The sequence below is a fragment of the Puma concolor genome, chromosome C2, assembly GCF_028749965.1.
Source record: "Puma concolor isolate L17-30 chromosome C2, mPumCon1.1.hap2, whole genome shotgun sequence".
Classification (NCBI taxonomy): domain Eukaryota; kingdom Metazoa; phylum Chordata; class Mammalia; order Carnivora; family Felidae; genus Puma; species Puma concolor.
This window is the reverse complement of record NC_141675.1, coordinates 42,534,748-42,823,105: the sequence shown is the minus strand read 5'-3', so window position 1 is coordinate 42,823,105 and position 288,358 is coordinate 42,534,748. Positions and strand designations below refer to the sequence as shown.

The 288,358-nt window shown below is 38.8% G+C and overlaps 2 protein-coding genes and 2 long non-coding RNA genes across 9 annotated transcripts; 1 reads left to right on the top strand and 3 right to left on the bottom strand.

Moving 5' to 3' along the window:
• Nucleotides 1-140,386: 140,386 nt before the first annotated feature.
• On the bottom strand, nt 140,387-239,310 carry LOC147577217 (uncharacterized). Of its 2 annotated transcripts, none has more exons than XR_015240035.1 (5): nt 239,032-239,310; nt 149,381-149,449; nt 146,281-146,396; nt 144,624-144,809; nt 140,387-142,072 (listed from the first exon to the last, which is right to left on the bottom strand). It is a non-coding gene; the product is annotated as an uncharacterized LOC147577217 (long non-coding RNA). The 2 variants fall into 2 exon arrangements; XR_015240036.1 differs by having other exon boundaries at nt 146,281-146,392.
• A 7,652-nt stretch (nt 239,311-246,962) lies between these two features.
• On the bottom strand, nt 246,963-250,463 carry ZIC1 (Zic family zinc finger 1). Its single transcript, XM_086674488.1, has 3 exons — nt 249,459-250,463; nt 247,874-248,037; nt 246,963-247,187 (listed from the first exon to the last, which is right to left on the bottom strand). The coding sequence occupies exons 1-3, from the start codon at nt 250,438-250,440 to the stop codon at nt 246,990-246,992; spliced, it is 1,344 nt and encodes a 447-aa protein (XP_086530614.1). The 5' UTR covers nt 250,441-250,463; the 3' UTR covers nt 246,963-246,989.
• ZIC4 (Zic family zinc finger 4) lies at nt 247,390-275,018 on the top strand. 5 transcript variants are annotated; one of them, XM_086674491.1, is made up of 6 exons: nt 247,390-247,489; nt 253,987-254,240; nt 257,932-258,016; nt 264,430-265,047; nt 269,766-270,084; nt 272,169-275,018. In XM_086674491.1, coding segments are annotated over exons 3-6 (1,008 nt in total). In that variant the 5' UTR covers nt 247,390-247,489; nt 253,987-254,240; nt 257,932-257,946; the 3' UTR covers nt 272,170-275,018. The 5 variants fall into 5 exon arrangements, with proteins under 5 accessions (XP_086530617.1, XP_086530616.1, XP_086530615.1 ...); XM_086674490.1 differs by lacking the exon at nt 247,390-247,489 and adding an exon at nt 250,574-251,383; XM_086674489.1 differs by lacking the exons at nt 247,390-247,489; nt 253,987-254,240 and adding an exon at nt 254,522-254,948.
• Nucleotides 266,417-269,305, bottom strand: LOC147577215 (uncharacterized). Its single transcript, XR_015240034.1, has 2 exons — nt 267,728-269,305; nt 266,417-266,660 (listed from the first exon to the last, which is right to left on the bottom strand). It is a non-coding gene; the product is annotated as an uncharacterized LOC147577215 (long non-coding RNA).
• Nucleotides 275,019-288,358: the final 13,340 nt, after the last annotated feature.

Sequence of the window (288,358 nt, the reverse complement as noted above, 5' to 3'; positions counted from 1 at the left end):
CCTAGATATGAAAAGACGGACTGAGAGTTATACTGTACTGGTTAATTGCAAACAGAGAGGGAGGGAGACAAACCATAAGAGACTCTTAAGGACAGAGAACAAACTAAGGATTGATGGGGAGTGGGGGAGAAGGGAAAGAGGGTGATGGGCACTGAGGAGGGCACTTGTTGGGATGAGCACTGGGTGTTATATGTAGGTCAATTTGACAATAAATTATATTTAAAAACATGGAAAAGGAGATGGTTGATAAGGGAATAACCTAGAACTGCAACAATAAAGTAATTTTTTCCTTGAAGAATTTCAATTAAAAAAAATAAGTTAAACGCTTATGAGATCATAGTAAAGATAGTCCAACAAGCTATTTACACAAACTCGGAGTCATGGTCCATGGAATAACCATGAGCTCATATTCTCTTAGCCAAACTTTCACAGGGAAAAAAACTATCAAAAAGAAAATTAATCAATTAACCAGTGCCATGTAAAATTGACCAATGCTGTTGGCTTCTGAATATGGCTAAATATAACTGCCCAAAAGGGACATGATTTTCCTTATAATGATATTGTTGCATTATACTTTTTCAAAATGCATTAAATATCCTTGTCCCTGAATAAAAACTCTGCCTTTGGTCTTTTATCTAAAGAAATATCTATAACCTGCTGGATTTAAAATTAGGTTTTCAACCCAGTCCCCAGTTTTACTTTTACGGTTTGATAAGTTCTATCCTGTGAACAGGTTAGCATCTGTCTGCTTTACTTATAGGAGCAGATCAAACACAGTTCCTTACTTACCAAAGAAATAACAATGTAGACCACTCCTATCACCGGACTCAAAAAACATCCTAACAGCTCAGCAAAAAATGAACACATTAAGATCTGGCAAGCAGTACCACTTCTATGGGTCAGAATTGGCCTTCTACCGGGACAAACAAGAAGGAAGTACATTAAGCCCATTTTAGTCAAAAGTGGTTCCTGAATATCATACTACTAAAACTGCCACCTGCTTTGAAACTTGAGTTTTATGACCTTGCTTGTCGATCTATTCCTTTACAATTGGGGATCTGAAGTCTTAGAGACCTGGTACTTAGCACTGCTGGTGATAGTAATTAAAGAAACGAGAATACATTGCTCATATCAGATTATAAGAAACATATATGTAAATTATATGTTTTTTTCCCTATTCTCTCCAAAATTGCTCCTACAATTTGCTTTATATACATTTTTTACTTTAAAATAGAGAGATATAGGGGCACCTGGGTAGCTCAGTTGGTTAAGTGTCCGGCTTCGGCTCAGGTCATGTGTCATTCGTGGTTCATGAGTTTGAGCCCCGTGTTGGGCTCTGTGCTGACAGCTCAGAGCCTGGAGCCTGCTTCAGATTCTGTATCTCCCTCTCTCTCTGCCCCTCCCCCACTTATGCTCTCTCTGTCTGTCAAAAGTAAATAAACATTAAAAAAATAATAATAAAATAAAATAAATAAAATAAAAAATAAAATAGAAGGAAAGGAAAGCCTCTAGACTGAAAATGAACCTGAGGCAATGTTTACACATGATCTATACAGTTTATTAGTATTTAATGAATACCAGCAATCTATTCTGCTGTTTAAAATCAATTGCAGCAAAATCCTAGCCAGTTGCAATTTAAGAACGACGGAATATTTTTATTTGTGCCTTTATTCCACTTAAGGAGAGTGAAAATTATCATGCCACCCAATCAATAAAGATACTCAGTTTGAAATACAAATAAAATTGTGGTTTGCAAACTCCTTGAAGTCTCCTTTTGTACATTTGTGTTTGACCGTACAGTGGATTCTCAGAGCACTTCAGAAATTTACTTGAAACTAAATAAACAGCCCATTTATTTAATGAATTAAATAAATTCATTTCTTCTTTCGTTCACTCATCAGGTGCTGCACCAGGTTCTATGCTAAGTTCTGCATAACTACACTAAACAGTCTAATACATAATCTAAAAAAACTATATCAAGGGAATGACTATAGACATTTTATTGCTTGATTGTTGAAATTCAAACTATAAACTTAAAACTAAATAATTTTAAGGGTCCCTGGATGGCTCGGCTGGTTAAGCATCCGACTCTTGATTTCAGCTCGGGTCATGATCTAACGGTTTGTGAGTTTGAGCCCTGCATCGGGCTCTGTGCCGATGGTGCAGAGCCTGCTTGGGATTCTCTCTCTCTCTCCCTCTCTCTTTACTCACTCTCTCAAAATAAGTAAATAAACTATTAAAAAGCTAAATAATTTTACAAGATATTGATACGGTTGCCTGCAAAAGTGTGGTCTGTCTTCCCTCTGCTCATTTGCTGCCCTATAATCTGCTTATACTTGCCCACTGTGTGCACATCTGCAGTGACTTCCCTTTGGCACAGGTAGACTTAAGCAATTCTTCCATGCTCCCTTGTCTAGTTTCTATTTCAACCAAAGGCGTATAATCCAAGGTGTCTGTCAGGAATTAAGGTGGCCTTTGGTTCCAGAAGTAGACAGGGTCACTAGCCTATGCCCTTTCCGAAAACTCAAGTGCTGTATTGTGGCACTAATTGGAAATTACACAGATCGATAGATGATAGATAGGTAGATAGATAGTTAGACAGACAGACAGACATAAACTTCGGTGGTTAGAGGCTTAGCTTCCAAAAAAGACGGTCTGCTTTTTGAGGAACCAGACCCACAGTGTTCTTCAGTGCCGTAACACCGGGAGCCCAGAAAGAGAAAAAGAACAGTGGGAGTAAAGCACATTGGACATGCCAATAAATGAATGATAAATTATTAAAGCATGATTGGAAATATTGCCATTTTTCATAGCTGTCACTTTAAGTATAAAAGCATCAGCACATTAAACTAGTTACTGCTTTTTCATAATTGAGACTTTAGCTTCTAGCTGTGCCCTGCAGCTTTTCATTAATCACTGGGACTGAAGTTCAAGCTCAGTGACAGCTTAGAAGGCATTAAACGGGCAAACTCTTTTCCAGGTACAGTTAGGAAAGGGCTTTTGGTCCTATAATCCATAGCTAATTGTTTTTCAAAGTCTCTAAACACAATCTACTCCTGGCGTTTCCTAGTGACAGAATTAGCTGCAAACGGGTTTTCTTTTTATCTTCCCAGGCTTTCTCTCACTAAAATCTATGGAGAGGCCTATTGTTAGCTGCATAAAACAGGTGCAGAATGGCTGTGATATGTAAAACTGTAACTGATACTTAACCAAGGAAACATTTATTAGATTGCCTCTGAAACAATACTTCCTGAATACTTATTCTAATCATACCATTTAATTTGTCATAAAAGAAACAAGATGGCATGAAACTTTGCACACAGGCAGTGTTCACTTTTCTAATGGAAAAAAAAAACAAAAACCAAAAAACGACCCCACTGGATCTTTTAACAAATGCAACCGAATCTTCACCCAACATGAAGTGAGAATGTGGCTTCCCACATTTACACTTGAACTCCAAGATTCCCAGCATAAGCCCCTCTGTTGCTTTGGTTTGCCAATTTTTTTTTCCTTTTCTGCAAAGTGTTGTGCATCAGGTTTTAATGGATGTGCCAAAACATTCTTTCTTTTGTATAACAAATTATCAAGAGCATTGAGGTTCATTAATTATGTCATCTAATTGGATTGAGGCAGGTGCAAAATACCTCAGATGAAGTGGTCACTGGCAGGAAGGCCTAAGTGCAAGTTTTTCTATTAGAAACCAGCATGTCTCCAGACTCTTGGAATTACTTTGTACTTATTGATTAATGGCCATAATTTATTACAGTGCAGAAGATCTTGCATTGAGTTAAATGTGTGATTAATCAATTTTCCATCAAATTATGAACAGCAGACCAGTTGCCAGAAAGAAAATACCAAGTGCATTTTCCCATGGTGTAAATATATCAGGACTTCAGCTAATAACTGTCTATCACTTGCTTAATATTCCCTGTCATGCTGATAAATGTCATCTCCACAAATGGGCCACAGGTAGTAATGATGGAAAGACCACCAAACATGTTTTATAGCTGCCCTTCTTATATAATGAAATACTCTTTGAATCCATCTCAAAACAATTTATTAATGCAAAATTCATTTCTGCCTTCAGCTTGAAATACATCATTGTTAGGTCAACAATATTATATTAAACTGATAACTGATATTGAAGCAAGAAAACCTTAGGCGAAAGAGAGATGAATTTTGGACTTCCTGTGCACAGGAACTCATTTTTATTTCCGTCAAAGATTCAGACATGTGACTAATTGTTGTCAATTCTAATCTGCTTTTAAAGCATAGCGCACGTGTGCAGTGGGGCCGCCAAAGAGACCTGCTGATTGAAGAGAACGCATTTTGTTCCAAAGGTTAATTTCTGGCAAATGACAGGTAATGTGAGGGTTCACTACAGTGATTGTCTCTTTTGAGCAGGGGTGCTTTATCTTACAACTAAATTAGGTGGAGGCTACCTCCGAAAAAGTACACCGTGCATATCAAAGTAATGAGATAAAATAGCAGTACCCGAGTCAATCAAATTTGGGGAAAATGAACTTGGAATAAAACCTATAGAAATAAAAACTGATAAGATATGTAGAAATTTAACTGAGATAAATAAATGACAGTGATAAGCCACTGAGCCTTCCCAAGCCAGAAATAGTAGAGCAATACATAGAACAACTGTAAAGGAAGCTGCACCGATATTTGTCCACCAAAGAAGGGTCTTGAAAATGCTAGAGCAGGAGAATCCATATCATCATTCTTCCTCTTCCTGGAGCAGGGAGATAAATGAGTGGGGGCCACAAGGTTTGCTGTGTGGATCCTGGTTGGTGAGACACCAGCTCTCTCTTGGTGACTTTAATTGTGGGGCTTTTATATCAGAGCATGCACTCTTTCTGTACTAGGACATGAAAACTTGGCCAGACTCCCCGGTAGAAGTTCACTCAGTGGCATACTTAGAAGTTTCATCCTGACATTTTAGGCACTCTCTCTCAAAGTTGGATTCTACTATACGTTATCCGAGATTAGAATGTCTTTGTCTTAAGCCCTTCCCTAAATACAGTGCAACTTGCCCTATTTCCAGAAGACTGGTTCTATTCTAGTAGTCGCCAGACACCTGATGTCAAGCTTTGCAAACCACTTTCCCCATTGTCACAGACTCTCGAGCTGAGTAGACCATGATGTCCCCAAACCCATTCTTCTCCAAAAGTAGTCACATCCTTTTATTAAATTTAGTTTCCCTAGCTTCTAGACTACATGTGCAAATAGAATAAGAACTAGAGGGTATATCAAAAAGCTCTTTCCAGCCCCGTTCCCATTTACTGTATGATTTGGCACACATCGTCTTGGAAATAGTTCTCCAGCCATTCTTTTAATGCCATGCAAGGGATTTATTTTTGCTGGCTCTTTATTCCCCATTACCCCCTCCTGTGTTGTATAGAATCTTTAAGTATGTCTGTGTTAGATGTTTCATGCTATGTGTTAAAATTCTGTAATTCCTCAAGCTCAAATCTCAATCATTTTAACACCTATTAAATCTCTCTAGCTAGAAGGGATCAAGCTTCTCCTTGGAATAAAGGGGGATTAGGGCTTTCCACGTGCCTAGCAAAAGTGTGTATTACACAGATCTTTTCTTAGTCCCATGGAATGTTCAAGTTGAATCTTATTCTGACACCTATCTTAATATTTTTCTTTGGTCACACTATACTTAAGGTAGACCTCAAATGTGCCACAGAAGAGGAAGTTTTTGATTTAAGGGAGGTGAAATGGCATAAAGGAACACATGGCCTTAGTAAAAGAATTGGAGCCTCTGTGCATTGCTGATGGGAATGTCAAATGGTGCAGCTACTATGGAAAAATTGTATGGGGCTCCCCCCAAAATTGAACACAGAATTAACATATGATCCAGAAATTCCACTTCTGGGTATAGGCCCAAAAGAATTGGAAGTAGAGATTCGGATATTTGAACACCCATGTTTATGGTAGCATGCTTCACAATCGCCAAAAAGTGAAAACAATCCACGTGTTCATTGACAGATGAACAGGTAAACAAAATGTGCTTCACATATATAGTGGACTATTATTCAACCTTAAAAGGGAAGGAAATTCTGATGCATGATTGGACCTTAAAACCATGTGACATAAGTGAAATAAACTAGTCACAAAAGGATAAAAATGGTACGATTCTACTTATATGAGGTTCCTAGAGAAATCAAAGTCAAGAGACAGAAAGTGAAATGGTGATTGCCAGGGGTTAAGGGAGGAGAAAATGGGGAGTTATTGTTTAATGGGTACAGAATTTCAGTTTCCCTAGATGAAGAGTTCTGGTGATGACAGCGGCACAGCAACATGAATGTACTAAATGTCCCTGGAAGGTACACTTGAAATGGCTAAAATAGTAAATTTCATGTTGTGTAAATTTTAGCATAATTTTATTTTTATTTATTTATTTTTAATTTTTTTTTAATTTTTTTTTTCAATGTTTATTTATTTTTGGGACAGAGAGAGACAGAGCATGAACGGGGGAGGGGCAGAGAGAGGGAGACACAGAATCGGAAACAGGCTCCAGGCTCTGAGCCATCAGCCCAGAGACCGACGTGGGGCTCGAACTCACGGACCCCGAGATCGTGACCTGGCTGAAGTCGGACGCTTAACCGACTGCGCCACCCAGGCGCCCCTATTTTTAATTTTTTTTAACGTTTATTCATTTTTGAGACAGAGAGAGACAGGGCATGAATGGGGGAAGGTCAGAGAGAGAAAGACACAGAATCGGAAGCAGGCTCCAGGCTCCGAGCCATCAGCCCAGAGCCCGACACGGGGCTCAAATTCACGGACCGCGAGATCGTGACCTGAGTCGAAGTCGGACGCTTAACCGGCTGAGCCACCCAGGCGCCCCTAGCATAATTTAAAAAAAAAGAAAAAGAACACATGACTATAAAAAGACAGGAGCAAGTAAGAAAAGGGAGAACAGGTCAGAGGTGGCCTTGCTACTTTGGGCTTGAACCCTCCCACAAATATGGTACAGACACTAGAAAGGTATGGTCGGTCCCTTTCGTAACAGTGCAAAAATACAACTGATCTATATGAAGAGAGAGTTGGCAAGTTCAATTCTGTTATGTATCATTTTTTAGTACAATTTTGCTGCTCAACATAGCCAAGAGGTAAAAGAGTAACTGCGATTGGCAGGCCCCAAGGGGCAAGCAGTGTGTAAACCTGGAACCTTTCATTCCTGTGTCCCGTGATTCTTTAGTGGCTTCAGGTTTGGAATGCAGTTCACAGGTTTGAATATATGGCTACTGCTGTCATAGCAATGGAAAGACTGCATACCCCAGAGGGGCAATCGTTACTTATGTTATGGACTGAATGTCTATGTCCCTCCCCCCAACTAATATTTTGAAAACCTACCCCACAATGTGATTGTATTAGGAGATGGGCATTTGGGAGATAATTAGAATTACGTGAGGTCATAAAGGTAGAGCCATCATGAATAGGATTAGTGAAGCCCTCATGACTGAGACTCCTTAAGGGAGTCACAAGAAAGCTTGCTCTCCACCCTGCCCCCCCCCCCCCCCCCCGCCTTTCTGCCATAGGAGGACACAATAAGAAGGTGGCAGCCTAGGGGCACCTGGGTGGCTCAGTCAGTTAAGCGTCCTACTCTTGATGTCGGGTCAGGTCATGATCTCAAAGTCCATGAGTTTGAGCCCTGCATTGTGCTCTGCACTGACAGTGTGGAGCCTGCTTGAGATTCTCTCTCCCTCCCTCTCTCTAACCTATCCCTACTCTCCTGCTCGCTCTCAAAATAAAGAAATAAACTTTAAAAAAGAAGGTGGCAGCCTATGAAGCAAGAAGCGGCTCCCACCACACACTAAATGTGTTGGCGCTTTGATCTAGAACTTTCCATTCTCCAGGACTGAGAAATAATTTTTGTTCATAAGCAACCCAGTCTATAATATTTTGTTATACCAGCCTGAATAGACAACTTGCCTACAGATGATTATGGTAGTGTTGGAACAAAAGTTAAGGGTTGTCACCAGATCTTCCAATTTTTCAATGAAAACAAAAAATACAGACATTTAGAAGAAAACTTCCAATGTTTAAATATTGAGAAATAATATCAAAAGAATCCTCAGAAATATGCATGTTTTAGACCTTTGAATCATCAGTTTATCCCTTCTGCTTTAATGGATCAGGACAAATCCTACCAATGTATTGTTGTTGTTGTTGTTTTCTTCAATGTTTATTTATTTTTGAGAGAGAGAGAGAGACAGAGCACATCCACAAGTGGGGGAGGGGGAGAGAGAGGGGGACAGAGGATCTGAAGTTGGCCTCTCATGTTGACAGTATAGAGCATGGTGTGCGGCTCAATCTCATGAACCGCAAGATCATGACCTGAGCTGAAGTCAGTCACTTAACCGAATGAGCCACCCCAGTGCCCCTGTATTGTTTTTCTAAACTACACTGGTTAGAAGCTATCTCTCCCATCCCTCAACTCACAGATAGATTGTTTGTTATCTATCCATACACTTAAGAGATATCCTCTTTAATGTTCCTCTGTGTGTGTGGATGTGTGTGTGTACTTTTGACTAATCCAAGCTCCTTGAGTTACTCCTTGATTATTCATCCTCAAATATATCCATGAGGCTTAGTATAGTATCTTATACCCATTATCTGCTAAATAAACACTTGCTACAAGTATGAATGTATGAATCAATGAATACAACCTGAGGGGAGTGATGACCTCAAATAACAGCCTGCATTATACTAGAATACATTTCCAAAGTCTAAATTAATTTGCAATATTTTCTTTTTCAATTTGTAAATGTATTTATACACAAAGTTCACATCATGTTTTATCGTAGCTCCCTCTTCCATGTACTAAGTGCTAAGGTACACTAATTACTTATTTCAATCCTAGTTAACTGTTCATTCATTAAGTGCCCCAAATTCTACAGACTAACTTAATCCTCGTACAAATCCTATGATGCACGTAGTATAATGGCCCCTGATTTCCAAATGAAGATACTAAGAGGAAAGCAACTTGCCTGAGCTCACACAGTGGGTGACAGGGCCAGGGTGACAGGGCCAGCCCTGGATCCTGGGCAGCAGCGTCCTCACCACACCATGCTGTCTCCATTAAGAAATGCCTGGAAGGAAACCGGACTGGCACCGCCGCTGGGCCTGGAATGAAAGCAGGGGAAGGAGGATAAAGACTTCAGTGGCTATTATTCTTTACCGCTGCTTCCACACTTGAAAATGTTGTTTTTGCTTTCAGCTTTTGTTTTCATGTTTTATTCCTTCCATTCTTTTGTAATAAAAGATATGCAATTGCCTTTGTCAAATCATGCTTGAATTGAAGCCATACGTTGGTCGCCAATACAAGACTTCGGCAAAAAATCAAGGCAAAGAATCAATTGGCTATACAAGGCATTTGCGATAGAGTGTTATGTATTTTATTATTATTTATAAATTGTATATAAATCCTTTATATCAGTAAAACCTACAGGAAACCTACAGTAAAACCTACAGGAAACCTACAGGAAACCTACCTATATATATAGATATATATATAGGTATATATATTATATCTCATACCTTTGGTCCCAGAGAACTAGTTGTTAAACACTTACTGAACACCACTGTATTGGGGAAACTGCAGGCATATTTGAGATCTAGCTAAGGAGAAGCTGAGCTGGAGATTCATTTACTTTGGCTTAGTGGGATATATTTATGAGGTCTGCAGTCACTCCATGTATAGCGAAGTTATTGTTAGCCATACACATTTAGGAAAGGCTTCTATAAATATTTCAACTTCTCACTGTGCCGACTTGCTCAGTACAATGACATAAAAGTGCAGGGGCCGGAGATTGTATTGTGATCCGAACATACCCTGTGGTGCCCAGTACAGGAAGTACGTGGGTTGTGGTCAAGAAACAAGAGCCAGAAGTTAGTTTGTGGAAAATTCCCCCAATTATCAGCCATGAAAATTATTAGCAGAGAATTAGGATAGCCTTGACACCTAGTAAAATCTAAAATTCTCGCCTGTCAGGAACATACATAAAATGTAAAGGTTTATAATGATAAAAATACCATACTTAAAAAAAAAAAAAAGTTACTTTATTTAGACAGGCAACGGTTTAAAGCGGGGGGGGGGGGGGGGACTGCAAAGGAAGATCTCTGCAGCATACTTTTTTTTCTTTCTAGATGGAAATGGCATATTTTATAAAGCTAGAATTTAACATTTTAACTGCAATTTGGAAATGATTGAGAACGTTTCAATAAAACAACTGAAAATTTATAATTGTCTGATCTGGGTGAATATGAAGGTTATGTTCTTTTGCCTTCTTTAAGTTTATTTAATAAAATACTGTGGAAAGTGAGATAAAAATAAATGAAAATCATGCAAGGTAATAAAGTCAAGCAATGAAATCAATATTAATTGGTGGCTAATTTTAAGCTTTCATCAGATCATAGCAAAAGCAGTAGTTCATTCAGAAGAGATACAAGTGAGATATGTTTCTACTGTAATGAAAATGATTATCACTGAAAGAAACTGTTAGACTGATAGTGATTAGGAGAGTAATAATGTGGGTGGAAAAGACACTGGACACTTGGAAAAGACACTGACCTCGGGCTCAGTAGACGTGAGTTCTAGCCCCAGCTCACCCTTAACCAGTGGTGACCCTGGGCTATTTGTGGTTCCTGACTGCTAAAAAAAAGCCTTGCAGTTGGGCCAAGAGTCAATTCTCTGACTGAATCTCAAGGTCTCTCTCATTCTATCAATTCTGATATTCACTATGAGGAATAAATTACCATCTTACATCTAGATGGCAATTTCTCAATGTTGAGTAGCTCTTCAAATATAAAGAGCATGCATTATTCTGAATTCATCTTATATGGAACAGAGATCCTGCCCTTCAGAAATTTTTCCTCCCCAGTCCTATACCCACACCACCTCACCTCTGAAAACACTTTCTAATGTCTCATTACAGCATTGCCAAGGGCATCCATGTGTGCTCTGTCTACTGAACTCTGCCTCGGTAATGTAAAGTGTTCAAGCTGGGCTAACAAGTTGGAAATTCAGTATTCATTTCCCAGACTGTGGTGACCGTGGTTAAGCATTAGAGAAATATTATTTCTTATTTATGCATTCTGAGACACCAATTAAGAAGGACCTCTGGGATGTGTTCCACCCTAGAAGGTACTGAGGCCAAAGCCTTTTACACATTTTATCCATGACTTAGATGATGAAATAAGAATCCTGTTTATTCATATTAAGGGTGAAATCTTGGAAGGAGGTGCTGCTTATCCTTTGGAATAATTGCATAAAAGTCAAGAAAACCTAAGTAATTTGGAAAAGTATCAGGAAAAGTTTGAGTAATCTCAAGAGACATATATTGGATGGTACAATTTTAAAGTAAATTAAATTTTTTGGATGTCGTATAAAAGGTTATTGTGCATGATGTGAAACGTTGGGATCCAGGAGCGAATGGTCGAGAAAGAATTCTTGAGACATCTTCAGTGCAAAGAAGGGTGGTTTATTAAAGCTTGGGGGCAGGACCCACGGGCAGAAAAGGCTGCACTTGAGTTGTGAGGAGTGAGTGATTATATACTTTCAAGTTGGGAGTTAGGGATAGTGTAAGTCTCTAAGGAATTTGGAAGCAAGGTTTCCAGGAGGGACTAGCTGCTGTTAGGCAAAGATCATTTACTATTGTCTGGTAAAACCTTAGTCATAAGACCCTTCAGATGTAGATCAGTGGGCCATATGCTTGGAGGATGATTGCTAACATATATCCTGGGGGTAGGTAGAGATAAAGGAAGTTTCCAAAGGGATTTTTATAGGTTCAAGGAGGCTTACAGCATCCTGGAGGTCAAAGCTATTGTCAAGCTAAGGTGGCCTTTTGCCTCTAGCAGAGTATTAACATCAGGCAGTTGAGTTCCTGGAACAAGGTTATTCTGCTGGTCCCAAGTACTTGTCAATGGGCTGTAAGTTATGAAGGAGTTTATAATTTTTTAAATATTTCTTTTGCCTTTGTTCTCCACATCAGTGTAGAGTTGTGAATAAATTTTAAGGGTCTAGTTGTCAGACTGGGGCTGCAAATTGAAAAAAAGACAACAATATTTCACCCTAGCTTTTTTGTTCCCCCAAAGTCATTGTGATTCTGGCTGAATGTGTACATATACAAAGGAAAAGTTTTAAATTCAACCACAATTTTATCCTTGAAATTAATAAAATGAATATAAAACAGTAAAAAGCAATAGTATTGCCTGTAGGAATTATTCTTTCAAACTTCTCTACATGTTGGATATCACTGTCTCCATGGTATGTATTTGGTTATTGGATGCACAATGAAGAGAAAAAATATAACTTGGAGATGGTGCGGAGGAAAGCAGTGACACTGGTCAAATAATTAGAATTAGGTGACAATAGAAAGAAATCCTAATAGGAATTAAAAGTGATCCAAGCGCAAAACACAATATTTGAAGAATAACATAGTAAGGATTTTGATGTGTGTACAATATATCTGAGATTCTTTTTGTTGAAAATGGATAGGAAAAAAAAAAATCATCTTAAAAATGGAGTTTGGACCTAAGGAAGATATTTGTAACCACTCACTTATACTCGACTAGTGCAGGGGTCAGTCATACAAAGGAGAGAGTCTACCTGCCCTGGTCTAAAAATAGCAGCCCTGCTTCTCCTCGGGACCAAAGCTGCCTTAGGCTCTTCTACCTCCCAGTGTCTCCTTTTAAATGCAAATGATTTGGGAGGGGTTGCCCTTAATTCACTAATTTTATCTAGCCATTAACACCTTAGCAACTGGAAACCCAACTAAAAGAGAAAGAGGAATTGGCTGAGGGTTTTGGTGGATGTGCAACCTTCCTGAAGAGGGAGAAGTGAAGGAAAGGAAAGGCTGTTCCTCATAAAGGAGGGATGTAACCAAACGGTGCCTCGTATCAGTCCATTTTCGGTGTGCATGTCAATGGTCACACCCTCTGACCTGGCATAACTCTTGAATTTGGTATGAAATGATGACAGATTTAAAGAACTCTCTTTAAATTTGTCACAGACACAGATTCCAAACTCCACGAGGCAAGGTGCTTTTATCTGTGGTGCTCCAGGGTTGGTAGGAAGGGAGAAAAGTAAATGGCTTGAAAATAGTGAGACCTCTTTAACTAAAATTAGTTTCTGGCAAGGGCTCTCAGCCACATTGGCCTACATTTTCCAGAACTATTGTTCTTATGCTTTTGCCCAAGTGTGTTTGAGTAGTTTCCAAAGTCAGGAGCTGGCCATAAAGGGGAATCAGAAACACTTTGAGTAAACGAAGAAGAAAATGAAATCCACATGACTAAAATTCTACTGCAGAAACGTCATTAATTGCTACTTCTGAAATGTGGGACTCCTCTGTAAGTCTGTGTGGAAAACTTAATTTTGTGTCCTTGACATACACTATTAAAAACTGCCTTCTAGCCAAGAAGAAAGAGCTGGCTTACACCCATGTAAATGGTGCTATCATTACTCAAGGGAGATGTGGAACACTTTGCTCTAGACGTATGATGCTTTTCTTGTTTGACAACCATTACTATTCTATTTCCATTCTCCAAAGTGGTTATGCACTATAAACTCTTTAGTGTTAAGCAACTAAACTATGTCCAATTGAAAAAATAGAAAATGGACAGGCACGGCTCTTATGGCCATATGATACACATATTCATCAAAATCTTTTGAAAGATTCATCAAAAAATGTAGAATACAAGTTACTGCTGTCCTGGGACGGCTGGCTGCATATTACATTCTGTCCAGTCGAGTGAAAAATTACTGAAGCACACACTCGAGCCGTATAAGTATCAGATCGTCATCACTCTGAAGAGCTACATTTACACAAACCACACATACTCACTCTGACTGAGAAGACAAGGATATGATAATATAGCAAAACATATTTTTAAAAACTTGCTTTGACCAAAACAAAGGTTAGTAGCTATATCTTTATTGCTTGGCATTCCAGTTGGCCTTTACAAAATGGCAGTCTTTTCTCACTCTTTCTACAAAGTATTTATGAAAATTCCATTGCAATATTTGTCATGACTTCTAAGCTAGCCCTTCCAAGAACATTTTAGTTTTTGTATTTGCCTTTACTTTTAAACCTGTAAAACCTTGTCTTTTTTTTAAATGTTTATTTTTTTTGAGGGAGCGCAAGCCGAGGAGAGGCGGAAAGAGGGGGCCAGAAGATCCAAAGCGGGCTTTGTGCTGATGTGCTGACAGGCTGAGAGCAGCAAGCCCGACGTGGGGCTCGAACCCAAGAACCGCAAGATCATGACATGAGCCAAAGTCGGATGCTCAACCTACTGAGCCACCCAGGTGCCTCAAGCCTGTAAAAACTTCTGAGGTGAGAAAGTAAGGAGGGGGAAAGACTGTTTTAGGGGAAGAAGCATGATTTAAGATCTGTGGAAAAACAAGGTGTTTTCTCTCTGTTAATAAAATATACTTTCTTTCTTTTTCTTTCTTTCTTTCTTTCTTTCTTTCTTTCTTTCTTTCTTTCTTTCTTCTTTCTTTCTTTCTTTCTTTCTTTCTTTCTTTCTTTCTATTTACTTTTTATTTTTATGAAGGTAGAGATTTGGATCTGCCTTGCTCACTGCTGTATTCCCAATGCTCAGAACAGTGTCCATCATCAGGCCGTAGGTGTTTAGAGAATATGTATTGAATGAATAAGTGGTGTTTTTCTCTGTAAATAACATTCAATGAATATTTTTCTAAGTATTGCTTCTTGATTATAGAAAATCCATTGACAATATTGACTGAAAAGGAGTGTTCTTTCCACCACCACCACCCCCACACACACACCTAGGAAGGAATCCTTCTAAAAGAGCATATAAATTCCAGAAGAACACATGTGAAGAGGTGAGAGACAAAAGTAATATCCTCTCTGCACCACATCCCCCCACTGCCCAGATAAACTCAAACCAACCCAGAAATCGATTGTGTAATAATGTTGTGGTCTTCATTGAATTGCTCTCCATAAACATGATTAAGCATCTATCATGTGTATGAAACTGTGCTGTGAGCTATATACAAAGATGAATAAGGCATGGACTTTATATTCAAGTTAGAGTCTATAAAGGAGAAGGATACATAAACAAATAATTTCAATACAGTGTACAAAGTGCAATAGTAGACGTAGTTTACCCTGTTTGGAGGAGCTGACAGGCCGGCAGATTTCTTACAGAATATTGTGACAGATATTACAGAAGATATTTTGACTGAATGTTACATAGAAGCTTGCTAAACAGACAAGAGCAGAAAGGTCATTCCAGAGAGGGCAGCCTGAGCAGTTATGTGAAGTCAGGAAGCTGCTTAACCCATTTGGGAAACCACAAGTCAACTCTTTGAGGGGAGGCACAATGGGAGTTGAGTTTGGAGAGATGAACAGATACAAATTGTAAAGGTGATGGAAAGCAATTAGAAGGGTTTAAAAAATAAAGGTGTGATATGATCGGATTTGCATTTAACTCCTATGAAGAATGGGTTTAAATGGAGTGTGACTAAGCAAAGGAACATAGAACTAGGAGCAAATTTAGGGGCTCAGGAGCAGGGAGACCATAACTCAGCTATCTGTGAATACCTTGGTGTACATTACTCTACATTTCAGGAGAAATTTCTGAGCTAAAAATGCAAATTGAGGAATATTTGCATAAGCGATCATTAAAGTCCATGGTAATCAACAAAGTTATGATGAAAAAAAATAAATAAATAAAAAGCCAGAGAGCCAAGAGAAAAAGAAAGAATAAAAAGAGAGGAAAAGAACTCTGGGGAGGAAATAGAGAAGCAATGGGCATAGAAATGAATATGAGAAAAATCAGACATAAATTACATGATATTGTAAATATACCCACCTCTCTTGTTTCTTTCTACAGTTGGAAATCTTCAGAAAGCAACTATGTTTCCAATTGGTATTTTATTGTTCAGAATAGAAGTGTAAAAGGAAAATAAATTTTAGAGGTGCCCGGGTGGCTCAATCAGAAAATAAAATTTCTTAGAGGGCATGAAATATTCTTACCACCAAATCTGGCTGCACATTGACTCTTGATTTTACATATAAACAAAGCATCTTTAAAAATACCACTTGATATTTGTATAGTGTTTTATTGTATACAAAATTTTTTCATATGTACCCAGCTTATTATCAATTCTTACAATAAACCTATTTTCAAAAGGAGGAAAATGAAGACTCAAAAGGAAAGTTCCCAGGTCTACTGCATCCCATGTTGCTTCCACTAATATTATATTCAGAGTCCTTGGGGGTAAAGCTCTTTCATTCATACAAAACAACTTGACCCTCTCTGAAGAAATAAGCTGATGTGCATTGTTGGCAATTCCACACGTTGCCTAAATTGCCTCTCTAGGGTTTAGTCCTATGGCACAGACAAGGGCTTTTCAGTTGCAAAGACACTTTAACAATAACACAATATGTCACAAGGCTTAAGGGAATGTGTTGAAGACTCACCATGGTATTACAATGACCCTTTAAAACTTCACCTCACAACTGTCAGAATGGCTAAAATTAAGACAGGAAACAACAGGTGCTGGTGAGGATGAAAAGAAAGGGGAACACTTTTGCACTGTTGGTGGGAATGCAAACTGGTGCAGCCACTCTGGAAAACTGTATGCAGTTTCCTCAAAAACCTAAAAACAGAACTACCCTATGATGCAGCAATTGAACTACCAGGTATTTACTCAAAGGATACAAAAGTGCTGATTTGAAGGGATACGTGCACTCCAATGTTTATAGCAGCATTATCAACAATAGCCAAACTATAGAAAGAGCCTAAATGTCCACCAACTGATTAATGGATAAAGAAGTTGTGGTACATATATACAATGGAATATTACTCAGCCGTCAAAAAGAATGAAATCTTGCCACTTGCACTGACATGGATGGAGCTAGAGAGTATTATGCTAGTGAAATAAATCAATCAGAGAAAGACAAAAGCATAAGATTTCACTCATGTGGAATTTAAGAAACCTAACAGATGAAATTGGGGGAAAAAAGAGAGAAGAGACAAGCCAAGAAATAAACTCTGAACTACAAAGAACAAACTGATGGTTACTAGAGGGGAGGCGGGCAGGAAGATGCGCTAAATGGGTGATGGGTAATATGGAGGGCACTTGTGTTGAGCACTGGGTGTTATATGTGATGAATCACTGAATTCTACACCTGAAACTAATATTACACTGTATGTTAACTAACAGGAATTTAAATAAAAACTTGAAACTACAAAAAAATCAATAAATAAAATAAAATTTCAAAGAACTCAACAGAAGCATCAGCTTAACCCAGATGGCTTAATAAACTAAAGCAAAATGGCCATACTCAACTGGGTATGGCCGTGAAAACTCATGAGAATTTGTAGCCAATCAGCTTGCAGGGTATGGAGAAGTAAGTAAAGAGAAAATTTTTGTTTCTCCTGAAGAGCAAAATCTCATTATTTCTGGTGCTATTTTTCATGTCCAAACTTCAAAGTACTATTTTTCAGACTGGCCAAAGCCATAATCTTCTTAGTCCTCAGGCTAGTCTTGGGTCTTTAAATAACTGATCCCATGACAGACTCCACAGATTCTGAGCTCATTCATCCCTTTGGACAGTCTGCCTGCTGGACTCCAGTATGCCCTGCTGTGAGACTCAATCCCTTTCTGACCGTGGATAGCTTCTGGTTTCACCTTCACTACTATCATCTTGGAACTGACAGCTCTTCACTAAGGAACCCAAGATCAGCTCTGCCAGCTGAAGACCCTGGACTGAGCCCTGCATTCTGGGGAGGATGGTGAGTAAAGGCAGCCAAACCAGGCCACTGCTGAGAGAGAACTTTTTAAACACTTTTTGCAGGGCGCTTGGGTGCCTCACTTGGTTAAGTGTCCAACTTTGGCTCAGGTCATGATCTCATGGTTCCTGGATTCCAGCCCCACATCAGGCTCTGTGTTGACAGCTTAGAGTCTGAAGCCTGCTTTGGATGCTGTGTCTCTCTCTCTCTCTCTGCTCCTCCCCCACTCACACTCTGTCTCTCTCTCTCTCTCAAAAATAAATAAACGTTAAAAAAATCTTAAAAGAACGCTTTTTGCCACTATATAGTGGTTTTAAAACAACTTTAATTTCTATTTTTAATGTAACCTAGACTTTGATCTTATAGACTACCTTATCAAATATAAAAATCTCATTGACATAATAGCAAAATGAGTTTGTGTATATAGTTATCTAGAGATGAAATCTGAGATTTGAAAGAAAACACTTTTTACACTAATTGCCAGCATTTTCTTTTAAAATTAACATTTAAGTCAGCAAATTCCAGGATGCATGTAAACTTTTTGTGGGTTTTTTTTTCTTTTTGGTATAAAATAACAGCAGATTCATTTAATAAAATCAATTCAGAGACTGTGTGTGTCTTACCAATATTTTCAAAGACATCTTTTTACAAAAGGGTTAGAAGAAACCCCATTGTTTCAAGGAGAAATAGTTTCTTAAACCCTGGTAAGTATAAATTATTATTCACAGTACTGTCTAAACAGAAAGAAATTCCTTGAGTCAGTGGTATGGTTTCTTGAAAAGTTTCAGTTAGAAAGTATTATGCACTATTACACAGGGAACATATGAGCCAAATCTTCAAATACACAGTCATTTAATAGATTTTATTGGAAGAATCTTTCACTATTATTTTAAGACCTTTCTATAATTATACACCGAGAATTTGTATTCAGCTGGAAAATTTTTACATTCTCCCTAATCCACCACTTTAATCGAAATATTTCTTCTAGTGATTATTTCTTCCCATTGTTTCTATCTGTATTACATTTTTCCAAAGCTTAAAATTACAGTATAGGACTGCACACCTGAAACAAATGTAACACTGTATGTTAACTATACTGGAGTTCAAATTTTAAAAAATTATACTAGAGGATGAAATAAAAGTCACTGTCATATCTAACAATCAAAAAAATGACCTTATACTTATAGACTAATTTTTCTAGGCTCTGTATTATCGAATACATTTACGTTAATAGTTATAGACAAAATGAGTCCACAGCAGGACAAGACAATTAGCAAATCCATGAATCTTTCTCCTGTTTATACTTTAATTTTAAAGATTTAATGTTAGTTTGTTTAAGATGCTTTACGTGTTGGTCTGAGATGTTTCTGTACAATAGCACTGAATGAGTTTCTTCTTGGTATGAAATATAAGTGTACAAAAGTCAAACAAGCATAAGGAAACCAAACTTGGTTTCACTAATTGTATGGCCATGAACATTACAAAGCCTGTGGAATAAATAAATAATTCAATCTATTCCATTTAAAATACATTTATGGACTGTCCACATTGAGCAAGGTATTGTGATATCTTTGTAAAGTTTGAATCAAGTAAGTAAACTACACACACACACACACACACACGCGTGCGTGCACGCACATGCACACACATACTTACACAAATGGTTATTGTAAGGATGCATGTCAAAAGCACAGACTCAGACTATTGGAGTGTGTGTTAAAGGGTCTGCTGTGCCTCAAATACAAACAGGGCTGATCCTCAATGGGCAGGCACCAAAACAGTAGTCTTATCTGTTTAAAAGTTGAAGCCCTTCTGTACTGGGGTGCTTTCCCTCATCTTGGCTGCTGAAGTCCCTCCTCTAATCTCCCCAGAATTTCGAGGTAAAAAGGTGGAAGTTGGTCCAGCAGGAGACAGTGTGGATTGCACTATTGGTTGGCGCTTGTGGCTGGAAGTCAGTATAAACCACTAGTCTGACTTTTTGAGCATCCATCCTGAGGATAAGGTGGAGGTGGTAGGAGAGAAAGCAGGTGAGTTAGACACAGATCAAAAATTAACTTGCCAAAAAAATAATTAATTTGCTTAAAATGTCATCTGAAAACTATTCCTTAAACCCAGGATCACAACCTCAAATGCCTGCAAGAGTAAAGTAAATAAAATAAGTCAGCCAGAGGTGTGGTAAACTGGAGAGCCTGTGCCTCACAGAAGCTGGAACTTTCTACTTCCACACCCAGTATTACATGAAGGTCAAGTCTTTCAAGTGATACGAGAAATCTCTATTTGTGTGTGAAAACTATTGACTTGTGAGCATTGGCAATTAATTCAAGTAAAAATCAAAATCAAACCAAAACACTCGGAGAGCTAAACTGTATATATCTGTCAGTGGGATCCAGCTTGTGGTCCATTAGCCTGCAACTTCTGACCTAGAATCTCCATTCTTTTCTGGTGAGGCATGAACCTGGTGCTTTCTCTTTTGACTTAAGTAGTACAAATAAAAAAATCAGTGTTTTATGACCCTTGTAATTTCATCAGTTCACGATTACACAAAATATTGTAGAGTTTTATGCCTTGAATATAATTAGATTGAACTCATTTCATAAATTAAAATCGTGGGCATTCATGTGGTCAAGCAGAAAGGCATAATGTTTTAAAGTTACGGGTCATAATTCGCCACTCATTTTTAAATGTTCAACCCGTTGGGCATCTAGGTGGCTCAGTCAGTTGAGCATCCAGCTCAGCTCAGGTCATGATCTCACAGTTCTCAAGTTCGAGCCCACATTGCGACCTCTGCTGTCAGCGTGAAGCCTGCTTCAGGTCCTCTCTCCCCTCTCTCTCTGCCCCTCCCCACTTGTGCTCTCTCTCTTCCAAAAATAAATCAACATTTTTTAAAAAGTTTAAATGTTAAACAAGTATATACTATTCTACGTGAACATAAATGGTGTTCATTTTGCTTCTAGTTTAATAAAACTCCAATATAAACTTGGCCTAGGATTTATACCTTAAAAAAAATCAGGCAGATTCTAGAAAAATTGTACTAAAAGCACAGTTAGGACTTAGGAGTTAAGATGGAGAAGTGGGGGAACCCTGAGCTTTCCTCATCCCTCAAACACAGCTATATTGAGGTCAGACCACGAGGAACACCCAGAAAATCAATCTGTCGAGTGGCTGAAGGCTCTCCACAGTGCAAGGGACACATGGCAGGTGTCAGGTGTGTAGAAGTGAATTGAGTGAATTAAGGGAGAGAAAAATGGCAGTGCTATGGAAGGGAGGGAACTCTTTCTGTGGAGAGACAAAAGGTAAAGAAAGAGAGGGGTTGAGAACGTGCAGCGTTGAGTTCACACAAAAGGAAGTCCTCTCTGGACCAAAGACTGGGGAGCAAGAAGTACTGAGTGTCTCAGTTTTTTGTTTTTTGTTTTTGTTTTGTTTGTTTTGTTTTGTTTTGTTTTGTTTTGTTTTGTTTTGTTTTGTTTTCAAACAGAGTTAGGAGCTCAAACTCTCAGGTTTTGGAAGTGCGTGACTTTTCCTGGATCAGAGTTGTGGTGCATGCTCCCGGGGAAGAAGGAGCTGGCCCTGGAGTGCTTAATGTGGTCTGAAGATCTCTGGGGTGCACTGAGAGAGGACGTTCCCCTGGCTGGAGTAATTTGGGAAAATGGCATATCGCCTGCCCAAAAACAAAAGACCCTGCAGGCAGGAGCCAAAGGCCTTTCATCAGCAGGGGACAGAGACGCATCCAGAGGGAATATAACCTTTGCTGCTGTTAGCAGCATTACACCATAGATTCTGTGTGCTATACAGGCATGGGACTGTTTTTCAGGGACAAAGGATTTCACACAGATTGGACAGACTCCATTCTGGAAGAAGGGAGTGGATCCGTGCAATGCAGGGTCCTTTAAGAGTTCAGGTTTTGAATCCCAGCTGTGTGCCAAATTAAAAATGCAGGGGAGCTGTGGTGCAGGGCAAGCTGACTGCCCTTGTTATTCTGTGAGGGCTGACTAGCGTGTGACTAGTGTGAGATCCCCTGTCTGGGGAGGAGAGATTGAGGTGGTGCCATTTTACCCCCAAAAGCAACACGGTGAGACTTCAGAGAGCAACAGAGTGGCCTCCAGGGGTTGCGGGACCTGCTACACCACATTCCCCCCCCCAACCCCCACCCCTGCCCTGTGTCTGACAACTGCTTATTTACTGAAGCAAGACTGACTCTAAAACATCTCAATGGGCCTCTCCTCCAGAACACCAGCACAGGTAGCACCCTTGTATGCACCAAGTGTACTAAAAATCGAGTACTTTAAAGTAATACCTGCAGTTCTGGTGGAAAGAGGACCAGGCTTAATTTTTTTCCTATTTATTTTTTTCTTCTTTTTTTTTTTTTTTCTTCTGGAATCAGATTCATAGTTTCTTTCTTTCTTTCTTTCTTTCTTTCTTTCTTTCTTTCTTTCTTTCTTCTTCTTCCTCCTCTTCTTCTTCCTTCATCTACTTTTCTCTTTTTTTGGATCAGCCTTTTTGACTCTTTTTTTTTTTCTTTTTTCTTTTCTTCTTTTATTTTCTTTTTCTTTTTCTTTGGAATCCCCCTTATAGTTTTTTTGATTCTCTGGTTGATTTTTTTTTGTTCCCTTTCCTTTTCTCTTTTTTTTTTTTTGGACAAGGCTCCCCCACCTTTTTTTTCCAGGCTTACTTCAACAAACAAATCAAAGCACATCTACTTAAAGGTCCAAGCAGTCCCCATTGCAAGCAAGGAGGAGATTTGGGGAAGACTGACCAGTAGGAAAGAGAAGCTAAATTGTAATAACAAAGTGCACATGGCGAACACCAGAAATACTTTCCTGAAATGCCAGACCCTTTTTTAATATAGCAGTACCCTCAGGTGCAGGAAACATAACAAGCTTTTAAAACACTCAAAAGACAGAAATTTAACCAAAATCACAAGATGGAGGAATTCTCCCCCAAAGAAATGTCAAGAAGAAATCACAGCCAGAAACTTGTTCAAAACAGATATAAGTAATATATATGAACAAGAATTTAGAACAACAGTCATAAAACTACTAGCTGAGCTTGAAAAAAGCATAGAAGTCACCAGAGAAACCGTTGCTGCAGAGATCAAAGACCTAAAAATTAGTCAGGCTAAACTAAATGCTGTAAGCAAGATGCAACACCGACGGGTACAGTCACAATGAGGACTGAAGAAGCAGAAGAGAGCATAGGCAACTTAGAAGATAAAATTATGGGAAATAATGAAGCTGAAAAGAGGAGGGAGAGGGAATTATTAGATCACTCGGGGAGACTTAGTGAACTTAGTGATTTCATAAAATAAAACAATATCCATATCATGGGAATCCCAGAAGAAGAGTGGGAAAAGGGACAGAAGGTTTATTTGAACAAATTATAGCTGAGAACTTCCCTAATCTGGGAAAGGAAACAGGCATTCGAGTTCAAGAAACACAGAGAGCTCCCCTCAAAAAAAACCCAACCAACCAAACAAAGAAACAAAAACAGATCAACACCATGACACATCATAGTGAAATTTGTAAAATACAAAGATAAATAGATACTTCTCAAAGAAGCTAGAGAAAAAGGTCCTTAATGTACAAAGGTAGACACATAAGGTTAGCAGCAGACCTGTCCACTGAAACTTGGCAGACCAGAAGGGAGTGGCAGGAAATATTCAGTGTGCTGAATAGGAAAAATATGCAGCCAAGAATCGTTTATCCAGCAAGGCTGTCATTCAGAATAGGAGAGATAAAGAGTTTCCCAGACAAACAAAAACTAAAAGAGCTAGTGACCACTAAACCAGCCTTGCAAGAAATTTTAAGGGGGACTCTCTGAGTGGAGGAAAAAAAAACAAAGAGAACAAAGGACCAGAGAACATCACCAGAAAAACCAACTCTACAAGTACCATGATGGCACTAAATTCATATCTTTCAATAATCACTCTGAATGTAAATGGGCTAAATGCTCCAATCAAAAGATAAAGGTTTCAGAATGGATAAAAAACATAAGATTCATCTATATGCTGCCTACAAGAGACTTAATTTTAGACCTCAAGACACCTGCAGATTGAAAATGAGTGGATGGAGAACCATCTATCATGCTAATGGATGTCAAAAGAAAGCCAGAGTAGTCATTATATCAGACAAACTAGATGTTAAAGCAAAGACTGTAACAAGAGATGAAGAAGGGCATTACATCATAATTACGGGGTCTATCCATCAAGAAGACCTAACAATTATAAATATTTATGCCCCCAACTTGGAACGCCCAAACACATAAATCAGCTAATAACAAAAATAAAGAAACCTATTGATAATATCAAAATAGTAAGTGACTTTAATACCCCACCTACAACAATGGACAGATCATCTAAGCAGAAAATCTACAAGGATACAATGGCTTTGAATAATACACTGGACTAGATAGACTTAACAGATATATTCAGATCATTTCATCCTAAAGCAGTAGAACACACAGTCTTCTCAAGTGCACATGGAACATTCTCCAGAATAGATCACATACCAGGTCACAAGTCAGTCCTTAACAGCTACAAAAATATCAAGATCATACCATGCATATTTTCAGATAACAATGTTATGAAACTTGAAATCAACCACAAGGGAAAATTTGGAAAGCCCTCCTATACATGGAGGTTAAAAAACATTCAACTAAAGAATGAATGGGTTAACCAGGAAGTTAAAGAAAAAATAAAGAAAATACATGGAAGCAAATGAAAATGAAAACACTACAGTTCAAATCCTTTGGGGTGCAGGAAAGGCAGTCTTAAGAGGTAAGGACATTGCAATTTAGGCCTATCTCAATAGGCAAGAAATGTCCCAAATACTCCACTTAACCTTACACATAACGGAGCTAGAAAAAGAGCAGCAAATGAAGTCTAAAGCCAGCAGAAGAAGGAAATAATAATTAGAGCAGAAATAAATGATATAGAAACAAACAAACAAACAAACAAACAAACAAAAAACAGTAGAACAGATCAAGGAAACTTAATGCTAGTTTTTGAAAGAATAAACAAAATTGCTAGAGCCAGACATACCAAGAAAAAAAGAGACAGGACCCAAAAAGATAAAATTACAAACAAAAGAGGAGAGATCACAACCAAAACCAAAGAAATACAAACAATTATAAGAGAAGACTATAAAAAGTTATATGCCAGCAAACTGGACAATCTGGGAGAAATGGACAACTCCTAGATACTCACGCAGTACCAAAATTCAAACAGGAAGAAATAGAAAACTTGAACAGACCCATAAACATCAAAGAAATTGAATCAGTTATCAAAAACCTCCCAACAAACAAGAGCTCTGGCCCAAATGGCTTCCCAGGGGAAGTCTACCAGACTCACAAAGAACAGTTAATACCTATTCTTCTCAAACTGTTCCAAAATCTTCAATGGAAGGAAAGCTTTCAAGCCAGCATTACCTTGATTCCAAAACCAGACAAAGACCCCATTAAAAAGGACAATTAAAGGCAACATTTCTGATTAATCTAGATGCAAAAACTCTTAACAAGACACTAGCAAATAGAAGTCAACAGTACATTAAAGGAATTATTCATGACTGATGAATGGATAAAGAAGATGTGATACACACACACACACACGCACACACACACACACACACACACACACAATGGAATACGACTTGATAAAAAAGAATGAAATACTGCCATTTGCAACAGCATGGAGAGAACTAGAGTGTATTATGCTAAACGAGATAAGTCAAAGACAAATATCAAATGATTTCACTGATAGGAGGAATTTAGAAACACAACAGATGAACACAGGAGAAAGGAAAGAAAAAGAAGATAAAAACACAGATGGAGGCAAGCCATAAGAGACTCTTAAAGACAGAGACCAAATTGAGAGTTGCTGGAGGGGAAGTGGATGGGGGGATGGCCTAAATGGATGACGAGCATTAAGGAGGGTACTTGTTGGGATGAGCACTGGGTGTTATATGTAAGTGATGAGTCGCTGGGTTCTACTCCAGAAAGTAATATTATATTGTATGTTAATTAACTTGAATTTAAATAAATAAAATTTAAAAAATTACTCACCATAATCAAGTGGTATTTATTCCTAGGTTGCAGGGATGTTTCAATATTCACAAATCAATCAACGTAATGCACCACATTAATAAAAGAAAGGATAAGAACCATATGATCCCCTCAGTAGATACAGAAAAAGCATTTGATAATATGCAGCATCCTTTCTTCATAAAAACCCTCAAGAAAGTAGGGATAGAAGAAATATACCTCAACATCATAAAGGCTATATATGAAAGACCCACACAGTTAATATCATCCTCAATGAGGAAAACATAAGAGCTTTCCCCCTAAGGTCAGGAACATGACAAGGATGTCCACTCTCACCACTGTTGTTCAACAGAGTACTGAAAGTCCTAGCCTCAGCAATTAGATAACAAAAATAAATAAAAGGCATACAAATTGGCAAGAAAGAAATCAAAATTTCACTCTTCGCAGATGACAAGATACATGGAAAACCCAAAAGACTCCACCAACAAACTGCTAGAACTGATAAATGAATTCAGCAAAGTCTCAATATAAAATCCATGTACAGAAATCAGTTGCATTTCTATACACCAATAATGAAGCAGCAGAAAGAGAAGTCAAGAAATCAATTCCATTCACAACTGCACCAAGAACCATAAAATACCTAGGAGTTAAACCTAACCAAGAGGTGAAAGATCTGTATGATGAAAACTATAGAAAACTTATGAAAGAAACTGAAGAAGACACAAAGTAATGGAGAAATAGTCCATGCTCATGGATTAGAAGAACAAATAATGTTAAAATGTCGATACAACCCAAAGCAATCTACTCATTCAATGAAATCCCTGTCAAAATAACACCATCATTCTTCACAGAGCTAGAAAAACAATTCTAAAATTTGTATGAACCAGACCCCAAATAGTCAAAGTAATATTGAGAAAAGAAAACCAAAGCTGGAGGCATCACAATTCTGGAATTCAAGCTGTATTACAAAACTGTAATCATCAAGACAGTATGGTGCTGGCACAGAAACAGACACATAGGCCAATGCAACAGAGTAGAGAACCCAGAAATGCATCCACAAATTATGTGGTTACACATACAAATTAGTATGGCCAACAAACCTTCAACAAAGTAGGAAAGAATATCCAATGAGAAAAACAATCTCTTCAGTAAATGGTGCTGGGAAAACTGGATAGCGACATGCAGAAGAATGAAACTGGACCACTTTCTTACACCATTCACAAAAACAAATTCGAATGGATGAAAGACCTAAATGTAAGATGGGAAACTATTGAAATCCTATGGGAGAAAACAGAAGGCAACCACTTTGACCTCCACCGCAGCAACTTCTTACTAGACATGTCTCTGGAGGCAAGGGAAATAAAGGCAAAAATGAACTATTGGTACCTCATGAAGATAAAAAGCTTCTGCACAGTAAAGGAAACAATCAACAAAACTAAAAGGCAACTGACAGAACCGGGGAAAATATTTGCAAATGACATGTCAGATAAAGGGTTAGGATCCAAAATTTATAAAGAACTTAACAAAATCAACACCACAAAACAACTAGGTGAAGAAATGGACAGAAGACAAATTGACACTTTTCCGAAGAAGACATCCAGATGGCTAACAGACACATGAAAAGATGCTCAACATCACTGATCATCAAAGAAACACAAATCAAAACCACAATGAGGTACCACCTCACAACTGTCAGAATGGCTAAAATGAACAACTCGGGAAACAACAGATGTTGGCGAGGATGCAGAGAAAGAGGATCTCTTTTGCACTGCTGGTAGGAAAGCAAAGTGGTTTGGCGACTCTGGAAAACAGTATGGAGTTTCCTCAAAAAATTGAAAATAGGGGCACCTGGGTGGCTCAGTCAGTTAAGCGTCCAACTTCAGCTCAGGTCATGATCTGACGTTTCGGGGGTTTGGGCCCCAGGTCAGGTTCCGTGCTGACAGCTCAGAGCCTGGAGCCTGCTTCGGCTTCTGTGTCTCCTTCTTTCTCTTTCCCTCCCCCACTTGCACTCTGTCTCTCTCTGTCTCATAAATAAATAAACATTTAAGAAAAAAACCTAAAAAACAATTGAAAATAGAACTACCCTATAACCCAGCAATTGCACTACTAGGTATTTATCTAAAGGATACAAAAATGCTGATTTGAAGGGCCACATGCACTCCAATGTTGATAGCAGTGCTATTAACAATAGTCAAATTATGGAAAGAGCCCAAATGTCCATCAACTGATGAATAGATAAAGGAGATATGGGGGGGCCTGGGTGGCTCAGTTGGTTAAGCATCCAACTTTGGCTCAGGTCATGATCTCACATTTTGTGAGTTCAAGCCCCTCATCTGGCTCTGTGCTGGCAGCTCAGAGCCTGGGGCTTGCTTAGATTCTGTGCCTCCCGCTCTCTCTGCCACTCCCTCTGCTCATGCTCTGTCTCTCTCTCTGTCTCTCTCTCTGTCTCTCTCTCTCAAAAATAAACATTTTAAAAAAAGAAGATATGGTATATATATACAATGGAATATTACTTGATGATCAAAAGAATGAAATCTTGCCATTTGCAACAGCATGGATGGAACAAGTGTGTATTATGATAATTAATGTATTATGTATCATGATTAAGTCAGAGAAAGGCAAATATATGATTTCACTCATATGTGGAATTTAAGAAAAAAACAGATGAACGTAGGGGGAGAAAAGGAACAATGAGTTAAAAAGAGAGAGGGAGGCAAACATAACAGACTCTTACACAGAGAGAACAAACTGAGGGTTGCTGGAGGGGAGTGGATCGGGGATGGGCTAGACAGGTGACTGGCATTAAGGAGGGCACTTGTTGGGATCAGCACTGGGTGTTACATGTAAGTGATGAATCACTGGGCTCTACTCCTGAAACCAACACTACACTTTATGTTAACTAACTTGAATTTAAATAAAAAAAATAAGTAAAATAAAATAAGAACATGGTTAAATGCAAAGAAAATAAAACATATACGCCAATGTCCTCATTTAAACAAAATGGGGGCCAGAACAGAGCGGCACTGCCCAGAGGGTGAAAAAGAATCAGGATTTAGTGCAGGGGGTAGCTAGCTCCTCCTGAGCTTTTCCTCCTTTCTAGTGAGGAGATAGTGTGGTTCCTAGGCACTATTTAGGAGGTACTTCAAGAAATCTCCATCTCTGAGCATAGATGTGATTGTGGGAGAAAGAGCTCTCATGCTTCAGAACGTCTCAACTGACAGGAAGGATGAGTGGTGTAGCAAGGGAAGCCAGAGTTCAGGCATCGAAAAGACCTCTGCCATCAACTGGCTGAGTGACTTAAAGCAAGCTGTTTACCCTCTCTAAAAGCCAGTTTACTCCTCTGTAAAATGGGAATAAAAAATGCCTACTGGAAATGTGAGAATCAAATGAGATTACAAAGGATTTACAAAGAATTAAGTATAGTTAGAACGGTGTCAGGATCGTATCAATTTTTCCGATACCCTACCCACCCAACACACCTGCAATGAAAATCCACAGGTGTTTGCAACCAAGAAGCAAGCAAGATTCTAGAGACAGGTTTGCCAGTGAACAGGTAGAGAAGGTGCTGGCCCAAGTTACATCTCCTGCCCACACAGTCAATCCATTACCGGGAATTCTACTCTTGAGAAATAAAACACCTTCTTGAGGTGAAAGGGGCTCCTTATGCCCTCCCTTATCTCTTGCTCATTTCTCCTTCCTCTTCCCTCACCTCTTGATCCTTAAAGTGTCTGGAAGGAATAATGCCTTAAAGTTTATCAACTAATAATTTGGCAGGGATTAATTTCATGGCCGTGACAGAGTAACAGAAAGTACCTGGGGATGGAAAATAACATATCTTCTAAGTAGGCTCCTGAATGAAGAATGAATTAATAAATGAGGTACCCTAAGTGGACAGGCTCACCAGAATGGGCAGAGGGAAGACTCAGAGAATTTAGCAAAGCCAGACTTGAGATCAGTCCTATTTGATCAACAGACGTGGTATATAAATAACAGGAGTTGGTCTTTATTGCCTGCTGATTCTGTTCCAGTCACCATGCAGAGTGCATGTTTAACAATGATTTCTTTACTCCCTATACTTAACATGAGGAAGATACTATTACCCCCATTTAATGGATATGGACATTGGAGCTAAGGGTGATTTATTCTTGTGTGCTGCATTCCGCAGCATGTCAGGGCTGACATTTAAGTCAAGTTCTAGTCCAATTACAAAGTGTGTGTTCTTAACCAATTCTGTTTACTGCCTCCCTTGCAAAGGAAGAGAATACACCTCTAGTCTGATGATTTAAGATACTCAGGCAGTTCCTTCCATCAAAGGTATGAAAAGTAGTGAAGAGTAGTTCTTGGTGGAGGGAAAGAAAGAACCCACACATTTGGTTTTGGGAGAAGCAGCCATAAGAGGAGGGGGAGAGGGAAAGAGGTGGCATCAGATAAAGGAGAAAAGCGAGAGATATGAGAAAGAATTGGTCAGAAGGAGGTGGGAAGGAGAGGGAGGGAGGTGGGTAAGAGAGGGGGAGAGAGGGGGAAGGGAGGAGAGCGGGAAAGAGAGAAAGAATGAAAGAAAATTCTTTCCTCTCCGGAGAGCAGAAGTGCTAACAGAGCAAGCTGGGGAGGCGGGCGAGTGATAATGGAGGGACATGATAAGAGGGAATGTGGCGGCAACAGTAAAGGGACCCAGTTAACATGGCCCTGACTAGTTGTGCTAACGAGCTCTGTTGAGACTACTACCAAACAGCTGTTCAGAGAGCTTCTGCAGCCTCAGAATTGCCCTGCCGCCCCAAGGGGCTCCCCGCTCCGATTCTTGAAGAAGAAGGTTGGAGGATCCATTCAGTTATCTCTTTTTCATTTTATTATCTAAATCAGCCTGCTGAGGAAAGATTGGTTCATGAGGGAATATACCTGTGCTTTGAGAAATGGAATTAGGATATGTCTCTTTCCAACTGTATTGAACTATACTGAATACAAAAAGAGAAAAGCTATCTTTTTCTGCAGTTGCTTTTCCTAAAAATTTAGAGAGTTATTTAACAATATGTTATTATTGCTGGATTACTAATCTGCTATTTCCATCTTGATACTTTGCATAATCTTTAGTCGTAATTTCTAAAACCCCATGACTGTGGCTATTATGTTTTCAGATGCTACTATAGGTAGGAAGCAATATTTGTGCTTTGGATTTGACATGGGGAGAATGATATAAACAAGATGAATTCATACCCCCATCAAGATTTTGGCTTTGGTTTTACTGAAATTCATCACTAACACCTTCTGCCAATATATACCAGATGTTCTGTTACAAGTAACAACAACAATTCCATCTGAGTTTCTTCCTAGAGTATGACTGGATATCCAAAGCCAAACTTCCGTAAGAAAATTCAGAGATAGTGCAGAATTTTGAATTCAGAAATTCCCCCCTCATACACATGGCATCATTCTAAGTGAGTCAACAGAAATAGTATTCTCGGGGCACCTGGGTGGCTCAGTCGGTTGAGCGTCCGACTTCGGCTCAGGTCATGATTTCACGGTTCGTGAGTTCGAGCCCCGCGTCAGGCTCAGGGCTGATGGCTCAGAGCCTGGAGCCTGCTTCTGATTCTGTGTCTCCCTCTCTCTCTCTGCCCCTCCCCCATTCATGCTCTGTCTCTCTCTGTCTCAAAAATAAATAAAATAAATATTAAAAAAAAAAAAGAAATAGTATTCTCTTACCCATCAATCAGATGCTGCAGCTGTTCATATAGGGTGTTCTTTAGTTCACTGAAATAGAAGTTAGGTTCAGATTTGGGGATGGTTTCAAGAACACATACCTCACATGGGAATGGCACTATTTAAGCTACTTTCAATCAGTCCTGAAAATTATTTCACAAAATGGACTCTAGAAGTCACTTGGCTCACCTGTTCTTTCCTTAAATATTACAATCTGCGCGTGGGTGAATTTACATTATGGGACCACTTGAGGGTCATCATTAGGTGAATATTTTCGAGAGTTCTAGAAACGTTCCTGTAGCTAACATGCTTTCCACATTTCCTGAACACTGTGTCAGCAGTCATTCTACAAGATACTACTGGCCTATAAGCATCCAACGGAACAGCGCAGTGCCCAGGAGCAAGGGCTTTGTCATCAGAAACACAAGGTCCACTGCTTCCTAACTGCATGAATGTGGGCAATCTCTCAAGCTTTGATTTCAAAATTTAATGGCAATGGTAAATCACTTCATGGGTTGGCATGAGGTTTAAATGAAATGATGAGAACAACAGACATATGACATGCTTTTACCGGGTGCCTTTTTAATGCATTTTAAATTTATCAGAAATAATAGTGAAAATGAAAATCTTGCTGGAAGAGTCAGCAAAGGCAAGTCAAATTTAAACCAATGTTCAAGGACTATTAAATATCTACGAAATGCAAGAGAACAAGAGGAGTAAGACTATTGGTCCTGAAATAAAAATTACAAACAAAAAAAAAATGCTGGAGGAATTGAAGAACCATCTCTCAGTACCGTTATTACTTGTCATCTGCTAGATGTGTCTTTTAGTGATCAAATAGCAGGTTTTTTTCCTCCAAAGCCCCATGTCTACAATTCCAAGACACATCACTGAACCCTCTTAAATCACCTATTTTCACTGGGAACCTGATAGAATAGAAGAAGCATGATCTTTAAAGACATACAGATCTATGTTTAACTCTCAATCAAACTGTATAAACTATATCCATGAAAACTTGGACAAAGTACCTCCCTGTAGCTCAGTTTCTTCATCTATAAAATGGGGACAAGCTTAACCATCTCACAGACTCTTTGGAAATTGAGTAATCAAGTGCTAGCCTCATTCCTGGCATACAGTAAGTACTCAAAAAATGTTAATTGCCTTCCCTGCCCCTCCCTTTGCAGGCATGAATAGGTGAGGCAATAAGACAAAGTCTTCACCCAAGCAAATACTTCCCTTTCTAATGTTTTAACTCAACAGCATCATAATAAAATGATATATAAATCTATCATTTTTTGCCGGTTATAAAGAACATATTTCTTAAAATAGCTAATCGTCTTCATTTCGTAAATCACACAACTGGTAAGGAGTATTAATTCAAATTTCTACATAGGTCATTCAATTGTGATCCCACATGGTCTCTGCTACACCATGCATATTATGAATGTATGTGAGGCAAGCCACAGAGTCAAGCTAAATAAAACACAAATACTTATATAGAGAGTTTCACCTCACTAAACTGTTAGTGAATCACTTTCTAACTAAACGTTGGACTCCTTTCATTCCTGGTATGCCTTTGCTTTTAACACCCAGTTCTCAGGAGTTGAAATACTTTGTTGCTTTTTCCAGTCCAGACTTTAGCAAGCCACCTGCAGCTTGAGATACCAAAGTCCTTAGAGTACTTTCTCCAACATTATGCTTTAATTTAGAATCACTGACAGTTGAACTTTTTCAATGCTGGCACTTAGCTTTAATTAAGCAGTGAGGCCCAGAAAAAGACACTGCCTTGCTAATATTAAAGCAAGCCTCCAACTGCCTCTTTTGCCACCCTCTCTGTTTCTAGATCTTTTCTTTTTTTCTCCATCAGAATCAGAAAACACAGAGAAACAGTCAAACTGGCTGTAACTAATCAACAGAAATTTTTACTCCAACTCTTCGATGTGCCTTTAATCAGGGAGGTGAGCAACTAAATAGCCTCTTCATTTAATTGACTCTCCCTTTTCTCTTTTATGTGTTCCCAATTACTTGAATCACTCTTTGACAAAGTCACACATTTTTATTATCTGCATTCTTCCCATTCCATTTCCTATTTCTCAAAGTGGCCATTCCCTTTTAGAGATACTTTCTTAAAAAAGTTTCTTTGTAAGTGAAATTAAAATTTTTCTAATTTCTACCTAAGGGCAGCCCCATCCCTTAACCATTATGGCATCCTTTTTTTTTTTTTTTTTTAATAGGGAAACATACAGAAAACCTCTCATTTTAAAGACTACTACTGTTCAACAAGATAATCCAATTTATAGAAGTAATAAAAAATGTAAGCAAGGGGTGCCTGGGTGGCTCAGTCAGTTAACATCTGACTTCAGCTCAGGTCGTGATCTCACGGTTTGTGAGTTCAAGCCCCATGTCGAGCTCTGTGCTGACAGCTCAGAGCCTAGAGCCTGCTTCCAATTCTGTGTCTCCCTGTGTCTCTGCTCCTCCCCCTGCTCATGCTGTCTCCCTCTCTCTTTCTCAAAAATTTTAAATAAGCATTAAAAAATGTAAGCAAAAACATGAGGACTGATTAGAAGAAAGATGGCACAGTAAGTAACCTGGTAGCAACATTTACTCCATGGTATATTAGAGATAACATTGGAAATATGAGGGCTACATTTTTTTTTAATTTCTTAATTATAAATACACCAACAGTGTTGGAATTACTTAGATGACATTTATGTCCTGGAAGAGAGGATAAGAACTTAGTTGGTAGATAACCGTTTCCACTGATCTAAATTTCTTTTAGCTCTTGGTTGCCATTAAACACACTCGTACATGATGCCTCACTTGGCCCTCCCTAGCAAAGCGTTCCCTCCCTCAAGTTTAGCTCTCTGTAAGATAGACAGTTACACGTCAAAGCAGTGTTAGCCCCATAAACCCCCCTGGCGGAATGACAGAACCCAGTGCCATTAGGGGACCATGGAGTTGGGTCGGCTTTCCTTTCCACCTTTAGTCTGCCAGAATATGAAGGTGCACGTTGCACAATAGCAAATTTTAAAAGTCTAGTAAGTCACCAGGGACAAAGACAAACAAAAAAATGTCTTAAAGAATTGCAATAACTTCTGATGGAGATGAATTTTTTTTTTCTCTCAGGATACTAAAAATACATCTTTAAAAATCCGCAAGAAAATGCTGCTGAGAAATGCACACCTAGCAGATTGACTTATAATGACCTGTTCCACTATTAAAAAAAACCAGGCTAAATTATTACTTTTTTCATAATATCTGTATATATGAACTAAATATAGCCTTTGTGGAGAAGGTGTTTTTCTTCTACTTTCCCTTTTTTTGTGTGTCCAGCAGGCCTTCAGCCTCTATACTCTGATGAGAGGCACCAAATGTGTTGTAATGTAACTTTGAGTTAAAAGAACATTGGCCTATTTCTGAACACAAAATTGGGACATATAGTCTGACAAAAGATTCTGTGCCTCTCCTATTGAAAAAGATAGTCTCGAATAAATAATTCAGACACCCAAAATATAAGAAATCCTACGATGCTGCAATAATTTGGGTGGTGGAGATAGAACATTTAGAATCAGGTTTGTCCCAGAAAATTCACCATAGTAGAGTGTGATCTGCATCCTGCCTTTGAATAATTTTTCTCTAGTGTTTTGGTATCCAACTTACTTTTAGATTACCTATGTAGCCCCACAGCACCTCATGGAACATTGAAAGAACCCTGTGTTGTGCAAACTAGGGCTCGGGGTTGAGTGGTACAAACTCCGGTCTACTAGGGGAATATTCACCAGAAAAAAACACAGGCAGGAGCGATAGGACAGGTGCAGTTCCCCCAGCGCCTCCTGCATTCTAACGCAGTCCTAGACAGTGAAGGTATTTGTCATAGCAGGATTCCTAACTAGGAAAGCAAAAGCTACACTCCTGGCATGACATTAGAGCTCAGTGATCGAGGACTGGAATTCAAGCTTACAGGTGACCGGGTGTCTTAGCTATTTACTACTGCATAACAGACAACCCCAAAATTTAATATCTTAAGAACAGTTTTATTATACCTCATGATGCTGTGGGTTAGAAATTCAGGCAAGTTTCAGCTATGTGACTCTTCTGTTTAATGTGGCATTGACAGAGCTTGAGTTGTACTCAGCTGGCAGATGGACTGATCCAGAGACTTTGACATGGTTTTACTTACATATCTGGTCTCTTGGCAAGGACAGCTGGAAGGCAGGGCTAAGGGGATTATGTTGACCAGTGGACCCAGATATAGCCTCTTCATGAGGAGACGATGGAAGCCTCAGGCTAGACAGGCATTTTACATGGTAGCTTGGGACTTCAAGAGTCAGCCTTCCATGGGATGAGGACAAAACTGCATGGCTTTTAATGACCTAAACTTGGAAGTCACATGATGTCACATCTGTTGTATTCTACTGGTAAAAACAGTCATTGGGTCCCTATCCTCTGTTGGGAAAAATGTAAAAGAGTTTGGACCACATTTGTAAATGACAGGACCAAGACTGAGTGACTTAACCATAGAGACATAGCCAAATTTTATGTAGGCTTTGCAGGAAGCCAACCTATAGACAATCACCCTTGAACAAGTTGTGCTTTCCAAATAGAATTGATTACTGTTGATATTCATGCATTCCCTTAATTTTTTAAAAGGAATAATGTAAAATCATAAATAATCAGGTAAACTAAAACCCACCATAGTCCAGTCATTGGAGTCCAACATATCCTATATTACAAACCATGTGTCGGTGTTCATTCTATTCCTTTTCTCTATGTCAGATGATCTTTCTGGTCCTCTGTCCTCATCCACACACAGGGTAAATTCCATGATGCTTTCCCTAGCACACATGGTTTACCAGGATGTTTTTATTTCTGTTTTTGTTTTCTCTCACTGCAAAATCTTTTACTGTTTATACCAATCATTTGGCTTTCTTTCATTGTTAACTGTTTACATCTCTAAATTCTGACTCCTTAGCTAGGTGTAAGCTCCTTAACTGCAGGATCATTGTATTTTTCAGTGTCTGGTACATTGATGGCTGGTTGATTGTTGGCTAATCCAGTAATCAACTGATAGACTATTCTCCGTAGACAATAGAAATTCTCCTTCTGCTTCTTCTTCTTCTTTTAAATAAATAACTGTTAAAATAAGCTTAAAAGAGTAATCTAGGATCCTGGCTTGAAGACATGTCACATTTTCATTTGGAGAAACGTCTAGATAGGAAACAATGATTCTCTATAGAAAGAATGACTAAGCTAAATGAATACACGATAGTTGTTCTAGGTAATACAGCATCTTTCATTGACTGGAGTATGAATTTGGACCTCAGCTTCTTCAGCTACAAAACAGAGATAGTTGCACCTTCCCTGGAAGGAGGATTGAGCATTAAATGAAATAATGCTCAAAAGCATTTAGCACAGAACCTAGGACTTCGTTAAGTCCCAACAAATTAGTTTAGCAGTAACAGTTTCAGGAGAAAGAATATTGTAGATTTCAGTATCATCATTAGTATTATGTCCTCCATAATTTTAACATAAGAAACCTCAAGATACTGTTCTGTCATTTGATTCTTCTTTAAATAAGATGATTCTCTACAGATTGAGGTCGCAATGGTGATTTAACTCTTATTTTTCATATACAGACAATAGAATGTATGCATTAAAAACTCAGGCATAGAAATCAGATCTATTATGGGTTAAGATCATAGTTCCGAAACTCACTAGCTTTGTAGCTGCGGTAGTTTCTGAGCTTCACTTTATCTCTGTTTATTCATCTATAAAGTGGTATCAAGAACACTATATATTTCTCATTATTATTATTGTTACCATTATTAAAGTACACTCAGCAGGAGATAAATGCTCTACATGCCCAGGATGAATTTGATAGAAAATTTCTTCCACTCTTTAAATATAGAAAAGTAAAGTTTACAGTATGAGATAAACCTCAGATGTAATCGAATTCAACTTTTCAACTTTATGAAGATGCTTTATAAATACCTCTCACAAATTATTTGGGCTTCCATGAAGAGAAGGCACAACCTCATTCCAACTTTATAGAGCTTAAATTACTTCTTATTGCTTCTAATTTTACACCCCAGGTAATCTTATATTTTGTCCTAAACTTGTTCTTCTGGAGTACACAGAAAAACGTAAAACATCTTTTTTTTAATTCAATGAATTATTAAAGATTATTATCATATGATCCCAGAGTCTTTCATTTTCCTTTTCCTCCAATGGTTCTTCATGTGCCCTGATCCCTAGAATCTTTTCCATTCTGTAGTCTCACCACCAGATTGATTCTACAACACTTTTGGTGGGAACCAGAAACAAATGCACTAATATGAGCATGCAGGGTAGAGCAGGGTTATTACCTCCTTGGTTCTAGGAACTAAAATTCTATTTAGTGCAGCCCAAGTGTTGACCTAATTGTCAATTCAGTTGTGTCATTGTCTATCATGGTCTTATTTTCTTCCAAGCCACACCCAGGATTGTGAAAGTTTTGAAAAAAGTTATACTGCACGATTATTATATTTATAATATAATATAATATAATATAATATAATATAATATAATATAATATATAAATATAATATAAATAAATATAAATATAATATAAACATAAATATAAAATTATAATTTAAAAGTTTTACTTATATTACATCAAATGAAAAATACAATTCTATTTCCAGTCTACAATGTATATAAAATCACAGAAACCTACTCCAAAAACAAAGGGACTAACAGAAAAAAAAACAATTTTACAGACTATCCATTTCATAGTAAAAAAAAATAATAATGATAATATTAAGAAACAGCATAAGAACAAACATCGTGTGGGATATTCTAATTAAATTATATTTTTGAACAAGGAAAGTATTCTTTTAAAGTTTTTTAATGTTTATTTTTGAGAGAGAGAGAAATGGAGTGCAAGTGGGAAAAGGGCAGAGAGAGAGGGAGACACAGAATCCAAATCAGACTCCAGGTTCTGAGCTGTCAGCACAGAGACTGATGCAGGGCTCAAACCCATGAACCCTGAAATCATGACCTGAGCTGAAGTGGGATGCTTAACTGACTGAGCCACCCAGGGGCCCTGAACCAGGAAATTATTTTTAATGAAGACTTTATATTTTTAGTTTAACAAGCTGCAGATAGAAAAGTTGACTTTTTTTTTAAATGATAAAGTTAAATTATATGACATTTTCAACTGAAATTGAGACGATAACCAAAAGTTTTCATATTGACCTGGTAGGAACCTGTTGGTCCAGCCAGCTAAATTTGAAATGTGCAAACTTATTGGGGTGCCTGGGTGGCTCAGTCTGTTAAGCATCCCACTTCAGCTCAGGTCATGATCTCACAGTTCGTGGGTTCGAGCCCCACATCGGGCTCTGTGCTGACAGCTGGGAGCCTGGAGCCTGCTTTGGATTCTGTGTCTCCCTCTCTCTCTATTCCTCCCCTACTCTCACTCTGTCTCTCTCTGTCCCTCAAAAAAAAAATAAAGATTAAAAAAAATTTAAAAAGAAAGAAATGTCCAAACTTATTTGAACAAGTTTATTCAGCCACAATAAGAGGGCCAAACAATAATTCATTGTGAAAATATTAGTATGGTTTATTTCATCCCGCTCTCCCTCAACCTAACTTGGATTAACAGTAACTTTCACATTATGTCAGCTGTGTAATCCGTGTAATAGAATAAAGTTAAAGACTAAAGGCAAGTCAGAAAAAAAAAAAAAAAATTAAACTTGTAATCAAAGTGTTTTTAATTGTGTTTTTAAAAACACAGTAATAAAGAATGGGAATGACAAACAAGAATAAAGAATATTACATAGAGGGGCACCGGGGTGGCTCAGTCATTTAAGTCTCTGACTCTACTTGGCTCAGGTCATGATCTCATAGTTAGGTGGAACCTGCTTTAGATTCTCTCTCTCCCTCTGCCCGTCCCCTGCTCACACACACTCTTGTTCACTCTCTCTCTCTCAAAATAACTAAGTAAAAACTTAAAAAAAAAAAAGAATATTAAATATAATACCAAATTCCTAGACAAGAAAAAGGGATTGTAATTCTGGTTTTTATTCTTAGTCCTTAGGTCAGAATTCTGGAATTATCTAAAGACACTCTTCTCATTTGTGGCCAGTTTGACCTGTCCTAGTCTAGAATAATCAAATATCACCCAAAGTGTTAAAAACTCCTGAGACTAGTAACGTGTAGGGGTGTTTATGGGTATGTAGTGAAGACCAACCCTTTTGAAACAAAAATAATTATGTTGAGGGTTAACATTGCTTTGGAGACTGTGTCGTATTCTTGACACATTATCACTAACACTTTGCAGAAGGTTAAAATATAGCAGCCAAAAAAGCCAGATAGTAAGTAATACAATACAATACAAGATAGTAAGTAATACAATATAATTCAATATAGTATACAATACAATAAACAATACAAACAGATACACACACACACACACACACACACAACCCCACCTCCAAAAAACTAATAGTTAACTTCATAGTTTTATCTCTTCTGCTTGATCTGTTCAATTTTGTTATTCCCATCTGAAAGGAGGATCCTACACTTTGATATACGCTGACCATTAGGCTGCTGTTTAATTTCATGGTGATATAGGCTGATTGTATTCACTAGTTATCATACTTTAAAAAAGAACATCTCTAAGACAAGAAGACATGATATAATGGGGTGTTGTAAGCATTCTTAGTGCTTAAATATTCTATCGGTGTTTCACTAAAAAGAAATCCAAATGACAGAGTACCACATTATCTTACCAAGCTTCGGAACAAAATAATGTAGCCCAATTTAAACAACCAAATACCATGTTGAATATCATAATTTTTTCATATTGCATCTCATTTTATTTATTATTAACAAGATTTCCCCTATTAAGATTACTTACCAAAATAAATTTAGAATGCCCACATTTTGTGATGCAGTGTTGTGAAATTCAGGACTTTTAGGTTATCTCCCCATTCATTTTGGCAATCTGAGTGTTAAAATATGCAATATCTGTCTCCTACAGAATTAGGCACAGTAGTGTGGTTTCCTTCACTTTTAGAGGAAGCTTTAGTAAGTAGATATTTTCTTACCCCTGTCCTCCTTTCCTTGAGGACTGAGATGTAATACTCTTTAATAACTTTTCATTGGAAAAGCAAGGGACAAAAAAAGCAAGGCAGAAAGCAGGTCTATTAAGGCTTATTAGCCAGATCCACAAGGATTTTGATATCAGAATTAGAAGATTTTATTAAGATTTTCCTTTGAAATGCAATAGATTAACCAGATGGCCTGACAATCTAGTCAATAACATCTAGAAACCAAAATGATGTGCCTTACGCTAATTTTTAAGGTAAGCTTTGATTTTTAAAATCTACTCTTATACATTAGGATTTTTTAAATCCTTATTAGATTTAGTTGTGATAGATTACTTTTGGATATATGTTTTGAAGAAAACATCCACTATTATATTTGTTGACTTCATCTTATAATTTTATATCTTTGGCTTTACATATAGTAAGTTTATGTCGTTAGGTGAAACACATTTGTATTACATATCTTTTCCCATTCCTTTGTTGTAAGTCATACTGTATGTTTTGATTTAGGTGTCGCACTTATACATATCTACTGTTTAAAATATAAAAACAGGGTACCCAACTTGGAAGTCTTTGGCATTTAACAGAAGAGTTTCACCTATTTATACTTATTATGCTTATCAATTTGTTTGCATTAACATTTTCAGAGACAAAAAGTCCTTATCTATAGCAGATGCTCATTCAATATTTGCTGAATATTTAGTCTTGTTTTTTTTTTCTCTGATTTTTTCCCCTTTCCTTATAGCCTTTTCTTGACTTGATAGACTTTTCCTTATTCTCCTTTTTCTTTCTCTCTAACAGTTTGGAAGTTATGCATTCTATTTCTATTCTTTCAGTAATTGTTCACCATCCCTTATATGACTATTCTGATAAGCAAATTTTACAGATGTTTATTCTAGCTGTTGTTAAGACGTCATTTTTACACATTGATATATTTTTTAACTATTCCTCAGCCTAATTTACCAAAACAGTCTCCAATTAAGACAAAGGATCTAAATCAGACACCGAAATGTATTTCTGAATATAGATATTTAATTGCATTCAATCGTTTTTAGGATTAAATCAAATGACTATGGAATAATAAAACTTAAAAACAGGAAAATCAATGTAAAAATACTTAAAACCCCGATAGGAATACATTGTATTTTATAAAGGAGTATTCAAGAAAAACAGAAATGTTTCCTTCTAAACTTATTTTTTTTTACAGACTATTAAAATTACCAAGCAGGATGAGGTATCCAATAAATATTCATATCATTACGACCTGGTTTTGATTGTCATTCTCATGAGGCTACACATAACCATTGAGCCATTACATGACTCAGTTTTTTCATTGATGAAACTGTATGTTCCTTCTGCTGTCAGTGATGTGTAATCAATTGCTGCAGCTTTATTTGTACTGTCTACAGCACGAAAGCAAATTGAGATTAGCATACATTATTGTACCATCTAACCTTTTGGTTAGCATGAAGCCATCCATAGGTAATAAAAGTAAGATGCTGCAGTGAGAAAGAATCATCAGATCCACAGTGTAGTTATTGATGGACAAAACCTATGAAAGTCAAATGAGATAAGAACAAGTGTCCCTGTTAATTAGTGTTCAAGCATACTAATAGAGCCCTTACACACTGGCATTTTTAGAGAGATAATTCATTATACAAATAAACTCAGAAAGCAAACAGTTACTTTCCTCATCCATGTGGGGAATTGTATTAAAGTGATATTCTTCCCTGGTGGTAGGGGAGCAGGGTGCGGTCAAGAGGTGGGAATCTATGAAGTACCCCTTTTGGCCTTGTGATGGGCAGAATAATGCATGTCCCTCCCCAAAGACGATCACATCCAAATCTCTGTATTTGTTGTTATGTCACCCTACATTGCAAAATGGATTTCAGATGTGATTACATTGAGGAAGTCGGAAGATTATCCTAGATTATCTGGGTGGGACCAAATATAATCACAAATATCCTTAGAAGTGAACAAGAAAAGTGGGAGGGTCATAGTCAGAGAATGAGTAGTGGCCACTGAAGCAGAGGTCAGAGTGATACAAGTGAAAACATTCAAGATGGATGGGGGCCACAAGCAGGAATAGGGTGGCCTCCAGAAGCTGGAAAGGGCAAGCAAACAGATACCCCCTGCCTAGAACCTCGGGATGGAATGCAGCCGTACTGACACCATGCTATTAGCCCAATGAGACCCAATTTCCAACTTCTAACCTCCGGAACTATAAAATAATACTTTTGCGTTGTTCGTGGTAATTTGTTACAATAGCAATAGAAAGTCATACAGGCCTCCAGTAGTAAGAATTTCTGAATGAAAAGGAAAAGTCATTTTGGGCTGGGAAGAATAACAACTTCAGACTCAGAAAGGTTAAATAATTTTTCCAGAATCACCCAGCTAGGTCGTGCTAGAATGAGAACTCAAATGTGGGTCTTTCTTAACCATTAATGCCTACTATATTACTAAGAATTTGGGACTATCTCAGGGAAGAGTGAGCAGAGTCTGTCCAAAGATAAGTGGAAAGTTGTCCTTTTCATGACCAAAGCAATAGGAAAAATTAAGCTAAAATATTTTCATTTCTACGTAAGAATGAAATGTTTTGAAGTCCATAAAGGAATCTTAATTCTGTGTGTAATCCTCAAGATAGTCCAAATACCAGAAATTTTAAACTATTGTTCTACACTGGAGTGCTTCTTGGATGAGACAAAATCTGACTGAAAAAAGTCAAACACAATGACATTTTTAGAATGAAGAGGCTTTAATGTAACATGTAATTTTAAGTGGATGAGCCATGGGGCGCCTGGGTGGCGCAGTCGGTTAAGCGTCCGACTTCAGCCGGGTCACGATCTCGCGGTCCGTGAGTTCGAGCCCCACGTCGGGCTCTGGGCTGATGGCTCGGAGCCTGGAGCCTGTTTCCGATTCTGTGTCTCCCTCTCTCTCTGCCCCTCCCCCGTTCATGCTCTGTCTCTCTCTGTCCCAAAAATAAATAAACGTTGAAAAACAAAATTTAAAAAAAAAAAAAAATGGATGAGCCATAATTACATCCTTGGTAGGAAAAGTGGTATAAATAAACATTAATGGAGAAAAAAGCATTCTAGAATCCAAGCATATGTATTTTAATCATAACAGTAATAGGAACTTGAAGGATTCTCTTCAAGAGAATAGTATATCTGTTTCATATAGTTTATCTTTTCAATAGTATATATCTTTCAATATCTCTCCAAGAGAGATAGTGAAATTATTTAAAGATAGTAAATAATTTTTCTACTTTATTTTAGCCAAATTGGAGCTTGCTGAAAAATGGAAGTAAACTTGCCAATGGTGATTCAAGGCATAATTTCTGATGTCCAATTAAAGGCAATCAAACAAAAAGGAGCAGGTTAATTATTTGAGTATCTTCTCTGAAATCCAGTGGGGAATCCAGTTTCCTTCGACACGACTGCATTCTTTTTAGCCTCAACTGTGTCCTTACTTGCTCAAAAATTCTACCAAGGCCAACTCCTCTATTTTTACTATTGATTGCTTTTACTTCACTTTGTCTAAGATACCCTGCCATCTTAACGCTCTCCTTCTTTGTTATGACCAAGCTGCTGAGAGGGTTCAGACTTACAAGTCACACAACTAACATCTACTAAAAAATGTAAATTGGTTCTGGACTCCCAAATTCTTTTTATTATTATTATTTTTTTAATGTTTATTTATTTTTTTGAGAGAGAGAGACAGAGACAGAGCACAAGTGGGGGAGGGGCAGAGACAGAGGGAGACACAGAATCTGAGGCAGGCTCCAGGCTCCGAGCTGTCAGCAGAGAACCCGATGCCGGGCTCAAACCCATGAGCTGTGAGACCATACTGCCACATGCCATCAATCATGTAACAGCCCTCATTGCCTGGCTGAATCTCAAATATTTGTTTTCTGTGACTATTTCCCTGCATCCCTAATCAAGGCTTATGTGGTCTGTTTCTAGACCATGGCATAGTGATAGATGAATACTATATCCCTCACCCAACTACCCATATACCCATACACACACACACACACACACACACACACACACACACACACACTTAGATCTTTCGTCTAAAATATGTATTATCTCCCATGATATAAAAATATCATGAAAACCAACCCAGCTTCAAGTCTATAAAAAATGTTTTCCTTCTTTCACTAATTCCCATATTCAAGGTAACTTCAATAAAAACACAAATAATCTGCTTCGTAAACTCTCCAGTCATTTTGGCAAAACTTCATCTTGTGATTCTGTTTCTGATCTTTGCACCAGGAGTTAGTGCACAAGAATGACTTAAATATGTTTTCACAAGTAACAAATATACCATGAGTAGGATCAAGTCATTTTTCACGGCTCAGCACAACTGTTCTTGTTCTATTCAACACAACCATTCAAATAGGTATTAATTTTGAGGTGATAGGGGCCAAGGGATGGAAAGAACACTGGCCTGGTAAGTAGGGATTCTAGTCCCAGGACTACTAAATGCCTGTGGGACTCTAGGAACATTCCTGAACTTCTCTTGCCTTCAACTTCCTCATCTTTAAAATGAAGGCCTTAGATTAACTCATTTAAGAAGTCATTCTGATTCTAAAATTCAAGGACTATAAAGGAAAATTATAAGGACATTTACCTTAACTCTGTGTCTAATCTTGCCTATTTTGCAAAGTGACCTTTAACATGGCCTTCAATACTGACCTTGATTTTTACATTTGAATACCTGTGACAGATGAGAAAACACAAATGTGACTTCCCCCGAACATCACCATGAAGCCAGCTTTCTCAAACACTATAATAAATTCACTCTACACAAAATGTTTACAGTCCTAAAAAGGCATCATATTTTAGTCCCTTGACAATTCTTAACAGTATAACACTGAAGTCAAGTTTTTGTCCTCTGTACAGATTAGATTTTTGAGCTATATCATTAGATTTCTTACTGTACTGATGATTTAAGACCTAAGATATCTGAGCAATAATTGTATTATTATTTGCAATGACTTAAACAAAGCTGATAACAAGTATTTAAATGCTCATTGTTCTTTTACTGTGAGATTCCAGCCTTTAAAGTCATAAGTTCATTACCTTCTTATACAAAGTAGAACGTGAACTATGAGCATGCACTTAGGCAATTATTAAAAACAAATAATATGTTAAGCACTGAACCAAATGCAAAGTTAGGCTCTCATAATCCAAAAAAAAAAATTATGTGACCTTACTTTCATGGGGTCAGCCTGTTTTATAATGGCTAAAATAAATTGAAATGATTAAAACAAATTCAGTATAATTCAAAGTCACAACTAATGTGAAAATACCTAAGCAAAATATTTTTTAAAGAACTACATAAAGAAGAAACTAAATAATAGTTTTCTTACTGTATTCCATGGCAATTTTATCCATGCTAGAAATATAAATAAATTTTGAGTGATTTCCGGGACCAGGTATAGAAACCAATTACCTAAACTGACTACACATGTTGATATCATTTAGTCAAAGCATTATAAAACAATTTTATCTTTTTTTTTTTTTAATTTTTTTTTCAACGTTTATTTATTTTTGGGACAGAGAGAGACAGAGCATGAACGGGGGAGGGGCAGAGAGAGAGGGAGACACAGAATCGGAAACAGGCTCCAGGCTCTGAGCCATCAGCCCAGAGCCCGATGCGGGGCTCGAACTCACGGACCGCGAGATCGTGACCTGGCTGAAGTCGGATGCTTAACCGACTCACGGACCGCGAGATCGTGACCTGGCTGAAGTCGGATGCTTAACCGACTGCGCCACCCAGGCGCCCCAAATTTTATCTTTTTTGAATTGGCAGTACTTAGTTTTGTAAAGAAAATCACAGAACCAATAGAAAACCCAAAAAAGTAATTTTAGAAGCTTCAAATCTCCATTAGTTAATATTTTTCTTTTCAGTTTATGGCTTTATCATATCTGAATTACATACATATACATGACTGTGAAAGTCAGTGGTATTTTCTTTTTTTTTTTTTTATTTTTTTTTTTTTCAACGTTTATTTATTTTTGGGACAGAGAGAGACAGAGCATGAACGGGGGAGGGGCAGAGAGAGAGGGAGACACAGAATCGGAAACAGGCTCCAGGCTCCGAGCCATCAGCCCAGAGCCTGACGCGGGGCTCGAACTCACGGACCGCGAGATCGTGACCTGGCTGAAGTCGGACGCTTAACCGACTGCGCCACCCAGGCGCCCCAATCAGTGGTATTTTCTAAGCAGGAATCTATTGAATTACCTCCTAGATTAAAAAAAAAATTCCAACTTCCATCTATTTGCCACTAATATTAACAAAACTCCTCTTAATCCATCCATGGGCAAATTGAAGTCTCTTTCCATGACAAACAACTGGAAAGATCACTCAAATTAGGTGTTGAAGATTTGGATATTTAAAAAAAACACAGCAGTAATTTATTTTTTACTTACAACCAAAGCTAGGTCTAGCACAATAAACCATATTTTTAATCTGCTTGTGCATATAGCCAAATATAAAGAAGTCAGAGCCTTTATTTTAAAGCAAATGTGTCCAGCTTGGATGTGTGATAGAATTTCTAAATCATAACACCCATCATCAAAGAGCAAGATTTCAGAGATTCCCTGATTGATTAATCAATTGCATAGCTTTCAATGTAAACACATGGGGGAAAAATGTGAATTCTTTGTCTTCTAGATTTTCAAAGATATAATGAAAAGTATGATGGTTTGTGAACATCAAAAATTGTATTTTCATGTTGATTGATTAAAGCCTGTTAACATGAAACTGTAGCCATTGGTTTTTTTCTTCGTGTTATAGAATTTAAAAATGTATGAGGAACTTGGTCAAATAACCAGTAAAATTACTTCCATGCATTAGTATTTTTAAGAGGCAAAAAATGATATTCTATTACCATGATGAGACTAGAATTAATTTAAATAACTTTGGGCTTGATTCATGAAAAACAAAAATACTTACACAGTAGGGGGGCATTATTTCTGCATTTTTTTATATGCACAAGTCATGGTCTGTATTCAACTTCCAATTCAAAAAGAAAAGTTGCAGATTTATGTAGGCAGGTTTTTGTGTGAGTGCACAGTTCCAAAGTGAAAAATAAATAAGCCTGTAGAGAACTTAGTCCTTTAAGCAGAGTGTTAAAAGGACTGCAGGCTGAACTCCAGGCAAAAAAATCTCATCCCAATAAATTATTACCAAAATGTTAGCAAGCACCAAGTTGTCACAGTCAGGCAGCAGGGACATAATGGTGACACAGAAGAAAACTGCCACATAAATCACTTTAAAATAGCCCTTTGCTCGGTATAGGGGAGAAACTTCCATCCTCAGCTGAATCTCATCCCCCACCTTTTCATCTCTATGATAAAATGGCAACTGTCCAAATCACTAAAAATAATTTAAAATAAATCCCTGGAGATATTGCTGCCAAACTTAGTAAGGCCTTTCATGATTAAGAAACAAATAGGGACTGTATAAGAAAAATGTTTTTTAGAAATATTCTCCCTTTTAAATCTGAGTTGATAAAGTAAATCACAGGTTTCAAACTAAACCAAAGGTTTTAAACACACACACACACACACACATACACACATACCTATATTGATTTCTTTTTCTTAATTCCTCTTGGGAAATATATCTTTTATAAAGTATAGAAATATAAAGAAATAGGTTGTATAACTAAAATAACTTGGTATTGTCAGAACAATTGCCATGGAGGCAAATGCATTTAACTCATGAAAAATGTTCTCGGGATTTTTATGTATACTTGTAAAAGACAATTTTGAGCATTCAGATCACATCTGAAATATTTTTTTTAAAGAATTGTTCAGTAGAAAAATGTATCTATTAAAATTGTCTATCTTTGAATAAAAATAGGCTTTGTAATTAATGATCCTGAAAAGTCATTCTAATAGTAAATACAGTAAATCAACATGATCGATCATTTTTTAAAAATAAAATGGGTCATATGTGTTCTTAAAGACCTAGTTGTCTATTTATAGAAACAGAAGTTTCAAAAATAATCAATTTCACTTTGACATAAAGTGTTTAGAAACACTGTCATAACTCTATTTTCTCTCACATTTTTGAAGAAATCATTTTTGTTGATCTATCTTTATCTTTTAAACTTTCAGGAATCTTAGCTATTTCATAGACCTATCCTGTGAAAATTTTTCTTCTTTATTTGGTCCTACTTTAACCATATCTTGAACACAACCAGAGAATAAGCCTAGACATTCAAGATAATTTTATCAATTCTGTGAAAACCATTGCATGATAACACCAACAGCACTCAACTTTCCTTGTCAGTTCCGAAACAGAAGTTTCATTACTGTTACTGTCTTAAATGTAGCCTCCTTCCTTAAGCTGAAGGGGAAAAAAATCAACTTGCAATTTAGACAGTTACCAAATTACCAAAACTAGTACAGCAACTCTTAATGAGCAGAACCATTAACAATTTTCCGACTGGAGCCCCTGTTCAAATACCTTGGACACCTTGTTAGCACAGAATGAGGTGTTCAATCAAGAGACTGGGAATTGGAAGTACCAGGGCAGTTTTGAGTGGTGATTACAAGGGCGAGAGGGCGAGTGCCAAAGTAACAGTCTTCTACCCTGCAGGAAGCTGAGAAACCTTCAAGTCTACATTTGTAAATCAGGCCCGATGATTACAGCAGTCACAAGCAAAGAACATATGAAACAATTATTTGCACCATTCTTTCACTGTTTTAATTTGCTCTTAAAATGAACAAGATGATCCCCTGAGTCACTGGCATTTTGTCTTTATAAATTTAGCGCATGTGCTAGGATTTTTCATGGCACCGTAAGCAAAGGAAAAGACGAAAGGAATCATTTCAAAGAGCATTCTCTTTTTTTCTTTCAAGTAATATTATTATTCAGGTTTGCTGTAACTTAAAATGTACAACGCAGGCTACAGGAGTTTATTTTAGATATCTGAGCTGTGTTTCTCATTCTAAAACATAAAATACTTGTTCCTTAAGTATTGATTTCTAATTTCTGTGTCATTTTCCATTTAAATAAAGTGACTTAGACATTGAAACTCTGGCATTAAATTGATGATGAATAACAAAACATGTTTCCAGGTCTTAGCTATCTTTAAGCACTCTTTGCCAACCCACAGCTCACAAATAATTTATTAAAAGAATTTTACTTTAGGCTAAAGTATTTAAGGTGTCCTCAAAACTTAATAGTGAAGCAGTGTCAAATCTGTGTATAAAAGAATATATTTAAGCAAAATATTATTTTTAGTGTAAACATTTTCTTATGTGAAAAAAGTTGCCCTGAGAAAACAAAACTAAACAGAAAACTAAATCTTTCAAATGCCAATACATTGGATTGATTTGCTAGCAAGCACATTTTTATTGACTACTGAGAGAAAAAATAAAATTTAGATGTCATAGAATAAAGTATTTGTTGTTAAAAAAGAACTGCAAATATATATCAAAAATTTTATTCTATGCTGTAAAAATCTGTTGTCATTTTTTAAATGATTATCATATTTATATATTTTTTCTCCTCTTAATTATTTAGAGATGATATTCTAATTGTTTTGGGGATAGTTCTGTTAATTACAGGCATGAGGGTCTACATTATGACTGATTATTTTTTATACGCCTTTATAATTTCAAAAACTTCATTATTATTTCATCTGAAAAATAATTTGCAAAAGAACTTACTTAAACACAAATTAATTGTACTTCACTTCATGAAAATATATTAAATGTTACATTCAAAGTCTCTATTTTCTTCATTAGTTGGCTACTGAAAACTATAAAGCATTTTTAAAAGGCTTTCAATGCATTTTGGAATTTGAAAACATCCCCAAATCCTGTTTATATAAGCAAGAAAGAAAAGTGACATATGTTAACTACTCGCAATTTATTTCAGAAAATCTATTAAATAATATGATTAAGTTTATTTTTGAAACAGGTTTATATATTTTCCTAGAGAGCCTTCTCTTTCCTCTTGACTATTATTTCTGTCAGTTTGTTTGCTGAATGGTGCAATACTGAGTTTCCGGATTTTGATTTCCCATCCTAAATCAATGGTTTAAAAACACTGTAAACTCATATGAGAGATTACTATGTAATTTTGTAATGTGCTACAATCACATCATTTGTCCCCCAAACCACAAGTGATTATTGTTAAAGTGCTCTTGTTTTCAACGAGGAAAATCTTTTTCATCATAGGCTATCCAAATGTAGAGGGCGCTGTTGTTCATGTATTTTGAAAGTGTTCATAAAACAAAACACATTCAGCTGATAGTTTAGTATTTGCTTTCCAAAACCTGCTTATACATTCCAATGGAAGTATTTACATGTAATGCGCGAATTTAAATTTAAAGTAACGGAAAAAGTGCTTATGTAATAGATTATTAAAGTTGTTGTATTTGCCTTTAAGGGTATATGTATTTTTAATTGTCCCTAAGTTCTAATTAATCTTTAATTCGTTTTAAACACTCCGATTACTAAATTTTATAGAATACTTTGATTTTCTGGTATGATAATTATGGGAAAAGGATAGCCTTGTGCTTAGGAGATGCATGCTGGAAAACAGGGGTGTCATTTTCAAATGGTTCAGGAGAGAAAAAAAAAGAAGTAAATGTGGCAAACATGTTAATTGCTGATTCTGGGTAGGGGGCATGCATATGTTTATGGTATTGTGTTTTCAACTTTTTTAGGTTTAAAATTTTTCATATGAAAGACTTGAAGAAAATATTCTGACTACTTAACTTGTTTTTCATTTGTATGGCTATTTTTGTTAATTATTTTTAAGGTAAATAGACATTTTAAAAATATTTCACTGAGCATGCCTACCTTCTTTCTGGTCAGCTTTTAATACAGTTTTAAAGTATAAAAGTTTATGAGGATTATATGGCAAATATATTATTTCTTTCATTAATTGAGCAGGGAAAACTGATTTTAAAATAAAAATCTTTACAAAACCTTTAAAAATGTGTAGATAATAGTGATTTCTCTAATTTTTTAAACATTTTCTACAATATTATGAAATCATGAGTTTGCCTCTCCTCTTTTGTTCTGTGACATTATGGTTGCTGTGAACAATTTTAAAATGGAGTAAAAACAAGTTATAGTCGGTATTATTCTATACACAAAATTTAGATGAGACATTGCTATAACTTATAAAATAAATTCTAAAAATCTAAAAATCTGGATAAACGCTGCATAAAATTACCAGCACCTTCCCAGAAATAGCAAATGCTATATAAACATTACAATTCCAGATTTAAAATGCATTTACTTAGAAAACTCAAGCCAGGCACTAAAACGAGATTAAATACTAATGTTTTTATTCTTAATTCTTCACATTTAATTTCATACTTAGAAGAAACCACTTGAAAATTTTTCTTGCCATATTTGCATATTTAATACATCTAAATGTATGTTTTATATTGTGATATATTCTAGATAAAAGTAATAAGAGGATATTCTCTCTAGTTAAATAAAAATCACATTGGAAATCATATGGATTTTGATGGAGTATTTCTTCTTCACTTATATTGTCGGGCATCACTGAAGCAGCAATAATACCTCTCCCCCTCTTTTTCTTTTAAATCTAACTTGCGGAAAGAAAGAGAATGTTAGTGACTAGTATATGTAAATATGTAAATATATATTCTATGCATAGCCAAGAAACTAAATCACTAGAAAGACATAAATATAGCTTAAAGAAAAGTTTTCAGTGTAGCTCAGACATAACTTTTCACCACTTCCAGTTATTTTAAAATCAAAATAAGCATGGCAGAAAGCACAAGAAGAAAAAGCAGTTCATTAAAATGGCTCATAAGTTGCTCTTTTGAATAGAGTATCTGAAACTTTGTCTGGGTAAACTGTATCTAATCTAGCACAAGTAAGCATTGTCTGATTTTTATGGTAGCCATGAACATTCAAGAAGTTTTCCACCTTAAAAACAAGGAGGTAGGGGCAGGGGACCATGGCGGGGGAGGGCTGATCCATAACTGAGTAACAGTTGCCTTTTATGATTGGCAAGTTCTTTGGGACCAAGATCCCCCCCAGCCTGACTGAGGAGGACGCTGAGATGCAGTTCGGCCCTGTCTTTATGTCAAATCACTGCCATCAAAACAATGGCTCATATTACATGAAAATCTTGTGCAAATGAGCCATAATGGGAGTGAATGACAATCTCGTAAGACCATGCAGCAGGGTCCTCCTTTGATCTGAAATACTGTTAATCTTTCTCAAACATAGCACACTAAGTATACTTGGCAAATCCTATATGAGAAAGTCCCTATAGCACAGATCCAGAGATAAACAAGCTGTAAGTGAAAGAGACACCAGTGAAAAGTTCCATATTGGCTACAGATTTCCATTTTACTTGAGCCTTTTTTATTTTTGTTTGTTGCTGTTGTTGATGTTGTTGTTGTTTTGATAGCTGTTTTTGTGTTAGTATTTTATGGAACATTTATACTCTATATGTCCTCATTTTAAAATCTTGTTAGAATGGTTTTGCATATATTGGGCTGACTTTTAAATGGCTGATGTTACAAATTATTTTGAAAAGACTTCCATGGGTTATAATACTTTGAGAATGTACAAAGTGCCTTATTTACATAGGCTTTGTCATTGATCATAGTGGACTCAGACTGATGACTTTATATGATGTTGCACCAAAACACGAAAGTGAGAGAGGTGAGAACTTTCGAGCATTATGTTTTCTCGTGTAAGAAAAGAATAATTCAGGTCTTTCTATTTCCAAGATGGTTTAAACAACCATTGAAATATCTCACAAGGAGTTATAGATGACTCTTTAGATAACAAACGGTATTTTCTTTTGCTCTCTGATATCAAAATCAAATTGTTTGGTCGGGTAGCCAAATATGTAAGGCACATGTAGACTAATGCAAGCTGAGTCAATCATGGTAATTCAGTGCTGGTAGGAAATATGCCTCTTCAGTTGTGCTCTGCTTTTGAAGTGGTGCCTAAAAATCAGCCTTGGGCTTCAAAGAGAGAAGGATTATAGCCTTTATCCAGCAATTAATATGGCTGGAACTCAGAATGTCAGCATCTAACCACGATCCTGGCCGGGCGGTAGCATAGCAGAAATTCAGTCTCCTTCAAGGCTTGGAGTAAATCATAAAAATGAATAAATAAGCAGTGAAATATTATTACTGTGTGGCAGAAAAGAAGGGAGGAAAGTAAACCGTGTCCATTTTTTGACATGCAGGCAAACCATTCCCAAAAAGTGATGTCGCCGGACCTTGTCCCAGTCCTCTTCACCTAGATAGATCATTTTAATCTCCCACCAACTGTTCAGCAGAAAGAAGTGCTATCAGGGGGAAACTTATTCTCTTTGCCTTCCAACACCGATCGGATGGTAACCTTTCCAAGTCCCTCCTCTCAGTCAGAGTTCGAGGGTTCAAAAATGGTCAGAATATCAAACAACAGAAAAGCAGCAGGGTTTTGCAGGAAGAGTTTAAGTACATTAGATTACACAGAGACACTGGTGTTCGACGAGACACTGGTGTTAGGTTTCATTTTCATTCTAAATCTCATTTTAAGTGCCCTCTGCCAACAGCCTGGAGAGGAGAGGAATCCCCTTCTGCCACTGGGTTACTGTAGAATGCACGTCCTGAAAATACCAGTCATTTCTACTTCATACCCTGGTATGTTTGAGGTTGAATATTAAATGACAAAATGCCCTCACCTTCACAACAGTAGGTTATTTGGAATTACTGTTTCAACATGATATGTTTATTGTGGTCTAAGGGCAGAGGGGTGTCGTGTCATTTCTTCCAGAAGTTGTGCACAAAAATGAAGAGAATCTCTCACTGACTCTAGGGAAGATTCCCCCAGGAATGGGTAGACCTCCCAGAACAACCAAGCACTCTGTTTATTAAAATCTGACATAGTTGCGGCTGCATGTTTCCTTATGCATTTTTCTACTGACGCTGAGGAAAATCCATGCGTAAAGTATTTACAGAAGAGTATCACTGCATCGTGACAGGCTAAGCAATGGGTTTCATTAATAAGCAATGTTTATTGCTCAGTACAGAGGTTTTGTGGGGAAGGAGTTTGAAGAATGATCACTATAAAATCTAATATTAACAAAAATTTTTAATATGTAATAGGCTCTTTGATATCATATACATATTTACCCCTAGATCACACACATAAATATAGAATCGAGATCACAAAGGCATTTGATGTTCTACATTCTTCTTGCATTTAAGATATTTCCTTTTTTATACAGCCTCACATTTGGCACTCATCATCAGTGAATGGCCTGATAGTGTATTTTGGTTCCACAGAAAGGTGGAAGGAAGAAGACAGGGTGGTTGATGAATTAAGTATCTGAGAGAAGGCAAAGTGATGACCTCAGGCCTCATTCTGTTGAAAACAGGGGCAAAAAAGTGTCCAAACTTAAGAGAATTCATTTTCCCCTTTCCAGTTTTGCTGTCTTGCTATAGAAGCAATGTGATTCCCAGGTCCTACTTCAAGCATTAGGGAGCCCACTTGGGCTATTTTGCATAGAGTGAGTCCTTAGTGGCGGAAGACATGCCTGAAGCAAAGATAGTTCAAGAAACAGAAAAAGAAAATTCTTCAGCAAGTAAAAGGTAACAGGAAATGAAAGAAAGACTGCTTTTGAGATTTCATCTGAATGATTTTTTTTAATGACATAAAATTTTCTAGTAGTACAGCATCATTATCCAAAACCTTGGGGTTTGGGCAATGTCTGCTTATATAAAGCATATGATGAAATACCCCTATGATGTATTTAGCTTTCAGTAGGGCTCAGTTGTTAGGTTCAAACTATTTAAAACTAGTTTCTATAGAACCATAACCTATTTACAGCTTAATGTTACAGGACCCACCTATAATCATTATTCTGTCCCATCCCTCTCAATGCCCCTCAAGGATCATACAGCTATAAATCTATAGATTTATTTTAAACTATGCAACAGATTTAAAATAAATCTATAGATCTATTGAATAAAATCAATCATTTTGTCGAAATATCTCGTCAGGTAAAACTTTTGTGGTTGTTCTTGTGAAATCTGTATTTTCCATAAAAATATGCACTGGAAAATGTTTTCTAAAGAAGACAAAAACAGGGGTGCCTAGGTGGCTCAGTCGGTTAAGTCACCGACTCTTGATTTCAGCTCCGGTCATGATCTCACGGTTTGTGAGTTTGAGCCCCGAATCAGGCTCTGTGCTGACAACACAAATCCTGCTTGGGATTTTCTGTTTCCCTCTCTCTTTGCCCCTCCCCCACTTGTTCTCTCTCTCTCTCTCTCTCTCTCAAAATAAATAAATAAATAAACTTAAAAAAATAAGACAAAAACAAAACACTTGGTTATTGTTTTTATAAAGTTGAAATTTCTGCAGAGTCCTCAACACTTCCTAGCTGTCCTTCCTATTTGTTATTATCTGGTAAATTCATTTCTGAGTCTTGTCCAGTATTTAAAGTTTTATTTATTTAATCTTTTGAATGAATAACACATTTATATGGGCTCAAAATGCAAAATAGAGAATAACAATATGAACAAATGAAAATTCTTCCTATCTCTCTCTCTCCATCCATCCAGTCTCTCACTCTCTCCAGTGAGATAGTTTTATGTATTCTTTATCTGTGTAATTTTTGTGCATTCTTTCATAATGTGCTTATGTATGTATAAGAAAAACAAGCAACCACTATCTCCCCTCCCGAAATGTCCTTCTGCTGGCCATTCCTCACTCTTCCCTTTGCCTCATGCTTTATAATTCTGACAATGTCCTCATTCTTTCAAGCATCCACCAACCTTCTCCACGTGCCTCTATCTTTTCTTTTTTCCTCCTCTAACAATTCTTTCTCCTCATTGGGTCCAATTCTTTCCTGCAGGTTTAAGCACTACCTTCTGCATTGACTCAAAACTTTGCACCATTTGTTCTCCTCTTTTGCCTCCTGCATCTCCACTGTCTACGTCTCCAGGTTCTGGAGCTAGTTATTTAAACCTAAGTCTTGAACTCTTGACTTCAGCTCAGGTAACGATCTCACGGTTTGTGGGATTGAGGCGTGCGTCAGGCTCCATACTGACAGTGCAGACCCTGCTTGGGACTCTCTGTCCCTCTCTCTCTGGTCCTTCACCCATGCTCTCTCTGAATAAATAAATAAACTTAAAAAAGATTCACTTCCTTAGCCGCACTAGCCACATTGCAAGTGCTCAGTGGTCACATATGACAAATATTTTCAAGAACTGCGTAAAGTTCTATTGGACAATACTATTATAGAGCATGTTTGAAAAGTGACAGACTGTCCCAACTCCATTACTCAGTAAGTGTGATCTTGTTATTTTCTCTACCAACCTTCAGTTTATCTGGTAAAGTGAAAACAAAAGTAGCACCAACTTCATGGATTATTGTATATAAAGAACATGTATTAATCACTATATTGTGTGCCCCGAATTAATGTAACATTGTGTGTCAAGTGTGCTCAACTAAACAAAAAAATTTTAAGAATAAAAAGAACATATACCATGTAAAGTGGCATAAAAATTGAACATAAATATGGATAAGGAAATAGATGAATAGATATAGGTTTGGATATAGAGAAATAAATATAGAGAGACAAAATCATTTCAAAAAAATACTTAGTTTTCTCTATTCCCTAATAAATAATTTTAGTCCTTGGGAAGCTACGTTTTTTAACTTTAGGCAATTTTAATAAATTATATTTATGCTCTCAAGACTTCTTAAGTGTGAACCCACATTTATTTTCCCATTTCACTTTATGCATACTTTTAAAATAAGATATTATTATATCACATCTGCAAACGCAAAGACCATAACTTTGTGTTCTGTTCGCATAATAAATACTCCATCAAGTCTGTTGAAATGGATTCAGTCTCGTTATTGACACTTGGTTAGGTTTTCTTGTATATGTGAGAAGTCCTCTCACTTCATTCAAACTATACTTCAATTTATAGACTCAAGTATCATGTTCTGTTTGTATCTTCTGTTCTAGAGTTTATAATCATCTAAGTTTTAAGACCTTCTAAATCTTCATATCTGCATCAGCCCATCTGAATTGCTTTAGACTTTCTCTAATTTAAAGATTACTATAGAATCTGCTTACGGTCAGAATGTTACATGTGCCAGTCACTAATAACCAAGATAATTATGTTCCCTAAAACTCTTTGATTGCACTTGCAGATTCAATTAGCCAGAATAAAATAATTGTAAAGGGAAGACACAAAAAGTAATGAAGAGTCATATTAAGTCTTTCTTCTTGCTGTCTGCATAAGAAGTCAATTTTTTTCCTACTAGATGTCTACACTGAGATATTTTAAATACAAATTTTTTAAAGTTGTTAATCTTTTCTTTGCATTTATATATACCCAGTAAAAATGTTGAAAATACTAATACTAAAATTTTCAAATAAGAAGTTCCTCTTCACCAATTTAACTATGCTAGGAGGTAAATGCATATACAGGAATAATGATTCCTTCCTGTCACCCTCAGAGTTCTGCACATTTATTAAACACTCTACAGATACTTACTGAACATTTGATCAAATGACATTTTCTTATCAAACCCATCTTGTAGAAACAAAGTTTACAGAAAGGATAAAAGAAGATGTATCACTTAAAACTTATTTTTAATCAATACTTGTAATTAAAATTAATATGCTAAGTATTTTTATATTTATCATCTCATTTAATATTCAAAAGAGTTTATACCTTTGGGTACTGAAATTTCATGTCATAAAAAATTAATTTATGCACTATATATATATATATATATATATATATATATATACTGACCACATAAGGACATGTACATTTTAAAAGGAGGGCTTCCAATGTCAAATAAATTGGGCTACATTCATAAAATAGAATACTGGGCAGCCACTAAAAAGTAATAAAATATATAGCTATAAATAGAGAACAAACTTTAAATATATATATATATATATACATATATATATGTGTATATACATATGTTTAGTTCACAGAAGAGAACTAAATGAGAACCACTCACATTAAAAAAAAGAGAGAGAGACGGAGATGTATACATATTTATATGCTTGAGAATATTTGGATTATGGTGGAAGAAAAATTTTGTTCTGTTTCAATTTTTACCAATTTTTAAAATGTTTTAATTTTCATCAAATCAATGCATTCAGTATTGAAAGTCTTAAAATGACAACAAAAAGTCTTCTACCTCAAATCCCCTAACCTACTAGACTCTTTTCAGCAAGAGTAACACTTTCTTTACAAATCTATGTGCCTCTGTATTCCTAAATAAATGCATTACACTTATATTTCATAATCTAACAATTTTATACATTATGTATTGACTTCCTATTATGGTAAGTGCCATCTTACTCTTCACTTCCCATATCCCTTCTTTTGTGATCACAGACTTTTTAAGGTTTATATGTTTTGGTTATATAAATATTGTTCCCTGCTGAGTCAAATGATAGTCAAATGTGCTATCATTATTTTTCTTTTCTTGCATTACTCATTGTGTTTCATAGAGTCAATATTTGCCTTTTTTAAAGTTAGCATATTATTTTGCTTATTGTATTATTTGTGTGTAGTTAATTCCTCCTAAAATTTTCAACAGAATTATAGTACTTGTCTCAATACTATTCTTTCACATTGTCAAAATAAATCTAATCAAACCAAAATGGTTTTCCACCATAAATCCTTTTTGGGTCTTCTGGTTTCTTATAAACCTAATTGGGGTTGATGTTAGGCCTCTTACTGTTACCTTGAGATGACGAGATGTTTTTGTTTGCCTCTCTCTCTCTCTTTCTTGGTTAACTTAATCTGCTATAGTGGAATAACAGTATGTCATCGAGAATAAGCATATGGAAGATAATTCACTGAAAACTTATATGTTTGAAAATGGCTTTATGTTTACATGAACAGAGGGTTTGCTGAATATAGATTTATAAGTTGAAAATATTTTTATCAAATTTCATGTGCTAAGTACTTGGTAAACCTTTCCAATCAGCTGACCCATGTCATGTCCTTCTGTGGATTTTCTTGTATTATATCTCTATTTTGCCTGTTCTTTCTTTTTAGAACTCCTGTTCATCTTGATATTGGACTTCCTGGAAAATCTTACAAATTTTCTTTGACTTCCCAATGTTCATTTTTTGTCTTTTTATACTACTTTCTCAAGCATTAACTCTATTTTATCTTTCAGCCTTTTAAATTACATTTCTAGTTTTGTTTTTAATTCCCCCAATCTCTTTTTCATTCCCTGATCCTTAAAAAAAATAATAACTTCCTGTTCTTGTTTCATGGAAGCAATAGCTTCTTTGTCTTGCTGATGTTATCAATTAGCTTTTGCTTTCTCCTGTTTTCTGAATTGTCTCTATTTCTTCATAGTTCACTACTTATTTATTTGTTTGACCTCTGCATAAGAAGTCATTTTTTTCAGGATGTCTGGGTGGCTCAGTTGATTAAGTGTTTGACTTTGGCTCAGGTCATGATCTCACAGTTTTTAAGTTCAAGCCCTGCATCAGGCTCTGTGCTAACAGCTCAGAGCCCAGAGCCTGCTTTGGATTCTGTGATTCCCTCTCTCTCTGTTCGTCCCCCGCTTGCTCTCTCTCTTTCTCTCTTTCTCTCTCTCTCTCGCAAAAATAAGTAAAAGTTAAAAACAATTTTAGAAGTCATTTTTTTCCAGAGAAGCTTTTCCCTACTAGATGCCTATAATGAGATATTTTAAATACATTCTTTTTAAAGTTGTTATTTTTTCTTTGCATTCATATATATTCAGTAAAAATATGTTGAAAATAAATACTAATACATTAAGTACGTCTCTCCTCAAATGCCTGGACACACTTATCTTTTCACCCATATTTAACATTGAGCTACCAAGAAGGTGATTGGGAGCCCTACCTGAGGAGGAAGAGCTTAATGATTAGAGAAACTGCCTTTTTTTTTTTTTAATTGTTGTGGGAAACAACATCAGTTCATCCCAAGTATCAGTCCCTTCTTTGTGTATCTGGAACCTCTGAAGTCTGAGCCTACCAAAGTTCTACACGGCAAAGCAGATTTCTCTACTTCTCATTATCTCGCTCCATAGCATTGGGGTTTCTACTCTGCATTCTTCTGGGTCCATGAATACCTGTCCACCTGCTTTCCATCTTTAAAAATCTGCTGACATCTTCACTGTTATTTCTTCTCCCTCACTCTTTGCCTTATGTGCCTGTCCTTGCAGTTGAGGAGAGGATGGTATTTAATATATGTTTTTAGTGTGCTGTGTTTAACTGAATGTGCATATATCATTTTTTAGCAATTATTCAAGGGAGTCCATAATTCACAGGAGTAGCCATATAACTTTTATCTCCAGAAAAATATTGAACTAAAGAAATCTTTACTATCTGTGAAGACCTTGAAGTGTTTCCACCGGGAAAGTTCAATGTGCAGTGCTGTAACCAGTAGTGATAACAACTCCATGTCTGCTTCCCCAGAAGCAGGTTTCAGGATAGGAAAATAGTTGCTGTCCTATACTCTCTTGGAAGTGCATAAATCAGTTCAACATTTCCAAAAGACAGTTTAGAAATGTATAAGAAGAGAATTAGAAAAACGTACCTTCTGATAATAATTACCTTTAGAGAAATTAATCTAGGAAAACCTTAGTATATCTCCCTAGTCAAAAAACATTCAGTTGCAGGTCAAATGAAAGTTGACCACAGGAAATCTCCTAGAACACAGCTGCTGAAAAGCTGTTTCACTGAGCCACCTTGTGACTTATTTCTTTCTCTGTAACTCTACTTCTGTTTTCTCATAGCCACATTAATACTTTCTCCAAAATGGCACTATCAGCCTTGGATCTATGGGATCATTTGGTTTGATTCCTCATAGCCAAAAGGTTCAGACTTCATGACTGAATTCCATTTCCTGGGAGGATAAATTTGATTGGCCTGGTCAACAGAGTTTTTGTGGTCAGTGCCCAAGAAGGAATTAATTGGTACATTAGAACTGCCTCTTCTGGGGCGCCTGGGTGGCGCAGTCGGTTAAGCGTCCGACTTCAGCCAGGTCACGATCTCGCGGTCCGTGAGTTCGAGCCCCGCGTCAGGCTCTGGGCTGATGGCTCAGAGCCTGGAGCCTGTTTCCGATTCTGTGTCTCCCTCTCTCTCTGCCCCTCCCCCGTTCATGCTCTGTCTCTCTCTGTCCCAAAAATAAATAAACGTTGAAAAAAAAAAAAAAAAAAAAAAAAAAGAACTGCCTCTTCTCAGACTACTAGGGCTGGAAAGGTTCCTTTAGAAAGAAGCATGGACATCTGGAGAAAGCTATCAGCTTCTATAATGCAGGAACAGAAGTAGTCTGGATAGTATCTAGCACACTAGCCAAGTAGGTAAATTGGATTAGTCTACAATGGCTAGTCTAGGTTCAAAGATTGGCATGAACCATGACTCAAACTCCATTGAAGTTGTTTTAATTTCAGTTCACTCCTGATCCAACAAACAAAGAGTGCAAAAGATAATCATCAGATCAAGGATATAATTCAGTACACTTCCTGGACCCTCAAAGTTTTGTCCAAATTTAAACAGGCTTAGCAGCACTCACGGAGTGAGGAACCAGACAGAAAGCCCTAGAACTCTCAAGTGTAGGAGAGAAACAAGTCATTCAGGCACTTATTTTATTACCACAGGGAAAAAACTTCAATGCATTTAACTTACATTTTTGCATAACATATTTTCTATTATCAGCAAGTCAACTACTGGAGGTTTCATTTCACATGGCCTGGACATAGCCACCACAATATATAATATACATGAGCGAAAGGAATATATAGAACAAAGCATGTAACAGGGCAACTCTGATAAATGGTAACTGACACCCAGCCTCCAAATGGACAAGAAAACTGGGGCTGGGGACACTGTAATATATGGGAGAAAGAAACTTCTATTTAGTTGTAGGGGACTTTATTTTTGCAGAAAAATGCATTTCTTTATTTTCTGTTTTTTTTTAGGAGTCAGAAATCAGATTCTTATGTGACATTTCTGGATTTTGAAATGTTGGCAAATTATCAAGATTTTTTTTTAATTGTAACAATATAGACTTTGGGATTCTGAAATTGTGGCTCATCATTTCCTCAGACTTCAGTTTTGAAGGTGTTTTCCAATCCACAGCCTAAACAAACCTGCATCAACATGAGGTTGGTCCTGATTCTTTCTAGGTGTTAGGCTTCATAGTCAATACTACTGGAAGATTAGCAAGATACAGGTGGTGGTGTAGGTAATAGTGGGGAATGCATGCTATCTCAACAAGCCTACATCTTTCCTTCTATGTTTTGGTTTCAGTGCTTTGACCCCTTTTGTTGGTCTCCCTTTTGCTCCACTGAAGTGTAAGCTTCACGAATGCAGGAGATTTGTATGTACAAAACAAAAGAAAGAAGATTTTTTAAAAACACTGTAAATATTATGTGGATCAAACGAAACACATCTACTGATAGAATCAGCCTTTCACACAGCTAACTTGTGAACCTATCTACACATACCCTAACACATATACACACATTTAGACCCCTCACAAATATGGTTATGGATTTTAGCAATTTCCCCAGGTCAAAACACAATGCATTAAGAATGAGGAATTTAGTCTCATATACCAAAATGTCATTTCCACAAAATGACAAAGTTAGAATAGGAAAGAATATTAAAGAACTTAGCTTTAACAACTTATTCGGAGTCTTAAAGACAGTAAATTATATGTATGCAATTATTTTTGGATTTTCTTAGTGGTAAGATTCCTTAAATTCTAAGATGTAATTCATGTCTAGGTATCATATCGCCCCAGTTTTGAGGTAATTCTTACTTTAGTCCAAACTATAATTTATCAAAAAGCTTTATTTAAATTCCTTTCATAAAACCAATCAAACTTTTTTCCATGTACCATCTAGAAGGTTTTATGTAACTAAAACATGTAACAATAGTGTTATTATTCTGGATTAAGTAATATCAACATGACTTTTTATGAACTACTGGCAAGGCACCCATGTTTAACCACCCACTTCACTTTATCCATGGAACTGGTAACATGCTATATTTATTTCAGGGTGCCTTTGCCCAGGTAATTTTCAAACTCCAACTCTGGTTCTTGTGCCCAGATTTTTTTTTTAGCTCTTTTGACTTCACACATTGAAATTTATGGTGCATTTCACAGTGCTCCCTGCTGTGGGCCTCATCAGGTCCTGGCTGCCAGGCCACTAGGAAACAAGAAATGAATGCTTGGAAAACCCTGTGGCTGTTCTTAACTAAAGAACTGCAAACATGACCAAAGTTCCCTGCAAATCCTCCTAGATTGTCAGAAGAAAAATGGCAACAAGCTGGAGCCATTCAATGAAGCAATATTTTCCTTATTACTTGCAAAGTCTTTTATTTAGCCTCAACAGCATCATATTTGAAATGATTTTGTGACTGGGGGCAATAGTTAGGTAGCCATCTGTTCTCTCAGATTAGCTGTCAGATGAGTAGAGTGTTTTTAGTCAACGTTTTCAAATGAATTTAAAATACCAACAAATTCAATATTTGTTCATGACATTAATGAGGAATATTTTCATGTTTTCATCCCAAACAAAAAGTCGGATTTTCCAATCCTGTTATGTTATCTCCATAGTACTGGTGCAAATGGGTAGTTTCCGACATTTTTTTTTAAAGAAAGAAAAGGAAAAGAGAGAATTGAAAGATGGCCAAAATGTCAAGATGGATTTGGTATAGCAGAGCTACCTTCACACTTGCAATTTTAAAAGTAAATCTTTAATTTGGGGATTTCTGACTACCTACCATTACAAGCCCCTCCGGGGCAATGATCTATCATGTTCTGACTGTCTCAAACTGTTTGTGCCGAATTCCACATCGATCAAGCTCACACTTGCTGCACTTTCAACTAGAGAGCCAAGAAACAATAATTTTCAATTAAGAAACCAGAAGAAGACTTGGGGATTTGATTTATGGTGCATGACTAATTATCAAATAGCTGGCCTAATGAAAATTAAGCTGCCGGTTACTACAAAGATTTAACTTCATTTTCTTGAAGAGATACTGATATGATCCAGAATGTAATTTATTGAAGTAGTATGATGCATTTTAAAAGTCGTAGACATGTAAATGAGATAATTATCATTTTTAAATGACAGGACTAATTATTTATATTATGATGAATTTTATATTCAGAGTGCATATACACCTGAAATAAAAGCTTATCTTTGCTTACAATAATGATTTCACTTCCTTCTTATGGTACTAGAAGATCTAAAAATATTGCGTATAGTATAAGGATTAGAGAAGCTTTTTCAAAAAAAGACAGTTAAAATTAGCTTTTATTTTTTTTTGAAAATTCCTTGATGAAAATTCTTCAGAATGAGTAAATGAATGAAAACTTTAAAACCATGTAAAATGTTTTCAAGTGGAATGTGTAATATTATATGTATATTTTGTGTTAATTTTATGTTTTCTTGTATTGTTTAATACAGACTATAAATACAAATACCTAAAATCATAAATATGCTACAATGCAGTTAAATGTAATTATCACGTGTGATGTTCTTCGCCATATTAACTTGGTCTCTATTTACAAATAGTCAACTTTCCACATTATTTTTCCTTTACTTCACCTCACATATTCTCCTGTGCAACCAAATTGAACCACTACTTATCCCAAACATCACATTTATTCCTTGCCAATCTTCCTTCATTCACATTATCTATTTATAAACTTTCCCAAAGTCCACATCTCCAAATTCTGCCATCTTTGAAGTTCAATCTTAGATGTCACAATCTCCATGGAATGAACAAAACTTGTCCCTTTGTCTTTCCACCCCATCCTGAAAGGATGCCTTCTTTCTTTGGAATCCCGCAGATTCTTGTGGTCATCAGTAAGATCACTGGTTCTCAGTCCTGGCTTAAGGACTTGTAACATTCTATCTGTGATCTGAGTGTCAAATCATAGGTGTTTTCCGTTCATGAAATTGTCCCAAGCTGCGTACGTATGTGCACTCCTCTAGATGCATACATTATGCTTCACTAAGAAACATTTTAAAATATCAGTGCTGTGACTCCATCCCAAACCAATTAACTCAGAATCTCTGAGGGTGGAGGTTTGAGCATTGGTATTTTTTTTAAAGTTCCCCACATCCCTCTCTCCTCACATGGCTCACACTCTGCCTCTGTCTCTCAAAAATAAATACATGTAACAAAAATTAAAAAAAAAAAAAAAAAAAAAAAAAAAAGAACACCTGAGTGGCCCAGTTGGTTGAGCATCCGACTTTGGCTCAGGTCATGATCTCATGGTTCATGGGTTCGCACCCTGTGTCAGGCTCTGTGCTGACAGCTTGCTCATAGCCTGGAGCCTGCTTTGGATTCTGTGTCTCCCTTTCTCTCTGCCCCTCCCCTGCTCACACTCTGTCTCTCTGTCTCTCAAAAATAAATAAATGTAAAAAAAAAATTTAAGTTCTCCACATGACTCTAACATTCAGCCAGCTGTTCAGAACCCCTAACATAGATGGTGTCTTGAGAAGTTTCTCTTCCTTTCCCTAGGGGTGACTCCCACTGAGATAACTACATATGAACGGACAACCAAAACTGTATAACTCCTAGCAATATATATTTTACAAAGGAGTTTTAAGTTTGACCGTTTCCTAAGTAATTCGCTTATACTTGTAATCACTGTATGTTTCAGAGTCGATCAGCTGTTCTTGGGGATGCTTGTTTCTAAAATGTGATCATTTCAATGGGGTTGACATTATTGTAGTATTTCTAATATCATAGGTCTTATTATTATGGCCTTATAGAAATAAACTCTCCCCTTCAGACTGTGCTTTTGACCAGGAACTGGTTCACTTTTTAATATAAATATTCATCATAGTACTATTCTGAAGTTGCTTGGCCAACAATTAAAAAGAAAAGTGAAGGACACCTGGGTGGCTCAGTTGGTTAAGCATTTGACTCTTGATTTTGGCTCAGATCATGATTTCACAGTTTGTGAGTTTGAGCCCCGCGTCGGGGTCTATGCTCACAGCACAGAGCCTGTTTGGGATTCTCTCCCTCTCTGCGCCTCCCTTCTCTTTCTCTCTCTCTGTGCCTCAAACTAAATAAACAAACAAACAAAAAGCAAAGGTGAGAGGAAAGAAGAAAGAGTCGGGTAAGAAAAAGACTAACTTTGTCTCTCTACGTTAACTATGCCATTTAACATGGCAAAATATTAGAAATCATCCTTTAATTGGGTAAATCATGATATATCAGTGATCAGAAAACTCTTCTGAAATAGCTTGTCTTTGGTGAAACTTATTTTTAGCTGTTCTCTGTATTGTTCCTAAATTTGTTCATACAGATACTAATTAATAAGATTCCACTGAAATAAGACATCTTCCAGGATGGAAACAACCTTCCAGTCTATTTCCATTCCATCCTATGTCCAGAGCTGTCTTTCTAAAGTACTAATCTAATAGAGCCTCTACCCTATTTCAGAATCTTTACCATGGACCCATCTCCTTGATGCACAAATTAAGATATGGGGGCTGCAGGATGGATGGGAGCCTATCAGAAAAACTAAATTTCAGGCCTGACCCCAGAACCACTGAATCAGAATCTGCATTTTAGTAAGATCTCCAAAGAGAAACGTGTGCACACTGAAGTTTAGAAGTTCTGATCTTCAAGACTAGTAAAGACCAAGCCTTTCATTGTCTGTCTCCCATCTTCCTCTTCCAGCTAATCCCTCACATTCAACCTATGTCCCTACCCATGCTGGCTGACTTAGAGTTCCTGGAACAAACTAGCATTTCCTTGTATTTGCATGTGTTGTTTCTTCTGTCTTGGCTGTGTTCCCACCCATTCATGTAGCAAATTCCTCAATTCAGCTTATTCTTCTCGTTTTTGAAGCAAGACCTTCCTTGACCCCTCAGGTGGAGTTAGAGTCTTTTGCTTCTTGTTTATGGGGCTCTATTTTAAGAGTTATCAAACTGTATTATAAATAGTATTTGCCTTCTTCATTTCTGTAGACACTGGACTCCTTGAGAGCAGGAATTGCATCTTGTTAAATCCTACAGTCCTATCTAACATATCTAACAAATTTTAGACATGAAAAAATAAGTCAGCAAATGCTTAATGAGTGTTGGACAAAAGGCCTCACTAATAGCATTCTTGAGGACAAAGTGTTCCAAAGTGTTCCTTTTATAAGGGTGTACTTGAAAACCACACATTTGAAAGCACTGTATTGTAATTATTTATTGATTCCTCTATTTTCAGTGGAATAAGACATGGATTTATAGAATTAGAAGTAACCTGGAACATAACCTAAACATTCTCTCTCAAAGAAGATGGAGTAACCTGGAACATAACCTAATCATTCTCTAATAAGATGTGAGGTAATTAATTAATTACTTCTATAACCCAAAAAAAAAAAAAAAGCATGTGTATTTACAAATCTATTTACCTCTACTTTATCTTCTGGTATATGTTTTGTACACAAACTTGATGCTCAATGAATTATTTCTAAATAAGAGAATGAACTAATTAGCATTTTTAGTATTATTTTAATGGCAACCCTCCCTGATATATAAAGTAAGATATAAAAGGCATTTAGCACAATGTTGGTATAAAGCAAGTGATCCATAATAGATATATCCTCTTTCTCTCAGCCTCTTTTGTGTTCCACTTACATCTCTCATGATGCAATTAAATCCTCATGGCCTTTGTTCAATGTTTAAAGAAATAAGGTTAAAAATCTAAAATTAATAGCTACACTTCATTTTTGTTAAAAGGTAACAGTGTTCAAAAATTGAAAAATTTACTCACTTGTTTTATTTCCTTTGTCAAACTACTGATGAAAGTACCAATGCAAAGTTTGTTGTTGCTATTGGTGTTGTGCTTTTATGAACATAGAAAGAGAACTTTTATAGTATAATATTAAGTAATATATATCTGAAGAAGGAAACCATAAGCCAAGTTTTAGACTGTTGCATGTACATCATGTACCCACAAAATTTCACCTTGCTGTATCTTATGTTCTTTTTTTTTTGCAGGACTCCTTGACTCCCACTAGAAAATTCAGGGGTGGAGTGGGGACAGAGGTGGACACAGAATCCAAAGCAGGCTCCAGGCTCTGAGCTGTCAGTACAGAGCCCAACACGGGGCCCAAACTCATGAACCACGAGATCATGACCTAAGCCAAAATCGAGTCGGATGCTTAACTGACTGAGCCACCCAGGCTCCCCTGAAAGATGTTCTTATAAAAGGAAAAGATAAGTAATAGATTAGAATATATAGATATATCTGTATGTGTATGTGTTTTAAAAATCATTGAGATACCTAAAAAGAGAGAATTTTGCTGTATATAAATTATATGTTAATAAACCTGACTTGAAAGGCTAATGATTAGTTGTTATATATTTGAAACATATACAGATGATGCTCTCATAGCAACAAATCACTTCTACAGATTAAGTTGAATATGAACTAGGACAATTATTTCTGCATTTCAGTAACCAATTTGGTTATTTTAATAAAAAGAATCACACAAACTTCTCTATGCACATTCTCTAACCCCGGAAGGAATCTATGTTAACATGCTATTAGATGGAAATATTTCTTGTTTTCAAGGAATTGCCACTAACATTCCCATGCTAAAAGAACAATGGAAGCTAAGTGGTCTCACAAAGTAAAGAGTATCACTAAGTAAATCCCCACAGAACTTACCAAGAAAAGGCAGAACTTCTTGGCTACTCCTACCATTACCACATCATAGCAAAAATTAAAATAATGATGATAATAGAGGTGCCTGGATGGCTCAGTTGGTTAAGTATCCAACTCTTGACATCAGCTCAGGTCTTAATCTCATGGCTCATGAGTTCAAGTCTGGCATTGGGCTCTGCACTGACAATGTGGATTGGGATTCTCTCTCTCTCCTCTCTCTGCCCACTCCCCGCCAAATAAATTAATTAATTAAAAAAAATAATGATAGTAATAAAGTGAGAGGAATCAAAGAGGATCATTACAGTGATGGCACCTTTTCTCCTCTCACCTAGAATCAGGTGAGATGAATTCTAAAAGGACATCTTAAGACTCTCTGAGGAATCAGACATCTCATTTCCCGTTTGAATTTTTGTTTATAAGGTAAACTAGCATGGCCATCCTCAGTACCTACTGAAGTAAAGAGAAAAAAGAATTGGAGAGACATGGCAGAATAGTTAGTACTCCCACTGTCTGACATAGCAAGGCTGTGTGAGTTGCCAGTAGGTCAAGTGGACCATAGGAGACAGCTAGGTTTGGACCACTTTGCCATTCTTTCTGGAGATGTCTCCTTCCAGAAGAGGACAGCTCAGCAGCTAAAGGCTATCAGTACATTGCCTTGGTAATAAGCTGAAGGGGGCTTCCTTCCGTGAAGGAAGTGGTCACACCAGAGGAATCATTCAAGTTCAGATACTGGGCAGTAGGAGGACCGCCTGCATGATATCCAAGTGAACTCATCCACAACCATCCAGAGGGCATCCAAATCAAGAGAGAATAGTTAAGTAAAGAGCTTTTTGCTTCTCTTTCTTTATCCCACCTTCCAAACACTGCACACAAGGTGGGGAGAAAAGGATCCCAGGAAAGGAAGCAGAATAGAAGGACGGGTTAGGTGGGGCGCCTGAGTGGCGCAGTTGGTTAAGCGTCCGACTTCAGCCAGGTCACGATCTCGCGGTCCGGGAGTTCGAGCCCCGCGTCAAGCTCTGGGCTGATGGCTCAGAGCCTGGAGCTTGCTTCCGATTCTGTGTCTCCCTCTCTCTCTGCCCCTCCCCCGTTCATGCTCTGTCTCTCTCTGTCCCAAAAATAAATAAACGTTGGGAAAAAAAAAAAAAAAAAAGAAAGAAGGACAGGTTAGGTGTCCCTCACCAGCACCCTTCCCCCAAGCCAAGAGCTATTAAGGAAGTGGGAGAGAATAAAGCCTGAAATAAATTTTAAATCTAAATTTTACTCTAGACTGGACTGGTTTTAAATTTTGGAAAACTGGGAAGTAACTGGAAAGCTAGAAGTTCAACTTCAGCTACTGGTAAATACCAGAAAAATCAAACTCTTAAAAGTATGTTTAATGGCCTCGATAGAAAAAAAAAATCTTATTCAATTGAAGTATTCCATTGAGGAAAAATTAATTTATGGGTTTCATCAAATAAGAATATGTCCACATTGAAGAATGGATGTCAGTGGTTTGAAGTATAATCCCAAAGACAATAATGGGGCACTCTTTACAAATGTCATATCATAAATGATGGTGAGGGCACAAAGAACAATATGTGCAAACTAAATTGAACATCAACAGTTCTCACCAAAAGTGATTTGGTAGTATTAAGGATACTTTAATCAATGTATTGCACTTTTAGTTTTCTGCTTATAAGTGCATGAAAACGATCTATGATATTTTTTAAACAATGAGTAAACAGATCTAAAAGTTCTGTATGTGGTTCAAAAGTAAAAATATAAGCAATGATAAATCATTGAATCTTTCTTTAATTAACCCAAGCATATACAATGGGTCATCTTATAATTAGTGGCATATTAGGTTTAGTAAAGGAGGGTAAATTCTGGGATGTGAACATAAGTATTGTATCCAATTTCTGAGTCCCCTTGTTAAAAAATAAACTGATAATCTTCACTCTTATTCCACTTTCCTATTCCTTTTTCGTGGTACTTGTGTGTAGTGCTGGCCAGCTCTGACTATGGAGATGAGAGTAACACCTCATGGGACAGCAGACTAGTAATACAGAAGAAATCTGGGGCCCCAGAATATTCCATAAAGCAATGCCACCAATCTAGGCATTTTTCTATATAAAAAGGAAACAAACTTCTATCACATTAAGTCAGGTATTTCTATCATACTAAGACAGTCTATTTGTTACAGAAACTTAACCTACACACTAGCTATTGCAGTAAGTAGCAATTTGATGCTAACATTTGCAATATTTATTATTTTTAGACACGGTATGTAATGTGATTTTTCAAATCACAGAAACCCTAAAAGAAGGTATTATTATTATCCCCAGTTTTTAGAGTTAACAAAATGTACACTTGTGGAGATTAAGTAACTGCCCAAATCATACATAGAATGGAGGAATTGAAATTTTCCACCCACACAAACTGACTCCAGAACTCTTGCTTTTCTTCACTGGGATATTACTGTTCCCAACCAACACATAGCTTGCTGAAGCATGTTATGCTAGTGCAAAGTTTTGACAGGATACTTTCATACACCTGTAACTCCATAAATCAATACAAGAAATTTGCACCCAAATAACAAACAAATCATCATAACTTCAATGTAACGTAACCATAATATTGAATGTTTAATCCTAAAAAATAGTTCAAAATATATGAACTAATGCAACATTATCTAAAATTGAAAAGAACAGAAAAAGTAGTATCCAACAGCAGGAAAATGGTTAAAGAAAATTAAGCAACACAAACTCAATGAAGTGTTTTGGAAACAAACAAAAACATAACTATAAACATGATGCTGCTGTTTAAACATGTATAACAGAATGCTAAGTGGAAAAGGCAGGTTACAAAGGAAAAGGAAAAAACTGTCTAGCATTTAGTAAGCACTTACTATGTGCCAGGCACTAAATATTTGATATAAAATGCTAGTTTATTTCATCATTACCCTGATAATAAATGGAGAGGATGATTACTCTTTCCCCCACCTCATTTTCCAAATAAGGGAGCTTAAGTTCAGAGACGGCTTTTGCAGTTGCAATCATGCAACTAGAAAGGAATGGTTAGGAATTTTCATCAAGGTCCACATCTTGCCTAAGTATATTCTTTTCTATTATTCCATACTGTTTCTTAAATTGGAGTGTACACTTTGACTGAACTATAGAAAAATATGATTTTCAATAAGGACATGAACTTACAAACATGAAAAAATTAAAAAATGAAAATATGCTGAGATAATAGGGTTAATTTTCTTTTTTTGGAATTTTTTTTTAATGGTCAAGAATATCCTTGGTGCATGGGGTGGCTGGGTGGCTCAGTTGGTAAAGCATCCAACTCTTGATTTTGGCTCAGGTCATGAGCTCACAGTTTGTGAGTTCAAGCCCTTCATTAAACTCTATGATGACAGTGTGGCGTCTGCTTGGGATTCTCTCTTTCTCACTTGTGCTCTCTCTCTCTCAAAATAAATAAATAAACTTAAAAAATTTCTTAACGAATATACTTGGTGTCCATAATTGGATACAGGGTATATTCATACCTATGCTTCTCCACTTTTTAAGTATGTGTTATTCTTGCATGAGGTGTAGAGGTTACTAAAAGATAGCACACAATAGATTAGGGACTGACTTTTTGAGTGCATTAGAAAATTGATTCTTAAATCATCTCTAGAAAAAAAAATCTATGTGTGATAGAAAATGAATTTTGGCAGCCATCACATTTAGCTTTTTCAGTAAAACCAACTGCATCAGATTCACTCATGATCTTTTCCAAACTTGATTCTTGTCCAGTGTTGCCTTCCCCAGTGTAGAATATCACCATCTATTCAGTTGCACAAGTCATCTATGACACTTCCCTCTCTCCAAACCATATCCTATCCATCATCAGTTCCTCTCAGTGTTATATCTTGAGATATAACTTAGGGGTAAGTGCATCCATTTGTTTCTCCACCAAGGTGTCTTCATTTCTTACCTGAACTGCAACAAATAACCTAGCTGACCTTAGTCCATGCATTCTTGACCTCTTCCAATCTGTCCTTTGTTGCAGCCAGAGTAAATTTTTAAATAGTAAGCTTATCATGTCAGCACATGCTTAAAATACCTTAATGGTTTCCCATTGATCTCAGAATAAAATCCAGGTCTACAAGGCCCCGAGGAATCCTCGATGCCTGCCCCATCTCACTTCCTCTTAGCAGGCCAGGTTACTTCCCATTTCTCAGTTGTGGTGTGCTCCCTCTGAAAGTCCCGGCAGATAATGTTTCCTCAACCAAATGCGTGCTTCTCTACCTTACTCCAGCCTTTCCCATTAACATCTACTCATTCTTTACATCTCATTCCAATTATCCTTTCTACAGGAAAGCCATTTCTGATCTTACATAATGACAGGTCTTCTTATTTTCCACTTATATAGTCTAATATGCAATTCTTTCTAGCACTAAACGAATACATTGTTATGATTATTTAATTAATATCTAACTCTCCTAGGAAATTGTAGGCCTCAATAAGGTAAGTATCTTATCTATTTTTGCTCATGGTATATATCCAGAACCTAGCACTGGGCCTGACATATGACAGACATTCAATAAATACTTCTCGTCAGTGGTTAAATAAACTGAATAACAGTGGCACTGATGGTGACCCTAACAACCATGGCAGAACATGAAACACCTTTGTCCTCAGCCTCTTTGGGTCCAGACGCGTAAGATCAAGATACTTTTCTACTTCAAAACTGTAAGTCATTGAAATTTGCCTTTCCAACCACTTGTTTCCTTTGCTGGCCCTTTCTTCTCCCCAGCTGTATCCCTCCATATGTCCAGTGTCTTTTTTTATTCCCAACTCCTTACAAGATTTTCACTTAGGAGAGCCTGGCTGGCTCAGTCGGTAGAGCATGCAACTCTCGATCTCAGGGTCATAAGTTTGAGCCCCACATTGGGGGTACAGTTTATTTTTAAAAAGAATTTTTTTTTGCTTAGTTAATTAACAAATATGGTAAGACCCCGCTACACTCAAAACACTGTGGTAGATATAAGGAAGAAAGAAATGTATAATGTTAGCACTCATGATGGTATTAAGAATGACGTAATTATTGATGACAACTATTGCACACTTAACACATGTCAATCATCGTTATTTACGATATATACACACAGCTGAGACAAGATGTGAAGTGCAGCACTTACCCATGAGTCAGCAAGCAGTTAAGGGCCAAACCAGCAGCAGCGGGAACTTAATCTTCTCACTTCCCCATTGCCTACTAATAGCTTCATTTGGGGGTTACCTGATACAGAAAAAGAGGGAATAAAACAGGAATGTGTTAAAAGCCATTTGTGGTTCAGGTCAGACTTCCTGCCCTGCCAGAATATCTGCTTGGAGGGAGATCACAGGAGAACCAATCAGAAAGCCTCTTTAAAGGCATTTGTTTAATGCAGTTCTTTGAATTGTGTTTTTTGAGGACTACAGATTGTTATACAGTCTGTTAGTCTCCTACCTTGAACTGACACTGTGGCGTAGAAATAAAGCAAGCATTGGACTAATTAATTGTTAAAGGGCCCCTGCATCTCATTTCGTGAAACCAATGGCTGAGCTGTGCCTTTGCAGTAAGTACCCTGATCATGAACTTAACTTGTGACAGAGAAGCAGCAGCAACACTAGAGTCACTGGGGAGAAGAGCCTTTTTCTAGGCCCACAGATTGTCTCCAATGATTACTATAACTCTGAAAGGGGGTGATATCATGTCCATTATAGGTAAGGAAACTGACTCACAGGTTACCCAACAAACATTAGATTTAATTCTAACTTTGTTCTCTTTGTCTTGAAAACCCATGTCCTTTCCACTTTACTGTGTGGTCTCATAGTGGGAAGCAGTAATGAACATCTAAAATCTACAGATCCAGGCTGCAGATTTTAGGGGACAGGGAAGTGTTCCTATGATAGGGTCTTTGGGGAAGGCAGCATGGGGCTCTGTAGGAAGAATGCTCTTGAGGAAAGATGCCAGTTGCAAAAACAGCAAATTGCACAGCTTAACTGAACTAATAACTATGTGCAGGGAGAGGTGCTGAAAATTTATACTGAAGCTGAAATGTATTATAATAGACTCCAGAAAATTGAACCAGAGTTATCACTGGTGCTCTATGCTTTCTCTTCTTAAATTCAGATAGGACTTAGCTAATTAATCTATGTAGCAACACTCTACTAAAGACTTGCCACTAAAATTTGCCATTACAATACCACATTTCTGGGCTACTTGTCTTCTGAATCTTGGATATTTTCACTTACTCTTGGTTCTCATTAACTCCCTTACATTATAACAATGGGTTGTGAGCAAAGGTCACAATCCTCAATGCTCAGCGGCCAGGCAGTTAACATACGTGTGTAAGATACAGAGACAACTAAAAGACACTGGTAGGGACTTTGGCTACCTGGATAATACACTTCCCATCTAAGGCATTCAAACTCAGACTTTTGACAAACATGGCATTTACCAGTTTGGCTTACAAGCTGCCTGCACGCAATATCGGTGTTTATATAAATGTAATATTCTCTAACATTACCAAGGATATATTATGCATTATTCTAACGGCTTTATATCTATTAATTCATTTAAACCTCACAGCAACCCTATGGATTGGGGAAATGAGAAGCATTTTTATTTTACAGATGAGAAAACTGAGGTGCAGAGTTAAATTGTTTACTCAGATCATTCAGAGGTAGAGCCAACATTTGAACCTAGACCAACATTTGAACCAGTGTGTATGGTCTGAAGCACCATAGTATATTCCTGGACCTTGGAAGACACTGCTCATGATGAATGATTTACTGCTCATGACCATAAAAATTTAGAACCACATATTGGTGAAACCTAGATCTCAGCCAATTCTACTATAAAAAGCTGTAATCTGTTCAACCTATTTGTTGCACACCTACTATGCACAATGTACTGGGTACCATCCAGGCAGCCTCCCTGACCAAAGTCAGAAAAATACATCCATGTGCTTGCAATTTAACCATCATGACTCCGGACTAAATCTACTGGCTATTCCTCACATTATTCAGCCAAAAGCAAAAACTAATCAAGCCTCTGTCTGGATACGATTACCTGTCAACAAAACAGAAATTCCATTTAAAAGCTGTTACTGTAAATTAGATGTTTGAATGTTGGTGGGAAATGAGAGAGAGGTCTCAGAATCGTAATTTTGGCCAATATACTTATTTATAAAAATTATCACCATCTTGACCATGGTTACCTCATCCAATCAGTCTAGACCCTAGAGCAGTACTCCTGAAAGCCACTTGTTTCATACTCATCAGGAGCAATTATTTAAAATGGAGACTAATGTGCAGTCCTGCTGTATCAGAAACTTTTGCAATGGGACTCAGAGATCTAAATGGTCAAGAAGTTCTCAGTATTTTGCATACTCCCCAAAGTTTCAGAACCACCAGTGAGACAAAGGATGAGAAAAGGATACCTAAATGACTTTCAGAAATGTTGAGGTCTATAAAAAGTTATTTGTACTAAAGGATAAATTTATGGTTTCTAAAATTAGATATCGTAGGTTCATATGTGTTCAGATGATAAATGACCATATTTTAAAACACAAAAATGTCATTGTACTTTGAAAGTTACATTTGAATAATTTAACCCTCTAGGATTATGCATTTTACATTTAAATCTCTAGAGAAATATATCAGAATTCCCTTCTGCAATGAACAACAATAAAACCAAAGTGTTCAACACCCAAAAAACAAATAGTTTAGTTTAAAGATGGGCAGAAGACATGAACAGACACTTCTCTAAAGAAGACATCCAGATGGCCAACAAACAAATACATGAAAGGATGCTCATCATCACTCATCATTAGGGATATGCAAATCAACACTACAATGAGATATCACCTCACACTTGTCACACATTAGCTGAAATGAAAACAAAAAACAAAAAAAACAAGTAACAAGTGTTGGTGAGGGTGTGGAGAAAAAGGAACACTTTTGCACTGCTGGTGGGAACACAGACAGGTGCAGCCAGCATAGAAAATAGTATGTAGTTTTCTAAAAAAGTTCAAAATAGAACTACCTTATGATTCAGTAATTGCACTACTGGATATTTACCCAAAAAATACAAAAACACTAATTCAAAAGATTACATGCACCCTATGTTCCTAGCAACATTATTTATTATAGTCAAACTATGGAAGTAGCCCAAGTGTCCATCAATAGATTAATGGATAAAAAAGAGGAGGCATATATATACAATGGAATATTATCCAGCCACAAAAAAAGAATGAAATCTTGCCATTTTCACTGACATCGATGGAGCTAGAGAGTATTTTGTTAAGTGAAATAAGTCAGTCAGAGAAAGACAGATACCATGTGATTTCACTCGTATGTGGCATTTAAGAAACAACAACGAGCAAAGAAAGAGAGAGAGAAACTAAGAAACAGACGGTTAACTATAGAGAACAAACGGATGGTTACTGGAGGGAAGGTAGGTAGGGGGAATTGGTAAACAGATGATGGGGATTAGGAAGGCACTTGTTGTCATGAGCACTGGCTATTTTGTGGCAGTGTTGAATCACTATATTGTACACCTGAAACTAGTATTACACTGTATGTTAACTATCCTGGAATTAAAGTAAAATAATAAAAATAAATAAAAATGAAAATAAATTTTCAAACATTTAAAAATAAAACAAAAAACCCGAAGTGTTTTAGACAAATAATAGTTTCTTTTTCTCAGATAACAGTAAATCCAGAGACAGGAAGCTGCAGGCAATTGTCCAACTGCTCTACTTTGCCCTGAGGAAATTCTAGATCTCTGTCCTTCTGTTTCTCCATTCTTAGCATATAAAATCGTTGCCTCATTTTCACAAAATGGCAGCTTTTGCTCCAGCAAAGCATTAAAGGCAGGAAAAGAAGAAAAGGAGAAAGGCATTGCCAGTTGTATAGGTTCCAATATCCTCCCAGCAGATATCTACTTAGGTTTCATTTATTTGAACTTTGTCACAAAATCATACCACCAGAAGCTGAAAAACTGAAAACAAGATGGTCATGATTGGTTTAGACCAGGAGTCAGCAAACCACATCCCATTCCCATGGGCCAAATGCTGCCTTCCGTCTGTTTTTGCAAATAAAACGCAGCAACACACATCCTTTTTTATCTATAGGTGTTTTCACACTACAACAACAAAGTTGAGGACTTGCAAAATAAATCTCCTGGCCCACAAAGTCTAAAATATTTACTGTCTGGTCCTTTATAGAAAGTTTCCTCTCCCTGGGTTTAGACCAATAATGATCCATTATATGCATCTGGGAACATCACTGCACTAGCAGTCCTGGTGGCAGAAATATGTTTTGGGCAAACGATACCAATGTTTGTCACACTGTGTTTTCTCAAGTAACATTCTTGCTTAACTGCCCCATCTAAAAAAAAAAAAAAAAAAAAGGTACTCTGATAAAGTTGTATCTATCTAGAAGTCCTTGTTAGTATTGACTGTGAAAACATATAAGAAATATTTACAACAGTCCTACCACATAATAAAGGCTCAACAATGTTAGCTACGGGTGCTACTATTCATATAAAACCTACTGCATTTGCCTTTCACTTTCTTGAACTGCCACCGGAACTACCTTAGCCTATAGCAACTATTGAAAGTCACTTCCATTTAAAAATTATAACTACAGGAATTGTATTTTTTTGTAACAGCCTTTCCATTAGTAGATTATGGTAACGTGAACTTGAAAGCACATTCTAAATGTGTATAAACACGGCCACTGATTAGTTAAGTGTTCCAGACCCCACAAATTGACTTAGACATATTTACCAGATATTATCTATCATCAAACGCAAGAACTTCTTCACTTAGTTCATACATACAGTGCAGTAATCAATGCATCACCAGAAATCTGTAAAGAAAATGTTTTGGGAGGCTTTCTTGCTGATGTGCTGCTGTTTTCCAATAGGGTTTTTATCAGGCCTTGGATAAATATTTCAGTAAGTCACATGCCTTTGGAATTGTCTTGAAATAATTCTTTGCAAAAAGGTATTTAGGTACATGAGGCCAAAAGGCTACCGTATAATTTCTCTGTATTTGCATATATTTCTTATTCTTCTTAGTCAAGGGATAAATAATATCTTAAATGTTGCCTTCCTTATAAAATAAATGTAAAATGTGTCACAAATAGAACCTTAGAAAAATTTATATTTTAAATATGAAAGCATAATCATATAAGCCTGATCTCTTCTATTGTATGATTTTTTTCAATGTACAGAACTAAGTTTTGTATTAAAAAGACATGGAGATCTACTTTCACAACATAATTTGAAACACAGAGAAAAAAATGTCACATGCTGAGCAATGAAATTGAATTTTTTTTTGACTCTTGAAGGAGACCTATCCATTTCATTCAGGTCTTCCATATTTTTAAGTTAAAAAAATAGAAATCTACAAAATATTTTGGTGAAATCTGTAGAACTCGGCAGGGGTCTAGGAAGTAAAGTGACATTTCTTCCCTGCATTGCATGAATAACTCATGTACTGGCCCCATCCTCATTTATTCCAACAAAATAATAACAGAAAGACTTGTATAAAAGTAATTCTTTGCTACAATCTCTCGTGTTTATTTTAGAATTGTTAATCAAAACCCAGATATGGTAAGTTTAGAAAACTAGAAAGAGTTATCCAGTGGTTTGGCTTGTAGCTAAGCATTTAGAGATGACTTTCTTTGTGCTGTGGGAAAATACTCTATTACAAGACAGGTGGCCATGAGAGGGCAACTTCACCAGGGAAAAATTGGCCTGAACAGAAATTTTGGCCTTGAAAAAAAACCCACAATCTGCATCCTTGACAGATGTCATCAGAAACACTATTGTTTGGGATATAATTCAACAAACAGTCAATAGAATTACACTACTGAAATATTTGTCCTATTTCTAATCAACAGAATCCCTTAAGAATTCAAACATGCAGCATAAAACTTAAAAATGTACGAAGGTATCCTTTTCCATTGAGACTTTCTGTACCCTTTTGTTTAAGATTATACAAGAACTAACTTTTTTCCACAATATTCTCTAATCAGTTTGTGTCTTTTAGGCTCTGTGAGTCTGACCATCACCAGCAGACCAGCAGAGCTCACTGTTTTGCTGTGAGACTCCATTATTCTTTTGTAAATACTCAATAAGTAAGCACTGTGATTGTAATACCCAAGAAAAACTTTTAAGTTAAATTATATAGCAGGGCGAAGTTCTGGAAGAAGAGCAACCTCTCACCACCATTTTTTCTGTTTTCTTCACAAGCTTAGTGTGTCTTCCTCAGAGTTTCTAGGATCTTTCTGCTTCCCCAAGACCTCCTCTGGAGTACCCAATCTACATCTTCTCTTCCAGAGACACTCCTTCTCTGGACCTTTATTACATCTCTTTCATGTTCTGTTCTGATTGACACCCTCCAAAGTTAGCCCTTGAACCATAACCATTTGGATATTTTTTTTTTTAATTTTTTTTTTTTCAACGTTTTTTATTTTATTTTTGGGACAGAGAGAGACAGAGCATGAACGGGGGAGGGGCAGAGAGAGAGGGAGACACAGAATCGGAAACAGGCTCCAGGCTCCGAGCCATCAGCCCAGAGCCTGATGCGGGGCTCGAACTCACGGACCGCGAGATCGTGACCTGGCTGAAGTCGGACGCTTAACCGACTGCGCCACCCAGGCGCCCTGGATATTTTTAATTAATTCACAAATCATTGATTTCATGTTTCCCACAACAAACTGATTAACTTTCATGAGTTATCTCCAACAATAGCATTTAAGGATAATCAAGTTCATAACCCAAAAAGTAAGTTTCTAATGGTGAAATGTCAGATCTTGAGAGCAAGATATAACTGGGGTGGAGAGCCTGGGTGGCTCAGTTGGTTGAGTGTCCAACTCTCGCTTTTGGTTCAAGTCATGATCCCAAGGTTGTGGGATCAAGCCCCATGTCAGGTTACCTGCTGAGCATGGAGACTTTTTCAGATTCTGTCTCTCTCTTCCTCTGCCTCTCTGCCCTGCTCATTCTCTCTCTGTTTCTCTCCCTTTGTAAAAAAAAAAAAAAAAAAAAAAGATATACTGGTGCAAGAAAGCCTTCTTGCCATCTTACAAATAATCAACTAGAGCTATATAATCTAGCTATATTTAAAACTAGCCTTAAACAAACTCAGCTTTATTGAGGTATTACTTATTATTAAATTCACCCATTTTAAGTCTAAAATCCAGTGACTTTTAATGTACAGAGTTATACAACCATTACCCACAATCCAAGTCTCATAGCAACATTATTTATAATAGCCAAAAAGTGAGAACAAGTCAAATGCCCATCAACAAGCAAACGAACAAACAAGAAAACAAACAGAACCTGGACTTTTTAATGAGATCACTGAAAGTTCCACAAAATCTTAAATCTGATGTATGTTACTTATTTATTTATCCTTGGATCTGGAAAAATAAGTAGTTTAAACAGCTTGCAATTCCCCTAATTCAGAGTTAAAAGTTTTTATTTGAACAAAAAGAAAGTTTGCAATGTTAAATGTCACTGAAAAGTAGAAGATAATTTTACCATCTACATTTCTACTAGTTCCATTTACAGAGTGAATGCGTTTCTCTATTATGTAAATAAGATGTTTGTTCTTTCAGTGAACACCAGTACAGTTACCCAGAAAAAGGCTCCAGAAAATTGATTTCTTCCAGAACCATGTCATAATGGTTCCAAAAATACAGGGCCCATCTATGTGGTCATCCAATTATTTCTTGAGAGAATACTGTTTATGCTTTGAAAACTTAAATGATTCATAGTTGGCAAAGAAAGAGATGATGGAAATAAATGTCGCTCTGGAAAATCATTTTATGTGTCTTATAGGATCAAATTCTAATAAATTACTGTAATTTGAGTGCTACTAGTCCCACTTTGGGAAAATCCTGTTCACCAAAATCTGACCAAATTCTGGCTAGAAAGAAAGCTTTTATTGGATGCAGTCTGGGCCTTTCCATTAGAAAGAAAAGAAGATTACAAAGACTGCAGTTGTTATATACTCCACTTCTCCCACATCCAAAAATATAGGTCAAAATAGCTTATATTAAAGAATAAACCCACTGGAAAACACTTCTACCTCAATATGGAATGCCTTATGTCTCCTTTCTCCTGACTGAAAACCAGATGAATCAAAAACTCAGTTTTATGTTATTTATATTCTTTATTGCTAATTTCAAAGTCTCAAAACTCTCCTGTTTGTATGTAAGATGGTGTGTTGTTGTGCTTATCAAGACTAAGCAAAAGAAAGACTATACTTGTCGGGGAATTACTTTACTCTTAACCAGTTTAAAGCATGGTATCTGGTTTACCTCTCTAAGAAATCTAGTTCATTAAATATGTTGTGTTGAAGACTCAATCACCATTTGCAAAAATGGTTCTGCCCTTACCTAGTGTCAGTTGGTGTTTCTTTAGAAATTGTATCACTAAAACTGTGGTTTAGAGAGAATTTCATCTCTGTTTTGCTAGTATACCCTGTCTCCGTAAGGATACACCAAAAGAAACATATTAACATTATGCATATAGGGAGAAACAGAAAAATATGGTTTCTGTCAAAATTTAATGCCTGATAATTAATCCATTCCCTTTGTTATTTTTATGAATAATCTGGTAAATTCAGTGAGCACTAATCTGGTAAACCTCAAGCCCCAGCCTCTCCTAGGTCCATAATTTTATAAAAGTCATAAGGTAGAGAGACCAATAAGACTCCTGGAAGTCCCACCATCCCTGTTTCATTCACTTGTAGAGAAGGTTTACAGATGTGCCACGACTGGGGTTCAAGGCACAGTTCCCCTTAACCTTCTCCCTACAGCTGATTACATAGATGTATGTGATAATCAATACCTAGGCCCTCCCCTCCTTCCTGAGGTAGAGACACGAATTTTCACTATTAAATAAACAAAGAACCATCACTGTCTAGTTTACCAAGGAGCATGAGGAGTGAAATCAAAGATTGACCTAGACTATGACTAGTTTATGTCAAACAAGCAGATTATGATAAAACTGCCTACTATTGAAGGGAAAGAAGTCTTTATTATTTGGAATGCTTTTACATTGCATTATTATATTTTTCAACATCACAAGACAATTTTTCTTAATAAATCTTTCCCTTGGTGTGAGCTAATGGAAAATATACATATTAGTCTCTGTCCTGGTTTCTGGCACAGAGTTCCAGAAGCCTTGTAATTTCCTAAGTGATAAGAGAATTAGATGGATCTTTTTGTTCTAATATTTGGTCTTTGACCCTGGTTCTTGACACAGAGCTCCTGAAGCCTTTCTAATTTTATAGATGACGGGAGTGTCTTTTCTTCTGTCTTGCAAGTCTTGGTGAGCTCTGGATGGCTCTTGGATAGGGGCTGGTCACCAAAAAAGACCAACCCATGATTAGGAGGTTGGTATTTTCAGCCCTACCCCTTCTATTGAGAAGGCTGAAATAGAGTTAATGATCAATCATGCCTAAGTGATGAAACCTCCATAAAATCCCAAAAGTAAGGGGTTTGGAGAGCTTCCACATGGGTGAACACATCCATACCAAGAGGATGAAGTACCCCAGCTCCACAGTAAGTGTTTTCCTGTGCTTCTGTGAGCTGCTCTAGCAAATACATTGAACCCGAGGAAGGCTCATTGGAACCTCTGCTCTGTAGCTGGTTGTCCAGAAGCATAGGTGATGACCTGGCCTTGCCGCTGATGTCTGAAGGTGGGGGCAGTCTTGTGGGGACTGAGCCCTTCCCTGTGGGATCTGACTCTATTTCTGGGTACATAATGTCAGAACTGAGTTTAATTGTTGGATATCCAGCTGGTGTCTGAGACTTGCTTGTTGTTGTCGGAAAACCCACACACATTTGGTGACCGGAAGTGTCAGAAGTGTTCTATGTGAATGTGGTAGTAGCATAAAAGTAAGGGAAATAAACAGTAAAGGAAGATACAGAGGTGAAAAACAGGTTTTCAAAATAATATCCACCCGATATTGGAGCCAGGCAGTAGAGCAGAACACTTTCCCTTTGGACCTTTGAATAATATTGTTTAAAAAATGCTGCAATACCCTCAAAAGCCTTTCAAAGAAAAGTACTCTCTTCTTTTGAGCTTATTTTTATTTATTTTTGAGAGAAACAGAGACAGCATGAGTGGAGGTGGGGCAGAGAGAGGGAGAGAGAGAATCCCAAGTAGGCTCCATGTCGCTAGCACAGAGCGCTAGGTAGGGTTGAAACTCACGAACAGTGAGATCATGACCTGAACCAAAACTAAGAGTCTGACACTTAACTGACTGAGCCACCCAAGTGCCCCCAAAGAAAAGTACTCTTGAATTAGCCCGATAATTGGTAAGATAAAAGACAACTTTGTTGTGAAAAAAAGGTGTTGTCATAAATGCCCATTGAATGCTATTTCAGTCTCTGTGTTCCCAGTGTATTCTACAAATACTAAGGTATCCATTTTATTTTTGGTAGCAATGTTAGGTGATATAAGAGACCTACTCTATATTATTCCCTATACTCATTCATGGCCTTCACTTGGCCTAAAAGTACATATTCCTTCTCTAGAGAATAATAGCTGAAAATTTTTTCTAAATAACCACTTTTCAAAACAGATTTTGGTAAATGTCATAAATTCACATTAAAAAGTGTAGAATAACAGAATTACAGAATTTTTACCATAACATCCCATAACTTGGGTAGATTGTGGGTATAAAAGCAATAGTATTTCTAAAGAAGCCTGTTTTACTTTTTTTGTGATTTTTATGCCACTTTCCTTTTTACACTAAAAATGATTTTCATAAAGTGACACTACCTACCTATGTGGGAAAGATGATTATGATTTCCTATCGTTTGGACAGTTCCTTAAATTATATTTCTCATAACAGCATTAGGTTTTTGGAGCGACCTTGTGCCCAGTGACAAACATGTCTTTTATCCACTTACTTACTATTCACAGGAATACTTTCTGAGCATCATTTGTGCATAAGAAACTATGACAAATGTTGAGCAGGACACAAAGAGAAACAAAGATAAACATTCTCCCTGCCATCAAGAAGCCTAAAATCTTTTAAGGGAGATGAGATAGCGCCCAGATAAATTCCAAAGTGATTTGTGATAGACGTCCCATGAATGGAATAAACCAGAGGCACAAGAGTTCAGAAGGAAACTGTCATTGTTTCTGGAAAGGAATATTGAGTCTTACATTTGTCTCTGTAAGTCGCTATAAGGATGGAATTTATGTTCAAAATTAGCACTATCATCTAACCCATTAACTGATGGGAACATAAATGGAAAAAAAATAATAAACTCAAGGATCTCCTAAGAAATACAGATGCCTATTCAGTTTTTGGACTTCCAAGATCAGAGGTTTTATAATTTTCATTTATACTTAGTCCTAACATAGGCAAATATATAACAACAAAGTCCTCACAATGTCTGGCTGATTTCAATTACTGGAAACTAAATCCACACCAGGAATTTCTGCAGAAGTGGAAAACAACTGGACAGCATTCTGAAACAGCCTTCTCTTCTGTGCTAGACTGCCCTTCTCACAACTTATCTCCAGAGAGCTCATTCTGTACTTATTTAATTACTGTTGTCATCTTCCCAAAACCACTTTCTTAAATCCCCTTATATCTCTCATAAAATTCAGTGACCAAACAAAATATATTAAAACTCTACTAACAGCTTCTGTGCCTGCTAGAAATATGAGAATCATTATAAAACTATGTTAGCTATACTTTTGAAAACTGCATTTGCATTCCAGCTCCTGCTAGTTTATCCTATAGAAATCCTCACGTAGTGACAAAAATGTTTATTTATGGCGTTTTTATAATATTGAAATTTTTTTCAATAAGTATGTGATGATAAACTAATTCAATTATTGTGCTGTATGCATGTTAAAAAGAATGAGATAAATTTGTACACGGTGATCTCAAAGAAAGATCTTTAACACAGAGAAATATGCATATTTTGTAAAGCTATATGTCTGTACACACATGAATGGGAAAAGCTTGTGGGACACTCATCAGGAATTTAACGTTGCCTTTCTATGGAGAACAGAGTGGGATTGAAAGGAAGAGTCAATAAAGAGTGCCTTAATTTTACTTTAATGTTTGTGTCTTGTTTGACCATTTTACATCAAGCATGTATTCATTGTGTCATATTTCATAAACATTTAAAAGACTTCATTTGGAAGAAGTCTTTTAATTCACAAATGTAAGTTGCAATGTACTGTTGGCAGACTAAGACCATGTATATTCTGAATAGCTTAAAACAGAGTTGGTGAGAAAATATTAGAATACTTTGTTAAAACCTTGAAAGAATTTCAAAGCCAAATTTCCTTGTCACTCTAAAACTTTCCAATTCTGTTTCTAAAGAAAATTTTTTCAATATGAATTGAGTTTAGGAATTCAGACCAATGATTCAAGTGGGGTCAAGTTAACTGGAAAAATCTGGATTCAGTTTAAAAAGGTAAGTCCAGGTTAGAAATTTATTCCTTTAAACAGTCTGCAGATTCTTCGGAACACAGAAAACTGTTCAAAAGCTGGTCCCTTTAAGAAGCCAGGGTGTGGGTGGTTGGGAGAAAGAGGTGTAGAGAGAGGAGAGCGAGAAATAGTACCAAAGAAAATATGATTTATCTGAGGGTTTTAACGCTTCTGAGTAGTGCAGTTTAGCTGTTGAGCCAGAGGGAATAGAGGCAATCAGGTCTCTATTTTAATTGAGGGAGAAGTCTTGGCTGTAGCGATGCCAGTGGTATTAGCACAATCCTCTTCTTTGGTGATTACAGTTCGGGAGTAGCAGCCTCAGTCCCAACCTTAGAAAGACAAGCACCGACAGCAGGCACCGCGCTAAATGGCACATGGGGCAGGTTTCTAAAGACACCATTGACAGTCAACAAATCCTTTGGTCGGTCACAGTAAAAATCCTGAAGAACCACTTACATGGTAATGTAATGGTAATGACTTGAGATGGCACTAACTTTGAGTACGTTTGCGATCCCAGATGGAGATCCAAAGAAAAAAGGTGATGGTGTCTAGGTTTCTTATTTCTTCATACCTTGTAGTTTCTTTTGATCACTCTCTATTGAACAATTATGTAATTAACGATTTTTACTTTAATAAAAAATATATTACTGAAAAGAGCATACATGTCTTTTTTATCAATAATTTTCTGCATCTCATCCATCTGTTTGGAGAAGGGTTAAATTACAATGATATCATACATAATATGGCACCACCATTACCTAAGAGTCATTGTCTTAACCTCTAGACAATATATTTAGAGAAGCAAACCTATCTCCAAGGTCAGCCAGTCTTGAAGATCTATGTGCTCAGTAATCCATGTGACAGTCACATGGCTGCTGTATAACCACCACCCATGCATGGTTTGAATAATTCCCCTCAGTAAAGTAGTAAACCCAGTATTAGGGTTATTTCTATCTTTTGTTTGGTGCCTCTGCAACGAGCATATGCTTTCATTCCATTCATTAGTTTTGTTGTTAACACACACACCCACAGGGGGAGAGAGAGAGAGAGAGAGAGAGAGAGAGAGAGAGATCCCTGATGATCATAAGGTTTTAGGGAAGTTAAAGTTAGCCTCTACAAGAATATGCAATGAGAAAAAGACTGTCTCTTCAACAAATGGTGTTGAGAAACCTGGACACTTACACGCAAGAGAATGAAACAGGACCACTTTCTTACACCATACACAAAAATAAACTGAAAATGGATTAAGAAACTAAATTTGAGACCTGAAATAAATGAAATCCTAGAAGAAAGCACAGGTAGTAATTTCTCTGACATTGGCCATAGGAACGTTTTTCTAGATATGTCTTCTGGGACAAGGCAAATAAAAGCAAGAATAAACTATTGGAACCACATGAATATAAAAAGCTCTGTACAACAAAGGAAACAATCAACAAAACTAAAACAACCCACTGAATGGGAGAAGATATTTGCAAATGACATATCCAATAAGGGTTTAGTATGCAAAATATGTAAAGAACTTATACAATTCAACACCAAAAGAACAAATGGGCAAAAGACCTAAACAGACTTTTCTCCCAAGAAGACATCCAGATGGCCAATAGACACATGAAAAGATGCTCATCATCACTCGTCATCAGAGAAATGCAAATCAAAAGTACGATGAGATATCACCTCACGCTTGTCAGAATGACTAAAATCAAAAACACAAGAAACAACAAGTGTTGATGAGGATATGGAGAAAAAGGAACTCTCTTGTACTGCTGGTGGGAACGCAAACTGGTGCAGCCAGTGTGGAAAATAGTACAAAGGTTCCTCAAGAAATGAAAAAAATAGACCTAACTACCCTATGATCCAGTAATTGCAGTACTGGGTATTTACCCAAAGAATATGAAAAAAATTTTTGAAAGAATATATGCACCCCATGTTTATTGCAGCTTTATTTACAATAGCCAAATTATGGAATAAGCCCAGGCGCCCATCCATAGATGAATGAGAGGTGGTATATTTCTACAATGGAATATTATTCAGCCATAAAAAAGACTGAAATCTTGCCATTTGCAACAGGACTGGAGCTAGAGAGTACAATGCTAAGCAAAACAATCAGAAAAAGACACTTACAATATGACTGTACTCATATGTAGAATTTAAGAAACAGAACAAAGAAAAAAAGAGATAAAAACCAAAAAACAGACTCTTAACTACAGAGAACACACTGATAGTTTTTAGAGAGGACGTGAGTAGAGGGTTGTGTGAAATAGGTGAAGGGCATTAAGACTACACTTATTTTGATGATACATTACTGAGTAATATATAGAGTTTTGAATTACTATATTTGACACCTGAAACTAATATAACATTGTATGTTAGCTATACTGGAATTAAAAAAAATGTTTAATTAAGTTTATAAAACAGATTAGCCTCTAAAAAACCTGAGAATACCCACACCTGCTTATCTGGATAATTCAGTTAAGTTTTTATCAACGTTATAGCACACGGTATGGGAGATAAGGCATGTAAAAAGTTTCTGCTATTTTATCAGTATTTGGAATGGAAATAATACATAAGATCTATTGTAGACACCCAATTCAACCCAATTTTGATCAACTTCATGGAACGGTATGGTGGGGAAAAGAGAGATTGTGCAAGGCTCTTGCTATTTGATCACGATTTCAAATGGAAATTATATTCAAGACTCATTACAAATAACCAAAACTATTTAATAAAAATAAGGTGAAAGGGCTTAAATGTAAATTTGTAAAGCCAATTCGGTTTTTCTTTAAGAAAGGTGGAAGAAAGCAGCTGCCAGCAACAATCAAATGGCCTGTAAATGAAGCGATAAAATACCACTACTATGGAATGAAACAAATCCTTTTTTAGTACTAAAGAAGAAAATTATAGTAAGAGTGGTATCCTTTTATGTGAACCTCTAGCACATAAGCAATTAATGATGAATCATTATTGATGTAGAACCTGAAACAAACGTATAAACCACCATGTAAAAGCACAGTTTTGGATGATGAGTCAACATATTCCTGAAATAATATGCATGTACATTCAGTTCAACAAATGCTATAACTATAAAAGCTTTTGAAAAATACTTTGAATATTTTTCTATACTTGTGAGACACTTTCATCAGAAACATAATCAACAGTTTATGTTATAAGCATCATCTCAAAAAAAAGATAAAAAGGCTTTTCTGGCTCCAACAATTCCAGTTTGAGTCTCCATCGAATAAAATACTACAGTATTTTGTAAAGGTTGGAGGAGAGAAGAGACACTTCCAAACACCTCTCTCCATCTCTCTTCAGCTGTAAACCATGAGAATCTGAAATTCACAAAAGAAGCTTATGAGGCAAAAATAAAGAAATAAATAATTTGAGGCTACTTCCACACTAGTTCAGTGAACCTGTTATCTAGCAAAACTTCCAGAGAACACAGCCTGTTTCACAAAGTAACAATTGTAAAGAGGATTTGTGGAAAATGGCCTTAACCTTTCCACTGTACAAGTAGACTCCAAAGAGCAGTAAGACCTTCAAAACATAGGATTAGGATGTAGTTATACAGAAAAGCTCCATGACATGCTTCTGTCTCATAGAACATTCCATCCAGACCTCAGAATGAGTAAATTGCCAGGTTGTTTGTGTCGGTAAAAAAAAAAAAAAAAAAAAAAAAAAAAAAGAACAATTTAGGAAAATCATAACTTTTAAATTCATCTGTAACAAAAATAAAATTTTACTCTCTGTTTTTCACTCATTTGCACTCAATAAACATTTTGAGGTTCCTGTCAGCAAAGGAGATGAGAATCTTTTAAGATAAGTAGCTTAAGACGTTGTATTTGCAACCCAGTGGTAGAAGAAAAGTGTTTTGATCAGCAACTATGACCTGCCCTAATATAGTTTTCATTTCTTACACTTCCAAACAACACAATGCATCATTTTTTCACGTGCACTTAAAAAGCAAATCAACTCACTTTAAAAATAGGCATTTCTCTTATTTTAACTTTCATTATCAAAACTGACAAGTGACATTTTATGAACCCCAATTTGTTTGCACAGATATTTAAAAAAGATAAAAACTTCTATAAGCAGTCTCTAACATTTAGTCAAACATAAAAACAAAAAAATAAAACCTTCAATGAATGATTAAACACTGAATATCCACACAGCATCAGAGGAAATATTCTGAGTTGTGCATAGTATAAACTAGAAAAATTAATATGACACATGGATAACACTTTTTGTAAAATATTTTTTTTCTATTTCTTAAGATCCCATGTGATGCTACAGTTGCTATAGTAACTGAATTTTTGTTCAGCAGGAAAATACTTATGTACATAATGCTTACATTTACTCACCAAATTCTCAGTGAAAATTATACCAAATGGAAGTGATGCATTAAAATTCCCAGGGGAGAAGCAGTTCCTGTCCCTTAATTTTAAAGTTACCATTGAATAATTCTATCAAACATGTTTTTTGTATAAATATTATTGTTCTTCATAAACTTCATCATATTATAAACAAAAATGGCTGAGCTAGAAAGAATTTTTAACTTCTCCTTTTGTCGTTTGTGTGGAGTACAACACGCTAAAAAGATTAATTACTTTAATCAATTGTGAACCATTAAATAAAAACCGTACAAACATTTTTCAGTTTTAATTTCAGTTTTAAACACCCAGTGGGCTGGTTTCCACCCTCCCCTCTAATGAGTCTTACAAACCTCCTCAATGGCACATACATCGAGTAAATACCTCAACACACTACATTTGCCAACAAAGTTCTAAAATCAACTTTGTAAATGTCATGATCCTTAATGCTATTGTGGTATAAATGAAGAGCGCTCCTTGAGTCCATTTGGCCAGGCTCGTGAGCGTACTTTGTTTCCCCAAGAGAAGAAAGAAGAGTAGTAAACCATTTTTGCAGAATGTCATTCTCCCACAACAGTTTATGAAAGAAACATCTGTGACAAGAATCTCTAATGCTTTCCTCAAAGCCACAGCTGACAGTAAAAGAGCATTGCTAAAAGTGGCAAATCAATCCCATTCCACCCTTCCCAGAGCATGACACCTAATTTGCTATGTATCACATGTATTTTCCTCACATGTGCTGTGACTGTGACATTGATGTGGTGGCTTTCATCCAAGCCTCAGCTGAATAAACACTTGGGCCATACAGTGGGCAAACTGGCATCCTTAAAAAGTCTTCTGTCCCAGGCAAGTTAACTTCACCTCAGGGAAGCATTCTTCTAGGTTTTGCTTTGCAATTTGGGTACATAAATGGAATCTCTGAACACTGTTTGGAAAACCTTAAATCACCTGACACACATAGAGAACATTCTGTATTTTTTGAACCAGTTTTCTGTAATGCAATTTTTAGGGGACTACCTGAAAACATGCAAATCCAACAGACACAAGCAAGGAACAGCATAAAGATTTCTTATTAGATTCTTTCATTGCAGAACATGTACTTTTTTTAAAAAGTGTAAGAAATAACCACATTATGTATGTCTGAAACATGCACCATTGCTTTTTTCAGTTAACATTTTCTTGATGTATAAAATATATCCTGAAACAGTCATAGATCTTAATTTTACAGTTTGACGAATTTTGAAAAGTGGACACAATTGTGGTCAAAAATAGGGCATTATCTGTACCAAAGAAGCCCTCATTACACCTCCCTGAAACATACACACTTGGTTTTAAATTTGACACTAGAATCTTAAACCAGTAGGAAAACTCCATTTAAATGATATCAAGCAAACAATTAAAGTTCTGGTAAACAATACGGACAACATCAAGGTCCCTGGAGTTACTGAGGGTATCTTTTTTTCTGTGGGACTGCAAGCAATTCTTCTTTATCATTCAACAATCAAGGAAATCTCCAATTACCATTACCCCCAATTTTTTTTACTCCACTGACGTTTTATGAAAATACAGGGGTGTTACAAAACAGGGGTGTATGCCATCTCTGCCTGGAATTATTTTGATTATTCTATTCCTCTTCCTTTCAAAAAAACTCCAATGTAAATTCCTTTTTCAATTTAAATTATACTGAGCAAGGGAGAATACATACACTATAATTTTTCTCTGTCTCTCAGATTTCTCCTTAATATAATAATTTTAAACACACACAAAAAAAACAAACAAAAAGTTTATTCTTAAAAACCTAAAATTAATGCAGAGCAAATATGTTCTGTCATGCTCCTTGTCTGATATGATTACTTACAAGCTCTATGACAGCAAGTACCTGGTTAGGGCCCATGACCACATGAAGCAGTACACGTCTCTGTGAGTAGCTATACCCTACATCTCAGACTAGAATTTTAGTCGCACAGCCAATACCTTCAGGTACATTTTACACACTCACCTCAAGAGCTCAGTATGTCTGCAGCTAAATATTCCCTAACTTGATTAACCCAGAAGCCCAAACCTCAGGGTTATCTTTAGCAATGCCTTTTTGTCAGTTCCTATATACCAATGAACGGCAAGTGCTTGCAATTCTGCCTCCAAAATGTCTTTTAAATCTGTCCCTTCCTGTCCTTTCCCATGCCACCGAAGCTGTTACTCTTTTCTGAACATGCTATCACACATGTCATTTCATCTCTGGAACGGCTTCTCCCTCATTTGTCTTGTAACTGTGTCCTCAGCCTTCAAAGTCTATCTTTGATTCCTCCTACAGGTGCCATCCTCGACCCTGCCCCTACCCAGGGAAAAGCCAGTCCTTCCCTTGTTTCTTTCGTAGCCTGGGTCACCTTGTATAATTACACGGTCCTTTCTGTCCTCAAGTGGAACAGGAACACCTTGAGCTGAAAAAAGCCTTCTTCATCTTTATATTTCTGATGCTAAGTGTATCACCTAGCATATAATGTACAATAAACAAGCAGTGAAAGAATGAAATAGTCAAATAACAAAACAACAAAAAATAAAATAAATAAAATAAAATAAAATAAAATAAAATAAAATATGCTCTGCCTAAAAAACAGGGAACACTCAGGAGATTATTCTGGGTAAACCACAATATGTCTGGGTCTACTTCCTTATTTCAAAATTGGATGGGATGTAACATGGATATAAGAGAAGAGAGGGGTCACGGCAAAAGTGAAGCCCTGTCTCGCCAGTAGCATCCCAGAAATACCACAAATGCAGAGTCATCAGGACTGGGAGCAACATGGGGCAAGGAATGAAAGATGAGATAACTACTAAAGAAGCCAAAGCTCTGGGGTCAGTGCCCCACTCAGAAGACGCAATATAGTGTTTGCTCTCTCAAAAGATGAAGCATCTATTACACAGTAGGGAGGAACAACTCACAGCAGTTTTAAAAATGAAATATTCCTTTTAAAAATGAAAGAAGTAAATGAGTTGGATTAAATCATGTCTCATATTTGATATATTGCTGTCATAAGAAAAATGATCTTAGGAAACACTCATGCTTCACTTATGCCACACTGTTTGCTTTATTGTTGACCCAAAGTGCTCTCTTTGTATCATAGGTGGCCCTGGAAGCAATGTAAATATGCAGAGGTAGTGAAACTTGAACTTACCACTTGGAATGCCCTCTGTCAAGGTAATGTGTCTAAAGGTACATTGTACACAGGATGGTATAATTGTGTTTGAAAGATCTAGTACGGATATGTTTGAAAGAGATTTGTTACCCATACTACAAAAAGAACAAAAAATGTCAGAGATAAAAGGTCAGAGGATTTGTGCAGTTTTGATCTAGAGCTCTTCTCCACTCATGACATTTGAAGTGTGTAGAGATCATAAGGCTTCATACCATACCCAGCTTCCCTGATCAATAACAAAAAGGTTCAAAGGGTTTGACAGAGATCTTCCTGCTGTAAGCAGTCTCTACACAAGGAATCTCCCAAGTCTGCAATGTTCAGTTTGAAAGTCCTTTCTTCCCAAAAGAGAGGGCTAAGCAAAAAGGAAAGGTACAGAATGCACAGAGAACTTCATCTGGATCACTGTTTACCCATAGATGGATCTCTGTGTTCTGATCCTTAGGGTCAAGTGTCTTGATATGATACAATTTTTTTTAAATACTCATGGGGCAGAAAGCCTGGAGCATTCATCAACAACACAAACACAACCTGAGTTATTCCCTTGGAGTCAAGAACACTTTTGAGAGGCAGATGAATCTCCAGAACTGCCAAATGACTGGTTCACAGCCAAATGATTAGCTCACATTAGAACAATAGATCTATATTAATTTTAGGAGAGTCATGGTTTCTAAATTCCATGCTTGCATCCATGTGTAAAAACCCCTCGTATAAATGACTGCAGAACGTCTTTCAGCAATTATTACATGATTCTGTACATGAAATGAAAGGTCAATCTCTGTTTAAAGAAGAACATGCTACCTAGAAACTTTTTTCTTAAAGTTTAAATAAATATGTCTTATCATCTCTGGACCATTTCCCTGCATAGAAAATCTAGAAAGTGAATAATCTTTTATTTCTTTCTAGATCCAAGATATGGTGAATCACAAACCACAACTCGAAGGTTCTGTCACAGAATCAGCATGTGTAAAGCATTAGGTTAAAAGCTCCTGAAAAGCAAAGACCAGTTCTTGTTCATTCAACAAAAATTTATTGGGCATCTAATATGGGCCAGACATGTTCTAGATACTGGGAGTACAGTAAGCAACAGTAGTAAACAGAAGAGCCAAAAATCCCTCACAACATGGAGGAAAGTTGAGAAGAGGGAAGATAAACAATATACATAATAAGTAAAACATATCATTTGTTAGATAATGATAGCAGGTAAGGAAAATAAAATAAGGCAGAGAAGGAAGATATGAAATTACAAGAGCTGAAATGTAAACACCTGAAGGACAGGAATATTTAATGTCAGTTAAAGTAGATGAGGCAATTCAGGTTAACTTTCTTGCTTATGACATCTAAAAGGGTAAATATAGAATTTTAAAACATGTTCTTAACAACATCAAGTTAGAGACTGAAGAATTTTCAGCCCAAACTATTGGAGACCTTGAGAGCCCAGAGGTATAAATCTAGAAAAGGAAAATCCTTTCTTGAATAAGACAATAACCTTAGGCCACAGATTATTTACATAAGTAATTAAGGGTATTACTGGAAAATATGACAAGTGGCTTAATAGCAATAAATGCAAAGATGCCAATGAAATGAGTTAATTCCTAAAAAAATTGGGGAAAACCTGGGAGGTTACATGGGGGGAAGGGTTAAATGGGTGATGGGTATTAAGGAGGATACTTGTTGGAATGAGCACTGGGTATTGTATGTAAGTAATGAATCACTAAATGCTACTCCTGAAACCAATACTACACTATCTGTTAACTAACTGGAATTAAAACAAAAACTTAAGGGAGGAGCCAAGATGGTGGAGCAGCACGGAAGTCTTTTTTACATCTCGTGTCCATGAAATACAGCCACATCAACACTAAACCATCCTGCACACCTAGAAAACTGATTTGAGGATTAACACAACAATCTGCACAACCTGAACCACAGAACTCAGTAGGTATGTGGTACAGAAAGAGAAGCCACAGAGGGCAGGAAGCTGTTTTTGCCTGCAAAGAGAGGACAGAGATGGGGGGAGAGTATTGGAAAAGCAACCCCCAAAAAAGCAGCTGGAGAGAAAGAGAAACAGCTGCAGGGACTGAACAAAAAAGGGAGAAAGGAGAAATGAGAGGGTTTATATTTCATTAAGACTCTATAAACAGAGGGAGCGCAGAGTCTGAAACTCTGCAGCTCGATACCTGGAGGTGCTCTGGTAGGAAGGGCAAATCCCCAGGAGCAGAGAGTGAGGTTCAAGGGGTCTGAGGGCCAAACAGGGAAAGGCAATTCCCCTGCTGGGAGGACATTTGGTAGAGACTGTGAAGCCACCCCACAGGCAAATGTCCCAGCAGAACCCAGAGAACAAACACATTCACTAGTGCTGGAACAAGGCCGTTAAGGGTGAAGCCTGGTGTCAGATGTGTTTTGTGATTTTCCATATCCCTGAAATGCTGTTACACGTGAACTTTCTCTTGGGCAGCCTGCACCCAGCCACAGTCTCTGGGCATCAGCAGCAACATGGTCCCACGAATGTTTCTGGTTGCAGCTGCCACCTGGCCATTGCTCAATGAGACCCCTCCCCCCCAGAAGGTCTGAGCAGGTCAAAACTGCTGTCCCTCAGAAGCGAGGGGTCGGGAAACACAGCGGCATCTGAGATGAAACTCAGGAGGGAGGTGACGCCTGGCAACCTGACGGCTTGTTCACAAAACAGTGTAAAAGCAGGAAGAGGACAGAAGCTGGAGACAAATGATGGGTGTAAGATTGCTGATTGGGGAGAACAGAGTTCCGATACTAGAGACAGGGTAGCTGGATAATGCAATTTTCACCCCTCCCGCTCATGCACATACACACCTACACAGGCCACAACAATCCACCCCAGTAATCTAAGCAGTGCCATCTAGTGGAGAATGGAACCAGTACTCTAAGCCCCGCCCAACTGGGCCAACCGCGCTCTTCAGGAACACAAGTCTCTCTGCCCGCTTAGTTTACGGAATATAAAGTGATTCATAGTTTGACTTCTAGGGGAAAACAATGTAATTTCAATCATATTTCAGTCTGTTCACTTCTCCATCTATTCAATTTCTTTTTCTTTTTCTTGAATACAGAAAGAGAATATTTTCATTTTATTGTCAATTTTTACATATTTTTCTTTAATTTTTTCTACCATAATTTTTACTTTTTGGTAAATTTTTCAAATTCTATTTTAGTTCCATCATTTCATTTGTTCTATTTCATTGTCTGCATTTTTTCAAATTTTCAAACATTTTCCGTTTTTTTACTTTTTCTTTTTTTTTCTTCTTTTCTTATCTTTCCCTTTTTTCTCTAATATATCAAGCTCCTTTCAACAACCAGACCAAAATACACCTAGGATCTAGCCTCATTTATTTGACTTTGTATGTGTGTGTGTTGTTTTAATTTTTTAATTTTAATTTTTTTTACCTTATTAATTCCTTTTCTTCCTTCAAAATGACAAAATGAAGGAATTCACCTCAAAAGAAAGAGCAGAAAGAAACGACAGTCAGGGACTTAAGCAACACAGATACAAGCAAGATGTCTAAACCAGAAATTAGAATCACAATAATATGAATACTAGCTGGGGTTGAAAATAGATTAGAATCCCTTTCTGTGGATATAAAAGAAGGAAAAGCTAGTCAGGATGAAATAAAAAATGCTATAACCGAGCTGCAGTCTTGAATGAATACCACAGCAGCAAGCATGGATGAGACAGAGCAATGAATTGAAGATATAGAGGACAAACTTATGGAGAAAAATGAAGCAGAAAAAAAGAAGGAGACTAAGGCAAAGAGCACAATTTAAGAATTAGAGAAATCAGTGACTCATTAAGAAGGAACAACATCAGAATCATAGGGGTCCCAGAAGATCAAGAGAGAGAAAAAGGGGTAGAAGGGTTATGTGAGAAAATCATAGTGGAAAACTATCCAACCTGGGAAAACACACAGACATCAAAATCCAGGAAGCACAGACGACTCCCATTAGATTCAACAAAAAACAACCACCAACAAGGCATATCATAGTCAGATTCACAAAATTCTGAAGCAAGGAAAGAATCAGGAAAGCAGCAAGGGAAAAACAGTTCTTAACCTACAAGGGAAGACAGATCAGGTTTGCAGCAGACCTATCTGCAGAAACGTGGCAGGCCAGAAACGAGTGGCAGGATATATTCAATGTGCTGAATTGGAAAAATATGCAGCCAAGAATTCTTTATCCAGCAAGGCTGTCATTCAAAATAGAAGGAGAGATAAAAAGTTTCCCAGACAAACAAAAATTAAAGGAGTTCGTGACCACTAAACCAGCTTTGCAAGAAATTTTAAGGGGAACTCTCTGAGGGGAGAGAAAACAAAAAAAAAAAGACCAAAAAGCAACAAAGATTAGAAAGGACCAGAGAACACCACCAGAAACTCCAACTCTACAGGCAACATAATGGCAATAAATTCATATCTTTCAGTACTGTCTCTAAACATTAATGGACTAAATACTCTGATCAAAAGACATAGGGTAATACAATGGATAAGAAAACAAGATCCATCTCTATGCTCTTTATAAGAGAACCACTTTAGACCTAAAGACACCTTCAGATTGAAAACAAGGGGATGGAGAACCATCTACCATGATAATGGTCACCGAAAGAAAGTCAGAGTAGCCAAACTTATATCAGACAATCTAGACTTTAAAATAAAGACTGTAACAAGAGATGAAGAAGGGCATTATATCATAATCAAGGGGTCTATCCACCAAGAAGACCTAACAATTGTAAACATTTATGCTCCAACTGTGGCACACCCAAATATATACATCAATTAATCACAAACATAAAGAAACTCATTGATAATATTACCAAAATAGTAGGGGACTTCAACATCCCATTTACAACAATGGACAGATCATCTAAACAGAAAATCAACAAGGAAACAATGGCTTTGAATGACACACTGGACCAGATTAAGTTAATAGATATATCCAGAACATTTCATCCTAAAGCAGTGGAATACACATTCCTCTCCAGTGCACATAGAATGTTCTCCAGAATAGATCACATACTGGGACACAAATCAGCCCTCAACAAGCACAAAAAGATCAAGATCATACCGTGCATACTTTCAGACTACAATGCTATGAAACTTGAAATCAACCACAAGAAAAAATTTGGAAAGGTAACAAATACTTGGAGACTGAAGAACACCCTACAATAAAATGAATGAGGTAAACAAGAAGTTAAAGAGGAAATTAAAAAGTACATGGAAGCCAATGAAAATGATAACACCACAGCCCAAAACCCCTGTGATGCAGTAAAGGCGGTCATAAGAGGGAAGTATATAGCAATCCAGGCCTTCCTAAACAAGGAAGAAAATTCTCAAATATACAACCTAACCTTACACCTTAAAGAGCTGGAAAAAGAACAGCAAATAAAACCCCAAACCAGCAGAATACAAGAAATAATAATGATTAGAGCAGAAATCAATACTATTGAAACCAAAAAACAAAACAAAACAGTAGAACAGATCAAGGAAACCAGAAGTTGGTTCTTGGAAAGAATTAGCAAAATTGATAAACTCCTAGCCAGTTTGATCAAAAAGAAAAAGGAAGGACCTAAATAAATAAAATCAGGAATAAAAGATGAGAGATCACAACCAACACAGCAGAAATACAAACAATAGTAAGAGAATATTACCATAATTATATGCCAATAAAATGGGCAATCTGGAAGAAATGGACAAATTCCTAGAAACATATACACTACCAAAACTAAAAACAGGAAGGAAGAAATAGAAAATTTGAACAGACCCATAACCAGTAAGGAAATTGAATTAGTAATAAAAAATCTGCCAAAAAACAAGATTCCAGGGCCAGATGCTTTCCAGGGGAATTCTACCAAACATTTAAAGAAGAGTTAACACCTATTATTTTGAAGCTATTCTGAAAAAATAGAAATGGAAGGAAAACTTCCAAACTCTTTCTATGAGGCCAGCATTACCCTGATTCCAAAACCAGACAGAGACCCCACTAAAAAGTAAACTATAGACCAATTTCCCTGATGAACATGGATGCAAAAATCCTCAACAAGATATTAGCCAGCCGGATCCAACAATACATTAGAAAAATTATTTACCACGACCAAGCGGGATTTGTATCTGAGATGCAGGCCTGGTTCAATACCTGCAAAACAATCAATGTGATTCATCACATCAATAAAACAAAGGACAAGAACCACATGATCCTCTCAAAAGATGCAGAGAAAGCATTTGACAAAATACAGCATCCTTTCGTGATAAAAACTGTCAGGCAAGAAGGGATAGAAGGATCATACCTTGAGATCATAAAAGCAATATATGTAAGACCCAACACTAATATCATCCTCAATGGGGAAAAATGAGAGCTTTCCCCCTAAAGTTGGGAATAAGACAGGGATGTCCACTCTCACCACCGTCATTCAACATAGTATTGGAAGTCTTAGCTTCAGCAATCAGACAACACAAAGAAATAAAAGGCATCCACATCAGCCAGGAGGAAGTCAAACTTTCATTCACTCTTTGCAGATGACATGATACTCTATATAGAAAACCCAAAAGATTCCACCAAAAAACTGCTAGAATTGATCCATGAATTCAGCAAAGTGGCAGGATATAAAATCAATGCACAGAAATCAGTTGCATTCCTATACACCAATAATGAAGCAACAAAAAGAAAAATCAAGGAATGGGTCCCATTACATTTGCACCAAAAACCATAAAATACTTAAGAATAAATCTAACCAAAGAGGTAAAAAATCTATACACTGGAAACTATAAAAAGCTTATGAAAGAAATTAAAGAAGACACACAAAAAAAATGGAAAAATATTCCATGCTCCTGGCTAGGAAAAATAAATATTGTTAAAATGTCAATACTACCCAAAGCAATCTACATATTCAATGCAATCCCTATCAAAATAAGATCAGCATTCTTCACAGAGCTAGAACAAACAATCCTAAAATGTGTATGGAACCAGAAAAGACCCCGCATACCAAAGCAATCTTGAAAAAGAAAACCAAAGCAGAAGGCATCACAATCTCAGACTTCAAGCTCTATTACAAAGCTGTAATCATCAAGACAGTATGGTACTGGCACAAAAACAGACACTCAGATCAATGGAACAGAATAGAGAACCCAGAAATGGACCCACAAACATATGGCCAACTAATTTTTGACAAACAGGAAAGAACATCCAGTGGAATAAAGAGAGTCTCTTCAGCAAGTGGTGCTGGGAAAACTGGACAGCAACATGCAGAAAAATGAACCTGGACCACTTTCTTACACCATACACAAAAATAAACTCAAAATGGATGAAAGACCTAAACATAAGGCAGGAAGTCATCAAAATCCTTGAGGAAAAAGCAGGCAAAAACTTCTTTGACTTTGGCCACAGCAACTTCTTACTCAGCACAGAGGCAAGGGAAACAAAAGCAAAAATGAGCTATTGGGGGAACCCCTGGGTGGCTCAGTCAGTTGACCGTCTGACTTCAGCTCAGGTCATGATCTTGTGGTTCGTGAGTTTGAGCCCCACGTTGGGCTCTGTGCTGATAGCTCAGAGCCTGGAGCCTGCTTCAGATTCTGTGTCCCCCGCTCTCTCTGCCCCACCCCTGCTTGTGCTCTGTCTCTCTCTGTCTTTCAAAAATAATAAACATAAAAATTTTTTTTATTTATTTTTTTTTTAATTTTTTTTTTCAACGTTTTTATTTATTTATGGGACAGACAGAGACAGAGCATGAACGGGGGAGGGGCAGAGAGAGAGGGAGACACAGAATCGGAAACAGGCTCCAGGCTCTGAGCCATCAGCCCAGAGCCTGACGCGGGGCTCGAACTCACGGACCGTAAGATCGTGACCTGGCTGAAGTCGGACGCCTAACCGACTGCGCCACCCAGGCGCCCCAAAAATTTTTTTTAAATGAGCTATTGAGACCTCATCAAAATAAAAATCTTTTCCACAGGGAAGGAAACAATCAGTAAAAATAAAAGGCAACGGGTGGAATGGGAGAAGGTATTTGCAAACGACGTATCAGTAAAGGGTTAGTATCCAAAATCTATAAAGAACTTATCAAACTCAACACCCAAAAAATAAATAATCCAGTGAATAATTGGGCAAAAGACATGAATAGACACTTCTCCAAAGAAGACATCCAGAGAGCCAACCGACACATGAAAAAATGCTCAACATCACTCATCATCAGGGAAATACAACCCAAAACCACAATGAGATACCACCTCACACCTGTCAGAATGGCTAACATTAACAACTCAGGCAACAACAGATGTTGCAGGGATGTGGAGAAAGAGGGTCTCTTTTGCATTGCTGGTGGGAATGCAAACTGGTGCAGCCACTCTGGAAAACAGTATGGAGTTTCCTCAAACAATTAAAAATAGAACTACCCTATGAACCAGCAATTGCACTACTAGGTATTTATCCAAGGGATACAGGTATGCTGTTTCAAAGGGACACAGGCACCCCAGTGTTTTTATAGCAGCTCTATCAACAATAGCCAAAGTATGGAAAGAGCCCAAATGTCCATCAACAGATGAATGGATAAAGATGTGGTATATATACACAATGAAATATTACTTGGCTTTCATAAAGAATGAAATCTTGTCATTTGCAACTAGGTGGATGGAACTAGAAGGTATTATGTTAAATGAAATTAGTCAGTCAGAGAAAGACAAATATCATATGACTTCACTTGTATGAGGACTTTAAGATACAAAACAGATGAACATAAGGGAAGGGAAGCAAAAATAATATAAAAGCAGGGAGGGGGACAAAACAGAAGAGACTCTTAACTACGGAGAACAAACAGAGGGTTACTGGAGGCGTTGTGGGAGGGGGGATGGGCTAAATGGATAAGGGGCATTAAGGAAACTACTCCTGAAATCATTGTTGCACTATATGCTAACTTACGTGGATACAAATTAAAAAATAAATAAATAATGAGAAAGGGGAAAAAAGCTTAAAAAGGAAAAAAAAAAAAGAAATCAAGTTTTTTCTATAATATTCCCACAAAGAAAATTCAGATCTAGATGACTTTATTGGTAAATTCCATCATATATTCAGGGCAGAAGTAATTCTAAACTTATAAAACTCTTCCAAGTGTAGAAAAGCACACTTCTTAACTCATTTTATGAACCTAGCAAAGCCTAGACAAGGACAGCACAAAAAAGATAAATTAAACTCTAATTTCATGCATATACATAATTGGAAAAATCCTAAACAAAATATTAGCAAACTCAAACCATAATTATAAAAAAGTGATAATATATCAGGAATGCATGGTTGATTTAACAATAGATATTCAATGTAATTTACCACATAAAAAGATTAAAGAATAAAAATTATGCAATCATCTAAATATAGAAAATTTACCGTCTGTTTATGATAAAGAAAAAATAACTTTAAGGCAACCAAAATAGAAGAAAATTTTAAAATACTGGAAAAGAAATATCTACAAATTCTACAAATATCTACAAATATCTACAAAATCTACAAATACTGGAAAAGAATATCTACAAAAAGCCTACAGCAAACATAAGTGGTGAAACACTGCAGACTTTCACATTGAATTGGAGAGCGAGACAATGATGCTTATCCAAGTTTCTAGTCAACATGTTAATTGTGTTATACTCACTGCAGTAATGCAAAGAAAATAAAAATAGAAAAGTAATGGTGCAACAATTGAAAAGAAAGAAGACTATCACTGTATTAAGATATCATGATTATTTATATAGAAATCCAACAGAACTGGCACAAAAACTATTGTAAATGATAAGAGATTTAGTAAATTTGTTGAATAAAAACTTAATACCTAAAATCAACACATTTTTATATTTCAGCCACAAGTGGTTTAACTGGTGTTTTTATAGAATAAATACTGTCCTACTTAGAGAATCTGGGTAACTGCTCCTACTCTTATTCTTTCTTCAGTAATGACAATGACCAGGAGAATTCTGCTCTAACAGTAAATTACTATAATAAAACTAGAAAACAATGATTTTTAAAATAATGTTTGCATGGTTTATACCTGACATGTGCAGCAAATTAATATTATAGCTTTTAAATTGATGACCTACATATAATGCCTAGATCTATTAAATTAAATATGTAACATTTAAAATACATTTTAAAAACTGTGAATCCTTCTATTTGCAACAACATGCACATACTTGGAGTGTATTGTGCTGAGTGAAATAAGCTAGATGGAAAAAGACAAACTGCCTGGTATCACTTATATGTAGAATTTTTTTTTTAAGTCAAACTCATAGAAACAGAGTAGAATGATGGCTACCAGAGTGGGGGGTACAGAAGAAATGCAATGTTGGTCATGGGTGCAAACTTTAAGCTATAAGATGATTAAGTTCTGGAGATCTAATGTATGGCTTGCTGACGATAGTTAATAATGTTCTGTATACTCGAAATTGGCTGCCAGAGTAAATCTCAAGCATTCTTGTTAAAAAAAAAAAATAAAGTAACTGTATGAGGTGATATAAGATTTCAGTAACTTGACTAAGGTAATCATTTCACAATATGTATCAAATCCTCATTATGTTGAATACTTCAGATTATTACGAGTTATTTGTCAATTATACCTCAATGATACTGGAAAAATGCACACTTTTTCAGATTGAGCACAGTCTCTAAATAATGTTAATTCACTTAAGATAACTTATCTAAAATTTGTCTAAAAATGTCTGCTTTTATATTAATTTCAACAATGTGTATAAAAGCAAGAAATGGAGTTTCCCTTTACTTAGAGCCATCTTAATGTGTAAATAAAATGGATATGTCAGCCTGAAACCTGAAAATTTCTATGAAGCAAAAGAAGATGGGGTGAGAGTTCAGCTAAAAAAAATAATAAAAGGAACAGACAGCATTTTAAGTAATAAGAAATAGACATCAGAACACATGCCCATTCACATCACATCATCCATATGCTGTCTAATATACTTAAAATGAGTGATCTCCATAGCAACCAGTGGATCAAATAATACACAAGATGACTGTGAAGTACAGACATTTGTCTTTCTTACGGTAAATTGATTATATAATAAATACAATAGATTGTGAAATTTCATCATTTTAAGTTAAATATATGTGGGATAATAGATTTCTAAATATGAATTTTCCAGACTGTGGTTAATGACATCAAAATTATTTTCCTGTATATTTCTTACCTATTTTTAGCCTCCCATTTTTGCTTTGATGGTTTAAAAGTGATGGTGAGCAAAACTAATGTCGAGATTTAGTTAAGTTGGGTGTGTTAGGCAAAATAGTGGTCCCCAAAATGCCCACATCTAGTTCCTGGACGCTTTGAAGGTGTTACCTTACACAGCTAAAAGGACTTTGCAGATATACTTAAGGATACAGACATTGAGATGGAGGGACTGTCCTGGATTATTTGGGTGAACCCATTCTAATCCCATAAATCCCTAAAAGCAGAAAACCTTTCCCAGCTGAGGTCAGAAAGAGATAAGATGACAGAAGAAGGCTCAGAGTCATGCTACATTGCTGGCTTTGAAGATGAAGTAAGGGAACACAAGTCAAGGAATGCAGGTAACCTCTTGAATGGAAAAGGTAAGGAAATTGAGTCTCCATAAAGGAAGACGCCACACCGACACTTTGATTTTACCCCAGCAAGACTCCTCTTAGACTTTTGATATACAGCACTATAAAATAATAAATCTTGTGTATTGTTTCAGCCACTAAATTATGGCTTTGTTGTAGTTTGTTATATACCAGCAGTGTGACTAATAAATTAGGTGTGGCATTGGTGTCTTTATGAAAGATAGAAACCAGTTAGAGGAGAAAGGAAGAGTCCCACACTCCCTGATCCCTACTGCAAAGAATGTAATTTGACATATCTAAGCAAAGCACATGTCCCTTCGGCCCTGGTGGCCGAACCATAGAATTAAGAGGCTACCATCAGCATCCAAGAGCACTGGGAGTTTTCCAAGGGATTCATGAAACTTTATGTCCCCTGCCAGGTTCTGTTTTATGCCACACTGAGCTTCCTTCAACTGAATAAACCATACCGAATCATAATTAAATGTGAAAACAGGCCCAAGCCTGCAAATCTCCCTTAAACAAACTACCAGGTCAGTTAAACAGAAAATTTATTTTTCTTAAGACATTTTTTGGATGTGGATGTGTGTGTATATATATTTACATATATTTTTAATAATAGGAAAAACCCTTCCTCACAAAATTGTTTTTCTTTCTGAAGGGCCTTCCCCCAACAGGCTATGAGAAGATGGACCGTGTGGGAGATAAGCACCTTCACATCCATTATCCCATTTTTGCATGAAATGAGTTTAGGTAAAGACATTTGCTTTCCTAAAGCAAAGCATGCAGTAGGCGTTTCACAGATTTTATGAATAATACTGGACAGAACTCTCTTCTTTCTCAGAATTGTATAAGCATGACTTCCATCCTGAACCCTCATTTGAAACAGAAGCATGCAGGTGCCACTGTAGCAAAATATGTTCTCTATAAACTGATGGAATTGAGTCTTCAAAACAAACTTTGTGTTTATTTATGCAGTTTTTTTTTGTTTCCCTTTACAATAAAAGAAATCCTATTTGGTTTCCTTTGTTAGTTTTCAACACTTTGTAGCTACATATTACACCATCCCAACGATTCTCAAAGTGTGGCCCAAAAGCCCCAGGGGGTCCCTAAGATCCTTTTAGCGGTCCAAGAGGTCCTCTTTTTCCGAATGACATAGCCATGCAAAGCCAGATTTTCTTCATGTACTTCACCTAGACAAAATACTTCAACAGACTGAATGCAGAAGCAGATTTGTGAACCTATTTCTTCAGTTTTGACAAACATTAAAGAAATTGCAAAAAGATAAAACAATGATAGTGTTCCCACTAATTTTAAAAAAAACGAAACAAAAGAATAAACAAACAAAAAGCAGAATCAGAGAACAAACTGATGGTTGCCTGAGGAAAGAGGGCTGGCAGAATGGGCAAAATGAGTGAAGGGGAGAGGGAAACACAGGTTTCCAATTTTGGAGTGAATGTCTTGGGAATAAAAGGGACAGGGCAGAGAATATAGTCAATGATATTGTAATAGTGTTTTATGCTGAAAGGTGGTCATTACAGTTGGGGTGAGTATATATAACATACAGAGACGTTAAATCACTGTGTTGTACACCCGAAACTAATATAACATTGCTTGTCAACTATACGTAAATAAATAAATAAATAAATAAATAAATAAACGCATAAATACATAAAATGAGTACAAAAATATGTTTTAAACTTCTTAGTGTTGGGGCGCCTGGGTGGCGCAGTCGGTTAAGCGTCCGACTTCAGCCAGGTCACGATCTCGCGGTCCGTGAGTTCGAGCCCTGCGTCGGGCTCTGGGCTGATGGCTCAGAGCCTGGAGCCTGTTTCCGATTCTGTGTCTCCCTCTCTCTCTGCCCCTCCCCCGTTCATGCTCTGTCTCTCTCTGTCCCAAAAATAAATAAACGTTGAAAAAAAAAATTTTTAAACTTCTTAGTGTTGATTTCTAGATGGATAAGTATTGATATAGGTTGGATCTGCAGGGGAAAAAAAAAGCTTTTGGAGTCCTCATTATTTTATTTTATTTTATTTTTTTCATGTTTATTTATTTGGGAGAGACAGAGAGACAGAGACAGATAGTGAGCTGGGAAGGAGATGAGAGAGAGGGAGGCACAGAAGCTGAAGCACGCTCCCAGCTGTAAGCTGTTAGCATAGAGCCCAACATGGGACTCAGACTCACAAACTGGGAGATCATGACCTGAGCCAAAGTCTGACGCTTAACTGACTGAGCCACTCAGGCGCCCCGGAGACCTCAACTGTTTTTAAGAGTATAAAGGGATCCTGAGTCCAAAAACCTTGAAAATCACTACTTCACTTCAGTAGTCCTTCCTCTTGTAACCTGGCCGTCATTTCCATTGCCTTTCTTATCTCCCAGTGCCCACTACACATACTCTCTGATACCAACCAGTACTCTTTCTCCCCAAACTTAACCAATGCTCTTTAATCATTTATAAGCTATGACCCTTGCCCTCAAAGAAGTAGGGTCTGGTGGGAGGAAACAAACATTGTTCCAAATAACTGGCATGACAGGAAGATAATGAAAAATGTCTCAAGAAATATGCAAAGAATGTGTTTGTGGTAGAGACAGACAGCTACCCACGTAATGTCTATGCTCCCCTTCCTCTTAAACCAGACCCCAGTTGTACACCGCCCACAGGGCTCTCAGCCATCCTTGTGGTTAGGTATGGCTTTGTTACTAAGTTCACTTGCAGCTGATGTGGCCGTTGAACATTCTGGTTAATGAAAGTCAAAGTCATTGAGTTAAATGCCTTGGCAAGCTCTTGGTGGGGAGACATTCCTTTTGTCCTTTCCTTCCTGTTTTCTCCGGCCTAAATGAGCAAAATGGTTAGAGCTCCAGCAACCACCCTAGATAATGAGAGAATCTAAGATGAAAGCTAGGAAGGAGCAGAAAAATAAAAGGAGTCTGAGTTTTGACAATTATGGAATCATAAAAAATTAATATCTATATTGCTTGAGTTACTGGCAAGGGAAGGAAGATTTCTATTATATACAGTTGAACCTGGTCCTAAATAATATGGTGCTCTTGGAAATTCAGGGGGGGGAAAGTGAACGATTCACTGCGTGTTTTTAGTAGCATTTGAGCCAAATCTTGAAGAATGAACAGGATTTTTATCACGCGGTCAACGCCAGAGAAATCCACGAAGGAGAAAATTTCAAAGAAGTTCCATTCGTAGTATATCAAATTTAACAAAAAGGAGCACAGCAGCTCCTTCCTTAGGCTTTGCATACCCCCTTCTCAATTAAAAGGCTATGATTTTCCTTATCTAAGTCTCCCCGAAGACCTCGTTCAAAATCAGCTTCCTCATAATGGCCTTCCCCCTCGACACTCACTTGTAACTCCTACGGCCCCAAATGCCCACTCATCGTAGGCAATCGTGCATCATTGCTATTCAAAGATTAATTTTTTTATGTCTTGTCTCATAATATAGATAATAGGCTTTCTGATGTCAGAGAGTGATCTTCAAATCCCTAATTATGTTCATAGTCTTTGCACATCTTACAAGTTCAATCATGAAAAGGAATAATTTTCAGACCTCCTCAAAATGTCTTAATAGAGTGGTCTGGCCTGGCTTGCACACTCAGCATTTAGATAGAAATATATAAATACATAAATAGCACTTCTATAGTGTCTAATAGCTTACAAAATATTTCATATCTATTGTTTCACACTGTTTTATAACTTTGTGAATTAGGTATTATCCATGCTCTTTTGTATTCAACAATATATATTTTGCTTTCACTGTTATGCCAGGCTTAAGACCTAACAGGGAAATAGTACTAAGCATCTGTATAATTACAATACAATGGAGAGGTACTGATACAGAGGCCAGGGTAAGGTACCAGGAGGATTAAGGGATGGAAAAATAGAGTAGCTTTCTGTTGGGGTGGACCCAGAGCTCCAAAGGGGGAGTGGTAGATGAATGAAGCTCTAAAGAATGAAAGGTACCTAGAAGTCAAGAAGAAAGGGCACTAGAGAGGAGTGGAACAGCATGTGTAAAGCAGATAGACCTGAGACAACATGGCTCATTTGAGGAACAGCAAATAATTTAGAGTAGCTGAAGGGCAGAGGAAGTTTGGAGGGAGTTTAAAGTGAGACTGGAGAGTTAGCCAGAGGCTGAAAACGAAAGACATTGTAGACTAACTGTAGCATTTCTGTTTTATCTTGCAGCCAAAGAAAAGTTGCTAAAGGATTCTCTGCAAGAGAGCTTGGTGATCAATTTCACAATTCGGGAAGTTAAATCTGAATGCAATGTCACAAATTATCCAGGTAAACAACAATAAAAAATTCATGAGAAGTTATAACATATAACAGAGCAACGTAGTGTTGAGTTTCCAAGCACATAGGCATGTAATTCTGCAGCTGATTTTGCACATTAAAAATTGTACTGAGGTGTTAGCAATACAATTAAATGAAGCAACATACGGAAGAGTTTTAAAGATTTCAAAACAATTGTATGCCTGCCCCTCAAAAAAAGAGAGAGGAAGAGACTCCCTGATTCACAAAATGCCAGTATGTGTTAACAAATCATGTATGTTCCCTGATTTTTCATATTTTTCGATCTACTTGTCCATTTGTCCTTATGCCCCTTCTTTAAAACTGAGAAGCGGGGCGCCTGGGTGGCGCAGTCGGTTAAGCGTCCGACTTCAGCCAGGTCACGATCTCGCGGTCTGTGAGTTCGAGCCCCGCGTCAGGCTCTGGGCTGATGGCTCAGAGCCTGGAGCCTGTTTCTGATTCTGTGTCTCCCTCTCTCTCTGCCCCTCCCCCGTTCATGCTCTGTCTCTCTCTGTCCCAAAAATAAATAAACGTTGAAAAAAAAAAAAAAAAACTGAGAAGCAACTATTTGGTCTTCACTTACAAGATGACAAAAAATGAATAATTATATTTTCCTTTCTCAATTTCTCTTTTCATATTTCTTCTTTCAAAATGTAAAAATGACACTTGTATCAATTTCAAATGCAATTCAGTAGTACTTTAGGCAGCAACAACATTAATCAAATAGAAAAGAATATCTTACTTTTTTAATCCATAAGTATTCAAAGGTATTTTACAACTTTTTTTTACCCATAAATGTAGCTTAGTGCACCATGAGAATTTATTTAAGAGTGGATAAAATGAATTAACTGTCTAAGCAAGCCAGTGAGGCAAGGTAGAACTTAGGTATTTTCTTTGCCAACAACTGTTTCTATACTAACACACTAATGTACTTTTTGGGAAAATGCCAAAGATGACTATGGACCACTTTTTTCCTCTGCCCATATGTTTCTCAAAAAAAAAAAAAAAAAAAGTTACACTATGAACATGTAGAATAAGTCTCTTTGCCTCACAGAAATGAAGACAAGTTCCACCATATAGTGTGATACTATCATTTTTTTGAGGAACCGGAGGATGATTTTCAGCCAATTGTGACCTAGGGCAAGTTGCCTGACCTCATGAAGTCTGTTTCTATAACAGCAAAGTGAGGATAATATGCATTAAGGATTAAATAATATATTCTATATCAATTGTTTAGCAGTGCCTGCCATAAAGTAAGTATTCAATATATAGAACTGTTACTATTATTAATAATACCACTATTATAGAAATGCTTTGTTTCTCTTCTGCCTGTTGGGAAATGAAAGTCCCAGTTGGGGAGAAATTCCACTTACTACAAAATTACTGTCAATCCCTCATTTAACTTATCAAAATTGTTTTTTAAGGGCACACTATGTCATAGTAAGTAAGATGTCTACTATCCTAAAATCTCATCACTGGTTTTTGTGCAAATTTGTAACTTTAAACTCCAAAATCAGTTTAATCACTGGAATATAAGCAAATTATATCATGCAAAAAAAAAGGGTTCCAAACCCTAAGTTTTGGGGGATCTCAAAAATGATTTTTTAAGGGCAATGATAGTCAAAGATAACTAAACATATGTGGAAAAAGAAAACAAACAAACAAACAAACTGTAAGAACCAGAAGGAAAAAGAGTTTACATCTTGACATTATCACAGATTATAACATGACGATGTTTACTGTGCATGAAGAAATATACAACAAAAATATCTGCAGAATACAGGAAGGTAGGAAAATTGACAAAGCAGATTTGAAAAACAACCAAATATTGTTTGTAGGAATAAATAATACAATGAAGTATAACACAGTAAAGCATAAAATATAAAATAATTATAAAACTTCACACAATACAGTGTAAAAGATAAAGATTAAAAATTTAAAAATATGGTTTGGGAGCAAACAAGGAATAGTGGTAAAGTGGTCAAAAGTTGAAAAAGAAGGCAAGTCAGGAGAAAATATCCAGACACATGCAAATACAGATAAAGACATGAGAAAACAGAAGAGACTAGAAAATACAAGAAGGATTTAGTGAATAATTCCAGAAAGAAAGATTTCCAAATGTGTATGCACCTAATTATATAGCCTCAAAAAAAAAAAAAGAGCAAATATTGACAGTTGTACCAAAAGAAGGGACAAATCTATAAATATAGTGGGAGAGTGTGATATATCTCTTTTAGTTGGTAGAACAAAGAGAGAAAATAAGTTGGTAGAATAAAGAAAAAAATAATTAAGGACATAGATTTCAACATATCATTAACAAAATGGACCTATGGACATTATACCCTATAATTGAAGAATACAAGTTTTTCAAGCACACATGAAACATTTAGAAAATTGACTACATATTGTGCTGCAAACCACATGTCAACAAATAAAGAATTGAAATCATAGAGAAAATTGGAAAGAGACACAAAGTAGCTTCTGGGATTTTAACATTGTTTTGTAGCTTACTATGGGTAGTAGTAACATGAACAGTTACTTGATAATAATTCATTAAGCTATATAACTATGTTTTATGTACTTTTGTATGTTCTTAATATTTCACACTATTTTTGAAGTAGATCTGATCCATACAAAATATGCTCTCCAACCACAGTGCATTTGTGTCAAAAATCAATCAGAAACTGGTAGCTAGAAAATTTCCCATATCTTCTGAAATGAAACAATATATTCTAAATATCACATGGGCGGAAGAAATATCATAAAAGAAATTAGAAAATATATTGAACTGTGAAATAATAAATGTTATATAGCAAAACTCCCCGGATGAATCTAAAGCAACATGTAACATAATATTGCTAGCTAGAAATGCATATAATAGAAGAGAGAAATGTTGAAAATGAATGAACTAAGTATATTAAACACTATATAAAGTAGTTACAAAAATTATCAAAAAAATAAAGCTAAAGAAATGTGAAGAAGGAAATTAAGATAAATTCAAAAATCAATAAAATTAATAATATTTTAAAAACATAAAATAGAGAAGACCAAGAAAGCTAAAGCTTCATGTTTGAAAAGACAAATCCTATGGTAAGATTGGTCAAAAAGAGAGAGGGGAAGAGGGAGGGAGAAAAGGAGGAAGGGAGGGAGAAGGAAAGAATATTAGGGATGAATAGGAAAAATCACTGCAAATGCTGCAGACATGAAAGAGATAAAAAGGAGATACTGTGAACAAATTTATAAATTCCGAGAAAGTGTGTATTTTTTAATGTTTATTTATTTTTGAGAGAAAGACAGAGTGTGAGTGGGGGAGGGGCAGAGAGAGAGGGAGACACAGAATCGGAAGCAGGCTCCAGGCTCTGAGCTGTCGGCACAGAGCCCAATGTGGGGCTTGAACTCACGACCTGTGAGATCATGACCCGAGCTGAAGTCAGACACTTAACTGACTGAGCCACCCAGGCACCCTGAAAAAGTGCATCTTTAACAAAATGTGACTCAAGAAGAAATGGAAAGCCTAAATAATCCTGTAAAAAATTGAATCAAGTGTAAAACTCTTCACACAAGAAAAACTACATGCCTGGATAACTTTATGAATGGATTTACCAAGCAGTCACTGAAGAAACAATTCCAGATTGTTATGGACTAAGTTGTGCACCCCATCCCCCCAAATTTTATATGTGATGAAATTATATGCTCTGAATTATGATGAATTTGCTCACCAGAGAAGAACATATCTCTCACCTTTTCCCCACCCTCCCTCCCATTATCTCTCCCTCCCTCTCTTTCTTGAGGACAAAGTGAGAAGACAGTACCTACACGCTAGGAAGAGAATCCTCACCCTAAGCCAAATATACTGCAGCATGATTGCAGATGCCCAGCCTTAAGAATTGTGAGAAAATACATTTCTGTTGTTATTTTTTTTTAATTTTTTTTAACGTTTATTTATTTTTGAGACAGAGAGAGACAGCGCATGAACAGGGGAGGGTCAGAGAGAGGGAGACACAGAATCCGAAACAGGCTCCAGGCTCTGAGCTGTCAGCACAGAGCCTGACGCGGGGCTCGAACTCACGGACCGCGAGATCATGACCTGAGCCGAAGTCAGCCGCTTAACCGACTGAGCCACCCAGGCGCCCCTGTTGTTATTTATTTTTTAATGGCAGCTTGAACAGACTAAGACAAAGACCTACACAACTTTTTTTCGGAGAATAGAGAAAAAAGTGTTATACGCTTCAACTCATTTTATAATCAATTTCATACGAAATCTGAAGGATGGCATGAGAAAAGAAAATTAAAAGTCAGCTTCAAGTCTTACTCTGAATACAAAAATTCTTTTTAAAAAGGTGTTAGGGCTCCTGGGTGGCTCAGTCAGTTAAGTGTCCAACTTCACCTCAGGTCATGATCTCATGGTTCATGGATTTGTGGGTTCAAGCCCCACATTGGGCTCTGTGCTGACATCTCAGAGCCTGAAGCCTGCTTCAGATTCTGTGTCTCCCTCTCTCTCTGCCCCTCCCCCATTCACACACTGTCTCTGTCTCTCCAAAATGAATAAACATTAAAAAAAATTAAAAGTTAAAAGAGGTGACAAACCTGGCTACAATGTATTCCCCTTAATGGCCAAATGATCTAACCTGCTATTTGTTTGATAGATGCTATTTAAATGCACATCAACAACTGCCAAAGCGATGATCTTTTTAAAAACTTATCAAACCAAATCCATTACTATAGTAAGAGGATAATATATTATGACTAACTTTATTTTATCCAGTAATGAAATATTGGTTTAACATTTTTTAAAGAAATCAATAAATGTAATTCACCACTCTGTCAAGTTTTAAAATGGGGTAAACATATTATTAGCTCAATAAATGCAGAGAAAGCACTGATAAAATTCAAAATCCACTGAGAATAAGAATTTGTACCACTCTAGGAACAAAAATGAACTTTCTTAACCTGATAAGGGACACTTACAAATAACCCAGAGCAAACACTGTATTAAATCATAAAGCTTTGGAAGCTTTCTCTTTAGTTAAAGAAAAAGGTAAAAATGTCTCCTCTCAGAATGTCTATTCAATATTTTAAAGGAAATCCTAGTCTGGAGTATAAAAAGGAAAGGAAATAGTGAGGTTCAGTCCTGAAAGGAAAAAAATCAAATTGTCATTGTTAACAGATGACAAAATGTATAGAGAATCAAAAATATTCTAGAGGTTAATTATTTGAGTTAATTAAAAATTTTATCAAGGTTAGATTTAAGTCAATATACATAAATCAATTTAATTTTTATATGCCAGCAACAAATATATATAAAATACATAAACATTCTATTTAAAGTGGAACATTTTGCACTGTTGGTGGGAATGCAAATTGTTGTAGCTACTCAGGAGAACAGTGCATAGATTCCTCAAAAAACTAAAAATAGAACTGCCCTATGATCCAGTAATTGCACTATTAGGTATTTATTTACCCAGAGGGATACAAAAATATAGATTTGAAGAATTACATGCACCCAGTGTTTATCAACAACAGCCAAACTATGGAAAGAGCCCAAATGTCCATTGACTGATGAATGGATATATATATATATGACGAATGGAGATATATATATATATATATGTATATATATCCGTATATATATGATGATGAATATATACTGATGAATGGATGCGCAGCCATCAAAATGAATGAAATCTTGCCATTTGCAATGATGTGGATGGAACTAGAATGTATTACTAAACAAAATAAGCTAAACAGAGAAATGTTTAGAATGCTAGAATGTATTACTAAACAAAATAAACCAATCAGAGAAAGACAAATACCATATGATTTCACTCCTGTGTGGAATTTAAAAAACAAAACAGATGAGCATTTGGGAAAGGGGAGGAAATAAAAGGAAAGGGGACCAAACCCTAAGAGACTTTTAACGATAGAGAACAAACTAAGAGTTGATGGAGGGAGGTGAGTGGGGGATGGGCTAGATGGGTGATAAGTATTAAGGAGGGCACTTGTGATGACCAGTGGGTGCTTGTATGTAAGTGATGAATCACTGAATTCTACTCCTGAAACCAATATTGCAGTGTATGTTAACTAAAATTTAAATTTAAAAAATCACTGGTAAAGAAAAAAAAGAATAAAAAATATCAAGTATCTAGAATTAAATCAAATGAAAGTTGTACAAAACCTCTATGGGGAGGGGCGCCTGGGTGGCTCAGTTGGTTAAGCGGCCGACTTCGGCTCAGGTCATGATCTTACGGCCCGTGAGTTCGAGCCCCACGTCAGGCTCTGTGCTGACAGCTCAGAGCCTGGAGCCTATTTCAGATTCTGTGTCTCCCTCTCTCTGACCCTCCCCTGTTCATGCTCTGTCTCTCTCTGTCTCAAAAATAAATAAACGTTAAAAAAAAATTAAAAAAAAAAACCTCTATGGGGAAAATCACCAAAAAAAAAAAAAATTATCAAACTTTTTGAGAAACAATAAAGAAATCTTAAATAGAGTGATATACCATAAACTTTCCCTATTAATAATTATGGTGAAAATCTAAATATATATGAAACACTTCATTAACAGTTGCTCAATAGGAAAACTTGGATATCCACATTGGAAGAAAAAATTGAACCCACGAATCACATTATACACAAAAATAAATTCCAGATGGTTTAAAGATCTAAAGTTGAACAATAAGGGGCATCTGGGTGATTCAGTCAGTTGAGCATCCAACTTTGATTTTGGCTCAAGTAATGATTTCATCAGTTGTGAAATCAAGCTCCATGTCTGGCCCTGTGACAGCATGGAGCCTGCTTGGGATTCTCTCTTCCTCTCTCTCTCTCTGCTCCTCCTCTGCTCATGCTGTCTCTCTCTCTCTCTCAAAATAAATAAATAAGCAACATTAAAAAAAAATAAAGTTGAACAATAAAATTAGAAGATATTTAAAGCATAATATAAAGAAATATCTTTATGACCTTAGGGTAGGAAATAATCTCTTAAAATATGGAAAGCCTTAGATATAATGCATAAAATTAATAAATTTGACTTCATTAAAATGAATTTCTTCTTCTTATCCAAAAACTTCAAGATAGTGAAAAAAACTTCAGAGTGGGAAATGATACTTGCAAACACAATTAAGAGACAAAAGTCTAGAATTCTACATATCAATAAGAAAGAAACAAATAACACAATTTTTAAAAATGAGTACAAAACAACAATCACTTCAAAAGAGAAAAGTCCTAATATACAATAAAAATATGCAAAGGAGTTCAATAAAATTGAAATTTTTGGAAATGCCAATGAAAACTTCAATGAGGTACAACCACTCCACCCCACTGACCAAATTGTAAAATCTTTAACACTAAAAGAATTTGCAATATCTGGGAACACTCATACACTATGATGGGAGTATAAAATACTACATACATTGGAAAGCAGTTTACTATTATCTACTCAAGTTAAAGATACTATATCACATGATCTAGAAATTTTTTACTCCTACTCTCTACCCATTACAGAAACTAAAGCAACCAGAGGCATATACAAGAATGTTCACATTAGCAATATTCTCAATAGCCAAATACTAGAAGTAAATATCTCTCAATAGTATAATGGTTCAGAAAAATGTTTTATGAAATACCCTATAGCAATAAAAATGAATGAACCAGAACAATTCACCACAACATGATGAATCTATAAACATAATATTGAGCAAAAGAAATAAAATACAAGGGTTCTATTTATTTTGACAGAGGCTGTAGTTACATGTTTGCTTAATAATTATTCAGTAAATATAACTATTGAATGAAGACTTTTCTGAAAAGTCTGTTACATTTTGTAATAAAAAATATTAAAAGAAAAGGGAGAGAGGGAGGAGGAAAAGAAGAGAAAGAGGATGGAAAGAAGAGGAAATGTGAAGAAATTAGAGTCAATAATTCCTATGTGCAGAATAATAGAGTTTATAAGGTACATAGAAAAATATTCCAGTACCCTTATAAAGGTAATAGTTCAAAATGGAATTTTAGGAGCTATATACACTTACAAATATTTACTTTTCAATATGTATTGCAGACAAATATTTCGATTTCTTTTGCCATTCAAGTGGATACAAAACTCTAAAGGATATTTTATGAATCCCTGAAACAACCAAATATAAATATTTATTGATTCAGATAGATGTTGAGCACTTAATACCATGTGAGGAATTGTACTAGATTCTGGGGATGCACAGAGGCAAAGCATAAGCCCTGTCCTTAAGAACTTTATGGTCTGTAAGAGGAAATGGGCAAGAAAAATAATAACAATAATGATATATTTTAAAAGGGGGATATTTTGGGATCGTTGATAATAACTCAAAAGATTGTGGGAGGGAAAAAGATGCCTGGAAAATTCCTATCTCTTGAAGACTTAACTCTTCAGTCTCATGAAGTAGGGTAAATGTGAGGGATAGAGAATAGGAAATTCTCCATACTCTCACTGTATGTGAATACTATTTCTTGCATGTAACATACAGCATCTCAGTAACTGTAAGGCAGTTGTTATTTTAGACACAAGAAAATCTAAGTTCAGAGAGATGAATTATACTATCTAGCCCAAGGTAACATAGCTAGTAAATGGTGAACACAAGAGTTAAACACAAGTCTGTCTGACGCCAGAGTTCACACACATGCATACAAGTCAGGAAATGAAGCTGTGTAACTAACACCTCATTAATTTTTATTCTATTAAGGCTAAATAATAACTGACAAAACATTGGTACACACACACACACACACACACACACACACACACACACATGCACAATAACAATTTCACAAGGAAAAACACCCAAGAAGAAATTACATGATGGAATATTTATAATTAAAAGGAACATGGGACTTCTACTTCAGTTAATTATAGAGTAATTTGGAAATGCTTTGCCACTAAAAATAACTAAGAAACTAGATTTCATATCTTAAACATATTTTAAATCTTTAACATCTTTTTTTTGAGAGAGAGAGTGAGCGAGAGTGTGCAAGTGGAGGAGAAGGGGCAGAGGAGAGAGAGAGAGAGAGAGAGACAAACAGAGAGAGGGAGAGAGAGAGAGAGAGAGAGAGAGAGAGAGAGAGAGAGAGGACCTTTAGCAGACTCCACGCTGAGCGTGGGCTCAATCCCACAATCCTGGGATCATGACCTGAGCTGAAATCAAGAGTCGGATGCTCAACTGACTGAGGCACTCAGGCACTCCAAAATCTTTAGTATCTTTTAAAAATACTAAAGAACAAACAGTACTTTGTAAGTAAGATTCAAAGAGGAAGTCCTGGCCCTGGTTGTCTTCACCATATAAAGTACTTGCCAATCCTGAAGAGGTAGGAAATCAGTTGAGCTACTCTTTTGATGACACTTAGGAGAAGACACAATACCTAGAGTCCAGGGCTCACAAAGGCTGAACATTTTGACAAACTAATTTCCACTTAGACTGGACATCAAACAGCTGGACCCTAGAAGTTATATCTGAAGTAAGCCAGTTCTACAATGGATGGCTACCTATCTTCAAGTTATTTCTGCATCACAGAAAATATCAGACTCTGAATTTGGATTAAAGCACATTAATGAGTAGTGCTCCCATGTGCCAGAAAAAGGCAAAGAAAATCCTCTTTGGAGGAAGACATCAACAGCAAAGCTATTCTACAAATGCAACCATACCTCAGAGATATTTTGGGTCTGGTTCCAGGTCATTGTAATAAAGCAAATATTGCAATAAAATGAGTCAATTTTTTGATTGCCCCGTGCATATAAAAATTGTGTTTATATTATATTCTATTAAGTGTACAATAACATTATGTCTAAAAGACAAACATAATACCTTAATTAAAAAATACTTTAGGGGTGCCTGGGTGGCTCAGTCGGTTGAGCGTCCGACTTTGGCTCAGATCATGATTTCACAGTCTGTGAGTTCGAGCCCCGCATCGGGCTCCGTGCTGACAGCTCAGAGCCTGGAGCCTGTTTTGGATTCTGTGTCTCCCTCTCTCTCTGACCCTCCCCTGTTCATGCTCTGTCTCTCTCTATCTCAAAAATAAATAAACGTTAATAAAAAAAAAAAATTTTTAATACTTTCTTGCTAAAAATAAGGCTAACCATTATCTGAGGTTTCAGCGAGTTGCAATCACTGATCACAGATCACTATGACAAATAAAATAATAACTAAAATTTTGCAATATTAAAAACTTTGAAAGTTTGAAAAGTTTGTGAGAATTATCAAAATCTGACATAGAGACACAAAACATGCAAATGCTATTGGAAAAATGGTTCCAATGGACTTGCTTAATAAAAGGTTACCACAAACCTTCAATTTGCAAAAAAAAAAAAAAAAAAAAAAAAAGCAACATGTGAAAAGCACAATAAAGTGAAGTGCAATCAAACCAGGTATGCCTATAGTTTTTCAATACAATGACCAATATAAAATTGAAGATAACCAGATACATGTGAAGACATAGAACTATCTAGTAGGTGTAACTATTATTCTTGTCATTTCTATAACTAAAAGTAAAATTCAATAGGAAAAAAAGCAAAAAAGCAGATCATAAGTCTTGCTGGTAGCTTGAGTGTCTACAAATATCATAAAAAATATCATCCAAGACTTCCAGACAGAATTTCATCTTCTGTTAATTCAGCTTAATTAACCTTGTGTTAATTCAACCATTCAAATTACATGTCAACTAATGAACTCAGTTTTTAACAAATCATTGATTTTTTTCTAGTTAACTAACAAATGCCAATCAAAAAAATCACTGATTTATAGACGCCTTAAGTCCTTAAATTCCTGATATCATTCCACTCATATGACAATTCAATTCCTTCCGACTCAAAAGTCTGTTTGTAATGGCCTGTTGTTTTAGTCTTATTATCAAAGAATCTATGTCACCCTATTGTCATCCAAAACCAGTAGTCAACCTCTTCACCAAGGATCCAGAGTAAACATTTGAACCTTTTTGGAAAGAAGTACTATGGCATAATTAGAATAAGATATATTATCAACACAGGAAAAATTAGTAAAAAACCCAAGTGGAAAAAACTTGGAGAATAATTTTATCAATAAAATATGAGAAATTTTCCATATAGTACAGAATATTAAAATGTAGATTACTCAATATTTTCATACCTCATGTGTAGCCATTTACCTAAATTGATTCATTTTTCATTTTGAAGTAGAATTTCTCTTCAATGGAGTTACTATTCAAAAAAAAAGTGACACAAGATCTAGAGTTTACTAAATATTTCTCTTTTCCTAAAAATTCGAACAGTAGTTATTTATCCAGCATAGTTAAATACAGAACTACTTGTTTATTCAGGAGAATTCTGGAGTTCACAACATTGGAGTGAATACCTTCATATTGAATGAAAACTACTGTTATGCTGCATTGTAGGTTTCATTTATAAATAATAAGAAATTGTTTAACACAAGTTTTTGGAAATTCTGATTCTACTTTCTGCTGTTTTTATTTTTTTACAAGATAATGAGTGTTTAATTTTGAGGTTTGCAAGGATGTATCAGCTGAGAGATCCTGAGTGAAAACAGGGAAATCTACCACAACTTCCATTTTGCTGCAAGCTGTGTATATTATTATTATCAGCCTTGGTATTAAAACTAGACTTTTGTTAGGAGCAGTTGATCAGAAACAAGCTCTACTTATAATTTTCTTTAGCACATAAACACCCTCCAAAGCTAAATTCAATACTTCCACAACATGAAATGTTGACCCTTTTATTTATCAAAAATAAATTCCCAAGATAAGAGAATGAGTACATAAATTTGACAATAAAATATAGTTCTTTACCTTAATTATGGGGACTTTTACTGGGGACATTACAGTAATGAAAAGAATAATGTATCAATGTTACTTTAGGAAATGAGACAAAACAATAAACTACATTTCACAGAAACTAAATTAAAAAAAAAAAAAACCTGCTTATGGTCTACTGGTTTCCCATAATGCAACACCACCTGTGTTTAAATCATTACCTGAACAAATGCCCAAATGCCACACGAGTAGCAATCTTTCAATTTAGTTTGCCTTTTGAATCAGTTGGGATATGAAATTAAGTTTTAAACCTGAAAAGCATAAAAGACTCTTAAAAACTGAGAACAAACTGAGGGTTGATGGGGGGTGGGAGGGAGGGGGGTGGTTGATGGGTATTGAGGAGGGCACCTTTTGGGATGAGCACTGGGTGTTGTATGGAAACCAATTTGACAATAAATTTCATATATTGAAAACTAAAAAAAAAAAATGAAAAAATAAATAAATAAACCTGATAGAAATTTTACAAATAAAATAGCTTGCCTCATCAGTATCTCCATGGAAACACTGAGGGTGGGGGAGGGTACTGAGAGCAAATGAGCAAGTATCTTAATTCTGGTGAAACTTACTTTTATTTAATGTAGAAAATAAAGTTTATAAAGCCCCAACATTTAAGAAGGACTTGTTTTACAAAATTTAAATTGGGTGTGTTTTGTGGATTTTTAAACATATGCTCATTGTCCAGTTCAAAGAGAAGAATATAACAAAGAACATTAAACATCACCTGTACTCCCACTACCGAGGAAGATTTACTCAAAATTTGGGGGAACATGATTCTAACATCTCTCCATGCATACAAATGTAATTTTTAATGGGCTTAATCTAAATCTACATTTTAATCTACATAATTCACTCAAAAGTATTTTATAAAGAGCTTTTTTTGGTCAATAAATACAAATATCCAGTATCATTTTTAGTAATCAGAATTTTCTATTATATGAGCACACTACAATTCATTTGACCAACATGATTATTTATTTGCCAGCAATTACAATATTTCTTTTCCAATATTTAAATTATCTCAGTACACTTGTCAGTCACTTCCTAGGAATAAATTTCAACAAGTAAATTTGTTGGAACACAGGGTGGACAAAAGTTAAATATTGATTTAGTTTGTCAAAGAAGTTGCACTCATTTACATGCTCTGCAGCTCCGGAGATTACTCATTTTGCTTTATCTTTGCTGATACCAGGTCCTAAAAAAAAATCTATCTTAATTTTTTTTTCCTAAACTAACAGAAATGTTTCATTAATTTGATTGTTTTATTTTATAGAAAGGTTGAACAACTTCTCATATGTATATTGCCTATTTGCGTCTCTTCTCCTGAAGTCTTACAATGAATCCTTGATGCAAATTTTGCCTAGGCAATTCTGAAATTTACTTTAAAAAGTCCTACAGAAGTGATACACAAATCTGGCTTCAACAGAAGAGCAACTACATACCAGTGAAACAGATGCCTAGACCATAGTTGCACCTGATTGCCCTATAAACTCTGTTTTGAATCAGTTACTTACAAATTAGCTTATTTCATTCACACTTCTTCACCACTAACTTGACAGGCAATTTTTAAAGAGAAGAAATGTGTGACTCTATTTTCAAACTTTTTTTTTTTTAAGTATTTCACAATGGAAGGCATCCCTCTCAGTATTTCTATAAAGGTTTTTGACTACATTTCCCTTTACGATGTTCATAGAACTCTCTCTTATCTAGGCTTCCCACTTCCTGAGTAACATTAATAGCCAAATTGACACTAATGGAGTCCCTAAAGCCAGAGTTACATCTTTCCATCTATCTCAAGCTGGAGTCAGAGACACCAAGAAGAGACGTATTATTTCCACGTCATCTGGGTGATCTTTAGCACTGCTCACCCTCACCTATCGATGTGAACTTCTAGGGACTGCCATTGAATCTATTTCCTCCACAGGGCAAATGTTCTCTTGCTTCAAGACCTAAAATGACACTGTACAAGCCACACTCCAGAAAAGGTACTGATTGGTCGTGGATGCCTCCTACTTAGCCAATAGCTAGAATATTTATATCTTTTAGAGGGTAGCAACTATTCACAGTTAGGGCTTTTGAACCACTAACCTCATCTATTTTAGTTTCCACCATTTAAAAATAATTCTGCGTCATCTAAGGAAGGGAACAAAAAGAGAGCATCCTTATAGGGGCAGAGCCCTGCACAACTTCTGTTATTAGTCTCTCTCTTTTCCCCCCAGACAGAAGCAAGACAGTTTCCTCCCCAGATTTCCAAAGATATTACTTCTAGAAAGCCCTAAGAAAATCAGAACTCATAGAGGAAAATCCCATTCACTTGACATTGTTGTTTGGTCATTACCTTAAGGCTCTAACCCTGGGCTTAATTGCCTCCTGGGGCTCCTTTGTTATAAGGGGGGGGGGGGGTGGGAAGCATGTAGAAGGGTCTACTCACTTTGCAAAAATCTCATTTAACTAGAAGACGCAGGTTTTAGCAGACATCTTTTTCTGAAACAAAGTAAATATCTATTCCAAGGTTTGCCTCCCATTCACTTCCCTGTGAAAAGTGAAGTAAAAAGATTTATTGCATCATATACATTCTGTTAAAATTTGGTATTTAAAGTACAGTTTCTACTTCAAGTCTCTTTTTCCTTTTCTCTACTTATTTATATTGAGGTAAATATCTATCTTGGTTGGATGTATTTACTTTCCACCTGAAATTCAATTTCAGTACAATTAAGGAACGTATATTCCAAAATTTTATTCTACCTTTTTTCTCAAAGCTAGGGAATGGAAATTCTGCGTGGAAAAAAGTTGGATAACAAAATTGTGAATAACTACTTTCCTTCTCATCAGAAATAAACTTTTTAAAAAATAATTACTTAACTAAAATTAACTTAAATATAAAAATCCAATAGCTTGGATTCTTCATTGAATTGTCTAGCTATTTCATGAGAAATGCTGCTCTAGGGAATGAGGAAAATAGTTTCTTCATAACATAGAGAAAAGCCTGATTTCTGAGTTCTTCTAAGAACATGAATGTTCATTTTGACTTCATAGAATGCTGTACCGTGCCTGTTTATTCATGTGGCTTAGCTTAATTGCTAATTCAGTGTTGTTTCTGAGGTACTTAAAATTCAGTAATGAAGACTCACATAATGAAGTATTATGTAGACTAATTAATGACTATATAATGCCATGTAAAGTTATTGCAAATGCCAACTGTTATCATCATACATGTCAGACTTAATTTTGCTTCTGAATCCACTGACCTGAGTACCTAATTCTATATTTACTACTTTATTTAGTATGGCAATGGCCCACGGTTCTTCCCTAGCTTCTCAATGTAGGAACCTTCTATTTAGCAGAAAATCAGAAAGACAAGACAGACTTTAAAAAAGGAAAACCGTGTATTTAATTTAAATCATAGCTCTGTCATTTACCAGCTTTCTTATCTTGCCTAACCTTTTTGAAACTCAGTGTCACAAGTTTTAAAATGAAAATAGTAATATTCTTTCAACAAATATTGCCTAAGTATATGTTGTGTTCCAATTCCTGAGGTAGGCATGGAGGTAAACAGTAAACACAACACAATCCATTCCTCAAGAACATGGATGGGAGGCAGATTGTGTTAGGTGCCATGATGAAGACAAGAGCTAGTTATTACAGAAGCATTTTAGGGGCACCTGGATGGCTCAGTCAGTTGGGCATCTGACTTTGACTCGGGTCATGATCTCGTGGTTTGTGTGTTCAAGCCTACATTGGGCTCTCTGCTGTCAGCATGGAGCCCGCTTCAATCCTTTATCACCCTCTCTCTTTGCCAGCCCCCTCCCCCCCCCCCGCTGGTTCTCTCTCTCTCTCTCTCTCTCAAAATAAATAAATAAACTTGTTTTAAAAAGAAGATTTGAAAGGATCAACTCATAACATTGTGGAGAAATTAAGTTAAATATTGTTTATAGAGAAACTAGCACAATGCCTAGCAATACTAGATACCAAGAAATATTCATCTTTTTTAAAGCTATGTAGTGTTACCTAGAAAAAAAAATGGCACTACATATCAAATATTGATTGTGTCCAAGTTCATGTGGTAGTTTAGCCATTACAAACAGTGGTTCTTTAAAGGACAGATTTGCCTTCTTTACCGCTGAAAACCCTTTTATGTTTCATTAATTTAGCCCGAGAGAAAAAATTTTCAAACTGTTTGATCTGGTTACCTCTCAGGTGCAGGAACAGTGAAGAATTTAACTTTACACTTTATATACTTAATATTCTTGACTTTTTGGTAACAAATACGTTATCATTATACTTTTTTTTTAATTATGGTAAAATATGAATAGTACAAAATTTACCATCTTAATCTTTTTAGGAGAGAGAGAGAGCGAGAGCATATGTGCCAGCAGGAGTGAGGCACAGAGAGAGAATCTCAAGCAGCCTCCATGCCCAGCATAGACCCCCACACGGGGCTCAATCTCACTACCATGAGATCATGAGCTGAGCATATATCAAGAGTGGGATGCTTAAGAGCTGAGCCACCAGGCACCCCCAGCTTAATCATTTTTAACTGTACAGTTCAAGTGTTAAGTATATTCTCATTGTTCTACAACCTATCTCCTGGACACCTTCATTTGCAAAACTGAAACTCTGCATTCATGAAACAACTCCCCACATCCCCCTCCCCCGTTCCTTGGCAACCACCATTCTATTTTTTGTTTCTATAAACTTGACTACTCTGAATATCTCATATAAGCAAAATCACATAGTATTTGTCTTTTTGTAACTGGCTTATTTTACTTAGCATGTCCTAAAGGTTCATCCACATAGCATGTGTCAGAATTTTCTTCCATCTTTTTTAATAGAAATAATCTTTTCTTTTAATTTTTAATTTTTAATTTTTTAAGGAAAAATATATACACTTGGGGTGCCTGAGTGGCTCAGTCAGTTAAGCATCTGACTTCAGGTCATGATCTCACGGTTCATGGGTTCGAGCCCCGTGTCAGGCTCTGTGCTGACAGCTCAGAGCCTGGAGCCTACTTTGGATTCTGTCTCTCTCTCTTTCTCTCTCTCTCTCTGCCCCTCCCCAGCTCGCACTCTTTCTCTGTCTCTTAAAAATGAATAAATGTTAAAAAATTTGTATACACTTAAGGTGTACAACATGATGATTTAATATACATATATATGTATATAGGAAAATAATTACTATAGGCAAGCTAATTAACATATCTTCTCCTCATAGTTACCATTTTGTGTGTATGTGTGTGTGTGTGTGTGTGTGTGTGTGTGTGTGGTGAAGGTACCTGAAATCTACTCTCAGCAAATTTCCAGTATTTAATACAGTATTATTATTTTTTTTTAAGTTTATTTATTTATTTTGAGAGAGAGAGAGAGAGACAGTATGAGCAGCAAGGGGCAGAGAGAGAAAATTGCAAACAGGCTCTGAGCTGTCAGAGCAGAGCCTGATGCAGGGATCGAACCCACAAATCTGGAGATCATGACCTGAGCCAAAATCAAGAGTTGGACCTTTAACTGACTGAGCCACCCAGGTGCTGCTCAATACAGTATTATTAACTACAGACATCAGGCTATACATTAGATCTCTAGACTTATTCATCTTACATAACTGCAACTCTGTATCCTTTGACCAACCTCTCCATTTCCCAAACACTCCTACCACTGGTAATCACCATTCTACTCTCTGCATCTATATATTTGACTACTTTAGATTCTACATATTTATGAAACCAGGCATTTGTTTTCTTTCTGTGTCTGCTTATTTCACTAAGAACAATATTCCCCAGGTTCATGCATATTGCTGCAAATGACAAAATCTCCTTCTTTTCTAAGACTGAATGATATCCATTATATACAAAATTACATATGTGTGTATATACAGAATATATATATTATATATATATTTATTTATCCCTTCATCTGTTGACAAACTTCAGTTGTTTCTATAGCTTGACTATTGTGACTCATGCTGTAGGAAACATGAGAGCACAGATATCTCTTCAAGGCACTGATTTCATTTCCACTGAGTATCTACCCAAAAAAGGAGTTGCTGGATTATATGATAATTCTATTTGTAGTTTTGATGAACCTCTATACTATTTTTTAAAAATTTTTTAATGTATATTTTTGAGAGACAGAGAGAGAGAGAGAAACAGTGTGAGTGGGCAAGGGGCAGAGAGAGAGGGAGACACAGATTTCAAAGCAGGCTCCGGGCTCTGTGCTATCAGCACAGAGCCTGATGTGGGGCCAGAACCCACAAACTGCGAGATCATGACCTGAGCCAAAGTCAGACACTTAACTCACTGAGCCACCCAGGTTCCCCTAACCTCTATACTATTTTTAATAATACCTATACCAATGTACATTCCCACCAACAGTGTGCAAGGGTTTCCTTTTCTTCACACCTTTGCCAACATTTAATTCTTACCTTTTTGATAAGTTATCTCAATGGATATGAGGTAATATCTCATTGTGGTTTTGTGTTTACCTGATGATTAGTGATGTTGAGCACCTTCTCGTATGCCTGTTGGCCAGCTGTATGTCCTTTCTTTTCAAGAAAAGAATTTCCTTTCTTTTCAAGATTCAATAATATTCTATTTACTTATTATGAATAAATAATAACAATTAATAATACCATAAGACCTAGCAATTCCACTTCTAAGTATTTACCCAAGAAAAGAATTAATGTATATGTCCTCAACACACCATTATAAGGAATATTTAGAAGAATTAAATAATAAAATTGGGCCAGAGAGAGAAGGAGATAGGGTTGGTGTGAGCTAATTCTCATCTGTCATAACGGGAAGACAAATGATGTCTTAAGTTGTTAAATAAAGAAATTAGGGGCACTTAGGTGGCTCACTGGGTTAAGCATCTGACTCTTGATTTCAGTTCAGGTCATGATCTTATAGTTTGTGAGTTCAAGCCCCATATTGGGCTCTGCACTAGGATTCTCTCTCTCAACCTCTCTCTGCCCCTCCCCTGCTCATGCTATCTCAAAATAAATAAATAAACTTAAAGAAATTAGAGGGGCGCCTGGGTGAACATCCTTCGGTTGTTCACCAAAGCATCCAACTTTGGCTCGGGTCATCATCTCGCAGTCTGTAAGTTCAAGCCCCATTTCCGGCTATGTGCTGACAGCTCAGAGCCTGGAACCTGCTTTGGATTCTGTGTCTCCCTCTCTCTCTCTGCCACTCCTCTGCTTGTGCTCTTTCTCTGTCTCAAAAATAAATAAACGTTAAAAAAATTTTTTTAAGGAATTAGAGGTATCTGCATATTATTTGGTATTAATGGAGCCAAATAACAGAAAACTTAAACAGAAGCATTTAAAACTATTGCCCCTGGGGGCTGAGATTGAAGGCAGAGAAGGGTGGGACAGAAAACAGGTATTTTTTTTAATTATGTGTTTGTTATTATTTGAGTATTTTTTATCCAGTCAATATATTATTTTGATTAAGAATATTAAAATCAAGAAAATTTAATGTTTCTCAAAAGTAATATCTAGGTGTATATTACTTTTCCCAAACTGAATCTCATCAGTAAACCAACTTTGAGAGTATATATATCCTTACATATATAAAAGATTTATTTTTAAGTAATCACTACACCCAAAGTGGGACTCAAACTCACAACTCTGAGATGAACTCCACCCACTGAGCCAGCCAGGCTCCCCAAGGAGATACTTTTAAAATGATAAATAAAATTATACACATTTAGTTTTCAGCTTCACCTGAGATATGAGTTAGATATCACAATTATTTATGAGTGCATCTATGCATTTAAACTTGTACTAGGCACCATACAGTGAGGTAATTATTGAGTCAGAGGTAATCCCTTCAAGGAACTCACTTTTTGGGCAAACGAATATTTTAGGCAAATACAAGAATCCCTGCTGAGCAACATTCTCAACCAAGGTGACTGATGTCAAGGGAGAACAAAATTCCTCTTCACCTGGAAGGATAAGTGAGGCAAGTTTCTTTCCCCATCAAAAAAGCCAAGACCAGAAGAGAAGGAAAATGGTTCCAGGTGAGAATGCTCTAAGGGAGTTTTATATGACACAAAGGAAGGCAGAACACATTTATTTTCCTTTCCTCCCAGCTGTTCTAATGGCAAAAAGTGCTGCTGTCCTACCCATATACATCTGCTTGCAGACTGGCATCTGCAGATGATTGCCTCCAGGTGTTTGCCTGAAGGAAGATCCTGAAAGTCAATGCAAGCTGGAAGCCTGGCCTCCAGGAGCAGATGCGGGCCTGCAGGTTTCTGCAGACCTCTGCAGATATATTTTGAAAAATAAAGGTAAGATCCAGTTCTAAAAAACAGGGATGGCATAAATTGAGAACTTGGGGAATTACCTTCAGGACATTTTATATTTACATATTTAGTACTTTTTGGGGGTATAAAGCTTCTGTGTGATTCATGAATAAACACCTTGGGTTCTATTTCTCCTCGAAGAGGAAACAGTCTGCCACATATGCCAGACATTTTCTATTTGCTATGACAAACTGGTCCGGATGCTAAGAACTTAGATTCCAAAGGGACAAAACACACATGAAAAGAAGCAACTGTGGCAAACTCAAAGACTGGAACAGTGATTGGGAGCTCTACGATGTATTCTCCATTAGGGACTTGCTCCTTTCGGTTTAAAAAAAATACTGTTCAAAAAAACAGAAGGAAGGACCCACATGTCATTTTAACAAACATCTGAGTCAGCTTACTTCTTAAAAAATATTTCTCCAAAGACTACTCCTGAAATGGCCTGGATTAAGCTGGAGAGAATAAAGCTGAATAGATTATTAAATTTTCTGTTAAATAGAGATGAATGGCATTTATTTGTGCATCCTGGTTGTCCCCATGAGGGTGATTTTCTACTGCCTTTCTATGCTGTCACTTGTTCTAGTAGAATTAATTAATCAAAAATCACAGTGGTAGTCAAATTCTTACTTTGTTTCAGAGTATTAATTATATGTCTGTATACTCATGGCCACACACTTTTTAAATAAATAATAATAAAGCAAACTCTCACAAAAGAATAAAGATGTGTTTCTGGTTTTGTGTTTCTTCCCTAATAAGCTTTAGATGTATTTGATAGTTCCAGATATTATTTATTTTTTCATTTATTTATTTGCCATTTGTTGAGTATGAATTTTGCTAGTAGTGGCAGGAAAGAAACTTCAAAACAAAACAGATGCTGATTCTGACCTCAAAAATCTTAAGATCTGAATAAGAACAATAAAAAAATTCATAACATAACGTAAGCTAGAGTACAAATAAGAGAGATGTTAATGAAACACTAAGGGGTAAGGGACTGGAGATGCTACCTCCAGCTAAAAAAAACCATAGGTTTCATGGAGAAATTAGCGTTTAGACTTGGTCTTGAAGAGGGGTATGATTTAAGCAGATGAATATGATTTAAGGAGATGAATATGACAGAGGAATAACGTAATAGGCAGAGTGAAAGGTTAATGTGTGTCTCCATGTTTTACTTTACTTGTTTTGTTTGCAAATTCCCAAAATAGAAAGAGTAGGTTACAACTTTCATGTAATTAAACATTGGCAAAGGGGGAAACTCACATAAATGTTCTCTAAAAGTCTAGTTTGTTTCAGTAAAAATATACAATGTGCTTATATGCAGCATTATATTAGAAGTCCTAGCTAACACAAGAAGACAAGAAGAAATAAGAGGTGGAAGAATTTTAAAAACAAGACATTATTCATGTATGATATGATTCTCTATCAAGAACATCCAAGAGTAACTACAGACCAACATACAAAAATGAATAATATCCTTTATAGCAGCAAAAACTAAGTAGTGCTAATAAGTCAAGTATATTAAGTACTATATTCTAGGCATATATTATCTCAATTACTCTTCACAACAAACCTGCTGAAGTAGCTAAGTAAATAAGTAAATTGAGATACACCTAGTACGTGGTAGAGCTAGGATTTGAACTCAAGCCCTTGGATCTAGAACCCAGACTTTTTAACCCCTATCTATTCCACATTGGGAAAAATCCCACTAACAATATCAGTATAATCAAGATTGTTAGAAATAAATGCATCAAAAAGAAGGTGAGGCCAGTAAACAAAAAAATCATCAAATTTTAAGGAAGGGCATAAGAAAGCCTTTAAACACTGAATACATATACAATGTTCAGAGTTAAAGGACCCAATACCACAAGGGTGCCGTTTTCTCAATAACTGAGTTATAGATTCAATGCAAATGCAATCAAAATACTAACAAGTTTTAATTTGATAGGCTTATCTTAAAATTCATACGAAAGAGAAAATAGCCAATAACGGCCAATACAAAACTGTAGACTGTGCTCTAGTATGTATTGAGTCATAATATAATAACATTAATTAAAATGATATGGCATTTATGTATAAATGATCAGTAGATGATAAATAGGACTGAGCAGCCAGAAACAACCCCACACATATATGGGAATTTGGCATGTCATGTTACAGTGCAACGAATGTTCTGAGAACATTCCCTGAGAATGTTCTACTCAGGGAAAAAGGCCAGGAAAATTGATTATCCATATGTGATAAAATAAGATCGCTAACACACTCCATACACCAAAATAAATTCCTCATGGAAAAGATTTAAATGCACCTCTTGCATGAGAAAAGAATACATGGCAGAAGATTTTATTACCATATGATATGTAAAGTTTGCTTAAATAAAATAAAAACAGGGGTGCCTGGTTGACTCAGCTGGTTGTGTCTGACTCTTGATCTCAGCTCAGGTCTTGATCTCAGGGTTGTGGGTTCAAGCCCAGCACTGGGCTCTGTGCTGGGCATGAAGTCTACTTTAAAAGTAAACAAACAAATAAACAAATAAATAAAACAAAAATATCTCATATCAGAAAAAAAATTGATACATTTGTCTGCTTTAAACTTAAAATATCTGGAGGTGCCTGGGTGGCTCAGTTGGTTAAGCATCTGACTCTTTTTTAAAAATGTTTACTTATTTGTTTTTGGAAGAGCACCAGCAGAGGAAGGGCTGAGAAAGGGAGAGAGAGACTCCCAAGCAGTCTCCCGATGCAGGCTCAGTCTCTTGAATCATGAGATCATTACCTGAGCCAAAATCAAGAATTGCTTAACTGGCTTGCTTAACCGGGTGCTTAACCGGCTTAACTGACTGAGACACCCAGACTCTGGACCTCAGCTCAGCTCTTGATCTCAGGGTTGTGAGATCAGATCACTGTCAGGCTCTGGGCTAGGCTTGGAGCCTGCTTAAGTTTCTCTCCCTCTTCCTCTGTCCTTCTCCCTGCTCATGAGTCTCTCTTTCTTTCTCTCTCTCAAAACATAAATAATAAATAAGATAAGATAAGATAGTCGGTTAAGCGTCCGACTTCAGCCAGGTCACGATCTCGCGGTCCGTGGGTTCGAGCCCCGCGTCAGGCTCTGGGCTGATGGCTCAGAGCCTGGAGCCTGTTTCCGATTCTGTGTCTCCCTCTCTCTCTGCCCCTCCCCCGTTCATGCTCTGTCTCTCTCTGTCCCAAAAATAAATAAACGTTGAAAAAAAAAATTAAAAAAAAAAAAACATAAATAATAGATAAGATAAGATAAGATAAGATAAGATAAGATAAGATAAGATAATAAAAAATGGGTACAATAAAGGCAGTATAAACATTTACAGAGAAATAAATTAGGAAGAGGATATTGGCAAAGTGTTTCTTTGCTCAATCTCACTAGAAATCAGAGAAATGCAAATATAAATTAAAATAACAATGAGATAGTATTTGATGTAGGACACACACAAAGAGTACAATATATTTCTGTAAATTTTAAGCATGAGAATAACACACTATTTTATTTATAGATTATATCTTGAAATATATTTAAAAACATGAAAAGAAAGTATATACACCAATATCAGAACAGTGATTGCCTATGGGGAGGAAAGGAGGCAAAAGAGATTGGAGAATGTAAAAAAGGAATTTGAATTACTTTATTTTATTTTATTTTATTTTATTTTATACTAATTTAAGATTTTATTTTTAAGTAATCTCTATACCCAGGGTGGGATTTGAACTCACAACCCCGAGATCAAAAGTCACATGCACCCCTAACTGAGCCAGCCAGCTGCCCCAAGAATTTTAACTAGTTTTAAAAATGCTTTGAAGCAGGGGTGCCCGGGTGACTCAGTCAGTTGAGTGACCAACTCTTGATTTTGCCTCAGGTCATGATCCCAGGGTGATGGAATGGAGCCCAGCCTTGGGCTCCAGGCTGAGATTCTCTCTGTCTCCCTCTGCCCCTCTGTCCTGCTTACTCTCTCTCTAAATTAAATAAAATAATGATTTGAAGCAAATGCCAAATTGTCAACCTCTGTTATATGCACATGTTGGCTACACGCATGTTTGTTATACTATTTCCATACAGTTCTGTAACTTTGAAAAAACAATATTTTTTAAAGTTCAGTGATGACTTTCTAAAGCCAATATATTTCAGTTTTTTAATACATTCTATTTATTCCAATGAATGTACTTGCTACTTCAGGTAGTACAGTCCAGGGAGCGTAAAGAATGAAATTCAATCCCTGCCCTCAGAAATTAACAGTGTGGTTAAAGAGTTATACGTGTAAAGAAAATAAAAAAAGACAATTATGTAGCAAGAAGTTCCCACAGGTAATAAAAACAAAAAGAAACTTAGGAGTTAGCTTCATATATATATTACCTATATCTTTTCTTTACTTGTCTTTACAGGAAAAATATATATCTATTATCTCTCCCTTCAATCTAACCCCATAATTTTAAATACTCTCTCCCTCTTTTGGTATCTACAGCCTAATTATGGATTCCTTTTGAAAGTTTGGTACCAATGGCATTCAGGATGTTCACATTATTTTTTCTGCACTCACATTTTTGACTGGGCCAAGCCAGACTCACTAGGAGCAAGACAGATGATTTGCAAAATAGTGAGTCATTTCCATGTGTATGAGCAATAAGGGATTACTTTTTATAATTCAACAGTAGTCTCTTTCTCCAACTAAAATGATAAATGATACCAACCATACTTCAAAGGCCCACTTCAGTTATTCATTGGTAATTCCCTTTTAAAGTAAGCTCAAAATGGAGACAAATATTTTTAAAGACAACGTAATGTGCATTTGTAGAATATATCAAATTATAACTGGAGAAGGGGACAAATAAATTATTTGAAAGAATTTTGCAAAAATATTTTATTTTCCCAAGTATGAGTGGGTGTTTGTAGGAATAAAGAATTCCAGAGAAACATTCTAGAAAGAAAAGAAAGAAAAACTAAAAAGAGAAAATTGATGACAACTAACTTAAGAACATTGAACAAGATTTTAGAAATAGATGTGGACATTTGTTATAAAAGTTCAGGGTCTAAATAAATGTGTCTTTTGCATGGTGGCTATTGAGATTGCTCCTCAGAAAATGAAAAGTTATTTTTGGAAATCATGGTATTGTGGAACAGGATACATACAGGTTTTTTTGTCAACAGTTATCTTAATAACCAAGACATGCCTCAATATAGAGTAAGTCTATTGCTTTGAAATTTAAAAATATGTTTATAACAGAGTTTGGCTCTAACAAAGTACATATTGATGTTTCTAGAGAGCAAAATAGATCCAGGAATTTAAAACTACTGTATAATGCAAATTACATACTTAGTTGACTAAACCACACCTTTCACAATTTACTTTGTAAGCAACAATAACAACAACAAAATCTGAGGATATTTTTAAATGTTAACACTGGCTAGAATTTTTACTTGGCTTTTGGTAAGAAATTGCCATTACTAAAATTTCTCTATAACTACATTTATGGAAGCATGAAAGGTATTCCAAAAACTAAGATAGAAAGGTAGTTAAGTGATAAACTTAGAAACTGAATCTTGATATTTGACTTCTCAAATTAGAAGAGACCTCCAAATATTGAAAAGAAAATATATAGTACTCCAATATTCACAAAGAAGTGAATACTGTTATGACCCCTTCCCTCCCTCACTTCTTGTTGTACTGTGTTCCAAAACAACAAGCAGGGGCACGTAGGCAGTCAATCTGTTGAATGTTGGACTTCCGCTCAGGTCATGATCTGGAGGTTCGTGGGTTCGAGCCCCCCGTCGAGCTCTCTGCTTTTAGAGCAGAGCCTCCTTCATATCCTCAGTCCCCCCATCTCTCTACCCCTCCCCCACTTGCACTCTCTCTCTCTCTGTCTCTCTCAAATAAATAAATAAATTTTAAGATCAACAACAACAGCACAACAACAACAAACAGACTTTCCTATGCTGGAGGGACACAGGCTATCATGACAGGTCCTAACTCCAGGGCTCTAGCAGGAATCTCAGGGTGTGAGGAAGGGAATGGAACAAAATGAGGAAGATGTTTCTCAAATATGAAAAATTAAAACGCTGCCTCAATTTTTATTTGCCTGCTTAAACACGTGATTTCCATGATTTTTGTATTTTTTTTCCTCCCTAGGTCTCTGCTTTCCAACCAGAAACAAATTACTTGGCAAAATGGTAAAATCTATATAATAAAATATATGCTCATTACATAAATACTCAGAAAAAAGATACAATTTCTGTATGAAAAGAAATGCTAATACTTCACATTCCATGTGAAACTTAATAAAATTTTTCTCAAAGAACAAATTATATACAATATTTAAATTTTTAAAAAGATTTTGTTTCCTTACCAAAGAATCTCTTTGGATCTTTGTTTAACTGTGTGCCTATGGGATTTGATGTAATGCAGAGTTTCTCAGCTTTGACAATATTGAAACTTTGGGCTGTATAACTTTTTGTCTTAAGGTCTACTTTTTTTTTTTTTTTTTTTTTTTTTTGCCAAATGACCTAAAATCCCAGAAGGGGAGAAAAAAAATAGATGGAAAGGAAAACCTAGTGAGTTTATGTATGTGTGACAGGAAGGCAAGTGGGTGGTCCTGTACACTGTAGGATGTTGAGTGGCATCCCTGGCCTCTTCCCCTTGATGTTAGTAGCACCTCTCATTCCTCCACACACCCCACTCCCCGCCCCACCCACCCATTATAAGAAGCAAAATGTCTCCCAACATTGCCAAATGTCTACTGAGGGGCAAAACCACCCCTAGTTGGGAATCACTGATACAATGTTTTGTCAAGGATAGAGCAACAAATATTTACTGTGTGTCTGTCATATACAAAACTGTCAAACATGAGCTATCAAATTGTGAAATGTTGTGCTTGCTTTTAAGGAAGTTACGATGCACGCGGAGTTCCAAAATTTACTTGCATTATAATCTAAAGAGTAGAAGATTATAAATATAAAGTCAAAGCTACATATATAATATCGTATATATACATATATGTGTAATGCCACACATACACATACATGTATATAGTCCTCCAAGAAATTACTGAGATGATCCCAGTTCTGTAATTTTATTTTTTTAATGTTTGTTTGTTTATTCATTTATTTGTTTATTTATTTATTGAGAGAAAGCAGGGGCAGAGTTAGAGAATCCCAAGCAGGCTCTGTGCTGCCAGTGTAGAGCCTAATGCAGGGCTCAAACCCACGAACGGTAAGATTATGACCTGAGCCAAAACCAAGAGTCTGACACTTAACTGACTGAGCTACTCTGGCGTCCCCCACCCCCAGTTCTACAAGTCTAAAAATGAAAGGAACTGCAATGGAAGAATCAAGAAAGGCTTTATGGAATAGTTCAATTTCAGTTGCATCTTCAAGGTTGGGTTTGGAGAGAAAACACTGGGTAAAAAAACATTTGGCCCATGTCTGTCAAGGCACAAGTAATGTGACTCTAGAAAGGAAGGAGGATTGTTTAAAAATAACTGGAAAAAAGAATTGTCTTTCCATTTTTTAAAAAGAAGTTATGCTTAATTTATTTGGGAAATAAAAAATTATTTCTCTATAATTACTGACATTCATTTATCTTGCAAATTTTAATCATACAATGTTTCAAGAGTCTAAAATAATATTTTGTAGTTCATAAACTTTAAGCTGTAGATTTGGGGGCTTAGCAGAAAGCAGGCTAACAAATCAATATACTGAATAGTTATCAAGATAGAACATAGCGTAAAGTCTCTGGTAGTTTGGTTTTTATTTCACATAGCTAGAACTTATATTCCACACATCAATTCTTTTTTTTTAAGCTCTACACCCGATGTGGAGCTCACACACATGATCCCAAGATCAAAGAGTCTCACACTCTACCAACTGAGCCCCAGGCACCCCTACACACATCAATTCTTAATCTGTTTTGATTTTTCAGAATTTCTGAAATTACTGAATTCTGAATTCTGAATTACCATTCTCAACTTTATATTAAATAATAAATAAACGCCAACAATTAACATCCCAAACAAAAGTGAACAAACTCTAAGAGAAAGAGTTTCCATCATTTGTCCTTAATAGCTACCATTAATTGAGTCCTTAAGGCTAGGTACTATACTAAGGGCCTCACAATCATTTTGTACATCTTCTATTTTTATACGTAACAAGTGTAAAGACATGACATTTTTAAATCAAGTGAACCTAATATGCAGACCTCTACATGAAGAAAAGTTACTTTGGAAAAACAGTAGCTTCCTAAAAAATGTATTGATCTTCCTCTATGCTGGTAGATGAATTTAGAAACAAGCATTTAAGAAAAAACAGGAAGTTTAGGAAAATTATTATGTAGTAAGTTTTCTCAAGTTTTAACAAATTTTATTAGATTTACACCTTCTATTTGTGTCCCTGTCCTTCCTTGCTGTATTGCATTTTCAATGAACTTTAAAATATGCTACAGTATTTTTTTTTAATTTGCAGATATACTATATATTAAAGCAAGCTTTGTTTTATCTGGAATAATTAAGTAATTCAAAAGTTCATTTTGAAAAAAAAGAAAAAAAAAAAGACTGAGACTTTAGTAATTTAAAAATTTTAACTGTTTTAAAGAACCAATAGCTAAAAACTGAAACAACGGTATCTTCAAATTTAAATCTTATGTAGTTGGATTAACATAAATAAAATGATGCATTATAGCCTGTAAATATTGTCAACAGTCTTATTATCTGCTCAGTCTCTCAATTTTAATATGGCAAAAACAACTGCCAAAAGGGGGCAAATTATGTGTGTCCTTGCTAAATGCAAAACATGTACTAAAAAGAGTTGGCAGTAAGCAATAATTTTGACCAATTTACATAATAAATTCAGGGGGAGATTGGAATATGCTGACAAGCATTATCCAATCTTCTAAACTTGGATTTATGGTTCTATGTTTATTTTTTATTTGAGAATATTCCTCCTCGAAAGCAAAGGGATAGTACAATAACCTCAGAAGGTCCAGTTCTTATATGTAACTTCAAATACGAGTTACAGGGAATCTTTGATAAGAATTTATTCAAAGACAGAACTAACATTTTAGAATATGCTGTAGAATGAAGGAGTGGATTGTACACATCACCATACATTTTTCAATAACAAAAAATTCACCATTATTGTCAATGACATTTAAATTTTAGAATGTGACTATTTATAATTGTATAACTGTAGTTATTAAAGTACTAATTATTTATTCAGAAAATTTAAAATTAATATTGCTGTTGCCTATTTTGTTTTTAATGAACAAAACAATCACACCAAGATTTTAAAAGTTTTGGGTATTTGATACCAAACTCATTGACCCCCCATTATTAATTTCCAATTATAACTAGAAATTAGCAATGATTGTGTCAGGCATGTAAAAAATGTTTCATGTAAAACGCTCTCTTACTGTTGCATCTTTATTCAACATCAACTTCCAGATGGGAACTATTTTTCATGGTTCATAAAGCCAAATCCAGCTGCTACATTTGGACCTACATAAGGAATCCACATTTTATTGCCTTCTCAGTGTGTATAAAACAATTGCTGTTGTTTCTTTAGCCGTGGTGCAACTCACTGTTCTCAGTGCAAATGAGATATCCAAAAAGAACTTTTAATGTCTTCATAGTTGATTACTTAGCAGTGCTATGCGTAATAGGATCCTGGTTTTACAACATTTTCTAGATATCTAAGCTAGCTTAAACAAAAACAATCTTCAACGGTAACCATAGATTGAGTGAATTACCAAAAGTGTTCATACAATTTCCTATTAAAACCCACAATGGTTATTAAATACTTCTGTAATCTTAGCTTTATTAAGAGACAGGAAGGGCACAGTTTCCTTTTCCCTCCTCACTCAGCTAATCTGGTTCTTTGATGGTCATGCGTTTGGAAGAACCATGGGGTTTCCACCATAGCATAGTCTTCTCACAGCTAAATGGAATTAACCCTGTCAAGCCTTAAAAGAAGAAAGAAAGAAAGAAAGAAAGAAAGAAAGAAAGAAAGAAAGAAAGAAAGAAAGAAAGAAAGAAAGCATTTCATTGTTAGAAATACATTTGGAAATTTATTGTGAATGAATAGCAGTTGTATTAAAATACAGTCAATTTGTGCATAGGACATTTTTGGTAGGGCCACCAATGACAAAGAAACATCAATTTCAGAAAATGGATTTACTCAGTTTGCAAAATTACCCATGCTTAGGCTTACTCACTATCTATAGATGTCAAACGTTTGGTATCTTTTCAATTAAGTTCATTAAATACTTTTTAGATTCTGAATTAACATTCGCTACTCTTTTTAGCCAAAAGACCTAAAATCCCAGAAGGCGGGGGAGGAGATGGAAAAGTGAGTTAATGGAAGAGTACGACAAGGAGGCAGGTTTTCTATGAATTGGGAAGCACAGACTATAGTAAACCGCTGGATAATCCCCATCCTGCTGAGTGGTTGCCCCAGAGGTCTGATACAGCGCCAAAGCCTCTTACGCATACTGAAACAAAGCTTATTTCAAGCCGAATGCAGCTCCTAAAGCCACCATACTGCTCCCTGACAACCTCCAGTTGCACTGCTTCTGTATTTTTGTTTCCTGCTGTTTATATTTGCTTGTTCCCAAAGCCACAATAACTACAAAAACAAATACTTGTTATGCAATGCTTTGTATCGATGCAGGTAAAGTGCTCTGCTCCTTTTTTTTTTTTTACTTGTACATAGCTTGTGCAAATAGGTTTTTAATATATTCTGAGATTAATTTGGTAATTATAAACCAGTTTAGAAACACTCGTTAAACAACAGGTCATATAGTCACCATTTCTATTCCAGAATAATTCTGTTTTGACCCTTGAGCAAAGATGAGCAAATGTGTATTCAGAAAGAAATTTATTTGAATCGTCCACTTGCTTTGCCTTGTCAGGTCCCAATTGATATTCTGTTTGGATTTTTACTGCAATCTTTTTGACCTTTGGCAAGGGATTGTGCTGACTTATCTGATTTAAATGTTTGCAACAAGCTTTTAAGTTATTTTTTTTAAATTGGGCTAAATAGAATGTAGGTGATTTCAGGAAGCTATTTCTATTTTTAAGTCAATTCTATTCATTCTTCATAAAAATAGGATTATACCCATTGTGGCTGCATAAATACATAGCCTGTAGAAGTGTTCATAGTTTCTCTAGTACAAGAATGTCACCGAAATCCTCTAATGTAATCTGACAGAGGTAACAGAGTACCTTTTTACAAAAGGAAAACAAATAAAGAAGATTAACTTAAATGTAATCATATGTAAATTTTAAAAATGGAAAAATGGACCTTAAGCTTTTTATTATTTAAGGCTAATATAAGCACTAAGAATAACTGGGTGGTGAATGTATTACATTTCATTTTAAAACTCTGTACTCAAAAGAAACTTTGGAAAGCAAAAGGAAAATAATATTCCTTCTATTAGATTGAGATCTAGATTCCTTTAGGCTTCATCTTTCTACCTATACTAAAATTATATTGTTCAAAACTGGAAACCATATAATCGAATGCTAATTAAGCAGAAAATATTATGTCACAATGTTAAATTATTTCATGACTACACCACAGATACAAGCTTTGAGAATCTATCTAGTTATCAGGATATACCTGCCTTCTTTTTCTTTTTAGGTATTTCTCCTTTTTTCTCCTTTATTTAGGGAATTTCTCAAATCCAGTACAGGTTGACATAAATTTAACGTGCTCCTTTCCAGAAGTGAATGTTCAGTCCTGGAGACCCAAGACAAAAAGAAAACACACACAGTAATTAAAACAATATTGTAATGCACATTTTTAGCCTCAATTGTGCTAGGAAACTACAAGTTTATTTTCAGATTCTCTCTTTTCTAACCTATCATGGACAGCTTCATTTCTAGTCTTAGAGTCCCAAACACCAATATAAAAGGTGGAAACCATTGAGAGACAGAAAAATAGGTGAATTTATAGCTCAAAAGAATGTAAAAATATAAATAGGCAAGGTGCTGTATTCCATTTTATTTCATTAGGTTTATAGCTTTAACCAACATATTTGGCAACCATTATTTTATCTGAATGACTAATGTTTGTTAATTCCAGAAAGATTACACCAACCAGGAGATATTTTAAGCCACAGTTTTAGTGATTCCATCTTAAGACCAAAAAAAAAAAAAAAAAAGAAGTGAATGTTTTACTAATTGTCTTTTAAGTGAAAATAGCAATCAGTCCGGGCAAAAGAATAAAAAAATAACTCAGCTAATGCGAGATTAAAAAGTGATCCCATACTTCCAGAGTGAGACTTAGAGAAATGACAGAAAACCTATTAAAGAAGTGTTATCTCTCTTGAACGTATTTGCGGTTGTATTGTATTATTCACATGAACATTTACGGCATGATGCCCTTCCATTTTCTGTATTCACCTTCTAGCACCAAAGGAGAAAATACTGTGGGAAAGGGAAAGACCAATGGTTCTCAACTGGGGTCAGTTTTGCCCCCCCGCCAGAAGACATTCAGCAGTGTCCGGAGATACTTTGGGGGATCCCATTGTGGGGGATGAGGTGCTACTGGAATCTGGTGTGTAGAGGCCAGAGACACTATAGTACACAGGGCAGTCCTCTACAAAGTAGAATTCTCTGGCCCCAAATGTCAATAGTGTCAAGGTAGGAAGAATGAAACAAAACAAAAACAAAAACAAGACAAAACAAAAGGATCGTCAATTGAGCTTTTCTTTTTCTATTGTTTCTCTCCTTCACATGATAAAATGATTGTCATCATTATCTCCTTCTTGAGTTTATTGATGCCTCTAATTTTCCCCCTAAAATAATTTTTCGAAGTTCCAAGGCTGTTCTTGTGGATACCACTTTTGTTTCGAATACTGCCTCTTGCTCATCTTTAAATCTCAGATGCTACTTTTTTTCTCCATCTTCAGGATCAGACCCTCTTAGGGGCAAAACTGGAAGTTTCCTTGGCCTAGTCTATGGAATCATTTGTACTTTTAAAATAGGAGAAGGAAGAAAGGGAGAGGCCAGGAACCACAGTCCCTTATCCCTGGAAATAGTCTGGTAAAGTAGCTTTGCAAGGATGTCCCCAATAGAATTGAGCAAACTAGATGCAAATATGGTAGAAAATTCTAAACTCATATGAACTGTGTTTTCTCTCATTTAAAAACAAAGACGAAAAACACAATAATCTTCCAGCCTCACACTTACCAAAATATATTCCTTAACAATAGCTCCTCAGGAAAAGGTCTTAGTGGTCAAATAATATTAGCAAACATACTACTGCCATCCTTAGAGACTCTCCTTACACATTAATATGTTAAAGATTTTGAGAAGTGATACAATAAAAGCTGTATTTTGGAGTTTTAATTACTCTAGTGTTTTTTCTCAAACTTGACCAGAGGAATATTTTCATTGTGTTTGGTTATGATCTTCATTGCACCTGTTAACTAACATTCGGGAAGCACTAACCTAGTTTTTCTAATATAGAATGAAATCATTCCCTTTCATCTCATCTTAAAGAGCATATAAGCTCGCATATTTACATATAGCATAAAACACAATCTTTTTAAAAGATTAATAAAGAATAACTATGAAAGTTTGAAAGCTATCTAGCTAATGCTGCACATGGTAATTACTAAAGATGTTCAAGAAGTTAAAACGCATCAGGTAATACAAAACACTCTCCAGTTAAAAACATTATCTCCAGCCAAAACCAGAAAGACTTTCAAAGGCCATCTCATTTTGGGCTCACATGAGCCTGACCAAGGAACATACACACTGAGATGATCAAAATTGTTTCTTTCAGTTAATATTGCTATAAATGAAATGATCTTTATCACCTCATAACATGTATAACTTAAATATTGCATATTCAAAACAATATGTATCTATTCTTTTCATTTCATTTTAAAAAATTAATCTCATTTCTCTATCATTCTTACAATATATATTAAGTATGTCCATTTGGTCTGCTTCTGAGTGAAAATAAGGGTGAGTAGAGTAATAATAACAAAAAGCATGTAAATGCATCCAGAATTGGCCCACCTGTTTTATACGTAGTAGTTCCCTCCCAACAACACTGAATGAGCAGTAAGCACAATTATTATTCCCAGTTGAGAGCCAAGATTCAAGCTAATGGCACACTTTTAACTACTATGATAGATTTAAGTGGAATGAGCATTTTACACTTAGCAAACACTTTACAAACATCATCTCCTTTGTTTCTCATAAAAGCAATATTTGTAAGGTAGGTATTACTCCTCTAGTTTTCCATATGGAGAAATGGAGGAAAAGAAGTAACTCGCCCAAGATCACAAAGCCAGAAGATGAATCCAAAATGAACGTTATCCAGGGCCGTTTCTGTAAGCGATGCTGCTGCGGCCTTTTAGGTCTTCTGGGAAGCTCTCCAGGCTCGCTCCCAGCACTCCTGGGGGGCAGCTAGGAAGCACTCGCTAAGCTCTGAGCTGCTCATCCTTTGTGGTTTAGCTTGGCTGAGACATGAAAAGAGACAGTGGAGAATAACAATTATTTGGATGCTTGGAAATACTCAGCAGGTAAAAATGACCTGTACAAATAATGTATTTATTAAATAGAATAAGGTCTTCCCACATTTCTAGCGGGAATTTTCTTGCATAAATTAACTTTGCTTAACCTTCTTCCAGTGTTCACTGGTATTTAGTAATGTGTCACTTCTGTGCAGCTCTAATAATAATGATGATGGTATTAAAAAGAATAATGAGAGGGGCGCCTGGGTGGCGCAGTCGGTTAAGCGTCCGACTTCAGCCAGGTCACGATCTCGCGGTCCGTGAGTTCGAGCCCCGGGTTGGGCTCTGGGCTGATGGCTCGGAGCCTGGAGCCTGTTTCCGATTCTGTGTCTCCCTCTCTCTCTGCCCCTCCCCCGTTCATGCTCTGTCTCTCTCTGTCCCAAAAATAAAAAATAAACGTTGAAAAAAAAAAAAAGAATAATGAGGAAAAAAGGAGATAAAGAAATAGATATAAAAGTGTTAAATATTTTCCATTGATTTTATATTAAAACAATAACAATATTTGGCTATTTAACTTCTGGAAGATGTGTTTTTAGTAATTAGCTTCCTAGACCTGGTACAGGTGAAATGAAATGAAATAAATGTGATCTTTTTTCAGTTTTAGCATTTTGTGTAAGAAGCATTACAAAATGCCAAAAGAACTCCAACAAGAGATCTTATTTTTCTTACCTTAATCTAATTTCTCACAGAAATGTTAGACTAGAAATATATAACATATATTGGTTTACTTCTTAAGCTGCCTCCTCCTGAAAGTAATATTTTGGTGGCCTTAAATGTTATATCAAATTATAAAACGTAGAAAATCAGATGTTTATGCCTAAAGTGAAGAACGTAAACTGACTCAAAGCACAAAATGTTCCTATCTCTATATAAACTAGTTATGAATATTTTAAATTCCAGCACCCACTTGCATTCTGCCCTCTACTTGTCAATGTGCTTAGCTCCCTGCACATATATTAATCACAACTGTTGTATAAATTATTCTTATCACTGATGCAGTGAGAAAATCCCTAGTAGTCTCTCAATTATGGCTAAATTATTTTCTGAGGCTTAGGGTGACAACAACAATACTAATAGATGACTTTTAGCTAATGTTTACTTTGTGCTAGGCACTTTGTTAATTTTGTTCAAGCCTCACAATTCCATTGGAAAATGTATTATTATTACTATTACTATTACTATTATTATTACTATTACTATTACTATTAGTGAGGAAGCTGAGGCTCCAGTCATGCAGCCAGTAGAAATGAAACTAGGAATTATAGCCAAGCATCTCAACCTTGTAGAGTTTTTAACCACTATGTTATACTATATCCAGGAAGTACCAAGCAAGACCTTGACCTTGGCACTTCCCTCATTTACATTTCCCTCTGTGTTGTCAAGCAGATTGGTTTGCCAGGGAAATTTTAGAACTCACCAGACTTCCTGGAAGAACTTCAGACTAGGGATGCCTCAGAGACCATGCCATATCAAACCCAGCTCCCAAGAGTCTTTCCAGTTTAAAGCCACATCCTAGAGCTTCCCAGGAGCTGTCTTATGGGGGAAGGAAACCATTAGTCAGTCACCTGAACATCTGTAACATTGAACAGCCATTTCAAGAGCCAAAGATTTGCCCAGTACGTTTTAGGCCCTCTCTTGGGAACAGAAGGTCACCCCACTGGTTTATAAAGTTGAAAACAAGCTCTTAGTCAAGTGATGGATGTGGCATCATTGCACAAGATGTTTCCTGAGCACTGTCATCCTGTTCTTGGATACCTTAACACAAATTCTGGGACTCAGGCTAGCAAGCAATGTATTAACTATATTCATGCTGAACAGCAAAAGTTTAGGTGAATTGAATATATATCCTGAAGTCATATACTGGAAACTTTCTTCAATGACCATATCTTTTCAGTGAGCATAACAAGAAAAGGAAGGCTAAAGAAGAATGAGAAGTGGAAGGAAGGAAGGAAGGAAGGAAGGAAGGAAGGAAGGAAGGAAGGAAGGAAGGAAGGAAGGAAGTGACAGAGGGAGAGAAGGGAAAAAGGGAGGGAGGGAAAAAAAGAGGGAGGAAGGAAATAGTCATTTGAAAAACTTTAAAAATTCAAGTCCCATAATCCTACTATAGAATTAGCTAGTACTTGTCTTATTTCTCACATGAGCTGGAAATTTTGTCTAGCCCTGACATATTCCTGGGGTGCATAATATGTACATTTGATCCATGAGATGAGGTACACGATCAGATAATAAATGTGACTTGTTTTTTTAAGATGACATTTTAGTGATTTATGTGTATCTGTTTTAATGCATTTATAGAAGCTTTATAAATCTGATTTAGATATGTGAACTGAATTTTTACTTTTATATGATGCCACTATTAGAAAAGTATATCTTTCTTATAACTGAATAAAATGTATGTGGGGCTTTAGATGTGTGTGTTTTCTACATGCAGTTTCTATACTTTTATATGTTATAAAACTCTATAAGTTTGTGTGTTGACCCATATTCAAGGTGTATATCTGAAATACATGTAATTCAAATGTTTGTATGTTAAATTTATATTTATAAATAAAATAGGAGGGATTATTATTTAATCAAATTTAATTTTTATATCTTTATAAATTAAAAAACGCCTCCCTTGAGTATCCTGTTACATAATAGGTATAAAATATCCTTTGTTTAATTAATTAATATGGCATAAATTCATCTTTTCTTACACCATGTTTAACTGACAGAAAATACCTGGTCACTAAGTTGAATGTGATCTCAGATACTTAAAATTATTGCCTCTCTCTTCTCTTTCCATGAACTAAGAGAGAATCAGGAGCCTATTATGATGAAAACAGAGTTTTTGTAGAGTGGGCTTTTAATTTTTATGAGAAAATGAAGGGATTATGCTAAAGAATTATCAATACATAATTTTATACTTTAAATCCTCATTAATAAAAGTTAAATGTTACCTTAAAGGCTAATAACTTATTTGTTTTTAGTGTTAAATAGCAAACATCTAAGAAAACACCCTAAGTAGACCTGAACGGTGTGAGCCTGGGACAAAAATGTAAAGGGCAGGCAGAAGCGAGTTCACAAAGGGCCTGACAGGTCAGAGTCAGGAGTGTGGATTTTTATACTAAATACAGGAAGAGGCCATAGAATGGTTTTCATTTGTTTTAAGTCATGTTCATTGAGATATAATTTATCTCATGTAGAGATAATTTGGGATAGAAGCTCCTCACAGACTTTCTAGAACACGTGTACAATTGTCAGAGTTAAAGGAAGGTGCTTTATGAGGATGGATTTATTCTCTTATTTTTTTTCTAAAGGACACTTAAAGCATTCTATGGAACTGGGTCTCCCTTTCTCTCTGAAAAATAGATATATATGTCTATGTATATAATTATTCTAAACAATAAGTGTATATATAACTTTTGTTACATTCATATATGTGATGGTTATATATCCTATATATCCTGTATATATTCTATATATATAAAATCATCATATATATGCATGTTACAAAATTAACCCTTTTCATGTACATAACGGTTTGATGATTATAGACAAATATATAAGTTGTGCAACTACCACAATCAAGAAATAGATCATTCTGTCACCCCAAAGAGTTCCCTCATGTCCTCCACCCCCTAGCAACCACTGATCGCATCTTTGTCCCCATAGTTTTTCCAGGATGTCATTTAATGGAATCATGTAGCCTTTTGTGTCTTGCTTCTTTCACTTAGTGTAATGCCTTTGAGACGCATCCACGTTGTTAAGTGTATCAATTGTTCATTATGGCTGAAAGAATTCCATTGTGTGAATGCACTATTTGTTTATCCATTCACTGGTTGATGAACATTTGCGTTGTTTCCAGTTTGGGCCATTACGAATAAAGCTATAGAAGCTTTTAAAGAAAGAGTGACATGATCTGGCATAAACTTAAAAAAAAATCCTTCCGGCTCCCATATAAAGAATACATTTTAGTGGGAGGCCAGAGGCAGGGAAACCAGCACAGCAGTCCAGGTGACAGAAGAAGGTACTTGCTCAAGTGAAGATACAGAGAAATCAATAGAATCACAATACTTAACATTGAAAGCACAGTGTAGAGCATTTGCAGTAATGAAAAAGTGGGGAAAATCAAAGATATTCCCTTAGTTTTTGTCTGGAGCAACTAGATTACTGCACACTCCTCATTTCCAGTTACCTCTCTCCATATCACATTAGCATAACAACTCCATGGGTATCAGTTAGTAAAATTAAATTTGGGACAAAAAATTTGAAAATATAGAATTTTCTATGAAATCGACCGTCTATCATCCAGTCCACAAAAGCAAATCTTCTGTGACAGGCAGGTAACTTCTAGAATCTTGTACTGAGTCTCTACAACACTGTCTTTCAACACAACACAATTTAAGTTATTTTCAGAATTACGCGTGGAACACTATGATTAGATAATTTGGGGAATTTTAAAGCCTGTCACACTCCCATTCTTGGTCTAAATACTGATTTAAGAAAAATATTAGAACTGTGAGAGCCTCGCTTACACTGGGCAGCACGTCATCCTGAGATTATTCCCAAGGTCGTTCCAATTCCATAGAATGAACTGAGTCCCCCTGGAAAAAAAAATCAGAGGTAAACACATCCTTATAAAGTGCCTCCTTTAAACTTGGAGAATTGTACACTTGTCCTTCACAGTTTATAGAGGGGCTTCTACCCCAAATCCTCTACTTCTAATTAATAGAGTTTATGGACTGGATTGTTTTCACTCTGTCCTCAGTAATTACAGAGGTTGAACCCATATTTTGGTTTTTGAATATTCGATACATATAACCATGTAAAAGTGATATCATTTCCTCAAGTCACCTACATTTATATATAAACCAACTCTTCATTTTTTGCTGCATATAATAGAGTCTGTGTGCTTAAACTCTTAGAAAGCATTTGGGGTGAGTTCTACTTTCTCTGTACCTGGAGACAGATAAACATAAAATAAATTACCAGCAGTGAGGACCGACCTTTGCCTCCATCATCCCATGGGGAGATAAAAATATCCTTTTACTTAATTTTGAACCTATTTTTATATTTCTATTTTTATATTTCTGAAAAGGCTTAATTCTAAAGATTCATATTTCTCCTGATTTTCAGGTTAGAGATTTTTTTTTTGTCCATACCTCTTTTCTGCCTTTTTCTATAATAACAAAAGGATCCATAAATTGAAAATCACGTGATGATATTTGGTGAGCCTTCATAGCTTCACAGTGTGGCAGCCTCATTTTCAGTTACAGAGTGTCTGTCTGTGTGTGAATGATGTATTAGAACATGCATATATATATATATATATATATATATATATACACACATATATAAAATCAGTCAATATTATGATCTTCTGTGTGAACAAATATGAATGTGTGAATATCAGTGATAGCATCAAATTCATAAAATATTTATTTAGCTGCTTATTTTGTTGATTACAGGCCTATTTTAGACTTTACAAGAAAAACTATTTCTAGATTTTGCACATATATGTGATTTTCTCAAGTTTCGCATTTCCATACCATATTGTCTAACTCAGAACTACTGAAATAGATTAATTTTTGTAATAAAAATAAAACTCCACTGAGCTTTTGGAATAAAATATAATAATAACCAGTGTTTACTGTTTTCCCCCTGTTCTTGACATTGATTTTTAAAGCCGATGGAAATGAAAAACCTTAGGCGCTCCTGCGCTATGGATCACCTTACTGACAAAATTACTTGGTTAATTTTTTATTTTAATTTATGTTAATTTTTTATTTAGTGGGTGTCTACATTGTACCACACACTGTGTTAAGCATTGGGAATATAGACAAACATGAAATGGCCCTGTCCTCCAAACATAAGTTCATTTTTCAGTAAAGAGACATTATACCATAATGACTATAAATTGGTTCAAAACTAATAATATCAAATAACTTTGCAAAACTCTGCACACAATGATGAGTATGTGTGTGTGTGTGTGTGTGTGTGTGTACACACACACACACACACACACACATATACTATTCCAAACTTTGCCAAGATACACATCCCTGACATTTTGCATCCTTCCCTCACCAAACGTTCAAAAGACTATCCCACTGCCATTTAACAACACATACACGTTATGTATATAAAGCAGCCACTTTATGAATTGTTAACTTGGAATTTTATAGTATTTTTATTGCACATGATACAGTTCATAAGTATACCTCAGTACACACATTACTTTAAACTATGACCTGCTTGCTGACTTCAGGCACTTTTTCATTCTGAGTTTCAATTACTTATCTGTAGAGTGGGTGTATAACACCTGCCTCATAGGGTAATCATCAGGATTTGCTAGGACAGTGTAGGTAGCGGCCACTAGCTGACTTTAGAGCTGAATAAATGGTAGTTATTTCCACCAGCAGCAGTGGTGGTGTCATTGCTAATCAAACTCTGCCACAGTGTTTGTTGCCAACAATAGGCACAAGTCGGCCAGCTGGGTGGCTTGAATTCCGAATTCAGCTCTGCCACCTGACCACAACATTTCACTCTCAGAACTTCCGTGTAGAAGTGAAATTGTCCTATGTAACAGTTCTGAACATTTTAATTGAACTACAGTAGAATCCTTTCATCGTACACACATTAAAACGCATTCGATTTCCTTCTAGACTTGTTGTAAGGCCCTGGAAATACAAAGATACATTAAACAAAGGCCTCTGTCAGAGTAAAATCTTGAAAGGAAAATACATTGGTAGGCAACTAATGACAATGCAAGGCAAAGCATACTATAAGAGAAATATGTACAAGTTATTACGACCAAGGAAGAAGTGACAATGTCAGAAGAAAAATGGCTGGGAAAGGCTCTATAGGACTTTATGACCAAACCTTTATAATAAGTCATTTTCTAATGTTGATTTATTGTGTTCTGTATGTTATATTTGGGGGAAAACATATATCCTATATATATCCTACACATGTGCACAGACCCTTCTAAAACGCTGGGTGCCTTCCATACAATTAGGGAAGATTTCCCTCCAATCTCATGCAAGGGGGCTAAGGCAAGTTAAGAAACACATGGGTATATTAATACAGCTACCATATGTGCCTATAATCCATATATCAACATGAAAACTTTCTCAGAGAAGCCTTCCTAAGCAATCTAACTGTACCTTTGACTACTCTCGGAACTAGTTCATGCTATGTTCTTCATAGAACTCAACATTACATTGAAATTATATAATTAGATTCTTAGATTTTCTTCCTCCCTCTCTCCTTTCCTTCCTTTCTCTCTTTCCTTCTTTCTGTGTGTGTTTCTCAAACTAGAATGTAAACTTTAGGAAGCCAGGAATTTCTCATGCTTCCCTGCTGTGTCCTCGATGCTGAGAATCCTGCCTGGCACGTAATTGGTAACCAAGAAATTTGTACTAAGTGGATAAGTAATGAATGCACACAGAAATCCATACATGTATTAGCCCCATAATCCCAAAAGCACTAGTCTCATTCTTACCAGCCATTAAACCTTTGAGTTTATTGAGTTTCCAGAAAGCTTGTGAATTCGGTTGCCAAGTATAAATGACTCAAAAATACATAACCACATGAATTTCATTAATTCTACCAACAAACATAAATGAATCTTGCCTCCTGTTTATCATGATTCTCACATGCATTTTTTTCTATTTGTAAAAAAATAGTTGTATTATTAAAGCTACAGCAAATATATCAATGGTTTATGAAACTTGCATATGGAGATGAGAATATTTCTTAAACTCCACATTTCTTAAACTCCACTAAATATCTGAAATTATGTTTTGTTTAGTGGTGGAAAAATATCCAGTTGCACTGACTATCATCACATATTTACCCATATCTTAATTATACTGCAACAATATCAAAGCCTATAACATACGTAGAATTTTTATCACGTCTCCGGTTTAGCTACATTTTTTCTCACCCAGCCCCCAGGAAAATATTCATGAGGCAAAACTGGCAATACAAAAATAATTATTTGAAAAACATTATATGAGGTGAGTTGTTGCTTCTCTACTGGATGCCAGTTTAAATTGAGCTAATTTGTTTTACCAGTAGCTTAAGAAAACCCCCAGCACAGCGGCACGACAATTATATCCAGGTGCAAGGACTTAATTCAACAAATTCTAGGTGGATCCTTCCAGTCTGCACGGTGGGCCCCATTCTCAGCTGTGGCTAAGAACAGATGCCTTGAAAAGTCTCTGTAAACATGATCCAGTCAGTCCTTGAATAGAGATGTTGAAATGTTTCCAAAAAAGAAAAAAAAAAAAAAAAAGGATGTGATATTCTTATGACCATAATTCCAGTGTATACACCATTGAAGAAAATGACATGGTAGGAATTATTTTACATATGTGAACAAAATAAGAAAAGTAATTTATTCCTTTGGATTATTTTTTTCATATACAAAGCATATATACCTTTAAAATTATAAATGTTCATATAGGTTTTAAGATAAGTTATAACTATAACTATATATTATATATATGCATACAGTGTATATATAAAAATTAAAACCATTAACAACAATATACACATTGCAAATAGTTTCTGACAGAACTTTAGTGATGCTCTAGATGAGAAAAGTGTGGAATGTCAGATGAGGAAAATGAGCCTCTGAAAGATAAATATGCTTGCCCACGTTCATGGAGCAGCTTATGTAGAGAAAAGACTATAGTATAATTGCCCATAACCTCCCTTCTTAAAATTCATGATTTTTTTAATTAAATAAATTCAGGCTCTTGCCTTATTAACTTTTTAAATAACTTTCGTTAAATTATATTGAGCAACATAAACAAAAGCCTTTCGTGTTTTCAGGGCCAGAAATAAATAGCCAAGTAATGAGTATTTTATTTTTCCAGCATACTTCTAGATAATAGTTTTCTCAGAATCTGTTGTTTGTCTTTTCACTAATTGCTAAGTTAGATGGGAAACAATTTCTAACTTAATATTGTAGCAAACTGCCTTTTTAAAATTACTAAAATACACATGTGCAGACACGCACTAGATTTGGATATATTCAAAATTTAGTGCTAATTATTAGTATAGTAAGACCAGCAGGTAAGTATGCGGGTCTCTCTAACCTTCAGTTTTCCAGTGTTGCTAAATCTAAATCTGTTAACAGATGACTACCCAGATTATTCCAGATTGGGAATTATATCATAAGAGATAGTTATTTTGGCCACTGTGTCATTTCCAATTTTACCCCAACCAAGAGTTTTCTACCAGTTTTTTAAGGAAATTTTTTCTTTAAAACTTCTGATAATGTCCACATTATTTTTATTTTAAAATAAAGCCATAAAACTATTTTTTTTTCAGAATAATATGTAAACATTAACAATACTAATTAGAGGTAAGCCAGACGATTTGAATTAAACGATTAGGTAGTGCTTATTCAGATGTAATGTGAATAGTCTGGACATTTTGAAAAACATCCAAATGGGACGCAAATAAAAAACTGTCAAAATCTAAAACAAGTTCAGCCAGGCGTACAAGACCAGTTCCCATGAACTGAAAGAAAAAATTAAAAGCAGTCAGATGTCCTAAAAAATCTTAAAGCTAGATAACAACTTTTCTCCTCTTTTGCTAGTGGATACTAAAAGAAGATTTGATACATTGAAATCTCCAGGGCAGAGATTTTAGATAATTTTGGATAATAATATAGCAATTTATATCCTCATTACGCCAATTTTTCTCTTATGTAAAAAAAAAAAAAAAAAAAAAAAAAGATTGGATGTGATATTCCACTTAAAACAGCAAGATTATAATTCCACCATGGTATCCCTATCCAAATAATAAACCTTACCTCAAAGAATCAAGCTTTAATTGCTTCATTGTAAAACAAAATTTAAGCTGTCACATAGAAAGCCAACTTCCTATTTGAGGGAGAGAAGGTATTCTACACTGAGAACAATTTAAAACAACATAGCAACATGCAGAGTGTTCAAAAGCAAAGAAAGATATGTTGACAATCATTTTTTCTTCTTTCAACAAGTATTTCTTTAACATTAATCAATACTAAGAGTCAAGGTACAAAAATACATAAAAACTTAAGTCTGATCTTTTAGGCACCCAAATTTTCATAAGGAACAAAACACTATTATAAAGAAAAACATTACATTTCATTAAATATTTTAACAAAAAATCATTTGTCTACATATTGTTTTTAAGTTTATTTGAAAATAGAGTGCGTATTTAAATGAGGCTGCCTAAGTTTAGATACTAGTGCCGTTTTTTTTTTTACTCAGGCCAACAAAAATTTATGATTCTATTTCATATTCTAAATATCTGATGAAGCCTGAGAATCAAACAGGAGAAAACTTGACTCGTAACGTGAACTCCAAATAATTAAAATCACCCAAAAATTCTTAATAATATGTTTTCACACAAGAATGTAACCAGAGATAGGAGAAACAATTCCCAATCTCCTGGGATCCTTATTACAAAACTTATTCTAGAACATTAAAGCTTATGAGTGACATTGGAGATGAGCTGGTACAATGCTTCCATTTCTCAGGTCAGAAAACCAAGTCCCAGAGACAATGAGTGACTCGTGACTCGAGTCATTGTGACACAGACTTAGGACACAAGTCTCTTGTATTCCAGTCTGGAGAACCCCAACATCGTACTATGCTAATCCGCAGCTAAAGTTTATTATTATTTTTCCATGTGTAAAATACATGCACTGAAGTTGGTGGTTGTATAAAGAAAGAGGAGTTTCAAACTGCTCAACTTTACAAAATCAAGTTGTTTTGTGTGAAAATTGTATGAACATCTACCCCCACCCTCTGGCCCAAGTTGTAGTGGACTGTGTTTTAGGCAAATTACTCTTTATTCTGATAAACCCATGAGACAAGTGAAGTTTGAGTATTAAAGAGTATTGAAAATGTTAAACATGGCAAGTGACCCAGAATTTCTTAAACGAAGGACAGGTAGCAAGAAGCAACTGGGGGAAAAAGTCTCTAGAGAAGGAAGAAGGAAATATTGTCATCTGATGTAGAAAATTACTTTCATGGAGGCATCTCTCTACTTGCTGGATGGGATACTGCCCAATTCAGGAATCTCTTAATAAAGACAATGAGATCTTTAAAACATGACTTTAACTTCTTGAAGTCATTGAAAATTATGTTGCCCATGTTAAGGTAAATGTGCTACAAATATCTAAAAGTCGTATCTAAAAGCAGACATGATACATATCCTATTCTTCACACTTTTATCTCTGTATCCCCACAGGGTAGAACTGTGCAACATAGCAAAAAAAATAAGTCTCTTGTAACTTATGTAAAACCGATGGAGATTATGATAAAACAGAGAATATCACTTCTCCACCGAATTGTTAATATGATTTTTAGCACAGTTTAACAATACAGTTTAATTTTATCTTCAAAGAACATTGTTTTTAATTTCAATTTTTTTTCTGCTTATACTTTACAATAGATAATTACAAGTGTAATCATTATTGGTCATTGGCCATTAATTTGTTTCAGCGTATGTACCTCAGTGGGCAGTAATTACTGCACAGCCTTCAATAAGATATCATTAACAAAATGAGAAGACCGAGAAAATATGTTAATTACTGTAAGTGCTCCATTGGTTCCTCCCTGGAATAAACAAGTCTAACAATTAAGATCACACTTACTTTTTGCCAGATTATATTATGCAGTGCAAAAAGAAGGGGGGGGGAGACACTGCTATATAGTTTGAAGAAAAGATATTTGGAGGAATTAATATTATCTCCCCTTTAAATTCAAATCAGCAAATCTAATGACCCAAAGATAGAAACCAGCTTTTGCACCAAGCAGCAATTTCATAAAAGCTCACTGTTAATAATGGAGGGAAAAACTAATTGACTACTGTGTCCTATTACAATGAGAAATATCACAAAATTATGTAAATGTTTTAATATTTTTAAACTATCGTAGAGCAAGTTAAATTGATTTCCTATTAGTCCGTGTATAAATAGACTGGGGAATGTTTTAAAGGCTCTAATTAAGAACTTAACAATATACCAAACTCACTTAGATCCTAATTGGTTTTGGTGTCCAGTGTAGAGTTCCAAGTATTTCTTAGCATGGCATGGATAGTGTGTTCTAACTGAAAAGCGTAATCAAGATATCTGCCCATTCGATTCTCTTTGGCTTTTAATCTTCGTTTTCCAGTTCATCGCTAAGAATGTTAGTCTTTCCTAAGCATTTGTTTTGTGCATCTTCGGATATTACCTATATATGTTTCCCATTGCTGTTCATTTAGACCTTCCCTGCAACTGGGTTTGCCTTGTATCACAGATCCAAACCCCGCAGCTGTTCCTGCCTTTCTTTTATTGTCCTGAGCAAGGCACATCTCATTTCACCCTCATTCTTCCGCAGTTGCAGGCCTTTCCAATCTCCCTTCCAACTGCTCCAGCTGTACCTTTTACAGCCCAGCTGTTGGGAGCCTTTTACAGAGAGAGACCTCCTCTTCCTGACCTCAGGCAACTCCAACCCTCCACTGCTGATTCCCTAGTCCTTTCTGACCTCTTTCAGGCTGGTTCAAGTCCTTCGATTCCCCCTTGACCTAAGCTACCTCAAGTTGATTTGAACTTGATTGCAACCGTTTCTAAAATTACAGGATCAACGACAAACAATGAAAACTTCTCACACAACATCATAACCATTAATACTTAAGCAGTAAAAAATTTTCCTAAGTGTATACTTTAATAAGATTTGCAAGTAGTGTTGTCTGGAAGAGTAACACCAATAATAATTGAAGTCAAAAGATAGCAAGCTGAATAGACCACCACGGTTCATGATAGACTGCCTTCCAGCACTCTTTATAGTACTTATTCAGAAACTTGAACAGCTAGATGTGTTTCTCTTTGAATGATCTGAAGAGTCTTTCAGCAATGGTGATAACCCAGAAGCTTTCAAAACTAACAAATTATCAAGTGTTTCAAAATACAGCCATCACCAATGCAAATATAAAACCATCTGACCTCTGATCTTCTCCTTCAGAACTCTTTCTTACATTCCCAAAGATCCCAGGACTTCCCTCTATAAGAATACTTATTATTTTGAATTGTAGTTCTCTGTTTGTTTGCCTGTTTCCCCCAGTGGACTAAAAAGTCTTAAGGAAAGTGGACTATGTATGTCCTATACAACGTATGTATGCTAGATGAGTTAATTGAGTAAATGGCCTCAGGTATTACAAAAAAAGTTTTTGAAGGTAACAAAGTAGTTATGAGACAAGGTTAGACTTTAAGAAGTTCTGGATATTTTAAAAAGAATGTGGATTCATTTTTCATGTGATTTATTGGGTTTGTTGTTTATAATTATAATCTCAATTCTAAGTATATGTGTCTATCAGTTTTAAAAATTACTGTAGTATTCTTTTAACTTTCACAGGGCCATTCTGAGTCTTTAGAGAGTAGAGTATCTACCTGAAAAGTTTCAGATTTCTACATGACTTACATAAATTTATCTGTTTATAGCACTGCTTATATATCATGGTGTACACATACATACTAACAACTCAGGTATCTAACAACAAAGATTATATTTCTACTTTGTGGAAATAACATTTCTATAGACTACATCTCAGGAGGACACAAGTTCTTACTTTCATTAAAATTCATTTATCTTACAATAGAAAAGCAAACAAGAATCTAATTAACGAATTCTGTAATAAATTATTTCCCTTTAACACACATAAACAAACATGGCAACAAATCTAAATCTAAGAAATTCATAACTTTAAAATAACAATTAAACCCAAATATAGTTTTAAGTAAGAGAAGGAAAGATAATACCTATCACTGAAATAAAACCATTCTACATGGTGTCAGAGTATATCCAGACATTACACATTTTTTTCAAACATTATATTTTTAAATGAGTGTATAATGATCATTAGCAACTTGGAAAATGATTGTCAAAATAATGAGAAAAATAAAGCTCACAAGAGGCCTCAAAATGTATACCTCTTCAAAAGTATTCCTATCGTGTAAAAGTAAACTTAAAATTTAAGTTTGAGGGGCAGTAGGGTGGCTCAGTTAAATGACTGACCACCTCTTGGTTTCAGCCCGGGTCATGATCTCACAATTTGTGAGTTCAAGCCTCTCTGAGCACTGGCAGCTCAGAGCCTGCTTGGGATCCTCTCTCTCCCTCTCTCCCGCCAATTCCCTGCTCATGTGCGCTCCCTCTCTCTCTCAAAATAAATAAATAAACAAAAAAATCCATTTGACTTCGGCTACTCCTGGCCATGGGAATTCATACCTTGCAATGACAACACTCATCTAATTATATATACTTTTTTTTTCCAAGAAATTCATGAAGCCAACACTGAAGCATGATTCTGCCTCTTCATTCATCTCCCAGATTTGTCCCGCCTTTACCTAATGGGACTTGTGGTCACCAGTTCCCAGAAATTATTTTTAACTCATTATCACAGTATTTTTCAGAATACATTTAACATGCCTTAGTTTTTTCATTTGAATTATTTATAGAATTTTAAGAAACACCCTAACCTCTTCTTACTCCTTACTATAGCCACAGTAAAAATCAAAGCTTCATTTACTGCATTGGAGAGGGGCAGGATGTTGGAACTGCCTTCTAGTGTTAAACAGATAGAATAGAGTGCTGGTTCCCAATAAAAACAACCTTTAATTATTTTTTTTTAAATCCCCTATAGCACAAGCCAGTCACTTAGTAGAAGCTCAACAAGCACTTGATGACTGGTTCTTTAATTCACACTAAAATAAAAAGGATGCTGGAAGTGCAATTTTCAGCTTCCATCTACAGACCCCATTAGTCAAGAGAAAGATGTCATCAGTTGGCACATTCGTTCCTGGTGGGAATATAAATTTCTGTAGGCAATTTAGCAAAGTGTCAAAAGTCGTTTGTTGTTGTTGTTGTCGTTGTTGTTTAAAGTACATACCCTTTAACCCAACAATTCTACTTCTGGGAATTTTTTTTAAGGAACTAAGCTTTAAAGTTAAATACACGTTTAAGTAAACTTAAGGTCACAGGAATGTTATCAGACTGTTGCAAACATTCATGAAAACTGCTAGTAACAAAAACGTGTATCAAGAAATTGACTTTAAAAGTACAAAATTATAGTACAATCAAATAACGATACTACAAATAACAAGGAAAGGAGTGTGAGATATATTGCTAGGAAAATAGACAATACCACACAGCAGAATATATAGAACATGAGACTGTTGTCATACGTATTTGGGATGGCAAAGAAGACAACGTAATGTTGAACTTGCTTCCCCACCCCCAGAATTTCTTAGTGTAAACAGAAAAGATGGTTTGCTATCCTATGGTCTAAAACTTATAAACATCCCACTGGCCGTCCTATCTGCCCTCTGACTGGAGGCTGATGGCCAGGAATCTTCAGTAGCAAGGTTAATGATGACACTGCCCTGAGTGACTGTATGGAGCAGAGCATGAGGGACCTCGGCCCTTCCCCCATCCTCCAGCCTCGGCCCCCACCCCCCCCCCCACCACTGCTGGCAACCCCCTCCAGAGTAAGAAATAAACGATTGTGTTCAGACACTGATATTTTAGAGGCATATCTATGTCAGCAGTTGCAATATCCCAATATTATTCATAGAAAAACTTAAAAAACTATAGATGTACATCAAAATGTTAATAGTAATGGTGATTCATTTTTTACATCTTATATTTTTCTTGCTTGAACACCTATTTGGCAATAAAAATTTTTTGAGAGTGGAGGGGGGGGCAGAGAGGAGGGGGAGAGAGAATCTCAAGCAAGCTGCACACCCAGCTCAGAGCCCAGTGGATCTCATGACCCTGAGACCATGACCTGAGCAGAAATCAAGAGTCGGATGCTTAACTGACTGATCCACCCCGCACCCCTGTAATAAAAATTTTTTTGGAAAGGAAATCTTCAGTAGTAAAAACCTCACAAATGGGATTTTGGATCCCTAAAGGTATGGTTTCCAAATATAGAAATCATAGTCTTCAGAAAATAATTGAAGCATCATTTATAATTAGTAGCTTTATAGGGGCATTTTTGCCTTGGTGAATGTCCTTAACAAAAGCCATAAATTATCCTCTTAACTGTTGCTAATATGGAGCAAGCTCTACTACAAGTCCATTTCCACCCCTCAAGTCCTGAACAAATTAAATACCATCTCGCACCAACTCTCAGACATCTCTACACTTGACTGGATCGACTTGACGAAATATGTCAGACCTGACAAATTTAGCTCTTAGAACGACTTTAACTCGGTTTTCAAGCCCTCTGACATAGCTGCCAAAACTCTGTTAATGTGATTTACAGTTAAATTAAACATAAAAACATCGTTAAAATAATGATAAAAGGTTAAGGCCTCGAGCTATAAATGCAGAGGAGAGAAGGCCATGCTGTGCTCTGGAGCTCAGTGAGCCTTGCTCAAGCAGCTCTGCCTGGGCTGGGTGGCTGGGCAAGAGCCAAGCAACGCCCATTTCAGTGTTTCGGAGCATGTATAGTCTGGGCATAAAAACACACTAAAACCCGTCTTGATCTGTAAAACGCAAAACAAAACACCGCACTTTTGTCTGGTTCATACTCTGCCATTGCACAAGGCTCTTACACTTGACTGATCCTCATACCCACTTCACAGATGAGCAAACTGAACCCTAGTTGAGGTCAGTGTCAAGGGCTTTTAGAGAACAAAGATGTAACCCTTTCACCTCCACCACCATAATCCATGTCGGGCAGTCTGTGTCACTGTTTGCCTTCTCTTTGTGGACTGAGGTCCACCCTAGTGAAAGAAATCACACAAATCTGAGTTCTCATCCACGGAGATGCCTCCTGAGAACGTCCCTCATCCTGCTTTACCACATCTGTACCAGTTCGGTGCGCAGACTGACTTAAACTGTCTGTTTCTCTTCAAAGATTTTTCTACATTTGCTGGGCTGAACTCTCATCATTCAAAATCTTGCATCCCTGTAGGATGGTCTGCAAGCCATAACATTATCTTTGACCAGACTAAGAACCCTCAGAGACAAAACATGTGCCATATCCAGCTTGATTACCCCAGATTGTAACATAATGCTGGGCTCATTGTAAGTTTGCAAAAATAAATATATAAATGAAGAGCAGAAACTACACTATTTTTAAAGACATATGAAATAAAGTGAAATCCACAGTTTCTGAATGACTCGGTGCAGTAGCTCTCAACTTCTCTAGTTCTGCTAAAATAGTCATTTCGGTGTGTCCCTAACTACCAAGAACTTCTTTCTTACCCCAGCTTTGCCAGCTTTGCCTTACTCCAGCAACTAAAGGCTTTTAGTGGAAGCCCATAATTATTGCAAAGCTGAGACTAAAACTATTTGTCTTTATAAAATCTCCTAAGTCAATTTTTCCCAGGGGTAGGTGTATAACTCACTAAAGATACTTCAGTCATTCATTCTTTCTGAAATTGTTTACTGAACATCCACTGGAGTTGTAGGGACATGGGTTTAAATGATGCATCCAATCCAGTTTCTACAAACAAGTCGGAGACTAGTTAGGAATAAAGACAAAACACAACAGAAAACTACAACTCTAATGCAGTGGAGAGATGCAGGGAGCATTAAGGGGTCACTCAGAGATGTACTGAGTGGAAGTGAGGACATCAAGGTAGGCTTCCTAGAGGAGGTAACCCTTGATCAGAGCCTTCATAAAGAGCTTGTTAGGTAGACAAAACAAAGCGGGGGGGTGTGGGGGGTGAAGTTCCAAGTACAGAAGAGATGATATACAAAGCTACAGAGATGAAAGAAAAAAAAAAAAACAGTATGTGTGGCAAATAATAGGATCTTCAATACTAACGGAACATAAAAATATGTACACAGAAAGACTTAAGAGAGGAGACAAGGGAGGAAAGGAGGCAGCAGGCAAGGGATGATTATACACCATGTTAGAGTTTAGTCTGTGACCTCAAAGAATTATTATGTACACAAAAATCACTTTTATTTTAAGTATTTATTTTTGAGAGAATGAAAGCAGGGGAGGGAAAAAGAGAGGGGGACAGAGGATTCGAAGCAAAGTGGTTTCTGCACCGGCAGCAGCGAGCCTGATGTGGGGCTCGAACTCACAAACTGAACCTTGAGATCATGACCTGAACTGAAATCAGATGCTCAACCAACCGAGCCACCCACGTGCCCCACAAAAATCTCTTTTTGACACAAAGATTTATCATTAAAAGTGTATATACTGTCTAGTCTATTAGGATTTGATTGTTTTACGCCTAATATTAAAATACTTTTCTTAGATAATCTTGGAAGGGAATATGGATCCCATCATTTAGATCTTCTCTTAAATCCTTGGTTTTCTTTCTTGAAAGAAATAGGCTCTTCTTAGATCCTTTCTAAAGGGAACTGGTGTAGCTAAAGGATTCTCTCCTTGATCCTGTTGGTCCTGTTGGTGTTTTGTCGCTCTGCCCTTGCTTTCTCTCTCACTGCCGTTGTTTCTCTTTTTTTCTTTATCAATAGTTTTGCCTTCAATGCCATTTCCACAAAGAGGCTTAGTAACCATCTCCTGACATTGTTTCCTAAGCCAACAACATGGAACGTTGGGTCAGAATACAGCTCTCTCCCGACCACCTTTATGCATCAGGCAGATCTTTTTTGCTTGTCATGTTGGCACTCATAAAACATCTGGGACCTCAGTCTGCCCTGAATCTTGAAAGAGTAGGGCATAAACCAAATTTTGGACTCCTCTGTTGATAATAACCCATTCAATATAGCACCTGGAGTGTTTTTTTTATTAGAGAGAGTGAGTGCTGTGCTAAGCGGCAGTGATGCAGTTTGATGGAACTGCCCCTGGAATGTAATAAAGAGCAGGGGACATGCTCCTCCGAGTGTGTTCCTGAATTAAAAGCCAATGGTTTAAGAGCTCACCGGAGAACCCAGGCAGGGAGAGATGCTTACTGCACGGCTGTTGGCGACACTGAGCATGTCATTAGTCTATTCTAGTTAGCTATTTACTTCCAGGTGCAACTCAAAGTGTAGCACAAAAAATATATATAGATATATACACATATGCATAACGTTATATTATGTTTGGTCCTGACTAACTCAGAAAACGCATTCAAGCACGAAGTGCCCCATCAGTGGCGAAAATGAAATTTTACTGCTAATGGGTTCAAAATATGAGACCCATGCAACTGGAAGCAGTGTGCTTTGCAATTCCCATTTTTCCTTAGTTTACCCTTTGGAGGTCTAGTACAAAATCCTGCCTTTTCTATTTGAAAATATGTAGTATTATTGGGGGGAAGATCTGAAGTATTAATTTTTATTATTTATTTGCAATTACTATTCAAAATGAGTATCTAAATAGAGGTTCTTCTTATTTTTACATGAAATTCATAGCTCTACTACTTACTTTTTCAGAGTGAGGGGAAATCCAAGAGCATGTTAATCAAAACTAGGGACCTGTTTGATGACAATACTAAATCCTAGGTTCAGATGATGTAATTCAATCATGCAGTATAGAAAGGAAGTATTCCAAAGGTCACTCCTTTCATAGTCCCTTTAGTAATGTAAGGCTGAAACTTCAGTTTTTAAAAAACCACACTGATTTTATTACTTCTACCTTTGTGCTAGAGAATATTTTGCCAAAATAATTATAAACACCTTGCTTGTTCGGGGTACCTCTCAATAATTCAAATGACATTTTTTTTCCCAAAGAGAATCAACATGTACATTAAAGCACTCATCACATAAGATGGAATTCTGGTTTACAAGCTTACATTTCATAATTAATTTATTTTCATATAAATTATTCATAATTTATTTTCAAATAAATATCAATAGGCTAATATTTCCCTATCATAATCAGGATCTCGTTTTGAAAGTTTCTCAGTTATATACACTACTGCTGACCTTTCTTCACTGAAAGGTAACAAAATAACTGAAATAGTTTTTAAATAACAGTAACATCATCAACTATTGATATAAACTGTAATATATTTATGATAAGAGGAAACCAAAAGAGCCTAAGTTTGTGAACATAAAAATGATTACATGTTTTTCTAAGGACTAAACCTCGACTCATAATTATCAAAAGAATGAAATGCTTTAGATACCTCTGCATCACCTAGACAACATAGTTCAATTCCTCCTGATGCAGTTTGACATGCCACAACTCTAAAACCTAATCCAAGTCAAATCCTATTTTAATTGATTAAAAGAAATGGATATTTTCGGAGATCAAAAACGGCACATAATATCTGCATTATAGCTTCTATCCTTATTTCCACTTAATGATGATAAATGTTTATGATATGACAAAATGATACGTTTGTCTGCACTATTTGGGAACTTCCATGATTTGTAGAAAAGTTCTGTTTTTAATTAAAGTGTATTACACAACATCAGAATTTTTCTTCTTTATTATGCCAAGGAAGCATATGGAAACTTGAACTCTAAGATGTTACTGATTTATTCTGATGTTAGAGCATTTTGCTCCCATGTAAACATATCCTGTGACATGAATATGAATAGCTTTGTGCCTAGAAAAGTCCATTATTATAGGTAGCACACGGTTTTGACACCTACACCATGAGGAATATGAGAAAAACCAGTTTGCCAAGCAAGTTATTGTAAACATTTTGTGCACCCCTAAGCTATAGACAGAGATAATTACTATACCTGTTGTTTATTTTAAGTAGCCATCTCAACTGTAATCTCTTCCTTGTTTTGCATTTATTGTTTTCAGCGGCTGAGTTGAAGTCTCCCTGCAAGATGTATAGACAAAGACCAAATACGGACCCCAAAGTCTAAGCACACAGAAGTCAAAATCAAGGCAACCACAAACAAACTAATAATATATTCTACACCAATGTTTGTGTTAAGAATATATCCTTTCTCGGGGCGCCTGGGTGGCTCAGTTAGGCGTCCAACTTCAGCTGGGGTCATGATCTTCCGGTTTGTGAGTTTGAGCCCGGAGTCAGGCTCTGTGCTGATGGCTCAGAGCTTGGAGCCTGCTTCGGATTCGGTGTCTCCCCCTCTCTCTGTCTCTCCCATGCTCGTGCTCTGTCTCTCTCTGTCTCTCAATAATAAATAAACGTTAAAAATTAAGAAAAAAAAAAGAATATATCCTGTCTTGGGGCACTCAGGTAGCTCAGTAAGTTGGGCCTCTTGAGTCTTGATCTTGGCTCAGATCAGAATCTCATGGTTGGTGGGATCGAGCCCCAAGTCTGGCGGCACAGAGCCTGTGTGGGATTCTCTTTCTCTGCTCCTCCCCTGTTCTCAGGGCACTCATGTGTGTGTGTGTGTGTGTGTGTGTGTGTGTGTGTGTGTGTAAATAAATAAATAAAAACTTTTAAAAAAGAATATATCCTTTCTTAATTCAATCTTTCGTAATCAAAAATATCCACTTTCACAAATGACATGGACTGTATCTTTTAAATTATATATTAAAAAACACTAAAAGTGTGCCACAAATGATTAATTTTTAAATGTTTTGGGGTTTTTTCTGTTTCTGTTTTTCTTTTTTATATTTGAGAGAGAGAGAGCGTGAGTTGGGGAGAGGGGCAGGAGAAGAAGGGAGGAGAGAGAGAGAGAGAGAGAGAGAGAGACAGAGAGAATCTTAAGCAGGCTCCACACTCAGCATGGGGCCCCATTGAGGGGCTGGATCCCACAACCCTGGGATCATGACCTGAGCCAAAATCAACATTCAGTCGCTCAACCAACTGAGCCACCCAGACACCCCAAAGATTGATTCTTATAACTCTTCATAGGGGGTTGGATTATTCTGAATTATCAAATGTTGAATACAGGGTTTCCAAATACTAAATTTAGAGTTAACCCTAAATTCATATTAAAAACATGAATAAAAATAATATAAATATTAACTTCAATATTATGTGAGCTTTTTTTTATTTTATTTTTTTTTTAATTTTTATTTTTTTTTAATTTTTTTTAACGTTTATTTATTTTTGAGACAGCGAGAGACAGAGCGTGAACAGGGGAGGAGCAGAGAGAGAGGGAGACACAGAATCTGAAACAGGCTCCAGGCTCTGAGCTATCAGCACAGAGCCCGACGCGGGGCTCGAACTCACGGACTGCAAGATCATGACCTGAGCCGAAGTCGGCCGCTTAACCGACTGAGCCACCAAGGCGCCCCATGAGCTTTTTTTTAATAAAAGGAGAATAATTTATCCCTTCAGTAACTCATTGATTTCAATGCTTCCCAAACATACCTGATTCACAAGAATTACCTTAGGATCTTATTAAAATTCATATTCCAGGACTCAGTGGTTCAGATGGATTTTATAATCTGAAAGTTTTGGAATAACAGATTTAGATCCACAATGGAAACAAGGGACTGAATTGATGTGTGTGACATACTTTCTTCCAGTTTTAATGTTCTATGATCTATGAAGTAACTAAAACACCACAAATTCATTTATTTGATATAGAAACATTTAGATGTAGATATAAACATAAATACTGGCATAGACCTAGATATCAGAAGTGAAAATTTCTGGTGACAGATCCAAAAATAGATAGATACATAAACAGGTACAGGTGACCCTTAAACACACAGGTTTGAACTGTATGGGTCCACTTAGAAGTGGATTTTTTTTCCACAAATATATTGTAAAGTTTTTGAAAAAAAATCATAGACAAACCCCACAGACTAGAAATATTGAATGTTAATATTTCTAATACTGTATTATGAGTATGACTATACTACTATATGCCATAAAAACCTTATAATGATTCATTCATTAGTGTATAGGCTAAACCACCATAAAGCAATTGTATTGATTACACTAAGCTACCATAAAGCAATTCTATTGCTGCTTCTTCATTATCCATACATGAATCATTATACCCATTAAAAAATATGAATTTCTTTTTCACATTATCTTCTCATTTTTTAGATCTAGTGATAATAATATATATAATATCTACAGTGTTTTGTATCATATAAGACAATATGGATGTAGGTACTGACATGATTCATCTTGTAAACAGATGACATAAACCTACCACATTGATACAATACAGTACAGCACCGTAAATGTATTTTCTCTTCCTTATGATTTCTTTAATACATTTCTTACTTCAAGATTACTTCATTGTAAGTATATAATACATATAACATACAAAATATGTGTTGATTGTTTATGTTATTGGTAAGGTTTCCTGTCAACAGTAGGCTATTAAGTTTCTACTTAACTACTTTCGACTACGAGGGGGTCAGTACACTTAACCCACATGTTACTTATGGGTTAACTATAGATAAATTCATAGGTCTAAATATATGTCATAACACAGAACCTTTTTAATCAAACTAGTTCCATGAAGTTATCAGCAGACATGTATCTAAAATGTATTCATGGAGAGAACAAATGCAAATTAGCCACTGAAACTATCTACTCAACTGCCTTTTTGCCCACAAATACATAGGAAGATTGTGTTCATGTATTTATATAGATTTTTAGTTCCTACATTTCTAAAGTTAATTACAAGGCAGATTTGGATTTAGCAAAATTAAATGTTTTTAAAAGAACAATTTGCAACTTTGGCCTGTTTGGTTGAGAAAATTCTGGAGAAATAAAATTAGAGAACCAGTAGATCTAAATATTAATTACAGGCACTATTCTGTATTTCTAAAGCTATCCTACTCCTAAAGCCAGTCAGTATCAGTCTACTAAGAATGGTCTGAATAAATGGTTCTCAAATTTTACTGTGTATACAAGCAACTTACGAATATTGTTAAACTGAAAACTGATTTAGTAAATGAATGGTGGGGCCCAAGAATATTCATTTCTAACCAGTTATCAGATAATCATCATTACCATCATCATCATCATCACCATCACCATCACCGTCAGCATAATAATAGTCCATGAAACAACTTTCCATTAGTAAGGCCCTAACCAATAGCAGCAAGGGTAAAAAAAAAAAAAACAAAAAAAAAAAAACAAAAACAAAAAAAAAAAAAAAAAAAAACACAGATACATTTCCTGATCCAAAACTTTTTATGCAATTTAGGAGAAAGGTGTGACTGAAGTAAATTTAGCTTGTCAGCATGTGTAATACCTACCTCCCCATACGAAGACAACGACTAGAACTAAAAATGTTCATTTGCTTTAGAAAATTAAAAAAGGAAACCAGATTGGGGTATGTTTTGTTGTTCATTTGTTTTGGTTTTGGCTTTGGTTTTGATTTTGGTTTGTCTTTTATATATTTGACTCAACTATCAGTAGAACTTTTATCACATTAAGAGTTATTATCATCATCAACAGGAATAAATGTTAATTGTATGGGCTGCTGTATACAAGTTATTAAGACCTATAAGCATACAAAGAAATTTATCCTTCATATTATAATTTCACTTTATAATTTATTATTGTACTACAAAAAATTCCAACAGATTATTTGGAAGACACACAATAAAATAAGGAAAAAAATTAGTGTGGAAATGGGATTGAAGTGAAATAAGGCAGAAAACAAAGATAAGGCCAGTTATAAGATCCAGTATTAAAAGAATTCATACGATGCTGTAGGTGGACCAATATTCGGATCTGAAGCTGACCTTTCCAACAGCCAGGGTTGGAAATAGGTAGATTGAAACATAGCAAATTCCCTCCAATGAAAAATAAATTCTCCTTCCACTCCTCTGCCCCTTAGCTATTCCCAGGCTCTCTTCTCCTCCATGGTCAAATTTATCAATAGAATCATCTACTATTGATGTCTCCATTACTTCATTTCCCCCTCACTTCTCAGCTATCTGGTTTCCACACACGTCATCACATAGAAATTGCTTTCATAAGATTTTCCATTCTCGGGGCACCTGGGTGGCTCAATTGGTTAAGCGTCTGACTTCGGCTCAGGTCATGATCTCATGGTTCATGGATTCCAGCCCCGCATCGGGCTCTGTGCCAACAGCTCAGAGCCTGGAGCCTGCTTCGGATTCTGTGTCTCCCTCTCTCTCTGACCCTTCCCCACTCATGCTGTCTCTGTCTCTCAAAAATAAATAAAACATTGAAAAAAAAAAGATTTTCCATTCCAATGTTCTAATTGTAGAATATCACTTTGAAAGTTTCTTATCTCCTATTTGAAAGAAAGAGGAAATGTCACTGGAGCAAAATGTAACACAAACTAGAACTAAGAAGCTAGTGAAAATATTGACTCCTAGTTGGAAAAAAAAAAAGTACTACACATGTTTACCTGCTAAAAGCCTATGATCTTATAATTACTAAAATACAAAGTAGGTGCAGAGTAGCTTAACAAAAGGCAAAAGTCACAGAATAGCTTATGAAATATAAAATTCAAATGACAACATAATTATATATCAATTAAAGAATATTATATATTAACTTTAAAAAAATGCCTAAACAAAATCATTACTTAATAAAGGCATAGATACACATTCTATTTATTTTCATCTATATTTATGTAAAGGGAACACGTTCTTTTTGTTTGATTATTTAATCACACTTTATTTCTCTCACGTGTGTCAAATTCACTTAAAAGAACTATTTTTCCTGTCTGAAGAAAGACATGTGTAGATATACACCCTCGTTTTTAGTATTACAGCAGTCCTCCAACCCCCCAAATCTCAACACTAAGTATCCTGAAAAAAACACAATTACTTATGCAATAACTTTATTGTCATATACTAATAATGCCCAGAATCATGTATTAATTAAGTAAATACCAACTCAGAACTTCTTAAAACCTGCATCTGCTCTGGGAAATATTAAGACAAGACTCGTTTTTCTCCTCAAGGTAGAAAAGGAGGGAAAACCCCAAGGATTATCAAAGGAGAATAAAGAGGTGAAGTGGAGAGAGAGTTCAAAACTACCTGCCAACATATCAGAGAAGTCAGAGCTAAAACCAGGTAATTAGGCTAAGCAGGGTTTCTCCACAGGGCAGTTTTGGCACTTGGGATCAGAAAATTCTTTGTTGCTGGGGGCTGTCTTGTGCATTATAGAATGTATAGCAGCATCCTGACCTCTACCTATTAGATGCCAGTAACAAGCCCTCCACTTCTCAGCTGGGAGAATTAAAAATGTCTCCAGCCATTGCCAAATATTACCTGGCAGGCAAATTCAACCCCAATTAAGAACCACTGGGTTACAGCCAGACTGAGAGTGGGAAGTGTCTTGAAATGGTAGACCAAATCCACCAAAGTTATGATATTAACAATCAGAATGAAGAATAAAGAGTAGATGTAATTTATTAAACAATTCAAGGACAAGGAAACAAACATTTGTTTCAGGCACTGTTAGATTCTGTGTATATAAGATCTAATATATCTCACGAAAAACCTTTGAAGTAGAAATTATTATCCTTGTTTTACAGATTTAGGAGCTGTAACTGTTGGTGATTTTATAACTTTCAGCATTCACAATGGATAGCAATGGTAAACAATGACAAAAACCTCCCAACAACAACAATAACAACAAAAGCCCAGGACCAGATAGATGGATTCCCAGGTGAATTCTATCAAACATTTAAAGGAGAATTAATAGCAATCCTTCTTAAACTCTTCCAGAAAATTGAAGAGGAGGGAATACTTTTAAATTCATTTAACAAAGCCATCATTACTCCCACACCAAATTCAAATAAGGAAAAACAAAAATTACAAGTCAATATCCCTGATTGACCCACATGTAAAAATTCTCAACAAAACACTAGCAAATTAAATTCAGTGGTGCATGAACAGAGATCATTCACCATGATCAAATGGCATTTATCGCTGGGATGCAAAGATGGTCTAACATATGTAAATCAATAAATGTGATGCACCACATTAACAGAATGAAAGGTAAAATCATATGATCATCTCAACATATGCACAAAGGCATTTGACAAAATTCAACATTCTTTCATGATAAAAACTCTCAACAAATTAGTTATAGAACTCTCACCCCTTTTAGTCAACATAATACTGGAAGTCCTAGCCACAGCAATTAGACAAGAAAATAAATAAATAAATAAAGGCATTCAAATTGGAAAAGAAGAAGTAAAGTTGTCTCTGTTTACCAACAACATGTCTTACATATAAGGAACCCTAAATACTCCACGAGATCTAACAAACAAATTCAATAAAATTGCAGGATAAAAATCAGCATACAAAAATCAATTGTTTTTCTGTACATTAAAAATGAACTATTCAAAAGAGAAATTAAGAAAATAATCCATTTACAATAGCATTAAAAAGAATAAAATATTTAGGAATAAATTTAAACAAGAAGGTGAAATATCTGTATGCTGAAAACTATAAGACCTGAAAGAAATCAAAGAAAATAGAAACAAATGGAAAGATAATGCATGTTGTTTGATTGAAATAATTAATACTTTGAAAATGTCCATATTACTCAAAGCTATCTACAAATTCAATGCAATTTCTATCAAATTCCAATGGCATTTTCTATAAAAATAGGGGAAAAATCCTAAAATTCATAAGGAACCACAAAAGATACTAACTAACCAAAGCAATCTTAAGAAAGAAGAACAATCTGGTGCAGCCACTCTGGAAAACAGTATGGAGGTTCCACAAAAAATTAAAAATAGAACTACCCTCTGGCCCAGCAATTGCACTACTAGGTGTTTATCCAAGGGATACAGGTATGCTGTTTCAAAGGGACACAGGCACCCCAATGTTTATAGCAGCACTATCAACAATAGCCAAAGTATGGAAAGAGCCCAAATGTCCATCGAGAGATGAATGGATAAAGAAGATGTTGTGTATATATATATATATATATATATATATAATGGAGTATTACTCGGCAATCAAAAAGAATGAAATCTTGCCATTTGCAACTACATGGATGGAACTGGAGGGTATTATGCTAAGCAAAATTAGTGAGTCAGAGAAAGAAAAAAATAGAATATGACTTCACTCATATGAGGACTTTAAGACACAGAACAGATGAACATAAGGGAAGGGAAGCAAAAATAATATAAAAACAGGGAGGGGGACAAAACAGAAGAGACTCTTAAATATGGAGAACAAACAGAGGGTTACTGGAGGGGTTGTGGGAGGGGGCGTGGGCTAAATGGCTAAGGGGCATTAAGGAATCTACTCCTGAAATCATTGCTTGCACTATATGCTAACTAATTTGGATGTAAATAAAAAAAAAAAGAACAAAGCTAGAGATATCATACTTCCTCATTTCAAACTAGATCACAAAGCTATAGTTATTGAAACAGTGTTATACTGGCATAAAAACCGACACATATCTAAATGGAACAGAATTAAGAGTCCAAAAAAAATCCACACATATACTATAAATTAATCTACAGCAAGGGTTCCAAGAATTCACAATTGAAAGTACTGTCTGCTCAATAAACGGTGTTGAGAAAACTGAATATCCACATGCAAAAGAGTAAAATTGGACCTTTATTGTATATCACATATAGAAATCAAATAAAAATGGATTAAAGACTTAAATGTGAGACCTGAAACAGTAAAGCTCCTAGAATAGAATAAAGGGAAAAAGCTCCCTGACATTGGTGTTGGTAAGGGTTTTTGGGATATTACACCAAAGGAACAGGCCACAAAAGAAAAATAAGCAAGTGAGACTTCATCAAACTAAAAATTTCCTGCACAACAAAGGAAGCAATCAACAAAATGAAAAGGCAACCTATGGAATGGGAGAAAATATTTCCAAGCCATATGTCTGATAAGAGGTTAATATACAAAACAAATAAGAATCTCCAAAAACTCAACAGCAAAATATAAATAAACAATCTAATTTAAAAAGGGGCAAAGAGGGGTGCCTGGGTGGCTCAGGCAGTTAATCGTCCAACTACAGCTCAGGTCATGATTTCAGTCTGTGAGTTTGAGCCCCACGTCATGCTCTGTGCTGACAGCTCGCGGAGCCTGGAGCCTGCTTCAGATTCTGTCTCCCTCTCTCTCTCTTCCCCTCCCCCCTCTCAAAAAATAAATAAACATTAAAAAAGGGAGTGGGGCAAAGAAACTGAATAGACATTTTCCCAAGGAAGATACACAAATGCCCAACAGGTAGTAGTAGGTTATGTAGTATTATACTTTTTCTTTTTTTCTGTGATGTGATATTGATAGATTTATAAGAATACTTTAAAATGTACATAAATTACTTAAACACAGCTTTCAATTTTTTTTTCTTTCATGTCTCCCCACAATAGATGCCACAGTCAAACTCCATTAAGTGTGATAGATCTTAACTAGTGCTCTTCTCTTTCCTGGTCTTGAAGGAGAATTAAGCTTCATTGTCCCTTTAAGTTTGTTATAACCATGTGGCTTGATTCAACAAATGAAATATGGGCCAAAGTGACAGGTCACTTCTAGGTGGAGCTATTTAAAAGCAGGAAATGATTCTCCATGGTTACAATGGTAAACTGTGAAGGCTTATGTTGAAATGGAAGTATAAAATAATAAAGACTCTGTCAGCCTAGGTCTCTGAGTGATTCTCAGCACATACCAACCTCAGCAATCTGCATTGTAGAGATACAAATCTTTTGTTTTAAACTGTTGAGATTTAGGGGCGCCTGGGTGGCTCAGTCGGTTAAGCGGCTGACTTCAGCTCAGGTCATGATCTCTTGGTCCATGAGTTCGAGCCCCACGTTGGGCTCTGTGCTGACAGCTCAGAGCCTGGAGCCTGTTTCAGATTCTGTGTCTCCCTTTCTCTGACCCTCCCCTGTTCATGCTCTGTCTCTCCCTGTCTCAAAAATAAATAAAACGTTAAAAAAATAAAAAAAAAAAACTGTTGAGATTTAGAGGTTATTTGTTAGTGTAGCCTAACCTAATCTATCCTGACTAATAACAGTAGATTATTCTTGTGTTGTATCATGATGGCGAAAATTTTCCAAAAGCTCAACCAAAATCATATACTTGTTACCATAGCCAAATACAGATAATTATAAATTGTTATGTGTTAGGCTAAACTTATGCATTAGTTATCCTTTAACTAAGAAGTTTCAGAGATATCAAAAATCCTGAGGAGCACAAGAGGGTTAAAGGTCTCGTCAAACTCACAGAATAATATATTTCAGGGATAACAATCCTAGTTTCCTTACTATCAATGAAAACAAGTGAAACAAGCCGTGGATTCTAATAAGTTGAATGTATAAACAATCCATGTGTTTAATGTAGAATGAAAGCTCACAAGTCCATAGATGTTAGTAGAATCTTGTGTGCATAGTATATTGCTAATGGAACACAAGGTTAATCACACATTAGAATAGATTCCTGTATAGTTTCAAGAATAAAAGCTTTGAATTACTGACTTGGATGGTTTCATGTTTAAGATGGCACTGTCATAATATAAAATATCCTAGATATTTTTCACTTTCCTTGAGCCTTTTTCATCTTTTTATAAAATTAACTATATACTGTACCATTATTTGTTGTTTTCTAGTCTGTGAGCTGGAAAAGTCAGAGGCTGTGTTTACATGTATATTAATGCTTGTAATACCCCATGGTGCCTAACACATAGTCTGTACTCAAAAGGCACTGGATGAGTTTAATTAGATTCTTTATCTGCAACATGGTCATTCTCCTTAGTATCTTTACCTAGACTTCAGACGCTCTTCTCTCAAAGGACACATTGTAAGGCATATAATGTCTCTTGAAGAGAGCATAAGAAGATAAAAGGTAGAAGAAGGATTAAATTCTGTTCTCTTTATAAAGGTGTTTACTCTTATTTATTGACAAGAATTCAGATGGTTGAAATGAATAAGATGCAAAATACACCTAAATTAGAAAGTGAGCATAAAGAAGAGGAGAAAAAATAAATATTCTAACTAAAAACATTATATGGTTCATGTGTCAAAATATCTGATTTAACTCTGAGCTTTGTAATAGCCAGCTCAGAAAAGAAACTTATAAAGGTGTATAGTTCTTATTAATCAAAAGTAGAAAGCATGCTAATTCCTCACAAAAGAAAATTCTATCCCCCATTGTCCTGTGAGGTTTAATCTGAAACCTCTGAGAAAGAAATACACTGAATGTTGCTGCTTTTTGTGATCTCTTCCAATAAAAGCTAGAGGCAGGAAGAGTAATTCTACCAGGTCTAAGTTAATATAAATGGATCTTATTGCCATTCTGTCTTCAGATTGGATCCAGTGATAATACCTGAATCCACAGAAGTTGAGAGAGGACAAGCCTTTGGACTAACGTCTCTTAAAAAATCACTTCTTAGACTCAACTTTAGATGAAGGGTCACACATGGGAAAGATCACAGACTTTGGAATCAAGAAGATCCAGATTTGACAATCTATTTCCTCTTGGACAATTTATTTCATTTCCCTGAGCCTCAGTTTCATTAGCGGAAATGTACAGGTGAGAAATAAAAATCTGACACATGCCTTGGGAAAAGGCATTACTTGCTCCAGAAAAATAAGGAGAGACCTTGGATTCTAGATGAGCAGGTAAAACTGTTCCAATTTTTATGAGGCCTGAAAAACTATCCAAGATGGTCATTCCATGGAAGGCCCACCTACCAACTCATGAAAGAAGCCAAGCCAGATCTCCCCTCAGGGAACATCTGGCATTCACCTTCAGGAATTTGACAAGTTTTCAAGTGAGATCCCAGATTTTCACACTAGAGCATTGTCTAATATCATCCTGGGAACTATATGAATCAGACTCTTCCTATTGTCCACAGAGAATAAACTCAGTACCACTTCCAAGGGTTGGATGATTCTGAACTTAGCTTTTCCATGAGCATGCCAGAGTTAGTTAGCTGCAAATGCATGCCCAGATCACTGAACACATGAACTAGATTTATAAAGACATTTAGTATTCACTACCCTAATTTCAGGAGCATGTCTTTGTCAGATAATGAGTCTCACTTTTCCTAGTCAATGTTGAGTTAATCTTGCCAGCAGTAAATTCTATAGTTATTCACTTCATGGAGCTATCAAACTAGGTCATCAGACTGTTGTTCTATTTGAACAACATTGTAGATGAGATGTGAAGTTAGTTCATATAACAATATTTGCATATGGGGTGCCTGGGAGACTCAGTCAGTCAAGCCTCTGATTCTTGATTTTGGCTCAGGTCAAGATCTCATGTTTGGTGAGATTGAGCACTCCATGGGGCTGTGCACTGACAGTGTAGAACCTGCTTGGGATTCTCTCTTTCCCCCCACTCTCAGACCCTACCATGCTTGTGCATGCTGTTTCAAAATAAATAAATAAACTTTAAAAAGTATGTATTTGCATACACATTAAACAAAAGTGAAACAAAAAAGATCAAGTTTTTCACCACTTGATATTATCTCACCTTTACGTCATGGAATTATGTTGGTTCCAGACATGTGAAGTGTGAGTCACAACAAATCAGGTGATATCACTGATTTCATACAAAACTATTTTCATAAAATAACCTTTCTTGTAACCAACTCTAAATTCTATCATTTCTCTGTTAATAAAGAGGATTCTCCTAAAAAACCTCACAGTTGTTCTCCTATTAAAGACCACCTGAATCCAATGTGTTTGATAACAGTCTGTTTCAGAATAAGTCCAACATCACAAGAAATGCAAGTAAGGGACAAACGCCACATTTTTTATACGTTAATATTAGTTTTGTACTTATTTCTTTATACTGGTTTTCCTGTTTGGCCTTCTATGCCTTCTATGCATGTTTTAATCTGAAATTAATCTCCCTTCTAACCCTCTCCTTCTATCACCACCACCACCATCCACCCCACCCTCAGGGGCAAAAAAAATAAAACCTTAAGTGGAGTAAATGGTCCAAATATCCCAAGGGAAATCTTTGCCACTTTAATCCATGTAGAGGAAAAAATGTATATCATCTGCTGGTGGCTCAGCAGCCTGTGAACTATGTGTTGGTAAGCTTAGTCCTGTTGCTAGTGGCAAAAATAATCATGCTTTGTATCTACGTAGTAATACGTTTCTTCTGTGGAACTTACAGGATATTATGTGTCTTGCATCAATAATCTTCATAATATCCCGTATTTATGGGAATCTATTGAAGTAAGGACCATATTTTAACCTGAAAGATCATGAAGTGGGCAAAATTGATAAAGAAAGATGCTAAACACAGTTGATCTTGTTACGGGTATATGGAAATGTTGCGGGGCCAGACTCTCATTCCCCGTCACACTATATGCACCATTTTCCATAAACGAATCTTTTTTTTTTTTTTCCCCAATCTAGACAGAGAGCCATGACTGAAAGCTGAAAAGAAGAAAGATTCAGTGACTAAGCAGCAGAGTGGAACCTCAGGGCCTCTGCGTTTTCTTTTTAATTCTGTTCCTAATTTGTGATGTGACCCCAAGAAACCTTTTGCCCTCTTTAAGCCTCAATTGTTTTACTTACAAAATAGTATTGTGAAAGCATGTTGCTCGGCATCCTGGCTCTGGCTTCCAACACTCTATCTTTTGTAGTGTCCTTTAATTAATTTGTTCATCTATTCAACAAATATATATTGAGCATCTTCCATGTTTAAGGCACGGGGGCAGTTGCTTTGGGACTCTAAAGGAAATTAAGACATTATCTGGAGCTTAAAAAATAGAAGCAGGAGCTCTTACGTGTATGAAAATAACTACATAATAAACTACTGCATGTTAAGTGTCATTGAATGATACAGATAATACACTAAACAAATTCTAAAAATTTGCTTCTGCCAGGCTGAGTTAGCAGAAAAAGCACTGAACAAGGAGTAAAACCTCATCTGTAGATCCAGTTCTGCCACCTAGCTCTCTGTACGATAAATAAAATAACAGCTGTCTGTATGATAAATAAAGTAACAGCTCTCTGTACGATAGCAAAACAAAATACTGTAGGAGAAATCACCTTGTAAATGTAAAGTTGGTGTTTTTGGTTTTGTTTTTATTGTAACTAAAGAGATCAGAAAATAATTCAGGTTAGTGACATTCAGAATGATCTTTGGACGATGAAGAATATCTTGACAGATGTATAATATTCTGAACAGAAAGAATGGTATAATCTAAGGCAAAGAGCAGGAAACATATTATGAGAACTAAAAAAAAAAATGAAAGGATCATAATGAGGGAAAGGACTATCTCTGGAAAGTAAAGGATGATGGAAGAAATGAAGGAGTGAAACACATAGCATCAAGGAAATGATGAGGAAGGGGCCTGTTAGTTCAAGATACTCAGTTGTTCAAAATGCTGACATGGTCTAAAGGAGGATGGTGGTTGATCCATAGCTGAAATGAACTGAAGATTTGAACTCAACAAAATTGAAGTGACTCAGGAAATTTTAGTCCATTTTTGTATGAGTTGAGCACAAAGAGAGAGATGAGAATGCAGAATGGAAAAGAAAACTCTGAACCCTGTGTGGAACTCATCACAGTGGTGAGACCTGGGGATGAAAGTCAAAAAAAAAAAAAAAAAAAAAGAAAAAAAGAAAAGGTAAAAATGAGACAGATGAAGAACTGAGAAAAGTTACCTTAGAATGAATTGTAAGAAATAATAGAAAAGACTGAAGATATGCAAAACTCCATAGTTCGCTTATAGTGATGTTTTGTTTAGGATTCTCTTAAATAACATTCTTCAGCAAGTAGCTCCAATCTCCTCATGAATCTACAATTGTTAAAGGTCAACATCCAAGTGATGACTATATGGCATTCTCTGTACCTCAGACTCAGAACAGTGCAGTGAGAAGCCATACCTTTATCTGTGATCGATGAACTTCCCTGTTGAGACACCTTCCCAATATCCCCTGTCTCCTCTCCTCCTTCCCACAACACACTCACATATGCACTTTTCTTTTCTTTCTTCCTTTTTTTTTTTAAAGTAATCTCTACACCCAACATGGGGCTTGAACTCATGACCCGGAGATCAAGAATCGCTGGCTCCACTAACTGAGCCAGCCAGGCACCCTGCACATATCAACTTTGAGTAAGTCAGAAATAGTTCAAACTCAGAGAAAATTTAGGATTTCTAGCCCTCAAGGTCCGAACCATGTGCAAATCACTAGATCAGTGTCTACCATGGCAATGAGTACATGTACACAGTTTTAAAGTTAGTGTCCAGTCATTTATCCATGTTGCATGAATATATAACAGTAATTGGTAAATATCATAATGTATAAGTTCTGGGTAAATTTCGAGTCGCAAGTTTACTTCATTTCCACTATTATGAAATATTCTTTCCATTTGACTATCAGATGTCAAAATCATAGATCACCATGAATTCTGTTCTTGGGTCTAAATTGATGAAAACTAAACAACAAATGGTATCTTACAATGAATAAAACATTTAAAACATTTTTTTTTAAATACATGACTAACTAATGAGCTAGAAATGAGAAATACTTTCTTTTAGTTTATTCCCCATTTTGTTTTTCACCTTTGACCTAGTTTTTCTTTCTTCTTTTGATAACTAGTTTGCCTTTGATCAACAAGAGTGAATGTTCAATGATCAGAACACAAGTCTTACTTCAAAGATCAGAACAATTTCTTGATGGCCAGCCTTATGAGTAACTAAGTATCAACTAGTATGTTTAGCTAGAGCATGTGGCTATATATACTTCATGTATATATTTTTTCTTATGAAAAAAATTACTTTAAAATACTCATCTATGCAGCTATGAGTAGACCTCTTACAGACTATCAAAACGTAGGTGCAATTATGATCATTGCATTCACTATATGTCATCCAGAGTGACCAGATATCATATTTCAGGTGTTTATATGACCTAATTTCCAAACTAAGGAAATGTCTTACTCTCAAAAGCATTCCCACGTAAAGTAATACCTTTATTAATGTGGTTTACTTTTTCTCAAATGTTCACCTTTTTGCTAAAACACCAAACTGATATGACTTTCTTATTATTTATATTAATTTCTCATGCTAAACTTTCTTATAGTTGTCTCTGAACTAATCACTAAATAAAAAGTGAAGTTCTTAACAAGCTAATATCTATTTATAAACTTACTTAGGGATAATATAACCCCTTTAAAACAACTCCAAAGAAACAGACACAATAGCCCCTCCATAATGGACATATAATTTTGTCCATTTATTTAATCCCTGCATATCAATTCACAGTTGAAAAATTGCTTTCATATATTTTAATTTATTTGATTCTGACAGCATCCCTGTAAATTGGGTTTGCAAACATTTTTATTATCCTTATTCTCAGATAAGGAAACTGAGGCTCAGTTAAATAAGTTACTTGCTCAAGGTTATATAAACTAGTATCAGAGACTAGAATTCATGTCTTCAAAGGATACCATTTTGATCCAAGATGAACACTAAAGAGAGAACCTTAATAATTTGTCACTTCCAAAAAGTATTTACTTTCAATGCAATAAAATATAAAATAAGAAATAAGAGCTATAGAATTGAAAAGGAAGAAAAAAATCATTATTTACAGACAAAATGATTGCCTACATAGAAAATGTAAATAAATTTATAGATAAGCCGTTGAAAGAAATGAGTTTATCAAAGTGGCTGGATGAGACAGTGTTCTTATAAAAAATCAACAACTTTTTAAAAATACATAAATACAGGGGCGCCTGGGTGGCGCAGTCGGTTGAGCGTCCGACTTCAACCAGGTCACGATCTCGCGGTCCGTGAGTTCGAGCCCCGCGTCGGGCTCTGGGCTGATGGCTCAGAGCCTGGGGCCTGTTTCCGATTCTGTGTCTCCCTCTCTCTCTGCCCCTCCCCCGTTCATGCTCTATCTCTCTCTGTCCCAAAAATAAATAAACGTTGAAAAACAAAAAAAAACCAAAAAAAATACATAAATATATATGAAAATATTATTTTTAAATCATTTTCACAACAAAAACTTAAAATGGCCAAAACTAGAGTAACCAAAATATATGAGTTGCATATGAAAATTGTAAAACTTCATTAAAGCTATAAAAAGAAGACCCATAGATAACATTTTCTATACCTCAAAAGTTGTCATTTTAATTGTAAAGCCCTGAAATAGAAGTGTTCACAACATTATCAAATATAAATAAAATGACAATGTTATGTAATGTGACCGAGGAAGACTTTACCCTTTTGACATTTTTGCCTAACATTTCCCTAGTTTGAATTCTGACACCACCAAAAAACTAAATGGTTGTTTAGATGTTAATATAATTTGAAAATGGCAGGTATATCAGAATTACTCAAATTTAAAAGACTGAACTTTCCACATGTATGGGAGAATATGAAAAAACTGGAACTCTCATGTAGTCTCACTGTCATGTGATCCAACCATTTCACTCCTAGATATTTGCCCAAGAGAAAAGGAAGTGTATGTTCATACAGCAAATTATACACACATGTTCATTGTAGCTTTCTTTTTATAGCTAACACTAGAGCAATAGAGCAACCTATTCTAGAGAATAGATAAGCAAATTGTAGCACACACATACAATGAAACACCGCTCAGCAATAAAAAGGAATAGACTTTGGATACACACAAAACAAAGAATGAATTTTAAATAATTATGCTAAAAGAACCAAGACCAAAAAAAAAAGGAATATATACCACACAATTTCATTTATATAAAACTGTGGAAAATACAGACTCATCTAATCTATAATGACAAATACAGATCAGTGGTTGCCTAGGGGGCAGGAGAAAGAGGGGATAGGGTGAGAGGGACTATTACCTAAAGGCATGAAAACTGTGACGTGATGGACATGTGGGTGTCATGTGTATATACAAATGTCAAGTTTATCAATTGCACATTTTTTAAATGTTCAGTTTATTGTATTTCAAGTATACCTCAATCGATAAAAACTGTCTTTTAAAGTGATAAGCAGGCCAGAATAGTCTAGCAGAGTAAATTTCCAACCCACAAGATCCAGAACACTACAAACTTACTTTATTAGTAATTTGTACAAAAAACAGCTTCCCGCTACACAAGATATTTGTGGCATGTTACATAAAGGAATAAATCTACAGACTTTATTATGATAGGGCACTGAGTTTGGCTAGTAAGAGACTTAATTTCACCCATTACATTCTTTTAATTGCATCTAACCTTTTGTGAAACTATTGAGATTCAGAAACCAGTTTGTCATCACCTGTTTGCATTGATCCATTGGAATTAAATATAAAATTATTTAAATTCAGTGTTGACTAACTGTGTGAACCTGTACAAATCACTTGGACTTTCTAAGCCTCAATTGTTCATCTTGGTTGTTGCCATAAAGAGAATTTACATCTGTATGGCACTGTGTATAATAATAGGTATATAATAAATGGTTGTTATTATTATTACGTAACATTATGAGATAAAGAAATCTCATTAAAGACTGTGATATTTTTTTCTGGTCTCTTTCTAGCCAATTGAACCAATTATGGGTTTTCACAATATATAAATAAATATAAAGCATTATCTGTGTACATATATACATGTTTATTTGTTTAGCAAGTATTTAGTAAACTCCTATAGAACTACATGGCAACCATGAATTTTTGCTATATTTGTATGTTCAATTTCACAGTAATATCCAGTGCTTTTGAACTCTAACCACTGAATTCTGATCTTTACAATAATTATTATCTAAATATTCTTCTACAATTACTTTCTCTTTGAATTTCAAAACATTGTTTAAATATTGGTAAAATTACAGTATAATGCATATAATAAAAATTGTGTATGTGTGTTTAAAAAGGAAATTCAGCAAAATGTTGAATATCTTTTTATTTTGATGATAGGACAATTATTTTTCGTTGTTTTTTTCTCACTTTATTATAATGCCAAATTTTTTGAAAGTATGTTTCATCTTTAAAGTGAAAAATAAAGCTGAAGTAATGAATAAAATATTTACTGCCTAAATTTGGCCATGTCCACCAATGCTATATTTAGAAACGTCACTTGGATTCTCACTCCTGCTCATTCCCCCGTCACACTGTATGCACCAACTTTCATAAGTAAATCTGTCTTTCAATCTAAAGGAGAACCATGACTGAAGGCTGAATAGAGGAGAGATTCGGTGACTAAGCAACAGACTGGAACCTCAGTGCCTCTGAATTTCATTCTAATTCTGTCCCTAATTTGTGACGTACCCTAAGGAATTTCTAAGCCAGTTTGTGCCTCTCCTACTTGGCTTGTAAAATGGTGGCATTCACAGTTACTCTTCACTGTGACTGTGCCTGGTTTCTGAGCAAACATTGTATATATAATCAAGCCCTGTATTGGTTGTTCACAATGGTTCCTAGCAGAGATCATATTCTCCCACTCAGAGCTGGTCATGCAAACAGGTAAACATATCAAATAGCCACCCTTTCAGGCTGACAAACAAGTTGATCAGTATCACATTATCATTTGGTTTTCATTAGGAAAGATTCCAAGATTGTTTGACTCATTTTCACACTACTCTCCATATCCCACAGGGATTTGGCAGTAGTTATAAGCCCACATGCATTCCCAACAACAGTTAGAACTAGCTGACCTTACCTCCCTATCCCCTAAACATGTTAAGACTGGAGGAAAATGAAAAATAGCTCATACGCCAAGAAAATGAAGTATCTTAGCTTGGAGGTGAGGAGCTTTATTTCACATGTTCCATACCACCGACCGCATGTCTAACAAAACTTTATTTGAAGCTTAAATAAATTAATATAGCCCAAACTGAGAGATCTTAAATTGAAATTTTAGGATCAACATGCTATATCATCCCTTATGCCAGGTTGAAATTCATATATCCATTTTAGGCAGTAGTAAGAAGTTTCTCCCAAACATCAAACTCTGACATTGAAGATCAAATATCCAAAATTCCAAGAAAGTCATATAGGGCAACCATAGCTGCTGCTTGCCTCAAAATGAATGAGATGGCAGTGATTAGAAATCGATACCCTTCCGGTGGGTATCAGGCATGTCATATCAGTGCTGCTTGATGGCAGGGTAGACAATGACAGTGGCAGAGCCCAAGAATGGCAGAACCCTGGCAGAGAAATAGTTCTTTAATGCTAAGACTAAGCTTGACGTAACTTAGGGGGCTATATCCCCTGTGCTATAGCAATAATGCCACTGTTATTAAGATGATGTTAATTAAGTTATTAATTCTTTCCATTAAGAAAGTAAGATATGTTGATCTATAATTAGCAGATACCTTTCAGCAACTTTTGGTAGAATGGTGTCATGTTAACAGTTGCCCAGTCTCTCAGTATGGTGCATGTTTATAATTTTTTCCTTCATATCTTGGCCCATGGATCTACACTTTAATTCCTGAGAGATTCCAGATTTCTCATTGATCATCACCTAGTGAAATTACCACATTGAGTTTGCAAATAAGATTTGGAGGACTCTGAATTTATAGTTCTTTCAGGTGGTACCCAGCTATCAATTTGAAAGCAGAATTCAGGAATTTCCAATTTGCAATGATATCTAGAAAGGAGTCACCAATACAGACTTTCCCTACTTCCCACTAAAATGTACAGGGAAAAAGAAAAACAAATATCATATCACAACTAAACATTGAGACTGAATAAAAAATACTTAATATGCAAAACTAGCCTGAAAAATCCATGAACTATGAAAGGAATATAGCTGCATTGATTTTTTAATAATATAGACTTCCTCTCAATAAATATAGACTACTTCTAAAAAAGGGGGTAAAATATTGACTATTTAGTTCAAGGCACTCACAATTTATAGCATCCTGGAAGCCAAGGATTGACCTACTTATTGTAGAAGTCTAAGATGCTGCATTTTCAAATAGCCAGAAAACGATTTTAAACACACACACACACACACACACACACACACACACACACACACAAATTCCTTTCCAACCCCACTCCCCCAAATCTGCACATTGTATCCATATATAGACCATGTGGAAAGATGGACAATGGCAAGTTGCATCCTGCCATGTCTGCAAGCTTAAACCAGGTAGTAGTGCATGCTGGGATTTGTAGTCTTTTTTTTTAACTTTCATTAGTTCAGGTTATTAAAATCAAATGGGAGAAGGATAGGTAAGCACCCTAAGGAAAAAAGAATTGTATACAGAAAATTCCTGCTAGAAATTTGAATAGAACACCAACTTGCTTTGTGATTTCAGATCTGAATAAAAAGTCAACTACTATTCTCATAGACAAGAGATAACCAGGGCTATCCTTGTTAAAAAATCTTAGGTGTGCAAAAGTAAACTACTGGGACCTCATCAAAATAATAAGCTTCTGCACAGCAAAGCAAACAATCAACAAAACTAAAAGGTAGCTGACAGAATGGGAGAAGATATTTGCAAATGACATATCAGTTAAAGGGTTAGTATCCAAAATCTATAAAGAACTTATCACACTCAATACCCAAAAAACAAATAATCCAGTGAAGAAATGGACAAAAGACATGAATAGACACTTCTCCAAAGAAGACATCCAGATGGCCAACCGACACATGAAAAAATACTCAACATCATTCATCATCAGGGAAATAAAAATCAAAACCACAATGAGATACCACCTTACCCCTGTCAGAATGGCTAACATTAACAACTCAGGCAACACCAGGTGTTGGTGAGGATGTGGAGAAAGAGGACCTCTTTTACATTGTTGGTGGGAATGCAAGCTGGTGCAGCCACTCTGCAAAACAGTAGGGAGGTTCCTCAAAAAAGTAAAACTAGAACTACCCTACGACCCAGCAATTGCACTACTAGGCATTTATCCAAGGGATACAGGTGTGCTATTTTGAAGGGACACATGCACCCCCATGTTTATAGCAGCACTATCAACAGTAGCCAAAGTATGGAAAGAGCCCAAATGTCCATCGATGGATGAATGGATAAAGAAGATGTGGTATATATATACAATGGAATATTACTGGGCAATCAAAAAGAATGAAATCTTGGGGCACCTGGGTGGCTCAGTCTGTTGAGTGACCAACTTCAGCTCAGGTCATGATCTCACAGTTTGTGAGTTTGAGCCCTGTGTCGGGCTCTGTGCTGATAGCTCAGAGCCTGGAGCCTGCTTCTGATTCTGTGTCTCCCTCTCTCTCTGTCCCTCCCCCACTCATGCTCTGTCTCTCTCTGTCTCAGAAATAAATAAACATTAAAATTTTTTTTTAAAAAAAAAGAATGAAATCTTGACATTTGCAACTATGTGGATGGGACTGGAGGGTATTATGCTAAGTGAAATTAGTCAGTCAGAGAAAGACAAATATACGACTTCACTCATATGAGGACTTTAAGAGACAAAACAGATGAACATAAGAGAAGGGAAACAAAAATAATATAAAAACAAGGAGGGGAACAAAACATAAGAGACTCTTAAATATGGAAAACAAACAGAGGATTACTGGAGGGGGTGTGGGAGAGGGGGTGGGCTAAATGGGTAAGGGGCATTAAGGAATCTACTCCTGAAATCATTGTTTGCACTATATGCTAACTAATTTGGATGTAAATTTTAAAAAGTGAAATTAAACAAAAGACAGTAAAACATAAAAAGTCTTAGGTGTGGCTGGATCTTGCCTCATTAGTAGACAAATACATGTAAAAATTCAACCTGATATCTCTGAAAAAATATAGACTAAGGGAAAGGTAGAGATAAATCTATAAACTATTTATTTACTCATTTATTCAACAAATATCTTTGAACCTATATAATTCTAATTCTATATAATTAGTACTATCAGAGGCACTAGACATAGAAGGGAAAATAAATCATATATGAATACTCTACACTAAGTTTAAAGTCAAATAGGCAAGGCAGATATCAATTAAAAAATTACACACATATTTTGATGCTGTTATAAAGAAAGGTATGGAAGGACATAGAAAGCTATATTACAGTATTCAAGACAAATTTTATAAAATTTCTTGACATTCTCATATATGACAATGTATGTAAATTTTATATTTTGTATTTATGTATTTTAATGTAATACAAATATAAGTGTGATGTAAAAAATAATGTAGCCTCTATGGAAAAGAAACAGAAGATTATAAGAGAACAATTCAGAAAACAAAAAAAAAAGGACAATATGCACAATAGGACCAAATGAAAGGAAATAAAAGATATAATGTCAAAATAAAAATCCATACTGGAGAGAGAACAAAACCAAACCAACATGGAGAAAGTAATATCGGTAATATGTGGAACAAAATTAAGAAATCCGTCCTACAATAAACAGGATACAGAGAGATGAAAATGATAGAAATGAAGACTACAGTTGTGGAAAGCACAGAACAGAGATCTAATACATGAATAACTTGAATGTCTAAAAAGAGACCACAGAAAATAGAACCAAAAAAATAGTTCAAAATGGTGGGGAAGGAGGTGGAAGTGGATGGAATATTCTAAAGTGCAAAAAATCTTGTGTAGCTAACATGGTAAAAGATTAAAAGCTTTTCCCTAAGATTAAGGAAAAGACAAGGATGCTTGCTTTCACCATTTCTATTCAATATAGTTCTGGAAATTCTAGTCAGAGCAATTAGGCAAGAGAAAGAAATAAAAGGCATCCAAATTGGAAAGGAAGACCTAAAAGTATCTCTATTCACAGATAGCATGTTCTTACATGATCTTCTTAAGGATCCTGCCAACTACTTTGTTTCTGCCAGTAACTCCTTGATCACACCCTAGGGCACACCTAGGGCATTATCTAATACAGTAGGCACCAGCCACATGTGCTCTTGAGCTCTTGAACTTTGTGCTCAGTGTGTGACTGAGTGTGACTGACATTCACACTAGTGTGACTGACAGACTGAACTTTAAATTTTATTTAATATTATTTAATTTAATTTAGAATTTTCAAATGATGTGTGATTTAGTTATTGAAAAACTTTTAAGAATGTTTGGATTGATTTCAATTTGAGTATATAAATTGACTTTTTCCAACTGTAATGTTTCTGAAATCTAAATACCTATCAAACATCTCTGATAAAAATTTAACTTCTTTTTTTTATGTTTATTTAGTTTTGAGAGAGAGAGAGAGAGAGTGAGTGGGGGCGGAGCAGAGAGAGGGGGAGACACAGAATCCGAAGCAGGCTCCAGGCTCTGAATGTCAGCACCCGACATGGGGCTGGAACTCACGGAGTGAAAAATCACGACCTGAGCCAAAGTAGGACACTTAACTGACTGATCCTCCCAGGCGCCCCTAAAATTTTAACTACTTAATTGAGATGTACGATAAGTATAAAATATATCTCAGATTCCTAAGATTTAGGATGAGAAAAAGAGAATGCAATACATTTTGTTAATAGTTTTTATATTGATTTCCTGTTTAATAATATTTTATAATATTAATAATATATAATAAAATAATAAATAATAATAAAATAATATTTTTCTATGTCTGGTTAAATAAAATATATTATTAAAATTAATTTTTTCCTCTGGAGGAGGAGTCAAGATGGCAAAACAGCATGGAAAGTTTTTGTGTGTCTCACATCCATGAAATACAGCCAGACCAACACTAAACCATCCTACACACCTAGAAAACTGATTGGAAGATTAACACAACAATCTGCACAACCTGAACCACAGAATTCAACAGGTATGCAACACGAAGAGCTGAACTTGAGGAGCAAGAAGCCCCAAAATGTAGGGAACCCCGTTTGTGGGCAGAGAGAGGACAGAGACTGGGGAGGGGGGAGCATATGGGAAAAGCACCCCTCCCCAAAAGCAGCTGGAGAGAAAGTGGAAAATTGGAAACAGCCATAGGGACTAAACTAAAAAGGGAGAAAGGAGAAAAAAGAGGGTTTAAATTCCATTAAGACTGTAAACAAGGGGAGCGCAAAGGCTGCAACTCTGCAGCTCAATACCTGGCGGTGCTCTGGTAGGTAGGGCAAATCCCCAGGAACACAATGGGGTCCGGGAAGTTCTCGGGCCACACAGGGAAAAGCGGTTCCACTGCTGGAAGGACATTTGGTAGAGACTGTTGAAGCCACCTGGTCCCAGCAGACCCTGGAAGGCAGCCACATTCGCTGGTGCTGGGGCAAGGTTGTTGAGGGTGAAGCCTGGTGCCAGATGTGGGTTGCAATTTTCCATAATCCCTGAAACGCTGAGGCTACACTGTCTCTCAATCTTTTTGGGGGGCGGGCTGGCACCTGGCCACAGTCTCAGGGCACCGGCAACAGCAGGGTCCAGTGGGCGTTCCTGGGTGCAGCCGACATTTGGCCATTGCTCATTTGGCCATTGCTTGGTGAGACACTCCTGCAGAGGGGCAGAGCAGGTCAAAGCCGCAGTCCTTCGGAGGTAAGGGGCCAGGGAAAACAGCCACATCTCAGACAAAACTTGGGAGAGAGGTACTGCCTGAGGCCTGGTCACGGAGAGTGAAAAAGCGGGGAGTGGATGAGAGCTGAAGACAGAGGACCGGTGCGCGATTGCTGATCCAGGAGAACAGCCTGGGTGGCTGGGTGGTGCCATTTTTCACCCCTCCCGCGCATGCACACTGACGAGCACCTCAACAATCTACCCCAGTAGGCTACCAGCGCCATCTAGGGGAGAGCGGAGCTGTTACACCGAGCCCTGCCCAACTGGGCCAGCTTTGCTCTTCAAGAACACAAACCTCACCGCGGGCTTAATTTATGGACGATAAAGAGCTACATGGACTGATCTCCAGGGGAAAATGAAGCAATTTCAGTCCTACTTCAATCTGTTAGCAGGTTCACCTATTCAATTTTTTTTCTCCCTTTTTCCTTTTTCTCTTTTACAATTCTTTTCTTTTTCTTGAATACAGAAGGAGAAAAAACTCATTTTTATTTTCAATTTTTGTTAAAAACATGTCTTTAATTTTTATTACTATATTTTTTACTTTTGTGTAAATTTTTTGAAATTCTACTTCCATCATTTTATTTTAGTCTACTTCAGTGTACTCACCTTGTCAAATTTTCAAACAATTTCCTTTTTTTCTTTCTTTCTCTTTTTTTCTCTTCTTCATTTCTTTTCTTTTTCTTGAATGCAGAAAGGGAAAAACTTAATTTTTACTTTCAATTTCTTTTAAAAATATTTTATTTAATTTTTATTACTGTATTTTTTGCTTTTATGTAACTTTTTTCAAATTCTATCTTACTCCCATAATTTTATTTCAGTCTACTTCAGTGCATTCACTTTTTCAAATTTTCAAATGATTTATTTTTTTGTCTTTTCTTTTTTCTTTTCTTTATCTTTTTTCTCTTTTTCATTTCTTTTCTTTTTTCTTAAATACAGAAAACAAAACAATCCATATTTCTTTTTAATTTTTATTAAAAATATTTTTCTATAATTTTTTCCTACTATATTCTCTAATTTTGTGTATTTTAGTCTACTGTAGTGTATTCATTTTTTCAAATTCTCAACCTATTTCCTTTTTTTCTCTTCTCTCCACCCCCTTTTTTTGTTTGTTTGTTTGTTTCTCTAATCTGTCAAACCACTTTCTACTCCCAGACCAAAACACACCTAGGATCTACATCATCTATTTGATTTTTCTGTGTGTGTGTTTTTAATTTTTAATTCTAATATTTTTTTAATTTTAATTTCAATTTTTCTACCTCATTAATTCCTTTTCTCCCTTCAAAATGACAAAACGAAGGACTTCACCCCAAAAGAAAGACCACGAAAAAACAAAAGCCAGGGATTTAACCAACACAGACACAAGCAAGATGTCTGAACCAGAATTTAGAATCATGATAATAAGAATACTAGCTGGAGTCAAAAATAGATTAGAATCCCTTTCTGCAGAGATAAAAGAAGTAAAAAATAGCCAGAATGAAATTAAAAATGCTATAACTGAGCTGCAATCATGGATGGATGCAACAGCGGCAAGGATGGACAAGGCAGAACAGAAAATCAGCGATACAGAGGACAAACTTACAGAGAATAGTGAAGCAGAAAAAAGGAGGGAGATTAAGGCAAAAGAGCATGATTTAAGAATTAGAAAAATCAGTGACTCATTAAAAAGGAACAACAGGGGCGCCTGGGTGGCGCAGTCGGTTGGGCGTCCGACTTCAGCCAGGTCACGATCTCGCGATCCGTGAGTTCGAGCCCCGCATCGGGCTCTGGGCTGATGGCTCAGAGCCTGGAGCCTGTTTCCGATTCTGTGTCTCCCTCTCTCTCTGCCCCTCCCCCGTTCATGCTCTGTCTCTCTCTGTCCCAAAAATAAATAAACATTGAAAAAAAAATTAAAAAAAAAAAAAAAAGGAACAACATCAGAATCTCAGGGGTCCCAGAGGAGAAAAAGAGAGAAATAGGGGTAGAAGGGTTATGTGAGAAAATCATAGTGGAAAACTTTCCAACCTGGCAAAACACACAGACATCAAAATCCAGGAAGCACAGACAACTCCCATTAGATTCAACAAAAACTGACCATGAACAAGGCATATCATAGTCAAATTCACAAAATACTCAGGCAAGGAGAGAATCACGAAAGCATCAAGGGAAACAAAGTCCCTAACCTACAGGAGAAGACAGATCAGGTTTGCAGCAGACCTATCCACAGAAACTTGGAAGGCCAGAAAGGAGTGGCAGGATATATTCAGTGTGCTGAATCAGAAAAATATGCAGTCAAGAATTCTTTATCCAGCAAGGCTGTCATTCAAAATAGAAGGAGAGATCGGGGCGCCTGGGTGGCTTGGTCAGTTAAGCGTCCGACTTCGGCTCAGGTCATGATCTCACCATCCGTGAGTTCGAGCCCCGCATCGGGCTCTGTGCTGACCGCTCAGAGCCTGCAGCCTGTTTCAGACTCTGTGTCTGCCTCTCTCTATGCCCCTCCCCTGTTCATGCTCTGGCTCTCTCTGTCTCAAAAATAAATAAACGTTAAAAAAAAAATAGAAGGAGAGATTAAAAAGTTTCCCAGACAAACAAAAATTAAAGGAGTTTGTGACCACTAAATCAGCCCTGCAAGAAATTTTAAGGGGGACTCTCTGAGGGGAGAAAAGATGAAAAAATATATATGTAAATAAATAAATACCAAAAGCAACAAAAGATTAGAAAGGGCCAGAGAACACCACAAAAAACTCCAACTCTACAAGCATCATAATGGCAATAAATTCATATCTTTCAGTACTCACTCTAAACGTCAATGGACTCAATGCTCCAATCAAAAGACATAGGGTAACAGAATGGATAAGGAAACAAGATCCATCTGTATGCTGTTTACAAGAGACCCACTTTAGACCTAAAGACACCTACATATTGAAAATAAGGGGATGGAGAACCATCTATCATGCTAATGGTCAACAAAAGAAAGCTGGAGTAGCCATACTTATATCAGACAATCTAGACTTTAAAATAAAGTCTGTATCAAAGAGATGCAGCAGGGCATTATATCATAATCAAGGGGTCTATAGACCAAGAAGACCTAACAATTGTAAACATTTATGCGCCAAATGTGGAAACACCCAAATATATACATCAATTAATCACAATCAAGAAACTCATCGATAGTAGGGGACTTCAACACCCCACTCACAGCAATGGACAGATCATCTAATCAAAAAATCAACAAGGAAACAATGGCTTTGAATGACACATTGGACCAGATGGACTTAACAGATATATTCAGAACATTTCATCCTAAAGCAGCAGAACATACATTCTTTTCCAGTGCACATGGAACGTTCTCCAGAATAGACCATATACTGGGACACAAATCAGCACTAAGTACAAAAAGACCGAGATCATACTGTGCATATTTTCAGACCACAATGCTATGACACTTGAAATCACCCACAAGAAAAAATTTGGAAAGGTAACAAATACTTGGAGACTGAAGAACATCCTACTAAAGAATGAATGGGCTAACCAACCAGTTAAAGAAGAAATTAAAAAGTATATGGAAGTGAATGAAAATGATAGCACCACAACCAAAACCACTGGGATGCAGCAAAGGCGGTCATAAGAGGAAAGTATATAACAATCCAGGCCTTCCTAAAGAAGGAAGAAAGATCTCAGATACACAATCTAACCTTACACCTTAAGGAGCTGGAAAAAGAACAGCAAATAAAACCCCAAAATGGCAAAAGACAGGAAATAATAAAGATTAGAGCAGAAATTAATGCTATCAAAACCAAAAAAAAACAGTAGAACAGATCAATGAAACCAGAAGCTGGTTCTTTGAAAGAATTAACAAAATTGATAAACCACTAGCTAGTTTGATCAAGAAGAAAAAGGAAAGGACCCAAATAAGTAAAATCAAGAATGAAAGAGGAGAGATCACAACCAACACAACAGAAATAAAAACAATAATAAGAGACTATTATGAGCAATTATATGGCAATAAAATGGGCAATCTGGAAGAAATGGACAAATTCCTAGAAATATATACACTACCAAAACTGAAACAGGAAGAAATAGAAAATTTGAACAGACCCATAACCAGTAAGGAAATTGAATTAATAATTAAAAATCTGCCAAAAAACAAGAGTCCAGGGCCAGATGGCTTTCCAAGGGAATTCTACCAAACATTTAAGGAAGAGTTGACACCTATTCTCTTGAAACTGTTCCAAAAAATAGAAATGGAACGAAAACTTCCAAACTCTTTCTATGAAGCCAGCATTACCCTGATTCCAAAACCAGAGACCCCACTAAAAAAGGAGAACTATAGACCAATTTCCCTGATGAACATGGATGCAAAAATCCTCAACAAGATATTAGCCAACCGGATCCAACAATACATTAAAAAAAATTATTCACCACGAACAAGTGGGATTTATACCTGGGATGTAGGGCTGATTCAGTATCTGCAAAACAACTAACGTGATTCATCACATCGATAAAAGAAAGGACAAGAACCATATGATCCTCTCAATAGATGCAGAGAAAGCATTTGACAAAATACAGCATCCTGTCATGATAAAAACCCTCAAGAAAGTAGGGATAGAAGGATCATGCCTCGAGATGATAAAAGCCATATACGAGGGGCACCTGGGTGGCTCAGTTGGTTGAGCGTCCAACTTCACCTCAGGTCATGATCTCACAGTGTGTGAGTTCAAGCTCTGCGTCGGGCTCTGTGCTGACAGCTCAGAGCCTGGAGCCTGCCTGGCATTCTGTGTCTCCCTCTCTCTCTGCCCCTCCCCCACTCATGCACACTCTCTCTCTCTCTCTCTCTCTTTCTCTCTCTGTCAAAAATAAATAAACATTAAAAATAAATAAATAAGTGAATAAATAAATAAATAAATAATTTTAAAAAGCCATATATGAGCGACCCAACGCTAATAACATCCTCAATGGGGAAAAACTGAGAGCTTTCCCCCTAAGGTCAGGAACAAGACAGGGATGTCCACTCTTACACTGTTATTCAACATAATATTGGAAATCTTAGCCTCTGCAATCAGACAACACAAAGAAATAAAAGGCATCCAAATTGTCCAGAAGGAGGTCAAACTTTCACTCTTTGCAGATGACATGATACTCTATATGGAATTCCACCAAAGATTCCACCAAAAAACTGCTAGAACTGATTCATGAATTCAGCAAAGTTGCAGGATATAAAATCAATGCACAGAAATTGGTTGCATTCCATTACACCAACAATGAAGCGACAGAAAGAGAAATCAAGGAATCAATCCCATTTATAGTTGCACCAAAAACCATAAAATACCTAGGAATAAATCTAACCAAAGAGGTGAAAAACTATACACTGAAAACTATAGAACACTTATGAAAGAAATTGAAGAAGACACAAAGAAATGGAAAAAGATTCCATGTTCCTGGATAGGAAGAACAAATATTGTTAAAATGTCAATACTACCCAAAGCAATCTACATATTCAACGTGATCCCTATCAAAGTGACACCAGCATTCTTCACAGAGCTAGAACAAATGATCCTAAAATTTGTATGGAACCAGAAAAGACCCTAAATAGCCAAAGCAATCTTGAAAAAGAAAACCAAAGCAGGAGGCATCACAATCCCAGACTTCAAGCTATACTACAAACCTGCAATCATCAAGACAGTATGGTACTGGCACAAGAACAGACACTCAGATCAATGGAATAGAATAGAGAACCCAGAAATGGACCCACAAACGTATGGGCAACTAATCTTTAACAAAGCAGGAAAGAATATCCAATGGAATAAAGACAGTCTCTTCAGCAAGTGGTGCTGAGAAAACTGGACAGCGACATGCAGAAGAATGAACCTGGACCACTTTCTTACACCATACACAAAAATAAACTCAAAGTGGATGAAAGACTTCAATGTAAGACAGGAAGCCATCAAAATCCTCGAGGAGAAAGCAGGCAAAAACTTCTTTGATCTTGACTGCCGCAATTTCTTACTCAACACGTCTCCGGAGGCAAGGGAAACAAAAGCAAAAATGAACTACTGGGACCTCATCAAAATAAAAACTTCTGCACAGCGAAGGAAACAATCAGCAAAACTAAAAGGCAACTGACAGAATGGGAGAAGATATTTGCAAATGACATATCAGATAAAGGGTTAGTATCCAAAATCTGTAAAGAACTTATCAAACTCAACACCCAAAAAACAAATAATCCAGTGAAGAAATGGGCAAAAGACATGAATAGACACTTCTCCAAAGAAGACATCCAGATGGCCAACTGACACATGAAAAAATGCTCAACATCACTCATCATCAGGGAAAGACAAATCAAACCACAATGAGATACCACCTCACACCTGTCAGAATGGCTAACATTAACAACTCAGGCAACAACAGATGTTGGCGAGGATGTGGAGAAAGAGGATCTCTTTTGCATTGTGGGTGGGAATGCAAGCTGGTGCAGCCACTCTGGGAAACAGTAGGGAGGTTCCTCAAAAAAGTAAAAATAGAACTACCATACGTCGCAGCAATTGCACTACTAGGCATTTATCCAAGGGATACAGGTGTACTGTTTCAAAGTGACATATGCACCCCAATGTTTATAGCAGTACTATCAACAATAGCTAAAGTATGGAAAGAGCCCAAATGTCCATTGATGGATGAATGGATAAAGAAGAGGTGGTATATATATATATATATATATATATATATATATATATATATACACACACACACAACAGAGTATTTCTCGGCAATCAAAAAGAATGAAATCTTGCCATTTGCAACTACGTGGATGGAACTGGAAGGTATTATGCTAAGTGAAATTAGTCAGTCCGAGAAAGACAAAAATCATATGACTTCACTGATATGAGGACTTTAAGAGAGAAAACAGATGAACATAAGGGAAGGAAAACAAAAATAATATAAAAACAAGGAGGGGGACAAAACAGAAGAGACTCATAAATATGGAGAAGAAACTGAGGGTTGCTGGAGGGGTTGTGGGAGGGGGGATGGGCTAAATGGGTAAGGGGCATTAAGGAATCTACTGAAATCATTGCTTCACTATATACTAACTAATTTGGATATAAATTTAAAAAAATAAAAAATAAAGTTAAAAAAATAAATTAGGGGCGCCTGGGTGGCGCAGTCGGTTAAGCGTCCGACTTCAGCCAGGTCACGATCTCGCGGTCCGTGAGTTCGAGCCCCGCGTCAGGCTCTGGGCTGATGGCTCGGAGCCTGGAGCCTGTTTCCGATTCTGTGTCTCCCTCTCTCTCTGCCCCTCCCCCGTTCATGATCTATCTCCCTCTGTCCCAAAAATAAATAAAAACGTTGAAAAAAAAATTTAAAAAAAAATAAATTAATTAATTAAATTAAATTAATTTTATGTTGGGGCACCTGAGTGACTCAGTCAATTGAGCATCCAGCTTTAGCTCAGGTAATGATTTCATGGTTTGTGAGTTTGAGCCCCACATGGGGCGCACTGCTGTCAGAGCAGAGCCTGCTTTGGAACCTCTCTCCCCCCTTCTCTGTCTGTCCCTCCCCCGATCATGCTTTCTCTCTCAAAAATGAATAACATTAAAACAAAAAAACAACACTAATTTTATCTATTTACCTTTTTTAAACTTTATGTATTTCGAGAGAGACAGAAAACGTGAGTCAGGGAAGGGCAGAGAGAGAATCCCAAGCAGGTTCCATGCTGCCAGCGCAGAGCCAGATGCAGGGCTTGAATCAACGAACTGTGAGACCATGACCTGAGCTGCAGTCAGATGCTTAACTGCCTGAGCCACCCACGCGCCCCTGTTTACCTTTTATGTAGCTTCTAGAACACTTAAAATTACATTTGTGGTTTGCATTATATTTCTGTTGGGCAGTATTACCCTAGACCTTGCCATTACCATTGACAGCACTGAAATATCAATTCCAAAGGTCCCACTCCTTGATCGTAAACTATCTTTCCACCGAATACCCCAACTCCAATCATTACTGAAACCACCAAGACATTCCATCCATTGATGCTACCATCTTACACCACCCCTCCTCCAGGCCATCAGTTCCCTTTTACTCAACTCAAACTCCATGTTCCATTGTTCCAGATAAATTAATGAAGAAGGTAACAAAAAACAAGTCGCAAGCAGCAGGGGGGGGGGGGGGGAGGGGGAAAGACATGTAGCAATAAAACATGTACAGCTAATTTTTATTGTGTGCTCTCTGTTCTACATTATTTTTTTGATCTCTCGACAATATAATGAGGTCGTTACTCATTTTGTGTTCATTTTCTCCATGAAGAAATAGAGATTTTGAGAGTTTAACTTACCCCAAATCCTAGTTAGTGCTAGTAGTGGTAAAGCTAAGACGTTAACCAGGGTTAGAGATGTTCTTATTCACTACCTCCTAGTTTCTGTCACATACTATGACACCATGATAGAAAAAGGAAATAAATGATAAGCTTGCTTCATAAAGCAATTGCTGCCTCAGGGGCCTCTAGGTCTTTTGTCTTCTGCCTGAATTTGGCCCACTCTTTTGATCCCCATCTCCTGTCTCTGATTCTGACAGCTGCTTTTACAGATGATTCAAAGCTATGCTTAGATAGCTTCACAACCCATTCTCCATAATCTGTTTCTTCTAACAGTTCCAGGAGTAATTCATTTATTTATCAATTCAACAAATTTGTTGAGGACTTTCTCTATACCAGGCACTGCTGTAGATACTGGTAAGACAGCTAGGAACTAAACCAGAGCTCAGGAAACTGTAAAAGGTCAGATAGTAAATATTTTAGGCTTTGTGGGCCAAGGGGCAAAATCAATAAGGTAGTACTTGCAAAACAAAAGAGAAAACAAATATCCTCAATTTTTATTAATGAAATTAAAAATATATTAATAAAAAATGAGTACAAGTTTTTTGTAACACAGGTCTCCCAATGAGAAGAATAAAATCCTTTCTCTAGAAAGGATAACATTTTGCTTAATTTAGATTAAAAGTTAGTATTCCTATAATCAAATCCATTGCAAATGTTCATCTGTACATCCTAAGCTCAGGCAATACCAGAATGATAGGCCAGAAATGGCTGTAGTATGCCAATCACTGAACCAAACATAAAAAATCCTTATATTCTCATGGAGGGATAAGTTATATAGGCCATAAACAAATATAATACATCACATGGTGATAAATGCTATAAAGACAAATAAAGCAGGGAGGGAGGAATCAAAGGTGGCTAATGAAAGATGGCAAAAACAATGATTTTATGTAGGATTGTCAGATGACCCCTCCTTGGCTGAAACAGAGACCTGAAGAAACCAAGAGAGTAGGCTATTGGAAGAAACTGAGTGTTCCAAGCTGAGGGATCTTGGTGAATTCTCCTGAGTAGATGTATGTGTCTGATCAGTGGACAGACATAAACAAGGGGATGGTGGCAGGCAATAAATAGGTGGCTTTGATTATAGACGTCCTTGACAGTCCAGAGTGAAATGTGAAATCATTGCAGGGTAGCAGGAAAAGAAGATAACTGGATGAAAATGGAAGAGTTGAAAACATAAATGAGACCAGACACAGCTTAATCACTTAATCTCCACTCTTCAATAAATCGGGTCATACATAGAAGCGATTTTGAATAACTCCTTCTCCCCCTACTTACTTACTTATTTTTTTTATTTTTTTATTTTTTATTTTTTACTGAATGAACCAGTGACTATTTTGTGAGCATAGGTTCTGAAAAAGATGAGGATAATATCTTATCATTTAAATAAATTCAACATATGCATATAGACAGCTATAATATGTCTAGAAACTTTCTAGTTATTGTGGAAGAAATGAAAGGAACACAAGGCAAGGCCTTCTAATCACAGTAGAGAGTTAGAAGATGCATACACAATGGATGAAATCCCCTTCTGGGGAATCTCCTGCTATGTGTACATCACTGGAATTCAAATTTCCCTGGAACATAGGGAGAACATAGGAAGGACTACTCCTCCACTTTGATATTTGCTGTTGTGTAAGCTGCCTAACCCTTGTTTTTCTTTCATTTTCCAGCCTGGTTTTCAGCTTTCTATGGTTCCATGAACACCTGGATTTTCTAGATGGCCAGAGTCCATTTCTATTGCTACTGACCAAAAAGTCTATAATGTCAATGATAGAAGGCAGGGCAATTTGGGGCATCCAGAGGACTGACATTATTACAAGTACAATAAGAAAATATCATTGGGGCTTTCTGGGTGGCTCAGTAGGTTAAGCCTCAGACTCTTGATCTCAGCTCAGGTCTTGACCTCAAGATTATGAGTTCAAGCCCCGCATTGGGCTCCATGCTGGGCAAGAAACCTACTTAACAAAATAAAAATAAAAGTAAAGTAAATAAAGAAGAAAATATCATTGCTATACAACAATATGAACGTTTACAAAACACTGAACTATACACTTAAAAGAGGTTATGATAGTAAGTTTTGTTATATATATTTTATCACAATTGAAAAAAAAAACAGGAAAAAAGGGCAGGGGGAAACTCTTGGCTTTAATGGTGTAAGCAGGTAAACATCAAAATGTACATTTAAATATGTGCAATTTAGGAGTGTCTGAGGGGCTCAGTCAGTTGAGCGTCCGCCTCTTGATTTAGGCTCAGGTCATGATCACAGGGTTGTTGGATCAAGCCCTTCATCGGGCTCCGTGCTGAGCATGGAGCCTGCTTGAGATTCGTCTTTTTCTTTCTCTCTCTCTCTCTCTCTCTCTCTCTCTCTCTCTGCCTCCCTCTGCCTTTTCCCTGCTCTTGCATGCATGAGCCAACATATGCGCATGCTCTCTCCCTCTCAAAAAATTAAAAAATAAATAAATATGTGCAGTTTACTTTAAGTCAATTATGCTTACAAAATCTGTTTACAAAACAAATATTAAAAATGTGTCACTTTCCTTTCATTTTATGCTTATAAGAAAAGAAAATACCGTGAAATGGATGTTTGGCAACGTCTTCATTGAAGAAATAAAATTTGTGTTTACCCTTGAAAGCTGAATAGAAATTAAATGAGTTCAGAAGAGGAAAGAAAAAAAAAAGAATTCCAAACAAACAAAACATTACCAGGTAAGTAGGGAGATATGGCTGTACATATCAGGTTTGGGGGAGTGAAATAAAGTAGTGTTAAGGAGTCACAAGGGCAAAGATATTGACTGGTCATGGAAATGTTAGCTTTTGGAAACTTTGAATGTCAAAAAGAGGACTGAGTACCTGAATTTCTATGCAGTGACAAAGAAGATGGTGAGTAGAAATCAATACCTTGGAAATAAAATCACGAAACCGGTGAATTACACATGCCATTTTTGAGGCTTCGATAGTTATTTAATTTGTGTATTCTTACGAATGATTATTCTTTCTATCGCATATCCTGTAAATTGCTTTGTTAAATATCTTTTCCAATCTTCTAATGTGCTTTTAGGTGCAATAAAGGCTAGGGAGTTAAAAACTAAACTTCTCAGACTCCCTTGAAGTTAGCTTTCCAGATATCATGTTCTGCCATCAAGTGCATTTATGCAAGACTAGAATTTGGATCTGAAGTAAATGGGAGAGAAGTGACAACAGACATCCATTTTGTTAGTGGAAATTGGGGCAGAGACAGCATGGAGCCAGGAGCTTTCGTGGCAGCGTCCCAGGTAAACACAGTCATGGCAACACCAGCAGCTCTCTCTGGCAGCCCATTTCAGGAGTGTGGCTCTTAGAGGTGTCCCTGGAAACTCAACCTAGAATCTGGTTCTTGAGCCCTCCCAAAGATTCAGCAAGCCATTTAACGCTCTGTAATAAATCTTGTTCTGCTGACACTAGCTCACTGGGTTCTGTTCTCGGAAACTAACCCTGACAAATATTTGTTCTAACTATACCAGTTTGGAAAAAATTATCATGCTGTACTTTGTTAATGAAGAGCATGTGTAGGTACACAAACACAGTAACATATATCTTTCCTTTCAAAATCTTCAAATATTAAAATTCATCACATTATTATCACACGCTATGTCCTTCTGTACTCTAAACAAAAGAGGGATCCTATTTATTTAAATCTTATTCGGCACAGAATATCAGTGTTAAGAGAATAAGTATAATGTATGTATCCATTTTGGTGTTTCCAAAATATGTTTCTTGATTAATTAGAAAAATATACAGTAGTTAGGGGCGCCTGGGTGGCTCAGTCGATTGAGCCTCCGACTTCGCTCAGGTCATGATCTCACAGTCTGTGAGTTCGAGCCCCGCGTCGGGCTCTGTGCTGACAGCTCAGAGCCTGGAGCCTGCTTCCGGTTTTGTGTCTCCCTCTCTCTCTGATCCTCCCCCGTTCATGCTCTGTCTCTGTCTCAAAGATAAATAAACATTAAAAAAAAATTTTTAAAAAAAAGAAAAATATACAGTAGTTAATTCTGATAAGGAAATATTTATTTGGCAGGACTGAGTCTCAATTTAGTCAAGATGCTCTTTAATATACTGAAATTAACTGTTGTAATGACATGAAAATTCTATGATGCTATTAATATAAGGATGTGGTTTTTTTGTCATGTAGCATATTTCCAGAGTTCATTCTGTGGCTTAAGCTCCTTTTTCCCATGGGAAAAGCAAAGCAGATCCCTAGATAGCTCATAGTAGCAAATTTATCACTTATTTTATCAAAAAGTAATTTGTTTTTAATAAAAACATTCCACTGGTTGACAAATGAAATAATAAAGCTACTTGGCTGTTGTCATTGTTTTTAAAAGAAGTGTGTGTGTGTGTGTGTGTGTGTGTGTGTGTGTATGTGTGTCTGGTATCTGAACACTGTCTTATCCTCTAACATAATGTAAGTATTGGGGATGTGAGTATGCTGCTATGCATCCCATGATTAGGAAAGCATAGAAAACTGATTTTAGTATGCTTTTGCTCTTAGCAGCAGGATATAATCATTTATAACAGAAATTATAAAATTGCGCATCAGCATACTATGTACATTTCAGATTATCAGACTACATTGTATATCATGTGTATGTATCAGAAAATCTTTACCTCCACATGTTCCTATTTTTTGCTTATTTAAATCAATAGCTACACAAATTATACTAAGGTCATACCAATGTTTCCCTATCCAGTCATGTCAACATTTAAGTATTGAACACATTTTTCTATTGATTTAAATGTTAAGTATCTTATTTGTCTTGAAATATTATGCTTTTTATAACTGATTTTTAAAAATATGCCAATGGATGTTGAAGAGATAAAACCTTAGAAACAAAAAAAATGTAAACAGAAGTAAGTGAAGCAAAAGCCAATTTGATAAAGTATTTACAAGGTACCTACGATGTACATGGCATTGACTTAGATTCTAGGACTATAGAAAGGTTTACCTAATAAGCCCAACAAAGAATGACAGAGGGAAAGGAAAACATATTGCTTCTAAATCTGAGACACACTCCAAGCCAGTTTGATCATAGCTTAGTTTTTCATACAATGAGCTATGCATCTGTGCTTCGGGGCCACTTCCAAATGCCCTGAGGAAAGAGGGAAAAAAATGCAGTCATTCAGACCCTAAACATCTAACTGCATGACCCTATTATAAAATCCTTTTTTATTTTGAAGGTGAGGCTGCTTCCTGGAATTTATGCTCAAATGCAATTTGGAGTTCTTAAAAACATTATCTCCTTAACTTAAACATTTTGCATTTGCATGAGACACCAGGGAATATGAAATGATGCACTAATTGAAACATGACTTAATAAGCAGTCCATGAAACCAGGAGAGCCCCTGAACTGTAATCCCAGCTTGGATACCACTTGCTGTGTTTCTTTGGTTTAATTGAATAATACACCAGAATTTTTAGTTCCCCCATTTGTTGAAAGAAATAAACAGTGAAGCTACCAGTCACTGAAAAATTGAATAAATTAAATGGTTAATTTTGTGCCTTTTTGTAAGGATGAATTATATATGTAAAGTCATGTTTGCTGAAAATAGAGCTTGCTGCCTAAAAAGCTTCTTCTACAGGGGAGAATTCTACCAAAATCTATAGATTACGTCTTGATTTCTGATTATTGATTTATCAAGCTCAATTTTGGTATCTTTATTTGAGTACTATGCTAATTGGTAATTCAACGAATTGAAGTGGCATAAGTCATTAAGAAAACTGAGGCAAATCTGTATGTACTGACAGGAAAAATAGACAAATCTATCGCTAAATTAAAAATAGCAAGGTACAATGCCAAGTGTAGAGTATTCTATGAGTTGTGTTTTTTTTAAATTGAGAAAAAGAGGGATGGGGTGGTAGGGAGGAGAGGGTGGGGGGATAGTGAGAGGAAGAATGATTCTAATCCAGCCACAAGGTGATGAGTTTTTCTGAGCGCCTAAGAACACGTTTGCTTTATCCCCATAAATACAGCATCTGTTTCAATGCCTGGTTCAAATGAGATGATAAGGGCATATGTATGCTGTGACTATCATCTCTAGGATGTCATTTAGGCATTCCACATATAAAGCAAAAAGACTTATAACCAAAATTAATAAAGATTTATAAACTCTTTTTTAAGGATTTCTGAGATTGTAAACCAGCAAAACATTGAAACCGGTAAGGAAAGGATTAAGTAAACTGAATTATAACCACTTTGCTGAAATATTGTGTAACTATTAAAAATTAGTTTGGAAAACTATGTAGTAATAAATAAAAATATTTAACGGCAGGAAGTTAAATGAGAAATGAAGTATCCGCTAAAGCTGAACACACGTATCCCCTCTCGTGCAACAATTCCACTCCAGGGAAATTCCAACCAAAAATGTGGACATATGTACTCACTAAAAGACGAGGACAAGAATTTTCATAGCAACACCATTTGGGATTACCAAAAACCATTTATGTATTCACTCCACTCTGGATGGACAAGAGAAAAGTCCTCCAGCACCATCGCATTTATTTTCTTCCCAGGGTTATTTTCATAGGAAGTGTTTTATTGCTAACCTTCAAAGCACCGAATAAGGAACTAGAGGTCATTCCAATTGGGACTCACATAGAATAATTATAGATAACTGTTTGGAAAGTCTTACAAGTATCATGATCCTTAAAAGATGGCTATACAGCGGGACACCGCGGTTCACTGACCGCCCACTTCACCAGCTGTAATGGGCCGCATCTCTATGGTCTGCAAGTAGAGGCAGAAGCGTGACAACGCACAAGGCGGTTTGTCTCTTCCCAGTGTTTCCTGCACACCCTTGGAAACAGCACTTCAATGAGAGAGCAGCCTTTAGCTTCAGACATTCGTTGAGCCACCAGGAGCCAAGAGCTATCAGCAATAGCAGGGGAGAGCGAGGTGCAAAGCCCTGGCTAGAGAAGGCACTGGCAGGAGAGGGAGAGAGATGACCGCAGCGACAGCAGGAGCCAGTGGTGGCAGCAGGAGCCACAGGAAGAGATGCCATGAGATGCTTACTTGGTATAATGACTGCCCCAAGGTGAATGCATAAAAGTAACAAATCATGACATCTCATTACATGCTGGCTCTGGTGTCAGCCCTCGGTCAGCATGACTGACTGACACAAGCTAAAAATAAAACCAATAATAAGAATCCCAATTCCCTTGATCTCTGACACCTCAGAGTGGTACCTGCTTATGGGTGGGACAGCTACGGTCTTTGCCAGCCTCAATTACTTCAAGTAATAAAGTGTCACTTAACAACCAATTTAAATAGTTTGAAGATTCTGACAGGAACTGCCTCCATATAAAAACCCTGCCTTGTGCATGTGGGTTTTTTTCTCTTATCTCAATACCACAACTAGTAAAAGAGCAGCTTAGCTAAAAGGCTAACCCCACAAACACCATCAGAAAACATTTGGAAGCTCCCAAACATTCAGGCAGATACCCAAGCAATTTCTCTCTCCCATCAGAAGGCAGGGGCTTCTGCCCGGAAGACAATTTGTGGAAAGGAACTAATATGCCTGTTGTTTACAAAACATCATCTGTTCTTCCTTTAGGAATATTATAATTATGCAATTTTTTCACAGAAAGCTCTCCATGACCTCTCCGTACACAAACAATAAAGCCCAGCACAGGAACCTGGATCAGCCCTATGATAAAGGTTGCTGCACTTCATATTCAGAGAATGAAATAAGAGGAAATTGCATATTTAAATTTGACTGATGCTAAAGGATTTGCTTGTCCAAGCATTAAACATATTATGAGATTCAAATCACCATTGCCCACAAAATAATCTCTTTGGAAATTAACCCAAGGCTGCAAATTTATGTTGAAATTATTTAACAAGAAAGAATTGTATAAAATACTATATTCTTTCAAGGACAGGTTTGCAGAATTATATACTAATAGCCTGAAACTTAAGTGTATTTTTCAGTGCCTTTTTATTCTTTCATTCATCAAATACAGCTTGGGACCTTTCCTTACGAGAAAATGTGATAGTACTAAAAAGGATAAAAAGATAAACTGAAAGCAAAGTCTCCATGAGTTTATCATATAATAGGGAAATTGATACATATGATAATGACATTTAAAGAGAATACATGATTTTATTATTGAATGACTTCTAAGGGCCTGACACATCGTACCAAGTGCAAAGTATACACCAATATTCTGGATTCTGGGAGCTCGCCGTATATTGGAAAGGGCAGATAGACAAGCAAACAGGTTACAAAACAACATGATAAAGGCTAAAGCAGGGGTACATAAAATGTTCTATTCTATGAGTGCATAGAGTAGAAAATGGCTAATTGAGCCAGCCAGAGAAACCAGAGGGGATTGATTACGTCCGGCACCTGGTGGTTATGTGGGGTTTTGTGAGATGGGTAGGATTTCACTAGGGAGAGAATGAAACTGATGGCAGGACGTTCCAAGAAAAGTGAACTGTAGACACAAGTAAGACACAAATGTGAGAAATCAAGGGGATGATAGACACTACGATCCAGTTTTTATCTATTGTCCTGACATAATTTAGTAGCACCCACTTATACTCTCAAAAGTGCTATTTTTGCACATTACAGCACGTGGTCAACCTCATGGACGAGCAGGTCTCAGTTCAGAATTACTGCAACCTTAGGCATATTAAGAACAATGAATAAGAATTAAGGAACATATTAAGGCATCAAGATTTTTTTCATCTTGTAGGCAATGAAGAGACATCAGAAATATTTAACTGGGCATGTATCGGAATATGTACTTTTTAAAGGTACCAGTGGTTGGGGTTTTAGAAACTAGACTGGGATACAGAGCATGAATAGAGTATCTGACTGAAAAGATATTAATGGAGAAGTAAATCCAGGTTCTGGTAAAATCAGTAGGACCTTAAAGACTGATCAACAACAACAACAAAAAAAAAGACTGATCAACAAAGAAAGACACCAGGATAGCCTCTTTTCCCAATCCCCACTGAATCTGTAAATCTTTACCATGTCCTTTAAGCCCCCAACCATGTGTCCTACACTCCCAGTGATAATCTAGGGACATGTCCACTAAGCCTCCTGGCCCTGTCTTCCATCTGTCTCTTGTATCTTCATTCTCCCTCCCTACCTCTGCCAATTTTTACCATAGAGCACCTGGGTGGTGGCTCAGTCGGTTAAACGTGTCTGCTCTTAAGCAAATAAAAACAACAACCACAATAGCAGCTAACACGGATTGAAGTCTTACAGGTTCTAGGCACGACGCTTTGCATGCTCTGTCTTATCAATCTTGTCACCAAAAACTCATAGTGTAGGTACTACTACTGTTCCACTTTTATTGATTGAAAAGCAGACTTAGTGAACATGAGTAATTGAACTTCAGAAAATGAGACTCACAGAGGGAATCAAAAAGAGCCACTCTCTGAAGAATGTCAGCCAAAGAGGCCTCAGCCATCACCTGTGTACTGATGATTTCGAATATAACTAATTCCAGAACTGTCTCTCCTCTCCTGAGTTGCAAACATATCCTTTGAACCCCCTACACGACATTTCCACTTGAATAATCTGCTGAAAACCCAAATTCTATATGCACAAAACTGAACCTATAATCACTCCCCTCAATAGCTCCTTGCAAAAAAAAAACCCTTCTGGTAATCTCTACTAGGTACTTGAGAGTAAATCTTGTTTCTTCCTTATCCACCTTCCTTCCTCCCTCAACTACTACTATCAACTGTTTGCCATGTGTCATGAAATGTATCTCCAAAATCTCTTACCTATTCATACCTCTCCGTGCCTTCCTTTCCCTACGCTGCCCAAGTCCGGCACCGTGTCACCTCTTAACTATAGCTTTATAACAGTCACATGCTTCAATCTCTCAATGGTTCTATTTCTCCTCAACACATCAACCACAGCCATCTTGCTGACACAGATGGCCGACTCTTTAGATATCCTACACAGCTCTGATCATACCCATGCTTAAAATCTTTATGGTCTCAAAGCTTAGCTCAACTGTCAGCTCCTTTTTCCCAACTGTGCTCCCTGCACAAAGGAGAGTTAGTCATCACCACCTTCAGAGTTTTCCATTGCAGTTTATGCTAGAGCAACATTTATCCCATTGAGAGTGGATAGCCATGTATGTTGTGTTTCTTCCTACGCAGCCACGATTATGTGTGCCTTGATGGCAAGGATCTGGACTTACTAACCTTCGCATACCCAGCATCTATCCTAGTGCTTAGCATCCGTGTTAAATAAATAAATAAATTCGTCGATTTAGAAATGGCTGGATCATAATCATACAGTGTCAGATCCACGTGCTGAAACAAGCTTTAATCATCTTTTTTTCCAAACATAAGGATATTCATGAAGCATTTTACTACAAAACTCTCTCTAGAAGGAAAACGGTGGTGGAAAACGGTACCTAGTATTTCTAACCTGGAGCAGAAGGTGCCAAATTTCACAGAAACTTTGTTCCAAAGCAAATTTTCAGAGGGGCTTGTATTCTGCAAAGGTGTAGAGGTCAGATAACTAGCCGATTAACTTCACTATGCACTTCCATTTGGAAGACTTATCTGAACGTTTCTAAGGTTTTTTCTTCCCATCTCCCTTTGCTTTATCCTTCACACCCTCATCATTGAGAATGCTAATAGCCTTTAAAGAAATCAATATCCTGCCATTGGGCTCTCACAAGGAGTGCAGTGCTGGCCTGGCAGGTGAGTCATTATAGCACTGGTTATGGAAACAGCTGCAAACCTTTCCCAGGGACATCAGCTGGGATGCAAAAGGGCAGAATGTGGCCTTAAGATGAAACTGAATGCAAAGTCAAAATTAATTTAACTTATATTTTATTTATGCTTCAATGAATTAATAATCAAGGATATTTGCATGGGCAAGGTTTTTAAGCAGTAGAGTATCCTTTGATTGAATTAGTATTTCCCTTCAAAAGATATTTTAAATATTAGCACAATAGAGCATATTGAAGTCCAAAAATCCATTTGTGAAAATTCTTTATACCTTATGCAGGTGAGTAGGTAGCGAGTGATGACACCCTTACACAAATTTGCTTTCATGGAATTTTCTTGTAGTAAAATTATATAAGAAACATGAGACTTATTGGTTTAATAGTTACTGACCTCCATCAATATCCTTCAGCATTATTTTTCTAAATTACATCCAAAAAGCCTATTGAGGGAAGAATTTACTTAGGTTCAAGAGTGATAAAGAAGGTAGGAACAAATCCTATTTATGTATCAAGAAACTGAGACATATCTAACTGGTTCTTTATTTCCCCAAAGATGTAACTATTACTGCTAATGAATTTGACGTCTCCTTGACCTCACAGATCTTTAATTCCTGTTTTATGTATACACATCCAGATATTTCCTCTGCAATTATTTTCATAGATATTCATATGGAGAGATAAATGATGGCATTTGAGGCCTTTATATTTATATCATGCTGATAACATTATTCCGAAAGGTGTTTTTACTTAATCTTGTTTGTGGTTAAGAACAGCATAGAGTCAAATCCCAACTCTGCCCCTTTATCACTTGTGTGACTTCAGACAAGTTATTTAACCTCCTCCCTGCCTCAGTTTTCCCATCTGGCAGATGGAGATAATAATATTACCTCCCTCATAGGGTTTTGTGAGGTTTAAATGCAAATTCTTTAGAACAGTGCTTGATACATGGCATAAACTCTATGTGTGTTGGCTTACTATTATCAGTGCTATTGTTTTCCTTATTTTTCTTGATATTTTTATTAATATGTTTCTTAATTTTTCTGAATATTATTGCAAATTCTGAAATGTGTAGGGATCTCCTCCATCTCATGACTTTAAATACCATTCACATGCAGCTCTCAAATTTCTGTCTCTGAGCTGTACCTCACCACCAAATTTTGACTCGCATATAGAACTGTGTACTCTCCATCCCTAGCTGGATGTCTAGGAGATACCTCAGAGCTAGCATGTCAAAACCTATACTCTTGGCCTTCCCCCAGCACAGCCACTCATTCTACTCTCCTTCTAGCTGATAAGGCTAAAGCCCTTCGAATCCTCTTGGACTCCTTTCTCCCATCCAAGTACTAACCAGGCCCGACCCTGCTTAGCTTCCGAGATCACACGAGATAGGGCGCATTCAGGGTGGTATGGCCATAGAGTCTGACTCCTTTCTGTATCTCTCACCCCATATCCTATCGATAAGGAAATTCTGGTGACCCTATCTTCCCTACATACACATCCAAACAATTCTCACTACATCAACAACTCCAACTCTGGTCACAGATACAATCATTCTCATTTAGATGATTGTAATAGCCTCCAAACTGCTTCCACCCTTGCCTCCCTTAGTCTGTTCTCCACACAACATTAGCAAGATCCTTCTAAAATAGAAAGCAGACCTTCTCACTCTTCTATTTGAAACCCTGCAATGGCACAATGACTCCTCTCATTCAGAGTCAAAGGCAGAGTCCTCACTACAGCCACCAGACCTACCTACAAAATCACCCCTACTTCTGACCTCACTTCATACTCATCTATCCTCAATCATTCTCTTCCATGAGAGTTACATGGCCTCCTTGCTATTCCATGAACCATCAGGCATGCTTTCACTGAAGGATTGTTGCACTTATTAGAACCCTAACTAGATGCTCCAAACATCCACATGTTTCCCTCCCTCATATACTTTCAGGTACCGATTCAAATATGACCTTTTCATTGAAGGCTCTCTGATCACAGTATTTAAAATTACAAACCATCCTTCCCGTGTCCCAACTCTGGCCCCGCACTTTCTATCTCATGACCTGCTTTCTTTTCTCCATAAGTATTGCAACTAACTTCCCAATACTTTAGTTTTTAAATTTGTGTTGTTTGTCTATCTCTGTCCACTATAACACAAGCTCCCTGAAGGTATATATTTTTGTCTCTTTGTTCAATGCTTTTATCTCCAGTGCCTAGGATAGTGCCCGGCACAGGGTAACTATTCATAAATGTCAATAATACTGAGTGTCAGAAAATATTTGGCAAATAAATAAGTCAAGGCACTGTGACTTGACTTATTTCTCTAATGAGTGACATTTAAATTGTCTTCTGTAATGTGAATATCTGTGCATGTCTTCCTAGAGTAGATATTAAACAGGGGAAATGCAGGGTCAAATATTTGTACAAATTCATCTTAAAATTCACTGACCACCTGACCTCCAAAACATCTATAATAACTTATATATCCAAGAACAGTATGTAAAAGTACTCCTTCAAAATCCACCTCAAACACTTGTGTCTTTTAATCTATAGCTCTTTTTGTTTAGAGTACCCTGTCTTTAACTCCCATTCTCTCCCTAGTGAAACTCTACTCATCCTTTAAAACCCAACTCAACTGTCATGACTGACAGGCAAGCAATCCCCTCTGATTTACCTGGTTGGGGCAATTAGCCACTTCCTCCTCTATGCTTTTACAGCACACTTTTATATACCTCTGTTTTAATCTTTATCATGTTGTTTTGTAATTTGTGTTTCTGGATTTTGCACTACACAATGAGCTCCCAGCAGCTAGAATATTAGTCTACCTTTAGATCTGGTGGAATGTAGGCAGAGAGAAGTCAATCAATCTATACAATAATATATTTCCTTGAATGATGTTGATTCTTTGTCGTCTCCTTCCAGAGATTCTGATTCAATAGCTCCTAAGGAAGACCCAGGTACCTAAATATTTATTCATCACCTCCAGTGATTCTAACTTAATCCTTCCACCAAGCATGCCTTGAGGGATACAATTACTAAGAAATACTAAGGACAGTGTACTAGGATCAAGCATTGTAGAATTATATCCTGATGTACCACTCACCATTCTTACAGGTGTGTTTGTTAAAAAATCATTTTTTAGCCTCTTTATTAGGCTATGATTGACAACAAAAAACTGCATACACCCGTCAAACTGTCACCACAATCAATGCCATAAACATCCATCACCTCCAAATGTTTCCTCCAGCCCTATTTTGTTGTTTAAAACCTCGGTATTATTAGGTATCTTCCCCAAAGCTCATGAATATCAGCCAACTGATATCTTCCCAAAAGCTCATGAATATCAGTCAGTTGATTCAGTGAACTGCACATGAGAATAAAGAATTTACTGGCTACAATTCAGCCCAATTAAACTAAATCAAAGAATGCAAAATAAATCTTGTTGTTTTAGTGCTATGCTTCAACTTACTGAAATATGAGTCAGCAGAGTTATTGTAGCTTTCAAATGGAAGGAAACAGGAGTATTTGGGAGGAGAGGATGCTGTTCTGCACATACCAGACAAACAGAATAACTAGAACAGATATTCTTATCAATCTTTTATAGAGATGAAAACCAAGGTTTAGAGAGGTCGAGTGATTCACTCAAGTACACACTTCCTAGTAACTGATAGAATTTAGATTTTTTTTTTCAACGTTTATTTATTTTTGGGACAGAGAGAGACAGAGCATGAACGGTGGAGGGGCAGAGACAGAGGGAGACACAGAATCGGAAACAGGCTCCAGGCTCTGAGCCATCAGCCCAGAGCCCGACGCGGGGCTCGAACTCACGGACCGTGAGATCGTGACCTGGCTGAAGTCGGACGCTTAACCGACTGCGCCATCCAGGCGCCCCTAGAATTTAGATTTTAAACCAGGTCTTTCTGGCTCCAAAATTGATGCTTTTTTCCATTATACCACATTTCTCCCATATACTCCAAAGAATATATTGTTGAGTGTGTAACAAAATGATTTGTGCTTTTTGTGATGAGTTACCGAACACTATCATTTAACAGCTGTGTAATCTTCTACTGGTCCTTTCATCTCTTTGGGTAATGGATGAAAAAAACAATAGTGCTGACCAAAGGAAGTCTATAAGAGCAAGACCAGCACAGAGGAGCTGTCGGGAGATTCCAAACATGGTGACTCCATGTCCACTCTACAGTGCCCATAGCTGAAGACTATCATGGACATTGCATCCCTAGAATGAGTGAACAGAGCAGTGCTTAGGATGACAGCCGTGTTATGTTTTGGTCCTAACAAGTGGAGACAAAGTGCCTAAGACCCATATTGAAGTACCTACTTCCAAATCCCAGCCCCACCACTTCACTGGCTATTTGAAATCTGACAAAATATTTAATCTCTCTCAGCTTCAGTAGCCCATCCACAAAATGGGGATCGCAGTATCTTTTTCAAAACAGGAGTGAATGAGCAAGAGAAGCTGCCACAAACCAAATCTCAGTTGTCACTATTTTTATTATACGACAGTGTAATCAAGTAGTCAATGTAGGCATCTAAACTTTCCATTCTCTTACAACCAGAAAGAAAATCCAATATGTTTAGGTACCAGGGGTTAGCAGAGAGTGTGTGCTCCATGTTGATGCTTTTAAGAGCCTATAAGTTTGACTTAAGGTTTCAGTTTGTGTTGATTCAGCGTTGCCTAAATATCACCTAAATAAAATTCTCAGGGAACTGGCTACTTTGCATTTTATGTGCTAATAGAGATTGTGACCTTCTTATCCAGGTCTGGAAACCTTATCACTTTATCTACACTGAGCAACAATGCATGCAATATTCTATTTATCTACTTAACAAGATCACTTATTTAATATTTTAATTATTTTCTTTATTTTTTTATTCTCCATGTGATAAAAGCTAAAAGAATATTTTTTACATTAGTGCATTAAGATAATGTAAGCCAGGTGCCTGGCTGGCTCAGTCGGTGGAGGATGACACTCTTGATCTTAGGGTTGTGAGTTCAAGCCCCAAGTTGGGTGTAGAGATTCTTAAAAATAAAATCTTTGCAAAAAATAAATTAAAAATTAAAAAAATTTAAAGACATGTAAGCAATCATGGCTTATAATAAATTGGTATTTGTTTTCATCCTAAAAGTCCTTATGAAATGTTCATGGTAGAAACAAAGCTTATGCTATTTAAAGAAACACAAAGATATTTGTGTACCTTAATATAACTTTTTAGGGTTTTTTTTAATGTTTATTTTTTGAGAGAGAGAGAGACAGCACAAGTGGGGGAGGGGCAGTGAACGAGGGAGGCAGGGAATCTTTTTTTTTTTTTTTTAATCAAAACATTTGTTACCATTTTGTTTGTGACCTGAGCTGAAGTGCAGTACAAGAAAAGTTTATAACACCATATTTTAAACAAGTGTAAGCAATTTTGTAATATTTGATATTATATTCTACATTTTACATAGGAATTGTTGAATGCCATTATTATACATTATGTTTGTGAAGTATGTGTGCAATCCTCATACAAAACTAATGTTTAGTTTGTATTTTATGTAGTTATTTATTTATCTTTAAAGGTTTATTTATTTTTGATGAGAGAGTGAGCCAGGGGAGGAGGAGAAGAGAGAAAGGAAGACAGAGGACCCGAAGCAGGCTCTGAGCTGACAGCAAAGAACCCGTTACAGGGCTCCAGCTCACAAACTGTGAGCTCATGACCTGAGATGAAGTTCAATGCTTAACCAACTGAGCTATCCAGGTGCCCCTAGTTTATATTTTAACATTGAAATTAATTATGGAAAAATGTTCTTTCTGGTAAAATCTATTACACATCAGAAGGCATGACTATGTAACTGAATTAAAACATCGTTTGATCCGGTTAATTTTAATCTATATGTGCTGTATATACAATACTTTGTAGAGCAAAGGAAATTGTTATTTAACTAAGGTTTGAGAAAGCATGTAGGCATATTCATTCCCACACAAAAATTTGAAGGGAAGAGAGGTTATATTTACATTTTATTAAGAACTAATGACTATAGTGTCCTGTGAATTTTTTGGAAAGTGGATGTATATTGAGACTCATTTTTCCAAAAAATAACACATGATTTTTCCCCTTTTTTTCTTTCCTTTTTCTTTTTTTTTTCTTAGAGAGAAATAGCAGGCACAAGAGCCCACAAGCAGGTGGGAGAAGTGGGGGGGGGGAGGGGAGAGGGGCAGTGGGAGAGAGAGAGAATCCTAAGCAGGCTCCATGCTTACCATGGAGCTGGATGTAGGTCTCCATCCCACAACCTTGGGATTATGACCCCAAGTCAAAATCAATAGTCAGTTGCTCAACCAACTGAGCCATCCAGGCACCCCCCTTCTTTTTTTAAGTAAGCTCTATGCTCGAACTTACTACCCTGAGATCAAGGTTGCATGGTCTACTGACTAAGCCTGACAGGTGCCCCCAAATGATTTTTAATTAAGTCAAGAAAATAATATTAAATGTTATGAAGTAACCAATCTTGTTGGAATATCAGTTATGTAAATCAATTGCCTGAATCTATAAACCATATAAGGCCCCAAAAGTGTCTTAGCAACAACTTCAGAAGCAAATTTGTTTACTCAATGTGTAAGAGTGATAAAATAATTCATCTTTAAAATTTCCAATTATTTTAATTTCTAAACTGTCTTATGAAAAATAATTGAAAAAATGGTAAATTTTTTATATGATTAGCTACTACTAATTACAGATTACTTCCATCCGGCATCTTAAAATAGTTTGGAAAATAGATGAAAGCTACTCAAGACTTAGTTCATTTATTTTATCTAACTTTATTTCTCATGCTATCAATGTTATTTCACCTAACTTTCTACTCGTAACGTGTTATAATAAAGTAAGTTCATATTAGAACAATAGATTGCTTTGTAAATCGCAAATGTCTCAGTTGTCATGTTAGAGGACAAATGTGGTATTAAATTAAATTTTTTATATTTATTTTCTCATAAGACCCAAACTTACATTTCAGGGACTTTTATTCAAACTCACTACTGTTGAATTGCAAAATGTTGTCTTTGTCCTTAAGACCATGACAGAGAACTTTATCTGCATTCAAATTGCCTACTGGTTTGTGGTATTTCAATAATAAAACAGCAGGATTGAAGGCTCATGATGAGAAATCTGACTAATTACCTGTTAGATGATAGATGGTTGTAACTAGGCAGTGCCAGTCACTGAAAACAAAACACTTCGAGATATCAATCAGCTTCCTGACAAATCCAATTTCCCTCACATTCAGCGGACAATAAATGGGAATTTTACCTCTACGTCTACAGAGTGCAGAGTTATAGCTTTAAAATATGCATAATGATATTTTAATAAAGTAGTTTTTTTAATAAGTTAGTATTTAAATACCTGACATATTCATATTTCAATCTCAGGGCTTTTAAATAGATAGATGGTGGAAATAATTAACATTGTAAATCTGTATTGTCTTCTATTGAGGAGGGTAAGGTGTACTTAATAGTAGTTTTCCTATTTTCTTTCTGCATTTACATTTAACTCAAATTATTCACAACAACTCTAATGGCTGTATTCGCTCTCTTCATTTTTTTTTTAATTTTGTGGTAAATTAGTTGGATGTACATTCTACGTGAGATTCAAAAAGCAGAATGCCCAATTAACACTGCCACATATCAGCATGTGGGCAGAGTTAAAGCAAAGAGGGATTGAAGCATGAAAATTGAATGTCGGCCCAGAGAAACACCTCTTTCTCCCTTATAAGGAGTGATTACATAATCAACATTTGAAATTTATGATTAACCCTAATAAGTTATGACCTTCAATATCCAATTTTGTGATAAAAACAAGAAAATTAAAGGCGGCAGAGAAATGGAGAAAGAGGGTTTGTTTGCTTCCTTTTTATTGAAGAAAATTGAATTTGTAGGCAAAGATCTAAAAGTTTAATAGTATATAGCCTGATAGAGAACAAACTGAGGGTTGATGGAGGGAGGGAGGTGGGAGATGAGCTAGATGGGTGATGGGGATTAAGGAGGGCATTTGTTGTGATGAGCACTGGGGGTTGTATGTAAGTGATGAATCACTAAATTCTACTCCTGAAACCAATATTGCACTGTATTAACTAAAATTTAAATTTAATAAAAAATAAATTTTTTGTTAACTAACTAAAATTTAAATTAAAAAAAAATAGGTGGGGCACCTAGGTGGCTCAGTTGGTTAAGCATCAGACTCTTGGTTTTGGCTCAGGTCACGATCTCATGATTTTGTGAGATTGAGCCCCATTGGGGGCTCCACACTTACACATGGATCCTGCTTGGAATTCTCTCTCCCTCTCTCTCTCTCTCTCTCTCTCTCTCTCTGCCCCTCCCCCACTTGCACGCGCTCTCTCTCAAAATACGTAAATGAACTTAAAAAATTGTAAAAAATAAAAATTAAAAACTTAAAGTATATAGTCTGACACTAGGACCTTTTAAATGTTAATGGAAGGTAAGTTGATACAACTTCATTGAGGGACTATTTGACAATAACTATCAAAATTTAAATGCGTAAATATAGCAATCCACTTTAAGAACGTTTCCAATAATTATACTCCAATATCTCTTTGAATGTTCACCGTATACCATCTTTAATTTTTTTAAATTATTTTTGAACTGGAAATAAGTTCCCTCCATATGGGCAAGTTCAAGAAAACATTTACACCCATACAATAGAACACTATGTAACCAAATATAGACCTGAAAAAGGATGAGGTAGATCTGTATATGCTATTTTGGAATAACATTCAAGACACATTTTAAGTGAAAATAAGCCAGAAACATTTGAGCTTTTTAAAAGAACTTAAATTAAGGGGTATAAATATAAATAGATGTTTGATTAGTAATCGAAAATTTATGGAGGGATACCTAAAATGCTAGCTTTGGCTGCCTTTGGGAAAGGAGTCTAATGTTGGCTTGGGCAGCTCATATACTAAAATTGGGAGAGGAGTCTAGAGACCTGAAAGGGAGGGACTACTTACTGTCCATTGCATACTCTCTTAAATTTTTTGAAATTTTATCATGCTGCTTTATATCCATTCCTATAATAAATAAACAAATGAAAAAAGAGAAAAAAATGAAAGAAGGAAAGAACGGAGGGAGGAAGGTAAGAAGGAAGGGAGAAAGGGAATATATGCACACAGATGAGTCTGTTTGACTCCAAAATCCAGTCCTCTCTAGGTGTTCTGCAGTCAAAACTTGAGAAGACATGATTAAATTTTTTAAAGCAGCCTAAATTAGGCATGTTCTTGACATAACCGTGAGAACAGAAACAGAAGACACGGCCTGAGTTGATACTAATGAGCTGAACTTGAACATGGCCATCCCCCGAGGCTGACTGCTTGGCTGTGACCTAGTCTCTGACTAAGAACTGTGAGTGAGTGTTTGAGGACTGCAGTATCTAATCCCAGCCACCTGGGAGAATGAAAGGTCACTCTGGCAATGAAGCACTTCAAGCTTACACTTTGTCTACCCAGCCAGGCAAGGAAGGGAATATACAAGGACGGCAGAACTTAGAAAAGTTCGAAAAGTTGAAAACTCCTCCCCAACTCATCCTATACCAGAACACTATGAAGATATTGGAGAGAGATACCCGTTGTTTCAGGACAAGAAGACACATGTTGGTACACCCATACCCACAGACACATATACATACACACGCATACCAACATCATGCTTTGTCCTCTCATGCATTCTTTGCAGAATTAGATACCTGCAAAAGTAAACCTAGAAATAACAAAATATATTATCAGAGCTAACTCTATCAGTAGAAGGGATAAGCCTTCAAACAAGGCATGATTAAGGAGCATTTATATATTCGACTGGAAATTTCGGTCACTGAAGGCACACCACATTAAATACAAAATCAGGAATCTAAGGTCTAAAAAACTCTTGTCTCAACATGATGAAAAACTGAGGTAGAGGTATGACTTATAAAATGACAAGACACCTTTGAATGATGAGGCACAGGAAGAAGAGATGAACTTCAAGAGGAGAGAGGAGATTTTAAGCAAAATCTTCACTTGTTTCTAAATTTAACCCAAGCACAGTTCTAACCAGAAAATTTGTGGGGACAGTGAGACTACTTGTGTAAATAACTAGAAAAAGAATAATTCCTTTACCTTCTAACATCTTCTTTTTCATTCATATATATATATATATATATGTATATATATATATATATATATATATATATATATATATATATACACACACACACACACATATATATGTATACAACTATGAAGATCACAAAGAATTTCAAAATTATATTAAATAAGAAAATAAGATAATTATGTGCCATATGAGAACATAGAGCAATTGGTACCCTCCACATGAAAATTGAATATTGGGGAAAAATGCAGATCAGGATTACCAACCCACAAAAAAAGAGGAAAAAAACGTAAAACTCAATTAAAGAGAAAATTTTAATATGTTATTTAAAAATTTGGCTTTTGGCTTTTGGCTCAGAGGAGACAAAGGTGCAACTGTCTTTGGTCATCCCAAATCTGGGTTCATCCATCACCAGCAGCCTCCACCAGGCCGCCTAAGTTTGACTTCAACGAGATCAGTCGTATACCTGAGGTGTACCAGTGAGGAAGCAGGTGTCTATCTGTCCTGGCCCCTAAGATCAAAGACTGGCCCCCTGAGTCTGTCTCCAAAACAGGTTAGTGATGACATTGCCAAGGCAACTGGTGACTGGATAGGTCTGAGGATTACAGTGAAATTGATCCTTCAGAACACATAGGCCCAGATTGAAGCGGTACCTTCTGCCTCTGCCCTGATTATCCAAACCCTAAAGGAACTGCCAAGAGACAGAAAGAAGCAGAAATATCACTTTTATTTTTAAAGGGAAGGGAAAGAATTGACTTTTTTTTAAATTTTTTGATGTTTATTTATTTTTGAGAGAGAGAAACAGAGCATGAGTGGGGAAGGGGCAGAGAGAGAGGGAGACGCAGAATCCGAAGCAGGCTCCAAGCTGTCAAGCACAGAGCCAGATGTGGGGCTCAAACCCACAAACTGTGAGATCATCATCTGAGTGAAATCTGACGCTTAACCAACCGAACCACCCAGAGGCACCAGAAATAGCCCTTTTGATGAGATTGTCAACATTGCCTGACAGATGCCACACAGATCTTTAGCCAGAGAACTCTCTGGAGCCATTAAAGAGATCCTGGGGAGTGCCCAATCTGTGAGCTGCAATGCTGATGGCCACCACCCTCATGACATTACAGATGACAGCTATAGAGGTACAGTGGAATGCCCAGCTAGTTAAGAGCTATAACAGAAAATAACTCAATAAAGGATCATTTGACAACCAAGTAAGTAAATAAATAAATAATCATAGAAAAGAAAAATATAAATACAACACAGAAGGAAATGAAAAGAGAGTAAAAATATAATACATCTTTATTCAAGGTTTCTAAATAGGTGAAATGGAAGTTAACAGAAGTAGTTTATCTGAGGAGTCAATCATTTTTATTATCAAATTATATGTGTGTATTACATAACGTGCCTTCATAAATACTAATCCAAAAAATTTGAACTATGAAAAAAATTCTGATGTAAGAAAAGTATTTTGAGTCTTTAATGAAGTTCTCAAAGAAGGAAGGGAGGGAGAAAGGAAGGAAGGGAGGGAGGAAATACATGCACACAGATGAGTTTGTTTGACTCCAAAGTCCATTCCTCTCTAACAATCATGTCTGCTGTCTCTCTTACTATTTGCAACTCATAAAATTTTTCAAAGGACATAGTTACCAGAATTCGCATTTTCCACCAAAAAGTGTCAAATAAACCTTGAAATTAGGGCCCAGGATTAGCCTACAATAGATAAGAGATCATAGAACTGGAATCGGGCAAGCATCTTTCCACTTTATAACAAGGCAATGAGATAATTTCACCAAGAATCACTCAAGGGTGGGCAAATCAGTAGTTGAAAAGATGGATGAAGTTGAAGGACTAGAAAAAATAAATTTCAAAATTATCTTTTATTTCTAATAATACATATAAGAATAATTTATTTTTAGACACAAATAAAGCAGCAACTAATATTCAATGACTCTTGAAAAGTTATTGAGAAATGCTAATGAAGTATCTCAGTACTAGTACTCAGGAACAAAAGGACTGACTCATGGTGCACAGTGGAGAAAGAAAAGCTATAAAGAAGTCAAGGAAAAAAGTAAGGACAGCTTAAAACAAAATGAGTTATAATCCAAATGTTTAGTGTCAGACTGGTACTTAGACAATACTGACTTAAGGTGAATAAGAAATTATGGATGAAGTGATATGAAATCGGGACTTCTCTTCAAAATAATACAGGATGAGGGAGTGGGTGAGGGTACGGAAGAAACATGTGGCCATCAGTTGATAGGTACTGAAACCGAATGATGGCTACATGGAGGTTTATGATATTTGTCTAGTTTTTTTTATATATTTAAAATGCATCATGATAGCTTTTATAAAAAGAAATGAATTAAAAAATAAGTGAAGGGCACCTGGCTGGCTCAGTCGGACGAGTAGGAGACTCTTGATCTCAGGGTCATGAGTTCAAGCCCCAGGTTGGGTGTAGAGCTTACTTAAAGAAGAAGGAGGAGAAGGAGGAGGGGAAGAAATAAGTGAAAAATGGGAAGCGGGGACAAAAGAGACACTTAACGTGTCCATATGATGTTGGAAATGATAAGGGGTAGCATTAATCATTTTAACTGCTACAGGCCTGAGCCAGTGCTGTCCTGGGAAGTCCATGATATATGATCATTCTACTTTCCACCAGCAGGTTTCAAACATCAGGCTAATGTGATTTAAAACTTGCTACCAAAACAAAAAGAGAGAGAACGACTTGTAACGATGAACATTTAGATAATTAGCAATCACTTGTTTTTTAAGTCTTTGTGAAGAACTGGTCCCAAAGCACTGCCTAACCACCGATCCTTCTGGACCAGAAGTTGCAAACTGGTGGCCTGGGGTTGGATCCAGCCTGCAGATGTGTTTGCTTTGGCCTGAAATGTATTTGGTTACAGATTGCTTTTCTTAAGACTTTGAGCTCATTGCCAATATTTCCAAGCTGAAAGATGTCATGTTAAAATCCAGATTTCTATCTTCTTTTGAAAAACTTGAGGAGTTTTAAGACAAGGCAGACATTCTCATGTGTCAACAAATCCACCCCAGTCCTCACTTCTCTCCAGTGAGTTCTAATTCTGGGCTGCTTTGCTTAGTTCTTTCTTTGGCTCCTACAGATACTTGACTTCTCAACTTTTGGACTAGATCAAGCTCTCTTCATTAGAACAATGAAAATGAGGTTGCCTGCAGAAGCTGCTATTTAATAAAGCAATTGAAAATAGAAATCAATAAACCCAGACAATTAATCTGGAAATTCCTGAAGATCTGTAGACTTTTAAATAAGTCCAACGGAAAGAAGCTAATTCTATTTAGAAAATTCCTCTTTAACTTTTCTACTTTTTTCCACATTTCAGATCATTTCCTGTTTACCAAAGTAATTTAGCATGAACTATGTGAGTAGAGCTCCCAGAAATTCTCTTACCAAAAAAGACAATAGCCAATCTACAGCCCATTGGCAAAAGGCACAGTTACAGGCCCCAGCCCAATGACTGTTGCCCACCCTATTTCTTTCAACAAGCCCGGAACATCACTGGGTGTGTGATTATTAGCAACTCTTCATTAATTACAAGCCTCATAAACAGCTGTGCAATGTGGGAGGTTGGGGAGAAACAGCTCCTGTCTTCATAAGAGAGACTTGGAACTAAAAGGGGTTTCTAGCTACAAAGCATTCCAAAATAGGTTGAGTTGTTTTGAGAGTAGACAGAATAACATAAGAAAGCAAGAATGTTCATCCTGAAGATTGGTACCGAAACAACAACTAAAAAATCTTCCACTCGATCACAAAGGATAATGGAGAACTGTAGTTGGTTTCATAATCAACTTACACAAACTTAAATGTTTTGAAAAAAATACAACTGGTAAAATTATCTATGACCTACGCTTGTGTCTCTTGTGAGACAGAGAACTGCGTTTGCCTGCTTAGTGTTGGCACTAAACCAAGGAAGAGTTATCGGGGAAAAGTTTGGGGGAGTTTATTTCCAACGGTTTCCACTATGAAATCCCCACTATAGCCAGGCTTATCTCAACTCTTGTCTGCACATGGTTTGGCCTCTCCTATTATCTATGGATTCCCTCTGAACAAAAAACATCTATATTTTTGTTTCAGAGGGGGGGATGATTGATATTCTTGGTACTAAAACAAAAGAGTTAAGGTCTATTTAGAGAACTGTCTTAAACACTTTGTGGTCATCCATATAATTAAAAATCACATGATCATTAGGAGAAATGAGCTAGAGCTATAAAGAATAGTATAAATCCTTGGGGCGCCTGGGTGGCGCAGTCGGTTAAGCGTCCGACTTCAGCCAGGTCACGATCTCCCGGTCCGTGAGTTCGAGCCCCGCGTCGGGCTCTGGGCTGATGGCTCAGAGCCTGGAGCCTGTTTCCGATCCTGTGTCTCCCTCTCTCTCTGCCCCTCCCCCGTTCATGCTCTGTCTCTGTCTGTCCCAAAAATAAATAAACGTTGAAAAAAAAAAAATTTAAAAAAGAATAGTATAAATCCCTAGCACAAATCGCTTCATAAAAAAGTTCCCAAAAAATAATATTACCATTTATCCTATATACTCATTATCTCCAATTCCTCTCCCCCTTTTGTCTCCTTCAAACCGACTCCAAAGAGATCATTATCTCTACCATTACAACCCCCTGATTGTTCATGTCAAATCACTGGTACCCTCTGTTACTGAATTAAATGATCACTTCTCTCTCCTACTCTGACTTGGCCTGCCATCACATTTGACACAGCTGATCACTCCTGCCTTCTTGAAACACTTTCTTCACGTAGCTGTCATGACACCACCTCTCCTAGATTTCTTCCTCTCTCACTCACTGCTTCTCTCCTTTTCTAGTTCTTCCATATCTCTATGACTTCTAAATTTTGGAGAGGCCAAGACCTGAACCTTATACCTCTTCTTTCTTTATATTTGTTTTTTGGTGGTCTCATTCAATCTCAAAGCTTTAAATACTATCACTATGCTGATGACTCCAATCCAACTGCCTGCTCAACTATTCCACACAAATGTCTGAAGGCATATCTAACCTACCATTGCCAAAACTGAGTTCCTGATTTCCACTCCCTAACACACATGCCCTAAAAACTTCCCCTTCCACAATCTTCTTTATCTCAGTTAATGAAAACTGCATCTTTCCAATGATTCAAGGCCATCCTTGTTGTCAACACTGATTTCTCTTTTTTTCTCACATCTGCATCTAATCCAGAAGAAACTTTGTTTGCTCTACTATCAGAATCAATCCAGAATCTTGACTACTCATCACTTTCTCTGCTACTCCCTTGTCCAGATCACTATGATCTGTTGCCTGAATCATAGCAATAGCCTAACATCTGAACTGCTGCCAGCCTCTTTCCGTCTAGTCTCAACTCAGAAATCATGATGATCCACTCAAAATAAGTCAGATCAAGTTACTTTGCTCAAAATATTACAGCGTCTTCTACCTCACAGAGAATTAAAGTAAAGGCCTTAAACTTGTTACCAAGAACAGCAGTGAGTAGTCCCAACTCCTCCCCAGCTCCCAGAATCCCATAGTTACTCTGACCTCCCCTACTCTTCTCCCCCTTGTTCATTCTGCTTCAGACTGACAGAACTTCTTCATGTTCTTTGAACATGCAGTCACCTGCTGTTCCGTATGCTTATAATGTCTTTTCTCTAGATGGCCTCTTACAAGTCTTGGCTCAAATGTCACCTTCAAATTGGTCTGTTCTCTGGCCACTTCTTTCCTATTATCTTCAGAATTTATTTTTCTGCATAGCGCTCATGATCTTCCCAAGTACCATGTAACATATTTATTTAGCGAGTTTTATGTCTGTCTGTCTCCTCTGGCAGGTAAAGTCCATGAGGGCAACAATTATTGTTCATTTTATGCAATGCTAAATTTCCAGTGCATTCAATTACTATTTGCTAAATAGAGAAATAAATTTATGTGATATTATACTATTTTCTATAGAATGTGTGTATGTGTGTATATCTCTAAAGCACATTTAGCTCTAGGGAGAGTACTGAGTAGGGAGAGGGTAAATGGTATCAGGATTGGTGTGGGTGGAAGAGGATATCAAAATGGTACTTTATCCTTATTAAGTATTATTTCAAGTTTTTAAATGTGAGATAGTCCTTATTTTTATATTATGGGAGATCGATTGTTTGTTAATAACATAACACATCGCAAGAACATACTGTATAGCTCCTATCTCCTGCTCCCCTCCTCCAGCTACAGCTGATTGGACCAGTGTATATACCTAATTTAAACTGGGAAAATCAAAGTATCTCTCCCAGGAATTTGAAACTGGTCATTGTAAGACTAAGGCACTCAGAGAGCTGTGAAAATTGGAACTAGAGGCCACATGGAATTTAAGACCAATGTCAAACAATACCACATGTAAAGTGAATTTCTGGAGAAACAAAGAAACATACATAAGACAAGAAAGATTATGGGGGTACCTGGCTGGCTCAGTTGGTGGAGCACACACCTCTTGATCTCAGGGTGGTGAGTTTGAGCCCCACGTTGTGTGTAGAGATTACTTAAAAATAAAATCTTTAGGGGCACCTGGGTGGCTCAGTCGGTTGAGCATCCGACTTCGGCTCAGGTCATGATCTCACGGTCTGTGAGTTTGAGCCCCACGTCGGGCTCTGTGCTGACAGCTCAGAGCCTGGAGCCTGCTTCGGATTCTGTGTCTCCCTCTCTCTCTCTCCGCCCCTCCCCCACTCATGCTCTGTCTCTCTCTCTCTCTGTCTCTCTCTCTGTCAAAAATAAATACACATTTTTAAAAATTTTTAAGAAATAACAAAAATAATAAATAAATAACAAATAATAAAAATAAAATCTTTAAAAAAAAGTGTATGCAAAAAGAGAAACAGGAAACTAGTGGAGCAGGTATGTAGATAAAGAGATGTTTTCAGTGTCATCCACATGCAGACATTACACTTTGTTTCCTGTCCATGTTCTTTCCTATCAATAAACACCCTTCAACATGAACTACTTTAAATAGAGTTCTATTCCCTGTGATGTTGAATCTTGACTTAAATACCAATATCTTGTTGATAGTAAAAACTAAGACAATATCCCAACATGGGAAAAATTGTAAAATATAAGAAAATGTGCTCAATGGTGAATTTGCTGCTTTTAATTAAAAAGTATAACAAGGCTAAGACCAAGGCTGATTCTTGCCTTTGCGGGATTGCTCAAATCTATATTAATTTGCATACTCTCATTATTTAGTTTTAAGTTTCATCATTGTTAAAGCTTTTCTTTAATATTTATTCAGCAAAAAATTCCTTAATTCTGCCATACGTTCCCAATAATTAAAACAGCTGTTTTAAGCCTGAATATCCCAAACCCCCAGTGGGGAAAGTTTCATGTAATTTGCTACTACTAATAAAGTACATAAATTTATGAATTTTTTTCCTGTTTTATAAACTTGAAAATTTACAGTTCCTTGCATTCCCATATGCATTCATTAGGGGAAGAGAAAATGGTGGGGTTACAGGTAGACCAACAAGAGCCACACATTATCATCAGCCTGTTTTACTATATCCCAAAACATAATTCGAAATATCCAAAGGTAGGATGTGACACAAATGTGAGCTTCCTATCATACCAGTCACTTACTCAGAAAGGCCTTTTCTAGTCCCTCAAGCTAGGATATCCACCAAAAAAGTATCTATCGCACTGTTCCATCCCACTTCGTATGATCTCATTTATTATTTTCTGATATTTTTTCTGTTTGCTTTGTTTGTCTTTCTGTTTCACTAGAATATGGTTCCATGGGAGCTGGTATTCAAGATATCTATCTTGTTCGTCACCATTTCCCCAGCACCTTAGAATACACTGCATCTGATACAAAACAGGCACTTAGCAAATATTTGTGGAGAAGAATAAAGGAATGGATTAATTAACATGCCAAACTAATTACCACTCCAGAACCTTTAGATTTTGTCTTTCCTTAGCCAGAACCCCCTTCTCTTTGTTCCTTCACATCACTTAGGTCTTAGGTCAAATGTCAGCTCCGCAGAAAGGCCACTGATTACGCTAGCCTCTCCACCCTGCAAGGACCTCCCGGTCCCACTACACTGGTTGAGTTTAAGCACAACACTGATGACTATATGAAGTTCCCTTTTATATGCATTCCTTTCATGTTAATTGTTGTCACTGCTCTCCCCACTGGAATGTAAACCCCATGAGGAAATTTGACTTACCACCGCATCTCCAGAATGGGCCTGGGATTTAGGAGGCCTTCGATAAATATTTGTTAAATGAGTGAATGAAAGGTTGGAAATTGCAATTTTAAAATATACACCCACACATGGTATCACTGCTCTTCAGTATTTGGAAACAGGCAACAAACTAAATTGCTATATGTGCAAATAATCTTTGGACAATTAAAATTTCACACGGCATCTAGATGAAAAGATTGTGAAATTATGTTTCCAGCTCTATTTAGAATCCTGGTTGGCTGCTACTTGCTTATAATCAGTAGCCTGTTCAATTTCGACTATCATTAGTTTCCAAGAGAAAATGTCCTATCTTTCCTCAGATAGACTAGAAAATGAAGTTGCAAAGGAGAAGACTTCACTACAATTAAACTACAACTATTGACATTTGGCAAATATATGTCACTGCCCAATGTATCTGTGTATACAAACAGACACAATTCCTAAAGGAAGGAAATGCCACGTTCCAAAAACAAACAAACAAGCAAACACAAAACCTCACATGTTTATCTCCACAAACAGAATTCAGTTACACCTCATAACACAGATCTAAAAGGGGGTGGGGGCGACTGGGTGGCTCAGTCAGTTGAACCTCTGACTCTTGGTTTCCACTCAGGTCATGATCTCATGGTTGCTGAGTTCAAGCTCCACCATCTGAGGGAATTCTGTCTGTCCCTCTCTCATTGCCCCTCCCCCGCTCACGCTCTCTGTCTCTCAAAATAAATAAACTTCAAAAAAAAAATGTAAAACTAACTAACTAACTAAATAAATAAATAAATAAATAAAAGGGAGGTAGGAAGTTCCTCCTCTGAGCCAGAAAATCACAATTACAATCACCCCAAGTCATTGGTTACTGAAATGATCCATAGTGGGCAGACTGGAATTGTCAAATATGGAGATTTTCACCACTAAGCCAATTCTGTCTTATGTCCTATGGCCCTTTCTCTACACAACCATTGTCAACCAATAGGCAGGCACTGTGAGATATCCTTTACACTCATCGCTCTTCGGAAATCTTTTCTAACTAATTTCATTCAGTCAACCACTAGGACAGTCAGTCAGACAACAAACACTTATTGAATGTCTATCATGTAGCTGGCACCGTTTGCGCAGTGAAAATATATCAGTAAACAAAACATAAAAATGCTTACCCTCATGGAGCTTATATTCTAACTGCATCACATTTACTTTAAAGATATTTAAAAGTAGAGATGATGAAAGCAGATGTTTGATAGAGATGAATACACAGAGTCATAGATACATCAACAGATACAATGGTTGGTACATAAGCACATAGTTATCCTATATTTCCCAGGGCACTCAGAATTATATCACTAAAGAGTATGTTTGGGATATAAATCAAGTATGCTGCTTTCCAATTGTTTTCCTATAACATTATGTGTGCATGTTATCCTCATTATGGGCTTCCCCTGAGCAGAAAACATGTTCTTCATTTTCTTCATACTCTGTTCAGGGGGCAAGTTGTACAGTGTCCCCAAACAGACTATGAGTTCATTAACTGAGTGTTTGTTGAATAATACATTGCATTTATCAGGTGCTTTTTAACTTTTTAAAAGGCACTTTGATGCACGTTATCATTATTAATATCACACACATATTCTTCCTCTAACGCTAGATCAAGAAGAAGACAGCGATTATAGTAAGGGTAATGGTGGTAACACAAATAGTATGTTTGAGACCACCAGCTTTGTTTGCTAAGAACCTGTCCAACATCATTACTGTTGTTGGCTTTTTGTTTTATGAATCTCGATGGAAGTTCAGACTCTAGAAAGTGCAGGCACCAGGAAGTTTAAAATCACAACAATAGAAGCAAGGCCCAGAGAAAAAGTCACATCCAAGGGCACAGTCTAGGACTTCAATCAAATGAGTTTTAAACTTCACGTTGTTAAAATGAAGATTCCCAATAACAGCCTAACCCAGACATTCTCATTCACTTAGAACTGAAGGCCAGGAATATGAATTTGTATAAACAGCTGATGGAAGCCCCCTGAGAAATACTGGTCCAGAGAGAGCTTACCTGACTTCAAAGGCTGGGCTGGGGATGGTTAGTTAGTTCAATGAATGGCTTCCACAGCTTGGCATGGTCAGATATGGCTTGATATGAGAGACATACATACATACATACATTACAGCAGACATAACAAAGTGATAAGAAGAGCCATCATTTCTGAATGCTGTTACAAGAACCACTACTGCTAAAGATGTAGGACCAGGATCTAGTCCCATGGAGGAAAGAACTAGAATGCTTCGAATGCTCTAGTCTCATGGTACTGTCTAGGCTGGTTTGCATCCTTGGGGAGATTTGGGTTGCAGACAGGAAAATCCAGCATAGTGAGAACATGGAAGAAAACTGAGACGGAATGCCAATCTGGGCAGGATAGGTTGAGAGGAAGATAACTTGGCACTTTGAAGGATTTACTTATTCTTATCCCTAATATTCTAGAACTGGTTAGGAAATGGGGAAGGGCAACACAAGTCAAAACTGGAGGCCCACTATAAAAACTCAAACCTGAAAATCATAATTCAATTCCAAGTTCCATAATGAATTACATTATGAGGATGCTGTGTTTTCTACTTCCATAAGGAATGGCCCAGAAATGAAGTCTGAAGGGCAGATGTGTTATGGAAGGAGAAACAAGAGGCAGGAGTTAACCCTGAACTTCAAGAGTCTCTATTTCCCATAAGAAAAGTAGAAAAAGAAAAGCATTATGCTATAGCAAGAATCTCATTTTAAAATCTCTGTCATTATTTTCTCCACATACTGAGAAATGTTCTACCATAATCAATGCACAAAACGACCACAAGTAGAAAGTGACAACTAGACCTTCCCATAGATCTTGAAACATTTAGATGACAAACATTCAAGTAACTACAAGTTTAAATTATCAAGCAACATTTTTGCTGGCAAGGTGTTATGAATTCATATCTAATACATAGGGATATATGGAAAAAAATATTAGCATTTATTTAAACCAGAGGGAGTATTTTCATGTATGTAAAAACTGAAGTTGAAAGAGATTCACTGGCTTCTCCAAGGACACGCTTGGGTAGTCCAGGACGATGCAAGTACACTTTTATCTTTTTAATTTTTAATATAATTTCATTCCTTCTTTTGACTTCTCTACTGATAGATAGAAAAACACTTTAGTGGAGTTCTTCTTGACATTTTATCTTTTTCATTTTTGCTAGTTTATTAAGAAAAAATAAATATATACAGAAGTAGAGAATATTACCATAATCCCAGGTACCCATCTCCCTGCAATAAAAGTCTTGGTTCTCACACTCACTCATTCCCACCCCTCGCCCAAGATTATCTGAAGCAAATTCCAGACATCACATAATTTCATACATAAATAGTTTGGCATAGAGCTCTAAAATATCAGTACTCTCTTTTGAAAAATCAACAACATATGGCTTCATGTGACTTAATGAGATAAGGAAACAATACATTTAAATCACAGTGCATAAATTCATATTTATTATTATATCAATAATTGGGGGATTACCTTGGGTGAAATAAAGCTGAAACCCAATGAATGCATTTAAGTGGTAGTTTTTCAAGTACAATGATTTTTCCATACCAGTACAAGTTCATAGGATTTTTTTTTTCATTAAAAGATTCCTAGTCATCACTTTTCCCCAAATCAGAAACTTTTTAGTGAATTATTCTCACTCCATTATGACTACTAGACTCTGGAGATTATGAGATTTCCCACTTGAAGCTTCCATCTTCATTGATTATGATGATAATCAAGTGAATTATTCTTTTGCTCTTGATAACTACAGAGCTCCTTGATTCCAGTGGCTAATAAAGGCTCTGGTATTGGAAGTAAAACTGTTAAAAGGATCGAGAACAGCAGCTCAAAGCTCAGGCCAGGCAGTGTTTCAGAAAAACATACTAGTTGACTTGAAAAAGCCACTCTGCTTTGTAGCAAACATTAAGAACTTATTAAGTAATAAATATTTACATATTAAATAATAGGATGTCTAGGGTGTGCTTCAAAATAATTCTGAGGAGAACGGTGGATGGAAATATTATAAACTGGGCTATTTGTTGATAGACGCTGAAGTTGGGCAATAAAGATTTATTACATTATTCTCTCTACTTTTGTATGTATTTGAAATTGCTCAATATTAAAACTTGTTACAAAAAGGATTAGAATCACATGACAATGACACAACAAAGTCCTCAAACACACTTTGTGACCCTTCCTGCTTGAATCAACTCATCCAAACAGCTAGAAAATACAAATCAAACTGATCTGAGTTGCGCCACTTTCCAAATGACCCAAAAACAGCACCAAGGGAAAAAAAAGGAATGTGAATAATATGTAATTGGACCAGTTACCTCTAATTCTTTGATTGGTTACAGGTTAGTCCTACTTTGAGCTTCTAAAGAACCTGATTGGAACCCTTTTCAGAAAACATGAATTATTTCTTAGTTTCATAGGGTGACTATCCAATGTTATAAAGTGGACATAAAATTTCCTTGGAAAATACTGCCAAAGAATCACATCAGCCTTAGGGGAAGGGAAAACATGGCTTAATATTTCAGAACAAAAAATAGTCTTGAAAAATTAGTCCTAGGGGCGCCTGGGTGGCGCAGTCGGTTAAGCGTCCGACTTCAGCCAGGTCACGATCTCGCGGTCCGTGAGTTCGAGCCCGCGTCAGGCTCTGGGCTGATGGCTCAGAGCCTGGAGCCTGTTTCCGATTCTGTGTCTCCCTCTCTCTCTGCCCCTCCCCCGTTCATGCTCTGTCTCTCTCTGTCCCAAAAATAAATTAAAACGTTGAAAAAAAAATTAAAAAAAAAAAAAATTAGTCCTATGCTGACACTTTTATAGTGAATATTTTAAAAACTGAATTAAAATGAACAAAAGAACCATAATGAAAACAAACAAAAGATTTATTTGTTAGTGACAAGGGAATCTGTATTTAGATCAAACAAATAATAGAAAAGAGAGAAACCCTGCTCAATTCTATAAAGTGTAAATGTCCTGGTGACCAATCAGTGTTCTCTTTTCAGATATTTACCTAGAGTTGTCAGAACTTGGTCTCTGCTTGGTCTGACCCACTTCGACCATTAAAATGGACACCCTGGTTGCTGAAAAGCTCTGACCAGCCCCAGATCCCAGCATTCCCAGAGTTTAAGCCCATCCATGGGAGCCCAGGCTAGCTGACTACAGATGGGCACTTGGACAAAACTTCCCCCAAAAGACAAAGGCCTGGCAAGGATTCAGGCAGTGAGCTCACAACACCACTGCCACCATCCTGAGAAAGGTCTTCTGAAAATTTCATTTTACCTTAGGTTCTAGAGCAAGGAAGAGAAGAAGAGAAGAAGGAGGAGCTAAAGAGAAGGAAAAGGAGCAAAAGAGGGCATGAAGGAAAGAGAAAGAAAAATCCGTGATATGACATTTTGTTCTGATTTTCTAAAGCAGCAAGTGACATCCAATATCTTCTAAAGAGAATCAAAAAGTAAAACATTCCCCAATTTTGTGTATGCCTCTCTTATGACAAGTACCATATTTTACCTTATATTTTGAATAACTGTGTATATTTCTCCTGTTATATGCCTGGAAGGAAGAAAGCATTTGAAATTTAATTTTGAAATGACATAGTCTCTATTAACAATAACTATACTTATCTCTAATGTTTGTCGGGCTAATTAATTAATCAATTAATTGGTCTAGTCAAGTGCAGTTAGCTGACAGGTAAGTAACAAGCAACAGCTGCAGAACCTGTGGATTGAATAATATACTCAATATATTTAGCTCTTCACACTGATCTAGCGAGGAGAGTGTGCAGGAGCATTGTGTTTTCCTCTTATTCTTGTTACTTACATGGTGGGATTTGTATCGCCTTCAAATATACACCTATTTGTATATGACCAGAACTTAGTTTACACTTCCTAAATTCATGCTCTTAAACATTTGAATTTAATAGTGTTTCCATCTCTTAAGCATCCTCTATCCCTGTTTACGAAAATACTCCTTGTAATTCACATAAACAAAACACTGGAAATGTATTTTATTTCCTTTTCAAACTAAGAAGGAGAAAAAGAGGTTTCCTGTAGCCTTCCTTGTTTAGTAGAACACATTTCTGAAACAAGACTCTCAGGGAAAAAAAAAAAAAAAAGAAAACTTAACAATGAGGTTTTACAATAGGAATTGCTAGTTGATTTCATTTATATCCCAAATCAGTTAAGATTTCCCTGATTTATTTTTTTTCACAAATAAAAAGTTAAAAGGTTTGTTGTTGCTTTTTTTAATCCATAAGCAAGACTAAGTGAAATCCCTACTTTGAGGACTACATAAAAATTTAGTGAGCATCTTGTCTAGGACACTGATTTCACAAGTGCAAATCTAAGTAAGAGCCAAGAATATCAACTGACTTCACGAGGTCAGCAAGTGAAATCATGTTTGAAGCAGCAGAAAAATCACATAACCTCCATAGGATATTGTCTAAATTGTACAAATCACTTATTTGAAGATGTACACACACACACACATAATGACTTTCAAATGTGGCCCTTCAATTCAATTATTGCCTTAAATCTGTAAATATTTATTGATTCAGGAACTGTAATAATATTAGCTGACTTAAAAAAAAATCTAATGAATATCCTAGGGTTTTTCTCAGCCAGGGTGTTATAAACATAGTCTGGAATATATCTTAGGCCTATAAATTTCAGCCTGCTGTACCAAAAATAGCAGAACTCTCTGGAAAGATTTGTAGTATATAAAAGTAGTAGTACGTAAAATAGAAACCAGCACCGAAGTTGTTGAATGCCAATTAACTGTTGTCCGCAACTCCAAATATTTTTTATTCCAGCTAACACACATTTTTGGAATTTTAAAGAAAAGTCTAGGTATAACAAGCCATAGAAATACATAATAATCATAGCAGAAAAAGTAAATGATGGACCCTGGACCTTTGTTTGTTTTTATTTCCCTAAATGAGGTTTCTTTTCATTTTTCTTTTTGTGTGCAGTTACCTCTTTTCTAATACATTTAATACACAATTCTTGGAAATTTTTATTGATGAATGCTTGTGGAATTTTGTACATTTACTAATGTGACTGTTGACACTTTTTAAAATTCTCCTTCACAAAGCTCTCAATACTGCAAATATATGTATCTGATGTATAAGAGTGAGCTCCATTTTTACTCATATTTTACAAAATAATTATTGCACACTTCTGAGAGATTGTATATATTTGTTAAATATTTACCACATAACTATTGGTTAAAAATAAATTATAAACTTGAGAATAAAATGGTCACCATCACAGTTCTGAGTCAAAAGCTGCCTGCAGGGCTCTAAAACTTCCAAAAGAAAAATTAAAGTTCGGTCAGTTGTTTTTCTGTCTGTGAAACACTAAACAAATTACCTGCCTTTCAGAATACTTTTCAGGATATTTCTACCTCCTATAGATATAACTAGAGAGGCTTTTCATTGTGGCCCTGTGGATCCTGACAAATACATTTTATATTCATATGTATGAAGATAATTTTATATTTTTGAGAGCTGCTACTTCTTGGTCTTATGCAGTGATACATGTGAACTTTATTTTTATATACAGGATCTTTCAAACAGCTAATATAGCAAGAGAATTGCAGAGAAATTATTTATGACAAGTAAGATAATATGCAAGATGCTTAAATCTGTGGATTATTGTTTCCACTCCTATAAAAATTGTCTTGATTCAAATGGGTTAGTTTAATTCTTACATAATTTCATTCTTTTTCCAGAAAATCACCTCACCATCACCTGTGGAATTCCATCATATATGGCATGATTTCTTTCTTCCTTTTGTAGAGAAGAGCCCAAGAGAGAATTCGTGCCACAGTGACCCTGCTGTGCCCTATGTTTATTCGGCAGTAATCCTCGGGGAAAGGATTTTGAAAATGTATTAGAGCTAGCACCGAGAACGAGTGTTATTTTGAAGAAGTTACTGCTCCTTAACATTCTATTTTAAGTAGATATTATAGGTGTGATTCCTTTTAAAACAAAAGAAAAAAGGAGAGCTGTGTTTGATTTTACAAATGGAAGGTTTTGTTCCTGATACCGAATGGCATTATTCATTTACCTTGGCCCTGTCGGTGTTTGATAGGGTTTTTTCCCCTCCTTTTCACTCAACAACAACAATAATAGTATCAGATCTCGGACTAAGAATCTCACGAAACAGAAAAGGGGATGTGAGCATCCTAGATCCAGCTTTATGAAGCAATGCCCACACACATCTCACCCCCTTGGTTGATAGAGATGATTAAGCTCCTCAAGCTTGAATCTACAGGGAAGTTGTAACCATGCAGTTCCCACATGAACAAATATTGGCGCTTCCACCAAGAATCCCCAAAACCAGTTACAAAGTGAAGAGCTCAGACCTACAAAAGTGTGGACCCAGAGGGCAGACGGGACCACAAGAAGGTGCGAAGTTGGTAACTATGCTTTGAGAAACCGGGATATATATATATATATATATATATATATATATATATATATATATATCCCGCCTGAATTATAGCTTGAGCTTTCTTTGCAATATTTACCATCTAATAATTAATGACGCCCACGCCGGGCGCCTTGTTGCCAGGACTGGGGTTCGGGCCACCGGGAGCCCCTGACGTCAGCGGCAGTGCGGCCTGCGTCAGGTCCCCCGAGCAGCCCCGAAGGTGGCCCCGACCGACCTACCGAGGCCTTGGGGGCTTCGGGGAGGGAGCCCCGGGCAGGGCTGGATGATATCCCAGAAGGAGCCAAAGAGGCTTTCCTCAAGCCAGCCAGTAAGTCACGTCGCATTTAGAACTTCAGGGTTCACGGCTCCGGGGTACTCGCGGGTACCCCAGAGTTGCGACCGGGTCCGGAGGCCCAAACCCAGGTGTAAGCTCCCGGGGCTAGACGAGGGTGGAGGCTGTAGAGAAGGGGGCCAAAGAAACTCGGAGCAAGTCTGTAAGCGGCAAGTGCTTCCTTCCTTCCACTCTTACAAGCATCAGCATTGTAGTAATCCCACCGACTCCCAAAAGTGGACCTTAAAATGAAATAGATCCACCGTTTCCACCTCAACTTGACACAACTCGGAAGTTGGTGGTCCCGGGCAGTGTCTCGCCCTTGCACCAGTAACTGGTGATCGCAGACTGGGTAGGAGGGTGCTGGGACCCGCCACTGGGGGAAAATGAACTCGATCTCTCAGTTAACTGGCCACAATCTTTCCTTTCTCCATCCTCTACCAACCTTTCCCTTCTTTCTCCATTCTCTTCTTAACTCTTAGACCATTTTTGCAACCTTCTCAAGCCTGCGGGGTTCTCAAGAGTCTGGAAAGGTGTGATTTTTCCAAAGAGGGCCAGGACGTCTATCGTCTCGAAAAGTGTTCAACCGGCTCAGTTGCCCTTGTCCTAAGGGTCGGGAACCAGAATTTGGCGAGCCGTCGGCCTGTGCGTGGGGACGCTATCTACAAAACCCATTGTGGAGCAAGTCCTGTAGCTCTCATAGGCCCTGTCTGTATTTCTTCAACGTAGGCTCTTGGAGAATGACCTCTCTCCCCTAGATTCCTTATTTTTAACCTATCTTTTTTTCCCATGATAGTAAGTGCCTTTCTCGTTTAATTTTCCGTCTTTTCATCTACACTCAGAGGACACCGAGGAATGGAGACAGAGCCTCTCTAAGCAAAGATAGGAGGCCAAAAACTGTTTCGCGTACGTTTTCCTCTGGATTAAATCCGCATCCCAGGAACCGCCCCTGCGTAGACCCAGCAAAACCCAGCGGCAGAACCCAGCACTCAGGTGCAGAAAACGTCTGCGTCTGCCTCTGCGATACTCTCCCCGGGACAGCAACGTGAAGAAGCCAGCGGTTAGAGGGTTGCCAGGTACAGAGCAAGAACACCGTTTCGCTTCGCCCTCCCCCTTCCACTCTTAGAGTGGCTGGAAACTTCGACAGGAGAGAATTTCTCCCCCCTTTCCAACTGACAACAGCGGGCTCTGCTATTGGGGGAAAGAAAAGAAAAGCATTTTCTGGCGGTACTCTTTTTTTTTTTTTTTTTTTTTAAGTTCGAGCTTTAATGTGAGCTTAGATATAATGACACCTTCCCGAATCAGTCAATAAATACCGAGGGAGCCGCCGCACCCTGCAAGTGGCCGCAGCAAAGTCCCCAACCTCTGCCCCATCCGTGCGGCCGCTGCGCTCCAGGCCAGGGTGCTGGTGGCCAGCCTGCCTTCCCTTTCCGGGCTCCAACGTCTGGAGACAAATCGAACCAAATCAAATTGAGGGACACGTCAACTTTGAAACGGCTTTAAAATCTGTGACTCCCTCCTCTGTGTGTGCCCCACTGCCTGGCGGATATAAATTGTCATACTCCAGTATCTCCACCGAGTAAAACAGCATCTCAAAATATACGGATCTCAGAAAAGGATTATTGCCCTAACTGTGCCGCTGCCTTCACAGTCTTGCTTAGTATTAGGATTTAACACAACAGTATTTATTAGAACGAATGATTAGCTTTATTTATAAGCATTTCGTCCAAGTGGTGACTTGGGAGATTTCAGGAATTATTCAGAGAAGGCTTTTTGGTTTTGTTTTGTTTATTTTTTAAGGAGCTAGGAATGTGTCTTTTACCCGGTGTCCTCCACTGCCCTTTTCAGGCAGCGATTGGCCCTCCTGACATTTGGTTAAGCCTCGGGACTTAAAAAGATCATTTCCTCGTACACTAATTTGAGCAAAATCTGGATTCAGAGTGTGGGTTTACACGCCCAGCTCGAATGTCTAATGTATCAAATCCTCGTTAACGAACGGCCCGCTCCGTGGCCGTGTCAGCCAAAGGTCAGTCCCGTGCAACAGGGCAGCACGGTTCAAAAGCACTCTTCCAGAGCCCTGCCTACCCCTCCCCCCCAAAATCCATCTTTCACGTTTCAATAATAGAGCACACGGAGTTCCAGCGAGAAACACCAAGGCTGCTTTTCTTTCTTTCCTTCTTTCTTCACATTAGTGACATGTAAACGATGGGTCCTAGGGCAACTACTGAAAAATTACGTTTATTTTTTTTTTCCGGGGAAGGGAGTGGAGTTAGTGGACAAGGTAATTGTCGAAATGTCCTCAAGAGGCACGTATATTTGAGAAGCGTGACTTAGAAATCTTCACTTAAAATAGTAACAACAACAACAAGGACTTCACAGCATTCGAATGAAACCTCTGAGTAAACTTTGTTGGAGACCTTAGGGATTAGACACTGCTTTAGGGAAGGGACAGTTTCCCTCCCCCATACTCCCCCAACACTCTCTCTCTCTCCTCTCGCTCTCTGCTCTCGCTCTCGCTCTCTCTCTTTAGAGACCAGCAGAAAGCTTATTCTTAAAAGGTAGCTTTTGGTGTCCAGAGGGACAAAGAGGATCCAGGGGAGCGAGGCTGGACCCTTTTCGCTCCCGCCTCACTGGGGAGCCCCGCGACATTTCTCACTACCTTGAGGTCCTAGGCGTTCATACACACCAGCCGCAGAGGCCGGATTCGCGCGGCTGCTCCAAACCAGCCCAACTTCTCAGCGCGCGCTTCGGGCCACGCGCGTGCACGAAGTCGCGGGCCCAGTCCGCTAGGAAGGTGGCAGGGCGGGGTGGGGGAAGAACGCGACTTACCAAGTCTGGGGTCTAGGTTTCGGGCAAGGTTGGCAGCAGACAGAAGCCGGGCAGATAGTCCTACCGGAGACGGGCAATATGGGCAGGGACTAAGGCGCGAGTGGGTGGGGGTGGGGGTGGGGGGAGGAAAGCGCCTTTCTGGTTTGGGGTCCATCTTGGCCCCGGCTAGCTCCCCCGCCGTCGCCTCCGCAGACTAAACTCGGACTGACCCGGGGAGGCCACAGAGCCTGCCTCGCCTCCATCAGGCCAGAGCCTCTGGGCCTCTGGCGCCGACCCCGAGGCGCCGTGGGGGGGGGGGGGGGGGGGGAAGCGTCCCCACTCTCTGGCCGGAGAGGAAGCAACCAAGTCGCAGGCACTGATGCTGGCGGCCAAGCTGAGCAGCCGGGCAAGTCCGTCGCGTCCGGCCGCTGGCTTGCAGACCCCGGCCCGCTCCCGCCTACGCCCCTCCCTTTCGTCAAGCCCCTCGCCAAATGAAAAGGGTTCTTTGGGCTTTGGCCTTTTGGGGAGGAACGCAGGAACCCACGCTGGGTTTGAGCTTTCTGCTCAGAGTGTGCCCGACACAGGTCTTCGTCATTAGCATGGAGTCCGTGGAATCGCCCTCCCCATAACACGTTTAAACACAAAAGGACCCAAATCGCGAAGGGTTTCCCGTGAGGTGGCTCTTGTGGCAGGGGTTCAGTGGATCAAGGGATTTTGCACCCGGGACTAAACGTTGGACGCTCTGGCCTCCGGGGACCTCAGACAAGAGAACCCCTTGCTCCGGCCCGTTCCGCCAAGTCCCTGGGTGTGGGAGTGAGGGGCTTCTGCCAGGCTTCTGTGGATCCAGGTCCCTGAGGCTCTTCTCAAACCATCTTTGTATTATCGAACTCTGAGACCTAAAGGCTGGCAAAGAGAAAAGGCCTCGTCCTGGCAGGAACGTTTCCGAAACCCCTCTCGGCTGCACCCTTCAGCGGAAGACTTGGCGACTGGTGACTGTCAGATGGAACGATGCTACGGCCCCCCATCAGAACTGGTAGGGTGAAGCTGGCCCTCAGTAAGACTGCAGTGGCACAAGGCCTCTCCTGTTGGCAGTGGAGGAAGCAAGAGGGATGGGTGTCATGGAATGGGTCCACCCGTTCAGTTAAAAGTAAAATCCTGAAGATTAGAACCTGTGGCAGCCATTATCTGATGCCATGGGACCTAGGATTTTGACCAACACACTCAAAGACAGGACTCTACAGGCGGCTGAGAATAGAATGATCCAAGGGCCTTCCACCACCCCTCCCCTTTGTTTAAAAGCGTTGGTCACTCCACCAGACAGGTTATTCACTCGCTCTGTAACTGTCAGCACATTGGCCACAAAATGTCATGCACCGTGCAGAACCCCAAGAATGTCACCAGCGCCTGAACTCCGGATGTCTCTCAGCAAACCCTACACTTGCCAGGTCTCTCAGCCAGGGCAGTTCCTCCACCAGTCATCACATAAGCACGTTTGAGGTTAACAGAACTACATCAGCTCCTAGACAAGCGAGCTGACGAGCATTATTTGGGAAGGGTCAAATGAAAACCTTAGAGCGAGCTGCTGCTAACCCCCTAAATGGGTAACTAGGGCTAGGGCACAGAAAGAGGAAGAGGGACCAGGAGAGAGAAAGGAAAGGGGGAGAGAGACAGACAGGGGGACATTCAGGCCTATATCTGGGCAAAGAAGTGGGCTCTAGGAAACCCCTACTGCCTGCTCCCCCCTCCCACCATCTCAGGCTTGGGTTCTCTCTATGGGTAGAGGGGAGAGTGCCCCGTCTAGGAGCTAAGGGATGAGAAGAGCCAGGATGCCAGCTTCCGGTTTGGGCGGGGACGGGAGGTGGAGGAATCCTCAGCGGACTTGGCTCTCTTCTGGGACTCTCGCACCTCGCAGGCCCTCGGGGTAAGGGAGACTGCCTGGCCGGCTCAGCTTTCGGTTCTTTCTAAGTTCTGCGAGCTTAGGCTCGAGCCTACTCTGTCTGCCTGGCTTTGTGAACTCACTTAAACCAGCGCGGCTTGAAAACAAACACGTGCAGCTTCCTCGCCGCACTATTTTGGCAGTCCGGCCGGCGGCTTTCACAGGCCTGAGCCTGTGAGAGGTTCCCTCCGCAGCCCGCGTGGGCAAAGGCGCCTGCTGCATATTCATCAGCACGTGGAACCGCGGGCCGCGGGCCGCGCATGCGCACTGCGTTCCCAGACGCAGCCCCAGCCCGCGGCAGCGACTTGGAAAGCGCCCCGCTGGCCTGCAGGGTGGCGCAAAGGGCCCCTCAAAAGCTGACCGCCTGGCCTTTGGTGGTGGTGCTGTGGGGAAGTCTTGCTGTTCCGCACCCTCCACCCCCGACGCACACGTCCACCCCCAACCCCTGTGTTTATATATTTTCAGGAAATTCTCTAGGACAAAAATCTCCCTTGACACATAGATTCACCCACGCCATTCTCTTGGTTTTACCTTCCTCCACAACTCAGTTTGCTTTGCGAGAAGCTAGGGTTTTTCCGAGTGGACAGATGATTTTTAAAAAGGAATCAAGATGTGAGCTTCTCTCACTGTCTTTACGTCCTTATGTTTTCTGTAGCTTAATGAAAATTGTTACACAAAGGATAGATTTGCTAAGGTATCTCGCCTTCAAACGTCTGGAGGCTTTTTTTTTTTTAAAGATACGATTCCCATATGTTTATATCCACGCTTAAGAGTAGGCTGTAGGTGCTGTAGGTGAAAATATCACTGTGTAAGTTTCACAACCAGTGGATTTCCCTGCATTTACTAGAGATGCCCTGCAACCATTAGAAGCAGCCAAAATATTGTGGACAGTTGACAGTTTTAAGTCTCTAGCATCTTCGCTGCCAAACAATGTTATTTCCATACTGGATAGCTAACTCTTATTTCTCATTCTTGAGAAACCCACCTCCAATTTAACATCAATTGGAAACTTTATACTGTTCTACCTCCTCCTCTAAAGTGGAAATAAACGTTAGGAACTAATGCCAGAATTCAGCTTGCATGGTATAAATAGTCCCTGGTTTGGCCTGGTCTTGTTGCCTCTTGCTCAGGCAGAGACTCTGGAGCAACCAGTCTTGCATAGATTAATGGAGAATATTGCCCATTCTCTGTGTATATTACACCATTATATTTGCAATAAACTTTGAAGAAAAGGCTCAAATGTGACATGTCATAGGAAGTTGTTAACATTTTTTATTATTTCTAGCCCCAAACTAGTAATTGTCACTTGAAAAATATATATATAGGTATCCTTATAAAGTATTACTTTCTATATCCAACCAGTTTGAATGGATACATATTACTGATGGTGAATGAGGTGGTAAAAGCTGAAAGAGTACCATAGATAATGTCAACCTTTAGTGGCTTAACTGGCATAGATGGGATATATCTTTTCATTGCCCCTCTATTTTCAAAAATTCTAAAACCAGAGAGTGCTGTCAACTGTGACCATCTTTATGAAAGCAAGACTTTTTTTTTTTTTTTTTTTTTAGCCAATAATAACACAAGGTTCTAAGAACTACACTTGGTGCTAGGAGGAAGTGAGAACTCTATACCTAGAGAGGAGATAAATTTCTAATTAGTATTTCACATTAAAAAAAAAGAAATGTGAATTGGGAATCTCTGAAATCTGATGGTTTCATATCTAGTTCACAAATAATCAAAAGCCCAAGCTCAGGGCTTTCCTTTTGAGTTTGCCAGACCATATATAGTTACTCCCCAACCCATCTTAAACTGATGCTGTTCTTTAGGGACCAGGGCCTTCTCCAAGCTTCTTCCTGGAAAGCAGTATGTTTAGGTACTAACTACACCAGCACTGATTCACAAGGGATCCAGCACACTGGTTACATCTTGGCCTCAAAAATGGGCTGTCTGGAAGGCTTCAGAGCTGGGGAGTACAGTTCTGTTGCCAGCCCTTAAAAGTTCTGAGAAAACTTCACAATCAACAAATAGAAACATCTAAATGCCAGGCCCATCACCAAAGAAGGTTAGTGCTATTTTCATTGTCAGCTACAGAAAAAAAAAAAAAAAAAAAAAGAAAGAAAAAGAAAAAAATGATAAGCATATGGGCCAATTGAAAGGTTACATCTTTCTTTTGGAGGTGGTTTGCTTCTTAAAGGTTAACTTGAATGCTTGACTTTAAAAAATCAAAATCATCAGCTGCAAATGCTTAAAGCAGTTGGGGGTAGCTTTTGAAGAAGAAAACAAAGGATCTGAAATGGTTGAAAATTACTTAGCCCCCATATAAATGGTGCTTGTATATTTATATGCTTATTCTGTAAATGTACACACACACAAACCACAACTCATTTCTCTTCATTTCTCAAATATGATTGCTTGTACTTAGGCATTTTTTGTTGACACAATATAACTTTTTAATAACTTGTCAGCTGTTCCAATCATTTGGTAGTATCCAGATTACAATGCAGTTGAAATATGAATCAGGATGGCTTTCTACCTAAACCAAAATCTACAGCTACACACAGAAACCAGCCATTTGCAGCATCCTGTGCTCCTGCTAAATAGGGTCTAACAATATATCTCGCTGTTCACATTCATGTATTTCAAAACCTAATAGCCCATGAAGAAAAGTATGAAGAATACATCTCAAGAAGCAGACATTAAAGGTACCAGCAAAATAATAGGCTACATTTAAGTTTGAAGCATTTTTTTTAAGCGACCTACATCATTAATGACTTTTTCTTTGTGGTGGGTGTTGGAGAAAAGAAAGCATAAGGGGCTTTGGCATAAATATTGGCTTCTGCTGTTCCTTTCCTGTGAGTGTTATTCACAGACACACACAGTATTCCTCAAATGTTTTTTTAGAGTAAATATTGACCCCTAAAATTTATATTTAAAATATCCTACTTAAATCATGTATCATAGTATAATTATTATACAATAATATTAAATAACCAGGAACATAACAAATAATGACACATTTATATTTCCAAATTTGAAGTCAACTGCTTTTATGAATGGTCAAAAGAAAAAATGCACTCATTTACTATCTTCTCAAATATACTAAAAAAGTTAAAAAGTATTGTTATTATTGTGATTGTGATCATTGTCATAAATACTCATGTCAGGCTCCCAGACATTCTGATTCCTAATGGGAAGAGAAAGGATTATAAATTGAGGTGTTTATCTGACTTTCCTAGAGAGATGGAGCTATCTTTATTCTTCTTTCCATGTGTAAAAAAATTATTGGGCCTAATGTCTGGTGTCACTTCAAGTACTACACTGTTAATCAATCTGGAACCTCCAAAGCCAATTGGGGCCAGCTTTTGGTCTCACAAATCTTAGGAGTTAGAAGCAATGCTTATGTAGGTGTTCAACTTCCTTAAATATCGCCAAACCTTGCAAGGTGGCGCTCTTTTCATGGAAGGTTGATATTTACTCTTAGAATCACAATAGTTTTTAAAAAGTTAAACACCACCATCTCCAGTTTTCCATGTGCTAAATAAAGTGCAGCAATCCCTTCCACCAATAAAACTTTGTCGGCTAAAAGTGACAAATACAAATGGCAATAAATGAAAAGCCACGTCAACAAAGAATTTTTAAAGAGAATTTAACATTTTGATTTTGTAATTGGTCAATGGCATACTCTGAAAAATTAATGTCACTTTAAAATAGATGTGAGTATCCGAAGGGGTTCTTACACTTTTGTAGGGTTTCCCCCTCTTACTTTGCTTCACTGAGTCAATACGGCCTGTGATTCCCTGAAACACAGAGTATATTAAAAAAGCAGGTCCAGGTTCGTCCTTGCCCACAGTGAGGTCAGTTTCTGCCTCCTGCTCTGACACATCCACACCCTTGCAGCTACAGCCAAGGCCCTGATTTGTGATCTCTCCTACGTTGTCTGCTTAATGGGGCGATCATGCAAGCTACAACCAGAGACAAAGAAGCTCGCGTTCCTACCAGCGCAGCTAACTTGGAAGGAGCAGCATAGCTTGCAAATCTATCAAACTAAACTGCAAGAAAGACAATCTGATTTAGAGAAAAGGCGTTCTGCTACAGTCATTAAGCACAAGTAATTTAGATTTTTTATATTGTCTCCTCATTTACAAATTTACTGTATCAACGCCAGCCAATGGAACGAATTTCTTAAGTAAATGAGAAATAAATAAAAGAGATAGAAAGATAATCAAATTACATAAAATAATTCTCTTCCCTAGATGTATTTTTGAAAGAACTAATAACAGTGGCAAAATTATAGGAATAATAACATATCATAGGAAGTAATTAATTTAAATTAGCATCACGTTTGAAGAAATATAAGTAAGACGCTTTATGGACGTTTACTTTTGTACAAAGAAGGAAGGTCTGTAAAAGCATGCATCAACATCCTGAAAATTAGTTATAGCCGTAAATGGTTTAATTGAAGACAGCAATTTAAAATATGATATTGTAAATCTGCAAGTCGGTTTCAGCCCGGGGAATTTAATTTGGGGGGCAGCGGAACCCTCTGCTTCAAGTTCATTTGCAACACTGCAGAGTGAGCCCCTGAGCTTCTGACAATTCACCTACATTAATATTGATGTCGCCTGTGCAATCTATTTCTGTTATTTTTATGGTTGTTATTCTACGTCTGCAAAGGTCATTTAAATTATACAGCGGCCGAAAATTTGTTTCATAAATTTTGATATAAATACTAATTACACCCTCTCGGAGAGCCAGCAGGGTAGCGTTCATTTATCACGTTTATACGACCTGCGATGACAGAAAAGAAAGGCGAGGGAGACTGGAAAGCTTTTCTCAAGACCCACTAAAGCTGGCCGAAGAGGCAGCAGGTTGCTGGGGGTGAAGAAGAAATTCCTACCACAATCACTGAGATTTAAGAATCTTTAATAAGGTACGAAAGGTTACCAAACAGTTCTGGAAACTAAAGTGTACATACGAGTTTTTCTAGCCATAAATATTGAATAGCTGTAACATGAATAAACCGGCCCTTTACATGCGGATAAATATGGAAACTAGGAATTATATACATTATGTGGTTGTATCTTTTGCCAAAAGCAACGGACAGTTATAGTTTATATCTTTTTTAATATCACTTTACATAAACAAATGGAACAGTTTGACACGCAGATCCAGGCTCGTACTATACGAATTCTTGACAGGACGTGAAACAACATTTTACTGCACTAAAGTACTTAGACTTTGGGACGAAATGTTTGCACTTTATACAAAAAAAAAAAAAAAAAAAAAAGCACATTAATACCAATAATATTCTGTTAGGTCGACGTGGAGACTGAAATCGTACAAAGTAATTCACATTTTGGTACACATTTACTAGAACATTCTTGCCATTCAGTACAAACAGTTGGCTTTCGGCCGCCCACCCTCCCTCCCCTCCCCCACCCACCCAGCCCCTCCCCCCTCCCCCAATGCAAAGACCACAACGCCACGAACCCACCCGCCCGCTCCAACCGAGATATAACTATTTACAGAATCCAACAGTACATTTTTTAAGCTAGTAATTCTGTATTTACAAGAATGCAAAGAAAAACAAAAACAAAAAAACAAACAAACAAAAAACAAAAACGGAAGCCCATAGAGCCTGTTCGATCCCGACGAGAAACTGGCCCTCGGTCGGGGTTGGCGGCCCTTGGTCAGGCGGCCGCCTTCTCCTCGACCACCCTCCCGCCCCTCGGCTACCAAACCTTTGCCAAAAAAAAAAAAAAAAAAAAGGAAAAGAAAAAAAAAGGAAAAGAAAAAGAAAAAGAAAGATAAATCAAAGAAAAAGAAAGAAAGAAAAGAAAAAAAAATAAAAGGTTTGGGGTATTCTTTCTCTTACTCGGTCCTGGGTCTTTTGGCAGGTTAAAAAAAAAATAGGACTGCGGGGTCTGGGGCGAGGGGGTGGGGGGGCTGTGTTGATTCGCAGGGTTCATTCAGTAATATTTTGTGTACGTGTGTGTTCAGTCTCTTAAATAGGGTTTTGCTCGGTGTTTTGTTTCTGAGTTTAAACGTACCATTCATTAAAATTGGAAGAGAGCGCGCTGTGGCCGGCTGTGTGGTGGACTGCGGAGGAGGAGGGCGACAGGGAGCTGGTGGTCGGGTTGTCTGTGGAGGGAGACACGATGGTGGGCGGCGTGGAGGACTCGTAGCCGGAGCTGGCGGCGGGCGAAGGCTGCGAGCCCTGCGAGGAGGATTCGTGGACCTGCGGGAATAAAGTCGCGTTTTTACGGAGATACCGAGCGCGCGCGGCGGCCGCCCAGCAGGGGTGAAGGCCGCGGGCCGCCCTCCCCACGCCGCGCTGAATCCCGTGCAGCTCGCGGGAGGCCTGGCGGGCCGGAGGGAGGCTTGCCCGCCTCCGCCCTGCGAAGGCAGCGCTCCAGAGAGGCACAGCGCCCCCGGGACTCACAAAAGAAAAATAGAACTGGGAAGAGAGAGGCTGGACTGGAGGCCAGAGCCCGCGATGGTCCCTCCCGCAGCCGCTGGACTTTGCTTGCTCAGAGTTAGGTAAGCAAACGCTCAGGCCTGCGCGCAAGAGCCCAACTCTTCTGCCGACGCCGGCGGCTCCAATGGCGGCAGCTTCGGCAGAGCCAGCCCGCCGGTACAGCCCTAGCTCCCTACCTGGGCCAAACTGCCGCGGCTTCTGCTCCAGTGCACACTGCTTTTTACTTTTCTCATTCGGCGGTGAACTTAGAACGCCCTGGGGTGCCCCCACCCCCTCCTTTCGAGCCCCTGCCCTCTCCGCCCGGCCCCACTCAGGAAAGTGGGACCGGTTCCTGTCTGCCTGCGCCCCCGCTCCTCCCGCCGGCGACCCTGACTCGCCGCCCGACCCTGGCCGAAGAGCAGGACAGGCCCCGGCTCGAAGGCGGGCAGCGAGAGCGCGGCGATTACCTTCATGTGTTTGCGCAGCGAGCTGGGGTGCGTGTAGGACTTGTCGCACATCTTGCAAAGATAGGGCTTGTCGCTCGTGTGCACGTGCATGTGCTTCTTGCGGTCGCTGCTATTGGCAAAGCGTCGGTCGCAGCCTTCGAACTCGCATTTGAAGGGCTTCTCCCCTGGTGCGAAAGGCAAGAAAGAAGTCTGATTAGAACAAATCCTGCAACTGTTTTTAAAAATATAAACCATGTTAGAAATAAAAACCAAAACAAAGCAGCCCAGTGTTAATACTTTGCAAGTTCAAAAACCTGGGTCTTCAATAAAGTCTTATATCTTCAGCGGAATTATTGGTATCTGAACCATTTTAACTCCTAATCCAATCAGATCCGGATTTAATTTTTTAGTATTATTATAAGTAGTGGTAGTTTTTCTAGATCCCAGAGCAGCAGCAGGTCTGACTGCTGGTTTTTCTGCCTGAGGCTATACAGACGATTTCCGGCGGCTTCTACCTAGCTCTTGGTTTCTAATTTTCACGTCGCGAGCTGCTTCTCCTGCTGTTTTGCTCTTCTCTCCACCCCCTACCCCCTCCCCGATGCTCCGCACCCCCCTGGTCGCCTCCTCCACCCCACCCCACCCCCTACACACACTCACATTTTATAAGGTAATCGGGGCCGAGAGCTCGGCGCCGCAAATTCTTCCCTCACTCCGGCATTAAACCCCAAGTTCCAAACGCGGTTCACAGAAGTCACCCCGGCAAACCGGAATGGGAAGGCAGACAGGATTCCCGGCCTTGTTGGCGCTAGAGGCCTGGAATGGCCTGGGACTCAGACCACAGCCTTGAGCTCGCCGCGAACTTTTCTTTTAACTGTTCCCGACCGGTCTCTTTATTTTTAAAGGCCAATGCAGAATATTCGGTGTTTTGAAAACTACCTCATAGAATCTAATTGACAAAAAAAGACTTCGCCTTCCGCCGACTATCCCAACTCTTCAAGCCTACTCAAAATCAAGTCACTGCTAAAATTGGGCTCTTTATGCAGAAGTCTCCAAAAGCCTCCTCAGGCCCAACTTACTTGCTTTCAATCCTCCGCCCCCCCCCCTTTCGGTTTTTGTTTCTTTCTCTGCGCCTTCGTCCTATCTCTCCCAATTTTCTCAGTTCCTTCCTTTGACAAAGTCCTCACTAAGGTGCGTGGAGAGAGATGTTGGCTGGAAGCAAACGTTTAGATTTGTCTGCAGCTGGAGCGGCTGGCGCCTCCGCCGCCGAGAGCCTGCCACCTCTCTCGGCTTCGCGCGCACCAAGGTCTCCGCAAAGCTGGGCTTGTCTCTCTGCTCTCCCAGGCTTTTTAGTCCTCATTTTAAAACCTATATTCCTAGATACATCTTGTCCGATCCTTTCTATACCTCTTCATAATTTCAAGCCTCAAACTGAAAACAACAACAACAACAACAACAAAACCAGCACACACTTTTCACTGCCTGCCTACTGGAAAATGATGCCCAGACCCAATCGCGGCCGGGTTTGTGCGCCCCGGCCGCTGACTTTTGGATTTCGGGTCCCAGACCCGGGATGAGGGGTGAGGATTCAAGAACAGCGTTTTCGTACCTGTGTGCGTCCTTTTGTGGATCTTTAAGTTCTCAGAACGCGCGAAGACCTTGCCACAGCCAGGAAAGGGGCAGGGGAAGGGCTTCTCGCCCGTGTGCACGCGGATGTGGTTGACCAGTTTGTATTTGGCTTTGAAGGGCTTGCCCTCGCGCGGACACTCCTCCCAAAAGCAGATGTGGTTGCTCTGCTCAGGTCCGCCGACGTGCTCCACGGTGACGTGCGTGACCAGCTCGTGCATGGTGCTGAAAGTTTTGTTGCACGACTTTTTCGGGTTGGCCAGCTGCTCTGGCTCGATCCACTTGCAGATGAGCTCCTGCTTGATGGGTTGGCGCATGTAACGGAAGAAGGCGCCGGCGCCGTGATGCGCGGCCATGTTCACGTTCATGGGCCCATAGCCGTGCAGCTGCGGTGCTGCATAATGCTCCGAACGCGGGCTGGTCACCTGGCCGTACTGCTCGGGCCGCGGGTACATGTCCCCGGAGAAGCCAAGCCTCATCTGCCCGTTGACCACGTTGGGCGACGCGTGGCCCGCCGCCTGCTCGTGAAGGCCAGGGAAGAGGAGGTGGCCCGCGGCGTCCGTGTGACCGTGTGGGCCCCCGAAGCCTCCAGCTGAAGCAGCGAACAGACTGTGCTGAGCGCTGGCTGCCGCTGCCGCGTCGCCAAAGCCCCGGTTGCGGAACAGAAAGTCCCGCGTGGAGTTGAAGGCTGCGCTCGAATAGGAGCCGACGTGGCCCGGGTGGTGGTGATGGCCCAGGGCCGCGGCGGCCGCGTAGCCGGGCGCTTGAGACGTGAAGGCCGTCTGGCCGGCGGAGGCCAGCTCGTGCGAGCTGGGGTTGAGCTTGAAGGCGCCCATGCCGTCGGCGAACGGGTTGATGCCCAGGCCCACGTCGCGCTCGGCCACGTCGCCCGCCGAGTGGTGGCGGGACGCGCCAAAGGTGGTCACGCCGATCGCGGGGTACTGGGGGCCGGCGTCCAGGAGCATCGTGGCTGCTCGGGGCGAGCCCCGGCCTCCCCCGCCCCCCCCACCCTCGCCCGCCGAGGAGGGAAAATCAGGAGGAGGAGGAGGAGGAGGAGGAGGAGGAACGGGAGGCGGAGGAAGAGGAAGAAGAAGAAGAGGAGGGAGGAGGAGTCGACCCACCTCGCGAAGTCCTAGCCCGCAGGCAGCGGCGCGACGCGCCGGGACGCCCGCCTGACCAAGCTCGGGGAAGCCGGACGGCTCCGGGCCGCAAGCAAGGCGGGCTCCGGCTCCCGCCAAACAGACCTTGCCGGCCCGGCTCGCACTTTCTCGCCGCTCAGTCTCTGCCGAGAGGACCTTGCGTCAAGGCTGCCCAGGGAAAGGCATGGAGCATCTCAGCCCCCCAAAAAAAACTTCCTCCCGGATTTGTAGCATAGAGGAATGTGAGCGCCGGAGCCGCGACTGCTCGCCCTTTCTCCGCCTCGCGCCGTATGCCCCTCCTTACTTCTCCACTAGCCCCTCGCCCTTTCTTTTCTCTCTCTCTCTCTCTCTCTCGCCTTTCTCTCAGGCTCGCCTTCTCGCTCCTTCACTCTCCTTTTTCCCCCTCTGCTTTTTGCGAAAAAAAAAAGGGGGGGGGAGAAAAAAGAAAGAAAGAAAAAACCAAAGAAAAGGCGCAAATCATGCACAATATTGTCTTTTGCGGTTTATCTTCCTGGGGAGAAACTTTCACCTCCTCAGCCGGGCGGTGAGCGCGAGACTGATAGCAGCAATCATTCCTGCAGATAAATGAATTGAAAGGACGACACCGTCCCCCCCTTGATGAATGGGAGCAGGGGGAGGTGTCACGTGCTGCTGACGCGGGCGCCCATTGGTGTGCTCACACTCCCCCCTCCTGCAGCCGCCGCGCCAACGGAGGGCGCGCCGAGGCGCCGCGCGCCGTTCATTGGCCCGCCCGCCTCATCAATCCCAGGTATTGTAAAGCGCTTGACATCCCCTTTTGACAAACAGGGCTGCCAGGAGTAGCAACTTTTTTTTTTTTTTTTTTAGCCAAATTTTTCCCTCTTCTCATGGAAGAATTGTTTTGCCACGATTCCTTTTCCTTCTCGCAGTGATATACATTCCTTCTCTCTTCTGATGCCTCTCTGTCTCCCATTCCCTCTCCCTCTTCCACTCCCTCTCACTCTTATTTCTATCTCTATCATCTCTCTCTCTCTTTTTCTCTATCTAGTCCTTCTTCAGACCTGCTCTTAGCTGAGCGATTAGCTACTCCGGGCGTCTCCGAGAGTAGGAGGTGGGGATGGGGCTGGTAAACACAGCTAAGGCACTTCCAGAATGTCCCGATTCAGCAACTTTCTTTTCTTTCTTCTCCCCTCTACCCCCACCCCTTCAAGGGCAGCAAAGGAGGCTTTTGTTATTTGCTCCTTTTGAAGTTTGCTTTCCTCTTGCCTCGTCCCCCTCCTGTTCATAATTTAAGATCTCGGTAGCACACGGGCACGCCACTATGAATTTACAAGAAATGTGATTTCTGAGGGTAATCGGCTGCCTCGATTTTCTCACTTTTATCAAATAAACCAGGCTTCCTGCGCTTCCCTCCCCCCCCCCCCCAATAAGCACAGGTGGATGAGCTCTCTTAACTTTCCAGATTGTTAAGGTGACATATTTTTGTGTGTGGCAAATTGGAAACATTGTTGCCGAGTTGGGTTTTTTTTTTTTTTCCTTCTCCTGGGTTCTTCTTCTTTTTTCTTCCTTTTCCTTAGTCTCCCTGGTTTGCCCCCGCTAACCCCCTCCCTCTGCACTCCTGTTCCCAACCGAGGCCCCTTTCATTCAGGTAAAACTGTAAATTTCCCAACGCGCCATTGTTCTTCAATACTGCCCAAAGCTCCCTAGAAATCCCCGAATACTTTTTTGGTATTTAAATCCCCGATAGATAGGACCAATGTAAATTTTGTGACATTCAAACCTTTTCTGGTTCACAAATCAGTCACCCTTGTCACAGTTATTGAAATTCCGCAACTCGCCACACCAGGACGGTGGAAAAAGCGGGCGCGGTCTTTGTTGCCGACCAGGCTTTTGATCGCCAGAGAAAATTTACTTACCTTCAGATGAGTGAGCAGAAAAAGAAATAACACTCCCTTTGATTTAGTTAGGAAAATGCAGACATTTGGATTCAGTGCAAACATACAACACTCGCTTGTTTTCGCGATGCGGCCCTCGATTAACCTGTCTTTGCCCAGCGCAAAGTCTATTCAACAACTGCGCGTAGTTGCTTTTTGTCCCGTCCACAAAGAGCCATTGACTATATATTAAAATGATTGTTGAAAGGTAGAGGAGTATGGCACTTAAAAGCAGGGAAAAAAAAAATCCCTGTGACTCAATCAATTAAGGCGAGCAACATTTATGCATTTCAAAAAATGCACGCAGATGCGGGGGGTTGGGGGATGAAGGTTGCATTTCTGGAAGCTCTGTTTAAAACCCAACAGCCCCGGCCGGCCGGCCGAGGGTTTAGCTGTAGCGTCTGCATATTCATTAGGTCTAATTATTTTCTAGTAAGGAAAACACAAAAAGCCAAGAGTCGGAATCCTTCAATTTGCCCTTTGTTTCTAACTTCATTTGGCTTCTTTGCAGCTGAATCAGACCCTAAACTCTTCTCAGACAAAGAAACCTCAACTCATGCTTTCACTGGCGGCCCCGTTAGGAAACTCACCAGTGCCCCGGCGAGAGGAAAAAATGAAAATGAATATTTTTTTGCCCAGTCGCCCGCGCGGGCCGCACCGGTGGGAGGAAGGCAGGGTCAGCGGCAGCCTCTCCTCGCCTTTCTAATTTTCTGGTCTTTTCATCGACTAGATTGTCGCTTGGTGTTGGCAAGATGAGTTGCCCTTTCCCTAGGCTCTCCCGGCTCAAAACTCCGCTTGTGTATCTGGGATGGTTTCCCGGTGTCTGAAGGGACCTGGCCAGCATTTGCGCTTATTGTGCTGGGAAATAGAAATTTGAGAAAGGAAAAAAAAAAAAAATCATATGTTCTGTCCCCAGCAACAAGTCAGTATAGCAGCCCAGTATTCCCCACCAACTTTGAGTGGAACCAGGTTGGGGAATGGAGGGAAAAAGGCTATGGCTTGAGGGGTGGTTTTTCAAAAACAAAACAAAACAATTAGTTTGTTCAAAAGATGTATCAGAACTACTCAAGGGGAAGTTGGATCTTGCCTTCATTTCAGTTGTAAAAACCTTATTTGCAAGGAGAAGTTTTCTCTAGAGGCTGTAATAGTGTTCTCACTAGGGAGAACAAATATTGAACCCACCTCGCCTGCCGTTCAAAAAAAAAAAAAAAAAAAAAACAAGGGAGGGGACCTGAGGGGGAATGGTAGCCGTTGGGAGGGGGAGAGGGAAAATAATTCTTCAAAAAAGAAAAGTCAGTCCTCTCTCTCCAGTCCGTGGAAAATCCAAGGGGGACGTTGACAGAGGGTATTTTTAGGAAACGCTTCCAAATATACAGGGTAAGAGTGAATGTGAGGAAAAAAAAAAAAAAAGTTGTGGGTTGTAGAAGTTATCAAGTGGGATTTGCGGCGCTCTCTGCAGGAAACGCAAGCGGCTCCAGTTCAAAGCCACATGCACCAACGTGACATATAAGCCATTAAAATATCATCCTGACGGCTCATTTCTGCTTCATCATACATTCCCTAACTGCTTCCCGAAAGCTGGAAAAGGAGAAATGAAGGATGACCGCCTCGCTGGAACCACAAAAGAGAGGCTTGGAGGGGTTTGTGGTTCCCCCTCGGCCACCCCAAAGTGATGTGCAGAAATGAGGCGATCCCGGCAACAGGTGGAGCGGGGTAAGTGTGTGAGTCCAGGGGGCAGATAGACGGGACCTGTACAGCCAGCTGCCGGATAGCAAGCGCCCTTCGCGGGGCCACTGGCACCCAAACCCCACTGGGGAAAGAGGCCCAGCTAGACTTTCTCCCCATTCCCTCCCTCATTAGCCCCCAACCGTGGGCATAGGCCCCACCCCATTGACATTGAGGGGAGGAGGGGGCCCTTCCGCCAAGGGCAGCGCTGGGGATGAGTCCATCTTTTCTTCCCGGGGGGGGGGGGGGGGGGGGGGGCAAGGAGGACGAATGGGGTTCCCACTGGCACCGGGACCAAGACCAGCTTCTTACCCACCCGCCTTTTCTCCCCTCCTTGTAAACTGCCTGGGTGCCCCACCATAGGCACAAGGAGGGGAGTCGTGGCGGAGAGCTTTCCTTTCACCAAGTGAGCGGGACCCTCTCCAGGAGGAGGACCCCCCCCCCCCCTCCAGGCAGCTTCTCGCCCGTCCCTGCGAGGATGGCAGGGAGGGACCCGGCTTCCCCTTTCCAGGGTCAAAGGAGCTAAGTCAGCCTTGCTGGCAGCAAGATGATGGAACTTCTCCGCCCCAACCGGAGGGGAAAGGGGAGATGCTGGCTGGGTCAGCCGCGGGGCCCGGATCCTCGCCCTCGCGTATCCTCGTCCTGCTTCAGGAAGTTGACCGCTGGGATCCGCTCTCTGCGCGTAGCGCGCCACGGGTTCGGGACTTGGCTTTCTTTCTCCCAGATTCGAACGAGGGCTACGACTAGTTCTCTGGGGAGCAGGCCGCAGCCGCCTAGAATTCTGATCAGTATCTTAGACATTTAGGGACACAGGAAATTTGGGGCAAGTAAGGCGGGAACTGAGTCGAGATGTGAAAGAAAGCTAGGACTGCCTCAAAGGCTCGACCGGAAAGTTTTGGGTTGATGAATGAGGTTGGCGGTCCATGGGGACAGCTGGAAGCCAGCGAGGTCTTAGGAATGGAGAAGGGGTATTGAAGGGCTGTACCTTGGCCGGCACTGTCTGCAGGAGGCTCCCTATGGATTCCAAGGCCATATTTCTATCCACTTTCGAAGAGCATTGGCCTCAGAGCGACCCAAGGCGAGGCACCAACTTCCTTTCCTCTATCTAGCTGCCGGCAGGTGGGGGTCGGGGGTGTTCAAAGAGACAGTTAAATGTCCCGGCTTGTCCTGCTGACAACCCACTAATGCATACTCTTCTTTGAGCCCACGGAGGTCACCCAGCCTTCAGCCCGCAGCCGGGAAACCCCGGGACTCTTTCCTCAAGGGAGGAGAAAAAGGCGAGAAGGCCGTCACACAGTCCAGCCTTGTCTCTGTGCTAAAGGGCCTGATGGAGGGGAGTCGGGGAGATGTCGGTGCAGCTGGCAATAGCAGACTGCGGGTAGAAGCCAGGAGCTTTTTTTGGTTTTGGCTTCAGAGCTCCCTGGCAAGCTGAAGGGCCCCTGTTCTGCACCGTCCCAGCTGAGCCGTGGCCGAGAGGCCGGCATGCCTTTGCCTGAGTGCCTGCGGGTTAATCAGTGCAGAGCAGCGTTCATGGCTCCCGGACTAAAATCTCTGGCTTGGAGAGCAGGCTGTAGGTGACCTCTGACCTTGGGCAGGCTTGAGCAGTCCGGGGCGACCCTACGACGTTCAGCCTCGGTGTTCCCCCAAAGAAAAACAGTGTCTTTTGCGTGTACCCACCGGCCCACCTGCTTGGCTCTCCCCCAAACCAATTAATTACGGCAGCTGGCTGGCACCCTTTCCTCTTCTCAAAGTGTGAGGAGGAAGGTAAGTTCTGATGTCTCCAGGTTGTGCTCCTGACTCCTGATTAAGTAGCCATGGGAGTGTGCGGAGACAAACCAGGAGCAGTAATTTGAGGAGAACTTAGCCAAGCGTTTTCAGAGCTTTTATATCCCTGGCTTAGTGGGGAACTCATGTCTAGGGGCCCAGGGATTGTTCCCGTATTCTTTCACCCCTCCTTCAGTGAGATAACTGGCTTGCTAAGTGGGACCAGAGTTTGAACCAAAGGAGGAGATATTTACCCTGGTTCTCTACACCAGCCTGGTGATGGAGCTGCTACAGAGCAGCATAAGCTCTCAGCTGCCAGGCTGCCAGCCCAAAGCGCAGCCTCTGCAGCATTTGTTTGCATGCCTGTGGGTTTGTAATGCACAAAAGACTGCCAGGATCTAGGGGTAGAAGCGACCCAGGCCTCTTAAGCAGGGAGGGACTTGGGCAGCATTGTGGGCGGATGGGGCTCTCTAGGGAAACACACCCATTTTCCTCTGAAGCAAAAAGGTAAATTCTACTAATCCCAACCAACCAGGATGTTTCCAGTGCCAGATATCCTGCCATGAGGAAATTTAGAGCGAGGATGCCTCGCGTGCCAAACTTCTGTAGGATGCAACGTTGCCCCCCCCCCCCCCCCGTTCTTTCCTGATTTGTGCAGGGAAGAGCTTATTACTTTTGGGGATAGAAGCCTTTTGTTTAGAAAAAAAATTGAAAATAAATAAAACCCTCTGGGAAAAGGTGAGTCTACCCCCCCCCCACACACACGCACCCCTCAGGCTTGGACCTAGAAAAGATAGAGGAAAGGGCAAAAACACACAAGCTAGTTCAAGCCCAGGTTGAGGGTTGAGGGAGAGAGAAAGAGATCTTTGAGCATAGAGAATTGGAAAGCCTTTGAGATAGCAGAGCCCCATTTGGATTTGGCCTGTGGTTCAACAAGTTAAACAATCGCTTGTTCTGTGGGCTGGAGTGTCAAGACAGGCAGACGTCCTCATTGACAGAGGGCGTGCTGTGTTTGTCCAGCCTGAGACCTTTTCAATGACTGTTTGTCTTTCTAGGCCAAATTGAGGGTTGGGGCTGGGTGGATCGTCTCTCTTTGGCTGTTCCACTGTCGTTAGTGTTGCCTGACAGATGCAAAGGTCCCCAGGATGGGTTTCAGACTTTAAGATGGCCAAAGGTTTGGTAGCATTATCCACAAAATGAATTTGATAAGGGATGCAAGTATTGCGGGAGGGGGGAGGGGTTGCAGTTCTGACATTCTTAACTAAGAACTGGAGCCAACCAGGACCAGATGATAGAAATGATACTTTTTCCCCCCTATTGTGGTGAATTTTATACTAACTTTAAAAAATCAACCAATGATGATTTCCAAATGGGTTTGAGGGTGGAAGCCATGTAAGGATAAGGGATCCCACACCACTATGGGCAAGATCTACAAATCCACAAAGAAATTTCTCTCTTCTCAATTTCAATATGTGTACCTCAATTTTTAACCTGTCAACCTCCCAGAGGACACCTAGCCCTCCTCATTACATTTTACTAAACTCAGTAAACTTAAAGAAAGAAATGGGAACTTCTCATACATTAAATTCAAATTCAAGAAGTTAGAGGTATTTGAACACTGGCTGGTGCTTAAATCCTATTTACAAGGGAAATTAACAGATGAGTTTCACAAAAAAATGTCTAGGAGGAAAATGATTTTTAATATCTTGTATCATGAAGGATATATTGTTTTGCAACGGTAGTTCCCAGCAGAGTGCTTTCTCTCACTTTAAAATTTGAAAATGGTTTAAGAAAGACTGAAAGACTCTTCAGACCACACTGTTTTTCACTCATATATTAAGGCCACACAATCTTGCCATACAAACATGTATGAAATTGTTTAACCAGTGACCATCTCTCTTTTCTTCTCAAACAGGCTCAAAGTCAGAAAATGAGATACAAGACTTCCTTGGTGATGAGGAAAAGATTACGGCTTTACCGAAACTCCCTAAAAGAGTCTAGTAAGTTAAAATCCTCTTTCGAATATTGGTTTGCTGAAGTTATTCTTTTATAGTGGGAAGTTTTGTTTGGTCTTCTGGTGATGTTGAGTTGTGAGCTTGGAGATATTTCTTGAGTTCCAATGAAACTGAGAACAACACCTTGGCGTTTGATGCATTTGCACACAAATCAGTGACACAACATCCCACCAGCAGCCAGCTAATCCCCCTCAATGCCTACTCATCTGGACATTCTAGAATTAATATTTGACGACTCTCTCATTGAAACAACCACCCCTGACCTTCTGCAGTTCCACTGTCACATTATTCTATGACATATTCATCTTGAATTCATTTCCAGACGATTTGATTGGAATGAGGTTTGACATGTATTGGCTTCCATGAAAGGAGCAGACTTTGATCTTGGTGATGGGGTTTACATGATATGCATCATCTTTACCAGGGACACCAGCCTTCTGCAATGTGGCGGCAACTACGTTCCCACAATGTGGTGTCTGAACAGGGAGTGACTGACAGCCACTCTGTCAGGAATACCTTCATTGTGAAGAATTTAATTTAATATTCCATTTAGAATAAGCATATGATTTAGGGTTGGGTGTTTTCCCTTCCAGGCGCTTCTAGTTTTCCTCATTTCAACTATACCACCAACTGATGATGCTTGCCTCCAAGGTATTCCCTTGGTGGAAGGAAAATCAACCTTCTTTTTTTTTTTTTTTTTTTTTAATTTTTTTTTTCAACGTTTATTTATTTTTGGGACAGAGAGAGACAGAGCATGAACGGGGGAGGGGCAGAGAGAGAGGGAGACACAGAATCGGAAACAGGCTCCAGGCTCTGAGCCATCAGCCCAGAGCCCGACGCGGGGCTCGAACTCACGGACCGCGAGATCGTGACCTGGCTGAAGTCGGACGCTTAACCGACTGCGCCACCCAGGTGCCCCGAAAATCAACCTTCTTAACAAAAGTTAAATGGACAACTCAGGAAATGGCTTTCTTCTATTATTTTGGGATAATTCGATGGTAGAATTCTCAAGAGAGATGTGCTTATTATGTAAATTCACTTGTTTTAATCCCTCAGTGCTGTTCTGGAAGGTCTTTGACCATGTTTCTTAATCTTTTGTCAAAAGATGTTTAGCAGAACCCTTGCTTGGAAATTAAATTTTATCCAAGTATATTTTCTTTCATACTCAGTTCCATTAATGATGATTAAAGCCCAAACTTCCATAGCAGAGGAGGGAAATCTCTTCCTTTATCTCCAAAATCCTAGATCTCATCTCCTTTGTACAATTTGGGCTGGGACATACAGTGGGCTCCTGGGGCTTAAGTTATTATTTTTTTTTCATAAGACTAGAGACAACCTCTCACTGCAGGAATCTAAAGTCTGTCTGTGAATAGCCTATAAAGAGATATGTTTCTTGTTTGGGGTGGTAACCTAGCTAGAAACAGGGAAGAAAGGATTGAACAAGTGACTGCAGATCTAGATGCAAATATTCAGACAAGAAGGCTTGTTCTTGTCTAGGCTCTGTGTGGTGGCCCTCAGCTCCTGAGACCCTGCTCTGGGCATAACCTGCAACAGATAATCATCAGTTAGCATTGCTGAAAAGATCAAAGTGGAAAAATAGCCTAGCTATTGATCTGAAACCTCCCCCATTTCTTTCTTTTCCAAAGGAGAGAGGTCAGACATTCCCCTATTTGAACCGGTGATGTGAGGAGCTCTGGCAGATGGCAGGGCCACCAAATGTCATATTTCTATACAGCAGGGCTAAAAAATCACTTTAGTGTATGCTGTTGCTTTGGCCAGGCTGAGGTGAACAAAGGTTCTTAGGGCAGGATTCTGGGCACTGGATGGATGTTTGGCATCTGGTGGTGGAGCTTGCTCCACACAGGCCCCTACAAAAGCCTCCAGTGCTTCTTTGAATTCTGCTGAAGATCTCTGGGCTGCAGAATGTGGTGGTTTTTCTCCTGCAAATCAAGTAGGAAAGTGAACTCAACAGGGCTGTAACTCCCAGCATGGTTAGAAATAGAATGCTCCAGCCAAGCATTTGGTATTGGGAGTCAGTGTGGTGAGATAACTTTCTGAAAGAAAAATTGTGAGCACCACTGAGGAACACCACTCCTCAGCCTGCCCTGTCAAGTCAATGGAGTCAGGACTCTTTGATACTTGGCACTGGAAGACTCAAAGAAACCACCCTGAAAACTAAAATATACCTCCCTGCCATCGGCGTTCCACCTGTCATCTGTGGTTACCTGGATACTGCTTTGGGTCTTATTTTGGAGATATGCCTTAAAGACCCTCATGTAATCACCTAGAGTTCCCTGTCTATATTAGTGGCTAAATGGATTTTTTTTCCCCTCCCTGTCTCTGTCCCTGGGAAAATGTCCCTCTAGGAGAATTCCTTGTCCCATTTCTGTGTTTAGCCAACGTGTGAACCATGTGGCTCTAACGAACTTGCAAGGATCAGACAGCCTTACTGACCTGCAGGTCAAGTAATCCCTGGCTACTCAAGAAGGATCTACCCGGGATGGGTCCATATGTTTTCAGTACTTCAAGAGAATGCTGCATCTGGGAAGGAGCTCCATGGGGCCAGGTTACTATCGGTGAATTTGGCTGAATCAGACATATCTGCCCTTTCGCTGTTGGCACAAAAAGCCACGCACATGTTCAAAGTTTTTCAAGGGTAAAGTTAGTAAGAGTATATAGCGTACTAACAGTCTACAAGTATAAAACCTCTGCTTCTTATCCCTAGAGTCTACAGAGTCAGGGCTTAGAACTTAGGGGGTCCACAAACTTGAAAGGGAAAAATTGCATCTTTATTTTCACCACTTTCTAATGGAAAGTTACATGTTTCTTCTACTATATGTGTTAACAAAAACAAGACTATTAGAGTCCACTGGCTTCACAAAGCTTCCAAAAGGGTCCATAGACTAAAACAATTTTAATACCCCTGTTCTCTGCTGTTATTCAAAGCTTATGATGTAGGTGAGGTCACAGTTATATATTGAGGGATCCATTTTTGTGCAAATCAGAGATTTAATGGGAGCAAAAGTGGATGATGAGTTTGACAAACATCCTGAACAGTAGGTTGTAGATCATGTAGGTTCAGGTGGAAAAGAAGATATTTTTATTGCTGGACCACTGCAGAAGTATCCCTGCCCTTAGGCCTGAAAGCTACAAGAGGAGTTGACTAAGCTCTATGTTCAGAGTTGGTTAGGAGAAACAGCTAGGCAAGGGGTCCCAGGGAGGAACACATTCATTTTGGGTTTGGGTTTTTTTGTGTGGGGGGGCTTTTTGTTTGTTTGTTTGTTTGTCTTCAGAAGCCCTTCATGGGTTTGGCCCACACTTGCCTAGACAACTGCGCATTCAACAGACACCTGAGCAGTGAGGAGCCTTGAAACCACTAAGACTAGGCCTGGCCATCACAAGGGGGAAGGGAAAACAGAGTGAGAGACAGGAGAGGAGGCTTCTGTGGCAGAAGGGTAAATCCCAGAAAGAGAGAGTATGGGAGGAGGTAAAAGCCAGGAAGGAGACAAATCCTCCAAGTCTAGTCTCAACACTATGTACACATCCTTGGTTTCCAGAGCAGAAGGGATTCGACTGTCAAAAGCTCTCCTTCAACGTTTCTTTTCCTTTTCTTTTTCCTTTCCCTTTTCCTTTCCTTTCCTTTCCTTTCCTTTCCTTTCCTTTCCTTTCCTTTCCCTCTCTTCTCTTTTCTCTCTCCTCTTCTTTTTTCTTTTTCCTTTCTTTCTTTCATTTCCTTTCTTTCTCTCTCTCTCTCTCTCTCTCTCTCTCTTTCTTCTTTCTTTCTTTCTTTCTTTCTTTTCTTTCTTTCTTTTCTTTCTTTCTTTCTTTTTAATGCTAACGCAGCATCTATTGGTCGCATTGCTTAAGCTCTTCCGGCCGGCCAGAGGAGCAAAAGACCTGGACTTGTCAAAGCCGAGGGAAATTGTGTAAGTTAATCCCTCGCTAAAATGCGGCCCGAGCGGGGAACAATGTATTAAATGAAGAACGTCTCAAAGAATCTGCCAACCATTATAAGTAAGTTAATTATTTTTTTAAAAAATTTAAAAGAAACCCTTTTTACTGACCAGGAAATGTATAAGAATAGTTCTCCGTGCTGGGGGTGGGTGGGGCAGCTCAATCAACTCCAAGTCAGAGTTCCTTGCAATCTGTCCAAACTTCTCACCTCGGCTAGGGATATGGGATCTTTTACTCAATCCTTACAACTTCTCTTAAAAATCCAAGCTTTCCTCTGCTTTGGAGGCCCTTTCTATGGCCGCTAGGGAGGCCCAAGTACCTAAGTTGGCATTTTTGGCTTCAGAGAGCAGGGCAGGCGTTAGGGCGAGCAGCCCTTTAAATCGCCAAGCTGTGCAGCCAGCCCTAGCCGGTCGGCGGCGCAGACAAAGGACACTCCCCCCTGTTCAGGCGGTACTAGGCTAGGCCGAAACTGAAAGGTTTATTTCCTCCCGCCGACCCCCACCCCAAGACTGTAGAGCCTCAGCCTGGGAGGGCGTCCGGCGAAAGGAGGCCGTGGGCCCGCAGTCCCTTTCACAGCCTGGGCTGGGAAACTTGGTGTCCACTCTTCTCAGAGCCCTAAGGGCTAGCGAGCATAGACGCAGAGACTCCGGCCACTGGCAACAAGTGGAGGGAGCTGAAAGTGGAAGTGATCGCGGTCCCGTTTCCCAGAGGCTCTGTTTGGCGTCAGGGTACAGAGCTCAAGACTGCAAATTGACACGGGGAGACCCGGGGATGAGGACCTGTTTCTCCTTGGAGCGTGCCCCTCGCCTCTGTTTCTTTGGCCAGCCGGCCCGCGGGGCGAAGGGGTTTGTGGCGGAGAGGATTCTTAGCCCCTCTCGGGAGAGTGGCGTGGGTTCGAGGCCAGTCTCTCCCAGGTCATTCTGGGTCTGGTCAGGGGCGGACTCTTGGGTTTAGGGGTCTCCGAGCGCCACTTGAAAGGAAGGGCTGGCAAGGCTAGGTGGGAAGGATAGAGTGGGGAGAAGGGAAAGGGTCGGGGAGTCCAAGGAAATGAGAGAAAGAGACATGAGGGACACGAGAAATTTCGGCAAAAGCGAGAAAAAATGATAATAAAGCTCAAGGGCTGCTAGCCTGAGAGTTTCCTCCGCTCCCGGACGCGTAGTCTGCAGTCCCTGGGTACAGCAGCCCCCTCCCCCCGCCTCTGGCTCCGGGGACAAACCCACCAAGCAGGCCGCCATCCCCTCGCGCCCGGTGCTGCCCCGTCCGCAGGGCTGGACTGCCCGTCTAATAACCCGAGTACTTTACGTAAGGCGCAACACCCCCTCCCCAAAGTCGTGGTGAAAGAAGGCATAACCCAACCCCTCTCACTTCCTGGAGCAGTGAGGCAGAGCAGATCTACTCAGCTTTCCAGAGAGGAGGGGGAGGGGGCTCAAGAGGAGAGAAAAGAATCCGTGCCCGGGTCAGAGCGCATGAGCAGTAGAAGCAAGATATGTTGGGGGTAGGGTGGGGTGGGGTGGAGAGGCGCTGGAGCAGGAGAGAGAGAGAGAGAGAGAGAGAGAGAGAGAGTGTGTGTGTGTGTGTGTGTGTGTGTGTGTGTGTGTGTGTGTGTATCTGCGTGTGGCGGGACCTGTCATTGCTGACGTCGGGCCCGGCTGCGGGCCAATAGGCGACCTAGGCGATTGTTCCTCTCCGCGGGCCCCGGCCATGGCCCCGAATCTCTATTCACTTCCTCACGCGCCCCGCTGCTATCTCTGTAGTGTACGGGATTTCAAGTAGGCATTAAAGACTGAGGGAGGGGGGAACACACCCCGAAACTTGAGGGGGGAAAAAAAACTTTGCATAAGTTTTTTGTGGTTGTTCTTTGCCCTCCCTGCTGTCAGGTGACTGGCCTGAGCGACCTGACCTAGGGAGCTCTGGGGAGCCCCGGCCAGGATCCAGCAGGCCACCCTCTTTCATCAGAGCTGTGCACTGAAATTAAAAAAATGGCTGGGGCGCTTCCGCACCACCACCACCTAAAACATCACCGCTTCCCTCACTGCCATTTCCCCGCAGGGCTCCGAGACCCCTGAGTGCTCCAGGGGATTGGCTGCCAGAGCGCTCTGGGGGCGCAGGTCGGGCCCCTCTGGAGCACAGCCCGGGGTCCCCGAGCAACCCACAGACTCAGCACTGCGCACCCCACTGCCCTTTCCACCTGCCCTGCAGTCTCTCTCCCTCTCCCGCTCATGGAGCGGCAGGGGGCTCTACCGAACTGCTGCCCAGCCGGTCCGCAGTGGAGGTGCTTGGCCTCTCGCTGTCCACTCCGTTCGCTGCTGCCTCTGTCTGGCTCGCGGTCCCGGCGCTGACGGCAGAGGCCGTGGTGTGGCTGGGCTGGGCCTGCCCCCCGGGGCCCGGTGGAATGCTCGGCCCACGCCGCCCGTTCTCACGCGCGCTATTTGTCTCCACAACAGGTAGCAGCTCCGGACACCATGGCCCCCAGCTTGCTGCCGCCTCCAGCCCCTCGGTGTTCCCGGGCCTTCAAGAGCAGCCACCGCAGGCCTCCCCCAGCGGCACTTTGAACGGACTCCTGCGTCTGGGGCTTCCTGGAGACATGTACGCGCGGCCCGAACCGTTTACGCCGGGACCGGTGGCCCGCAGCGACGCCCTGGCAGCTGCCGCGGCCCTGCACGGCTACGGGGGCATGAACCTGACCGTGAACCTCACGGCGCCCCACGGTCCCGGTGCCTTCTTCCGCTACATGCGCCAGCCGATCAAACAGGAGCTCATCTGCAAGTGGCTGGCAGCGGATAGCCCCGCGCCCCCGCGCCTCTGCTCCAAAACTTTCAGCACCATGCACGAGCTGGTCACGCACGTCACCGTGGAACACGTCGGCGGCCCGGAGCAGGCCAACCACATCTGCTTCTGGGAGGAGTGTCCGCGCCAGGGCAAGCCCTTTAAAGCCAAATACAAACTTGTAAATCACATCCGCGTGCACACGGGCGAGAAGCCCTTCCCCTGTCCTTTCCCGGGGTGTGGGAAGGTGTTTGCTAGATCAGAAAATCTCAAAATACACAAAAGAACTCACACAGGTCAGTATTCGGCACTGTCTGTCTCGTGCGGACCCTCTGGGGGAGCAGGCGGCCTCTTCTGGGCCCTCCGGGCTGGATTTCCTCAAGTTCCATCTGGGTGGAGGGAGGCTATCTTGGTATTTCCATGACCCAAGTCCATAAAATACTAATTATGCCCTTCTATTAGAATCACAGAAGTTTCCTGAGCCTGTGTGTGGAGGAAAGCAAGTGATTTCTGCTCTGTGAGAGGGGGCGAGTGTGAACATACTTGGGTCTCTGTGTGTGCAAATGTGTGTTCTCTGATCGAGCTTGATTTGCAGGTTTTAAAACAGCACTATTCCCCAAAGTCATAAGACATAGTACCAATTTCATTTTCTTGGTCCTTTTGGAATCCTGAGGCAAGTGCTCTTCCCCTGGTGGACTTGACAACCTGACTACCACCTGAACTAAGGGATCATCGGGCCCTTGGTGTCTTCTTGAAGATTTGGGGGTCTCATGGGCTGACTTTGCCCAGGTTTTGGAGCCTTGGTGACCTGACACTTGGGATGTTTGACAAACTCCTTTGCTTTAGCAGAGACCAAGGAGACTCATCTGCCTTATATGTCGTTTACTGAGCTGTTAAGTGAAATGGGGACATGTGTCAACCACATCTGTTAGTTCTAGTTAACAGAAAGAACAGGAGCCTGCTGAAGAGCATGCAAAGTTGAACTCCTCTGGCCAGAAGCATCTCTAATTAATGCAATTGCAAGGAGAAAGTTTTCACACTTCCCAGAACAGCCTGTGAAGTTACATTAATTAGTTTAGCAGCCGATGTTTGTATTCTCTCTAGCTAGGGTTTTCTCACCCAAACACCCTAGAAGTTTAAGAAGGCAACATCTCCTCTCCTCTATTTTGGGGGCTGGAGAGGGGGACTGGTGGGGAGAGGAGAAGATAAAATAAGTTCCAGCTTGGTGCCCCCCACTTCTCTTACTCTCTTGGGGCTCTACCTTACTCACCTCTCTTCTTGGTGGAAATATCAGCAAGGATTGAAGTCAAAGGACTCCCCCAGGCTGATACTGCTGGGGAAAGAAACTTGCAAAGCCTGATTTCTCCCCCAAGCCCTGCAATCTTGGGGAAGGTCCTTGGCCAGGACGCTGGCACAGGTGGAGTCCAGACCAAAGTCCACTCTTAGTTTCCTTTATTTCCATAGTATATCTAGAAATGTACAATTTCCCCCCCCACTGTTTCCAGTATCTTTTCCACCCCCTCCGCAAGCAGTTGTTCCCCTTTAGCGCTCTCCGAGTTTCGTCCCAGAGGAGGGGAGGAGAAGTGAGGCCCCATCACCTCCCACAGGCCCGCTGACTCCAGGAGTTGATGGCCCGTACTGCGAAGGTAGACGCGCAGTCCTGAGCCAGAGAAGGAACTCATTTTTAATGACGGGTTTGTTTTTGTTTTTTTTTTAAACAAACAAACTTTTACTGCTCTTTGCCGGCCTACTGTTTGAAGTCCATGAAGCAGAAAATGGTTAAATTCTTAGTGCAATCGACCTACAGCAGAGAAGCAAGTTCAGTGCGCCCGGGCTGGCTCAGGTTTGCGTCCATTCAGGACAGAATTTTAAGTGCGTCCTTTCCACTGGCAGTCCTGACTCATTATCTCTGGAGTTGAAAGAAAGAAAGAAAGAAAGAAAGAAAGAAAGAAAGAAAGAAAGAAAGAAAGAAAGAAAGAAAGAAAGAAAGAAAGAAAGAAGGAAAGGAAGGAAGGAAGGAAGGAAGGAAGAGAGAGAGAGAAAAAAGAAAAAAAAAAACCTACTGAGATTCTCCTGCTCCAGCGTTTCTCTCAACCCCCCCCTCCTAAGTAATGAAAAGACAGAGAGAGGGGGGGGAAAAAAAACAACAAAATGTTTCTCAAATGGCAATAGACCTCACTACAAATTATTCATGAAGACAGTTCTCGATTCAACAGGAAAATAATTGCCTTTTCAAATATTAATGGCGTTTCATTTCCTCGAGTCGCGGAAGCGGCGAACAGGAGCTGATTTCTCAGGAGTTGAGATTCTCCCGGATCTGAAGCCCGGGCCCGGCTTGGGAGGCAACTGCCCCAAGCCCCATGCCGAAAGGTTTCACTTTGTGGCGGTCACAGCAATCCCGGAACAATGGTGCCGCCGCGAGGGAGATGCGGGGCAGCCGCCGAGCTCCGGCCCGACCCGGCCGCCTGTCCCCCAACCCCCCCTTCTCGGGACCCCTCAGCTGGGGGCTCGCCCCACCTTCCCCGCCAGTCGTTAGAGAGAGACAGGGCGGGGGGTCCCAGGTAGAGAGGTGACCGCGCCGCTACAGAGATGCTCGGTAACCTGGTCCAGCCACAAGTGCGAGAAAATGGCGCTAGCCGAACTGCCCCGCAGCTTCCGAACTTTGTCCGGCGGGCCTGGCGCAGGGCCGCGGAGGAGGCCGCTCCCGGGTGCTGAGCCTCTGGGAGGAGACTCCGGCCCCTCTTGACTTAAGCCCCAGGCCCCGGCCGCTCCGGACCGGCTGCAGGGTCCTGGCCCTACCCTGCCTCTGCACATCCACCCACCCACCCAGGGCGCAGCGCCCGGACACTGTGGGAAGGGAGGGGGCGGGAAGCAGTGTATGGGGGTGGGGGTGGGGGCGCAGTGTTAAGCGTGAAGTCCAGGGGGCCTCCTGCAGCTGGGGAGAGGCCGGGAGGGCGCGAGTGGGCGCGGCCTCACCTGGCATCCCTGGGGCCTCAGAACTTCCAGACTGCTCGAAGTGCCATGCTTTTTCCCCTCTGCTCCTCGTCTGGGATGAAATCATTGTTTCTGTTTTACGTGAATGTCCAACGAGGTGCTGGCAAGATGGGATAAGGGGAATATTGGGGAAGGGGGGCGGTCAACCTCAAATTCTATTCCTCCTCTGTGTTCTCAGCAAATCTTGTTTTCTTTTGCAGGCCCTGAATTGCATGGTTCTTGTAAGTAATCTTAGAAAGAAAAGAAGGAAGGGAGGAAGAAAAGTTTTAGTTTTGCAAATGCCAACAGGGATCAGAGAGGAGAAAACAAGGGGCAAATAGGGACACTGATGTATTCTGCATCTTTCTCGTTTTTGTTTTTGTTTTTGTTTTTGTTTTAATAAAATGGTACCAGTGTGCCGAGAAATGGCAGATGCCAGCACCGCCCAGTGTTCCACTGTATTAGCAGTACTCCTGCAGGGTCAGAACGCAACGACCCGGCCCTGCCAGAACCCTGGGCTCACTATCCGCAGCCGCACGGAGGCAAGGGTTGTGCGCAAACCTCTGACTCCGCCTGAGCTTCAGCCCGGCTCAGGAATAGGGGCTTTGTGTGTTCAAACCTGCCCCAAAGCACCCAGCCTTCCTGGAAGCGGCGGAGAAGCGACCACAAAGGCAGCAGTCCTCCAGCCATGCATCTCTTTCTTAGCCAGACGCTTGGTAGCCTTTCTCTCAACCCTGGGCGCCCTGTGGCATCCATTGTTTAAAGCGCCTAGACACTTCCTCTCCACCTTGCCACAGCATCTGCAGCTCCAGCAGGAACCTGGGCTTCCGGGTTCTTGGGGTCCTTTCCACCCCCACATTCCAGCGAATCCAGCCGCCAGTGAGCTCCAGGATTGGGGCTCTGTCTTCGGCGAATATTTCCACCCTAACGCGCGCTCGCGCCTTCCCGCGGCTCTATAGGGCATCGCACCACGAATCCGAACCCCTCGCGGGTCTACCCCGGCTGCCCGCTTGTCCTGGCCAGTCTGATCTCAGCAGCTGCGCTCATCCCGAAGCCGCCGAGCTCAAGGGTGCGATTACGCGAGAGGCCCCGGATCCCGCCTGGCGCCGGCAAACCCTGCAGCGCCCGCCTCTCAGCTCAGGCCTGCAAGGCCCGAGAGCCGGGCGTGGGTGGTCTGGGGAGGCTTTTCGACCTCTCAAGTCAGTTCGGACTGGGAGAGCAGGCTGCCAGCGGCAGCGTCTCCTGGAGGCTGCTGGAGCAGCGTAATAAAATATTATTGCCGGCGCGCGTATCTGGAGGGATCCCGGACGGTTTAGGCAAGATTTGAAGAATGCTGCTAAATGTTTGCCCTCAGGGGGTAGAAGGGAAGGGGGAGGGGGCTCCATTTCCCGTAAAAATCGCGTCTGAAGTGAATCATTGCTCAGAATACCTTTTCCTGCAGCACGAATCCACATTATGCACATATCGTGTGCAACGGCTGCGCATCTTTAAATTATTCCATCACCTTGGCGTTTGTACAAAATCTACTCTAGTAAATAATTTGGGCCATGGTAGGGTGCGTGCGGGGTTGACTACTGTGTGTGGGGGAGTGTGGGGGAGTGTGGGGGTGGTGGGAGGAATACAGACGTTTGGCTAGAACAGCAATTTTAAAGCAAACGGACGCTAGCTCCTCGGTCAACTCTATTCTCGGGCAAAGATACTTCTGGTTCCGAGTGGAGAAAATTTGGAGGAAAACAACCAGAGTGGATCAGGATGGAAACTCGACAAAGATGGAGTCTTCATCGCTCCTCCTCCGTACCCTCCCCCGCCCCCCGCTCCGGCCCGGGCGGGAGAGGGGGAGGGGTGACGGCGTGCTGGAGGAAGCTCGGGGCGCGCTCTGAGCGGGCGAAGGAGGTGCTAGTCCTGAGAGGCCAAAAGGAAAGGTTTATGAAAATCTTCTGTGGGTCTTTTTCTAAAAATGACAGAGAAATTGAGAAGGGTGGTGAGGCCAAACTGGGGCCACGACCCACGCGCACTAATGTCTCTGCGTTGCCTCCACCAGGGGAGAAGCCCTTCAGGTGCGAGTTCGAGGGCTGCGAGCGGCGCTTCGCCAACAGCAGCGACCGCAAGAAGCACTCGCACGTGCACACGAGCGACAAGCCATACACGTGCAAAGTGCGCGGCTGCGACAAGTGCTACACGCACCCCAGTTCTCTGCGTAAGCACATGAAGGTGCATGGGCGCTCGCCGCCGCCGCCTAGCTCTGGCTACGACTCAGCCACGCCGTCTGCCCTGGTGTCGCCCTCATCGGACTTCGGCCGCGACCCGCCGGTGGCCTCCTCGGCGGCGGTGGCGGCGCGTGGCGCCGACCTGAGTGAATGGTACGTGTGTCAGGGCGCGGGCCCCTCCGCAACCGCCCCCGCCGCACCCCCAAAGCCCCAGCCACCACCTGGTCCCGCCGCTGCCGCTGCCGCCACCGCCTCCGGTTTTAGCGCTGCTGCTCTGGTTGCCGCTTCCGGTACACTGACTGCTTGTCTAGGCGGGGTTACTGAGTCTTGAAGAGAGGGTGAGGAAGGAAGAAAGGATGGAAGGGAAGGAGGGAGAGAGGGAGGAAGGTAACCGCTAAAAGTTGTTAGAGCTCATTGAATATGCTAATATAATATCCATTATTTTAAAATATAAATATGGTTCCCATATTTATTCCGCAATCACACCCAGCACCCTGCACCCACCCCCATCGACGCCTTCACGACTGAGTAGCGTGACACCAGTGTTTGGGTGGAGAAAGTACAGAAAGAGACGAAGGAAAAAAAAAATACACATTAGGAGAGTTTATGTGCGAACTTGGCAGCTGCAGGCGGTGAAATTAAGCCCACAAAGTCCTCTCGTGGTTCACAGAATGTGAAATGTTTTCCTCGAGGCCTGGGCGGCTGGGACTGCCACCGGGACTCCCTTCCCAGCTTCCATTGGGAGCCTCCTCGAAAGTTCCAATCGCAGAAGGTGGCAGAGGGAATCCCTGAGCCATTATCTTGCCTGTTTCCTTCTACTTCTGCCTCCCTACATTCTCTCCTCCTTCAGCTATCCTCTCAAACAAAAATGCACAAGTCCCAGGCCCCAAAATTTCCAACTACTTCTACAAAGGAGTTAAAAGGGAGAGAAGTTTAAGCACCTACCCCTGTGGATCACATGCCCTTCTCCCAAGAGCTGGCCCAAGCACCCAGAAATATCTGCTCCCTATACTTCTACCTCTGGGATAAGGTGTGAGTCCTAACAACTGAAAATGCAGACAAAGGAGTGCTAGAGGGGCTTTAGGATTCAATGCTCTGAAGCCTCCTGGGAACAATCACCCTCTCCCCACCCCCCCCCCCACTCTTGTAGAAGAGCTGCCTTTGAAATCTTGTGGGTGCTTGGCATTGGGGGTGCAGAGTGGGCCAATGACGTCACCGAGCCAAGGCCTCCACAGTGAAGGGATCTGGCCTAGGGAACAGTGCCTGGATGAATCTCATCAATTCTGGGATAATCTTTGTAAAAAATCATACAGTTGTTCGTCTTATTTTTTAAAAGGTGTGTGGGGGGGGGAGGACAAGAGAGATTAACTTCAATCATAAATGTTTTAAAGGCAAATACCCAATGGGTCTAGATCGAATGAGTATTCGATATCCTGCAGACCAAGTCCCCAGATAAAGAACCAGATGTTGGGGGCAGAGGAGAGGAAAGTCTGCAATTGTTGCCAAGGAGGGGAGGAATCAAGGCCTGTTGCCCAGCCTCTCACCCTCTGCAGGGAGGATGGGGCTGCCCCCAAATCCTTGCTAACATGAGGGAGGGGGTTAGAAAGAAAAAAGAAGGGTGAAAAAGCTTTGGTAGACCTATCCCAATCCCCTAAGAATTGGGAGATGGGCGCTCTGTTAGTCCCACCTAGGGGGAGCCCGCTAGACTGCCCAACAAGTCCTGGCCCTGCTACTCTGCTGGGTTTTCTTCTACAGTCTCCCCTTCAGACACTATTAGACAATTCTCACTCCTGCCCTGCAGCCCCACACTTTCATCAGATAAACAATGTCCTAACTGGAATGGGAGTGTTTTCAGTACCTCTCAAAAAAACCCAGAATCTTCCAAACACACACTTAGTGAATCCATTCTTGTGGAAGTGGCCCCGCAATCCCCTCCCCCCACTCCTCTCACCCGTACAATGGAGTCCAGAGGCCGCCTGGCCAAGGGCCGGCGGCCTGCAGCAAACGACTCGTTCCCATCGGGGAAACACCCGCCCCACCGCCAAGGTGGAGAGGGCATCTGCAGAACTTGCTTCTTCTGACGTTTAAAAATTCTTCCCTCTACAAATCGGACTCATTCCTTTCTCTTCTGTTTCTAGGCCCCTGTTTGCCTTCCACTCCCATCCAAAATAGTGAAATAAAATAAAAATGCTTGGTCGGCCCCTAATAGCCTTTAATTTTTCATTTGCTTGTTACAGATGTCCACCGCGTTGCTCGCAAGGTAATCTCGCCCAACGCAGCTGAGCGCCCGCATCTAGCGCCTGCGACATCAAAGGGTCCGCGCACAAAGCAATGTTTCTTCGCCACGGTGCATCTTCATGGTAAGTTAGGATTTCTATGGCAATGGGCAAGTTGCACTGAAATCCTGAAAGGCCGAGCCTGGAGCCCGTCCAGGCTTTTCATTAAGGACATAATATTTACGTCTAACAGGCCTTTTTTCTTGTGTATACAAGTATATATTTTTGTTTGACGCGGACTAAATCATTTTCATTTAATTTCCGGTAAACAAAACCCACGCGAATGGGCACTTGTTCCCGATCATAATAAAAATGGATAATAATGTGAGGGAAGAAAAGGGCCGCTTGAATCGCCGCTCAGCCCCCTTTGTTTCTGCTTTCTGCGGTGATCAGAGGGCGCATTTGGGTTTGATGGCGAGTTTCTAAAGGCGAGGAAATGGTTTGTAAGAGGGGAAAGAAAAGGAGAAAGGTCTAATCAAGCTCGGGTTGTTCAAAGAGTCGGGTTTTGGGGTTGAAAGTGTGAGTTTGACGGTGCATCAGCATGCCGCGTTAGGCTCGCCATGGAAATGCGCGCGGGGAGCGGCCGCTTCAAAGGCGGCACACTTCACTGCAGACACTCTATTAAGATACATTTGCGCTGACCTTTGCTTTCACGCCATTTAATACTGTCACTACGTTCTCCAGTATATACTTCCTCTTTGGAACCAGCGTCGCCCGCGTTTAGGGGTTCACCCTACACTCCTGTGGGGAGGGGGCGTTTTGATGCCAGGGACGCATTCAGGAAAGGAGGAGCCGGACTCCGTGCACCTTGACTGCGCCCCCAAAGAAGCTCCAGGGTCAAGAGTAAATAACTTTAGGGCAACCTCAGAAGCTTAACAAATGAGCATCCCCAGCTCGATTTTGTGCAAAACGCCTCTCTGCCACTTGAGCAGGGTAGAGGCCTGAATTTGAAAGGGACTTATGGAGGGGACACACTGGATGAATCTAAGGAGTTCAAACTGTGCCTTTGGGACATTACCACTCTGGTCCCCAGATCAACCCATTCTGCCCCCTCTATCCCAGAGGTCTCTTGCAGGCCCCCATATTGTTTCTCCCTAGTGTGGGGCATAGGATACCCATCAGGCCTAGGCTGGCCCTGGGCATGAACTCAAGAGCCCAAGGCCAAGGGGATAGGGAAGATGGCAGGAAAGTTAGAAGTCCATGTTCCCTTAATTGTCTTGTTGTTTATTTTATCCAAGTACCCCAGTGAATAGGGGAAAAATAAACACGGTGAAAAAAAAAATCAAACAGTAGAGTCTTCTTTAGTGCCAGTCCTTGTGGTTGAATAAAAAGGATGGTCCGCTTTCTATTGAGCTGAGAAATCTTTGAAGTGGGAGTTATTATCTGAGACATTCCTGCTTGTCGTCCTAACAACGCTGATGAAACGTAAAAGGTTCTTTGTCAGCGATTTGTTCTCCTCTCTGTCAAACTCCCTCTGCCCCGTTAGTTTCAAACCGTTTCTAAAGAGATAAAATCAAACTTCTTAAAAAAAAAAATACATGCACAGTACACTAACTGATAACTTTAGGACTCAGTCCTGCTAAGGAAAAACAAAAGCAACACAGAGACATCAGGCCCAAGGTCTGTGGAGGCGCACAGATGTTGAGGGGCCTTTTGCACAGGCTCTGGGACATAGGGGAAAGAATGCAGAGGAGGTGTAGGCAGAGGGTACATACCCCAAGCACAAACTGTGTGTCCGCTTCTCTCTGCACTGGCCTGCACTCATCAGTCCCAGTAAGGTCACTTGGATGAACCTCCTTTGGGGACCCCTCAAACTCCCAATATTCTTGCCAAGGATGCTTGGAACCTTTGACTGCAGCCAAGCAATTGTTAATATTTTCTGCTCCTTCAAAGACAATCTCTTCTAAAAATAGACCCATTGTGTGTTTCTTCCCACTAGCAGCAATCAGCAAGCCCTTTTTGCCATTAATAGAAAGTAGAGTGGCTTGAAGGAGAGACATTTTTATCATTTCCTGTTTTCTTCAGAGTCTTGGCAATTGGAGTTCAGAAAGTTCAGTTTACAAGATAGTGTCCCCAAAGTGCATGCAAATACCCTCCTCCCATCCACATATGCAGTTCTTCATTTAATATTGTGCCCAGGAAAGAAAATTTCACCCTGTCCAGCTTTCCCCAAACCTCCCGATGTGGTTTTAAAGGTGGTTTACATACATAAGGATGTACTGGCCTCCCTACTCTGTGTGTGCTGAATAAATGATTTGTAAAGAAGTTTCCCCAAGCTGTAACCCATGCTGTTATTATAGTTGCTGCAAAATGTTGTCTCTTATATTGATTTTTATTTGTTTACTGGAAGTCCCCATATGTTTGTTTATATCACTAATTTATGGGAAATGTAATGATTGCAATGAATGTGAATTATACAGACAGGCAAATGTTTTGTAATCATAAATTCACACACACACACACACACACACACACACACACGCACACACACACACAAGAAGCCTGACTGAAACCTTATACTATTTGGTACATCTCTACCCACACTGTTTGTGATTTATCATCTCTCCCCCTTAGATCCTTAAATTATGAACTAACCTGAAAGAAAAATAAAAGTTGTTATGTATTTGATCGAAAGTGATTGTTGAATGAAAAAACATAGTCGAAAGCTGTGGCTTCATCTTGCTGTAAATATGTAAAAATGGATTAAAATCTGTGATTCTCTTTCCCTCCAAAGAGCGTTGTGTACATGGAGCTCCATTTTGCTACTTTCTTTGGTAATAAATGTTGTGACGTTTCCCTTCCTCTTTTGAATTCGAGTGTCCTGTTATTACTTCATCATCCAGGGAAAGAATTGGGGCCCTCCTGAAGCCTCCAGTCCTTTTCCCTGCCTCTCCCTCAGGGCTTTACAGAAACACCTCGGAAGCCTAGTGGTTCAGGACAGCAAAACGGAGGGCCCCACCAAAGCGGCCTTTGTGAAGGAGGCCTTCTCCATCCCCAATTTCATCCCACTAACACTGGCACTCATCAACCAATTTCCGTCACAGAAGACGGAAAGGTAAAACGATGCTCTCAATGGCTTCCTGGAAAGGTAGCCTTCCCACCGCTGGGACAAGTCGCACCCTTTCACAAACCACTTCTCACTTCCCAGACAGGAGCCCGGTAGTCTTCGGGAATAAACACAGGCAAAGAACAAGCGAGAGTGAGCAGGCTTCAAGCCCTGCCTACGTCGTGATGGGGTATCTCGGGCACAGTTGCCCGCAGGAGTCTTCCTAGCGGGAGGATCCCACACCCTCCCGGAGTGGCGGGAGCTCAGACCTCACGACTCCCTTCAGAGAGCTGCGAAAGGCCAAGCCGTTAGACTGGCTACAGCCCACAGCGACTCTTTCCTGGGTCCTGACCGGGATCTTCAGTGGGCTGTAGCTTCGAGTGCGGAAGCCCTATTTGGTCCTGCCACTAGAGATTTCAGATGTGTCACAACCCCCTGAATCGTCAGAGCCTCGCTCCCACCTTCACCACGCTCACAGAGCCTGGAGGGCTCCTGCGACCCCCTCGCCCTGCCCCCCCTACTGCGCAGGCGCCGCGTCCTCACACGCTCCGCCTGGCCTCTTTCAACTGGTTCCTGTGGGTCTGGCGGGGATCGGGGGCTGCGCTCCGTGGAAGGGTCACAGCTGTTGGGGTTGGGGTGCTAGGGCTCCATCGAGAACACCTTAGAGAAGCAGCTCTTGGGGCAAAGGCTGCAGTACCGAAGAGAAGGTTGGGGGAAGGGCCCCGGCTCGCAAAGGCGATAGGGGCACGCGCGCGTGGGAAAAGAGCGGCCACAAGGGGAAGGCCCCTGGGGCCGCCAAGACCCGTCCGAGTCGCTGGGAACCGCGAGGGAGGAGGGCCATAGGATGTTAGTACTGGGATTAGCGCCCCCTCCCGTCCCTCTCGAGGAAAGGTCCCCCTCCTCCGGCTCAGGGACAGGTTAGAGGGGCCTGCCTCCACTGCCGCTTCCGTCTCCCCGACCCGGCCTCCTGGAGAGAGCGCTCGTTAAAGCCGTTTCACCGACAGAATCGCTGCGCCGGGGAGCATGGGGGTTGGGAAGGACTCTCGGGCTCAGCGCTTCGCTCGGTGCGCGCCTGGAGAGAGCCCAGAGCCAGGCCTTTCCCCTGCCCTCTGTATCCGTCTCCGGACAGCAACGTGCCTGCCGCGAGGGCCCCGGGGGGGGGGGGGGGGGGTCGGGGGGTAGGGCTCGAGCCATTCCTGGGAATGGAGGGAGAAGAGAGTGAGGAGGGATGGCTGCCCTTGGCAACTCGTGCTGGTCGTGCTGCGAAACACCTCAGCAGCCCCTGACGCCAGGAGAGCTCAGACTTCCTTCCGGAAACCACTATTTTTTGGCAGAAAGTTGAATGGGGTAGCCTCTGGGGGAGGTTGCATTCACTGGTGCCCTAGTGCCCTTGGCTAGCCTCACCCTAGGAGACGAACTCGAGTGTCCTCTGGGGGTTACCCACCTCCCACCGCGCAATGGCGGCGCCAAGGGCAGTTTGGGGGTATCTTAGCCTGCTAGTGGTTTCCACTGAGCTTTTCCTCCACTGTCCTGTGCTTCAGTTTCCTCATCTGGTAGAATAGAGTTTGAAAGACTCTCCTTCACTTTGTTGGTTTTTTTTTTTTTTTTTTGAGCGTTAAATAAGATAATCCTTGAAACATTTAACACTGACATGTTGTTAAGTGCTTGTTAATGTTACTATCGTTGCTTTATATGACTCCGACTGCGACTTTCAGACATGTCCCCTAGTTCCTCCCAGAATCAGATGTCCAGACCTGACTGGAAAATGTACCGCCAGGGGCCTCAAGCTCCATAGCAGGGTGTACCTCTCCAGACAGCCCCGAGGCTAGAGGAGGGTTCTGAAACCAGGTGAGGTAACGTTCTCTGAGAGTTCCAGAGCCTGGTGCAGCAGGGAGCTAAGGCAGAGACATTTATTTTTTAAAAGGTCCAAGAAAAATTAAAGGGAATCGAGTTTATTTCGGTGCGAGAGGAAGCTGGAGAAACCCAATCGTCTTAATGTCACCCCCATGACTTGTTAAGACACTGGCACTGCAGTGAACTCTACGGCCTGCCTGGCCCAGAGGTTGATTTATTTTTGTCTTAGGTCGGTTGGGTTTTTCAAGATCCAGGTGAGAAGAGAGGGAATATGCGATTGGGGGGTGGGGGGGAGTGCCAGGGTAGGCAACGGAGGACAGAGCGTTTGAGCAAAAGTCACAGAAAAGCATATTTTTCCCAGGAAGGCATCAGAACTTTTGTTTTTAAGATTTTTTATTTTTAAGTAATCTCAACACTCAACCTGGGGCTCAGACTCAACCCCAAGATCAAGAGTCGCATGTTCTACTGACTGAGTCTCCCCTAGCGCGCCAAAGCCTTTTTCTATAATTATAGTTTCCTCATACTGATGTTTATTGTGGGGAAATTAATCATGTCTTGATATCATTAAGTGACCAAAGATCCCATGATAGCATGTTCACTTTGTCACCAACTTCCTGTTTGGGCATCAGGACAGCACCACTTTTTTGCTCAAATATCTTCAGTGAGGAAAATGCTTGAGAGTTTTCTAAGAATCTTATCAAGTTCAGATCCCAAAATCATTCAGGAAAAGGAAACTCATTAGACAATTAGGAGTGGTCTTGGGGGTTACTTCTCAATCTTCCAGTAGTCTTGCAAACATATACAACAGCTGCATAGAAAAAAAGAAAGAAAAAAAATCATCTTAGGATGCAAGTTAATCAAATGTAAATATGAGGAGGGAGATGGATTTGAAACTTGTCTTGCATTTTTGGCTTCTTTAGATCCAGTGAGACTCTGTATGAGCCAACATGCAGGGCAAGAATATTTATCAGTTCAAAACAAGTCAGGCAGGGCTGTGCATGGTTCTGAACCTCATAATGAATGGGCAGACTTGGGAAATGTTTGCAGAGGGAAAAAAGCAAAATTGGGTAAACTTCTATGGGTTTGGCTGTACCATGCAGTTGTAGGATAATGGCAAAAAGAAGGGTTAAAAAAAACACTAGTAATATTATTGGATGATTTATATAGAATATCAGAAGGATGACCCAGTTTTTCCTTGTTTGTGGCTGACGGCTGGCCCAAGCAAGATCAGATTAGCCAGATGAAGATAGTGTTTCTTGCCAGAACAGGGGAGAAAATGCAGACAGCTCAAACTCCTTGGCTTAAGCCACTGCAAGGTCTTGCTCTGGGGGAGGGCAGGGTTAATGGAGGTCTCTAGCTTTTGCACTCATCAATGTATTCAGTAAGTGTTTAAAAATGCACCCAGCATATTCTCAAAAATGTTCTGCCTGAAATGTGCATATTTCTAAGTCATGAATAATAGGTATCTGCCCCTGAAAGATTTGCTTATTTATTTCCTCTGAGGGAAACAAGGAAAGTTACCTAATGCATGATGCACAGAAACAATTCTCAATCACACTGCAGCCACTTTCACCTGAGAACGTTTAAGTGTTTCAAATGCTCTATAAAAATTTCCCCTACATTTTCTGCTGGTGCATTTAGTAAGCAAGGAATCCATAGTCAAATGCTGTCTATCATTCAAAAAAAACCCCTGCCAATTAAAAAAAAAAAAAAACTGTTGTAGAAAAACAGAGCTTTCTTTAAGTGTGAAATATCATTTCATTGTGAAAAGTTAAAAAAAGGAGCGGTAATCCAACTTCCGGATACTGTTCTGAATTATTTCACCAGACCCTTTTAAAAGGGGATTAGCAGGGCTTTGGGAGCAAAATCCTTCTGTTTTATTCAATCTCTGATTTTATGTTATAATTACTGGTTGTAAAGACTCTGGAATTAGTATGCAGGCACCGTCAGGACACGATGCAGGTGCTATTCTAATGGTTCAGCTTTTTTAATTAAGAAAAGAGGTAAGAAAATTGAATCATAAAAACACTTTTGTGAGAGCTGAGAACATTGAAACGACTGCATGAATAAAGCCTTTATACCTTCCCCTGACAGGTCAGCTACCAAGGCACTGACTTACGACCTTTTCAGGGCCAGACAATAGTTAATAGCTTTCTCACCTTGTCCCCACCAAACCTTTTCTTTTAGGACAGACCTTATGGAAATCGCTTTAAGTTGCTTGACTTCCACACACACACACACACACACACACACACACACAAATATTGCAGTTAGAATAGATACATATCCATATTGAAATGCCTGTTCCTAGGTTCTAACTACAGATGTCTTATTCTCTGGATCTTTTCTCATGAGTGGAGGAAGAGGGGTGTATGGGAGACAGAGATAGTGTATGGGGGAATGGAATCTTCCCTGAAATACCCATATAGGGTATAGGGAGAAGCAGGACCAAGGCCAAGGTAGATGCCCCTCTCAGTTATTGGGAAGACAAAACTAGAAAGATTGGCAGGGGCTGCCCGCTGTTCTGCACTTCTCTGAAATGGGCTCTTCTTGGAGGATTTAGCTTGAAAGCAAAGCTCTTCTTGAAGACAGCCTGTCAGTGGATGTGTCTTAGTCCTTTGTAAGTTCCTCCAGCTCTCCAGTCACCCCTAGATGATCATCATCTTTGAGTAAAGTTGTTCTTGCCCGTGATACTTCAACACATGTCCCCAGCTCGCCCCCAAAGTAATGTTGGAGGCCCAGCAAACTTGCCACAAGACCATGGACCATGGGCCTATTCTTGGGCCGGGGGACTCCCATGACTCTCCTATCCCAGATCTGAACTCTCAGGGAAGCCCTCACTCTGTTCTCCTTAGGCTCCTGTAAAACCCCACCCATCGCTTTTTCTTTTCTTTTCTTTTCTTTTTGAATCTGAACAGGGTATGTGACTGGGGACCTGGTCCACGACCAGCAACCCAGGCCTTGCCCTTTCCGAGGAGGCCTGTCTCGCCAGGGCCCAGCCTAGGACAATGCGAGTATTAGGATATCAGCCGCCCTCGCAATGATCACGCGTTCAACGATTTTGTTTTCACGGCTGAGGGGGCTTTTTTCCAATGTAAATCAAGCGCTTTAGTTATTAAGGCCGAACACTAATCTCCAACAACCTTGACATAATGTGGCCGGGCGCGCCGGCCCACTTCGCACCTGCAGTCTGAATAGGGCGCCTTGTCAATGGGGGACACGCTTGTTGCCCCGGCTTGCAAAGGAGGGGAGTGAATAAGTCAAGCTTTGTGAATGCCCATGCGCGCTCTCCCTCCCGCCTTTGATCACGGAAAATGTCTTCTAATTTGTCCCTTTTTCATTGTAACAACGTTTTCAAGGCCCTTTCTATTTTTTCCGATCCACATTTTTATAAAGAACATAAATCGCCCCCCAAAACAAAAGGGGCACGCCCTGGCCAACTGGCGCCATCACGCTTCAGTGTTTTGTGGCCCTGGAAAGTTTGTTGCTTCTTGAAGCTGCCCTCATGGCAAACCCTGGCTGGAAGGCCCCCATAGTCTAGAGCTCCAGATCCCGGTTTCTGGGAGGAGAGTGATAACTGGCTGAGGGAAGGGAATGTAGAGAAGACTTTATTTGGGGGGAGGGGAGAAGGATGAGGCCTAGGGTAGGCGTCAGAAGGGCCTTGGAGCTAAGATTCATGTGATCAAGACCCAGAAGCAGATGTGTCCCTAGGGGAGGTTATGCCACTTCCTGGCCTCTCCTGAACTCAGCAGGCAGTTCCCCGACTCCGTGGAAGTGGAAATGAGTTATCCACCTTTTATTACGCGAGGCACACGTAGGTGCTCACAGCACTCTAAGCACAGCATTTCTCAACAGCTTCTCCCCTCTCATCCTGTTACTCCTGCAATTGGCAGTGGTTCTGAATCCTCCACAGAACCTGGGAACTGGGGAGTATCTGGGGAGGCTACCTGCCTGCAGACACTCCCCTAGGTCTAGTGTGGGAAGCCAGAGCATTTTAGATACACTCTCTCCCCATAAAAATCCTACAAGAAAACAGAATCGGTGCCATTTTATCCAGGGCCATGAAGCAAGTTCTTTGCGGAATGTGGATTTTATTTGCAATTGACTCAAAAGTCTCTATCTGTGAACCCACAGGCATTAATGAAGCTGATGTCTCATTTGGCGGGATATTAATTATCAAGTTGCAAATCAATGGGAAACCTCTGCTTCTCCTCCCCCAACCCTACTCCCAACATTAAGTTTGGATTTCCAAATGTTTTGCGGAAGCTTTTGCCAGGAATACTTTTATCCTAGAGTTTTAACTGTATCCCTTTCTCCCAGATTAAATAATTTTTCTTAGAGGCAGGCAGACTGCCCCCCCCCCTTTTTCTCCCTGTTAGTCATTATTTTAGCGCAGACTCAGGGTAAGAAAACTAACATAACCCACTAATACAGTTTAAAACACTTTGATGTCTTGCCAAGAGACACAGTTCCTTCAAGAGAGAAGTCAACATTTGTTTTTCACATTAAATGGCGTTTAGTTGCCATTGGAAGAAAAAATAATTCTAAGGACCACTTTTTAATTCGATGGATAACAACCGCAGGGGTCTAAAAGAAAATAACGACGATAGCTATAGACACAAATAACTAAATTACCAAAACGTTAGTATATCTCCCGGCTTCATTAATATGTAACAGACTCCCCAGTTAATCTCCAAAAGCTAGTGTTCCCCCTGTAAAATAGCACTCTGGGACGAATTGTACATGAGATCAATCACTGCTAATGCAGGAAGGTTTACTGCAGGAAAGAAAAAAAAAAGCTATTTACACCTTCAAATAGAAGCTTTTCAGATTTAAGTGTAAGAGCCATACATCACCAAGAATAAATGATTATGAATTGGTAAATGCGCCCTCCAGCGATTAGCTATGCGATGCTATTTATCATTTCTTGGGTGGTGATGGTGGTGGAGGTTTTTTCTTCTTCTCCTTTGCCTTCTTTTTAAAATCATCTGACTGTTTGGAAAGAAAAGCTTGACAAGCAGAGGAGAAGGGTGGTGGGGGGGAACACTGCGGGGAAAGTTTGTTTTTGCATACACTCTAAGTCATCAAAACATGGCCATGCAGATATAAACAGGGTCATATAGAGAGAGAGTAATAGAAAACAGTGTAGTCCTTTCATTGTTTCATTTGTTATTAGGAAATTATTTGCCCACTGAAGTTGACACAACAGCAGGTTTTTTTTCTCTCCTCCCCTCTCTTTATTGATCCCCTTGTTCATTATATTTCTCCCTTCATCTAGTCCACGCATTCAGGTAGCTCACCATCAGCATGTTTGTTTGTTGTTTGTTTGTTTGTTTAGGAACTTTTCTTTGTGTGTGTGTGTGTGTGTGTGTGTGTGTGTGCGCGCGCGCGCGCGCGCGCGCGCGCGGGGCGCTGCAAGTCTGCGCTGGCGCTGGTGTGCGTGGCAGTGTGCCTGCGCTAGACTACCGCCCGGAGCCCGCCCAGCCACAGTTGTCCGGGGAAACCGTGCTCCTGCCAAGGCATGGGGTCAGGGACTCCTGGGGACCCCGCTTGCTGTTTGCAACACAAAAGCATATGCAGCCCCTAAACATTCCAAAAGAGACAAAGGCTGGAGCTGAGGACTGACTTCACCCTGGCTAAAACTAACCCACAGCCCACCTCCTTGGTCCAGTGCAGATCTGGAGGCAAGGGAGAGGGGGCTGAGACTCTGTTAGGGCCAGGGGCTATCAGATTTAGGCACCGGCCTTGGCTGGGGTAGGGATCGGTGTTTGCGGTGAGGGGCGCGAATCCCAGTATTAGAGTCAGAATCTGTTCTAAAGCAGGGTTCAAGGGCGACCCACGCTACCAAAATGGTGGTGTGGCGGTCGGGGATCAGTCCCGAAAACTTAGGACCCCTGGGCTGCGGAACTGTCCCCCAGCAATACGGACCTGAGGGATCTTTGGTGGGACGGCGGCAGCACTAGCTTCACCTGAAGGTGGTAGAAACGTTAACTGTCAGTTCTGAAGCCAAATGTCTAGCAAGGGGCTGGGCAGAGCAAAAGTTTGTAGGCGGGGACTCACCTGCCTACTGCTGTCGAGGCGATGAGGACACGTTAGGCCATGCCCACCTCTAACAGCTGGAAGGGTCTCTATAGGCACTCTTGAAGGGCCGCAGCCCCTCTGCATCCATTTGTGGGGTGTTGGGCGTTTGAGCTGGGAAGGAGTGGGAAGCTTTGGGAGCCAGTTACTGTGGGCTGCTGGGACTCCCTAACTGAAAGAGAAGACCAGGGCACAATTGTTACATGCACCCAGTGACCCACAAATTCGGCTTTGAGTGGTGTCAAGGTCCTTTTTCTTTAGGTTGGAGAGATTTTAATAAGGCTGGGAGGGGAGTGATAGCTGTAAGCCTGTCATAGCAGGTAACATTCCCCAAGGGATCTTTCAAGCAAACATACAGCAGGCCTTGCAGATAGTCTCAAGATTGTGGAATAAACCCAGGGCATGCCCTCCATAGGCAGGAGAAGGGCCCATTTCAGATTTAGTTTATGGTTCGCTTTTAAAGCTAATGCATTTACAAAGTGTTGTACGTGCACATACAGAAGGAAGGATGATTCCTGCCCCAACCCCTCCACCAACAAAGAAAAGTTGATAAGAATAGTTAAGAGGCTGAATCTAAAGTATCTAACCATGCATTCCCAATTTTAAAATATATTATGGAGTTATTACAAAATAAATTAATGTCTAGGGAGTTGGGAGAGAAATGAAACGTCCCCCATTTTTATTTCATGCTCTATTACATAAACTTTTCTTCCCTTTCCCCCCATGGATTCTTCTCCCATTTTGATAGCTTATGACAGGCTGGTGTAGAATGTCTGCTTGAAGGATCAGTTCAGACATATTGACCTTCAGGGAATGGATTTCTCTTTTACTTTTCAAAGCTGGTACAATTCTGTGCTTTGGGAAAGAGAAATGGAGAGAAGGAAAGAGCTCAGAAGTTTGAAAGAGGGAGCATGCATTTCTCTTGCACCTCCCTCCCCAGAAACCTTTAACAATTTGCACCTAATATTGACTCCAAGAAGGAAAAAAATGTATTGATAATAAGCCCTGTGAAGTAAGCAAATTGTCATCATGAAGATTTAATTCTACAGCTCCAGCAAAGCATATTATTCATTTACTTTCTACTGTTCTTCAAGATTTTATTCTTAATTTTAAATTTTAATGCCATTATTTTCTTCTGTACAATGCATTTTTGAAATAAAAGATTCCCTTTATGATATGTTTTCAATAGTGAGTCTCTAAAGATCTATAATATTATTATTTATCTGAATTTTGTAGCTCTGAGGGCTGTATACACGATGTAATTGCTTTAACATGTTTTCATAAATTACATTCAGAAATGTGTCATAGTAAATTACCTTTGTAATAAAATGTAAAAAATGCAAATGGCTGTTGTCTTTATTACGTTTTAAACCATTGGTTTATCTGCACTATTTCACTTGTCACTTGCACAATATGTTGGCTAAAGGGGCGGCACAGTTTGATAACAGAGAGCTGGGTCCTGTGTGTAATCTTGCAGGCACGTACAGTTTGGGTCATTTCCTCATCTCCCGCAGAAAAGACATTATCCCGCTCATATTTACATACTTTTCAATATTTGTCAAACAATCATAAATTATAAATTAATGAAATGTTCGACAGTCTTCAGAGATCAGACTAATGAAGACATTTACCTTTTTGGTGATTTTGAGTCTCATCTTTGTAAGTTTAATGACATTTTGACGCTCACGCTTTATTAGGCTTTATTAGATTTGTCCTTCACTCCCGCTGTCATTCAGATGTCTCTGCAGAAACATCACCTGCTTCAGGTACAAGAACAAATCAACTTCGACCGGGAAACCTTCAAAACAGGGGCTCTGCAACCTTAGCTTTAAGAATAAATATTGACGTCAGTCTCAAAGACCACTAGACATTTTTACAGTGAAATTTTTTTGGAGACTGCTGTTACATTTATTTCACTAGCAAGCAATAACATGGAAACTCAGATGCAAGTGTGGCTGAGATATATGTACTATGATTTCAAAGTGATTTACAGTAGCAGTATCAGGAATGAGGAAAAACAGCTCTGATCTTGGTTTTCATCTTTTGGAATTTTATGAAATTTCCTTCATATTGAGGGAGGGTGCACCGTTTGTAAACCTTCCCTTGAATTCACAGGGAGGAACTACATTTACAACCTGGCCTAAAGCAGCCGGTGGGCACCATCTCACCCAGCTTTGGTTCCTCCCAAATGCCATGCCCATTGAGGGCTTCACTGACCCTTTATGCTCAGAGGGAACAGCAGGTGTGTGCCTGCTCAGCCTAGGACAGGAAAGGGATGGTGTAAGCGCCATGTGTCCGTGAAGTTGACACATTTTCCTGGAAAATGTTGACTCCCCATGCTCTCATTATGATTGATGGCCACAGGGCTTTTTAATAAAATTATAGGTGATGAATTTAATTCAATTCAGAGAGGTCAAACGATCAGCCTTGACTTAAGATTCAAATAGTAAAGCACAGAGAACAAATGCACATCATCACCACCCATCCCAGCCTCGGTGGAAGTGAGCTGGGGCTTTGGCGCCATCTTACTCTAAACAAAGGGCAAGGAGCCCAGGAAGTCAGAATGTCAATGTCTCTGTCATCAGGTTGGGTAATTTTATTAGCTCTCTTGCAAATTTTATCAACCCGTGTTAGTACACACTACCCCGCGGCGCCACCAGACGCCCTACTTCCCTTAGCCTTGCCCGTGAGGGGCATGCATCCTTTGGGACACAGTGTCATTTGTGGAAGTGAGAAGGGGGTGCTAGAATGAGGTAGGACTCACAATCTCCCAGGGTTATGTTTAAGTAGAAAGAGGTGTGTGTGTGAAAGAGGAGAGAGAGAGAGAGGACGCGCGCGCGCGCGCGCGCGCGCGCGCGCGCGGTGCCAAAGAGACAATTTTAGCAATTTTAGAGGTGGCTGCCCCCCTGGAAGCCTTTGTACAAGTCCATTACGTCCTCTTCTGCCACCTCGGCTTTGAGCATACACGCGAGGCATTCGCTGTGGAAAGCAGGAGGCAGACTCCAGTTCCCTCTCAGAGCACGGACTTGTAGTTTAGCCTTTGCCCCTTTATAAAATATATATCAGGAATAAAACGGCGGCCTATTAAAGGCCACGATCAGAACCTATAAAAATGTTGGGAGCGACTTCGAAATATTTCCAAACACTACTATTTTAATACACAACGGAGAGTTATTAAGCGGCTTCTTGGTGAAGCGAGCATGACTTCCGCAATCATCAAAAATTGATATGTACCGCTAGTAAAGTAATTATGCGCCATCCTGAGGATAAGGGAGCGGGCAATTGTTAATCCACTTGCACACCCGTTGACTTGCAGCATCAAGCTGCAAATAGCTTAATTAAGTCATACACGTGGACTATAACCATATTGCTCCGTTGCTTTATGCACACTATATCTCAATTTATTGGGACAATTAATGCGAAGCTCCACCTCGGGCGGGTACGCCATCCACCCTGTGCCCAAGTTCCTTTCGATTGATACTTGTGCAGAAAGCCAGAACCCATCCAGAAAGCCAAGGACAAGTGAGAATTAAGAGAGAAAGAGAAAGATGTCGGATGGGGGTGGGGTGGGATTTGTGAGCAAACTTTGGCCCACCGGAGCTGTTGGAATGGGGGGCGTCATAAAAGCAGAGGCAAAAACGAGGGCTTTGGACACACCATGATTCATCATGTCTGAGCTGGTCACTATAAGCAGGGGGAGTCCCCAATAGTTTTATTATAATTGTAAAGTACAAAGCAAAGCCTATTAGTCTTAAGAAATCTTCAGCCCAGAGGGGTCTGTTAGAACAGTTACTTAAATCCACCTGACCCCACAAACATCAATTGGCTACAAGCAGTTTGTTTGAGTTCCGACTACAGAAACCTTCGGGTTAAACCAAAGCACCATACCACTATGTACAAATGACCAAGACGCAAACTTCCGACAGGAAATTCCTCTTTCCCATTTCCTTTTTGGGAGGTGTAAAAATATTCAAGGTGAAGAGCCGCTGGAAATGCTGTCACGGGCTCTGGAAGGAGCCTTGGCGACAACAAGGAGTGGACCGAGAGGGGGAGGCAACTTGACAGAGGGTCCAGCCGCCTCCAAAGGTGCGAAACTCTGAGAGCCCCGGTCGGAGGCGGACTTTGGTACCCACCCATTGAGGTCGTGGGGAACCTGAACGCCTTATACTAGGATACCAAGCAGTGCCCTAATTTGAATCTGAGGAGTGAGATACCCAAAGGAGACAAACATTGACAGGAAGTCTAGTCCTCATGGGCCCCTCAGACCCGGTGGAGATCAGAAATTGACCTTTCCACACTTAAAACGTCACAAATAAATGGGGGACTCCAAAGCGGCCGTCAAAGGGCTTCTCATAGATTTGCCACTAAACGCTGGTTGAAGCAGGCTAGCCCCACATCTTGTGGGGTTTTAGCACGGTTGCCCCCAAAGATGGGGCCATTGACTTTGATAGCAGATTTCAGAGGTGTTATCTTGAATTCCCAGCTACTGCTATGCCTCCTTCCTCCAGGGTCCGGGAGCAACGGGGGCTGCGACTTGCATTCAGGGACCGCGCCCCATTCCCCCGGCCCCCAAACCTTTGCAGGTCAGCTTTTAAGAAGGAAGATGTCTTCTCCCGGCATCCTCTGCGAAAAATAAAAATACGTGAGCGGGAAAACCGAGGTGTGAACTTGGGGTGTGCTGGGCTGACCCTCTCAGTCTCCCTGGCATCTTTCTCCCCGTTCTTTCCCTGGGTTGTTTTTCCTTCACTTCCAAAAGGTAGAAAAGCAGCGTCTCGTCTTTTCCAGAAGGGCTTCTCCAACTCAGCTTTGGAGGCTTGTTTTCAGGGTCAATGCGCCTTTAAGGGACCAGGGTTGAGGATACTTCATGTCTTCCCCGAGATACCTGGGGTTCTGCAACCTGCCCAGGAAGAGGAAAGGAGCGGCCAGGCACTCAGTGGAAGTGGGCTGGCGCGAACGGGGAGAGCTGGTCCCATTCCTGAATAGTCCAGATCTCTGCCAGCTCCAAGGATCCCAGACTGGACGCATCTGGATCTTCAGAGGCAAGACAGTGAGGACGTGGGTCTGGAGAATCACTTATTGTGAGCTTATGCTATGAGGTACCCTCAAGGGCAAAGCCTATGTCAGCATTTACAGCAAAAGACAAGAGCAGTAGCAACAACAACGCATCAGCTTA

What these genes read in the sequence shown, in the direction of transcription:
- ZIC1 (XM_086674488.1), bottom strand. Translation starts at nt 250,440, where the DNA reads ATGCTCCTGGACGCCGGCCCCCAGTACCCCGCGATCGGCGTGACCACC. An exon ending in CCACAAAAGGACGCACACAG is followed by an intron (nt 248,038 to 249,458) that starts GTACGAAAACGC and finishes CTTTCGCACCAG; the next exon opens with GGGAGAAGCCCTTCAAATGC. An exon ending in CGCTGCGCAAACACATGAAG is followed by an intron (nt 247,188 to 247,873) that starts GTAATCGCCGCG and finishes TTATTCCCGCAG; the next exon opens with GTCCACGAATCCTCCTCGCA.
- ZIC4 (XM_086674489.1), top strand. Translation starts at nt 254,841, where the DNA reads ATGCTGGCTGGGTCAGCCGCGGGGCCCGGATCCTCGCCCTCGCGTATC. An exon ending in AAACTCCCTAAAAGAGTCTA is followed by an intron (nt 258,017 to 264,429) that starts GTAAGTTAAAAT and finishes TCTCCACAACAG; the next exon opens with GTAGCAGCTCCGGACACCAT. An exon ending in ACACAAAAGAACTCACACAG is followed by an intron (nt 265,048 to 269,765) that starts GTCAGTATTCGG and finishes TGCCTCCACCAG; the next exon opens with GGGAGAAGCCCTTCAGGTGC.